Source organism: Mytilus galloprovincialis, chromosome 10 (assembly GCF_965363235.1).
Source record: "Mytilus galloprovincialis chromosome 10, xbMytGall1.hap1.1, whole genome shotgun sequence".
NCBI classification, from domain to species: Eukaryota; Metazoa; Mollusca; class Bivalvia; order Mytilida; family Mytilidae; genus Mytilus; species Mytilus galloprovincialis.
In genome coordinates this window covers 66,348,902-66,637,259 of record NC_134847.1, presented here as the reverse complement: position 1 = coordinate 66,637,259, position 288,358 = coordinate 66,348,902, and the positions used below count along the sequence as shown (strand labels likewise).

Here is a 288,358-nt window from a genome sequence, read left to right as displayed (position 1 = left end):
AAAAAATACGACAAATGAAAACAAGAGTATTTGTTCGTATGAAACAATTCACCGCACTCGATGAGTTGCTGTCAAAAAATTATTTTATACTCATTTTGTTTATCAGTTTATTTTTTAGGAAAATGTTTTTATATATTTTTATTTCTTATCAAAAGTCTGTTAGTGAGTAAGTTTTTGTTCATATGGAGAGCGTAGCAAATCTAGCAACAATCAAGCTAATCTTCCATGAGGACAAAAACAATAATTCTACACAAAGTAATATACAGTGTACTTATCTATGCATTGATATAGGTTTTGTGCAGTACAATTATTTCATGTTATCCTTGCATATACAATAAATATGCGAAATGCTTTTATGTATAAATAGTTCCCACACTTCTTATGGCAGGTGGTTAATCCATAATATGGTACCTGTATAATATCTTGATAGAATTTGAATAAGATGTAAGAACAAATAAATTTTCAGTAATCGACTATCCCAAAAATGTTTGGTAAAATTAGCACATGGAGTAATGATATCGGATAGATGAGGACTTTTATTTGTATTCATACACTAAAACATTTAAAAACCCTTGTGATATTATATTGTACTATGAATTATCACCCTATTAAGCTTTCAAAGTTTTGATAAACCGATACTCATGAGCGCAGTGACAGCCTTTTGGAGTCGTTGTTCGATCGAAGTAGGCTCGTATTGTGATCGTTATGCAATCGGAAAGATAGAAGTAAGGTTTTTATAAGATGTAGTGAGAGCGTGACAAGATCGTAACTATAACGTGTAGCTATTGTATCGTAATCGATCAGAATCTTATAGCATTATAGAAAGGTTGCGGTATATACGTAACAACTATGAATCATTATAAATTAAGCCGACCATACCACGATCTCACTGCGATCTTAATTTTAATATATTATAGCCAGACTATTTGCTGGGTATTAAAATGAAGATTCAAGTCGGTATAAAGTTTAACAATTTAATAAACGATCCAACAAGAATATAACGATGTTACAATATTTAGTCCGGTGTTCACGGTTTAAGAACCTATCCAAAAACTGAATATAAATTATTTCTAAGAAGAATATAAAACAGAATGACAAAGAAATACATGTAATAAGGGATTAAGCAATTATTGTCCATTGTTCAGATAATCTGCTAAAACTGTCTTTGGCACGTAGATACGAAGTCCATTATCGGATTAGCAGAAACATACATTTTAAACCAAAAGATAATTGTGTAGGAATATTTGAGCTAAAAATGACAATTGAAAGATATAGTAATTAGAGTCAGAAAGATGATAGTCCAAATAATTAGAGTGCTTCTCGTCCGGTCATATTTGCCCCTCTCGTCTAGAATCACGTCCACGGGATTTGAATTTTAACTAATATCGTCTTCCACGGTATTGATAGTTACGCCTGTTTTGATGATAATTTCCTGAATTTGTTCGAGTGTTGTTTTTCAATTGTTCTAGTTCATGTTCGTAATTTTTGCAAGTAGCCTTTAAATCAAGTTCACTTTTTCTAACTGCATTGTACATTTCTGAAACATCACTACACTGTAATTTCCAATTTTCTTTTTCTACTTTTATCTCAGTGATATAGTCTGTTATTTTGTTGTGTCCTTTCTCATATCTTTGTACGGTGCTCTCCAGTTCTACAATTTTAGCGTCTCGATTTTTAATTGTTTTTCGAAGCTTCCGAACGTTTTCTTGTTCTTCTTGCAATTCCATTAATGTAGATTTATGGTTGAAACTTTCGTCTCCCAATTGCGTTTTTAAAGTTTCAATTTGGTCCCTTAGAAAACAATCACTATTGATAGTTGAAATGAAGACAGTATTCCCGGTTTTGTTAAATGGAAGTTCCTGAAGTGTCCGTTTTCGATCAAAATAATGTTGAAGTCTTTTAGAATCTCTTTCCTTTTTCTTAATTGATTTCTTATTGTTACAATTTTCCGTTTGTGTCGAAATTGAAACAGTTTTAGGTTCATTCTTATGAATTTTAACTCGGTCAACACGAGTGAAGCACTGTCGAGCAAAATGTCCTGGTTTTTGACATTAGAAGCATTTTGAATTTCTTGCGGCACACAAACCTTCGTTGGTATGTTGCTTTCCACATATTCCACACATTCTCAAAAAACTCTCTTCTTTCTGGATAAAAGCGATACGGCGTATAATTCCACATCCATTCTGGTCTTAAGGAATATCCGTAATAATCCATTGTATTAATAGTACTGTCCAAATATAGTTCGTCCGAAATATGATAACTCTGGGGTAAACTAGTCACTTGTCCTTAGGAATATTTCGCTTGGCTGCGGAGGTAACGGAATCTTGTGTTGATCTATAAAAGATAACACTCACGAGTCTCTAAACACCATGTATAGCCAGACTATTTGCTGGGTATTAAAATGAAGATTCAAGTCGGTATAAAGTTTAACAATTTAATAAACGATCCAACAAGAATATAACGATGTTACAATATTTAGTCCGGTGTTCACGTTTTAAGAACCTATCCAAAAACTGAATATAAATTATTTCTAAGAAGAATATAAAACAGAATGACAAAGAAATACATGTAATTAGGGATTAAGCAATTATTGTCCATTGTTCAGATAATCTGCTAAAACTGTCTTTGGCACGTAGATACGAAGTCCATTATCGGATTAGCAGAAACATACATTTTAAACCAAAAGATAATTGTGTAGGAATATTTGAGCTAAAAATGACAATTGAAAGATATAGTAATTAGAGTCAGAAAGATGATAGTCCAAATAATTAGAGTGCTTCTCGTCCGGTCATGATATTGTAGACAGTAGTAGGATCATCATGGTCTTGCTCTAGTATGACGGGGGCTAATACTGAAGCATAAATGACTCCCTTCCAGTTATGACTGAACACAAATGTGACGAATATTTTCATCTAAGCTACTAGTATGTGCTATTTAGTTTATTATAATGCAAAACAATTGTGATTAATTTTTCCGGTTTCTAATCATTGTGAAGGGGATGTGTGTTTCGTTACACCGATTGATATTGGGGCTTTTTTTTACCATTTCAGATAAGGTTGGTCTTGCTCAATTTTTAATTTTCTATGTTGTATTATGCATGTGTGTTTTGTCTTTTGTTCGTTTTAGCGGTATTGCCATGGAATTTTCAATTTGTCATTCACTTAGGAGTTTGGTTATCCCTTGTGTATCTTTGGTCACGGTTTTTTTTTTTTACATCAAAATGATTAGATTATCGATGCATCACTTGGACAAATAAATAAAAGCTTGAATACGTAAACTTCCTGATAGACAATAAATAACATTACACTTTAATCTAGTGGAATGACAGAGTCTGATTCATTCTGAATCTAGACCAAACGTGTTCGGAACAGAATTCAAAATCCAAATTTTAAAAGGCACAGAAACACAACAATATATTTTTCCATTACGCATATTTTTACGTATTTTCGGTGCAGCTCAAAATGTTTTAGGATCAACGACAAACATGCGATAAACATGTAAACTTCAGAATAAATGTTCATGTATAAACATACCCATCTGATGGAGTGAGCGCTATACCTCTCGGTTTTTCTATCGCATATTCAATCAGTGTCCTGCGATTTTCCCCTTGAAGATTAGAAACATGTATACTCTGAAAGGTTCCATCCGTCCAATAAATATGGTCATTAATCCAGTCCACAGCCATTCTAAGACTGACACCCATCTTAGTTCTAACAATGGCTTCATTTTTTCGTAGAAGGTCATTTGTTATTCCTGTACTATATAAATTGGTTCATAATTATGTTCATGACTTGTACAATACCAAAGCAGTAAGACCCCTTTTTGGTCCCAAAATATAGCAGTTTTACAAAATTGTGAAAATGTTATCTTTCACTATTTTTTTGAAAGTATAATGCTTCTGCTACAAAAATATGGGCCGTTTTTGACAACACAATGTACATATATCGTAAACTAGCGTCATTAAGTTATGCTAAATAATTGAAATCTTCACAATTTTAGCATTTTAGTTAAAGTTTAGACGGCTTCCGTCTTAAATGAAAGTGGCCGCATTTTTGTTCATTCAACATATTGTAATGAAAGTTGTATTTGATGGTAATACATAACATATATAAAGGTTGAGGATGAACACGGATGCGTTCACTTTCATTTTTGATCCAAAAAAAGTGGGGGTTTTTGGCATATTTGATAGATTTTTCATATTTAAGCTTGAATCAGAGCTTTTTTTAATGACTAAATCTTTCACATAAATTAATTGAATCAATTGAAATAGACACTGAAGAGAAGACCTGACATTTGTTATAGTGAAGTTACAGATCACGAAAACGGCGCTCATTTTCGACTATAATGGACTGGCATACCTTATTCTTTTTTTTTTTGCACAGCCAATACCTAAAAGCTAACTTTTTGCCGGTCGTAGACATTTTCTGCGATGCAGTTTTTATAAAATAGAAAACAATTGTTCATGAAAAGGGTCTGATGTTGTAGACATTATTTAACTCATCGAGCAATATTGGAAGAATACGACGATGAAAACGACGACTCGTGTCAGTTTTTCGATAGCTGTCATGCCTTTTGTTTGGTAAATTACCCTATACAACCACTCTTTCTGTGAGGTGCATGTGTGCTTTTGTAAGGCAAAGGCACATAGAACCTGAAAAGTTCATACAGCTAAACTATACGCTGAGCATTCAGTCCATCATTAAACTCGTGCAATTTACTTGCCTTGTGAACTGTGTGTGACTGGCAATAAATATACATCAAAGCAAAACCCCAAATTGAGTATTTTTTTAAAGCCGTAAAATTCAGAAATACATCGTTAGAAGTACATGCGATGCAAAAAAAAATTGAGAATTGGTTGTTGTTCTATCTTTTTATTTTCTTATTGTTGCTAGTCTAAATCTCTTTTAAAATGAGCATTTGGTGATTTTCTTATTTTCAAATTAAGTTTAAAATTTAGTTTCACATTCATTCCATTAGAAATTTCTTGTTTAGTAACAATTCAGATACTATTTGGATACTTTTTACAACCATGTGAAATAAATTGACAATAGTGAAAACCTCAAACACTAACCTTTAGCCTTATTTAAAACAAAATGCACCATATTTCAATTCTACGTTCAGGCAAAAATTAAAGAATAAACCTTTCTTTGTCCAAAAGGTCTTGATTAAGCCTGCAGGTATGATGGTCCATCAAAGTTGAAAAACCTTGTTGGCTTGGTCACTCCACTATGTGGATTTTATCTATGTTTTGCTTACTTTTTGCAGTGCATTCTTATCTTAACTTGTTTGAGGGATGTTATCACTTAAATGTAAATTCTTTCAAATTATGAAATAGATCATTTATATGTATCTATTGTTTTTCCTTTGCTCATGCCTTTACTAGTTTGTAAAATTTGCCTTTTACTGTTTATTAGTAGTGTTTTTCATGTATCGTGGTTTGATAATTTTACATCAAATAATCGTGTTATTGTGCTAAATTATATGTTTGTATCATTTATTTTCGTTTTCGCTAATGTACTGTGTTTAACTTCTGTTTTAGAGCGAATAAGACTATAACATAATGTTGACTGCTGTACCCCTAATTTTAACCTAATATATCCATTTTGAACACGTTGTTGTCAATTTAATTGAATGGTAGGCGACTTCCATACAAATGGGAGGTTCAGTTAGCTATATATCAGGTTTAATCCAGCATTTTCTACATCAGAAGTTGTCTATACAAGGAATCAGCAATATGACAGTTGTAATCCATTCGTTTGATATGTTTCAGCTTTTAGTTTTGCCATTTCAGTGATAAAAGGACTTTCCGTTTTGAGTTTTACTCGGAGTTTGCTTCTTTTTTTTCTTCTTGTTTTTGAAGATATCAATATCGGCATGCAACTAAAAACAAGTTCCAAAATCAATATAACACTATTTTTTATTCAAAATATTATATCAGATATCATTTTGAGAGTATATATATGATTAGATCAATTATATCTAATTAGATGTATGTTTGTACTTACACTGATATGTGTCTGTCCTTTGCATCTGTCCAGAAAATCAAACCTTTTTCATAATGGTAATCTACAGATGTTGCACAATATAACCCATTGATTAGGGTTATATTTGTCCATTTGTCAAGTTCAATTGCGTTTATTTCTGTTATATCAGCAAATATTAAATGTGTTCCTGTCTCTAAAAGAAAAGGGGTGGCATATTCTTTAATTTAAGTTTGAAAAGTTAATAAAAACAATCAAATATGTTACAATAACATCAATATCTTATCTACAAATTATATACAAGAGAACATTCGTTAATTTCCCTTTCTGAAAGCTACGGAAAAAATACGTTTTATGTGTCAGACATTATATGCCTCTTATATCATTCAAATTACAGTATAGTCTAAGGCCTAATGTTTTTAACACTGGTATGATGATTCGTGAAATGATTTTCTACCGACTAACTGAGCAACTGGTCAGCAAAACGGAAAAAACATAGCATGGTATAATTATGTTTAAAAGTTATCACAGATGAATTTCTATGCAAATCTTCAATTTCAAATGTAAAAAATATAACATGTATTTGATACCTACCTTCTAATTTATAAGTATAAACAACTGTAAAGTAAATATGGCAAATAAAAACGAAATTACTATAAAGCCTCATGTTGTTTGGAATAATTTCCAAAATGATAATTTACTTGACATAATGTTTAATTATATATCGATTTGGATTTTTGTCCTTTCGTTTCTGTTAAAGGAAGTAGAGTGTGGTCTTATACATAGAATTTTATAATGTGCTTATATAGCAAATCGGTGAACATAAACCATTTAAAATGTTTTCATTGTGTACAAAAGTATATTCAATCCATAGAAAATGGACATATCTGAATAATTAAAGACTACAACAATATATCAAAAAAGCTTGCGAGACTTGCATTTTTTGTGAATCTCCTATGCTTTGAAACTATAATTATAAACTTGATCAATCCATTTTTAAAGAAACAAACATAGGGTACCTTGAGTGGTTTAGTGAGAAAATGCAGAATCAATACAATTCGTGACTATGATTTTTTTTAACCGAAACATAAAATGATGATACATGTACTAATATTATTATTACGATATACTACGAAGGTTCTTTCAAATTAAAGTTATACTTTATTATAAAATCAGATGAAATAGTGTGATAACCTTTATATACTAAAATGTATTCACATTCTTAATAGTTACACTAATTTAATATAAGATTGAGAATGGAAATGTGGAATGTGTCAAGGAGACAACAACCCGACTATAGAAAAAAACAACAGCAGAAGGTCACCAACAGGTCTTCAATGTAGCGAGAAATTCACGCACCTGGAGGCGTCCTTCGGCTGTCCCCTAAACAAATATATACCAGTTCAGTGATAATGATGTATTGTTTTCCTCCAGGCTGGTAAATGAAAACCTATACAACCATGAAAATCAATTGGAAAATTCATCGTAAATCAATTGTAACAAATAAGAAATTCTTTAGTAAAACTTGAACGAATGTTGAAGCTTGCATCTACCGTAGATATAAAATACTTCAGATAGACAGAAGATAGGGAACCATGAACTGCACTGAGTGACTGGGAGTGTTGCACCCTTCGCGTTGCTAACAATGAATAAACGTTCGAGAAAAAAGTTGCATTCGGAGAGAAAATAATGGAATTGTGGATCTGTACCATGCAGTTTTGTTTATTAGATAAAAAAAAAAGGCGGACGGTGAAAAGAAGGAAATAAAAATGTCTAAAGAAAAATCGACAAAATTTTGACAAAAAATAAAAATCGACAAGAAGTACACATATTGCATTATGTATTATTCGGAATCGAAATTGTTTTAGGTAATCAACAGTGTATATCTATTGCACTGTTGCAGACTTTATGATTATAACCACCGGTATAGATCCTCCAGAGTCGGAATCTAATATTTTGATTGAGTATTCAAAATTTAGATCTTGTTTAGTTCGAAGCGCTCTTGAATGCGTTTACATCTACTTTAAAAATAATGCCGAGAACAGTTGATTGTTAACTCTCGGGTAGAAGCACTCCTACTCTTGAAATATTACATTATATGCACATCTTCTTTTTTGGTGAATAATCCTGAAGAGCATAATAATTTTTACATCTTCGATTGAGAAGGTACCATTTTAGATGTTGCAGCACAAGTGAATAACTACTGATGGTTGTGTTTAATTTGTTGCCTCAAGTTGTACTCATTCTGGTTCGTTAAAGTTAAGGTTTGGAATTTTGGTCCTCAGCGCTCTTCAACTTTATGCTTTATTTGGCCTTATTAGCCTTTTTTGGATTCGATCGTCACTGATGAGTCTTTTGTAGACGAACGCGCGTCTGGCGTATATACAAAATTTAGTTCTGGTATCTATGATGAGTTTATTTGAGTCATATAAGGCATATGTAGTACTCTATCGTTGATATTACTGGTGTGTTGTATATTTTCGACTTGATCGTCCTGAGCAAATTTTGAACTTATAGAATACTACATGATTTTGGTTACTTTCCTCGGTACGCTGATAGCTTGGGTTTTATGTGCATTGAAATGTTAGTAATTTCTGATGTAACGGCATAAATGCTCGCTGAATCTTCTGCTCCAATTTTTGTTTTTTTGTACGATGTTTCTGAATGACATACTAACGTTTGTGTGGTGAACTGTATGACCAAGGTTCCTTTACACGGCTGTAAGTCTTAAAGTTATATGTGTGATTCAACTGCATCCTCTTTGCTATTGTTCTATTGATAAATATTCAAAGGTTATTTGGCAGATGATTTAATAAACTCTACATTTTGGACTCTATTACCTTATAAACTCGATTTTACTGTCTTTTACTCGAAACTGAGACTGACCATGTATTCACAACGTGTATTCAACCAGATTGAATCAGCCTCCAATCTTTCTCAACCTGTGGTTGACCTATATTTTACTTGATCCAAATTAGTTTTTTTTTACATATATTTAAACCATACACGATCAAAATTATGATCCGTACTTGATAAATAGTCTGAGCTATACTCGATTGAAAGTATGTTCTTAAGTCGACTAATTTTCGCTCCTACTTGACCATACAATTCCTTTTTCAGTTTCAATCCGTATTACTACGACCAACACTTCCCTTTTTTTGCTATTCAGTTGTGAACAAAATCAAATTATGTTAGTAATTAATATTAAAACTATTATCCCTTTCAATCAAATAACTAAGTATTTATTTTTCTACAAGATATGACAAGTCCTTCATAAATACATGCATGTGTAACCTGATACAAGTCATTGAGGCGTAAAATTAAATGCAACTATGTTTTTTTGGCCTGTACTGTATCTTAATTATACGTGTTATTTTACCTGAGAGCTGAAGACTGATTAATAAATTTAAACGTAGATAGATAGATAGATAGTTTATTAACGTCTCACCATTAATATACACAATACAATATTTACATATATCATAAAAACATAAATATATATTAATGCCATTCTTAAAAGAATTATGAGAGACAAAAAAGTAAAATTTCATCAAACAATAAAAGGACTTTATAAAACTATGTACATGTACTATTAAAATTTCTAAAACAAATTTAAATACTGTGGATTCATTTATTTTCGTGGGTACCAATTTTCGTGGATTAAAGAAAACTCACATGTTCGTGGATATTTGATTTCGTGGTTTTGCCGTTGTCTCCATACAAGCTTATAGAAAATTTATCATTTGTTGAACATTTAATTTCGTGGTTTACCTTGACCCACGAAATCCACGAAAATTGGTATCCAACGAATATTAATGAATCCATAGTAACTTTACAGTCTACAAAAAAGTGTTATCGATATAAAAAACGTCTCCTTCTGTCTAAAATAGATTTGCAGGTTTTGGCACATTTGTAAATAACATTAACGTTTTGACATCCCAACACAAAAGACAGTTTCTCATGGTTCGTTAACATGTTAAAGTTCTCATCTTCACTGTTTATATATTCATAAAGTTCGTTCCTTAAATCGTCATAAAGCGGACATTCAATTAGTACATGTTCCTCAGTTTCAGTTTTACTTTCACACATAAAGCAAGTCCGTTCATGCATTGGTAAATGTTCGAAGCGCCCGGTTTCGATTCGTATGGGTGCAACCCCACATCTGAATTGCGAATATGCTCTACGTTGAGCAGGAGATAAAAGTGTTTTTAAATAAAGTTCACAACTAATTTCGGTTTTAAATGTTCTATATGTTCTTAATTTGTTACAACCACCATCCATACGTCTTGCAGAAACTCTATGGAGATCATCCGTCCACTTAAGTTTTAAAATCTGTTAAAAGTTTATCTTCTATTTTGGCTAACACCGTAGTTTTGTGAATGTTCATGTCATTATACCAGTCACTAATATTACACAATTCAAACTGCTGATAAAGTCTATAATTTGAATTTTTACATGCTTTATACCTCCTAAAACTATGTTCCGCCCAGTTATGGATTCTTTTATTAAGTCGATCAATGTTCATATACCTTAAACGATTCCAATGACTTATAACAGTTTGCCACTGCCTTACACAAGTTGGTTTCCAGGCTGAATCCCCATTCACTGCTACATTAGGTGTATACCGTCCGACTCCCATATAAAAACGAATTGCCTTATTTTGTATCGAATTTATACCTGCAAATGTTCTATCTCCCCACACTGCCGCTCCGTAGCTGATTGTACTCCAAACAATCTAGTCATATAATTTTGTGAAAGAATCAAACGGTAGTCCTCCAAAATATTTATATTTAGATATCACTAGTCCCAAGGCACGGTTGGCTGATGCTGATACGTGTTTCGCCATAATTTGATAGTCCAAATGCTCTGTTAATACTAAACGTAGTATGTATATTTCTCCACCACATTTATGTCAAGGTCACCACATTTAAAACTGTTTATTGTCCTTGGGGTCGAATTTGGTCGGAAATGAACAATGTTTGACTTGTTATGATTTATTGTCATCTTATTCTCCGCACACCAGAGCTGAAGTCCATCTAACAAAACCTTTAAGTCGGATTCCGAGCCAGCTAACAATACAAGGTCGTCAGCGTACAGTAGAACCGAAGCACAAAAAAGTTTTACTTAAATAAATACAAACGAGTGTATAACTACTGTTGCCTCAAAACTTTAGTAATCTTAGATTGATACTTCATGTATTTAGTCTTTTTTTTTTAACAACCTGACATGTTCAGCTTTTTTCAACATATTCTTAGTTCTGTTCTTATATTTTGCTATTACACCTTTGTCTCAGAACAGGAAAGTGTTAAGGGCTTGTAAATTTGTTTAACCCAACTTCATTTTGTTTGTGTCTGTTCAAAGTAGAGGTTCAATTATTCAATGGTTGCAATTGGCTGCTATCATGTTATTTTTTACCTATTGTTTTGTACCTAGATCAGGCCTTTCAAAGCTAACTATATAGTATGTTGTTTGTTCCTTCTTAAAAGTTGTATGGTTCTAGTGAATAGTTGTATCATAATCAAAACACATCTTTTTCATATTGAGCTATTTAAAATTCCAGCTAGTTTTTCTGATTGAATGGTTTTACACTGGTCATTAGTGTCCTATTAACATTGCTATTCGGGGTGCGCCAAGGCTCTGTGTAGAAGGTATCACTTTGACCTATAATTGATCACTTTTTATACATTGTGACTTGAATGGAGATTCTTTACACTTGGAACTAAAATCACATCTAAATCAAAGTGATGGATATTACTCATGGAAAGATTAGAACAGTAGTTTGAATTATTTCATATTAAGGTATGGTGGGGAAAATGATCATTTATAAAGCACTATTGCTGAAAATTGCATTTACAGCAGGTCTTTAGAAGGGAACTCGCTTTTTCAGTATGAGGATAAAATGAGCTCAAATTAAATAATATGGGTCTCTAAATTTGCACAATTTTATCTAAACTGCAGTTTATATTTTATGGAAATTATGTTGCCGTATCTGAACATGTTTAAAAAAAATTCTTCTAGTAAATGTTACCAACTATCCTTGTAAGAAATAAATTTAGACCAACAGCTAAAAACTTTGAAATGCCAGCAAAAAAAATCGAAAAATTTCGTTTTGGGACATTTTGTAAGTTGAAACAGAGGTTATATGGAATTTAAGATTAAAAGTTTTAAAGTGCCTTTTGATCAATTTTTAAAGTATTTTTCAACACAGGGCATTGAAAATGTACTTTTTCAACGTAAACCAATTAAAAAACTTATTTTATTGAAATGTGGGAAATAAACAATGATTTGTTATAATTAAAAGTTTTAAAATTTTAAAACTCTTTCAAGCCAATTCCTGATAAAAAAAAATGGGAACTAATCTAAATTGTTGATTAATTACAGATGATTATTGGAAATTTATCAAGTAAATTATAGGCCATACTTGAATACCTTTTATATATTCATATTTATATCCATATTTTATTTTTTTAAGATCTTGTTAATCCATTTATCATTTATCATTCAGATATAATTTACAGAATCACTTTATGTAATGTAGATCAAAAGTCATTGGCAATAAATAAATGTATCCTTATAAATATCAAACATCTAATATACACATTTGTGTATTCAATTATGAGGTCAAATACTTGTTTATTAAGAATTAGATGCATATTGGAGTGGTATGTATAATTATGTAAGACTGAGGTTGATAAGTAATGTGGTCAATTTGATTGGCAGTTTAGGAGGTGTGGCATTGTAATTAAAGGTCCACCTTGTCTCTGATTGTTTAGTGATAATGACAGTTGTCAATCATACTAGTTGAATCAATACCCACTTACCTAATCAAAATGTTTTAAAAAAAAGCCTGCACATCAACACACCTTAATGACATACATTCTTGAATGAACTGCTCAAATAATATACCCAGTTTTTTCAGTTTATATGTGTATAATGTGCACATACATGAGAACCATAGGGAACTATATTTTAGTGTGAATTCATTTAGTAACAGTAGCTAACCTGTCCTGTTGTTAGGGAGGGTGGTGCCTAAGTAAAGATTTAGAAAAAGTTCTAATCTTTCCAAAAAATGCATTTAATATGGAGTTCTAGAATAGAAAAAATCGAAATAGGTTACTTTGAACATCAATCCTTAAATGAGTCAAAGATTGGAAGTAAATAAATCTTAGAATTTTGGAGTCAGTTTGGATACGAAAAAAAGTGTCTTCAATATAACAACTCAAAAAGCCTTTCACAACAAAAAGATATCTTTTGTCTATCAATAACATCAAAAGTGTACACATTTTTCCAATTTTTCCCTTATTCTTGCAATGAGTGGAAGGAAAGGCAGATGGAATGGTTGATAAATGTATACAAAAATCCTTCATGTCAATCAAAGGCAATGAATAAGAACTAGAGGCTCTCAAGAGCCTGTGTTGCTCACCTGTTACTGTATTTACTGATGTCGGTCATCTTGGTTGGTAGGTGGGGTCATTAAACACTTTTTTTAAATAGATACCCTAGTAATGATTGTGGCATAGTTTGGTTAAATTTGGCCCATAGTTTTAGGAAAGAAGATTTTTGTACAAGTTATAAAAATGACGAAAAGTTGTTCAATATTGACTATAAAGGGCAATAACTCCTTAAGGGGTCCTCTAACAATTTTGATCATGTTGACTTATTTGTAGATCTTACTTTGCTGACATTATTGCTGTTGTCAGTTTATCTCTATCTATAAAAGTATTCAAGATAATAACCAAAAACTGCAAAATTTCCTAAAAATTACCAATTTTAGGGCAGCAACCCAATAACGAGTTTTTGGATTCATCTGAAAATTTGTGAGGGGATAAATCTTATTCTGATGTACATTTTTTAATCTTAAAAGATTTGCCCTTAATGTCTTAGTTTCAAAGATATAAATCAAAAACTGCATTTTACCACTATGTTCTAATTTTAGTCATGTCTGCCATTTTGTTTGGAAGGCGGGGTCATCAGACACATTTTTTAAACTATATACCACAATGATAATTGTGGCCAAGTTTGGTTAAATTTGGCCTTGTAGTTTCAGAGAAGAAGATTTTTGTAAAAGTTACAAAATATAACGAAAAGTTGTTAAAAATTGACTATAAAGGGCAATAACTCCTTAAGGGGTTGACTGACAATTTTGGTCATGTTGACTTATTTGTAGGTCATACTTTGCTTAACATTATTGCTGTTTACAGTTTATCTCTATCTATAATAGTATTTAAGATAATAACCAAAAACTGCAAAATTTCCTTAAAATAACCAATTCAGGGGCAGCACCCCAACAACAGGTTGTCTGATTCAGCTGAAAGTTTCAGGGCAGATGGATCTTGACCTGATCAACAATTTTACCCCATGTCAGATTTGCTCTAAATGTTTTGGTTTCAAAGATATACTGTAAACCAACCTATTTTCGCGAAAATAACTTGGTTTACAGTAAGCCAAAATATGCATTTTACCCCTATGTTCTATTTTTAGCCATGGCGGCCATCTTGGTTGGATGGCCAGGTCACCGGACACATTTTTTAAACTAGATACCCCAAGGATGATTGTGGCCAAGTTTGGTTAAATTTGGCCCAGGAGTTTCAGAGGAGAAGATTTTTGTAAAAGTTTACAGACGACGGACGCCAAGTGATGAGAAAAGCTCACTTGACCTTTCAGGTCAGGTGAGCTAAAAAAGAAAATAACATTTATGTGAAATAAATTGAATATTGCTTATGCTTAAAATCATTAGCTAAATGTATAGATAGATAACTTATTTCATATTACAGTGAAAAAACCCAGCTTTTCACAAAAGTATTTATTCTTATCAACATCACATATAGTAGTACAGTAAAACCTGTATAAACCGGCCGGCTACGGGACTATGAAAAAGGGCCGGTTTGGACAGTGAGCCGGTTTATTCAGGTTTCCGTTTTGACCGGAAGTTAATGACTTGTGACGTCCGACATTTTGCATGTAAAAGTTCTCTCTGATTGTAAATTATATCTGATTTAAATTAAAATACTTTCACTTCGTTTTTCATTGTTTGCATTTGCATCATAATGCTCGCGTTTTTTTTTTATTGTAGTACGAGAGTTTCGATTTACTCCCATGATCAATAATTTGAAATGTTGGAATGGCCGATTAAAAAGCCAGAATATTTTCAAACGTAATTTCATCACTTTTGAAACGTTGTCGTACAGTGTATAATATCCATTGATTGTCATCCGAATGTTTTTTATTATCAAGGTCATTTGTTTAGGGGTTCACAACAGGGAACCCAGGATTTCGAAATCACGATGTGAATTTCTTACTCCGCGATTTTAATTTGTTTATCCAAGTTTAAACGTAAGTTCAATCCGAGATATATTCGGTGTGTCTTTTCGTTTAATTGACATGTTTATAATGTTTTAATAAATAATACAGCTCACTACTGTACGATTGTAGGTTCACAGTTTGACACCTGACTAATTGATTATCACGAAAAGCCATATTGTATAAAAAAATATGTTTTGATTGCATATCGATCATTGAAATTAATTAGACAAACCGGTTTTGATAGGTAATAATTAATGTAATTAAGAGTATTGGGACTTCATAATTAGACCGGAATTCGGAATAGACAGGGTCCGGTTTACAAAGGGTATTTTAACAAAGATTTTGAATGTAAAAATATGGGACTTTCATTTTCGGCCGGAATGGACAGGAAACCGGTTTAGTCAGGGTCCGGTTTAATCAGGTTTGACTGTATACATAATTTGAAGCTCTATTTTGAAAAAAGTATAAAACATAAATTCAACTGAAAATCACCTATTCTGTTAACATAACAAGTCGTTGTATATAAAAGTCATCACTCATTTAGATATACTGCTTTCAAATTTGTGTTTGTTACTGTTATAGTAGACTACTTAAGGCCGGATCATGATTGTAGAAATAACAAGATAAATGATAACAAGAGAAATAATGAATATAATTGATATTTTTTGGATTTCTGAAGGAAGAACAAATAAGTTATATAAATTTCATAAGCCAGGCAATATAAAAATTGAGTCAAGGGGCAAAATTACTTCTACCTCAATAACTTTATAGGGTTTTTACTTTTTTTGTTTTTTTCTGTGTGTTTACAGATAGAATTTCCTACAAAATGTCTAACAACACTGAACAAAATCCTTTGAATAACTAGGCAAAGAAAGACAACCTTTCATTTTTTTAATATAACTTTAATCCAGCTCAATTAATGTGCAGAAAACATTACTTAGGGATCATATACTTTTAAGCCTTAATCTTGATTTCTTGAATTTCTTTGAACTACCGGTAAATGAAATAATATTTGAAGAAAAACAGAAGGGGTAAGTGGAGCAACATTTTTTAATTGAGCTACATGGATAAAACAAGAGAGTTCCAAATATCTGGAAAAAACAAGAAAAGATAACATCCTTATAATACAAAATGTATATATTGAAATCAGTATACTAACTACATGTTTTAAAAGAGCAAATAGGTTTAGATTTAGTAGTTTTGGCACACATAAATATCAACAATACTTAATACACACAAAATATGCTAATGGCACATCAACACATAACAATATATATCCATATATATCAAAGAGTACCAACAAAAACAAAAACTGATAACAAATAAAAAAATTGAGGCAACAACGTCATATCATTATACAGCTGCAAAAAAAATGTGCAGTCCTATAAAAATAGGTGACTTGAAATTTTAACACCTGGATTTCAATCTTTTATTTGTTTGATTGTACAATTCATAAAAATTTATATCTAAATTACATAAACATACAAAATTAAAGGATATGTGCAAAACATCATACATAAAAATGTAGTAAAAAAAAAGTTTGTGTTACAGATCATATATATTCTTTTTTCAAAAAAGATAAATATAGACATCCTCATATTGAAAAAGAGTTGTGCTATGAGCATACTCAAAAAGGGTGTAATTGAAAGCCTACTTCTTGCTATCAAATAATAAAAAAAAGCATGTTCACTTAGTTGTCAAATTAATTAGTGAATAACTAGAAATGCCCTCCAATTAATTTGAATATGGAATAAACCAGAGTACTCCATATAAAACTGTTTAGATTATCCAAAATCAACAGGATTCTTGTCTTCATAGAACAGAAAAATATAAAATATTTATAAAAATTTCTTAAAAAATATTTGCATTATCACAAGATATTTTAGATCATACAGAAAGAGAACAATACTTATAGATTATCGTTGATCATCACAACAAGATTGATTTTCTCGCTGGAGCCAGGAAGGCGAAAGAAGGAAAGGCAATAGAGTTGAGATGATCAATGATAATCTGTTTATTGCTGTTTTACCTATGACGACGTTGGTCAATTTCATGTCAATTTCCTTAGCAACGCCACATGCCTGCTTAGTTTCTAGCGATAATTTTCCATCTCAAGCGAGTAGCATGATATGAAAATCATCACAAAAAAAGATCAAAGACAAAATGCACAAAATAGCGATAAATAGAGAATAATACATGGCAAAATCCGTATCATATGTCGTATCATCCGGAGTCATCAATATCAGCCCAAGGGCCTTTAGGCCCGAGGGATGATATTGGTCGAGGGTGAAAGGACATGTGATATGGATTTTTCCATGTATTATACGCTTTATCATATACATGTATTTCAACAGAAGAGTATCATATTATATGAACTGTTTTCTGATACATAGCACTGGGTTACCTTCAGTTTTACTTTTGTCTTGTTTCAAAGACCTTAAAAGAGCTGCTCAATTACTTATCCGAAGCACCTGGGTTAACTTACAATTAGCGTGCTATTGTTTTAAAAATATTTTGTTCATTATTTTATTTATTTAAGTGTTTTTTATTTTTTATACTTGCATTGGGGTGCCAAAAAAATAAGAAAACTTGACGTTTATGACATCACGTACAATATACAAACTTGACTTTCCTGACGTCACATACCAAACAATGATGTCATTCAAAAAAATTACATTTTTGGAGGAAAAAATTTTAAGCCAAAAAAAAAAATAGGGGTGTGTTAAGGGGAATGAGATAAAGGGTAGGGGTGCAATAAAGGGTGTGCATCAAAGTTGCGCAATATAGATTAAACAGCAGGCTATTTATCAAATATGCAAAACTACTGTATTTACTACTAAACATATGATAAACCAATTTATCATCATCTTTGACAATATGATAAAAATTTATCCACTGTAACTTCTCCTTTATATAGAATTCAAAGGTTTACAGTCTTGTTCTCTTGTAATTTATTCAGTTCTTTGCAACAAATAATCATATCATTTTGATTCACTTTCAAATAAAAATATGTGCAAGTTTGATTGAAAAACAAATTCTTGAAAAAGATCAGTGCACTACAAGGTTTTATTCTGTTATATTAAATCTCAAATCATTCTTACAAAAAAATTATTCATGAATTTTTCCCCCCTATATATTGCTTTCATTTTCCAGTTAAAAGAGCTACATTGATCAGTACTTAAACAAGAACAAAAATCATAAGATAACTACGAACTATTCTGATTATGTAGGTGAGAGAAATGTCTTGTAACCCTTAGTCATCAAGGATGCATGGACACAGTACATGGTACTGAATGAGTATTCAAATGTAAATAAATTTGTTCTGAAGGAATAAAGTGTATAAAAGTGGATATAAAGATTGTCATACATATATCACAGATATATTTCAATTTAACATATAATTAATGGGACTGCAGAGTAATGCTATAAATCTTCTATACTCACAAAGCATAATGTCCAATACTAGACTTATTTTGTAAACAAATAACAATATTATAAAATAAAATGATTAAAATATAGCTAACACTAACAACTATTACTGAAGTATTATATCAATAGTCATACTTTTTTTTAGCTTTCAATAATAAGATACCTTTTTCTGATGAGATCAGTTGGTATTTTGTTTGCTAAACATTTTTAATTGACTTCCAAAAATACAAATTTCTTGCTTTTTGAAATTCTTAAATAATTTTAGTGCAAAAATAATAAATAAATGTTAAAATCAATTTAAAACCATCAATCAGAGAAAACCCATAACAAATAGCCATTACCTTAATATAATATCTTTTAGTATTGCTTTACTTTACAACAACTTTTTTATGTTTAATTTAGCTCTGCCTTATATTTTTATCAATTAATTAACATTACTTGAATATGAAGCTTTACATGTGACATAGATACATATAGTTGATTTTTTCACAAAATAATAGCTTTTTTCTTACACTTATTGACTAGTGTATATTGTTACATTTATTTTTCATTGCAGTAAGTGATTCACTCTGAATAAGATGTGCAGGGGTCATTTTCCTGTGGAAATACCACTGACCAACAGCATCAGCAACAGTAGTACCATTAATATTCAAATTTTCATAAAATGTAGATTTTAACAAAACCCAGTGAAATGGACAGGACGAAACAAATAAACCGTCTCCTTTTGATAACATCACGTTTTTAAATATGGAATGGAAATTTTGTCGACTAACATTGATAATTTGTATTTCTGACGCTTTACAACCCTTAGATGAACACTGTACACCTAATGCATGTGCTGAAAACCATGTGTCGTGGAGAGACTGTATAAAGAAGGCAGGAGTGTAGACATGTTTGTAGTAGTAGTCAGGCTGTAGACATGCCCACTGTTCTGAAATCTTCAACTCTGAGGTGCAATCTTTAATACTCACAGAATCTGTAAAATAATTAGAAGTTTTTAAATAATTATCTGAGATTTTAAACATTTAAAATATATAATCTATCTTTTTAATTTCTTTGCAAAAATATAAGAACAACAGCTGTTTTCCATCAAACATACAATGATATATGAGCTGTATCTGATAGATATCACCCTTCAGAAGTACATGTATATATAAAAATGTATAAGACTATGATTGGTTGTGGAACATTCAAATACTATTTTAAAGATTAATATTGGTCTTTTAGTAAGGTTTTTATATCAACTTAAGTACAGCTATTTGTAAGAACCAGGCAGAGTGCGATACATGATGGTTTCAGATTTTATCTATAATTGGCCTAGTAGAAGCAGTAAATGAATATTGCTCAAAAAAAAAATTTAAGTGGGAAAATATGAGTGGTTGTCATGGTAACGGACACTCTATTTTTTGGTCGTTAAGCTTGGTAAAATCTTTCAAAAAACAGCTAAATCACCACAATTCAGAGCCTGCTTATGAATAGAATCATGCATTTTTCATTAATGTTCAAATCTAACATTGATAGAACTTGGTTTAAGCTTCATTTTAATGAAGATTGCATGTCAACCAAATTTGTAACTTTTTTGAAAATTTTTGCGAAAAAATGCATATTTTCAACATTTCTGAAATTGGGATTTTTTCAAAATTAACAAATTTTCTCTGGTGTTTTTCAAAAAAGTGCAAATGTGTACAAAATAGTTAGCACTGTAGTTATGAAGTTTGGATACTACTTTACCAAATTGAATAGAAAAATGCGTGGGATTTTCTTCAGTTTTATCACCATAGCAACCGATTTTTTCCTTGGAAACGGAGTTTTATTTGCAGAATATTGCAGTTTAAGAGCTTAAATGTCTTGGATTTTTTCATAACCAATAAGAAAATACATAAAAACTTTAAATTACTATCATCAAGTGTTGTTGACTTCAATTGTTACCACAGAAAAACATACTAACCATAGCAACATCCACTCTGAAACTGCATAAATAGAAATTTATGTAAAAAAAATACATAAATAGAGGGTGTTTATTTTCAAATTGAAACATGACTGCATGCTTTGCTTCACTGACAGTCTTGTCTGTTTTTTTTTCCTTCAGATTTTTCAATAAATGTAATATATAATGTAATATTGGGGTTAGAAGGTAAAAAAGGGGGGGTAGGTTCATTTTTTTAAAGATATCATACATGAAGATTTTTGAAAAGATAACGTTTGGTCGGCGAGCCTGATTATAAATAGAATCATTTTTTTTCTCTCAGAAATTTCTTATATACCATCGATATAAGCGGTTTTAGCTTCAGAGCTAAGTTAAGGTACATTGTAGTTGTCATGTTTTGGGATTTTTGTCAGATTTTGGGAAAAAAAAGAAAGTTTTATTCATTTGAATGCCTTAAGAATGAATTTGTAAGGGTTCTGCGGAACCCAGTGTCTTGCCTACTTTTGCTGTAAATCGCAGGCTCAACAGAAATTAGGAAAACAATCGGTAAACATATTCCTCTTGATACTATCTTTTGATTGTAAGAAGCTTCTGTCCAAGTTTGGTAAAAATCCAGGATAGTTTATGAATCTAATAAATGTTTTAAAAACTTTTACTGCAGACTGTATGTCATGTTAACTGGAAGAAAATCTAAGTCCATTTACAAGTAAAATACGGAAAAAATGGATTTATCTTTTAACAAAATTTACTTCTTGATACTATCTTATGATCATAAATAAGCTTCTGTCCAAGTTTGGTACAAACCCAGCATGCCCAGGATAGTTTGAGAAAGTTATTAAAATTCTAAAAACTTTAACCACAGAGTAAATGTAATGTTTCCCCGCAGAAAAAAATAAGTCCATTTATAAGTAAAATACGGAAAAAAATAGAATTTTATATTTACAAAATTTACTTCTGGATACTATCTTATGATCATTGGTATCTTGTAGAGAGTTGTCTTATATACAATTATACCACATCTTAAGATCAAATGGTCACTTTTAGAAATTTCTTTATAGTTAACCAACAACATTCAAACTTGATCTCTGTTTGTGGTAATAAGCATTGTACGGAAGCGTATTAGGGACATAGAAAAAATAAAATTGGCAGTGAACTTTTTTTTTCAAAGTCGAAATTTTGACATTTCAAATCTTAAAATTTCGACTTTAACTCGAAATTTTAACTTTTCTTATCTTGAAATTTTGACTTTCAAAATCTTGAAATTTCGACTTTTTGAAAAGTCGAACTTTTGACTTTTTTAGAATTCGAAATTTTTGACTTAATAAAAAGTCGAAAATTCGACTTTAAACTAAAAACTTTGACTTTTTTAAAACTCGAAATTTCGACTTTTTCTAAACTTAAAATTTCGACTCCTTTTAAATTCAAAATTTCGACTTTTTAAAACTCAAACTGCGTTTTGCGTTTATCACATCTACAGTCATTTATATCAGCAAGCGGAGAGCCATATACATCATAAACTTGATAAGCATATTTTGATAAACTAAACCATTTTAAAGAGGTTATTTTAGATAGAAAATCTTGTTTTTGCCGAAGAATAAATAAAATATGTTTCACGTTCAAATACAAATTTCAAGTCTGGACTTCATATATGTGTATCAAGACAACCCCGTTATTCCGACACACCTATATTACGACATACTTTTATTCAACAGTCTAATATATAAAGACAAGGGTTAATAGTTGTGTCATAAGAATGTCAACTTGTAGAAAAAAGAACCATTATTTCAAAATTCCAAAACTAGAAAACCGAGCAGCTCATTTGTCGTCCTGAATATGCATGGCATTTTTGGCTACTTGATTTACCATTGTTTAAACAAGGCAAAGTCAGTGACTTGCTATAGGGAAACCAAACAGGCCTTTGAACATGCGATGCTAAATGTTCTCAGATCTGACGATCCTATGACAGTGTCGTGGGAACTAAAACATGGAATATGGGAAAACATTTTTTTTCTGTCAACATGCATGTTCTTTCCGAATTCAATATTAAATGCTAAGCCATATCTTAATTTAAGAACAAAACCAATTTCAAAATATAAATTGCCAAAATGTGTGGATGACGCTTTAATAATTTGCGTCCATGTCTACTCCTTCTAAAATTGTAATAACTGTGTTTGAATACTAACATCAAAGTTTTAAAAGTACTTAGAAAAAGTCAAAATATCGAGATTTCAACAGTCAAAATTTTGAGATTAAAGTCGAAATTTCGATTTTTAAAAAATGTCGAAATTTTGAGTTTACAAAAAGTCGAAATTTCAGGTTTAAAACAAGTCGAAATTTCGAGTTTAAAAAAAGTCGAACATTTGAGTTTAAAATAAGTTGAAATTTCGAGTTTTAAATAACTCGAAATTTCGAGTTTTTAAAAGTCAAAATTTCGAGTTTAAAGTGGAAATTTCGACTTTTTATAAGTTGAAATTTCGAGTTTCAAAAAAGTCAAAATTTCGACTTTTCAAAAAGTCGAAATTTCAAGATTTTAGAACGTCAAAATTTCAAGTTTAAGTCAAAATTTCGGGATTTAAAAAGTCAAAATTTCAAGTTAAAGTCAAAATTTCGAGATTTGAAAAGTCAAAATTTCGACTTTGAAAAAAAAATTCACTGCCAATTTTATTTGTTCTATGTCCCTTAATACGCTTCCGTAGCATTGTGTATGTATACATGTTTCATAATATTTGATTGAGGCAAACATTAATTGCAAAATAGAAACCAACTTTGTGACGACTAATGTACTGACGGACATGAATTAAACCAACTACAACGCCCCCTCCCAAATTGCGGCGCGGCCATAAAAGTGTTTATTTTAGTTTTTGCCATTGTACCTTGAATCGATCAAATGTGTGCACAACGCGTGGGACATCGGAAATTTATTCTTTTTTTACACATGGGACGCTAAAGTCTTGTATTCATGAATGATTACAACTTGTTGTTACTAGAAAACATTGATAATTACAAAGAAAAATAACATTGGTATGTACTGCGCTGTTTCTAGTGTTGCATTTAATTAAATAAGACCATGTGTGGAATTTGTCTTCAAATTATTACTGTTATTAATCTTGTATTTATGCAAATATTCTCAGCTTAGTGGTTTCATTCCAAATCTCGGGATTAATGCAGTCTTTTATAAAGGTTACAGAGACAGATACAGAAAATAGGGGCGTAAAGGTTAAAGAAACGTTGAGAATAGCAAAATATTTTTTTTGAAATTTGAACCTAAAACAAGATGCTCCGCAGGGAGCAGCTTTATACGACCGCAAAGTTCGAACCCTGAACATTGGGGCAAGTATGGACACAACATTCAAGCTTGATACAGCTCAGAATTTGGATTGTGATTAAATAGTTGACACAACAAAGGTTTCTGACACATAATGAATGTGGTCTCAGAACTTAAACTTAAGGGGGTTCGCGGGTCTAAATCATTTCTAAAGGATTTCTTTATATTTTTCTATAAATGAACTTTATCTTATAGTTAATAGAAAAATAAAATAAAAAAGTGGGGTCACCGTTCATTTGCACTCACAATCTGCCTTCAAAAGAAGCATACATTTTTGTAAAAGTGGTTTTTTTCTGTTGAAGTAATAGGAGAAATAAAGGTAATATCGAAATAAAAAAAAGAAATTTATTACAGAAATCGCTAAAATTTTACAATAATTTAGTTTAAGTACAGCTTATATGGAAATTATATTAAAAAAGATAGGTCACCGATGAGTTGAAAAAGATATTTCAATTTTAGAGCCAAAAAATTGCATTTTTCCACCAAAGGGAGATAATTTGAAACTTTTTCAATGATGTATACATTTTGAAAGTCATCTGGGGCCAACACGAATTGATTGTTTTGAATGATTTTTGTACCATATGATAAAGTAACAACTACAAAAGGAAATAAATAAAATTTGTAATGAAAAACAAATGTTTGATTTTTTTCGGAAATACCCTCGAGCCTCCTTAAAAGCTTTAAACAGGAACATATATATTAACGGGACTTGACACTACCTAATTATCGCCGATTTCCTTGTCGTGAATTTAATAATAAATGACACGATACGGAAACGGACATGGTATAAATTCGTATTCGCAATTATGGTCGATAATTAACGGCTCAACATTTCCTATTCGAAACAGCCAGGAACATATATATTATACTGTTCCCAGAAACAGCTCAAAAACTATTGGTTTTGAAACTTGTTTTTCTTTATTCATTGAAATATGAATATAATGAATCACTATTATAAATATACAATATAATAAAAAAGAGAAATATTGGATTAAAAACGGCAAATTATTGTTATAATCGTCTCCTTTTTTCAAAATCAAATAAATAAAAAGTTTTTGAACAAGTTTTTTTTTTATAAATTAAAAACAAACCTCTTCTAGAAAATCGTTTTATCTTGAGAAAATAGCTTTTTTGTTCTTAAATGATTTATTTTAGTTTCCATATTAAAATAGAAAGCCTTGGATAATTCTTTTAAATAATGAAGCATAGTGAAATAATTACAAAATTACTTGTTTATACAAGTCCTCATAAAACTTAAGGTTCCAATATGAATAATTGTTTTTATTAAACTGCTTTTAAGCTGATTAAAATGTAATTTCGAATTTGATTGCGGATCAAAAGATTTGATTAACGCAATTAAAACAAATATCATCCTAATTAAAAATGATGAAAATATTATGAAAAACAACCCAAGCCGACCGAGAAAACTTGCTTTGATCATGATTCCTCAACATTCATGACAAAATACACACAAGCCCACAACATGAGAATGAAGTTTGTAAATCCAAATCATTCATTTGCTAACCATGTACGACAAAGAGAACTTCTTATCTTGGTCTGATGGTCTGCCTCTTTTCCGGTTAGGCCGATGCCTTAAGAAAGTTTATTGCTATAGCAAGCTATAGCAAACTTTCCAAAAACCCACAGAAGAAGAAAAAAAGAGAACTTCTCTTCTCGGTCTGATATGGACTTTGATGGTTTACTAGAATGCTAAACAGAGTCTGACACTGCTGAGTTTTTCAGATGAAGAGTTTGAACCTTTAGCTGCCAAAAAGTCTAAAATTGCAATAACAACACCATGTCAGCCTAGCCAACTGAACACACCCTGTTATCAGTGTCCAGATTGTGATAAGACGTAAAAATCAATTGCTGGGTTTAGAGGTCATGTACGACAAAAAGATTGGCATTACAAGAATAAAAGGAATTTTCTTCTATTCACACCTATATTAATATGTCTTCTTTTCTCAAAAGTCTTTTTAGAAAAGAAGACATATTAATATATATATATATTGCAGTGCTTTAAAAACATAATGATACCAGATGTGGAATGATTGCACATGAGCTTACTTTCATTTTTTGATAAGATTGTGCAAGCTTTTCGCACTTTTTCTAGTTCCTAAATATAAACATAAATTTTCCGAAAAAGGTGTAGATTTTGTCGTGCTTGAAAGACAGATTAACATTTGCAATGCGAATGCTTAAGAATGTTTTTTTTTTGTCAGTACATATTTTAGTATGGAAAACCTTAAACCTCAATCATGACCAGTTCTTTGGTATATATATTGTAAGTCTTCATACCAATTGTATCCTAGTTAGATTGAATAACTATAACAAGTATTTTCCCATGTTTAACCCGCCACATTCTGTATGTATGTGCCTGTCCCAAGTCAAGAGACTGGGTTCAGTGGTTTTCGTTTGTTTCTGTATAACATATTTGTTTTTCAATGATATTTTTTACATAAATAAGGCCGTTAGTTTTCTCGTTTGAATTGTTTTACATTGTCTTATCAGGGCCTTTTATAGCTGACTATGCGGTATGGGCTTTGCTCATTGTTGAAGGCCGTATGGTGACAGTTGTCTCATTGGCAATCAATAATTTAACTGCTATAATTCTTGCAATGATTGATTAACGTTTTCTATTTGTGACGATACCAATTAGACTTTTTATTAATAATGAAATAAATAACAAACAAACTTATATATTGATATGCTCTCTTTAATAGAGAAAGGATCGCATTGGTAGATAATATAATGTTCGCTATTTTTATATGTCTCATCTTGCTCAATAAGGAAAGCTTGTGTCTGAACACTGCTTATATCACATAATACTGTCAATTCAGTGATGGCCCAAAAAACTGTATCTGTATGAACTGTATACGTATCTGCAATAAAAATTATAATTTTACTAAATTGATAAAATATAAATTGGGAATGTGTCCATAGGGCACAAATTATACCCCTGCTGCAAAGCTTCAAAAATTCAAACTAAACCTAAACTATTATCATGATTATATATTTACTTTTGAACACATATACATATATTCATATTAAAGTTTAGGAAATGTGTCATTGTACTTGAAAAATGAAGATTTATTTAATATTAATCATGCAAAAATAATATTTCTTGGCACCATGAAGCCATTTAGGTGCCAAGCAACTTTGACATTTTGTTTTTTTAACAATAATTTGATCATCTTTAATTTTTTTTTGATAAATTTTGTTTACAAAGTTTGTTTTATACAATAGTTCAAGTATAATACAAAAATATTTTTTGTATAAATAAGCGTCTTTTATTCAAAGAAAATAATCAGAAAAAATAATTGTGACTTCCTGTCCTACATTCGCTTCGTACACCCTCATAAGCCACCTCTAAATTTTGTGAAGAAATGATGCATTTATGATCTTAAACTTTGAAAAAAATGGGACAAATAAAGGTTGCAATACTTATATATTATAAATAAAAAAATAGTGTTATTGTTGTAAAATAATGACATTTTTCTGTGTGTTTGTGTGTGTGTGTGTGTGGGGGGGGGGGGGGGGGGGACATTTATGTACTTTGACAACATCAAAATCACATATGCATGTCAAATTTTATATTTATTTTAGTGTTTATGTGCTTTAAAAGGAGATTTATTGTGATGGAGTTTAAATAAGGTACACCTTGGAATAGTATAATATAATAATATATATATATATGTTCCTGGGTACACAGACTGGCCAGATAAGGACCAAAAATGGCAAAATTGATGACTCGATATTTCTTTTAATATCAATAAAATGTCATTAAAACTAAGTTACACGGGATGCCAGTGTATCAAACTTGTAATCTGCAACATTTTTTTTGTAATAATTGCATTCATTTAATCACAATACGTTGGACAATGCAAGAGGGGGGATAATAAAAATGGCGCCAATGGCATTTCGGAATGAGACCGCGAATGATGACTGATTTCTTTATCAATACCAATAAAATAACATCCAAACTACATGAAACGTGAAGCTAGTGTACTAAACTTGTAAACTGTCGCTTCAAATTTGTCATGATCGCATTTTTTTCATCACAAAACGTTGGGCAATGCAATCAGATAATACAAAAAAAAATGGCACCAGTAGCATTTTTCAATGATCGTGAATTTGGCCAACGTAATAAAACACTTTACATAGAATAAATCACTCTCATATTAGTTACTTCATGTGAAAAAATATATCTTCTTTATGCTTAAACTTACCAACTCATTAAAGTTGTTGAACGTGTGGTATTATGTGGATGATTCATTAGCAGTCACGATAGCTTTCAGTCCGACGCTTCCAGTCTCCATTAATCTCGCGTAGTCTCGTGACGTACGGGAGTGAAATAACTTTATACTGAAATGCGTACGAGATTCATTTCCCGTTAGATATACTGTTCCCAGCTTTAAAGGACAAGGTACGATAAGCATCAGAGAACGGCCCCCTAATTTCGTTCAAATTAAAAATGACCTGCCTTTAATTATAATACATTATTTTTAAGTTTAAAACCTATATTTTTGTAAACATCAATAGATTTTTCAACTTCCGCTGATATTATTCATGCTCTGTTGCTGTAAAGACCTCAAGATTCGCGAAAAGGCCAGAAAAATGGCAGTTTCTAAACCTTTTTCTGCATTTTAAACTATGAGCGTACCTACGACCCACGATCATATTTATACCAGACATTCCTTGAACATAAATGTTGATGCAGTTCAAATATTTTAGTGGGTCGTAAGTACGCTCATAGTTAAAAATTCAAAAAAGTGACAAAAATCGTCGGTAATTTTCATTGAATCATCGAAATTTTTAACCGAATTGCGGACCGGAGATGATTTCCGGTATTTACTGGATCCGACGGAAATGTATTCATGGTACGCTATAATAATGGCTAGTTTCTTCAGGACGAAAAATAAACATATTTGAGACAGGAAAACAGGATATTCCTGTATAATTCATTATTCTTGAATTTAAAGTGACATTTTAGCAGACCGTCGAAATTTGACCCAAATTAGACGGAACTGTGACAAACTTCAGAGAAATTCTGGGAACGTAATTGTGAATGAATATAATAACTGGTTCATACTCAAACAGTACATATACTTATTTTGTTTCATAATTGACGAAATCGTCGCCCTGGAATGTTTTAATCTCCGATGACACTTTTGTGAAAAGTGCTTTCTTTCACGTCCGCATTTCTACCAAGTATGGCATGCCAAGTTAACATTTTAGACAATCATTTAATATAAATACAGATGGCGATGGCGAAATAAACTACAGAACTGTGAATAATAACATACATTGTAATTAATATGACATAAGAAGACACCATGTGACAATTTTAATTAGTTAATTGTGTAAGTATAACAATAATCAAGATTAAACAAAACTATCCAACACTTTTATGATCTAAATTATGTATCTTGAGTTATGTTTTGGTCATGGTGTTGAATTTATTGGACTTATTATTTGTAATTGTCACCCGCCTTCCCGTTGTTCTATCTTGACGAAAACGCGTGCTACTTCGTATTTCTTGTTTGCAAATCATTCTCTACATATCTTTTCATTAAAATTTGCATGCATACAGTATTTGTCACTGGACGGCCAGGAAACAACATTCAATCAATCATATGTCTTCTTAAATAACAGCACTACATGTAGAATGAATTTAAACATATTCAAAAGAATAAAAATAAGTATTGAATATGAAAGGAATAAAACGCATCATAATTAAAGACATCTTGATTGTAAGACGTGTGTTTCGCATACAAAAGACTCATCAGTGACGGTCGAATAAAAAAATGTCAAAAGACCATAAAAGGCTCAATATTCCGATTTTTTTTATGCGATATACAGCTAATAAAGGTTATTTATTCCTGAATATATTATCCGTAGTTTTTGCAAACAATAGAAAGTTTTGTTAACAGTTAATTCATATAATTGACTATTTTAATAATAATTCATGTTTACACAAAGTGCTAACTTTTGGACATCGTGTTGCTGCATGGGTTGTTTGTTTCATTAATTTTTATTGTGCTATAGCTAAAGAGGTTACAGTCCACAGGAAGACATATTACCCTAACTTGACACTCCGATCCAACTAGTCTTTGTTCTTACCTCTTAATGCCAATTGATTAACGGAAATCAGCAAATACCAATTTTTGAGTCTTAGGTTTGACCAGGCCGGTGTCAGAACCCACGATATCAGGCGTTTTAGTTCATTTATTATATTTATTTAATTGTACAATGAATTAATAAAAGGGTGCATACTGTAAGAATCCATCTTATATGAATCCACGCTTAAACATACACATCCACCCAAAAGAAATAATTTTTGCAACATATATAGAAATAAGAAGATGTGGTATGAGTGCCAATGATACTACTCTCCTTCCAGGACACAACATGTAAAAAGTAAACAATTATAGGTCAAAGTACGACCTTTAACACAGAGCTTTGGCTTACACCGACCAGCAAGCTATCAAGGACACACAAGTGACTAATGTAGCAATTCAAACAGGAAAACCAACGGTTTAATCTTTATATAAAAAAAAAAAATAGAAACGAGGAACACGTATGAACCACAACAACCACCGAACAGGTTCCTTACTTGTTGCAAACAAACACAGCATGTGAAAACGTTTAAACAGGCGACAACCTTCACCCTAACCCGAACTTATATACTTTTATTAGTAACTTGCATGTCCAATTATAACTGTAGTTCATTTTGATAAACAAATTACAAAAACACAAAAACAAAACGAAACAATACAAAATGCAACTTAATCACATACATGCATTTTACATGATATTTCACAAATCATTTGACACTGACAGGAAAGTGAAAACATTTTTCGTCATTGCCAGTATCCACATCATAATTACAGATAACAAAAATGTTCCTTAGATATAGGAAGATGTGGTGTGAGTGCCAATGATACAACTCTCAATCCAAATAACAATTTATAAAAGTAAACCATAATAGGTCAATGTACGGCCTTTAACACGGGGCCTTGGCTCACACCGAACAACAAGCTATAAAGGGCCCCAAAATTACTACTGTAAAACCATTCAAACCATAGTCCATTTCATCGTGAAAGAAACATCAGTTTATTCTGTTCTCAGTTTTCACTTGTCTGTCAATTTTCCCTGGCTTCCAAGATGAAATGAATGGATACATTATGTTAAACATAACTATTCTTCTTCTTTTTTGGAATTTTATTCTCATACACACTTGTCCGGGTCTACACTTATTTAGTTTTTATACATTGACTTATGATATTTGGCATACAGTGTATAGCCATGAATCAGATATCATAACAGTCTAATATCATTATGACATTTACCGTTGATCTCAAGGTACAATTAATTGACCTTTAACTTTCATGGTTAAATGATTGTCCAACCCTTAAACCATATATATATATATATTCTTACAGGCTATGCCATTTTTTTACTGCACAATAGGATTAATTTCTTAGGTCAATTAATGCCTCGTTAATAACTTCAAAAATGATTTAACCCCCCCACCGCTTTTTGCCTTGATAAGTCGTTTCTAATTCACTATAGGTTTTGTACCAATGCAGAGGACACATTCCTATTCCAACCCCTACATCATATTAATTCGTAATTGCCTAGATTAGACATTTTATTCCACACAATGTGATTATGTCTGTATGTGGTACAAGTCACGTCTCTTTGATTCCATTAACTGTTAAGTATCTTTGAAAGCTGTTCAAACTCATCTCAAATTATTAAATCCTATATATTCTTGTTTTCATGAAAAATCTTTCACATTGAAAGTCAAACAAAGGTGTTGTAGTGGTCTACAATTTAAAAAAAAAATGTTTGCTGTTGCTAAGCAAGATGTGGGATTCTATACTCGATATAGAATTCGTCCAAAAAATAATGATAATCTAGATGTTTATATTATAGTGTAACACCGTATTAGGAAGTATATTCCTAAAAAATAACTAAGTTCATACTTCAAAAAATATAAAGAAACTATTATTGCATGGTTGATATGCACTTGTTATGTATCTTAGTTGTTGATCAGCGTGTAGTGACCTACAATTGAACTAAGTGTTCATTTCTAACTAAACATGTTCACAAACAGACAATCTGCATTGCATTCAATTTAATTTGTTCAATATAATGACTAATTGATTTGTAGTTGGCTTTAATTCAAACATGTTTTGCTGTTGTTAAGCAACACTTGTGTTGCTATGCTCAATACGAAATTTGTAAAGAATAAAAAAAGATGTATATGAAAAAATATTGGAATGAAACTCCAAATGGAAAGAAAAATCTTCAAACAACTGCTTAATTCATATTTAAGAGTGGCAAGCACCAATTTTTTAACCGTTGCTAGGCAACATTTCTGTTGCCAAGGTTGTTTTAAACATAGAATAAACAAATTCAAAGGGTATTTTCATTTGTGACTTCAAGTTCTTCTTGGACAAACAATATTATTTGCAAATATTTAAATTTTTACTGATAAAGCAATTATTATGTGATAATTTTCATTCTTAATAAAAACCGTTGCTAGGCAACCTTCCTTTCACCGGAACACAATAAAATCATTATTTTTTCAAGTGTCTACACTAAGACCATCGTTGATATCAATATAAACTTATTTGGAGAGGGGGCCAAAAATAGCCCTTATCATACCTTGTCCTTTTAAATTTGACATTACCTATTATGGTCCAATATCTAAAATCAAAATACATGGTTAGATTCAGCATATCAAAGAACCCCAAGAATTCAATTTTTTATGAAATCAAATAAAGTTAATAATAACAATTTTGGACCCTTTAGACCCCAATGTGGACTAATTTGATAACCGGTCCCAAACATCAAAAATCTAAATGCATGATTAGATTAAGCATATATCAAAAAACCCCAAATATACAATTTTGTTGAAATCAAACAAAGTTTAATTTTGAACCCCAATTTGGACCAACTTGAAAACTGGGCCTATAATCAAAAATCTAAGTACATGTTAAGATTCAGCATATCAAAGAACCACAAGGATTCAATTTTTGTTGATATCAAACAAAGTTAAATTTTGGACCACAATTTGGACAAACTTGAAAACTGGGCCCATAATGAAAAATCTAAGTACATGTTTAGATTCAGCATAATTATCAAAGAACCCCAAGGATTCAATTTTTGTTAAAATCAAACTTAGTTTAATTTTGGACCCTTTGGACCTTAATGTAGATCAATTTGAAAACGGGACCAAAAATCTACATACACAGTTAGATTCGGCATATCAAAGAACCCCAATTATTCAATTTTTGATGAAATCAAACAAAGTTTAATTTTGGACCCTTTAGGCCCCTTATTCCGAAACCGTTTGGACCAAAACTCCCAAAATCAATCCCAACCTTCCTTTAATGGTCATAAACCTTGTGTTTAAATTTCATAGATTTCTATTTACTTATACTGAAGTTAGGGTGCGAAAACCAAGAAAAATGCTTATTTGGGCCCCTCTTTGGCCCCTTATTCCTAAACTGTTGGGACCTCAACTCCCAAAATCAATCCCAACCTTCCTGTTGTGGTCATAAACCTTGTGTAAAAATTTCATAGATTTCTATTTACTTAAACTAAAGTTATAGTGCGAAAACCAAAAAAAATGCTTATTTGGGCCCTTTTTGGCCCCTAATTCCTAAACTGTTGTGACCAACACTCCAAAAATTAATCCCAACCTTCCTTTTGACACACACACACACACAAAACAAGATATAATTTTATCGGAATCTTGAACTTATGAGATATATGTAGAACGACGCATAGTAAGGAATAATTCATAATTGATACAATTATTTTGCTTGATAATTTTGATATGATAATCTTGCCGGTAATAGCATAATTATTTTACCGGGATTAGCACAATTCCAACTTAGCAGATGTATTCTATTTGTCTATCTCGGAGATCCAGAATTTTAATTGCGGGATAGTAGTACAACAAAGGAGTTATTAATGATATGTTAATAGCTACATGTATATTTAAAGAGGATTCCATTATACTGGACTTCTGATATTAGCGATCAACAATTGACTATTATTATTTTTTTTAAGTCACCGCCAACTTAAAATGTGTTCAATTTGCCTGTCCGTCTATCTGTCCGTCCATCACACTTAAATTTCAGTTTAGAAATGCTTTGACCAAATGATTCTATTATTGGTTTGTTAATATTATATTACAGGACAATTTTGTGATTTATGCTGGAATAACATCTTAGACGGGTGTGTGCCATAAGAAATTAAGAATTTTCTTACAATTGTTAGGGCCATATCTATCTTGCCTTGCCATAAGCCAGGTTGGCCCAGTTATTGTAAACCCATGAAGTTCATCATCTGCTAACTTCCAAAAATTGATAATCAGATGATGAACTCGGAACAAAGTCCGACCAATTGCATTTATCTTTTTAAGTATCTACTTGTATGCAACATTTTAAAAAATCAACATACCCCCCTACCCCCTCCCCCCCCTCCAACTCCAATGTTACATTATATATTACATTTATTGAACAATCTGAAGGAAAAAAACACAGACAAGACTGTGAGTGAAGCAAAGAATGAAGCCATATTCCAATTTGAAAATAAACACCTTCTATTTATGTATTTTTTACATAAATTTCTATTTTTGCAGTTTTTAAGTTGATGTTGCTATGGATAATATGTGTTTCCGTGGTAACAATTGAAGTCAACAACACTTGACGATAGTAATTTAAAGTTTGAGTTGGCTTTTATGTATTTTCTTATTGGTTATAAAACAATTCAGGACATTTAAGCTCTAAAACTGCAATATTCTGCAAATAAAAACTCTGTTTCCAAGGAAAAAATCGGTTGCTATGGTGATAAAACTAAAAAAAATCCCACGCATTTTTCTATTTAATTTGGTAAAGTAGTATCCAAACTTCATTACTACAGTGCTAACTATTCTGTACACATTTGCACTTTTTTTAAAAACACCTGAGAAAATTTGATAATTTCGAAAAAATCCCAATTTCAGAAATGTTGAAAATATGCATTTTTTCACAAAATTTTTCAAAAAATATACAAACTTGGTTGACATGCAATCTTCACTAAAATGAAGCTTAAACCAAGTTGTATAAATGTTACATATGAACATTAATGAAAAATGCATGATTCTATTCATAATCAGGCTCTAAAATGTGGTGATTTAGCTGATTTTTTAATGATTTTACAATGCTTAACAACCTAAAAATAGTGTGTCCGTTACCATGGCAACCACTCATATTTTCACACTCAAAATTATTTTTTGAGCTTTATTCATTTATTGCTTCTACTAGGCCAATTATAGATAAAATCTGGAACCCCCCATATATCACATGTATATGGCACTCTGCCTGGTTCTTATACAGAGCTGTACTTAATTTCCAAACAGTTACAGACTTTGCCTAAAGATTTTTTTCAACAACTGGAAATAAATGAACAGTTGCATTGATAATGGTAGATATTACTATGCATAAGGTTGATTCTATACGATACAGCTCATATGTTAATGTCTGGAAAGCTAGCTTGTCATGCTTTGGAATTTTGGTCAGATTTTCGGAATCCTCTGGTTTTATCAATTTTAATGCTTTAACAAATTTTGCCTGGTGACCCATTTTTTTTATTTATAATTCTTTTACATGTATAATGATAAGCTGTCTGTTAAAATCTTATAGAATTTTAATTATTTTTTAATAGTTTTTGGGGACTTAAACATGTCAATGATAAAGCTATGAAAAGTCAAGAGAGAACATTTTCCCATCAAAATTTCAATGGCTAATATATCGAAAACAAGCACAGTGACCTATATGTTTTTTGTTGCTCTTTGGATTCCTTTATTAATCCCCTATCAATATAAACTAGTGTTTTGAAAAGTTAATTACTTTGAGACTGAGAAGCGAACTCCCTTAATGTCTGGAAAGTGTTCAAAGAAAGGATTCTTATTTAGTCTAGACATGAAGCTTTTGGTCTTCATCACAAGACAAGACAATTATCTAACCATTGTTCAAACGTTATTCATAGTATTAGAATCTAAAGAGTTGTGGGATATTTTATCATTCCTACAATATTATACAAAACACTGTTTGGAAACAAATCAATTTGGATGGTTTCAATAACGCTTTGATGTACATGTTAAACATAGAAAACATTGAGTCTGAAGTGAAGAGATTAATAATCAGCTGATTTTTCTGTGGAATAATTAAAAAAAATCATAATAAATGCGTCAAACATTTTAAATTTGAAACTTTTATTATTCGGTTTTTTTTTCAATTGTATTTTTCAAATAAGAAATATGAATTGCATTCAATTTGTTTCTTTCAATGTTTGTAAAATGCAATAATATGGTTTCTGGTTTATAATTTCTACACAAATCTTTAAATCTAATATAGAATAGAATCATTAATTTAATTCAAACCTTTAATGTTGTGAAAATAAAATGTCTTTTTCAATAAATTAGCCATGATATGTTCACCAGTATAACTGGGCTGGTCTGGTAACATAGCACCATCAAGTAAAACATGGAGGGATTCCACTGAGGACAGCTTGTCTCGTAAAAAGTCACCATTAATTAAAGCACCAATTCCACCAGCTAGAAAATCAAAAACCCAAGTGAATAAAACATTTTCATTATAACATTTAAAATTCACAGTGTAAATTTAAATGTAAATAATTGTCTCAAAACGTGAACGTGAATGTGGTTTGCCTGTAGCAAGTCAAAATTCTACCCTTATAAAATATTGTTCGTGATAGTCAAAATTACCAGCCTTTCATTCTAGTCAACTCAGTATAATGTAAGACCTACTTGGATTTAATATATTTTGTTCTTGTCCTGAAGATGCACGAAACATTTTCCATTTGACATTAAGTAAACAAGTATTAATGGTTTTCAGACATTTCAAATATAACAGACTTGTCATAAAACATTACAAGCACAATATGGTTTCCCAGTCTTGTTTTTTATCATAGAAAGCATTACATAGAATCGACTGAATCTCCATCAAATCAGTGATTTTGCTAGCGCTCGTCACTTTTGGCATTGACGAAAGTATTTCAAATCAATTTCTTCACTTAAATTTTGAAAGTGTAAAAATATGTTGGCATGATTGGCAGTCAGTATTGTATGATTTGACTGTATTGGCCCTTATTGTGACACGTGGAAAAATACTATAAATCTACCTGTCTTTATGTTTTTTGACAAGTTTATGACCCCCAGGTAATTAAAATTTTCAGCAGGTGTTACACGTTGTGATTACCACTAATCCGCTTATCGCCATTGGATGGGTCCCTTAATTATTAATAAACCTCATAATTGACCATCATAATTATTTCCCCATGAAAATCAGTCAGTTGGCCTTTCAACAACCAGGAGTATAGTTTCGTCATTTGATGGAAATAATTGCTACCCCCGGACAGTTTGCATTTGAATTTCAATATTTCTCAAACGATCATAATTGGAAGTTTGTTTGTCGTAGATTCGTCATTGGAACGCATTTTCGTCATAATTGATATAAATTGCCATCAAAAACCTTTGACAATTTCTATTTTAAGATATAGAACTTTATTCAAAACCTTCAGAGATGTCTTCACTAGTTAAACAGGTGCTTCCTATACTGTGTGCTACGCATGAGTGATAGTATTCCTATGACTATTTATAGACCCTGATTAAAAACGTAAAATACGAAATCATTTAGAATCAATTAAAACAGAGACAAATCTATATCTCTTACTAAACTAAAGGAATTTAAAACGAAAAATTATAATTTCCTAACGAATCCGGACTCGTTTTAAATTTATTATCCACGTGTCACAATAAGGGCCAATACAGTCAAATCATACAAAACTGACTGCCAATCATGCCTAAGTCCTTTAAAATCTGACAAAGTCAAAGATGAAGCTAGTAATAAACATCATTGGTCCCTTAATTATTGCTGTTACTAAAAAAAAGTTGATTTTCATAGCGCGCAAAAGTGACTAAAGCCCTCAAAATCCAAGCTTAAACCCTGATGCTCAAATACATCGATCTGATGTTCTACATCTTCACTATTTCCCTTTTAAAATATGCCATCTATCCTTCTTCCTGTTTTCTAAAGTATTATATTTCCTATCTTAATCAAACTTAATGAAGACTTTTCTTTGAAAAATATTTGAAATCATTTTTTTACAAAAATAACCTGTTAGGACTCATAGGGGCTTAACAACAAGCTTTTCACTGCATTATATAAATTATTGGTTCCTTCCAAACAATTTTCCAGTCTTACCTGATGTTCCGGCTAGAATAACATTATCAGCTGATGAGAGATCTGTATGTTTAATGAGATGGTCTATCAAAGCAACAAACACAGGAAATCCTCTTAGATAGATCTGCTTAGATTTATACTCTACTGTTCTACTTCTATTTCCTATAAAATAAATAGAATTTAAATTATGGTTATTATCAGCAGAGAGTATTCTTCTGTTTACACAACTCAAACACAATATAAAACAATAATGTTACAGTATAATTCATAATTTTGATTCCTTTTGTTATTACAATGTTTGGAATACATTTAAGGAATGACTGTAATATTTTTTCTGTCTATGAAGAAATAACATAAAAAATTTGGTGCACACTGTATATACCCACATATTTTAAAGTGTGAATTAAATTTTTTATGTTATTTCTAATAGACAGTAAATATATTACTTCATTTCTAATAATTGAATTCTAAATTCAATTTTAAACAGGAGTGAACCATGATTATGTCAGGTCACATGACAAAATTATGTCTATGAGCTGATATAAACATAACAAGGTCAGCCAATCAGAAGAAGCATTACATCCAAAAATAAATAATATTGATATAATGTGATGCTACTTCCAGGGTTTCTACCAAAGCAAGTGCAGAAGTCCTACCTTCATGGAAATCTGTTTGATCATTTTCAAAACTGGCACACCAAAGCTGCAACAAATATTGTATCAACAGAGCCAAGATACCAATATTTCTAAGCAAAAATTAAGCACATTATTCTAAATTTTTCATTTCCTTGCGCTACTTTGTCATGGAGACTTAAAAAATATGATATGCCATTTTTTCTTCCCCCTATTTTTAATAGGTCATCACCAAAAAATCCTTACTGAAATCCTTAATGAGAACTATGCACTTCTAAATGTTAAAGTTTTTAAATGTATGTTGCCATGATTTTATCAGCTGATATAGGAGATGACTGGAACCCTCATCTTGGTCTTGATTAATGATTGGGTAGTGTAATTGATTTTTAAATTTTCTATAAATATTCCAGATCATATAAACATGCAGTCTCTTAAATCAAACTTGTATTTTCTATTTGAGTACATCCTTTACCTAAATATGACGATCCATCACAATATAAAAACTTGACCATATTCCATTTATGGAAATCTGGATTGTCTGTTTCACTAGCAGACAGTATGCCACCAAATGCTGAAAGGGCTGGAGCATCCATACTGGAACCTAAGTCTGTAAAGCTTCTAAAAAAACAAAAATTATATCCAGGCTAGGCAACATTAAAATAAATTGCCATTTGAGATGTCAGAGAATTCCCATCCCAAAGTCTGCATTCATTGTTGCACCTACCTTCTTTTTGCAAAATGAATAAAACCTAAAATCATACCTTTACGGATGAAAAGTAGGCAACAACAATTAAAAGATTTATAGATCAAAATTTCTTAAAAACAATATATCCCTCAAAGAAGCAATCATATTTGATATTTGATAATTAAATGCAATGAAGTATTTTTATATAAATTCTTTATTTTACAAAAATGTTCATTGTACATTAGTTTACCTGCTGTAACATTCTTCTTTCGACGTACACCAAGCTCCTCCAGGGAGATATATAATCCATTTATTGATGTTTGGACTCTTCCCTAAAAATTATATACAAGTACATTAATTGAATCAGAATAATATTTTAGGAATGCTTAACTTCACTCTTACATGTACCTATCATTAAAACAGATTCAAAACATACTCATTATAGTCTTCTAGTATCGGTTCTTGTTTTGATATTGAAATATAAAAGACACACTGTGGTAGTTGGCACTTAAGAAACTCTTAAAATTTCTAATAAATCTAAACAGCTTTAAGAGACTCTACCAATAGAAAGTGAGGATAGACACAAATCCATAAGATCAATAGTTAATATATAAAACCCCTCTTACTGTATACTAATAAATTAAATAGAAAAAATGCACATAAATCGAAATGAATAAATGTACATGTCATGCATGTACGATATATAGCAGTCTGAAAAATGTTACCATGTATAAACTCAATAAATATTTTATATAATGGCACAGCATATTTACCATATCTAATGTAATATCCTGGTGGAGAGCCATCTAAGCAGAAGGCCCCTCGTGATGCTGCAAACTCAACAGGAAGTAGTACAAGTTCACCATCTGTGTCACTAGCCATGTGGTACTGTACAAATACTACACGCATGTTTGATATCATTCTTATTACAGCAATCAACAAAACAAAAATCAAGAAGCCGATCAGCTGGACATATATTCTCTGACATCCACATGACATAGATCTCACTTGAGGTCTTCGGAAATTGCTGAGAGGAACAAATGTCATGGCCATTTTTACATCCTCTCCTTTTGTCCCATGTCCCATTATTGGGGAAATGTCTATTTTTATTTCCCTTGCTGCTTCTGTTGCTATTTTCTTTGTGTTTGTTTCTTCATTCATTAATTGAATGCACTGTTTTCCCCACCTAACTCTTCATTCATTAATTGAATGCACTGTTTTCCCCACCTAACTCTTCCTGTTTATTTTATTACCATTTCACTTGAGGCTCTATATATTAAAATAAAAATGTATATGATTATTTGGGTATCAAATTTAAAAATTCTGACATTCTATTACACATTCAAATAAGCCATAGCCAAATCTTACTCATTTAAGCTCTCCATATAATTATGTGCAAACTTATTTTTTTTACTAATTATATACCGTAGGTTAATATTCACTTGGTTTACTCTCTTAACAGCTGTCATTTATATATTATGGTTAAATACACATGTACATGTACCACACATGTAAATCAAATACATTTTTGCAGATAAGGTATATCCATGTTAAATCAGTAAAAAAAGAAAATGAGGAAAATGACAAACATCTCCTCCTGCACAGCTACATTTGTATATGTTAGATTTCAGGTGTCAAATTTCCTAAAGAAATTTCACTCTCCCTATAAACTTGAATTGAATTTCATTTAATTACAATAATTTCAAAGGAATGTAGTGAAACTTGCAGCAATTTAATTCTGTTCTAACTTTTTTCCTCAGGAATAAGGAGTCTAGGACAAACAGTGTAGTTTAGCTTTAACTTCAAGTATCCTAGTAAAGGATTAATTCATATATTGCCTCTCAAACACTTTTTATTGAGTTTCAGGGATCTTGTTTTAACAATTGTAGGAGTTGATTTAACAAAATAGTTACACCATTTTTATTGTCAAAATGCCTTATGCAATATACATGTTCCTTATTCAGTTTTAGGATTTCATCCAACCCAGCAAAAAAAATCTAAGTTAAAACACAAAAAGATATTTAACAGGCTATTATTTGAACTTGGAATTATTTTTAATTATGGAATTTGTATCATTTCTTGTGCTTGAAATTTTTAATAAATTCTATGTTTATTTAGTATTATAATGTTTTGAGCAGTTCATAACACTTCCCATACAATGTATTTTGTATAGATAGTGTTGTGCCTGGCACAGTACATTCTATTGAAAATGTACTATCTTCTTTGTGATAGAAAGTACAAAATAAACATGGAATTTGTTAAAAAGTTCAAGCACCAAAATTATGCAATTCCATAATTGAATATAATTTCAAGTTTAAACAAGAGTGCACACACTGAAATGTCTCGCCTTCTTTACTAATCATTGATATCATATTATGTTGATAGTCCTAAGTATAAAGCGTTATTACAACTGTCACATAAACTTAACATTAAACAAGATAGTTAAACAAAGACCAATGAACCATGAAAATGAGGTCAAGGTCAGATGAACCATGCCAGGTAGACATGTACAGCTAACCATGCTTCCATACAACAAATATAGTTGACCTATTACTTATAGTTTAAGAAAAATAGACCAAAACACAAAAACTTAACACTGTCCAATGAACCGTGCAATTGAGGTCATGGTCAAATAAAACCTGCGGGACTGACATATAGATCATAATATATTTCCATACACCAAATATAGTTGACCTTTGGCATATAATATTAGATAAAAAGATCAAAACTTAAAAACTTAACTCTGACCACTGAACCATGAAAATGAGGTCAAGGTCAGATGACATCTGCCCGCTAGACATGTACACCTTACAATCATTCCATACAACAAATATAGTAGACCTATTGCATTAAGTATGAGAAAAACAGACCAAAACACAAAAACTTAACTATAACCACTGAACCATGAAAATGAGGTCAAGGTCAGATGACACCTGCCAGTTGGACATGTACACCTTCCAGTCCTTCCATACACCAAATGTACTAGCCCTATTGCTTATAGTATCTGAGATATGGACTTGACCACCAAAACTTAACCTTGTTCACTGATCCATGAAATGAGGTCGAGGACAAGTGAAAACTGTCTGACGGGCATGAGAACCTTGCAAGGTACGCACATACCAAATATAGTTATCCTATTACTTATAATAAGAGAGAATTCAACGTTACAAAAATTCTGAACTTTTTTTTCAAGTGGTCACTGAACCATGAAAATGAGGTCAAGGACATTGGACATGTGACTGACGGAAACTTCGTCACATGAGGCATCTATATACAAAATATGACGCATCCAGGTCTTCCACCTTCTAAAATATAGCTTTTAAGAAGTGAGCTAACACCGCCGCCGCCGTAGTAGATGCCGCCGCCAGATCACTATCCCTATGTCGAGCTTTCTGCAACAAAAGTTGCAGACTCGACAAAAATACAATGAAATAGCCTATTATTTATACAATTATAAGTGAATTACATGTACATGAACATGTATATACTGACCACAAAGAAGTAAGTACATGTAAGTAATTTTATTGAATTAAAGACCAAACGTTGGTATATGTTAAATTTAAGCATAAACATATGATTACATCCATGTAGTATACCAAATTGAATACCAAAAAAAAATACAATGTCATCACGTATACCATGGCAGAGGGTATCAAGAGTTAGCTCCCATATCAAATATATCAAATTAAGTGATCTTCCTTAAGCTTATTACACATCACTGAAAATGAATTTAAACTAATAGAAATTAGTATCAAAATTTGTAAGGGTTCTGCGGAACCCAGTGTCTAGCCTGTTAATCGCAGGCTCAACAAAATTGGGGAAAAAAATCAATAAAATTATTCCTCTTGGTACTATCTTTTGATTGTAAGAAGCTTCTGTCCAAGTTTGGTAAAAATCCAGGATAGTTTAATTACGAATCTAATAAATGTTTTAAAAACTTTAACTGCAGACTGTATGTAATGTTAACTGGAAGAAAAATTGAGTCCATTTGTAAGTAAAATACAGATACACAGGTACAAAAATTAAACAAAGTTTCCTTCTAGATACTAGCTTTTGATCATAACTTCTGTCCAAGTTTGGTACAAATCCAAAACAGTATATTATGTTGATAGTCCTAAGTATAAAGCTTTATTACAACTGTCTGATAAACTTAACATTAACCAAGATAACTAAACAAAGACCAATGAACCATGAAAATGAGGTCAAGGTCATATGAACCATGCCAGGCAGACTTGTACAGCTAACAATGCTTCTATGCAACATATATAGTTGACCTATTACTTATGATTTAAGAAAAATAGACCAAAACACAAAAACTTAACACTGTGCAATGAACCGTGAAAATGAGGTCATGGTCAAAAGAAACCTGTGCGACTGACATAAAGATTATAAAATATTTCCATACATCAAATATAGTTGACCTATGGCATATAGTATTAGATAAACAGACCAAAACTCAAAAACTTAACTTTGACCACTGAACCATGAAAATGAGGTCAAGGTCACATGACATCTGCCTGCTAGACATGTACACCTTACAATCATTCCATACAACAAATATAGTAGACCTATTGCATATAGTATGAAAAAAACAGACCAAAACACAAAAATTTAACTATAACCACTGAACCATGAAAATGAGGTCAAGGTCAGATGACATCTGCCCGCTAGACATATACACCTTACAATCATTCCATACCACAAATTTAGTAGACCTATTGCATATAGTATGAAAAAAACAGACCAAAACACAAAAATTTAACTATAACCACTGAACCATGAAAATGAGGTCAAGGTCAGATGACACCTGCCAGTTGGACATGTACACCTTACAGTCCTTCCATACACCGAATATACTAGCCCTCTTGCTTATAGTATCTGAGATATGGACTTGACCACAAAAACTTAACCTTGTTCACTGATCCATGAAATGAGGTCGAGGTCAAGTGAAAACTGTCTGACAGACATGAGGACCTTGCAAGGTACGCACATACCAAATATAGTTATCCTATTACTTATAATAAGAGAAAATTCAACATTACAAAAAATCTGAACTTTTTTTCAAGTGGTCACTGAACCATGAAAATGAGGTCAAGGACATTGGACATGTGACTGACGGAAACTTCGTAACATGAGGCATCTATATACAAAGTATGAAGCATCCAGGTCTTCCATCTTCTAAAATATAAAGCTTTTAAGAAGTTAGCTAACGCCGCCGCCGCCACCGGATCACTATCCCTATGTCGAGCTTTCTGCAACAAAAGTTGCAGGCTCGACAAAAATGGAATTTTATTTTTACAAAATTTACTTTTGGATACTATCTTATGATCATAAACAAGCTTCTATCCAAGTTTGGTAGAAATCCAGTATAGTTTAAGAAAGTTATTAAAATTTCAAAAACTTTAACCTCAGAGTGAAGGTAATGTTTCCCGGCAGAAAAAGTCCATTTATAAGTAAAATACAGAAAAAATGGAATTTATTTTTACAAAATTTACTTCTGGATCATAAAAAAGATTCTGCATGGTAGAAATCCAGTATAGTTTAAGAAAGTTATTAAAATTTCAAAAACTTTAACCACAGAGTGAATATTTGTGGACGCCGCCAATGCCGCCAATGAATGTAGGATCCCTATAGCTATGCCTAGCTTTTTCGACTAAAGTCGAAGGCTCAACAATAAAAGAGAATTATTAATTGTAGTTGTTTTTACCGTATATATAGACTCTCATGAAAAAAAAATCATACTGAATAAATTCATTGTAATTTTGTTATCAAAGTCATTACTGCTTGTTTATTTATATAAAATTAAAATTTCTCAGATAAAACAAAGAAGTAGGGTGTTACAGATGTCCATGCACTTCTCCTCTGCTAGTTAAATACATTTTTTGCACATGTTATGATGAAATGAAATTCATCTTGTTCACCAGAATATCAAAATTAACATTTCCTCTTTTCTACTGGCAATTTGTGATACAACTACTATAGATACCATTTATTAAGGTCTTTCCCCTACCTATGTGAGGAAAGACCTTATTGTTTTTCTGATTTTTCTTTTTCTTTTTTTTTGGCATGGCCTCCCCACGTTTCTTTTGAACTTATCAAGACCAAATATGGACCATTGATGGACCTCATCATGAGGTATTACCAGATGAGCCTGTTAATGATTTCATCATCCCCTTTATAAGTTATCTCCCATTTATTGAGTTTTTTCAACATAGCCCCGTCTCGTTGTTTTTGAAGATTTCATTACCTTATTTGGATAATAAACGGCCTAGCCAAGATCAGATGTGCATTTCATATTGGGTCTATGTTATAGGCTTGTAAAGACAAAAAGATAAACTTTACATAAGTAATACATCTTTGAACTGAAGAAGAGAATGTAGGGTTTCACAATGAATATCAAATATCATGTATAGGTGTTACCGTTTTGAAAAAAAACACTAAAATACACGCTGAAAATGGGCAAAATTACACGTTATGTTGTTTCATTTAAAATTTACCTGTTTTTATCAATTGATAGTTAATAAGTGAACTTAATTTGAACTACATTATTGGTTCACTGTTATAGACAATTTATTCTTCTTTCTTTTGCTGGTTGTTGCAACAAAAAATCTTCAGTGGTTACAAAGTTATGATAAAAAGTTGAATACTATGCGCTTGTTATGCAATTTTGTACTTTTGTTTTTAGCTTGCTCAGTGTAGTGATAAAAGAGAAAAATAAATCAAATTTATGCTATTATGTGTTTTGTTTTCTCTTCTAGTATATACATTATCAAAAACTACCTCATTTATCAAAATTGCAGTACCCTAGCTGGAGATATATGCCATTAAAGTTGGATATACAAATAAAGTGAAAAAATGTCTTGTCCGTAGACATGCATTCCCTAGTAAACTGGAAGCATAATTACATTAATGTTGCATTGCTAAGTTCCTGTTCTTTTGTAGATATGAAAACACTACTAACATTTTTTGCTATCATCTATTAATAGAGGAAAAAAATCAAAAATATGTCAGAATGTCTTGTCCGTAGACACATGTCTTGTCCGTAGACATGTCTTTTTATCAATATTGCTTGGCTTTATGGGTCTTAATTAGTTCTATGTGTTGTTTAAACTTAGAAATATCTTATTTTTAATAAATAAATGGTAATTTAAGTGTTCTCAATTTTTGTAAAATTACTTTACAGCAGTGGATTTTAAAAAGTGTCAGATTATCAGTCATAAAAAGCATACCTTATTTTACTTCAATATTGTTTATTCCAGTTGATGCATACCTTAAAAGATTAACTAAATCAAATGAAGAAAAAGTATTTCTCTCTCTCTAACTCTGTCTTTTGCATTTCAGTATTAACAGCAGATGAGGAAGTGTCTACGGACAAGACACTTGTACATAACAAGTATTAAATTCAATTATTTGTCTGCTATGGAACTTAAATCTTATTTATAGGTGATGAAAGTTATCTATTCAAATTAAAACTCAGTATTTTCAACATGAATATAGTCACAATTAATTCTAACAGATTTTTTTTTTAACTGAAATTTGTCTTGTCCGTAGACATTACCACAATATATTTGTATCCAATTTCCTTGATTTCGGCCTAATTTGATAGGTAAATTGTATGTTATTTTTTTAAGAGAACACATTCAACTATGTCAAAATTGAGTTTTAATAATAGTTTGATTGTTTTAAGCAGTCAGATATATGGATTTCAGTTAAAAGAATGTCTTCAGTTTGGCTAAATCAATAAATTATTGAGATATATGTAAAGAATTATGGTTACATTTTTATATTTTCCAAAATTTTAAAAACACAGCTTAAAATATAATTAGTAACTTTTAATCTTAACTTTTACAATCATCTTTGAAAGCATTTAATTGAATATCAATAAAATGTCTTGTCCGTAGACATTATCAAAATGTATTTGTTTCCATTTTCCTCGAAGTTAAGCATCATTTGATAGATAAACCTGATAAAATGTATGGTTTTTTTTCAAGAGAACACTTTCAGCTTTATCAAAATTAGGTTTTAATAATGCATTTCATTAAATATGAATACAATGTCTTGTCCGTAGACAAAACATATAAATTGTATTGCTAAGTTTGATTGTTTATTGTAAGAATATGCATCAAGTTATTTTAATGTTCTATACACCAAAAGAAAGGTTTTTTTTTGGAAGTTTTGTTATTTATAGATAATTTTAGATACAGTTTTATCAGATAAGATTAATGATCAAAGAAAGCTACTGTTGTTTGAAATAACTGTGAGTTAAACATGTTCTTTTCATTTTTTTTTCAATTAAAATGTTTGATATTCAATAATTCTAAACATATTTTGTTGTCTTTGTCATTGACCTAAAATCTGACACTGGTGACCATGTCTCGAAGCCAACCATTAAAGAAAATTATACAGTTTTTAAACACCATTTATTTAATAAAAATATTAAATATTTCTTCCAAACACTGCATGTAATTATATAAATGCTTCCAGTGTTAGCCTAACGATAGCAATTTTTCATAATTTAAACCATTTTTGAACCAAAATATCAAAAGAGTTTTTCCCTGAGGTGATACTCATTTTTGACTTCATGTGAAACACAAAATGCACATCTGATCTTGGCTAGGCCAATAGGTAGATTTCATCATGATGTATAACCGTATGAGGCTGCATAGGATTTCATCATCCATTTTGAGAGTTATATCACCTAGAAGCAATTTCTTTTATTTGTATTTTTCTTTAAAAAATTTTGAGATAGAATCTATTTCAAAATGGCAGCATGTACAAGAATAGATGGCAAGGTTAATAAACGTAAACAATTATTTTGTTATCAACCCTTATAAGGAGTTATTTCCCTTGAAAAAATTATACACAAGTTTTGAAAATTTGTATTTTGAAAATCAGAAGTCGTAGAGACTAGGAACCTTCACAAGTAATCTTAAGTTCATGTGACCTTTAATTTGCATCCATGGTCAAAGGTCACCGAGTGCAAAAAAAAATTTACGCTGCAATTTCAAGCTTACATAAAACGATAAGAGTTTAATGCATACATGTACATACTGTGTATAAAATGTTCCTCTCAACGAGCTCTACATTTTATACATTGAGCCCAATAATGTCTAACCGTCTGTTCAAAAGTTACGACGAGATAGTTCTTAAAAGTATAGTATTGTGTGTATATCTTTGAAAAGGTAACAGATATCAACCTACTATAAATTGCAAAAATGATCAGTACTTTAAGACCTCCAATTTGAGGTCAATGTCAGGTCATGATGAAATTTAACCTTGACCTTTAAAGTGAACTATGACCTTGACCTAGTAATACTTGAAAGGTCAAGTGGTCCGGAGTTGAATGGTGGTAGTCCCATGTCTCTAAGAATCCCGGTTTCAAGTTTGGTATTGCATCATAAATCATTATTCATTGTGACCTTGATGAACCTCGGCATCGTCCAAATTTTTTTACGATGTTGTACTTCAATTGCAGATCATTTATCACTAAACAGATTTGAGATATCTGCTGTAGTTTCAGAGATAATTCAGTTTGAAGTTTTGCAAGTGGAGGCATGTATTTCTGAATCAACAACAGGTAACCACCTGAATGTTTATGAAATTTAAGAGTTTAACATGGTTATATGTTTGACCAAATACCAAAACCATTCAATGAAAAATATACGCAAAAACTTAATTTGGAATTTTCATGTTTTGCATTGACTTTGTAAGTTTTATAAGTTCTACTTAAATAATTGATATTGCATCATTTTTAACACTTGGCCGAATGAGGTCATTTGATATATCAAATTGAAGGTCTTAATGAGCTCTATTCAAAAATGAAAATTTTAAACCCCTTTTTCTTCCCAGTGGGGTCTTTTAGTGCAAAAAAATAATCTTCTCAGATGGTTGGGTTGTCGCATATCAAATAAAAGTCCATAAAGCGTACGTACATTTCAAATACCAAATTGACGTCCCAAAAAAATGGGTTGGATGGGGTCTTTGAGTGAAAAAAATTAATTTTCATTTAAGATAAGGTTGCTGTATATCACAGGAAAGGTCTTATCGTTTACATTTCAAATATCAAATTCCTGTCCTCCAAACATGAGTTGGATGGGGTTATTTAGTGCAAAAATCAAACTGTCTAGAACATGGTGTTGTCGCATATCAAATGAAAGATAATCAAGTCTACATTACATATCAGCTGTTACATATATCATATTTCCAATCTCGAAAATTAAAGCGTATGGGGTCATAAAGTGTAAAAAGCGAAAAGTTTCTGAAGGTATGCTTGTCGTATATCAATCGAAAGGTCAGGCAAAGTCCATTACGAAAAAATCACTTTTACAGGAAAGACCTTTGTGTATGCATTTTGTTAATTGTTTACAATGTATTATCATAGACTTATTGTATATATAGATAATAATTTCGTATGTTATACATGTAAATCAAATATGAGAATTTCAAATCAGTGAGCATGAATTGAGGGTGGTAAAGGGTTATTTTCCCCCCAAGATATTAATTATTCTCTTCATTAATCATGGTTAATAGCCTATTGTATTACTATGAATACTATTTTTTTCTAATCAGATGCAACTAGCGAACACTACAAGGTGACCACAGGGTCTCCATGTCCATTAATAATGACTGCATGATCTCAAAGAACGGCCGAGTAATAACTTTTGGTACTTTTTTCTTTAATAGTTACTATTTTATTTTTCATGCATTGTTATAGGACTGTAGCAGGGTTGCTTCCCCTCCTTATATTAGTACAGGTAGAACATATAAAGCCAGTCTTAATTGTCTGAGCTAGGGAATCGATTCTTTGGCTCAGTGGGTTAACGCACTGACTGTCATGCAGGCGACCAGGGTTTGAATCCCGATGGTGACGATATAAATTTGTAGAGTAGACACATGATCTCCGGTTACAGGACTAAGGTCATCTCCGGTTACAGGACTAAGGGTGATAGTAGTTAAAAAAACAAACTTGCATGCACATTTAATCCTAGTTCACAAATATCAAATCGTTCATCTGTTAAAATGTGCCGAGTTTCTTGAGGTTTTTAACCATGTTAGCATACACCATGCAAGCAGTGTCTCAAGAATAATGCGTCAAGCTCTTCAGTCAGTATTTTTCAGTTCTAAACACAGGCATTTGTTTCTATCCATGGAAAGACCCACTATCATCGTATATTTTATTATTTACGAGTGATAGTGGTTCTAAAACTGTAAAACTTACGCTTTTGAAATATTTTAGTTTCTAATTTCTACAAATACTAGTGACAGTACAAATACAGGATCTCCTGTAGTTGGTGATCGCAATACTGGTATACCAGTATTGTCCACAATACTGGTATACAAATTTTGTACCAGTATTGTAACTTTTTTATAAAAAAACAACAATACTGGTACATTACTGATATACCAGTATTGTAGTTGTATTGTTGATTATATTTTAAGGTCTAATATGAGGCAGGCATAACCTGTGAATGGGGACGAAGTCTGTATGTATTATTTTCTGACCTCAAACATGTTAATAAAGGAAACAGAAATACCGTAACGTTCCCGATTTCGGTTCTATGGTTAGGGATTTAGCTGTGACGTTGTTTAAATTATGACGTCATATTCAATGTAAACAAAAGAAACGCTTCCATCAGGTAACGTTTTTTTCAAATCAAACAATTATTAAAAATGAAATTGTATTGAGTTCCAATTCTTATATGTTACTAGACTGATACATATAATTTTCTTTTCAAAGTCTCGTGCAAACAAGACATGCAAATGCGGGGAAAACCGGAACAGGAACTAGATCTGAAAAAAAAAGTTAACGATTTTGAGTTCATTAGTAGAATGAAAAATTCAGGAAATTTTCCCGATTTTTTTTTTTTTTTTTTTTTTATTGATTTTTTTACCGTAATTGGGGACTTCGTCCCCATATAATCATGATAATGAATGAATTTTAAGCAAAATTAGATACAATGTATTGAAGATCAAAGTGAGATTAAATGAAGCCAAGCAGATTATAGAAATAGTTGTGAAATCAATTAACAGCCAGTTAAAAATAATTACCACACTTATACAAATAAACCAAAGACTCTTGTAATTATCTCATAAACAATTGTTAATTATGTAAAATAATTGCTGATAATTTTATCATATTTCTATATTTTATTAAATTCAATTTAGATAAAATATATTTTTCATTATACATCATGTACATGTTACATGTATTTGAGTTATTAATAAATTAAAGCAAATTATTAAATTCTAACAAATGGAAGTTTATAACAATCTTGACTGGCTATATATACAGCCCTTGCATAGTTGGTATTACATTCTAACACTAAACTCAGCATACATTGTACAAATGTTGTACAGTATATACTTAGATCATATGCATTTGTTGGTCTTTATTTTCTTATTAATCTTTCACAATAAAAGATATCAATATCCCTTAAACATAAAAACTTGCATACTACATGTACTAAAGGAACCTGACTATAATCTAATTAACTAGTTTGTCTATATGATTGTTAAGGGTAGTTTAAGTACTGTAGTCACTTCAGAACAATATATATGGGCAATACAATTTGTAACAGATATATCTTCTGGTACAAATACTTATACATTTTTGTACTAGACAAGCACTTAACGACAGTAAGAGAGCTGTACAGGTGCTATCTGAAAAAGCTTGTAATCTAGTAAACGTAAGAGAAAGTCCACAGAGACTTTAATACCTAAATATCAATATAAGAAGTGTGGAGGGAGGATTTGCAGAAATACCATCTTATTAAGATATAGACACTAATATATACTATGAGACTTGGAAAGAGAGAGCAGAAAGAAAACATAGAAGAAAGTAAAGAGTTTGTTAAAATGCTAACACAGTACGGTTCCCATAAGCAATGTTAAGAAAAAAACATCAGAAAATTAAAAACTTTTTTTTATGACAATCACAGTGTACCATCAATGACATCATCAGTTAAACATACAATCATTCCTTATAAAATTGTCATGCCATATGTTAATTTCATTATGCATTTTTATATGTGACACCTTTGATAAAAGATTATTTACCTGTATGTGTTGTTTATTTAAGAAAAACACAATACTGGTACAATACTGGAATACAATACTGGTACAAAATTTTTATACCAGTATTGTGCACAATACTAGTATACCAGTATTGCGATCACCAACTACAGGAGATCCCAAATACATTAAATAACCTATTACAGGTGGTAGTTTAAGTTATGTTTACCAATGATTCAATTACCTAATCTATAAATAATGAAAATGAAATTTCTTTCTTACATACCAAGGGAGATAACCATAAATGAAAAAATATAATGTCAAACAAAAACGGAAACAGACCTCGATTACGGATACAATAAAATCATCTGACAAATGCCAAAAAAAAACTTCCATGGCTTTTATTTAAGGATTATGTACCCTTGGGTTGATTCAATGCTAAGCATATGGAAATTTTATAGAAAAACCACAGCCTTTACCCATGTACTCTCATATTTGGCAATTTGATGGCTGATAGATATAGGATTATTGCATGCAGTGCTAGTATTGATTTCCCTAAAACAAATTTATTAATCATTAATGTAGTTATTGGTTAAAACAAATAAAAATATGGACCAAATCAAGTACACCTTTTAGGGTCCGCTCGACTTTAGTGACTCAGCACGAGGTATTTTGGAATTTACAAGTTGGTTAGAACTTTTTGTAAAAAATAAACACTAGCACATCATAGAAAGGCAAGTGAGTAATATATGTTTCAAATCTTAGAACAAAAATCTCTGTATTAAAGGCTATGGATTTTCTATAAAAATCTTGGTTTTATATTTGCCACAAAGTACTCTTTTTCTATTAAATGTAATGAAGCAGTAAATAATAATGCTTTGCATCAAGTTTCCCCTTGGTATATGTTCGAAATGGCCTATCTCTATTATTTATTATATCTGTAGTTTCGATACAATTGAAGTTTGAAAAATTCGTACAAAAGTGGTTACAGAAGGGGTCATAAACCTTAATGTGAACAAAACTTCGTCTTTTATTACAAATATGCCTTACTACACATTGACAGCACAAAGCCTGACATAATATTTGGCACAGAAACTTGGCTAAACCCCAAAATAAAAGATGTCGAAATATTTCCTGACAATTTTAAATTGTACAGAAATGACAGAAAGAAAACACAAACAGACAAAGAAGGGGGTGGTGTTCTCATAGCTATAAAGAAAGAACTTATAAGCTCTGAGGTATATGAACTTACACCCCGGATAAAACAGAAATGGTCTGGGCAAAAGTAGACATTGTTGGTTCGAAAACACTGTACTTAAGCTCTTTCTACAATCCTAAAACATCTGACGAAACTAGTCTAAAAAATTTGACTTGATGATAAGAAAAGCCACACAAATAAAAAAATCTACACTTATTATAGGGGGAGACTTTAATCTCACAGGTTGGATTTGGAACAACAGATCACTAAAACCAAACACTGATTACCCACACCTTCATTACTTCTTTGGCAAATCACTTGACGACACATGTCTCACACAAATTGTTGATGTCCCTACACGTAAAGACAATATTCTTGATCTGATAATTACAAACTTACCAAACCAAGTACAGCGTGTTGAAATTATTCCTGGCCTATCTGATCATGATAATGTGTTTGCTGAATTTGCAAAAGCTTCATCAAAACTTAAACAAAAGCCAAGAATAATTCCATTATACAAAAAAGCGAACTGGAGCACAATTAAACAAGAAATAAACACCTTATATAAACATCTCTTCAAATGAAAATCAGCAACATCTTTGTGTAAATGAAATGTGGAACTGTTTTAAAGCAACAATAACAAAAGCAGTGAAAGATCACATCCCACATAAAACAGCAAACATAAAGGACGATCACCCATGGGTCACAATGGAAACAAAACGACTCATTAGAAAAAGAGATAGACTTTATAAAAAATCCAAAAAATCTGTGAATGCATCACTTGCTAAAAATACAAAGAGGTTAAACACCAGGTGCAGAAAAGTATACGAAAATCATACTAGGAATACATTGAAAGCATCATATTACCACCACAAGATGAAACAAATTTTGGAACTATGAAAAAATTTTGGACCCACATTAAACATAAAAAAATTGATTATAGTGGAATTACTGAAATTAAACAAGATGGTAAACTCCTAACTGATCCACTACAAAAAGCTGGGGCACTTAACGCACAATTCCAGTCTGTATTCACACCAGCATCTAATATTTCCCATACAGAATTTGTAAAACAGTGTGACATGCCACAGAATACTCCTTTTCTACCATGTCCACCTATATCAAAATTAATCATAAAAAGAGATGGTATACAAAAACTTTTACATAACTTAAATCCAAACAAAGCAGCAGGACCAGATGAAATTAAACCAAGATTTTTAAAAGAACTTACATGAAATTGCACCCATACTTACCATTATCTTTGAGAAGTCAATTAAACAGGTGTTGTTCCAGATGACTGGAAAACAGCACATGTCTCTCCTGTATACAAAAAAGGCCAAAAATATAACCCTGAAAACTACCGTCCTATATCACTCACATGTATTTGTTGCAAACTTTTAGAAAACATCGTAGTTAAACACATCATGAAACATGCAGATAATCACAACATTGTATATCCCCTACAGCATGGATTTCACAGAGGTCGATCCTGCGAAACACAACTACTAGAATTTATAGACGATGTCTCACTTAACATGGAAAACGGTAAACTAACAGATACTTTGGTCATGGATTTTTCTAAAGCATTCGATAAAGTTTCACATTCTTTTTTAACTAATAAACTTCACCATTACGGGATACAGGGGGAATTAAATCACTGGATACAAAATTTTCTTAGCAATCGTAAACAGGCAGTAGTTCTAGAGGGGGGAAATCTGAGTATGTTGCAGTTGAGTCAGGGGAGGGGTCAGTTCTTGGACCAAGTCTCTTCTTGTACTATATTAATGACATTCCAACTGGTCTAACATCCACAGTACGTTTATTTGCAGACGACACAATAGTTTATTTGGCAATAAAATCAAATTCCGATGCATCAACATTACAAAAAGATCTCGACAAACTGGCATCTTGGGAAACTACGTGGAAAATGGCATTCCACCCAGATAAGTGTAATGTAATTTCAGTCACCAGAAATTAAAAAAAACAATCACATTTAACTACACATTACACAATCATTCATTAGAACATGTAACAACAGCAAAATATCTGGGGGTCACCATCAGTTCCAACCTTAAATGAGATGTGCATATTAACAACATATGCAAGAAAGCTAATAGCACACTAGGCTTTCTAAGGAGGAACCTGAACATAAGTTCAACATCCATTAAAGAGCAAGCATATAAGTCCCTAGTAAGACCATCACTAGAGTATGCTTGCTCTGTTTGGGATCCATACTTACAACAAGACATAGATAGCATTGAAAAACTTCAACGAAGGGCTACACGTTTTGTTACCAACAAATACAGAAACACCTCAAGCGTTGGTAACATGTTACAACATCTTGAGTGGCGCAGTCTCTCTGACAGAAGAAAAGACTCCAGATTGGTAATGCTTTACACAATTGAGCACGAAAAGGTTGCAATACCTAAAAATAATAAATTAATTCCACAAACAAGACAAACAAGACATTCTAATTCGAACAGCTTCCAAATTCCATCCTGCAAAACACAGTACAGAAAAGAATCCTATTTTCCAAGAACTATTACCGACTGGAACTAACTACCGGATAACATTGTAAATTGCACTTCAGTAAACTCTTTCAAATCTTCAATTTGAAAGCATCAGTATTAACTCAAAACATCTTACTTAATTATACAAAACATGTTATTTTTTTAAACCTTTTCGTATTTCTTAAAAATTGTACATTTTTCAATCTATGTCTTGTTGTAAGTTTCCTCCTGTGACATAATCTTCAATTTGTTGAAGAATGGATTAAGTGCAAGTGAGAACTGTCGAGAAAAATTAATATGAAATCTTGGAAATACATTGTTCACATCATGGATTAGTAAGATATGCAAATCATAGCATTGACCATCCCTGTTCACAGTTTATAAGCTTTTAAAGCCTCGATGACAAAGCTGAACGGAGAAGGGGTGGTTCTGTATGCACACCAATCACATTGCATTATAATCAGTTTGTTGATTGTGGATATTATTATCTGCAGAAGCGGAAACCGGTGAAATCATGTTTTCAAAAACGCTATTGTTTGTGACTGTTATAGTATATAATAATACTTTATTGCAAAAAGTGAAACACTGACGGGTTAAAATAAAAAAAAAAAAACATAATATATATACACAAGAAACATAAAATACATGAAAAAAAGTCATATACAAGTCATCGGTCTCGGCTATTATTAAAAAAAACATTTTCTATTATTAATAAAACTCACCACCTATATAAAAAAAAATCACAAAAATACTGAACTCCGAGGAAAATTCAAAACGGAAAGTCCTCAATCAAATGGCAAAATCAAAAATTAAAACGCATCAAACGAATGGATAACAACTGTCATATTCCTTGACTTGGTACAGTCGATATACATTAATGATTAAACAAATGTTCGATATATGGTTTATTTTTTCAGGAGTCAACAATAGCTTTTCGAGTTAACAGAAAGATTAACAAGATTGCCACAAAAGAACTAACACACATACCTCCACCACCTACGAGTATCACAAGCCAAGTGAGTCGAGTGTAATTTATGAGCCTTTTGTAGACAAAATGGAAAGGTCTAGTGTACAAAAGTTATATACCTGGTATCTTTGGTTGGTTTATTCACGTCTAATGAAATTGAGAAAGTCGTTTGAGGATTCTTTGATAATCAAAGTCCACTACGGTTCGCCATATTTCTCGATATTTAATATGACTACAATAAAATGGATGTTGAAAAACTTTTATAGCACAAACAAACAAACAAACAAACAAAAGGTAAATAAATAAATAAAAATAAACAAAAGGGTTGTTGCGAAAACCAGAAAATCTTACTGGTTCTGCTTTTTAGAAAAGCATAAATGGTTCAGCATTTAGTTATCAAAGGTTTTACTTTGCAATTGTCACTATCCATTGTCTATAGTATTGTCCACATTGCAAGGAATTGAGCAACTATTATGGAAATGGGGTATTGCTTACTAAATCTAAATGTCGGTTGCAATATTGATACGATGTATGTCCCAATCGCCCTGCATCAATCCAATAAATTCATTCATGTATTTGACATGCAGTTAAAATTCCAATTGCAAGAATAATTGAAAGCAATACAATGGTTTACAAAACAATGTATATATGTTTCGGACTCTAACGTTAGAAATAATTAAGATAGCGAACTTTTCAAATCGACTACTGTATTCTGTATGATTTTCTATATTCAGCCGAGTCTAGTTCCAAAAAAAATGGAATCACTAAAATACTGAACTCCGAGGAATTTCAAAAAGGAAAGTCCCTAATCAAACGACAATATCAAAAGCTCAAACACATCGAACGAATGAATAACAACTGTCATATTCCTGACTTGGTACAGGCGATTTCTTATGTATAAAACAGTGGATTTAACCTGGTTTTATAGCTAGCTAAACCCCTCACTTTTATGACGGTCGCATCAAATTCCATTATACTCACAGCGATATGTAAACAAAACAAACAGAGGGTTACAGTCAACATTGTGTTATAATCTTAATCACTATAAAAAACAATTATGTACCAAAGAAGCACAAAAAGGCATATAGACAAAGCACATTAGCAAAAATTAAAAACAAGAATACAAAAATATGCCATAGCACAATAATTACTATGACGCCTTTTTACTTGCTTTTATTTAAAAGCATCGGAATAAAAAACTTCACACGTAGGGGCAATCTCGGATTATAACTACAAGTCATACATTTCATCACTTCTCCAAAGCTGATAGGGCATACTCTGCATTGTAAGTTAATAAATGTTAAATAAAATTAAATAGTCTTTATAAGCGTAATTTAAAGTCATGTTGTAGAAAGGACATTCATTTCGTGGGCCGTTGAATTTATAATTATTTTTTAGAGAAAGTAACTGAATAGGATTATACACAACGGGTGATAGCACGGTAGCATCTGAATGTGTTCTTATGACACACTATATTCACTGCAATAATTACAAAACCATAGACTAAAACCAAACATAATTGCTAAACTTAAAGGCATTACATTTAATCAAATTGAAAATAAATACTAGTATGCTATATAAAATGATTATTTCTCATTCAGTTCCATGCATTTGAAGAGTTTAAATATTTTAAGAATTTAACTAAAAATTAATGAACTCAGTGTGAAATGTTTCATAGACTCAGTTATTTGTGGTCACTACTGTGGATAGATTAAATTGCCACATCATGAAATTTACTTTTCAAAGGTCTTGCAGATGGTTTTTTTTTTGTTTGTGGTAAAATCAACAAAAATTGCACAAAACGTTGACAAGTAAATGTCAAACAGCCAATAAAGTATTGAACTTGCAACTTCCCACAAACCAATGCCTCAAGCTGTGTACAATTTCGTAGTGACAATATTAAGGTTTCGTTTTATAAATTATATCAATTAGGGCTTTTCTGCAAGATTTATTACATTAACATGACAAAAGACATGTCGCGTGGAGGTGTAAAATTGCATTCAATACAAAAGATATTTATCTAATCTTGAAATTTTGGTGAAGAATTTAAATGTTGTCGCGTGTCTACATTGATGCATGGGTTACCAAAACACAATAGAAAAATCCATTGTAGGTTACAGATACAATTGGAAGTTACAAAAAAATAACAAGACTCTTGTCAAAAAATATTTTCCGCAGTTCAATCAAAGCAATATACAATTGGATTGCAATGACTATCCATCTATTTTTTTAAATGTTATACTCGTTAGTATAATAAACTACGACATAAATGTAGCCTAATTATCTTGGTCATTATATATAGGTCCCAGACGGACAATTAAAGATGTCTGACAGACAACTGTGTAATCTTACATCTTTCCGGTTAAACTTTATGCACTGTGTTGACAAGATGCACACTGAGTTGAATCACAGTTGTCGTATCACTATGTATATTCTAGGTTTGAAATAACCCTTTACTACAGAACTAGTATAGTACAACATAAATAATATATACTTAAACATTACTATACATATTAAAAATAACATATAAATAGAGTAGCATTTGGAAAGTAAGAAAAACAATTTGAAAAATAAATTAATATTACGAGTCAAATAAACTTTATCCAAGTTAACAATGCCTAGCTCCCTCCTGGATTTATAAAACAACATTTAATAATATATTCAATCAAATTTCGATTTGGAAGATGAGAACTTGAACGGAAAAAAAATGATCTGAAAACGGCAAATAGTCAGATTCAAAGTTGTAATAATTACCAAAAAAAATAATCTTTCAACTTGCAATTTTTCTGTTTTAATTCAATCTCAAAATACATTTTGTTTTTTTTTCTTTTTTTTTTTTACATTTTTGAACAGATACCACTGGTAGTTAACACTCACAGGACAATGACAAACCATTCTATTGTACGTTAACTTTTTGAGCTTGCAGTGGCTGGAGAAGTGACCGTCATATGTATTGTCTGTAAACCTTTAGCGTGAACAAAGCTTCATTTTCAACTGGATACTCAAAAATAATTAAAAAGTTTCTATACACATAATTTTCTGTAGTTTTCACATGCATGCAGAATTAATCTGCTTGGATGGTTTTTCATATTTCACCATTTTTAAACTGGTGGTAAACTTCCATTCAGTAAAACAACATTTTGAATTATTGGCTTACTTCTGTGTTCAGTATAAAGGGACATGTAAAGGGTTCCGCGGAATCCTATGTCTCGCCTGCGATTGTTGCGGTCAGTGTGGACGTGTAATGTTGTTTTATGAAAAGACAATTCAAAATCGTTGGTAAAAGTAGAAAAACTTTCGTTTGCAAAATCTGATATTGGTCAGGTGAACTATTGTCATCTGTCTCGTCTCATGTTGCGTACGTTGGCCCGCCCGTCTGTCTGTCAACTCTTCATATTTCCATCTTCTTAACCAAGTTCTGCAGGGTTTGGTGTTTATATAGAGTGTGAAAGTAATTCGTAAGTTAACTGCTTTCATTCAACATTATTGAAACCATATACAGTTGGCTTAGAAACATTGACGATGTTTCTTGTTAATTATCTATATATGGTGCTTGTATATTGTTGTGAGGGGAGGATTGTGGCGGTTTTAGTTTAAAACTTTAATTTCTCTCTAATTTTACCACAAGATATTTCTCGCTTCGCTTCGCTAGGCGAGATGTCTACATTACACACATTCTAGAAGAGTATTTCTATATTTTTACCTTAAAACAAATGTTCGCCTCGCTCCACTCCGCATATGTTTATGTTTGCGACGTTCTAATCTAAAATCCTGGATCCGTCCCTGTTTTCCATTTGATAAAAAGTCAAAACCGAGCGATATTCTCTGGAAATTGACCAGTTGTTTTAAAATGCGTGCAAAACTAGCCAGCAATTTTCAGAGATTATGAATTTTAGATTTTGACGTTTGCAAATTTCACGTTTTAGCAACAACAAAAATGAAATTTCACTTTGGATGGCAGGTTAAAAATAACCCGGTTACAAAGTTAATATCAAAAGGAATTGAAAATTAACCATTTTCCTTTGCAGTTGGTCCAGTGGGATTATCTGAATGAGTCTTTGTGAGTATTAGTTTTGATTCTTATGGGAATAATTGTAATTTTTTTTTAACTTAAAAGTTGTCGATGCCAGATCAAAACGTAAAAGTAGCATATAACAGAAATATTTGAGAGATGCATTGAACGAACATAAATTTTTGTTATTAAAAAGGAACAAAAAGTTGCTTCGAATATGATTCGTTGTGTTTATATAGACACCAAGTAAATTTCACATAAGATGAGAATCATTTCATTGGAATTTCAACTATATACAAGAAGAAGGATTTTATATTATAAGAGCGTAGGATTGACTGGCAATATTAGACATTTTCTGTAGAGGGTGGTAGTGTTGATATAATTTGAATATAATTCTTATATTATATATGTTTTGTTTTTTTTTGTGTTAAATCGACTATTCTTTGCCCCTGCAATGTTTTGCTTTCAAATAATTGCACACACAGTAACACATTTTTAACTACTAGTATGTTAATTCCTTTCAAGTCATGAAACAGTGACATGTAAGGCAAATTCAGAAAAAGATAAAGATCAGAACGATAACTGAGGTCAACTCAGCTTTCCTTTAAAAAAAGAGACCAGAAGTGTCTTGAAAAGATTACTGAGACTCATTCATATCAAATCCAAACACATTTATTTTAGTATCATTTAACAATAAATATTTGTCATTCGTTTGCTTGATTGCTTTACGTTTAATGAACAATAAATCACGCAAGTTAAAGGTCGTCACGTATGCATGAAAAAAAAATATAAATGAGATCTCGGAACTCATTGTTACAATCTTGAACTCTGTATTTGATCAATGCATTTGTTATATTGTTTCTTTGGTCGATGGGATAATTATAACTATGGACACTAAATAAAAATCAGCCAAAATATTCATGAGATCGGATTGATTATGGTTTAGTGTTAAAGACTCATTTATCATTTTCAATCAATGATGATCATATTAACAAATTACTGTTTGGACAACTAAAATGCATTTTCAGGGTTGAGCATACTGTAATACAAACTTTATATGGATAATTTTACAGTTTTGTTTCTCTTCTCTTGTTAGAAACATTGGAACATACAAAGCGAGCAAGCAATTTAAAAAAAATGCATGAATCAAAGGACACACAACTTAATATTTTACAGGAAAACAAATATAAACGTATTATATGGATATAGGAAGATGTGGTATGAGTGACAATGAGACAACTCTCCATCCAAGTAACAATATAAAAGTAAACCATTATAGGTCAAGGTACCGTCTTCAACACGGAGCATTGGCTCACACCGAACAGCAAGCTATAAAGGGCCCCAAAAAATTACTAGTGTAAAACCATTTAAACGGGAAAACCAACGGTTATATATATATATATATAAAGGAACGAGAAACACGTATGAACTACACAAACAGACGACAACTACTGTACATCAGATTCCTGACTTAGGACATGTGCAAATTTCATTTCGACTTTTTTGGAATTGCATTATATGTTTTAAAGTACATAACGCACAGAGATATGTTCAGCCTTTTTGTTATTTTGATAATGCCAAAGTTGAAATTAAAATAGCAATACTTTAACATGTGAGTTATGCAAATATCTAAAGTCGATGAACCATGACTGAAGTTACATGGATAAACCATCTTCATTGAAATGAGATGTGCCAATGCCAATACAAATGCATATCAAAAACCATTGACTTATATTAAGTTGCTTCCTTTAAAAAAAACCCAAACACAAACATAAACATAAACATAAACTTGTTAACTATGAAAAAGTTTCATGCCAAGTGAGGGCTATATGATATCCATGGAAAAAAAGTAAAATCACAAAAATACTGAACTCCTACGAAAATTCAAAACGGAAAGTTCCTATTCAAATGGCCAAAGCAAAAGCTCAAACACATTCATTTGCTTTCAACGGTTGATTCTTTTAACATTTAATACAGGTGGATGAAACAAACGATTCAACTAATAAACAATTTATTCAGAAATTATCAAAAGCGGATAAAAGGATAAGCCCTCGACACCATTTGCGAGTATGGTCTTGAGAAACAATGACAGTCCGTCGAAAGGGGACGATAAATGGCTGACCCGTGTTAAGAGAGAGCAATATCTCTTGCACGTAAAAGACACCTTTGTAGATTTCGAAAAGAGCAGGCTAAGGCTACAAGGAAGCACTCCACCCTCAACGTGGAAACGAATTAATATAAGTTGTAATAACTTGTTTCCCAATCCACTATAAATAAATATGTTTAAACTAAAAGGAAAAGCAGCAGAAAAGACAGTGGTTTACACTTTTTTTAAATATCCTGTTACAATCAAAATAAAGAGAAAAATATCTTTGCTCCAAGGGGATACTATATTTAAATGAATATTATTTTTCCGTTTTAATTTAACTGTATACTTAAAAAATATGTGCCGCTTTTGCATTTCGGTTCTATAGGTAGCAAGTCAGGCAAACCGCTCATATAAATTATGCTGTATGATTGAGCGGCACGAAATAAAAAAAGGACGACGTTATTTATACAATGCATGAAAAATAACGTCAAACTAACGTCACTGTGCTTAAACGGCTGTGGGTAACTTAAGTTACCCACAGCCCAAGATGGAGCCGCCTTGCGTCGGTTAGATACTTTTCTTCTATAGAATAACAATACCACGAATGCATCAATTAAACAACTGAATTTAAAAGTTGTATTAATCGTTTAGGGAAACCCCTAAACTGGAAAGGTGATTAAATTCTACAAAATAAACCATCACAGCACGATTTTAAAAAACACTTAGGCTGTCCGTAACTTCAAAACAACTTGTCCGTAACTTTTTTCATCATACCAATAGAGATGTCCGTAACTTTCAAAGAATCGACATACGCGGATGTAATGTTTAAACTGATGATAGAGATTGCATCGAATACATATTCACAAAACGAAGTAGATGTCTAGTATGATATAATTCATTGTATCGATGGAAGACAAAATTGGGAAAAATATGAAAAAAATCACGATAAATCCGCAAAACTCGGGTCTCATTTTGTATAACGTCGGGGTACCCGAATCGCCTAGTTCGGAGGGTTGTTTCCGATCATAGCAGATAAACTGTTGAAACATCATTGTTCGTCAAAAGTTTTATTTTTGAACAAGTAGACTACACAAGTATTTTTTACACATACATGTAGCATGTATACACTTACTGATTATCTGCCAGCAACGACAAGGGTAGCGTGAATCCGGGATTTTGGAGGGGAACCCAAATTGCCCAGGCATGCAGTGGATAGACTATACGAGACTTAAGTGCACAAACTTTTCCCGTCTTTTTGAAAAAGCCCAAAACACTTTTCTCTCATCCCCCAAAAAACAAATCCCATCAGCATTGACAGTAAAATAAAAGGGGTGTCAATCTGGACACACTGGGACGTTGCGCACGGTGATATTGCGGCACCCTGGCCAAGCTTTACAGTAAATGGGAAAACTTTAAAAAAGGACATTTTGTATAAATGAATAAACCTAGTTTTACAGCTAGCTGCATATTTCATTTGTATGCAAGTTGCATTAAATCTCATTAAACTGAATAAAACTAAAAGACACAATAGGTAAAAGTCAGTGACAATAAAAGGAAAAGAGCAGTCAACATAGTGTAACAATTCGACATAGTATATAAAAATATAAATAACTACGTAGGACAACAGGGTAATTTAATAGTCTAACAACCCCTGATAACATACAAAGAGAGAAAAAAAAAACATACTAGGAAACATATTCAAAAAATCATAACACTATAACTAACTGGTGGGATGTATAAATACCGAGCCGCGTCAAAGAGTATTCATCAAAATACACATAGAAAGAAACAGAGGTGAAGGTAAACCGCAAACATATAATTAAACTCAAAACATTAAAGAGTATGGAAAAACCTTGGTCTGACAAGTGAAAAACGTCGATAAGACGCACATCAGTAAATAAAAGTTCAAACCATAACCAGGATGGAGTACCACAAACCCCACATAAAACTTCTGTGGTGTAAGTATGATGCGTTAATAAAATCACATTTGGTGGTGAATGAGTAGTATAAACGGCCGCGAAGGTTACAAATATGATGTTAATTGTCTTCTAATTGTTGAAATTATAATTCTTAAAATTTTAAATCAAAAATTACCCACATCTAAAAATAAAGTTACGGACAGTCTGCTTAGTTTCGATCAAAAAGTTACGGACATCTTATGCATTTTTTATAAAGTTGACCTTGCGCTTTAGTGAACTCTATATTAACAAATTTATGGTAATTGTTAGTCATTTCTTTATTCAATAATCCTATAAATATTTACATTCTGCATGAAAAACGTCGTAAAAGGTACATTTTGTATGAATTAAATATCAACGAGTTTAGAGTCCGCCATCTTGGGCTGTGGGTAACTTAAGTTACCCACAGCCGTTTAAGCACAGTGACCATAACTAACACCAACACCGTACGCGACGTCATGAATGGATAACTGTCATATCCCTGACTTGTTACAGGCATTTTCGATTGTTGGAATGGTGGATTGAACCTTATGCTGGTTTTATAGCTAGCCAAACCTTTCACTTGTATGACAGTCGCATCAAATTCCATTATATTGACACCGATGCGTGAACAAAACAAGCGGACATAATAGGTAAACATGTCAAAAATACAGCAGTCAACATTGTGTTATAATCTTAATCATTAAATAACATACAAATATGTAACAAAGAAACACAGAATGACATAAAGACCAAGCATATTAACAAAAATTAAAGACAAGAATACTGGCAAATGCTAATAAATTTGCATACCATATACTAGTATCATCGAATTAATATTAGCAGTTCTCCTGTTATAAACAACCCATCAATGTAGACATAAAACCAATACTGTACCAAATATCCAAGTATAACTAATACTTGTACCAAATACATATTAACATTCTGAATATACACGCCATTAAAGGCTATAATAAATACCAAAGACTTAGTAAAGTGGATAGTCGCACGACAACGCCGATGCTCTATATTTAATATGAAATAAACATGATTCATAATCATACATATATATACACAAATAATATATAATTCAAACATCAGTATCAAACAAAAAACTCTTCAAACATAAAGCAGAAAAAAAACATACATATATATACACATATAATATATAATTCAAACATCAGTATCAAACAAAAAACTCTTCAAGCATAAAGCTGAAAAAACTTTTAACCTGAAGTAAAATTTACCAAAACTCGACTATTCAGATTGACGGTGTCGTGCTGAATGATTACATGGGCAATGAAATACCGCGAAAATAATTTTGAAGCCCTCTATGCTACATTGATGAAAACACCCAGGAGAAATTAATCTCACTCTGATTCACTGCCCGTTTAAACGAATGAAATTACAATTCATCTTAAACTGACGAATCCCAAACTAAAACATGTAAACTAAGCAAAACTTTCAAGTTTAAAAGTCATAAAACCATTACTGAAGGGGCAGGGTCAAATAATCTCAATGGAAATGAGATTACCCAAATGCTTGTACAAATGTATACCAACTTTCATTAACCTACCACTAGTGATTCCCTAAAACTGACATAATCACAAACTAAAACATGTAAACTAAACAAAAGATTCAAAGTGAATTGGGGGCAGGGCAAAACCAAAAATCATTGACCTACAATGTGTGGTCCACCATAAACTATACCTAATCACAAACTAATACATTGTTGACGCCGCCACCGGAAACAGCATACTTATGTATCGCTTTTTGACTCCGAGACAAAAACGTTTCAGAGAAACAACACAAAAATTGAAATTCGAATATTTTTTAATCTGATAACTTACAGTTACTGTGATGATATTTCATGTAAGTCATGCCATGCAGTACTTAATCACTTCTACATGGCTGATTGTAGCCTAGGGGAATGACAAAAGATCAACTGCAATGGTACAGATTGTTATATAAACACGTGTAACCGATTTCAGCCCATATAACACCTGTATCTAGAATGGCATTCCTTTGGTAGGGTTATCCAGAAACACTAAACACTGTTACTGAACTCCGCACAAAAAAACTTAAGAAGCTTAAACCCAAAATTGTTAGCATAACAGTCGTGTTAGAATTTAGTATCAGAACCTAAACACGGTATTTTTGGTGATAGAACCTTAGTGAACAGAAGTATACCAGGTGCGAATGATCACATGGCTGTTGGTGATAAACATTTGTAGAGGCGAATGATTGCATGCTGAATGATAGAACCGTCGTGGATTGGCAGTTCACCATGCAGAAGAGGCATCATAAGACACAGGCTTCGGTATTCCGGGAAAGTGAGCAAGCCATTTCACAGAAAACAACATAAAAGTCAGTAGAATTCAGGATGAATATGGAAACTCCCAAACGATAGTCAGTTTTGGCTCAAATAGTGGCATGTAGTGATTGTTTTCCTATTATTCTTTCTTTATTCGAAGTATTTCAGAAACTGTGTTCATGCTTTTCATATAAAGCCTATTGATACGATATTCATGAGCTTGCGTTTCCTACCACCTTGCTACCGGTTACAATGTAGTTATAAATGAGTTCTTAATGACAATATTGACCTCATTTCAAGATCCGAAAGTTTTTAGGACGCCAGTATGACTTTGGTGACTATGATTCTTTTAACGTCTTGAATTTTTTTTCTTTAGTTAACTTATCAATGTATCTTTAATTTATTCTAAAAACGTTCGAATCATTTACAATTGTTTTTCTTAAATATGAAGTGGGTGGTCGCAAATGTCACAGTGATTGTTTAAACGATCGGACTATGACTAGAACTGCCATGGCTATTATTTGACAATGATTAAGGTGTGCAGCCTTATATAACTACTTATTCTCATGTAATACGCAATCTGCTTTTTGTTAATAAGTCACGAGACTTCAAAAAGATCGAGGATAAATTCTAAAGCAGATCACTTTGATGTGAAAATTATCAAATGCATGATAACATTTTGCACATGTTGTGCAACTGACATTCAATCAGCTATTATGTGTAATCCATAATAGAGAAATCTATCTTTAAAATAACACTATTTGTATTCTGAGAAATTAAAACTTTTACAGTCACGTTACTCGCAACAACTACAATACAAATTTGAATATATTTTTTTGTCATTATAAAAAGACAAAGTGCTTTACTGCAGGTGAATATTTTAGTTTCATAATGATATTTCTGATTTTCTATTTGAATTAATCATTACAAATTTAGTTTTTAAAACGTTATTGCAGATGTAATCCTTCTTTTCAAATCGCTTTCAATATTCTTCAAATTGATGTAACGAATATAACTGACAAAATTAATGCTATGTTTCAATTTGTGATAACTTACTATATTCAGTTCGTTATGACGGATGATTACATTCTGTACATTCAAAGAAAGCGCTTCGTCGAGACGCATACACTTGATAGTGTTTTTCTCTATCTCATTTTTTTCAGCTCTAGGTCGATTCTGCTGCTGGTGGACTATCAATTCTCGAGGGTATCATCTGCTCAGTAGTCAGTTCTTCGGGAGGGACATAATTTAAAACAAACATTTAAATGAATTAGATATTTAGAAATTACCTCCGGCACAATTGACCTTATATGGATTTGGATTTTATTTTTATTTACTTTTATATCATATTGCTCTTTAAAACATTTGCAGTTCTTATACTTTCACGGCCCTTCAAGTATTCGGCGTTGATTTTTCCTGATGAAGGTATATTAAGAAACGCGCTTGGGCCGCATTCAATTTAGAAAGTGTTGCTATCATCTTTTTTAATTTACATTGTTTTTGTCAGGAAATTGATAGATCTTTCCATTATTGGAATGCTTAATCTATTATGACATTCGTAATACTAGTACGAATTATTATTAGAATAATCGTGCTAAATCTAAGAGATTTGAAAAGATGGAATAGATATTATGACAACGAATTTGTCAAGGAAAACTCGGAATATCTTTGATTATAATTTGATTCTGAGTAATAAATCAACAAAGATACCAGGATTGAAATTTTATATTTGCACCAGACGCGCGTTTCGTCTATAACAGACTCTTCAGTGACTCTCGAATCAAAAAATTTCAAAGGCCAATTAAATAAAGTACGAAGTTGAAGGGAATCGAGGAACAAAAATTCCTAAAAGTTTTGCCAAATACAGCTAAGGTATTCTATTCCTGAGGTAGAAAAACCTTAGTATTGAAACATTTAGACCAGCCTTTCCTGAAGCAACTTGTACTTGATCTATTTATTTTTTGATGTTTCGGTTTCTCTGTTACTATCAGATCTCTTTTTATCTCAAAATCTGTTAGTTTATGATAAAAAAAAAATCCGGATACAGAAATTTCATGAACATATGCACAATGCATGTTGCGTACCGATTACTAAGCCAATTAACTCGTCATAGATACCAGGCTTTAACTTTTGTACGTCAGCCGCTCGTTCGTCTACAACTCATTTGTGACACTTGCAACAAAATTGTGAAACAGGCTAAATACACATCTTAATTAAAGAGCATTGATAACCCAAAATTCCGGACGGTTTTACCAAATGCTGCAAAGGTAGAAAATCCTTAGTATTTAAAGATTTTTTTATGGTTACTTAAAACTTAAAATTTTAACCTTCAAACAAACTTATTCAGAGGGGGTATAGCTACGATATTGTTGTCGGGTCGTTAGATATGGTATATTTTGGTATTATTATTGATTAAATCATAGGGTCTTTGCAATAGGAATCCTCCCATTTATTCTTAAACCAGTTATTGGCATGATACGGGTTATGTTCGTCTCACATATGTTTTGATGGTATGATACTTAAAACATAATGCATGGGAGGGATTGTGCCTGATTTTCATACGTTGAAGACATAATCTTTCAATTAGGGTAATTGATGTAGCTAGCATGTCATTGTCTGCTAGAAGGGTAGACCTTGCTAATGTATGTATCATTATCATTTTGCTTAGTTTCTTTTGTTACCTATTCTTACATTGGACTTCTTTTAAACCGAGTTTTACTGTGAGTATTGTTTTGTGTTTGTTTAATCTACCTTGAGTAGAGGTATAAGGGGGTTGAGATTTATATATATTTAAACCCACACCATTTTTGCGCCTGTCCCAATTCAGGAGCCTTTTGCGTTTGTTAGTATTGTATTTCTTTTAACTTTAGCTCATGTGTGTATAGGAGTAAGTATGAAGTCCATATTGACCGAACTAGTACACATTTTTGTTAAGGGGACAGCTGAAGTCCTACTCCAGATGCGGAATTTTATCATTGTTTTGAAGACCTACAGGTGGTCGTCTGCTGTATTTTACTCATTGTCGTGTTGTTGTCTTTTGACACATTCCCATTTCCATTCTCTCTTTCGTTAATTCACCATTATCTACTTGAAGAAATGCCTGTACCAAGTCAGCAATATTAAAGTTGTTTTACATTCTTTTGATGTTTTAGAGCTTATGCTTTTGACAATTGATTAGAAACTTTCCATTTTGAATTTTCCTCGAAGTTCGGTATTTTTGTTATTTTACTGTTGACTACTGAGTTGATGATACCCTGGGGATCAATAGTCAATTAGGTTCGGTGTTGACCCAATACTGTAAAAACTGCAAACAGCTCTTTATAAAGTCCATGCGTCCGAAGCACTTTTCCTGATTCACCTTCATCAGGAACACACAAAGCCAAATATCTGAAAGCTAAGGCTTATAAGGATTGAAGCAGTTGATTAGCTATTTGATTAAAAATTACATAAAAGGAATAGCAGAGTTCATCCGATGTCAACTTTTCCTAAGGGAGTTGAATTCTAACTTTTTTTTTATCACCTATAAATCTATAAACTGAAAACCTTAAATCTTAATCCGCAATCTTCAACTGCAAAGTACAAATACAAACAAAATTTAAGATTGATTGATTAATTGTTGAATCAATGCTTAGCGTGCAGTGGCAAATATTTCTTGCATGTTCATGAAGATTAAATATTAAACGTGTGCATGTACTCGCACATTAAAAATATCAAAAACGTAATTATTCACGCCAAAAAATATAGATGCATTTAAATTATCACTGGTTTTAAAATGCTTAAGGTTCATCATAAGGAATTGAAAAATATGGCCGTGTTTACACCTCCAAAATTACTATGAGTACAGACAAACTGGTACATCCAGGAAAGTTTTAAGGCATGGCAGGAACTAGATATATAAAAGTTATATGAAGTCTACGTTTCAGAAAATTAAAAACTTACCTGGATTTTGATGTTCATTTTTTTCCAGTCTGCAGAAGATAGCAAAATAAACAAACACCCGAGTTTCATTTGATACGGTCCACTCAGTTACACAGTTTAAACCTGTTAAATCACCTATTGTTTACAGGTGTCTATTGTCCATCTATTGTCCATTTAAATCAATACTACTCACAACATTGATTATATGAGGGGAGCTTCTCAATCGTTTTCACTACTTAGTTAATTTTTGCACCTTCTGCAGGAACGAAAAAAAATGGATAGCAAAATCTAGAAAAGTTCATAATTTTCTGAAACATAAAATGCATTTAAAATTTATATATCTAGTTCCTGCCATCCCTTAAAACTGTTGCAGGTGTATAGGTTAGTCTGTACTCAGAGTAAAATTTGGTGTGTAAATACGGCCATTTTAGCCAAAAGGTTATGATGAACCTTAAAAAGAAGGTTATTTCATTCACATGTTTGTAGAATGTCTCAAAAGCATATTGGAGTCCACAGAAGGTTAACTCTAGAATGTAAACGATTTTCAACTTTTGCAGGTCCATCACAAATAGTTTTCGGATGTTTGTGGCGTCATTGATGAATGTTGATAAAAAATGGTATCTTTTCAGCATTCTCAGCATGTGTCACAAAACGAAAGGTACTCTCCAGGAGTAAAACTGGGTTCAAGCACCTCAGGCCGTAACAGCATAGAATTAATTCTTCACAGATGAGCAAGTTAGAACAAATGTGTCCTTCAAATTTAATTTTTTTTTTGTAATTGTAGCTATTCTAACAAGTTGCCCCTTGTGATATAATCCGGTTTCCAAAACTTTAATGATATGCTTGTATCTATAATATGTTTTCATTAAGTCTTTAAACATAGGTAATCTGCGGTTACTCGAATTCACACCTTGGCTCTTATCTTAAAATTGACAATTGGTATTACCTTCATAAATGAGTACTAGTACATCTATTGGTATTTTATTTTTGGATAATTTGCAAAATATATATATGTTTTAAAAGTATTTAATGAAATTTTGTGCGCCATACATTGAGCATTGAGGACCAAAAATTCAGAAAGGTTTTGCAAACATACTGCTAAGATATAATCTTTTAACGGGAAAGAACATCATAAGTATTTCGAACGATTTAAGGTTTGTAAACAGTTATGTATTAAATATGACAATAACAATTATAAGTCATGTCAACACATAAGTGCTGACTACTGGACTGTATAGTATTTATCAAAATAAGTAAAAATATGTTCATGACGTCGTTTGAATTCTCCAATGTTACATTCATTATGAACAGAGGACAATGTGTGTTGATTCTTAGAAAACAAGTGTTCCCTATTTTTTTTATTTTTTTTTAACAATTGCATTTTGTCAATAAGAATGTAAATCTTATTATTAAAACGCGATATCATACAATGTACTAATGAACTCATCGAAAAACAATAGATGAACTGTATTTTCATTCATTACGTTTTTCCTGCGTGACAAACACATAGAAACAATAAGTAGTTTATTATATCAAGTTAAAAATTTGTGTAAAATTTGCATCAATAAATGAATTTGTAAATTAATCGTTTGATATCCAGTTTTATTAATAAATCAAACTGTTAACAAAATATAGAGAACAACTGTAAACTTTTCTCCTGTTTTGTAGCAATTTCAATTAATAATTTCATATCTCCGGACATTGTAGGTTTATTTGAAATTTCGCTTAGTAATGAGATTATAATTTCCAGGTGTAAAATCTTTTTTTTTCTTCTTAAAATGCCATTTAATCCTGTGTAAAAGCAGACTGTGAAAAGGGTACCTGAATTAACTGTGAACAAAACATGGCTCCGACAATTTGAAAGTGGTAAACATCCATGGTCACATTCCACTGTCATCCATGTGAAAGGTCTAGTTAGCTATTAAACCAGGTTGCATCCACTATTTCTACATAAGCAAATGCCTGTACCAAGTCAGGAATATGACAGTTGTTATCCATTCGTTTGATGTGTTTGAGCCTTTGATATAGCCATTTGATTAGGAACTTTTCGTTTTGAATTTTCATTTGAGTTTGCTATTTTTGTTATTTGACTTGTTATTACACTTTTAGAGCATATCGTAGACTATATACAATACTCAACAGACTGTAATCAGAAATAGTTGAACAATTTCGAGAAGAAATTTATGAACAATTAAGAGGCTTTCGCAAAGCATTTTTATCCAATAGCAAAAATGCTTACTGTGGAATTGGATTACCTTAGCTGTATTTGACAAATTTTTGTCGGACTTAAGGGTCCTCAATACTCTTCAACAATATTTATTTTTGTAAAAATATGGAATTACAACAGAACTAGATTACCTTAGCTGTAATTGAAAATTTCTGTCAAACTTAAAGGTCATCAATGCTCTTTTCATATTCTCCTTTAAAATGTCACCTTTTTAACCAAAGCTTAAATTTTTAACGGTCAAGTTTTATTCTGTTGAAAGATTTAGGGACACCATCATCATTAGGATGACAGGTATGGAATATCTTTGTCACATATTACTATTGATATGTTTTCCACTTGTCGCAACCACAATCATTTCCACTTGTCCTCAACTGTTAGTTTCATAACCGAATGCGAATTCAATCACTGGATTCATGGTGGACCAAACATTCTCATATAAATATCTGCCGCAGCAGATTTCGTATCGTGTTTGTAAAGATTCCATGATACGTTTGTTTGAGATTATATGTTATATTTGGGCAATATCATTTCCATCTTTTATCTTTTGTATTGTTTCTTCAGAGTATCCTCTATCCTGAAAAACTGTTTTCCTTTTCAAACTTTGATACTCGGTCATATTTAATGTTCTAATGTGTGACACGTGCATTTTTTCCTATTATACCTTCCATAAACGCTGTAAAACGAATCAGTCCATTTTGAGATCAACTCAGTTTTATCCCGTCTTTGCTGGAAATCGTGTTGTCCAAATGGAGTGTTTTTCTTTCTATTTAGTATTTTGTTAACTACTGCTTATATCCAAGGTTTCTTGTCCTTCTTATGGTCTTTGTTCGATCAATGGTTGTTGATTGCCGATTTTAAGCGTTCACTTGTATTCAACGAAGATGAAAATGGGATTACACTATATAAATGGGGGGTCATAAATTTGGAGCGCACAAAGCATTTTTCGGGATTTACCTTCTTCACGAACGCTTTTCTCTTACCCAAAAGATTTGAAAGGCAATATTCTGTAACTGTCTGATTTCCTGAGTAGCTCAAGAAAAAGATTACAAAAAAAAGTTAACTGAGATCATAAGATAAATTTCAAACAAATAAGAATAGTCTTAAGTCATGAACATTTCAGTTTATCTTATGATCAATTTATATAATTATTTAGTATGGATAGTAAAATATGAGATTCCTCATTGTGGACAAATTCAAACAAAACTAGGATGATAAGCGTAATAGTAATAAGTATGTGGAAAAATAATTGAAAATTGAAAATTCAGAGCTAACAATAAAATTATCCAGACATGCATTCAAGTGACTGTGAAGTTTATATAAGTAAAAATGGTTGTTGAACTTTCAATAAATGTTATCAACATTTGATAATCTGTTTTTCTTATTGGTAGTATTTCTATCGATCTCGATTATGTAGCTTTTGTCAAAATATGGTGCGTTCTGTATTATAATGTTGGCATTATCATAGTATTACGTTTTCTGGTCAAAGATTGCCCATTTGAAGAGAGACATATATGATATAGTACAGTTATATCGATCTAATTTTACTTTGAGGGTATATAAATCCACGCTCGAGCTGTTAGTTAGGGAATAGGTTTTGACACAACTCAGTGTGAATATTAGTTGCTGTATAAGTGTTAGGAGGTTAAATTACAAGTAATATAGTACACTTTGAATATAAACTGTATCGGGAATATACAGAACACGAAGAATGATCCATTTTTATTTATTCCTCTTTGCAGTTTAAACAGGTGATTAAGAAAATGAATATAGTAACATATGTGCACGATTTGGTTAAAATGACTTCTTCGTTGGTTTTTATGTTCAAAAAATTATCAAAGGTACCAGGATTATAATTTAATACGCCAGACGCGCGTTTCGTCTACATAAGACTCATCAGTGACGCTCAGATAAAAAAAGTTATAAAGCCACACAAGTACAAAGCTGAAGAGCATTGAGGATCCAAAATTCCCAAAAGTGGTGCCAAATACGTCTAAGGTTATCCATTCCTGGGATGAAAAAAAACCTTAGTTTTTCGAAAAATTCAAAGTTTTGTAAACAGGAAATTTATAAAAATGACCAAATAATTAATATTCATGTCAACACCGACTACTTTGTTTCACATTGACAGCCATTTTTACTTTCAGATCTGCAACAAAAAAGAAGTAAACACCAGTAAAAGATGACTATGCTGGTGATAGTATAATTTACTGTAGATATTAGTTATCATACTGGGGAGATGCTATGGTATGATCGTGTTTCTTTGAATTTCATCAAACACTAAAATTAGTAAATGAACTATATTCAACGGGCACAATATGTTTGCACCGTGTTTTTTTACCTATAACGTGAAAGAACATTTGCACTCCAAACATGCGTAAAACTTTGATGCACCTTGATTAAATCCACAGGACATTTGCAAGAACTTAAATACGTCAATGATAAAGCTATGAAAAGTCGAGGAAGAACATTTTCCCGCCAAAATTTCAATAGCAAATATCTCGAAAACAAGCACATTGACCTATATATTTTTGTTGCACAATTGGTTCCTTAATAAAACCGCAAGCGTCCTTTTAAAAAGGCGCAAACGTCTCGTGTCAATTCAGTTGTGATGGTGTCGATTTTAATAAGATTAGTACGTGAAGATTTTGAGAATTTTAATGTAGGACTATTTATGACAGGCCTTTGAAATCGGTAAACAAAAACTTCAAAACAAATTGCCAGTATATGGACATGAAGTTTCAAAGTGCATTTGTCATTCTGTGTTTTTATTTACAGAATCATGTCTTTTTTACAGTTAAACTATTTGAATCTACGTAAAAAGAATATTGCTCATGAATATTTATAAGGTACCTGTCAAAACAACGTGTAGTGTTATCCTTTGACATCACAACAAATTCATTACCGCCTAAAGACATTGGAAGTTCATTCATGCGGTTGGTCAATTCGCTTGGTGACGACAGTCACGTGCAGATAGCCCGGAGTCGGTGCATAACGAGCAATAAACTTTTACATCATTACATGTACAAAACTTGGTGTATTAGGCATATTATGCAATGCAATATGCAAATGCGCGTACAAAAATGGGGAAATACATCTCCATGATTAAGGTAATAAATCATGACAATTTTATTTTGTCAGACGACCAAAACAACAAACATGCATTAGAACACAATTTTTTTAATGAAATCATGATGTACGTATAAGGGACTTTCCCTATTCAAGTTATTAAAACATCAGGTTTTGTTTTGCTTAAATTTGATCAGAATGATGTTTTCGTTTTCTTATAAGTTTATTTCTAGTAATATCATTATATTATAAAATAGATAAATTCACAAAGATGAGTGGACCTAAATTTTGATATTTTTTTAAAATCAAATATACCTGTCATCTATGAACGAAGCACTTGTCTAGAACAACGAAAAAAAATTGACATAAATACTAGATATTTGTACCAAATACGAGACATTTATATTGCCAAGCTCAGACAATGCACCGAAAATCATATGATCTAAATATGCAAATGACCTTCATTTCAAAGAAACTTACGACAGACATTAAAATTGATGTCGCAAATGTGATAAATTGGACATAGAAAGAACATACTATTTAAATATGAATGTATGAAATCATATACTTTACAATGTAGACACATTAAAGACTTGAGAAATTTATGATCACGAACTTGTTAATTCAAACAGCAAACGTCTGAAAAGTCTGAAAAAGTTCTTGTAAATTGGACATAGAAATAACATGCTATTTAAATATGTATGTATGAAATCATATACTTTACAATGTAGACACATTAGAGACTTGAGAAATTTATGATCACGAACTTGTTAATTCAAACAGCAAACTCTGAAAAAGTTCTTGAAACACACTTTATTCTACTTGGAAATTTTTCTCGAGTTAACACGAGGATAGTACTATAATTTCACTCAACAACCTTAAAATAATAAAGATGTGTAAAATTGTGGTTTTTGTGGTTACATAAGTAATAATTTAGTACCAGTTCACCTTGAGATATTAGTACCTATCGTGATGTATATTACTGTCACTTATCATTTGAGAGTCATTCCTTTTACTCGGCTTTAGGTGATAATACGAAAAAAGAATATTCAATTTAAACAAGTCTTTTTATAAAGCTGCACAGTGAACGTTTAGAGAAAAGGAAGCATAGCTGTTGATAAAGTGCGATAAAAATTAGAATTATTATAACAGTTTGATAGATATAAATGTCAAATTGCCATGGCTTAACGTACACAAGAAATTTAGACAATATAAAAAAGAAGATGTGGTATGATTTCCAACGAGACAACTATCCACAAAAGACCAAAATGACACAGACATTAACAACTATAGGTCACCGTGCTGCCTTCAATGCATATTTGTATACGGGGGTAAAGTATATACAGGACAGAAAAGGTAATTTCAGGGTAAAACAATGGCATGAAAATATCAAACTAATGAAATCATAATAACACGATTTAGGAAAACTCCACTTAGTATACAAGTTTACATGCATGGTCTGGAATATCTTGCAAACATTCAAACTTGTGTTTAATGTTGTGTATCCTTATCTGTAGCCACGTGATTTAATGCATACTACAGGATAGATAACCCTTTCTAGTGAATACTTCTCGTGTTCTGTTTTCCTCATTTCAACATTCATGTTATCTACATAGTTCCTTTAAAACTTTTAGTGGTTATTTTCAATGCCAAAAAGAACAGGGTTATTAATAACCACAGACCTTCGACAACAAGCTTAACACATATATACGACCATTTAAAGTCATCGTGGCATAACAAAACTGTTTGGATCCAAAGGATAATTCTAAATAAATCCCTGTCCTAGTTAGGATATATCTAGTTAGTTTTCTAACAAAATTTACAATGCGATTAATTTTGAAACTTTGTATGTATAACACTATTTCAATAAGGGACTTTCGTGAGGAGTCGCCGTATATATATATTTTTTTATTTCGAATGTGTTCATTACTGTCTTAAATCTACTCAGACGTACAGCTGCCGATATTAGACTGTTGACCAGCATATGCATGATACCAATCAGTTGTAGTTTATGACTGTTATCTCTAACGTTTTCTCACTCTTCGTGTAAAATTGTTTGATATTATTTGTATTTTGAAGTCTTTGATCTCCAAATGAAGAATGATTGTTCCGGTTCTAAAAGTCACTTTCAAGTCTTGTGACAATAACAACATATTCTTTGAAAAATGATAAGAAAATCCTTAATCACGTTTATTTTCCCGCCTGCTTGTCTATCATGACAACATACTCATGTGACAATTAGAACAATAGTAAAACATGGTCATGTGACGGATCGTCGTGGTACAACATGACCACGACGTTTATCAAACAAAGTCAATCTTTTGTTTATATTCATGACACTTACACGAAACAAGGAAGTTTTCAACATGCATGACCAATGGTCATTGCTGAATTTTAGTTTTTTTTTTTTATGTATCAATAGACATCGGATCATAACTCAAAATTTGCTTAAACGAGATATCTGCTCCACAAAGGTTTAAACCGCGAATTAACTTATTCATCAGTCAAATGAAGTATTAGTGTTCCTCCTACAACTTGTGGTTTGCCAACACAGTATTGTTTCTGGTTTCATGTCTCCTTTTAAACATCTAAAATATATATATAACTTGATGTGGTATGGTTACTGATGAGATCAATATCCACATAAACCAAAAGACCAGAACGGGAACACTCTGGTCACTGTATGACAATAATAAGCAAACTCAGGCATAGTTAGCTATAAAAAGCTCTGGCAGGTCAAAATGTGAAACAATTACAAAGAGAAAAACAAGAATGTGTCCATAGTACACGAATGCCCCACTTGCACTATCATTTTTTATGTTTAGTCGACCGTGAAATAGGCGTCAAAACTTTAATTTGGAATTAAAATTAGAAAGATCATTTCATACGGAACATGTGTACTAAGTTTCAAGTTGATGTAACTTTAACTTCATCAAAAACTACCTTGACCAAAAACATTAACCTGAAGCGAACGGACGCACGGACGGACGGACGAACGAACGAACGAACGAACGAACGAACGAACGAACGAACGAACGGACGGACGGACGGACGTACGGAGGCACAGACCAGAAAACATAATGCCCCTCTACTATCGTAGGTGGGGCATAGCAACGGCATAACAAATACTAAAACTAAAAATTAGAATATAAATATATAAAAAGGCAGACAGCAAACAACAGCATCTACAGAATACAGGCTTGGTTACTGTTGGTACAGACACATAAACAATACCAACGTTCAATCCTCCTCTAATATAACTTAAGACATTGTGTTACAGAATAAATTAAGAACACACTATATAAATCAGTTTGACAGGATTCTATTGGAAAGCAAACAAACAAACAAACAAAAGTTGAAGCATCAATCTGAGAGAACAAAAAGTTATTGACACTTAGTGTTAATGGCCAATTTAAACTTATAGATGAGTCGTGTTTTGCAAGACTTAAATATAGATAAATGCAAATCAACGAATTATGTGTAAATAACCTGAGAAAAGCACGACCTAGTGCGATGTCAAGATTTAAGTATCGATAGGATATAATCCTTAAGTGTTAATAACTTCATAGCAATACATATTTTGTCAAGTTTCAAAATTATATATTCTTTTTATAAATGTTAGCACCGATTAAGAAACTATTCAGAATGTTACTACAGTACTGTATGTAATTTGCACAACCTCAAAGAAGAGGTTTCTTCACAGGATCAATAAGTAAAACATTAATCTTATCCATATCTACTTGCTTTATAAACAACATCGCCGTAAACATTTCCATACATTATCATTTCTATAATGAGGTTGCAACAGGTAACGCAATACTTTCAGACCAAATATGTGTATTCGTATGAAAGAATTTAGTTACAGTTAATTTGACAATTTGTGGTGACGATATAATAAAAATTTACCACTTACATATAGATTAAATTACGTTCATTGAATCTTAATAGTCACGTTGCACACGGGTATAGCGAATGTAGGAAGGGGTCAAAATCAAATTTCCGTCCAAAAAGAATAAAGTAAATAAGTGAATCAAGTTTCCTCGGAGATCACTATTTTTTTTATTTTACTTTTTACGTCAATCCTATGAATTGTCAATGTATATTTTTTTTTACTTTGCGTGTGTAGATATATTTTTCTGTCCGTGACCATATATTTCTTCTAATATTCAGTAGAATGAACCAAACAATGTTCGTAACTAAGAATGTCTTGTCTGAAACTGACTCGTATTCGCTGTGATTCAAGGCTCCGTGTTGACGGCCGTACTTTGACCTATATTGGTTAACTTTTACAAATTGTGACTTGGATGGAGAGTTGTCTCAATGGGACTCATATCACACCCTCTTATATCTCCTTACTCGAAGACTGTTAATGAAATCATAAAGCTTGGATCTGAAACTAGGTTGAGGAACTAAAATAAAGCCTGAATACATAATGTTAACGATCCTTCAGTTATGCCACTGGATATATACATTGAAAACAAGTACGCAAAGATTTCTTTGAATGTGATGGTTTGTCTTAGCACCAGCTGACATGCATGTGTGTCAAATTGCATTAATAATTATTTATAAACTGTTGGGTAATGCTATTATCTAACTCATACATGCTTAATGATAATTAGCCAATCTTTTTGAAGTTGTCTTTGATCTACAACTCTTCAAACTAAAGCAGAGAAAATCGTGACCAACTTGATATTTGCATATTGGTGATATCTTTGATAACGTATAATATAATGTCCCGAAAAATCAAGCGATAATATAAATGAAAGAGCATCATCACGTATAACGAATATATATCAATTTACCACATTAAAACTGGATTATAATTATTTCAGTTGTCTTTCTAAACTTGTATCTTATCGTAAGTAAGTAAACACGAAGTTGTATATGCACTAAAACAAAATATCTCTCTAAAACGTTACATCCTATTCAAAACGAGGTGAAAAACTTGGATTTTGTTTCATGCTTTTAGCCTTGATTATTTAAGTCAGCATTGTGTTGCAGGAATCATTTGAGCGCTGGCACAAAAAAAATGATGTAAGGTCAGAAAAGTCCTAATATTCCATCTTTGGACACCTTAAGTCTAGATCCGTAAACTTGCATCTGTTAAGCCTCTTTATGTTTTTATTTTTCGTTGAATTATGGTAATTTATATTAAAATGTTCATGACTTGTACATGACTTTAGTCTTGGAGATCATGACTGATTTATGCAATTGCGAGTACTCTAAGATCGCTACTTCAGGAGCAGATCCAGCCAATTTCCAAAACAAAGGGGTTGGGTTTACAACCCAGGATAAAGGGGAGATTCAAAACATCTGTCGCGGCCCCATTTAAATGCATTGATCGTCCTTCAAAAAGGGGAACAATTCCCCTTGATCCGCCTCTGCATTTGTGTCTTTTGTCTGTATTGTAGTTTCGTTCTTGTGCTTCGTTCAGATCTGATAAGCTGAGCCTTTCTAACTGATTTACAAGTTATTCTTTTGTTTTGTTGTAACACCACTGTCCCAGGTTGAGGAAAGGATGAACGCTAAATAACATAATTAACCACGCAATAATCAATATATTCCTGTCCTAAGCTAGGTTATTATTGGTACTGTGTGTCTCTAGTTTTCCCTTCATGCCGTTGATTTTTTCGTTTGAATTCTTTGACGTTTTGGCATATTGTGTCTTTCAATCTGACTATATGATATGAGGTTTTATCATTGTTGAAGGCCGTACGATGACCATTTCATTTGAATATAGTCGTATTGGCAATCATGCCGCGTCTCAATTTTTCGTAACACTCATTACGTTTTGTTCCTTTCTAGTCCTAAATGCTATATTTCCTGAATTATTTACATTTTTTTCAACAAGTATTTTATATAAAGCACACTAGTCTTTTTTCCCATCGATATGAGTACATATAATAGTACTTTTTGTAATAATGTCAAAGATTAGAATGTGTGTTTTAAAATAAAGGCAGAAACAATCATTCTCTTTCATAAAGGACATTTATTGGTTTAAGATGAATGTTTGATGTAATAGATGGTTAACTGCTGTGTTCGGTTGTATTGGAATGATAGTTGTTATACTTGCACTCGTTTAATTGTTTCGTACTGAAATGTTAACTTAGTGCACTTTAGAGAAAATAAGAACAGGTGAACTATGTTTACTCTTGTTATGTAACAAAGATGCTTGATAAAAATAACTGAAAGGTTGATATTTCCCATAGCATTCCTGTAGTTGATAGACATATAGTTTTAATAATGGTTCGTTTGAAGAAACATTAACCATTGAAACTATGATCTGAAAAGTCCTTGACGTCTTTTGAATATGTATATATTTAGTAACATGTTGTTAATGCTTCATCTCTCCCGCCACTGCTGGAACCTGTTATGGTTTAGAGCCATCGCAATAACAAGCTACAACTTTATAATGTATAATTTAATATATATATATATATCAGTTAATGAATTCGTAATGGTAAAACAAATAATTATATGGATGTTTATCCTGTGACTAAATGTTACGGTTATTAATTCATTTCATTTCATTTTTATTGTGGCATGTTTATATTACCGTAAGTAAACTATTCTGGTAAATTATGTAAAATTATTGCTAGTTACAAAACGAATTAAGACATCATCTGATAATCAAGATGTACTTATTGAGTCCGACGAGAACACAATAGTTGTTTTACAAAGCTATTTGTATCGTATCATTTTAACAACAGCTGAACTGCGACCATTTTAAACGAGTTCAGAAGATATCTTCATCTACCTTTTTATAGAAGAATGCTTGATTTGATGATCGTCTAATGTCAGCTTTTGTGGACCTTTTCCTTTTTGAATTCCCATAAGAGCTTGTTTTTTAAAACATTTTTTTTTCTGCAAGATACACAATGAAATTTACATACTCGAACTTACATCATAACATCGTTCTGTGCAGAATATCTTATTGTGTACGATTTCCACTAGTAAATTCTTGATGAAATTTTATGAAACATTATGCAGCCCAGCCATGCATTTACTAGATATACTGAGGAAGATGTGGTGTGAGTGCCAAGGAGACAACTCTCCATCCAAATAACAATTTATCAAAGTAAACCATTATAAGTTAATGTACGGCCTTCAACACGGAGCCTTGGCTCACACCGAACAAGAAGCTATACTAGGTTTGTTTTTTTCCTTCTAAATTTAAGCCATGATCTGTGACTGTTTTAAAAATGCATGACATTAATTATATTGATATGCATAATTCTGGCTATAATATGTCTGACACCAACGTATATGCATACATGTAAGTATACGTGTAGTACCGGTGTTTTATAAAATTTATCATAGCATTTTTAGGGGTTGGAAAAAACAGATATTTTGGTTCAATTCAATTGCACGCAAGTTTGCAATCACGTGTACATTATAACGAATAGTTAAGCCACTGGGGATTTTAGCTTTATTTTCTAACATAAATATTACGCTTTCTGCAAAGGTTCGTCATAATACATTTCTCAACTCAACAAACAAGTTTACGCCACAGCACATTGCAAATACATTCTTTTTCTTACGGTATTGGACACCTTTACACTTACCCGTATTGCATACCCTTAACTTGGTGAAATTTTGGCCGATATCAGTCTAGGGTTTTTCATACATCGTTTCCAGCATTTTAAATTTGTTTATAAATTGGAAACTTAATTTGACTGCTTTGAGGATCGTAGTTGATATATTTTGTCCAAAAGTTAATGCTTTTATACTAGAAAGGTATTGCTCTGCATATTGAAACGTAGTGTGTTTTCCACTGATGTCCAATTTTTCTATCAACATGTGTAAAGTTCTCATCTGTTAAACATTTTCATGGATTAATTATTTTAATTTCAATACCTATTCGAACATGGTTATGTTTGTGATAAGAACCCTCATTAACTTATCAAGAACTATCCTATCCCCAAATATCCTTATAAAAGTGATCAATAGACGTGTATCTAGTTTATTGTGAATCACTTATGTATCATTACTATGACGAAAATAAAACTTTGAAATGATAAGCAGTCGGAAGACCACTTGTTCCTTGACGTCAAATAATGTCCTAAAAAGACGGATGACTGACGGAAAAGACAGATGCATCCGGATCAAATAACTAAATATTCATAACAGTGTTGTTTACTCGTAAAATATGTTACATATGTGATATTCAACCTTGGAGTTAATCATCAGAACAATATCCAAAAATAAAACGAATCATGTTCATCCGAGGCAAAAATAAATTGTGTTTATGTATTCGTCAATCTTTTTAGGTTGCCATTCTGTAATGTTTTGTAACACCAGTTTGTTAATATTTGAATTCCTTTTTTACTTGTTTCTGTAAAACACATTATTTATGCTGGTCACAAGTAATGTATACCCATCCTTTTAAGTAAACTGATTTAAGAATCTGTAATCTATACAAAACCGAAATTCACTTGTGTCTTTTTTTCAAATTACTGAAGGTACATCAGAAATTGTGTCTAGACATAACTTTGTGATACACTAAAGTAATCTTATTAAATTTGACATCATATTTTACAATAATTACGCCCATTATGTTAAAATATTAGATCTCAAAACCTATATTTATATTGACAAACGTGTTCTCAGTGTCATTCCATAAAGTTAAAAAAAATATATATCGCTATGATCTACGTCCCATTCTAGATTAGATTACGAATTATAATATACCAAATTCAAGTTCTGAATTTCGTATGTGCAATTCATTGACTGGCATTGTTAGCAATCAAAGAAGCTGTAGGAACTGTGATCCTTGGGGGATCGACGACAATTTGCTAATCTTAGAGTGGGGAGTTGAAAATATTATCTGGCCCAGAAAATGAATAACTTTGCACTAGACAGGAAAATGTGGAAAATATAGCATTAGATGAAATCTGTAACTGTCCTTCCACTACACTCATTAACAGTCCACGTCAGAATATGAATGGTCTTCCCCTTATAATCAAAAGATACCGTTAGTCTTCATATTTTTTCCCATTATTTTTTTTGTATGATTATTGTTTCAATTTTTTGTTGAATGTATAGTAGTCAAATATAAGACAAGTAAATGAGGAAATGAATTAAAACGCAATACACTGATAGGAAATAAATGACATCTTAAGTATAAACATTTGATTTTATTACAAATAGACATGTCAACCACACAATAGTGCGATAAAAGTACAAAAGCTTTAATAAGAATAATTTAATGAAGGACCATGGAATAACATGACATTGTAAATAGATCCATTTTCGTGGAATTGATTTTGACATTCGTTTAAAAAAAAAAAGAAGCTTGAATCCGAATTAATCAATATTTGTTCATGGAAATGAAACTTTAACATACATTATGTCATCAAATTAAGAAGACCCGTTTCCACGAAAATGACCCTACTCACAACTTTTAATAAACAACGAAATGGAAAATACTTGCAAGACACAAATGTGGAATTTTCATGGTAAAAGTAAAAAAGTAAAATAAATGCGTCAGTTTTCTATAATACAGCTCGTAAAATGACTTAGCACTGATATGATTTCAAGGGCATACAAATATAAATAAGCTAACAAAACGTCAAAAAAATTGACGTGAAATGGAATAAATAAATAGAACTACAATCGACAATGGAAAAATAGCTTTCCTTTCATAAGTTTCATCGCCAATCTTTGGTTTATCACTGATTAACTAGTAACAATGTCTTCGATGTTAAAATAACATAACACTTTTAAAAGTTAATTAATACGTCCCATCATATCCGTTTCATATACCCAATCCTGCTTCTTTTTATCTCCAAGAAAAATCCATAATTAGAACTATAAGTATAAATATCGAGATCAACAAATTGCGTTTGGAAATGTACAACATCTCAGAAAAGTTAACAATCTCACAAAGGTTTTCTTTTTAAAGCTTATTATGGAAAATGCTTTACAAACGTTTACAACAAAACAACTTATATGTAAACAGATCAAATGTTCTTCCAATGTGACCAAAATATCTCCATGACTAGCATTATAATGTCTTTTCCCCGTATACCGAAAATTTTCTCCAAAATCGCCGCTCAATCGTCTTTCAAAGTCTGAGATCACTGAAGAGACAACCATCGATAATATAAATGCACCAACACATAATGCCTCTCTCTTGCGCACTATTTTATGTCATCACATGACACCAACTCCATTCGGATGCCAAACATGGCTCTCCTACAAAAAATGCACATACCCCAGGGTATTGTACCAACGTCGCTAAAAATCGTTGCAACGGTTAAACATTGCTACTGGTAAATTCGTCTAGCAAAGTCAGTATGGCCTCCAAACGGACGAATCTGTAACCGCATCATTTGGTCTAGGTGGGGTCCTAGTTGAATCAGCTGTGGTGTCCATTTGAGTAATATTTCTCCTCGAAATCACACGAGATCTTTCATTAATCGAACTTGAAAATCTATGATCTTGTGTAACTGTATCAGGAATCAAACGAGATGGAGGTGATGGTGGTAAAGGTCTTTCTATTCGCATTGGAACATCAGACGATCGTCCTCCTAGTACTTCGTATGTTCGGACCTCTCCGGATGGAACGTAGAGACTAGTTTGATACTGTGGTGGAGAGGCTAATGATAAATGTGGGTAGAGAAAGCTAGGTGGAACAACTGCGGATGGTGAACCACTGAGAAAAGATGGCGACATCGTCGTTGCTGGCGTCAGCCCTGATAAAAGATCGTGGGTCATCATTGATGGTGGTCCCAATGATAAAGTTGACATATCACCTCTGCTGTCTCTAAATGACTGAATATGTCTGCTTTCTCGTAAAATATCAAGATTCGATGACGCAGAATATGGTGGGTTGCCAAACATAGTAGCAAGACTAGATTCGCCAGAATAACGTTCGGTCATTCTATGTTCCGTTATTCTTACATCAGCTGTATATCTAGGTCCTAACATTAATGGAAGGTCTGGCATACGTGAGTCAATCGACCGAGAATTAAACGGTGTCATATGATCCATCCGTTGTGGGTCGGGAATTGTAATTGGTAGTGATCTACTGTTTGATACAGGGACTAAGTCTAAGTGAGATGAATTGTCCTTTGAGAATTTTTGATCTACATTTATAGAATCTATAGATTGAGATGGAGGTGGTGGTGTCATATCGTGACCTAAAAAGAAAAAAAGTATATCAATTTTAAAAGGTTATCATTTATTAATTATAACTAGTTTATGCATCGCTCAATGTAGTGCTAATGAAATTTTACAACACATTCCACTTGCTAACTGATTCTTAATATTGTTCTTATATTTCCTATCTAAATATAGATCTCAACTGTTTTAAAAGCTATTTCATGTATATAATGATAGAGAGGTGTCCATGCCATTGTAACCCTGTTTTCTAAGTAAATACTGCATAATGTCAAAAAGTTGACTAGTTCTCTGAGCAATAAATTTAACTGTATATTGATATCATCATACCTGGTAAAGATGCTGTGTTGATAGGTTGTTGTTGTGTGAATTGTGCAACAGAAGAATTAGTAGTATAAACTGGATCATATGTGCCCCATGGACTTCTTTTTATATCTGAAAAACAAATAGTAATGTTATTTGATAGGTGACGGAATTTTTTTTGCAGATCTTTACCACGTTAACTAAATGTTTAACATGTAAACCAATGTGTTGCCTTATTTCATTGGCATCGGCGCTCAGTACAAACTGTACTTCGGTCAACGCTTTTACACCCCAATGAAGTTACAAAAAGAAGCATTCTGAAGTAAATTCTGCCACTCGAAAAATATTACAGCATTTGTTCTTGACAGAATAAATGGTATGGTATATTTGTTCAAACAGAAACAGATATTATAGTAATGTTTACAAGAAAGTTTCCAAATAAGCTTCTGCTGTCAGGGACAAATATATGTTGATAAAGAAGTACTGTACTTTCAACTGATGTTTTTTTCAAACGGATTTTTTTGTTTGGAACATATACATCAGTAACTCACAATACCATGTTTCCTTTAGTTGTATTATGTGGTGGTAGATATTCTTTTCCTACAATATCTGGTAAGCTGATCTATTGTGGTTAATAATGGGGGTAACCAATATTTCCGTTTGGCTTACGATTTTATAAACATGTTTTGTGGTTGTAGTCCACTAAATTGAATAAATTGCCACAAATATCCATACAAACCACAGAGTACCCGCATAAACATAAGTTCTTCTAAAAATATGTATATATAAGTAAGTAAGTAAGTATATATGTACCTGTTGGGTGATATCCATTGGTGTCAGACGACGGTTCAAGCACGCGCCGTGCGTTGTCTGATTGCTGTGATAATGGCCGTCTGATTGTATTCCAGTCCGGTAATTGTGATGAAAATCTATGGCTTTCTAACTGACGTTCAGAATATGGATTTCTGTCTGGAAAATCTATGGGACTTGGTCGGTGAATTCTGCGATCATCAGTTCGGAGTTCTGAAATGAACATAAATAGCTATAATTGGCGTTATGACAAATAATTATATACATACATATTTAAAACCATAAAGAATAAAATGAAATTCTTGCTTTTTCATGGGACTTTTCTTTACACGATATCGAAGGGCACTGAGAGAATCAGTAGTTTTACAGTAAAATAAAGCATAAGCTTTAAACTGTAAACATGAACAATTTTTCAACACGTGTATAGAGAGCATTTGACAATACCGGAAAATATAAATTGCTTGAAGCTTTTTGTGATTTCATATTGGTTTTGCACATTTTATGGCTTTGCACATCTAAAAGAGACACTTTGTAAAGCTTTCCAAGGATAACCTATTAAAAAAAAGAACAAAACATCGGTTAAACCCCTATTTAAATGACAGGAAACCTGGTAATTGTGGATAACCATTTCTTGCTAATGGCATGCTTTAAGAACCCACTGATTTTGTCTAAAAAGAAACCAATTACACATAGAAACAAACGATATCTCGGCATAACAATAAGAGCCTCTTGCAATCAGTCTACTTCAAACCACAATAGAGAAACTTCAAATTATTCAAGAAAATTGGAACAGCAGATGTTTTAAAACTGCAGAGCTGCACTGCACTTTAGATTAAAATCAACTCTCAGAAAAAAACCGTTACGTAACAAAGAGGGCGAATTGTTTGCCCTTTGTTATGATAATTTCATTTCGTTTCTTACACCACAAAGAACCACAATGACTAACAAAAAGAAAAGGAAATTTATCACCCCTTATAGAATGATATTTCATTTTCAAACTTTAAAGATAAATCAAATGACAAAAAGGGCTAATTTTCTATCGGAAAAAAAATAAGGCAGATTCTGCACGCATATGGGCTATCATATCAGCACTTCACTTGGAAGCATTATCTAACTCGTTTAAGCAAATTAATGATTTATTTACATTTCCCAGAATGTGTCAACAAAGTCCCATTTATACTCCCGAATTCTCAAGTATTTATCTGAAACTCACTTAAAACATTAAAACTCGCGATATCAAACAAATGTTGTAATAATTGCAAAACACTTTATATGGGAAAAAAAGAATGCTATAAAGTGATAGATGGATGGACAGAAGAATAGTTACAGATGTGAGATCAAGTACACACTTTTTATTTGCCATCTGTCTAACTACATATTTACAAAGAAACCTATATTTATGTTTTAAATGGCTCTCATTGATATCTAATAAGTATGTTCATGATAAAGCTAAATAATTTGCATATAAATTTGAAGAAAATCTGGGACTATTATACAATGAGATAAATTATTTTCCAACAGCAGAAACAATACTGTCATAAATTATCTATCATTCTCGATTTAGGTGCATTAAATAATTTGATAATTCTGAAAATGGTACCCAAATAAGCGTTTCCGATAACAGCCATATGTGATAATGGCCTAATTTCTTAATCCCACATACATCTCATTTTGTTCATACCACAGTTGCAGTATCTCTATACCCTCAATCTCTATTGTCTTATTATTGTGTATCAAATAACAAAATAAAAAAATGGCATCGAAGATCTGGATAAATAAACGTTTAAGTGCATCTAAATCAGAAATTAAAAAAAAAAGAACAAAAATTGTGTGTTTTGCTTTTATAATACTTTTAAGCCAGGATCTGTTGAATATTTTCGTATAGATAGTTTGTCTTGTTGGATAAAATTTGTTATTTGATTAAATTGTTTTTCAATTCTAGGGAAGAAATGTGTCTTACTTGTCTTACTTCTTGGATCACGTGGTCCATCTACGGTAACTTTAATGGCTTTCTGGTACAAAGTAATCTGTGGTGGACATGTATATACAGCTATGGTAATGGTGAAACTTTTGCCTAAAAAAAGAAAAAGCATGTTTTTTAATCAAGCATAAGGGATACTATACTACTTAATAACATTTAATATAAAAATGAAGATGTAGTATGATTGCAAATAACTGACAACTCTTCACAAGAGGTACATGGGAGAGAACAGATTATTTTGCTGTTGATTTCATCGGTTTTTTTCTTATTCAAATAACGCCTAAGTCTCTATAAACTTAATTTGTGTACGTAGTTTAACGTAGTCCGTGTTTCTTTGTTTCTTTGTTTCTCAGTATTCCACATAAACTTTTACTTCATGAAAAAATATGTTTCAGGTCAATGGAAATTTTAATCACGTATTCATATATATAGGCCTAGTAGTTCGTATCTCCAATTATATATAGAGGAATTATCCCTTTGTCCCCAAAACTACTTGACCCGACTCTTCATCAGTATTTTTTATAGTTTCTATTTTAGAATCTATACTTTATGTAACAGTAAACATATTACCGCAGAAATCAGAGAACGGTTAACCTCAAATGGAAAATAGCATACCTCAATAAAGAGATGTCTAAAACACAAATTAAATTGATTAAATACACCATTGGACAACTGTGATGGTTTTTTTTTCCTTTTTGTGCCAGCTGATAGGATTAGATTGGAGAATTCGGTATCCCTATCAGATTTCATCTTTTCATGGAATATAATTATTTTCCGAATTAAAGAAATCTGATTTATGATTTTATGAAGTTGTTTTATTGCCCTTAAACAAGCATGTGTAACAATAAATATGAACAAAAAAGCGTCAATTTCTATAGGGTTAATTTAGTGTAAAATAGGCAATATAAAGCCATTTCTTCAGACTGTCATATTAAAAGGAAAATACGATTATGACAGAAATTTAACGATCTGTAATAGGGAAAATCATGAAATATGAGAGACATTGTTGTTACTTTCTGGCTCGTGTAAGGGGTCGTGGGTCATTTTTACGGCATCGTTAACCCTGCCTTTATGATCTGTGAATACAATGGATGATTTGCTGGGTTTATTTGTCGTGAACTCGAGGTCTCCGACATCTTAAAGATTAAATTATCTGTCAACTTCATCACGGAGGGATAATTACAACATTTCAAGTGACCTCTTGTAACACGCATACGACTTAGTTTCTTTTATTAGGTATTAAATATGTGAAACAGAAACAATGACTAGGTTTTTTATGTTTTCAATTCTCCACTGATTCCATTAGAACGGCTTTTTTTATCATATTTGTTGTTATCTCAGTTATCATTAGTAATCCTTAGAAATCGTAGTTACAATTAATATACAATTGCAAAATATGCGACTGTCATTGATTCTAACTCAGCCTTTACATTTTATTGGTTAAATTTAGTGATCTTTAGTGATAATAAAGGTCTATATAATTTAGAATGGTTGTGAAGTATTACGACATCGGAAATAGGTCAATTTTACTACTGTTTTTCCTTATATGGCAATGTTTACTACAACGTACTATGAAATAGTGTAAATTTTCCCACAGTAGCTCCGCCTACTGACGTAGATAATGATATAGACATATTGTATACCTGTACACCAGTTGAATAATAATATCATGAATCAACTCGTACCTGTTACAAGTTAAACCATAAATCATTTCACAAATAAAACTCATGAAAACACAAATTAATATTATTTTTTTTCTTTAAGTTCTTTTCTGTCGTGGTACAATGCTCCGGTGTATATTGTATAACAGTTTTATTGTTGCCACTCCAAACGGTAACTGACGTTTCCGTTATTTTTGGGAGTTCAACCAAGTACATAATGAATATATATGATATACGGAAATGATATCCGCTAAACATGTTAACCTGGAAAAACCCAGCGACATACCGAAAATGTTTGACGTCGGACAATGGTACAACATTACACAAAATTAATACAAAACGGTGTACTAATATCTTACAGGTAGAAATATTATGTAATCTCGTCAAATATATATAAATCTACGAGTATTTGAGCCAAAAACGATCTTTCAACAATACTAATGATAAACATCAAAACTCTTTCGACATGGAACAAAACCTTAAAGATAAAAAAAAAAAAAAAACTTAAGACAACTGATACATTATAATCATATTTCATGCCGAAGATAAAAAGAAATACTAGTAGTAAAAAAGTTTAAATTTAAATGTCTTAAGCAATACAACTATACATACCTCGACCACTTCGTCCAACAAATCGAACATCATTAAATTTAGCCACTTTGTTTTTCATAAAGGCAGTACAATTTCTTAATTCCGCACAATAATTTTCGTCATTTCCAGCAGAAATTGTCACTTTGGTTCCATCTTTAATATCTCCAAGTGACACAACTTTAAATCCTCCTGGAAGAGTTTTGTTTGATCTCCAGTGCGGTGGCAATGCTGTACACACAAAGTTTGGGCTCCCAGTTCTAACCAGGGGCTCATTGTGGTCACTGGATACCGAACCCAGACTCCTTTCCCCTGGTAGCACCTCTGTCATTTTGTGAGGGGAGTCCGGGAACGGAGTTAATCCGTTTAAATCTGCGGGTAAATGCATGTGGTTAATATGTGATGAACACAAATAACATAGATAAAATACAAAATTTGAAAAATCGAGATCTCCTGCACTATCGACCACTCTTGTGGTTTATGAATGAACGTTTGGTTTGTTAGCGGTTTTAGTCAATAAGCCACTCCTACGATGTGACTCATTAGCATTAAAATTACTACGCCATAGTAGCATGTTTACATGTAAGAAATAAGAAGTATTTGAATGTTTGTTATATCACAATATATCTATATATAATTATTGCAACTTATATATATATCATAATTAAATGACATTTTCTTAAACAGACAAAAAATAAGATACCGGTATGGGATTATATTGCGTGCGGAATAATAATTCTACCTGTCAATCATATTTTCACACCTGTAAAAGTAATGACTAAACTAATACACATAAAACTTTTCAAACTGCGAAGGAGTTTGTTGAAGGATTGAAGTAATTTTCAATACTACATGGTTGACAAAAGACAATAAAGAAATTGTTTACGAAGAAGCTGTATTTGACAAAAAGGAATAAACAATTTAACTGTTAAATGCAATGTGAGATTTAAAAAAAAATGTGTATTGAATGTTTATGCAGACTAATCAGCAATTAGTCAAGTTTTACTTTGTAATATGCAGTTATCTATTTTGGGAATTATGCGCATACTAAAGGAAAATTATTATTAGGTGCTTTCAATTTGATATCAGTATAGGAATAAAAAAAATATATTTATTTATTTTGTTGATGTTTTTTTTTTCTAAATTATTTGGTCAATTTCAAAACCCACATTTTTTTCGGTTAAAAGTACATATTAATCTTGTCTTTATAATCAACACACTTTATATATGTGAACATGAAAAGTCAATCACCAGCTGCAGACAATTCAAGTTCTTATTTATAACTGGGTTAATATGTTTCCTTGAAGACTCGTCACCCTATCCCGTTTGGCCCGACGTCAGAACTTTTTTCAACAATAACGTCACCATCACCAACCAATAATGAGGATGTACGTATTACAGTTGGCACCGACGGCGATAAATGGTGTCAAGGCTGTAATACCAGGCTGCATAACTTAGACTGAATCTAGGCGTTATACATGTATGTCATGTATTTCTTTAAATAAAGAGGGAATAAGAAAAGTATGTAGTTATCCTTTTTGAGATAAAATAGTAAAGATAATAGCCTGGCAATAATTTCGCGGAAGTAAAAGAAAAGTTTCATACACAATAGACCATCACTGTCACGGTTGATCTCGACCCGCGCATTGCGCATATGATATTGAAAATAACGGAAAACGTAAATTTCTTGTATTTAACAATATTTACATAAACAGATATAAATACATATTTCCCACAATTTTTTCTTTTATCTATTTGGTGTTTACACAGGCTCGGATCAAGGATTCAATGGAAAGGGGGAAGGGACCTTAATTAATTTGTTTTACTTTATCCTTTATAACGTTTATTTTCTTTTTTAGGATGCACTGGATTTTTTGTGTTCTTGCAATACTGAAAAACGCAAAAATAAATGAAATTGATGGAAAACGAAAAAAAGTGGGGTTTTTTTTTATCAAAAAAAGGGGGGGGGGAATGTACCTTTGCTTAGTTATATCGTTGAAATCAGAGACAGTTATATATAATAGAAATTGCAAAATAAATATATTATCACTGTTTATTAATTAAAAAAAAATGGTACTCATGCATATATTCAAGGACATATATTGTCTAAGTAATTACTGTCCCCGAAAAGCGGGTACATCAATATATTGGTCTTTTGCTGAGGTGTTTTGCGTGCTGGTTGAAAACAGGAAACCACAAATTGTCACCAAAGATGTATAAGATCATACTATTATATATATTTGGTGTAACCGCGAACTTTTTGAACCCGTTAAACTTTAAAAAAAATTGTAATATGTCATCTCTTTCGTTTCATTTCAGTGAACCGATCACAATCTGTTAACGCACCTTCCAATTGCGCATGAGCGGAAGCAATAAATGTAAACAGTGGTAAGATTATCAAACATTTATTTTATCTTTAAATTTTACTGAACTAATGTCTTTCAAACAGTATTATTTCTGGAAATCAGTTAGCATTGTTAAATAACTTCAATCCAAACACCCAGATACAGTTGTCTTTCTACGTTATTTAAACGAAAGAGTACCACGTGTTTATCTGTTTTAAAAAACACAACTTTCACTTTGTGTGGGAGTTGATTTAACACCGAAAGGAATATCTATAAATGTAACAACAGTGTTAATAAATGCTTCTCAAATGCTGATGAGTGGGATGCAAACTGTGTCAAGGATGGGCTATTCATGGTCAGTTAGTTTTAAATTGTGTAAAGCGGTGCTTCATAAACCAGCACTTGACCAAATTGAAGAATAACTAATATTAATAATTATAACCCGTTTGAATGATAATACAGAATATAATATCTTGATTGGGATTTAAAAAAAAGCTGTAAGCTTGGTGCTTTATGGTAGGGGGTCTGGGATAGATAGAGCAAAATCCTGCATTCTCGCAATCTCTTGGTACCAAATTTCATCTTTCAAATGACAATTTTTTTAAAGAAAAAAAAAAGTCTCAAAGAAAATTTCATTTTTTTTTTTTTTATGTAATGGTTTGTTTTTTATTTTCTTTACCTTATGCTTAAAATTCATTTGCTTTTAAAGGAGTTTTATTTATATAATAATCCGATTTGTTGGAAATCTTGATCGATTTATTTTGCATACATGCGTTAATTTTGTAAACAAATGACCCCCTTTTTTTCTCCAAAGACTGTTACGCGTATTTAAATCATACAATTATTTCTCAAGCATTGACAGAAAATTGATATACAATGCATCCTCTAATTTTCTCTTTTTTTGAAAACTTCAATAAGTAGGATACATAAATCATTTGGAAATGTTATTTATTTGTGGTCGAGTCGACAAGATTCTCCTTTCGTTTTTGACCTTGATTCTCTGAACACCACGTGGGAAGGAAAAATGAACTTCAAAAGATACTGTTTTCCAGATTCTGCACAACATGATCTACTTCACTTTTTTTTATTTGACTGATTTTATTCCATAACATGAAATTGTCATCCTATCTGATTGTCTTCACGTTCTAAAAGCCAAAACCAACGAGTTAATGACCATCGGAACATCTCTATTGTTATCGTTCAATGACCACCGGAACGTCTCTCTTGTTATCTTTGAAAAGAAACAAGGCATTCTGACTTTAATTAGACAACCAATCAGTAACTTGAATTCATGTGATATATATTTAGCCCAAGGTGAACACTGACTTTTCACCCTTGTTTCTTGTGACCGCGACATTGCAACATTAAGTCTCTCGGCTGCCTGTAAACATTTGAAAAAGATATTTTTTTTCCTTTTTGAAGTTATATTTTTGTCAGTGAAGTAGCCGGCACTTGAAGCCAGCGTAAACACTGGAAATCCGCCGTCTACTGGCTACTGTGGAAATCCCTGGTATAGTTGAAAGAGACTGCAACTCAACAACAATAATAACCGTCAAGAGACAAGCAGCAGAAGCGCAACTCTAAAGTTCTGATGATATTTTTGGACAATGGTCCACAAAAAGTAAAAAAGAATATCATAAAGACTTAACAGCTATGGTTTTGCAGCTACTAAGAGACCATAGTTTTCAGGATAGATAGGGTGTTCATCCAATATGCAAGGTTCTTCCTAAATCTATAAAAGTTGTGAATAAATTTACAAAACAATTAACGGCTTATACATGATCATGATGATGTAACAAGATTGATCCCTTGGAAAATGGAGGTTATCATGCAGGGGTTAAATTAAAAAAATATTTTGATTCTAGAAAAGGGTTTAATCAAAAAAAAATTATTCACTATTGATGAAAACACAAGTACTTTTGAAATCCAAATTTTTCATTTTTAAACTTAATTTAGTTTTACAAATCCCATATGTGATAGATCTGACATTTATTAATAATAAAACCCTTTTGGCAAGTGACTCTGTGTTATAAGTTGGAACACTCTGTGGAAAATATCCCAAATCAAGAGACATTCTTTTGATTATAATTCATAAGTATCCCAAATGTGAGAATTAAATCAAAAAATGGCTTGTAAGCATTTTCATGGAAAAAAAGGAAGGAAATGATTTATTCCTCTTGTTAATTATTCAAAATGGATGACAGTTTACAAGGTAGTAGAAATGACATTGAACATGTCAAAAGAGAAAAAAATGTGGTATTAGAATATTTTCATTTTTATAAGTTGATTCATTTAAAAAAAGTAACTTTCAGAATAATTTATGTTTTAAGAACAGAGTAAACAAATTTTGTTTTAGTGAAATTTAACTCCTTTTGTATAAACTTCACTAAAGAAATTTGCTTTTGAATATAATTAAATAACATCCTTGACCTTTGGTCTCTGTTTCATTGGTAATCATAACACATGCATCCCTTATTTATATTATGTAATTTTTTAACGAAATTTGTAATATTACAAATATTGGTGTTAGCAAACAGGTTAACAAAATAACCCAACAAGTAAAGGATTAGTTGTGGAAGCAGATGTACATGTGTCACCCTTGGTGATCCCAAAAAACAAGAGGGATAAATTTACTGTTACATGGTAAACTATTGATTTGAGGGGAACAAATTCAGAGGGAATTTTGTTCTATAATGTTAAATGCAAAAATGGAAGCAGATTTGTGAAACCATTAAAGATTTCTTGCTTTAAACTTGTTTAAATGATTTAAAATTATTATTGTTTACAATTTTGAAAAATTGTGGCATATGAATAAAAGTACTTGACCTCTCAGTCTGAAATATGTTTTTTTATCTGCAAACATTTCAGAAATTATTTTGAATGTTCTTAAACATGTTAAACAGATATGTATTAGGCTATTATCTAGTAAATGTACATGTACATGTAAAATAGTTTAAAAAAAATAATAAATGTGGACACATTAGAAATCTCTAACATATTGGCAGCTTTGCAAAAACATTTATTTCAAGTTATCAACTTATATACTGCATGTACAATGATGTAGTAGTTTAAAAAAGTTAGCTACTATAGAGGAACATACATGTACTCTGTTTGTACTATTATATTGTGTCGTAGGTAATCATCAAAACCTTGAACATTTGTTAATATCATGAAAATATAAGGAAATCAATTAGCAACAAAGGAGAATCAATTTTGGTTTGTTTATGATTTTAACCGCTTAACTTTGTTTCCCTTACTCAGGTTTTTATGGTCAACCAAATTTGTCGGGATAAGTGACCACAAGCTGCTTATGTCTCTAATCTTGAATGAGTATTAATGTAATGATCTTACAACATGAAAAGTTGCTAACATAAAGCTTCCTGAGAAACTGACTTACTGCAGCTCAAGGCAGTGCAGTAATATATTTAATCTTGATCGTTAATTTGTTAATTAAAGAAAAACTATGACTCATTAATATTTTTCTTTATATAATTTATTCTTCAGTTATATCGGCTTATGCTAAAACTCAGATTAAAACTATTTAATAAAAAGAATAAAGTGACTGTATTTAACATGCATGTTGACTAATTGGTTCCAAGTTCATTTGGGATCTGATCAAAATATGTGTAAGAATTGTGAAAGAAAAGCAACTTGAAAGGACCTCTTGCACATAAAGTTTTTTTTAGTGTTGGTACCAACAATCAGATTTCAAATGCATAAAATTACTATACTTATCAGGTTTTATGAAATTCATTCTAATATCATGAATATATAGTTTCAAATGTGCTTTTAAATAAAACATTTGTACTTCTATGAAATGTTAATAGCAAAAACTGAAAATTTCAGTATTACAATATATATAACATATAACAACCTTACATTAAAATCAGTGGCGGATCTAGAGGGGAGATTGGAACCCCCTTCATTTGGACAATCAATACATTTGAATGTGGACTCCATATGGTTGGACCCCCCTTTTTATCCTGGGTTGGGAACTACATTTTGAGAAATTGCTGCATCCGCCCCTGCATATTATTCAACTAGATGCATTGCATGGGTCCTAATTTTTTTTTATCTCATTCAGGACATAAAGTAAAGTATATCCTTTTTTTAAGGGTCCATTACCTTGTGCGGATCCAAGATTTTGAAAAAGGGGATTGTAAAAAAGATGTGGTATGATTGCTCTCCATATAGACCAAATGACACAGAAATTAACAACTTTAGGCCAATGTACGGCTTACAACAAAGAGCAAAGCCCATACCACATAGTCAGCTAGAATAGGCCCCAAAATGACATATGTAAAACAATTCAAACGAGAAAACAAACAACCTATTTTATGTAAAAAAAAATGAATGAAAAACAAATATATGTAAAACATCAACAAACGACAACCACGAAATTACAGGCTCCTCACTTGGAACAGGCACATACATAGATACAGAATGTGCGGTGTTTAACATGTTAGCGGGGTCCCATTCTTGCCCTAACCTGGGACTCCTTGTTGACCAATGTTTGGACTGATGCTTGTAAAAAGTATTTGAACATAATGTTGTACAGGTCTATTAATACATCTACATGGTATCATTTTCATGAGTTAAAAGTTCTAGCATTTTACAATTTAAATGCTTTAGTTAGTCACAGTCAAGATGACTATTTGTAATATAAAAATAAGGAGATGTTGTATGACACCTCTCAAACAATGTTCAAATAAAGTGGATGTAAGCAATTATAGACAACCTTACCATATGACCTTCAACATTGAGAAAAAACAACATATAGTTGGCTATGAAAGGCCTGACATTCAAAATATGAAACAATTCAATTGAGAAAACCAAGTCTAATTTGTTACAAAATAATTTTTGAAATGCAAATATGACAGACATGACCAAACAACAACCACTGAACTACACACTCCTGACTATGGTCAGGAACCTTAAGAATGTGCATGGTGGGGTTAAACATGTCTGTGAGGCTGTGAGCTCTCAACCCACCCTAGCCTGGACAGTGGTATAAGAGCACAACATATAACATGCTGATTTTTGGCAATCAAGAACTTTCATAACTTTTTATCTGAAGAAAGTCGTCACATATACCAGACATTTAAACGATATTAGTATGTTTGATCCAAAAAAATATCATACATCCATTACTAGAACTAAACCAAATATTTGATTTTCAGAGAAAATTACTGCAGTTGAAGTTAGAAGTTAAAAAAACAATATAATAACAATAGAACAATAGATTAAAAAAAATCAATATTGTTTATGCCTTAGTTAGATCTGGTTGCTGTAATGATGTTAAGGTTTTAAAAGTTTTAGTTTGAAATACAAAAATTAAAGGCTTCTAACAGGACCTTTTAAAAAAGAAGTTTGAGTTAGTATTTCTATAAATATACATTGTATGGTTGGTGCATTAAGATGTTCAATCATTATTTTGGAAGATTTGTCATGCTAATATTTAACATACCAGAATTCTCTGTTAAAATATCCTTGAAAAGCTTTTTCAAATTGTCCAGCAATTTATAATACAGTTTCATTACCTTGTTTAGCAAAAGCTGATTCAAGCATCATGGCCTACACAGTTTTAATCTGTAAGAACAGGCAATTAATGATCACTTCCTTTTTCCTTCCTTAACAACAAATCTGTAGATCTGGACTACTGTGATTGAATCAATTTATACAAAAATTTGGAAAAATTATTTAAAGTTCAGATAAATGTAAAGCTCAGAACTATAAAATAAATATTCTTGGCTTTTTGGTACAATACCTAGTTCTAAATGTAGAAAACATGACATTTATTAATAAAAAGGCTTAACTTCAAATTTTAAGAAATATTTCTATATCTTATATCTGTCTCTTTTTACTTGTCTTTAGGGAGTATAAGTCGTGATGAAGTTGGAAAGTTCTGTGGGTGTGTGGTGAATATCTGCGGTTAGTGAGCCACTTACTTTTTACCATAATAGGTAAGTGATTATCTGGGAATTAGTTCCATGACATTTTATCAAAGATAGCGAAAATAGAATAGTCCAGCAGATCATCACATGAAAATATCATGAACATGTTATTTACGGCCTGTTATGAAATTGCAGACTTGGTTGATAATTAGATTCTAGCAATCCCATTTAAGGAATGATTTTGTATTTATGTTAAAACTAAATAGATTATTGCATCTGCATTTGGAACAAAGATAAAGTTTTTTGGCATGTACAAGAGTTTATTGAAGTGTATCTTTGAAGAAAGATGTATAAAAAAAATCATCTGACATACAATCAGAGGGCTGCTGGAGACAGTTTAAAAACAAATCTGATTAGGAGTTTACAGATTTCTATTCTTGTGAAACTACAAGCTTTATCATCTATAACCATTTTTATATGACTGCAAAATATTTTGTGTTTGTATAAATGCTATCATGTCGTCGTTGGAAGACACATTTGGTTTACAGACAAAATCTTTAGTTTAAGTGAATGGATCTGTATAAAATTTTACCAGAAGGTTAAACACACAAAATGAAGGTTGGGATTGATATTGGGGGTTATGGTACCAACAGTTTAGGAAAAAGGGGGAAAAATGCAAAAAAGGGGCAAACATAAGCATATTTGTCATGTTTGTAGTTTTTGAACAAAACTTTTGTAGGTGTAAGTGTATGGATCTCTCTGAAGTTGTACCATGAGGTTCCATATCTCAAAGGGAAGGCTGGGATTGAGTTTTGGGGGTAATTGCCTCAAACATTCTGGAATTAGGTGCAAAAAAGGAGCCAAAAACACATTTTTCTTGTTTCGAGACAATAACTTGTGTTTAAGTGTATGGATCTTTATAAAATTGTACTACATATGTACAAGGTTTTATACTACAAAGGGAAGTCTGTGATTGAGTTTGGGGGTACTTACTGCAAAGGGGGTCAAAAAGTTGGGGGAGGGGGGATTTTTTTTCCAATTTATTTTGGGGGTTTATTTTTTTTTCTTCAAATTTTTTGAAATTTCAAATGTTTTTGAAAATCCTCAAGAAGAAATCTTTTATTGCACAGTATTATGTAAAAGCAAGAAATCTTCAATAGCACAAAAGCACAATACTGCGTAAACTGTTTAATAGCTAGAAATCTTCAATTGCACATGCAGTATTTAGGAGATAACTGTATTGTATTTTAAGCTCCGACGGCATCAGTTGGGGATTTGATGGTCGCAAATTAAGTTTACTGGCGACGCCTAAGTGGAGACAGTAAACGGGTATTTGCGACCATCAAATCCCCAGTTGATGCCGTCGGAGCTTAAAATACAATATTGTTATCTCCATTCTAATGAAACTGACAGAAAACAACGTTAAAACATGTATTTAAAATCTGTCATATGCCGTCTGCGCTTGCGTCCCATAGCATCAATTGTCAATTGCCATGTAAGAAAGTGACGTTTTCCAATCAAAATGAACGTTACAAACGTTGTTGCATTAGAATGGAGGATTTAATCTTTTTAACAATCTTCATTAGTACATGTATGAAGTATGTGTAGAAGGTATGGGGCAATGATAAGGTTATAACTGCCTATCCATAGGGTAAATTAGTTTTGGATCCATAGAGGGTGTGCTTCCTTATTAACCAAATAAACTATTTTTTCTAAAGAATTATATGACTTTAAGTATAGATATTTCAAAAAATTCTTGTATCATACATTTCTGGAATTATGCCCTATTTAAAAAAAAACTTGATTTCTATCTTTCATCTATGAAAAGTATGACCAAATCTTAGAAGGCTTCTTAAAAAAATGATTGTTCACTTGGATTCCAAAGACATTTTTTTTTCTCATTTTATGCTGATGATTTGCAGTAGCCACCACAGTGGAGCCACACAGATTCCAATTTCACCTAGTAGAAAATCACATGTTTGATATTCTCTAAAACAAAATTGGCAATCTGAAATGTTCGTTTAAAGATATTGTTTAGATGTTCTTTACCAAAAAAATCCCTACACATTCAGGTCAGATTAAAAATATAACTGCTGGATAAGCAGTTGGTAATATTGCACATACAAAATCATAATAATCAGTATCAGTTAGGTTGTTACTATCATAATGTTATACACCTCCCAAAACACTTTGTTAAGACTCTAGGTTGACATAAAAGCACAGTTAAAATTGAGTTTTTGTACTCTTATGTAAAAATCTTACTGACTGGATAAAATCAAAACATTATTATTTTTTACCTCAACTAACCCTATTGCTACCTTATAAAGAGTTATGTATACTCTATTATTACTAAAAAATAACCCAGATTTTTTTGCATGCAAAAATAGTATGTCTTATGCATTCTTCTAATCACCTAAGCAGTAATTTCAATATCAACCTTTTTATTGATTCAGCAATTAAGGTGAAAGAGATCATTTTATTCTTATTAGTCTTAATAAGGACCTATTCTTAAGTTTTTCTGTCACAATGTTAGCAACCATCATTATGTTCATATGTATGAAGATTTTCATAAAAAATCTTCTTGGTTTAGAGAAAGACCATGTATGGTAAGATTGTAGTGCCATAAATAGATTCCGCTACCTGACTGTTGTCATAAATGATACAATTACAATTAACTTATTTCTTAGGGGATTTAATTTGATATTTTATTTAATATGTATTTAACGAATGCATTATTGTTTTCACCTAATTGTAATACACGTTGTTTTTTTTTAATATAGAAATAAAAATAATTCTCCAAAGAGATGAAAATCAAGTAAAAATGTCATTTTTACAGAAAACGTCCTCTGGTATTTTGTCTTCCCACACAGAAAATTAGGAAATAAACGGAAAAAATCACAGAAAGCCGTTAAACGTAAAGGTCAAAATGTCTTTGGTTAATCCTTCTAGAGATTTGCATCCTGATATTGATTTTTTAAAAGCTAAAAATATTGATATTATGAAAGAGAAATTCTCTGCTGAATGTAATCGTGATCTTGATTGTATTATTAATGGGTAAATATTTGTATGATTTTAAAACAGAAAAAGCAGAAAGTACCCTTAGATGTAAATATGTTGATAAACATGATAAAAATAAAAATGCATTTAGCTTTGATAGTAGATGGTTTGACATTATTCTATCTTAGTTATGGCAAGGAATTGTGTCCAGAGGTCAGAGAAAATTAAAAATCATTTTTCAAATAAATAAGCAACACCATTGCCAAAAAAAAAGAAGGAAAAAAGACACACAATAGTCCACAAAACTATAGACTAAGCAGGACAAATACCAACAAAAACTTGGGGTGAGCTGAAGTTTTGTGCTCTGGAAAAGAAGCAGATCCTGCCCGACTAGGGGAACCCCTTTAATATGTTGCAGATGGCTATGAACATATCTTTGGTCATCTGTGATACAGATATTCTAATAATGTCAAACATATCAAGGACTATTAAGGATGTTCCCTGTTCTGTTTCAAAATATCAAGCTTTTTGAAAAGCTGTTATAAATTGATAGACATAAGAAGATGTGGTATGAGTGCCAATGAACTCTCCATCCAAGTCACAATTTATAAAAGTAAACCATTATAGGTCAAAGTACAGTCTTCAACACAGAGCATTGGCTCACACTGAACAGCAAGCTAGAAATAATTCAGAAAATCTGGCAAATAAAGAAACAAGAGGAACGAACAACTTTAAAAAGAACTGTTACCTTTCATTGTCCTAATCTTGAAATAAACTGACAGTGACTTTTGTACTTACTTTATATACTTTTCATTTTAAGCAATGATAAAAACTGCTCATGCATTATTTCTATAATAAAAAATATTAAGGAAATCATGTTTTAAACATGCTTGATTAATATGAATATTTGATTTCAAATGTTATTTGAATTTCGAATTTCAAAGAACTTGAATCAAAGGACTAATTAATTAGAGGACTTAAGATTTTATTTTGAATCAGCGATTAACATTTGTGGTACAGGATATTGAAGCTGTTTCAGCACCAGATTACAGAAAGTTAATAGCCATTGGACATTTGTGTAGGGGAAATAGTAATATTCGCTATGCACCAGCTATTTCTGGACGATATAATTTCACCAGAAGACATTGTATCATATTACAGAAGGAAGTAGTTGTGTGGGATGCAGTAATATTAAAGAGAAAGAAGAAAGTTTTTGTATCTTACTTTAATGACATGTATTGATTCATTTACTGTTGTGACAAAAGCCTTGTAGCAATTGGTCAGGAATGCGACAGTTGTTTTCTATTAGTTCCTTTGGAGACAGAGTCATGCATGCAAGCTTTTGCTTTTGTCAGGTTTATGTATTTCCCCTCCTTTTGGGGTCTGTAACTTTGTTAATGCTTTTTTGGTTCAGTAAAAAAATTAAATTTGTTTCCTAAAAACATGTAAAAGAAAATGTATAGAGTGTAAGAATTACATCTGTAAAAATCCAGAGAAAAAAATAATTGTTTTAATATTGAAACATTAAATTTGGAACCATTGGAATTACTACAGTTATTCTAGCGATGATGAATAAAAATATCTTTGATGTAATTTAGTCTACTTGAGATGTATTATTTTAAATTAAAACAAAACTGATTGATATTTGCTAGTTTGTCAAACTTCAGACATTAACATATCAAGGGTAAAGGGTCAAATAACATCCTTTATTGTAAGTAAAATCCCTCTCTAAAAAAGAGATTACAAAAGTGGGAGATAGCTGGAAGTTACAAGGTCTCTGACTAAGATTATAAATGAGCATTGAATTAAGGTGTGGCTAACAACAATGTACATTCACAATGCAGCAGTTTAATATTGAGTCTCAATATCCCCTTTCTCCATTCTGTATTATTTGGTTTTCTGACAGAGCTTTTTGAGGGTAAATTGTCTATTTGGTCTTCTGCTATTTGTTATTTTAAAGCAGTGGCGATTCCAGTCATTTTTAAAAGGGATGGAGTGTTCCCAACTAAGGATAAAAAGGGGGGGGGGTGTTCCAACTATATGTCCCCATTCAATTCATTGGTCTTCCAAAATGAAGGGACCACCACTGTTTTAAATAATTTTACTTTGCACTAACTCAGACTATCTTTAACAACCAATAAGCATTTAAGAATCATTGAGTCTCTCTATAAAGATTTTATAAAAAGTACATGTACATATACTTGTACGACAGGAGTTGTCTCCCTGTTTATAACACTATACAGTGTATACCATCAAGGATTTGTATCACTATACAAATCCTTGGCACCACCAAATGTTTAATTTTTGTGAATGAATAGCTGAAAGTATATGATAAGAGTTGAGGGAAAAATGGTTATGAGAAGTCTTGTGTATATTTTTGGTTTATTTATATACTAATTTGCCTCCATCTGATAGAGATTGTGTAAGCTATGTATGGTGTAAATCTTAATGTTATTGAGAAAAAAAGACATAACAGCATTAATTCTTGAAAACACTTATTTTTTTGCAAAAGAAAAACAAAAGATAATATTTCTAAAATATTGGAAGCATGCATAGCCAGAAGAGATTTTGAAATAATCGACACATTTAGAAAATAAATCTATAAGTTAATTCATAGTTTTGTTATAAAAGAATAGGAAATAGATATTGTGAATAAAACGTCACATGCATCATACCTAAGTTTTACAGAAGCCTGGAAAAGCGGTTCAAATATGTATTGTAAAAAATTATCAAATTTGCAATAATATAAATAGTGTATTAGATTAAAGTTGGAGACTAAACTACCTTCTAAGTGCAAAATTTTGACAAAACCACAATGCAGGATTTTATAAAAATCATTTTGACAACAAATTTTAGGTATTTTTTACATGGCCATTTTCACAGAAAAGTACAAGGATCTAGTCATATATGGAAAAATATTAATAAGAAGAAAAATATGTAAAATTAAAAATAAAATTTGGTGGGTCAAGTATTTAAACACCTTTAAACAAATATGTGTAACATTAAATTAATATTAAAGGCAATAGGTTATTTGTAAACTGTTATAAGGATCCAATATTACTTCAAATTTATTTTGTAAACATGTTGTATTAGTCATGCATTGACAATCCTAAAGTGTTTGGAATTCCATTGTAGACAAATTAGCTTCTACAGGTAAATTGTCACCTGAATGTCTTTGTCCCAGGTATTATAGCTTAGGTGCCATAATACAGCTCTGGGAATAAGACATAATTCAAATGTTTGGCATTCTTGTGGCCAAAAAATCAGGGCCATATCAGATGGGTACATAATGAAAACTTTATGGAAACCCTTGGGTCATGTTATTTGATTAGCTAAAAATATCATTATTTATCACTTAGATCAAAAACATACAATAAATTTAGCTTGATTATATTATAGCTGACAAGAAGTGAGATGTCACTTATACGGACGTTATAATTCAATTTCTCATTTATTTTTAGCTTGTGATTGTTATTTTCAGGCTAATTAAAGAATGATCAATTTCTCTATGTAATAGGTTATGTATGAAGATCAAGATTACTTAGGGTACTTAGACATATTAAAACAGTAATTGCCTGCTGGTAGGTTTAACTTTGGAATTTAAGTACAAGATCATTTAATTAAAGCACATACCTATATATACAATTTTGGGTCTTAAACGGAATTATTTTCAATTTGAATTTTTTCGTTTAGCACTGATTGTTTTGAAATTATTCAATAACAAATAATGAAAAAAAGAAAATTATTGGTTTTCTCAGAAATCATTAAATTGAGTCTATTGTTGTAGTAGTTGAGCTAGGAAGCAAGTAATTAGCCATCCTCTTAGGAATAAGGTGTCAAATTGTTAAGAGCCGTCCTCTTAGGAATAAGGTTTCAAACTGTTAAGAGCTATCCTCTCAGGATTGAGGTGTCATATTGTTAAAGTACATAGTAGCATAATAAGAATTAACTTCCTGCATGTTTTAAGAGTACTTTTAGATTTATACATGGAAGTATTATATTCACTATAATACTTCCATGATATAACTAACAACTAATGTAGGATTTGATTGTGCGTATAATTTTGTTGAAACTTTGACTATCTTAAAACGAGTTAAAAATAGACCAACAAAGTTTCCTTTTGCATCATAATGACAAACACTATTGCATGTTTGTATATTTTTGACATGTAACCTGCACTGATCATATTTGTAAATAGGTAGGTGCGGTTAACCAGATTGCCACACTTCTGAAAATAACATTGCAGATCTTCTGTTGCGTTAAATTTATAAGAAATGGGCGACTAATTTCTAGGTCAACTAGTACATCGGAAGTAAACAAACAAAAGAAAACAATACAAACAATCTGATCTGTTATGGCATTATCAGAGTTTTCCTCATCTGTTGGTTTTTAAAAACCACAATTAATCCGGCTTAATGATAAAATTTACTATAATTGTAAAGTTCACCGATTTTGAAAGAGGTGTTTCAGTAAGATCTTGTGTAGGAAACAAATGCTGTTTAATTGTTTAAAGTCCATAAAGTACACAGAATATATCATATGTAAAACCACATCAAAGACGTTTTTATTTGTACGTAAGTGTAACTTGGTGTAACCACATTACACATTGATGAGTGGTTTAATACGCGATTACTTTCCCGTCACCGCTATGTAAATTAAAGGTAATAGTAAATATTTCTTTTTAATTTCCTGAATTAATTTGTAAAGTTATGTCAGTGTATCAAATCCAAAGTCCAACAAGGAGGAAAAAAAGTAAGATGAAAAACCACCCCACAAAAACAGCCTCAGCAAGGATAACGTTCTATTTAATTCTGAATAGGACCTCCTAAACATAGGTACAAGCATAGACATTAGCATGTACATCATACATAATAGGATGTTTCATGCTCTTTGACCCTTGAATAAATGTTAGATTTTAAAGGTGTGAAAGCATGTTATATTAATTTTCCCTTTCTAATTTTGTTTTAACATCCTATTATAAAATTTAGTAGTGAAGATAATTTTTGCTTTCTCCTACAACAATATAAGTCCCCTGAGATGCTTGTTAAAATTTATTTTGCGCATTATAGTGAATTCACCTATGATGTATTTACAAGTTTTATTTTATTGCTGAAATGTTAATCCTGTATAAAAGAGGATTACATTATTTATAATTGTATTTCCTATCAATAATAATTTGACGTGAATCAGCATTTAACATTTCACAAATAGTTTTATTACAAACAAATTAGAAGTATTATGCTTCAAAAATGACTATAGATATTAAATAAAGCCATTAAATCAAGTTGTTGGTTTAATATTTCAGACAATCGTAAAATTATTAGTTTTACATGTATCTATATTTAGTTATAATTGGTCTTCTGTGGCTGTGTCAAAGAAACATCTGTGTGACCATTTGTAAGGGAAATACTTAAGTGACGTACACACTTAACTGATTACATCACAAGTACACATGTACGTAATAACAATGCATCACCATCACACGTACGTAACACATCCTATGATGTACTTCAGATTCTGTATCAGGTTTCATGTATTCCAGCACTTGAGATAACCACTCAAAACAAAGCAATATACAAATAAAAAACAACGGTGCAAATTTCAAAAGACCTTTGAGAAAAATAAAATATTTGAATGTCTATGCAATTACTGTAATTGTTATTTGGATAATTATAAGCTGGGGAAATGTTGTTCAATGAATGGACTAAAAATGCGTTTTGATTATACTTTATAATTTCACATGTTTTCAGGCATTTGATTGGTGAAGATGAGTAACAAAGATGGAAATACAGCGCCAGGCAGTTCACACCAGGCCAAAACTAATCCACAGCACTGGTTCACAACAGAAATTCAACAGATGATGTAAGTATAAAGACAGTTCACACCAGACCAAAACTAATCCACAGCACTGGTTCACAATAGAAATTCAACAGATGATGTAAGTATAAAGACAGTTCACACCAGGCCAAAACTAATCTACAACACTGGTTCACAACAGAAATTCAACAGATGATGTAAGTATAATGACAGTTCACACCAGGCCAAAACTAATCCACAACACTGGTTCACAACAGACATTCAACAGATGATGTAAGTATAAAGACAGTTCACACCAGACCAAAACTAATCCACAGCACTGGTTCACAATAGAAATTCAACAGATGATGTAAGTATAAAGACAGTTCACACCAGGCCAAAACTAATCTACAACACTGGTTCACAACAGAAATACAACAGATGATGTAAGTATAATGACAGTTCACACCACGCCAAAACTAATCCACAGCACTGGTTCACAACAGAAATACAACAGATGATGTAAGTAAAAAGACAGTTCACACCAGGCCAAAACTAATTCACAGCACTGGTTTACAACAGACACTCAACAGATGATGCAAGTATAATGACAGTTCACACCAGACCAAAACTAATCCACAGCACTGGCTCACAACAGAAATACAACAGATGATGTAAGTATAATGACAGTTCACACCAGGCCAAAACTAATCCACAACACTGGTTCAAATCAGACATTCAACAGATGATGTAAGTATAAAGACAGTTCACACTAGGCCAAAACTAATCCACAGCACTGGTTCACAACAGACACTCAACAGATGATGTAAGTATAATGACAGTTCACACCAGGCCAAAACTAATCCACAGCACTGGTTCACAACAGACACTCAACAGATGATGTAAGTATAATGACAGTTCACACCAGGCCAAAACTAATCCACAGCACTGGTTCACAATAGAAATTCAACAGATGTTTTTAGTATAAGAAAAGCTCACACCAGGCAAAAACTAATCCACAATACTATTTCACAACAAATGATGTATGCACAGCTTAATGAAAGCATTCACTCTGGAATGTAGGGAACAGTTTATTACAAATTTAATATACACTGACAAGTTCTTGATATAAGAACTGCTACAATTAGCATGAACAAAAATATTTTTGTCAACTCTGTCATAATTCAAATGAGTAATATGGGCACAGTTATAGAATTTTCATGCTAATTCGACATTTCCATGCCATTGAGGTTTGGATATCAAAACTTTTCCAGTAATGATATTGTTGGAGGGAAAATTATTTCCTGTCACAATACAAATTCATTGTGTTATAATTTAATCTGAATTAGAATCGACAGCAGTAAATTTCTTCATTATAATTTGGTTATTGTTGAAAGTTGTAGCATCATCCTGGTCTTCATATTTTTTATTGCCCTTTTGTAAGTGGACTATTTCTTGTCCCTTCTCATCCCATCCTCTTCTCACTTAAAGATGTACTGAGTTTTTTTATATTCAGCTTTTATGGTGGACTTTATCTGTACCAATAATCAAATCATTTAAAGGTATCACAATAGCGATAAGATCTCTGATCTCAGAACAAGATTTCATGAAATTTGTCCATCTGTGTTATGGTTTTATATTGTTTTATATCAAGACAACTATGTGTTAAGGCACATTGAGTAATAATGCAAGCAGATAGTTTATGATGTATTCATTTCTCAGATTAAATTAGGAGTAATTAATATTCATTTTCATTTTCATACTTTTCCCAAAATTAATTATATGAAAGATTATCAAAGGCCTGAAGCTGAATTTAAATGAGGCTAATTTTATCAAGTAAGGATAAAAAATTCATGATGAACATAAATCTACAAACAGACCATATGTTGTAATAGTATTGTTAGGTGAACAAAAACAAAAAAAGAATATTATCGGCAAAGGAATAAACCATCTTTGGGTTGATCATGAGTATCGTTTGGGGTCAAGGGATACACAAATAAACACTTGTCAAGTTGCTCATAAAAAGGAGCATATTAATGGGAAAATGAGGTGAATTTTGATTGTATTTATTCTTGGGCAGATGGTTAAAAATTAAGAGCTTAAAAAAGTCTCTAGTCTATAAAATAGCCTCCAAAATTACTGACAGACTTTTGTGGTAATGAATGACACTTGAAGTTGATGACCTTGCCTAGAAGGTTCTGTTTAAAAGGAAAATATTTGGTAAAAAATCATCATACTGATTGTAAAATAAATAGGATGTTGAAAAAAACTATTTTATTCAGTTCAGGTGATTTCATTCTCAAAAAGACTTTGAGAAATTAATATGGCATTTTGTGCCTAATGAATATATTGAATACTAATGCATTTTCTTTTCATTATTGCTGGGCTATTAATTTCTATTCTTTCAACACAGAATAGAAAACTCTGTTCTTTTGAAAATTGAAGAAATACGGAAGAAAAAATAATTTCTATGCTTAATCTTAATTCATCATTTCTGGCAAAAACACCTGCATATTGTTTAAACTGAAGGCAGATTTTCTACAAATGTGTAAAAACAAACTGATTTACATTTCCTATTGTTGTTACTTCAAAAAGAAAAGTAAAAAAACTATGAAAGCAATGAGCCATAGTTTAATAAGATGTATTTTGATATTAAGCTTATGATTATGATAGGCTTTTAATTTTTACTCCAGGTTCAATGTAATCTCCATATTTCTTTAGAAGCCCACCTGATGAAGGTTGGTAACGTCTTCCGACACAATGCCTGGCATGTGACAATGACAGGTATAGCCAGTGGTTGGTGACAAACGTAAGATTTTTATTGCTGATCATCATAAGATTTTGATGATATCAAGGGATGAAAACCAATTTCTACTATTGTGACAAAAAGCAGTTGAAATGGAAATAAAAATATTGTTAATGCTGTAGATTAGATGGTGATGATTATGGTGTGTTTATTGACCATAATAGTTAGGGTTTGAATTGGGAGGAATAATGACTGCTATTGATTAACCGTATTCAGCCATTGTGGTGTGACTTTGCTTATAACAGATGGACTTCACGGGATGCATTTGTTGCTTTTTGATTCAATTATTCAACACCGCTGCACATATTTTAATATATAAAATACAGCTTACATATGTTTCCATGATTAGACGATGAATAATTTAGTGTTTAGAACCTACCATATTTTATATAGGGATCATTACAGATCTATAATATTATATTATTCGGTGAAAACTTAGTTTTAAATTGCTTAAACATGCATTTATCCATGAATTTATAATAGACAGTTCAATCCAATAAGGAAAGTTTAACACTCATTTTTTAAGGGGATAATGTCTTCTTTTAAAAAAAACATATATACTGCCTTTCTGTTACATTCCCTTTATTTTCTAGCATAGGTTAAACTAACGAAAAAAGTAAGAAAGGCATTTCTTCATGGCATTTTGTGCATTGTTTAAATATGAAATAAGAAATTTGATACACTCTTATGTGTGAAATGTAAATGTAAAGAATTAGTTTGAAGCTGACTTCGCTGATTTTTTTCAGCTCAGATTTAGAATACTATCAACTATTGTTGAATTAAGAACTACATGTAATTTGTTACACTGCACATTTTTATTGAAATGTAAATTTGTTTGCATAATTATTCTGCACATAAAGACTTCAAAGATACACATTAAACTTAAAAGACGTAAAGATTTATGCTCTTGAAATGATTTGAAATAAAGACTCTGCTGTGTGCATTACCATTACGAACACTCATTAACTAAAACCTGAGAGACGGGTAAGAACAATGAATGGCGTTTAATTTAATGCTTTTTATTATGTAATTACATGGTTTGATGAAAACCTTGTACAGATATATAGGGTGTTTACAAATTTGCTTTTAAATTCATTAGTAATAAAACTTTTGAAATTTTTGATCATGCTACAAGGGATGTCTTTGTATCATTGTAAGAGCCTCAAGCATTAAATTTAGTTAATAATATTGTCACTTCAACGTGACGTACGCAAGTTCGTCTGGAAGCGCTGGTCTATTGTGTGGGACCATTGGTCATTGCAGGTGTGAATTTATGTTGTCCTTTTTATATGGTAATTCCATTTGCCGAGTTTTCATCATGCTTTTAAAAATCTTTGGAGGATGAAATACATTGTTACAGAATGGTGTCATAATCATGTTTATTACAATTTTTATTGCTGTAATTATGAGGAATCATTTGTTATTGAATAAAAGGAAATTTGCATATTTATTTGGTTTCTTGGGTTTGTAAACATAGAAAATCCCTGACAATTTATTAAACGTTAACAAATCTATTAACAGTGGACATTATGATAAGATTAGAGGATGTTACCGATTTCTTCCCCGTTATTTTAGTCCTAACAAGGTTATCAGATGACTATTCCAGACAAAAACAAAATCATTCTTTTGTGATTTTATGACAAAGTAATAGTGGTCATTCTATATAGGACCAAGTGTATATAAGAAGCTTTGTCTTTTTTTTTCTTTTTTCGAAAGTTCAACTCATTGGACTCATTGATGTATTAAGAGCAGCACAGTCCTACACTGCTAGCAAATATTGTTTTTACTGTACACAAAGCTTTAAAAGCAGACTATGGTTTTATTGATTCTGACAGCATAGATCAGCATACCATTGTGGTTTATATACAATATTACAATTCCTCTGATGTATGAATGGCAAAACAGTTATCTATTATATAATCTTTTGTATACAAATAATACAAAACTTACAGGTTTTTGAAGGAAAAATAGTTTTGTAAAATATTCAAATGATCATTGATGAAATTATTTATGACCGTTTTGTATTTGTAATTCCCTTGATAAACAAAACTATCTAAAAGAGTAAATATTGCATTGAATATTATGAATGAAATTTGCTGTAAAATGATAAGGTATAGTGATTTCTCCCTTTGGTACCCCTTACTATTTTCATTCTTGAATGATCATCAGAGTATGTGTGTAGGTGTGTAAACTATGATATTTTGTGAATGAGGGTAGCAGGTAATAAGGTAGTTATGTGGGGGCGGTCAATGTTTACAAATCCTACCGGCACTTCTTTTTCACAGATTTAATTCAAGGTTAAAGGAGATAATAAATGTTCCTGTGATTTAAGTGACAGAAAATTGTGTAATAAAAAGTGAAATCAATTTGATTGAGATTTAGTTAAATACCTTTGTATATTGATAACATACCTATTCATAGATAATGAAATATTTGTCAATTGTATGTGGGATTTTTTATTGTTTCTCAATGGCAATAATCTTTATATTTAGCCATGGGAAAAAAAAAATTCCATAATTGGGTCATCCTGTTTCAAGATATTTAGATTACTTTGAAAACTTTTAAGAGTAAGAAAATAAATATGACCAATAGAAATTATTTTGAAAATAGTAAAATATAATATTTTTTATTGTAAAGGAATGAAAAGGTTTATTATCATAATTCTGGGTGACAAATTGTGCTTTCATCCTGGAAATAAAAGCATTAAGACACAAGAAATGCAGGAACCCCAACTGTGGTTTATATATGATAATGATTTTGTCCTTTGGGTTTATGAAGTTGATTTTTTTGTCAGATCTTTGATTGATTGATTGATTATTGGTTTTTAATGCCACTTCCAACACTTTTGCCTATACTTTATATTTTCTGATATATGAAATAACATAAAAGTGTGTTTCACCTGCATAGGTTATTTGGTGTGCACCACATTTTTTATGTTATTTTCTTCATCTATAGACAGAAAAAATATTCATGCTTTAGGTAGATTAAGTTTTTTTTATTGACTATGATATTCTGCATCATTAGATTAATGCTTTGCAAAATGGTCCACAACTTTCTAGAGTGATTTCTTTAGTTACCAGGTTATGTTATAAGCAAAATTAACTGGTTGTTACATAAATTTTTAATATAAGTATATATTTATCCAAAAGAATGCATTTTTGAGTATTTTGAAAATGGCAATTATATACATGATATATACTCTGCACTCCAACCTTCCCCCCAAAACAGCAAGAAAAGCTGTCACTTCCTTTTTGCTTAGGCTTTCACAAACAAGGTACCCTGTTAATAAAGTTGTAGAAAAAAGTGACTTTAAATTTTTAACACCCTCAGGGATTAGAGTCAATGTTGTTAAACACCTTGAAGTTATAATCTTAAAGTTCACAGTTAAGGTTATTACATAATTTAATTGATTTTGAAAATCACATTCATCTTATTCCTTATTTCCTGTAAAATTTTACACTGGGGGTGGTGTGGGAGATGAGGGGACACTGTTCTTCCAGAATATGCAAGTGAAACTCATTTGTACATTTCTATTTAAAGCTCTGATGAGTTTACTAGACTTACTTTTATTTGACTCTTCACTCATAATAATGCATCACATCCTGGCATTTACATAAAATTAGAGTGCAGTAATTTATTAATTACTGTGTCAAGAATACTTGATTTTTGGCAAACACAAATAAAAATAATATTAGGACCTGGTAAACTGCCATATATTGAAACCTTGATCAAAACTTTTCGTACTGTTTTACAGTAAACAATTTCTCGTTGAACTTGTATTAGTCAGAAAATGATTCATGTTCTTTTGTTGATTTTTATAATATGTAAAAATCAGCATGTTCTTTTGAACAGAAAACATATGTTATAAAGAATCACTGGATCAGTATTTAATGATAAGTAGATTAGTACTTGAGGTAGTTAGTACAATATGACAATAGTCAAAGCTAGGTTAATGGGATATTACTATTAACTGATTTCTTGTGAGTCAGAGGACTGTCTTCTTTGTTAAGTTTGCTTTACATGGAATGAAAAAGCAGTTTTCTTTATTAAGGATTTAAAAAAATGATCTATCGGGAAGGCCACACAAAGAGCACTCACTGTGTTCATACCCTCAGGCAAATTTAATGTAACAAAAGGCAATCAAAATTAAAATAAATGCTCTTTTTTCCGATAATTTTAAAAGACGTCTATACAGTTGAAATCAGTTTATCATATTTGATTCAACAATAATGTTTTAAATGGCAACTTTTTTTTCAAATTTTTAGTTGTCTTTTTATGAAAAAAAGAACAAAAGTTGTTCCATTCCTTTCAACCTCAGATAATCAATTAAATTACCAACCTTTGTGGTTAAGTGGTAATCTGTATCATTATTATATTTTTACAGTTTGTTCTGATGAAACAATTCCCCACTGTATATTTAACAAATACATATATTATAATGAAATAAATGTGCAATATCATGACACATGTTTCTTAAATAGTTGTCATCACAAATGCTCATAATTGAAAACATTTGGTAATATGTTTAAAATGCAGCAGATCAGGGGTCTGTTCCCCTTAAACAGCGCAATAATAAAACCAAATTATTGGAAAATGTATTCAATGTACTCCGGTAATTAAGAGCAGAGACATGGTCAGATGGAAGTTGGAATAATTTGTCAGGAAGGTGTGACATGTTTTTTATCAACAGATAATCACCTTGTGGACTTATTATATTAAATAAAGAGTTCAACATGTCAGTCTGGAACAAATCAGAGTTCATATTCTTGTAAAACTAACGTGCTGATTAGAAATGTGTGTAATATCTGCCACTGGATTTTACACACTAATCCATCTATCCATTAAAAACTTTTAAGAAGCTTGATAGATCAAATATTTAAGCAAAGTAATTTGAAACAGCCTCTAAGCTAATCAGTAAAACTGTTGCTACTGACTTATTATTACTTATAGATTAAAAATTTACAAGCACAAGTATTATATATTCCAAGCCATAGACAGTTGAGATACAAATGTATAAAACTTGACATAAGTATGTCTTTGTCTTAGATTCATGAATGAAAGGCCGTAATAACTCCACACAGTCAAACCTATCCAATGTTAACTGACATGAGGAATTAATGTACAATCCTGTGTAGTAGGTCACATAGCTAGGGTTAATAAGACACTCCTCAGATTGTATGAATGAAATACCTAGAGGAAAAAGAGAGTGAGGTACTTAGTGGTCAGACTGATAACTAACACTTTGGACACTATGTCTGACTTTGATATATGCTTCTTTTGCTAATTGGACAATTTCCAATGATGATGGCTGCAAAATGTGTTTAGTTATGTATTGACCACTTGATAGGTCTTTCATAGTTAGAGCAGTTCAAAGAAAATAAAACAATGTTTGAAAATTTTATTTTTTTAGTTTCCTAATCCCGCTTCTCCATATAAAAGACTACAGGAAATTATTCATTAGAAATAAAACAAATGCACTGGGTATTCTCTTGATGAATGTTTTAAACTTTCATTTGTGAAAATTTTTAATTTTTGATATTCATATATATAATTGGCTGTAGGTGTTTAGGATAGTTGTGAATTTGTGTTTACAAAAAGTTCTGTAAGTTGTATATGGCATATTCAGTTTCACAGGTATACAATAAATACTCAGTTTATATGAGTGACCAGTGGTTTCTCTTTCACTTCCTATATTAATTTTAGTATTGTTAAATATTTTAATCTTCTGTTAGTCTCATTCAAAAAAAGTATTATTCTGTGAATACAGGAAGTAAAATGACAATCCCAAGAGGAAACATAGATACTCATACCTTTTATTACATTCTGTGGAAATAAACAAATTATTTATGAATGAATTAACTTTTGTGTACAGATTTGTACTTTAAATTCTTTCTTGTATCGATTTGTTAAAAACTTTATCATTAGTTTAATTTCATGTGATAACCAACCCACAAGCAACAGGTAAAAGTCAAAAGGATATAAAGTGGGATTTGAAATAATTATCTTGTAATTACTTAAGATTATTGCCGCTGACAATGTGTGTAATATAGACCTAACGGGATGTAATAACCTTTTATATAATTGTGTATAGCTGTTAAAATCCTGTAAAGTGTGAATCTTGTGGTCGGTCAGAACTTACATTGAATGATGGTATTTGAGAACTATGTCTCCGTTTGTATATAACACCACAGATTCATTAAATGTTAGATTATTTATTTAAAATCGATTAGATACAGTGTAAATGTCAGAGGATGTAATATCATAAAGCTTTTGTATCTTTATTTTCTGTTTTTCTCCAATTACGCCCTCTTAAAGTCTTGATTATGTAAAGCACAAATTTCTTTTGATGGAATGGAAATGTCAGAAGTAAATAGCATGTACATGAATTAGTAATTAGTTTTAAAGACATTTGAAAATGAAATTCTGGAAAAGTCGGCATTGGTAACATTTACCTAATTGAAGCATAAGTATAATGTGATAAAATTGTGGTTAGACTTTTGGTCTAGTTACCATCTGACCTTAACACTTGGTCTGAATAATTTAACTAGTAAACACACAAACCTATTTGCACTTTGTTCTTTGTTGGTAGATGAAAAACAAAGAAAAAAGGATTTTTTTTATGCCCATGTCGTAGCTGAGAGGGGGCATTTAGTCTTATTCTTGTCCATCTGTACCTCTGTACGTACGTCTGTCCCAAACGTTATGAAACTTATACACAATGCTTATAACCACTTACTACAGTTCAAGTTTGGTTTTTAGTGGTGTCAATTTAAACGTTGTAGAGTTATTAAAAGCCTGTATATAACTTTATATGATATGCAAGCAGGGCATCATCTTTGTCTATCATAGATGTAATACCCATTATTACATCTATGGTCTCATGGACACATTCCCTATTTATTTATGTTTAGAATGCCATACATGTAAAAGAAAGGAAATTTGAACATGATTAAGAATTACATTTATTTCTCATACAAGGCAGGATGTTGTCCAGTGGTCAAGCTACTAGTTTTCTTTATTTTTCACAGAAAGGGATATGGAAGTCAAATAATAGGTTGATTATTCTTATAGTACTGAATGAATGTAGCTTTTTTAAAACATTAAATAATGGGAAACTGTAAAATGTAAGATGGTTACAACATAAAGCTGATATCAGAATTTAAGATAAAGATCAATCAATTCAAATGGCCAAGCAAATGGAATGTATGTAACCAGGACATGCCTGACCAAAAAATAAAACCTGCTTTGAATCAGGATACTGAAACTAAGAAAAAATGCATGTATGTGTTTGAAATATTTACCACTGGACACAAAAATATCTCAATTGGAAAGTTTGTAAATTCTATTTTTTAGAATAAGAATATCACCAGTCATATAAACTAACTCTTATATTCTATTCATTGTAAGAAATATATATATTATTAATGAGGGTGTTTTACATGATCCTATAAAGGTAACGTGAGTGTCATTTTACAACACCAATTGCTGAAAAGTTTCACCCAGTTGCAGTTAAAATTTACTTCAAACTGATCAACTAGCTTTTTAGCTCATTGCTTAAGTGAAAGGTTGGTAGCATAATCATATAATGAAGCTAATTTGTGCAGTATAAATAAAAGATTGCTCTTTTATAATACCATTCAATTCCAGTGTTTTGTGAAACTGGAAAAATTTGAACACCTACATTTTTGTACTATATTAGAGGACTAATGAAAATAGACAAATTAGGACTTGTTTTATCATAATGACATTTTACAAGTAATTTGTTCTAAACACAATTTTTGTTCTAAACACAATTATTGTTGGTAAATGAATAATTGCTTTGTTTTCCAACTGATATAAAATTGAGAAAGGAAATGGGGAATGTGTCAAAGCGACAACAACCTGACCATAGAGCAGACAACAGCCGAAGGCCACCAATGGTTCTTCAATGAAGCGAGAAACTCCTGCATTAATGCTTTACTAGTTGATAAGTTTGTTAAGGTGGATTCTATTTAAACATTTACCATTTTGTGCAAGACAAAGCCTTCATGATATACACAGAAAATGGATTTAATAATTTATACTAAAAGCAACCAAATTATATACATTAAATATGATAAATAGGTCGCATTTGGGTTTTCCCCTAAATTTTTGCAAGACCAAAACTTGCTTTAAATCTACAAGAAAAATACTGCAAGCTTTCTAGAAAGTGCAAAACTCCAACTTATGTTATTACAAATATCTGCAGAGAATTACATGTTTTGTTATTAATTCCATATAGTACATGTTATTTTTCCATGCATTTCAATTAAAAGTGAATTGAATATAATGTGGACAAGATAACTGAATATGTCAATACTAGTTTGATTTGACTTAGATATTGGATATATAGCAAACTCCCACACCAATAAATCGTACAGATGGTTCTGACACAGAGTTCGTGTCATTTCACAACAAAAGTCACAAAAAATTTAAAAAAATACAATTTGGTGTCATCAACAATGGAAGTTATAAAAAGTTATGTAGGTGCCAGGGATAGGTTTGTATGTTTGTACGCACCAGGGAATGAAAGACATGAGTCCCAATCAAACTCCAGATATAGAAATGTTGACTGACTTACTCTAATTAGTCAAGGACATGCAATTCATTTCTCTCTTTCTTGGAATCAGGTCTCTGGGAACAGGATTAATGTGTTGTATTAATAGTTTTATATAATGTATATATGTCTTATATCATATTATATTGAAGCTTGATTTTTTTAATGAAATTGACTAAATTGAAAATAAGGCTCATGGGACAGTATTATATATAAAGTATCAAGATAAAAGATTAGAAGCACTAAAATCACTACTTTGAATGTGAAATAATTTGGTCTTGTTACTAATTGTGTTGTCCAGGAGCAAAGCAGCCAGGGACTTATTGGAATAACTTCAATGCCTCCTGCATTGTCAGTCTGAATTGTCATCAGTCTGCATTGTCATCCATGTCACCCATCTCTCATGTTGTGTTAATTCACATAACTCCTTGAAAACAACTATACAGAATTTCAACAAACTTGTACAGATTCTTCAAAAGGAGATGAAGTTGTGCAACTTCTATTTTAGTTTAGATCTGTGAATTATTTTCCCACTCCAAGCCCTGGGCTATGTCTTGCTTCAGGCATTACTTGGAAGTGTCATATGTTTTTGAGTTTTCAATTTGCTGAATTTTAAATACACTTAAAAATTTGTTAATTTGGCAATATTAATTATACATGAAGCTAATCAATTTTAGATATTTCATTCACTCAGTAAAAAAGAAATTCTAGAAATTTACTGCTAGATGTAATAGGACTTACTCCACTTGATAGTGGCTTATTGCTGACAAAACCAATATCAAACTGCACTTGATTTTACCAGATCTGATAAACAATATAATTGGGGTAAGGGAAAACTATTGCTCTTTTGGTGTAGTTGACATGTCTAAAATCAAATCATAATCATTTTATTCTATTTTAGAAGAGAGTGAAAAGCCAAAAGTTACTTGACCATTAAAATTGTGATACAATATTACTAATTTGATTTCTGTAATGGACTGAATAAGTACATACATTATACAAGTAGATTTTAGAAGCAGATTGTCAAAATATAAAAAGATAAGTGAAAAATTTGTCCAACTATATAATAAATTAAAAAAAAAAAAAGATTTCTAGTTATAGTAACATAGTAGATCCTGTTCAACACGTTTTATACAGTATTTTGTTTGTCTGGTCTGTGGTTTATTTTTGGAAGCCACATGCAGTTTTTATATAAAATATGAGATAATGTATGGTATATATATACTATAATATAACATGACATAGCTATATTAAGTTGTTCAGATGTTATTTAATCAGGGAAAACACTTTTTTATTTAATTTGCATAAAATTTATGATATGCATGATATTAATTACTGGTAACGGTGATGACCTTTAAAAGAAGACATAAATTTATTTGTTAATTTATATGATTTGACAGTGAAAACAGAGAAAAGATGGCCCTAGAAAAAATACTTACAAAACAGGGAAAGTTTGCATAAGTTAAAGTAATTAAAAGGTTGTAAACAAGGATTTGTTAAATAGATGTTGCATGTAATTTATGAGATACAAAACAAGTTCAGTGAGTGTCTGTTGTATAACAGTGTCATTCTGTACTGGGAACCAGATAGAGGTTCAGGACAGGGATTAGGTTGTGTTTAATACTGGAACAAGTACTTTATGACATAACAGATTGGTGTGTCTCTTAAGAAGGTTACCAAGTTCATTAGGACAGTCAGCTACAGTTTTCTGTACATTTGACTTGGATTGTTGGATGGCATGCATATTATGCTATTTGCACTATGTCTAGGTTCAAACACTTTACAGTGCTGCTACCGAGAAACAATGAAATGTGTCACTACTAGTAAACAATTATTCTTTGTGATAACTTTTACAAAATGGTAGTGCTTATACAGCACAAGGCTAGGACTAAGTATTAGCTGAGTATATTTGAATACCATAAGAATCTTAAATTTTGAGTAGGAACACAAAATATGATATGAAGTATAACAATGACAGAATAATCATTATCAATAAGAAAGTTTTATTCAATAGAAGCCATATCCATTATATGATATAAACAATGTTAATGAGTATGCAGAGTTTGCAAAAATGGCAAAGATGGGGACCAATAACATAGTGGAAATATGCAGAGCAGGAAAATAACATTCCAAAAGTATTTTAATGTAATTGAGCTAAGTTTAGGATTGTAAGTTAACAATAGCCTACATTGAATGCTACTCATATTTCATTCTATTCCAACTGATATGGATGATTTGTCCACTTTTTCCAAACAATTTATTTTGTTTGATATCCTTGTAATTTGTTTGTAAATTTCTCAGGTAATATGATTACTTTATACTACCTTTGAGAATGTCAAAATAAGGGAGCGTCTCCCTTACTGAACTGAAAAGATTTTATTTGAATATCCCGTAGAGGACCTTTAACCTTTTGTAAGTGCATTGATATTTTGGTCAATTTATGCAGATCTAAGTATGTGGTAGATATATTAGTAAATTGTTTTATTTAAGTGTGGTTTATTCTGTTGATTCATACTTGGATTGTGTTAATGATGCATGTAATGTATTTGGGGGATTGTCACAATGTACTTAGAGAGAGAAGATATTTATCTTTTTATAAAATGCATTCAAGGTCTTTTGGTAGGAGGTAGAATTCTGGAAGTAGGTGCCTGAACTGTTAGTGCAGTCTGACAATTATTTTGTGACCTTGATTGTGTAGGTGCAGCTTTCATTTTAAACAATAATGCAAGGGGAAAACCATCTTTCAAGTATGAAAGTTATTTTTAGAAATAATTCTTTCTCTAGTTAAATGTAAGTTGAAAGTGCATAGTCTAAGTGCAACTAGTTGGAATCATGTCAAAAAGTGATAGAAGTGATAACAGTTGTGTATATTACTCCTAAATTTAAGATGTGGTGAAAAGTCTAAAGGAACTCTTTATCTATGGAAAAAAAGGGAGTAAAGATATTTACTCAAAGTACTGATCTAGATGAGATTCCTGAGCTAAATCAAATGTCAATTCAATATCTTTGTTTATTACTGTTATATTTAACATATAATGGTGTGGGGTTCAGATTGGGTTGTTATTCAGTATAATATACATCCTGGAAGCTGCTATCACGTTATGAACTTTTATACAAATAATTGTAGAACAAGGCTGTAAGCAAACCAGGAGATATGGTGCCTTTGTACAGTTAAAAAACACAAAATTTCCCTGTTTGTTTTTAAAGATAATTTTTTTAATGATTTACCGAAATGTGTGCCATCTGAGCATGGGAGAATTAAATGTCCACAAACCTGGCCCAAACAAGGGAGCTAACCAGTGTACCTTCTTGAAAATATACAAATCTCTAATAAAATGTGAAAGATCAACGTTTTTTTTTCAATTGTAATAAAAAAAAATATTATACAATAGGGAATAAAGGATAACTGTTGAATATTGACATTGTTGCAATCAGTTCGATGAAGAACAGGTTTACATGGATATATATTTGATATTAGTAGAAGGGGAGATAATTATATAATAATTCTTTAATATACTAATTAAAATATTAGAGATGTATAGACACTGAAATCTTGTGAAATATTGCAATTTGTTTAATAAAAAAAAATAACATAATAAGCATGGTAAAAAATATAGGGAAGAAGAGTTTTGTGGAAATATTGTTGCACACTAAAAGATTTTTATTGCCAGAAATGCATGCCAGTACAACCAATAAAAAAATTAGTAGTAACAGATTTATTTTGTCGTCCTAGTTTAGAAGGGACTAAAATTAGCATTAAGTTAGGTGAAATGACGTGAATGCCAAATGCTAACATACCACAATCAGCCTTGTACTAATCCCACAATGAGCTGCTATGAATTCTTGGTGCTATTTCTAGTTTAATATACATTGTTTAATGGTTAATTGCTCAGATATGACACAATTGTGTTGTTTTATGTGCTCATATGTGATATGATGTGGAGTAAGCATTAAGACTTGATGTACCGGTAATGCAAAATGTTTGATATTTAGAACTTGGAGAGAAAACATGGATTTAATTTGGGGAGAGAAAAAAAAACATTGTGATCTTAATTGCTTGAGTGACCATATTGACATCAAATAAATTATTTTCCCTTTTCATTAATTGCTTTGTAAATTTCTGGAAGTGACTTAAAAATACAGGACCAGCTAAAGACTATTCTTGTATGCCATTTCAAAAACTTAATGCTGTTATGTTGCTCAGAAGTTAACTAAAATAGCTGGGTTCATATGGGTTGGCCCAAAACATGGGCTCTGCTTATTTTGTTGCAAAATGAAACCCCAGAGTATTTAGGCTGCTTAAAAAGAATAAATCTATTTTTAGTGATGTGTGTTTACAAAACATGACAAATTTAGGATGGCATCTTTTTGTCCTATAAACATAATCTCTTATCATCTGCCAAATTACCACTCACTTTTTAAATCTTATGTGAACAATGATGAACACGAATTAGTTTAGATGCAAAGGGAAAGACTATGTGTAGTAGACCTCTGAGCATTAAGTTAACATTGTTTTTAAAATTATATGTACACTAAGTAAATTTGAGATTACAAGTTGAAAATTTTTGGAGATTAGCTTCGTAATTTTGAAATGTATAAACAAACAGTAAGATCAAATTTGCATAAAAAAAATTTAATATGTTCATGGATTTTGAAAAACATGCATGATTCATACATATTCCAGTCTGAAAGGAAATTCATTTCTGTCAGTTTATCACCTTATTATCATGATTATGCTGAAGAATTGCACAGAAATCATATTTTTAAACATGCATTGCAGTTAACATGATGCATTACTGTAAGTCAATATGAACCCAGATATCAAGTGTCCATATTTGGAGGAATCAGCTCTATATTATTCAAAGACCTCTAAATCTTCCTGTATAATGCTTGCATGTTTAGAAAGTAAAGGCAGATCTAGAGGGTTATTTGTTTGAACTAACTTTTTTGCGGCTGTGTATTAATTTCTATTTATTTTTTGAATATTAATAAAGCATGTAGGATTCTAAAAAGATAATTTCAAGATTAAACATCAATTTCAAAAAATTGCTGTGATATTTAAATTCATTTACCCAAAGCTTTGTTTCTGATATTTTTATGTGTCGTCTGAGGAAAGAAGGAAAAAAAAATTTATACAACAAAAAAAGGAAAGGTAATTTTTTTACCAGATTTTATTCTGGAAGTTATATTTACATAATTTTGTATGTCCTTAAATTTTTTTATTTGTTGACAAAAAATTAAAAAAGGGCTTTTCCTGTTTTAAACAAGAAAAGTTTTACGGTGGTTTGTGTTTACAACAACTTTCCACAACTACATTTCCTATATATATATCACATGGTGGCAAGTTTTCATTGGTGGAACAAAAAACTTTTGAAAATATAAATTAATTTATTCATTAACATATTACTGAAATTTGTATTATTTAATTTAGTTTAAATCAATAACATTAATTTATTTGAAGACTTATTTGTTATTTTATTGTGTTATTCTATATATTGATTGTTTTATGATAAAAAAAAATCAATAAAATCTGAGAATAATAAGTGAAATTCATTAATTTATTTCTAAATATTACAACATACATTGTATAACAATAAATGTTTATATAATATAATTGCAATATTTAGGCAAATACTCTAAAATTTTAGTCTTTGTTGAAACTGATTTGGATTTTGCGCCCCACTTTTCAGTAATTATTTGTGGTCTATCATGCTTTGCTTTTAAATTTTTTCGAAAGCACTATTATAAAATGGTTAGCCACAAATGAATAAGCAAGATCAGTTCCATCAAAGCATAAAAGCAAGCATGTAAAAGTTGGAATTGTGGTTTATTTCTGTTATGTGGGTTCATGTGTTTTAAAATTAACAACTACATTAGAATAAAGCTTACTATCTGTAATAAAAAAAAATATTTAGTGTTTTCAAAATTATCAATAAATATATAAAATTGAAAAAAAAAATTATTGGCAAAGGAAAATCAAAGAAAAAAATAGAAAAAAAAATAATGTCTTTCTAATTTGTGGCAACATTGGTAAACAGATAATGTGGAGTTTTGCTGACAATGCAGAATGGTTTAAAATGGAAGAATTTATCACGAGACGCTCACTATGATAAAATATCAAACTTTAGAACGTACATGTACATGTATCACAATCCGCTGTTATTTAGAATTATATTTGTGTTACATAATCAAGTAAAAAAGAAGAATATTTTTATTTAGAATTATATTCATCATTAAAAGCTTACCTGTTTCGTCAGGGTCCAGAAGGGATAAATCTTCCATCATTTTTATTTACAGTTGAACAAAGGAGTTATTCCAAAATTTTCAAATTTTCACTTTTCAAAAAAAGTTATTTACTTAGTGAGAGAACATCCTGGACACACAAAGCAGGAAAAGCAAGTATATTCTTGTTAGAAATTGTTTATGGACTTTGATATCCTTGTTATCAGTTTGAGAAAGATGACTCCATTTTGTTATAATCCTACTGGCAAAAAGGGACAGCTCATCCCATGCAATTTGCACTTTTGCCCGTGTAATCATCCAGTAAGTTTTTGTCCAAAACAATATGGAGGCTTGTAGAGTAATTGAAAAGTCAGAAGTTAAAAATGTGGTCCTCAAGTTTTACAACATAGATACACAATTTCTCTAAGATGAATAATCATGGATTAGGTTCACAATAAAGTTCTGTTGTATGTTCGATGTAAATATGATGCAAACAGATTCCTGTGGTTTTCCTGTTTTACAATTTACAAATCATCCCGCCATTTTTGCAAATTTGTCTTCTTCACTCCTCTTTTTGTGTTAAAATTTGAAAAAAGTTGATCACACAATATGATTTAATCGGTATGAGGTTCAGTGATTTGCTGGATGAAATAAGGGTCAGAAAGGGTAGGAGTATTTACTGTATAGTATGTTCTAGGAGTGTCCAAAACTGCCTTGTGGTTTTTATATGGGGCTTAGTCATTGGCTAACAGGTAGTTAGGATACTATATATCTCCAGGTTTTATCATTTTATTTTACATTGCTGTAGACTTGTTGTTGATGTATATATTAGAATCATTAAATTTCTATAAATCTGTCAATTAATTAACAAAAAGAAACATATACATGTACTTATAACTTAAACTGTGGGAAAGATTCAAATTCATATTTCAAACTTTTTTGTTTATGTCTGTTACAAATATTTATGACTATGAATATATATTTCATGACTCTTTATTACTGTTGAATTAAATGAAAATTATATAAAAAGTAATTAATTCCATAATCAATCAATTAAGAAGTAATTAATATGTTCATTATTAAATGAAATGCCTGAAACAATATTATTTTTACGTCTTTTTTTTTAAAAGTTATTAATGAAGCTTTCTATTCTTTATTCAGCACTATAATAGTTAAACATATTGCTCATTGTTTCTATATTTAATGAACTGTCATCGTAGAAACAAGTTTTCAATAAAAGGCCTTCTGTCTAATTGATTCAAATTACTGTAATAATTAATGATTGATCACCTTTTGTTTTCGTCATTTCGAAGAAAATAGATTTCTTATGCATTAAATTTGTATGAGTGATACGTTTATGTTAGTCTAATGTCAAATTTCAGTTCATTAAAAACACGCTTGTTATGTAATATCAAACAATATTAATCCAGGGTCATATAAGTTCAAAGTATTAAAATAACAAGGATTTACCTCCCTTAGCACAAGATATGAATAAATTATTATGAAGGTTTTTGCATACCTTGAAATGCAGCAATAAAAGAGTTACCTGATTGGTGTAGTATGTTGGAAACATGTTTCCTTTTGCATTTGTAAATAGTCATTTGCGATAATACACCAGAGATGGTATGCAAATTATTGGTAGAGGAAAAAGGAGATTAAAAGTGTGCAAACTGAGAAACCTTTTGTTTATTTTTTTAAGATTTAAAGAAAAACCCCAAACATACATCAGCTATTTATATTTTAATTATTTAAATGCTCACAAAAGTACATTTAAGATTTGCATTTTCAACTGAAAGTGCATCTAAAATGTAGAATCTGTTCTGAAACTGAGACAGGAAATATTTTTGTCAGAGAATCAAACTTCCTTGTATTTAAAAATGGGATGTTAGGTTACTGAGATTTTCATTGCTTTTTTCTCCCTAGGATTGACCAAACAATTTTAACCAACAAAAATTTCATCAGTTTCTTTTTTGCTTTGCATTGAGGTCAAAATGAATGGCCTACTCTATTTTTCTCCCTTAAGATAAATCTCCATAGATATTTGAAGATAGTTCTGCAGTACTATATCTAATTAAAGAAGAATTTAGCAAAATGTGCAAACAGGCAGTAATACTTGAATCAGAACTGTTGTGAGTGTATGCAAACTGTGTATCGTCCTGAACATGCATGAAATATTTGCCACTGGACATTTTGCAACCAACAATTAGTCAATCTCTATGCATAGATTTGATGTTTCCAAGATTTATAGGCTGATAATTATTCCAGAACAAACATTAGTTTTGTACCCTTACAATATGGACAAGACCTTTTGGCTTTTGCTCAATGCATTATTGTGTTCTTCTGGTTCCACCATTGACCAATTTGAGCCATATAACATCAAAGATGTTTACCAAGTACCAATAGATCTGCTGCATTCAGAAATTCAATCTTTGTTAAAATTTATATTGTGTTTTAAAGGTGACCTAAAAGTTCATAAAAAAAAGAGCTTTACTCATTGATGAAGGCCATACTGTGACGTATAGTTGATAATTTCTGTGTCGTGGAGAGTTGTCTCATTGGCAATCATACCATATCTTCTTTTTTATATTGAAACCATGTTTTTATATAATGCATAGATACAACTGAGTCAATTTAATAGCCACATGTTTTTGTTCATGTTGTGATGATTTTCAGACAATCAAAATCTGAAGCCTGTTGGCTTATTTCAATAAATAGCAGTAAATGAAGATAAAGTGTAAAATGTCCTCGCCCACAAATAAGCTTCAGAAAAAGACCTGTGACATTTGAAAGTATCAGTGTATGTATTGATTTATATCCAGTATAAATCTTCACTCATTACTTTTGCCCTATTCAAACAATTATATTCCCCCAACAGTATTGTATATGTTAGTACATATCAATTTAAACTGGTAGAAAAAAGTATAAAAAATTCATGTTGCAAATAAATCATTAAATGCAATGGAAAATTTGGAGCTAAGTGACATATGATGATGAAAAAAGTTTTAACTTACCAAATGTTTAGTTGCATGATGCATTGGTGCAGTAGGTGCAGTATATATAGATGCATTCTCTCCCATTGACTCCCTTTTACGCACTATGATGTGATATGTGTCTTGTAGCCGTTGAAGTCTCTGGTTCAAAGGAAAGATGCATTAAGGAGTGGAGTTGACTGTATTATTGTTACAGTGTGGGCTGGAATCAGGGTAGAAACTGTGTCAGTCGCTCCCAACAGCCAAAGTTAAGATTACGGAATAGTATTGATTTAAAATCTATATGTAATTTGCTAAGCTACATTTCAATTTAATAATTGATTCTGCATGTAGATAAATAGCATATATTTTTTATTAATGATATATATATATAACCCATGAAGTATGAAATGTTTAATTGATAAAAAAATGAAAGGGCTAGAATTAATGATGACTATTGGCAATACCTAATAACTGTTTGTTTAAGCTGCCACTGACATAGATAATGTTATTGTGTCGGACATTGAAGGTCAGTTAATGGTGAAATCTATTGTGGGAAATTAGTTCTTAAAGGCTTTTCTTTGTCAATGAATTTGTACTTTTGACAGAATAATTAGGTTTTCATTTCTCAGCCTTATTGATTTTAGTTAGAGCTGTACATCATTTAGGTATATAGGTGGTACAGGTATACAGTTCATCAATTAGATTTTGCTGCAGTACATGTTGTATGATTTGTGTCAAAAGTCTCAGAAGACATTTCTGCTTGTAAATTCTACTGTGTAGAGTTCATACATAGAAGACATTTCTGCTTGTAAATTCTACTGTGTAGAGTTCATATAAAGAGCTGCAATGGTTTTTATCTGCCACATAAATAGTAACTGCTAGACTCAATCCATCTGAAAGACCTAAGAAGAAAATGTTTGCTCATGTTTTCCTAGCATCTTTGAAAGGGAATGATTATTTATTTGGTCTGCAGCTTGAGGAGGTTTTACCTGTAATGAAAATGAGAATGGAAATGGGGAACATGTCAATACCTCTAGCCAATGTAGATTAAACAAACACATAGTAAAACTCAGTTTAAAAGAAGACTGAGTTTAATAGGTATAACAAAAGAAACCATTCAAAATGAAATTACATACTTTTCTTTTTGCCTAATAGTCAAGTCAAACTAAGATTTAACCTCAAACTAATTGCAACAGGAAATGTTTTAGTTCTAATCTATAGCATTATGCCCTTTATATGCACAGAAAAAAGTCCCATAAAATCTAACTTGACGGAAGCTCAAAATCAGCATTTTTAATTTCCTATGGAAACTAACATTGGAAGGGGAGATAACTCTGCAAAAATAAGTCTTTTTTATGTCAGTTTTTGGTTGATTTTCTTGAAATTTATGTAAAATATGATACTTTTATGGGGTTATATGTTTGTATTTTACTAAATTATATAATCTTCTGCTCATGAAATGAACAAAACCGAAGTATTATGGGTAGTTTTATTTTATTCGTGCATTTTTCATTAAAGAAAAGCAAATTTGAAGCTTTGTGACCATTTTGAAAAAATAATGTGAAAACTTGATATTGTTTATATATATATATATATTATATTTTTTCAGCATCTTACTTATCTAAAGGAACTTTAAACCACAAAAAGAAGAATACATGTTTAATTATTATTTATTAAATTTGAGATTCTTTACCTTGACATGTTGAAAAATTGAATGAATGGTCAACTAATGAATTACAAAATCTGGATTATAGCTTGATAAAAGATATGAAAACACCTTAAGAGTTGTTTGTTATACTCTAAAGACCACCAAAAAATCAAGAATCAATACATTCTGATGAATATAAGCCATAAAGTTATAATTTTTTGTATCAATTTTTATTGATATTTCTGCCTTTTTTGCAAGAGTTATCTCCCTTTTCAATTCAAATCTCCATAGGAATTTTAAATGGTGATTTTTTTAGTCTTCCTCAAGTAAGATTTTATGGGACTTTTTTCTGTGTATATTTGGGGTATAATGCTAAAGATTAAAACTTAAAAATCTTCTGTTGCAATTACTTTCAGGTTAGGGTTAAATTTATGCTAGATTGACTGGACTATAAGTGTAGCCACTTCCCAATGATTTGGTCTGATACTTGATAATGTTTAAGTATGGGTCAGTACAGGTTTAACTCTTGCTGTAATACAGAAATATTTATCATAGGGTCTTCAAGTGATCAAAGTGCATCCTCATTTGTAAATGCAAATATATGTTGTAAAGGCGGGGTGAAAAATACAAAAGGGACAGTCAAATAGTAATTGTATAATTCGTAATACAATACTGTTTACACTAACAACAGTCCCCTAAATGATTTAGTATTTTATGATACTATAAAGATGCTATATCATGAATCCTTTATGATGCAACACCTTTGTTAACTTTAATTATTCTTTTTTATTTTATTTTGCACATTAAATTTTTTTTTTCAATTTATCATTTGAAATGCAGCTGCCATTTAGGGAGAGAAAACTGCAGATTTTTTATTGAAATTAATGAATATTTTGAAATAAATTGTAACCATTAGATCTGATATTAATAAGATTGATTTATTCATTGCAGTGTTCTGTGTAATATTTGTAGATATTTCCTGATTATATACCCCTAGGGAGAATTGTCTGCTGCTTTTATAATGAGACATAAAAGGCTGTTACTTTCTATGAGAATTCTTCACAAATAAATAAAATTATCACTATAATTTAAGTAACCAAACCTAATACAGACCTGTGCATTCAATATCTCTATGTCTCAGGTCTGATGGCAAATTTTGATGGTGCTCTAAATTACAATAAAAAATATTGGACTTTTCAAGGTTTTTATAACCTTTTTTAACTCACCTGTCCCAAGAGCCAAGTGAGCTTTTCTCATCACTTGGCGTCTGTCTTCTGCCCTTGTCTTTAAAAATTTTACAAAAATCTTCTCATCTGAAATTACTGGGCCAAATTTAAGCAAAATTGGCCACAATCATCATTGGGGTCTCTTAAGTTTAATAAGTATGTCACTGTGTGACAGACACTAACCAAGATGGCAGACATAGCTTAAAACTTAACATAAACGTAAAATGCAAGTTTTGTCTGCTATTTTGAAAACTGTTATAAATAGAGAATAAAGGCAACAGTAGTATACCGCTGTTCAAAACTCATAAATCCAGGGACAAAAAACAAAATCGGGGTAACAAACTAAAACCGAGGGAAACGCATTAAATATAAGAGGAGAACAACGACATAACACCGAAACGTAACACACACAGAAACGGACCAAGCATCAGACAAAACACCACGAGAATAACAAATATAACAAGAAAACCAAATACATGAATTTGGGATAGACAAGTACCGTGCCACGTCTGATCTCAATATCTCAAAAATAAGAGAAAACACAAACGACTCAACGTTAAAATGCAACACACACAGAAACGAACAATAATATAACAATGGCCATCTTGAATATTTGACATTCTTAATACAACAAACCTCTCCAACATATATATGTTATGATGTCGTTGTCAGCGTCTGCGTCGTCCGAAAACACATTTGGTGTCCGGACAATAACTGATCCTTTACACTTTACACTGTTTGAAAATTATGTATTAAAAAATGATGATTGTCTTGAGTTGATTATAGCTAAATTTTTTTTTAAAAGTTTCTATTCATTAATATTAATTTTAACCACAACTGTACGTCATTTTACATTTTAATATTTTATGATGTATTTAAATGAATAGTTATTATCAGCAGGGCAAGATATACTAACAAGTCAAAATTTGCTGATAAAGTTAGTAAACTGTTACTCTCTATAGTAGCATTATTGCCCTTAAATGAGGATTTTTTTTAACGCTCTTTTGTATTGAAGATACAGAGAGAAACCAAACAGACTAAATGATCAGCAATACATGATCAACAAAATAGAGAGTTTTATTCTCGTCTCTAATGTTCGAAGAGTATTGTTTTTTTATATGACTGCAAAAATGGTATGATGTCGTCGTCTGAAAACACATTTGGTGTCCGAACAATAACTTTAGTTTAAGTGAATGGATCTCTATGAAATTTTCTAAAAAGGTTCAATACCTCAAAAGGAAGGTTGGGATTGATTTTGGGGATGATGGTTCCTACCGTTTTGGAAAAAGGGGCCAAAAGCAAGTATTTTTCTACTTTCAGGATATCAACTTGTGTATAAGCATTTCAATTGCTCTGAAATTGTACCACAATGTTTAATACCACAGGTAGAAGAGCTGTATCAAGCTTGAATGTTGTGTCCATACTTGCCCCAACTGTTCATAGACCAAGGTGAGCAACACAAGCTCTATAGTTCAGCTCACTTGGACAAAATTGTCCAACATCTTTGAACCATTATAGAGATAATATAACAGGGCAATAATGTCTACACTGTCTGTTTAGACCAAAAATGTCAGAAGACTTTAAAGCATATTTTGTGTCAATGATGAAGTCACCTAACTTTGAAACTTTATGTATTGCAATTTTATATTTCATTACAAGCTGATTTTTGTATGAAATATATTGTTGCCACACAATAAAACTGAATCCCGCCTCCTCGTTGAATATTGCTTCAGTACTAGAAGAGTGAAGTATTTTTAGTAGTGAAGTACAGTTGTACTGGTTTGATTTACGCAGCGTTTAAGTTTCCATTACTGTAATTATTAAGTACATTGATTTTTACTTGAAGCAGATTTGAGTCTGTTATTTCATTATTTACTTGTCTGTTTTATTGCTCTGAAATACATTGTCATAATTTGTCTGAAAAACTAGAACAGGATTATGAATAGAAGAATTCCAAAATTCTGCCTACATTTAAGATTAGTTCTTATATTAAGGGATGTATTTGTCTGTATTAACTTTCAGTATAATGTTAAAAAGATTAGTAGAATTTAGTTTCATAAAATCAATGTGTTTTAAAGGTCATCTCAGAAACTAAGGCAATGTTAAAAAGTAATGTATTCATCAAAAGGCTGTCTTATATATGTCATGATGGTACCTTTTGATGTTTGCTAAATAGGGATGATATTTCATAGAAGACCCCACAATGCGAAATGGGACACTTTGTGCATGCGCTACGAATATAAAGAGCTATATAAAATGTCAAATAAACCTACATTTTCTCCTTTATTTAGAAAAAAAATCAAAAGTCAATTTTACCAGTCTCCTATTTCTGAATTTGACATTTCTCTATTGCCAACCACAGATATAGAGGTATTTTAATAATATATTCTACACTATGTAAGCTAAGCATTATTGTTCATTTAACTTCCTTTTGGATTGTACAGTATAGAATTTATACAGATCTGGTATGGTATTTAGTCATCATTTAGAGTCAAAATGTTTTGCTGGGTGTTCTGTTCATATCCTTCATTGTAACAGTATACCAGAAAGTTAGAGCATAAACATGATAAATGTCAGTTAAAAATGCTGTATTTATTTGCTAACAGATTGACCAATTTCATGTACTTATAGGTGGCCTTCTGAAACAAGTGACACAATATACCACACTATTAAGTTACCCACAATCTATCCTACCTGAACTAATAGTACAATTTTCAACTCCTTCGTAGTAATTACATTGGTTTTTGGGAAGATTTGTCTCCCTTGTCATCATCAGTATACATATATATTTGATTTTAAGTTATATAAGAAAGATGTAAAGAAAAAAGGTCGGGACAGAAAAAAGAAAGAATTGAGAGAAAAGAGAAAGGGAACAAAGAAAAAAGAGCAATACAAAAGCTCATATTAAAATAAATATTTCGGTATTTTTAAAAGTATCTGAATGTCTGCAGAGACAGAATCAAATCCCCACCCCTTTATTGAAACAGACATTATGAATTACCCTTTACTTCTCCACTGTTGGCAATCTCCTTATCTCTATTGTAGGCCATTTATAATCCAAGATGACTAGATGTGAAGGAAACATCTTTTTGTAATAAGTATCTTAGTTAGATTGAGAATGGAAATTGGGAATGTGTCAAAGAGACAACAATCCGACCAAACAGAAGAAAAAGGCCAATTAAGGCTATATTAAGGTAACACGATACCGAATGACGTTACGCCATGAGTTATCGTTCCTGACGTTATCGAATAACGTTCAAACATATAAGCCAATGCAGCAGGTTTTGTGTGCCATGGTAACTTTCCCTAGATGCAGAGTGCCAAGAGTTTTGATGCAATACATAGCGGTTATTTGACATAAATTGTTTTATCGTTTTCAGGCAATCATTAGGCTCATTGTTAATCTTTAAAAAGTATTACTTTACTTTTTAAATATTCTGTTTCTTTGATATTTTTAGCATCTTCACACTTTATCTTTATATGTTCTTATGCATAACAGACAGAGTTTTATCATTTTTTTTTTTCTTGGTCTAGATATAGGAAGATGTGGTGTGAGTGCCAATGAGACAAGTCTCCATCCAAATAACAATTTATAAAAGTAAACCTTGGTTTATTTTTGCAATAAATACTTATTCATGATTCACGCCGTATCCCCATGAAATTTTGTTTTGAATGTAAAAATCTAATTTATAGAAGCTTAGGATGATGTGTGAAAAAACGGGGAATTTTTACAACTATTAACGCATTTTAAATTAAATGGTCATCAAAAACACCGCTCGGACAAAATTGAAATTTATTTGGAAGAGAATACGGATTTAATTAGGGGAAAAGCACAATACAAGCAGACGTTGAAAATCATACAGAAAATAGTTTGTTTGTATGGAATGGAAAAAAGTGATTATTTAGCCGGTTAACTTTTCCTGTGTTCCATGTGTAAACAGTCTCTGAAATTCATTGGTCTGTACAAAGTAAATTCGATATAGTTTGGGAAATATTTTAAAATACAGTGCCAGCTTTGTAATCGTATAAACCAGGTCTACTCAGGACGGACAGCAACATCGGAATGAAGTATTATAAAGTTAACGAAGGCTGAGAAATATATGGGCACTTGATTCGGCAGAAATAAAATAACAAAATTCAGGTTCCGTTACAGTCTGAATGAAGCCAGCCCCGAGTATCCACTTCCGTCTACAAACGCAAGTTGATAGTTGGGGCTGGCTGTAGTCAGACCGGTTCCGTGTTCCCTGATTCCGTTATAATTTTTTTGTTTTTGAAATTTACATGCAAACGACTGGCTTTTTATTCAAACGGCAAGAGACTGTAAAAATGCTAGATCTTGAAATCATTTAGATTTTATATTCGTGTTAATTTACGCTTGCATGTGTATTCGGTGTTTTTTAGTTTTGAGTTGGAAATAAGGCCACACCAATTTAATTTCTTGTTCTACGGATTTTTGGACTCCAAAATTTGGGGCGAGCGAGCGATTTGAAAATTTTAATAAAAAAATATTTAATTTGCAAATTTTTGAGGCGAAGCTTGAAAAGTAAAGGCGAGCGATTATAATTTTTTTTTGTAAACATAAAATAGTAGGTTTTGACAATATTAAAGCTTGATTTATCACTTGTACTCTGACATTTCTTTAATTTCTGAAGTATTTTTTCCCTGTTCACCAAGAAATAATTAAATCTGGTCTATGTATGTGTGACTGACAATGAGACAGTTCTCCATCCAAGTCATAATCAGTTTGGGACAACCCCTTAATGTTATAAATATCCCTTTTACATGTTTTATGAGGGATCAATATAAGTTATAATACATTTGTTTGTACAAAAGGGCTCATATTTTCTCAAAGAACTATATATCTATCTGGTATTAAATGGTCAAACATGTCCAAGAATTTTGTAATATTCCTGGACTTTAACCAAGTTAACACATTTACTTTAACAGTTTAATATTATTCAAAATAAGTGGACCCCTCTTTTAGAAAAAGTTGTTTAAAATATGATGTAACTCTCCTCTTTTTGAGTACAAAATTCTCAGTTTTCAAAGATTTTGTATAGAAGAACTATACAAATCCTTGGTATTTCTGTTTTCTTTTCTACATCAGTAAACTGACCCCTTGTCTGAGGGAGGGTTGTTCTCAACCTGATAATAACAATCATAGGTCAAAGTACGGCCTTTTACACAGGGCTTTGATACAGACCAAACAGCAGGCTATAAAGGACCCCAAAAATATTAGCGTACACAATTTGAACAGGAAAACCAACGATCTAATTTATATATCATGTATATCCAAACGGGAAAATACCAATGAACAGCAGCGGTCAGCAACAAACAATAACTGCTGAACGACAGGCCCCTCACTCAATAAGGACAGGTGCATAAACATGCAGCGGCTATGGATAGTTTTGTTTCGCCAGCACCCGATATAATTGCAGTTGAAGGCAAATCCTTCAGAAGTTCTTTGTACTTTATTCTAACAACGAATAATTTTTGATAGGGAATATAAGTAAGGGGGACAGTAACCAATTTTTTGTTCTTTACGAGTATCCGCTGTTATATATTTATAACGGAGCACTCCCGCTTTGGATAAATAGGTTTCATGCTGAAACAAATATTCTCACAGATATTTACAAAGTGTGGTGGGGGTGCTTTTATGTTTAAAATCGTTTTATACAGGTTAGACTGTGATTTTAAAAACAAATGTTGATATCTTTTTATAATATTTACAAAAAAAACGGTGCGGGAAATGGACATGATTACATTTCCGGATGCGGGAAGCGGGAATATAAAAAAAATAAAAAAATTCTGTTTTGAAAAAAATAGGTGCGGGCGGGTCCGTCGAACAAGGAATCAAATTGGTGTGGCCTAATGTACATGTACAAGCTGGGAGGAAAAAGACTGAAAGAAAATTAACAAAGTTACCTTTTAGGGCTCTAAGGGCCATATTGCTCGCATACTAGGCGTCGGAAAAGGCCCGGAAAGTTTCTTTCTTAAAATTAGTTTTTAGAACAAGTATATAAGTATATATATATAAAAAAGAAGATGTGGGATGATTGCCAATGAGACAACTGTCCACAAGAGACCAAAATGACACAGACATTAACAACTTTAGGTCACCGTACGGCCTTCAACAATGAGCAAAGCCCATACCGCATAGTAAGCTATAAAAGGACCCGATAAGACAATGTAAAACAATTCAAATGAGAAAACTAACGGCCTTATCAATATATATTAAAAAAAAAGAAGGACGAAAAACAAATATGTAACACATAAACAAACGACAACCACTGAATTACAGGATCCTGACTTGGGACAGGCACATACATAAATAATGTGTTTAGCGTCAGTTAAAATTTTCCCGACCATCATCACGGATGCCCTGCCTCTATTGCAAAACCTACCTACATGTATTGTATTATTGTTAACTTGTTCTCGTCCTGAACATGCATGAAATATTTTCCACTGGACGTTAACCAACCAATAATCAAAGCAATCAATCCTACAATTTACACCCGTAACTTGGAACTTTAGTTGTTAAAATTTAAATCATTGTCTCTAAATTTCAAAAATACGACAAATTTTAAACGCAGACCGTGAGGAAGACCAAAATTGAACAGTTACTCAAAACTAAATATATATGTTACCGCTTGCTCATTATGGAAGTGGGGTAACATGATACTTTATTTATAATTCAGTCCCTCCCCGTAATTGATCTCTCTTACCTACTTAATGTAGTAAGTGGAATATAACGACTGAATTATTTGGGTTAACAGTTTGGAAGGTTTGTCCGACGTGCTGAGCAAACAAGTAACACATTTACACCACGCAGAGTACACTATACTACATGTATTGTATGTACCAAGTCAAGAATATGACAGCTGTTTATCATTCTTTTGATGTTTTTCAGTTTTTGATTTCGTCATTTGATAAGGGATTTTTTCGTTTTGAATTTTTCTTGGAGTTTGGTTATTTTATTTTTTGTAATGTGTATTTTATCAGGAACATTATTTTTCTCATTATTTTCACAAATAACAGAATTATTGATCTTTTTTGAGTGATGCATCAAATGTGCCTTTTATAAACAACTGTTTTCAAAATTGTATTGTATCGTCCCGAGCATGCATGAACTATTTGCCACTGAACGTTAAACAACCATCAACCCGAGTAATTAAAAAACTGTTAAATGAATCAAATTTTTTAAAATACTATATTTCTGCATCACAAGATGCAGTGATATACCACCATTGTCTAATATGATGGAGTTAAAAATCAGTAATTCGGATGAATCTCACGTGAAATGTTTCATTTAATTTTCACGTAAATCTGAAGGTACTTTTTATGGTTTTAATCAAATTTTAGAACAAAGATATTATTTAAATAATTTTATTTCAAATATTTACGTGAACTTAACGTGTAAAAAATTCCGGTGATGTATGCATGAACTATTATCATATATAAGATTCACATGGAACCTGTTCACGCAAGTTTCAAGTATATGCTCGTTTGATGTGAAAATCAGACGATATTAATATTAATTCATATGAGTGAAATTCCTTGTGCAGGATGAAATAAAATTGTATTTGATTCAGTAGAATTTTATATTGCATTACTAGGAACTTTACGACAGTCGACAGGGGAAATGAAAATAAAATATACTCATTCAGATCCCGACACATATTTTTCTCCATTTCTCTGAGAAGGAATAACGTTATATTCTGTACACCATAACGTCACACGTTTTTGGTCAAGTTCTAGGCCTATCGATCAACTTTGAAGCCATTTATTTCAAAAACAAGGATGGTGACATATGAGTTTCTATACGTGTATGGATTCACTATGCAATCCTGGATATTATGTTAGTTTTTTGTTTTTCTCCGTATATAAGAAAATAGCCATCCATTCGAAAATCTAAAAAGGTAAGCCGGAAAAAAGGCAATTCCCCTATATACCTAAGTAAATTTGTCGCCAAAATTGACGTTTTCCTATGAAAATTACAAAAAAACAAAAATGGTGACCCCCATTTTTTATTACATATTCCGATGTAACTCGATTCAAAGTAGAAGGATGCCAAAAATTTTGGAAATCGGGAGATATGCCATTCGGTATCGTGTTACCTTAAATGGGTCTTCAATACAGCAATTAAAAATCCAGTAACTGTACCTGGGCTTCAGCTGGCCCCTAAACATAAATGTGTACTAGTTCCGTTAAAATGGATGTCATACTAAACTCCTCAATCAGAACATATAAATGAACTTATTAAAAATTAAAACACATAATCACATACAAGACTAACAAAGGATAGAGACTCCTGACTTGGGATAAGTGCAAAAATGTGGGGTGGGTTAAACATGTTTTATGAAATCTCAACCCTCCCTTCCCAGTTCTCTTGTCAGCAAGAGGTTCATATTAAACCATTGAAAAAGTCATTTGCATGAACTGTATAAAAAAAGTCACAACAATTTCATTTCTAGGATTTTATTTGACAATTATATTATCTTCATTAATTTTTGATAGGAATATAACACTGTGTAAACGACTTGCCAAATAAATAAAAATCACACTATAAATGTGGCATTGGAATATCATATGTTCTAATAAAAAAGGAATTGTATTTCATTGGCATTGAACTTTATCTGGGAATTTTTTTTAGGTGTTATAGTTTTTAGTTTGAAATGAGATGAAAAAGAGAAAATCATTTTTGTTAAGAGAGTGCTGAAATCTTCTTCTTAATATAAAATTAGACAAGGAAAAAATAATTAAAAAAAAATGAATTAGCCGGATATAAATTTAGTATCTTCACAATTATTTTCACTGAAAAATGTATGTTGAACAGAACTATAGAATTGAATGTCATGCTAGCTAAGTTTTATTTAATTTAAAAAGTTTCAAAGCATAATTAAACTTTCTAAGTGTGTCAACCAAGAATCAACAAAAGATCGATATCATCCTGAATATAATGAAGTATTTGCCACTGGACATTAAGCAACTACAATTAACCATGTAACTTGTAATGAATTATATTTATTTTGTCTACTTCTAGGTATGGTTTTGGAGACTGTAGGAAGCCATTGTATGATACAGCAGTCCTGGTGGAGGAGATTGTCAAACAACAGATGATTTCTTTGGTAAATTACCCTGACTTATCTAATTCTTACTCAATTTTTTCTTACCTGTTGATTATATTTTATCAACGTGTGGTTTGTTTGATCTCAAATCTTCATTGGTTATGATTTGATTATGAATCAAAATATATCACTTTCTTCTGAAATTCCTATTGTGACATCATTAAACAATGTGACCTTGCTTGATGGTGTCCCGTAGAAAGAACACATCTTTTTGCAGGTGGTTCAAAAAGAAGGATGAAGAGTGAAAGTAAATCATTAGAGAAATAGATTCCACCACTAGATCTTATGCTATAGGATATTTATCCACTCTCTTTTACTGTGCTTATCCAGTGACCTTTGGGGTATCACAATAGCAATGGCTCAAACAGTTTACCAAATTGCAGTTAGATTTCTTCTCCAACTAACTGATCAACTGGTAAAATATTTTAGCAGATTGCTCAAGTGAAATGTTGTTAGTATGAAGTGAGTGCTGTGAAATCAAAAGTAATACTTCCCATCCAGATCCAGTTACTTGATATCTTTGTCATTAGTTTCAAACACAAAAATGACTTACTATAATATGAGTCACTGAATAAAAAGGTCTAATTTTGACATGGAAACTTCTATCTTAAATAGATTTTATAAATAAACAGTTGAAAACATTGTTTTGTAAGTCTATAATTAATAGCTCCGTTTTCCAACAACAAGTTAGTGCATAATTGTAATTTGGATTTTTTTTTCTAAAGCAATTACTTATCTGCTACCATTAAAGGGAAATAATTTACATTACCGAAAATCAGCAAAATGTTGTCACAATTTTTGTCTGACAAATATCAACTTTCCTCATTTAATTTGTTTGTAACATTACTTTTATGATTATTAAACTTTTATCCTCTGTTTTGAAAAGAAACAATGAAATTTATTTTTAAGATGATTAAAATTTTGAAAAAATTGTAGGCAAAATTAGAAGCCAGGTATCATTGATTAATTTTTTAGTGTACAATAACTCAATAAAAATTATTTCCCTTTAATGCCAGCAGATCAGTAATTTGTATAGAAAATATTATACGAAACATAATTACACAAAAACTTTGTCTTAGAAGACAAAGCTATAAAATATACATCTACAAAACAATGGTTTGAACTATTTATTTATAAAATCTATTTATGATAGAAGTTTCCATGTCAAAATTAGACCTTCTTATTCAGTGACTCATACTATAGTAAGTCATTTTTGTGTTTGAAACAAATGACAAAGATATCAACTAACTGGATCTGGATGGTAAGTATTACTTTTGATTTCACAGCACTCACTTCATACTAACAACATTTCACTTGAGCAATCTGCTAAAACATTTTACCAGTTGATCAGTTAGTTGGAGAAGAAATCTAACTGCAATTTGGTAAACTGTTTTGGCCATTGCTATTGTGATACCCCAAAGGTCACTGGATAAGCACTGTAACAGTTAAATATTGAATATTTAAAACTCTCAGCAAGCCTCATGTTTTAAGTTTGAAAAATTAACTCTTCAGTGGCTAAATATTGTATCACACTCGATGCAGTGTTAGAATCTATATTTATCCTTCCTAGAAATGTCTGCTTTCATGTAAGTGCATTGATCTACCTTTGGTGTTGTTCATATATGGACACTTTGATTTCCAAGATGTTATTCTGTTTTTGCAGTTGACCAATCTTCCATATGGAAGACGTTATGATAAGAACCATTTACGTAAGCCAAAATTTTAAAATTGAAAGAATTGAAATTTCTTTAAAAAATCTGGTCATTATTTTGTCAGATATATAGGAAGTACATGTAACTTGATGTAAGAATCTGATCTATAAATTCCCGTTACTTCTCTGAGATCATACGTATTGATGAATTTGTGGTTGTGTACATCCCCTTTCTTTGTATAAATGTGGATAGTTATGTCATTGCCAGTCCTACCCCATTTCCTTATCTTTATAAAGAGAAAAGAAATAGCACATTATTTGAAACATATGATCAAAATGTACTATTACTAATACCTATATAAGGTAACAAGTTATAACTGTTGGTTAAAAACTAATGATTTATCAAATGCTCTACCCAGAATAATAATTGAATCAGTTCTTCAACATATTTTGAAAACAATTGTAGACATGTTAGATAGTGAATGCTACAGGATGACTTGAAAAACAAGGCAATTAAGATTAGTGCACCAGGCTATAAGCTTAATTTGAAAAATTTGAAACTGATAAACAAATGACTTCTAAGCATCTGAAAATTGATAGCTAAAAGATATATATCACTTTTTTTTTCAAATTCTAAGCACCAATAAAGATATGTTGTTGGCCTCCCTACTTTAATAAATATTCCTGAGGGGTTATGATATTGAGAACAATTTGGCTACTTTTGATATTAAAGTACAACAATTAAAGAATTCAGATTGGTAATCAGTGTACTCTTGTTAGTAAGAATCTCTGACCACTGACATTGACAATCCTAAATCCTGACACCAATGAGTATTATTGACATTATAACAAGGATCAGGTTATTCTCATTAGTGTTTTTTTCAACATTCAAGGTTCTCAAATCTAGATGGCAGTCTCACTGAAAAATTACCAAATAAGTCCAATCTTTTTGGAATTGAATAGAAAGAGTTAATCTGACATTTCACAATGTATTCATGATATTGGTTGAATGGTATAAAATGAAGAATTGAACATATATTTATTTTCAGTGGCGATTCCAGGGGGGGGGGGGGTTCCGGGGGTTGGAACCCCTCCTTTTTTTTGGACGATCAATGCATTTGAATGGGAGCATATAGATGAAAGCCCCCTTTACTCTGGTTGGGAACCCCCTTTTTAAAATGGCTGGATCCGCCCCTGTATTTTCATGTGTACTATTTTTAGTGGATTGAGCAAAGTCTGTATGTCCCTGGATATCTAATTTCATGGTTTTACTGAATTCTACATTCAAACCTAAGGACAATTTGTTATTGGTTCAACCTTCAATTTGATGGTTCATCATGGCAGTACCCATGAAATCCTCAAACATTGGTAACCATCAAATAATTATGAATTCACAGTACATATAAATGTTGTCAGTAATTATGACAAACATCACTAACAGATATATTGTATTTACAGTTGTATCAAGCAATGGATGTAGCCATTATGAGGAATGCCAGATTTATAGGATTAGAAGAGTTCTTGTTTTTATTAAGGAAAGATAAGGTATTAACCTGTAAATTTAGAATTGATTAGATAGTATTAAAAGAGAGGCAAATTCTACAAAAACAAACTAACATTAGGCCATGGCAAAAAAATGAAAGACAAGATTTGACAAAGCACAACGTAGAAAACTAAAAACTGAGGAATATGAAACCTTTTTTCCGGATGTTTTGAAAGAGTTAAGATAGTGGTTAAAAAATAAACCAAGTTTTGGGAAGCATAAAGATGATTTCAATAATTGCTGCATAAAAATAATTCTATCAGAATGTAAAATGCATGTACCTGATTCAGTGTTTTCCGCACCGTAAAAATTTAAATACTAATCGCGCCTCGCAGATTTGGCCCAAGACCACAATTAATGACCCCGCTTTTCGTTGTATATAGTTCCTTTTAATTAGAGTGTATTTTTCCTTAATTTTTTTTCCTTTCCTCACTCATTTCTTATATTTTTTTTTGTGGAAATGAAAGAAGAGAGGTGAAATAAATTTTTGGATGTTTTATTTTAACTGATTTTGATTTGGAATGAGTGATTAGCACAGGCACTTGTTTCTGTCAATGTGGGGTTTACTATCCATACCAGTACAAAAAAAACCAAATATGAACAGGACTTTAAATGGCTTATCGTCACAGAAGGATATTACTGTTCTGTATTCCAAAAATACAGCACTAAAGCGAGGAACAGGACAGAAACTTGGTTCGATAGGCCATGCATTCGCAGGAGGGAGTCCTGCAAAAGCCATCATGATCTGCTATCCGAGATGCACAAAACTAATTTGTCAAATCATTTAATGAAAGGCTAGCAGTGATAGCAGAAGAATGGTTCAATTCCATTAAATGTGAATACAAAACTTATCCTTTCTTTTTTGTGACCCCAACCCACAGTAAAAAAAATAAACCCTGTTGAAAATATTAAAAATAAATCACCCGGTTGCAAGAGTTTTTTTCAAAACATCCACCTTACCTTAGTGAAAAAAGGAAAACACTGCTGATTTACTGAAAATAGGTATAAGATAATATGAAAATGTCAATAAAAGACCAACCCAACATCACATGAAGACCAAAATAGACAGTCAACCCAATTTAAAGATCTTAGTTTTATCAGGGCATTTTGTTTAACAGTACAACTTGTGCTGAAAATTGCCTTTCTAACAATAAAATACTGGTAAATTGGCTTCTAAAAATAATAGCCTGTCTTTTATCATAGTTTAAAATGTCAAGATTTTAGATAGGAAAATTTGTTGCATTGAAATAGGAAATAATGAAGTTATCATATGCATTACAGATAAAACTAAAAAGATTTCTTCAGTATATGGGACTGAAAGATCTAAAAGCTATAGCATTGAAAGGTGGAGAAGAAGAAGAAAGTCCAGAAACCCCAGGTATGAATAAACATTGTATTATCTCCAATTTCACTAGTACCATCATGACTTTACACTTGTAAAACAGAAAACTACACTCAGAGCAGAGTGAAGCTAAGTTACAGGCACATTGTGGTTTAAAAAAGAGAAATGTCAAAATCTATAAAACTCAGCAGTTGTTATTGTGTGCAAAGGAAATAAACTTTTCTCCCAAAATAAGTTAGTGATTACCTGGCCATTTAGTTATTTGAAAATTGAACATGCCTCTATGTATATAAAGAGTACTTGTATGGGATTTGCTCATTGTTGAAGGATGTATAGTGATCTATATTTGTTCATTTCTGTGTCATTTGGTCTCTGGTGGAGAGTTGTCTCATTGACAATCACACCACATCTTCTGTTTTATATAGTAAAATGAAAATGTTTTACCTTGATAACTAACAGAAATTTCAAAGACAAATATGCAAAAAAAAAAAAATTGACAGTGAAGATGATGTTCCTAATTAGATATGAATGACAAGCAAAACTGTTAATATTGTTGTAACATGTATGTCCATGTTATAGGATGAATTCTATCTGTTGTGTTCATGTTGGGTTTTTTATACACTTTTAATTTTTTAAGAAAGAATTTTAAACAAATGTCATTGGAATTAATTGTTAGAATTTGAAATAGTTACTGTTATACAGCTGAAATCTAAATTTTGTGCATTATGAACTAAAAAGAACTACAAAAAACAACCTGATTTCATTTGTGATACAAATGTTCTTGGAAGTTAAAATAATATTTATATCATATTTCATTTGTGATAAAAATGTTCTTGGAAGTTAAAATAATATTTAGATCATATAAATATTTATTACTAGAAATTTGAGATTGCTATGAAATATCATTTGACAGATGTATCCTGTTACTTTGAATTAATAATTTATATTAAATTGCTGTTACTGGCGTCTGAAATTTAAAACTCTTGATGCAGTTCTTAAAATAATATTAAGTTAAATACATACAGAAAAATTAAGTTGCATGATTCGTTGTTTCATTCTTGTGGGATTTTATTGAAAGTTCCTATATTTTGCAAATTACGTTTTAGATAGAATTATTAGTTGAAAGTGGAGCTTTTTATGCCCCTGCTGTATGGGACAGAGCATTAATTTAATCTTTGATTGTCTGTCCTTTCTGTCATTCTGGTCATCCTGTTTTAGTTGCATTTAAGCTTGATCAAGGAAATTTTTATCAAAAGACACATTCTTCTTTTATTTCTAAGAGTTATGCCCCATGGAAATATAAATTTTATCTGAAATTGCATGGCATTTGCTCTTAAATCTTCATTTTGCCAAGATATTATTAAAAAAGAACCAAAAACAATATAAACGGAGCCAAACTTGTTTAAAATCATTCTATCAGTGTAAATTCTTAAAAGAAGTTTCCATAAACCATTTATGCTACTATTAATGAAACAAAAGGTGGGTTTGAATTAAAAACAAAATAATTAAAAGATTGAATGAAAAAAAATTTAAAAAATACAGCATAGGTGCATGATTATCCTTTCAAGAAAATCATACATTTTGCTATTTGGTATTAATTAGATTCTGACAAAAAGGTTGTAAAAAGCTGACACAGGCAAACTCACACCCAACGGCTAGTACTTAAAGACAACTTATCTAAAAACATATGTATGCCAGAACTCTAGAAATGAGTCTCTTATGGTTGTTGCCAGTTATATATAAATGTCAAGATGTTTCTGTTAATTATCACACTAAATGGAGTGACTGCTTGCAGAATAAATTTCATTCTTTTCAAATAGGATTGTTTCAATTTGTCATATTACTTAAAGTTTACCATACTTTACCATGACTGTGTTTCTTCTACTGTAACAGTATTTCGGTAAAATCTTCGTCCAGTTGAACAGTTTGATTAGATGAAACCAATGATAATTGGACATAATTTTCAATAAACAATTATATATATATAGATAGAGAAAAAACACTTTCAATCAAATCGCTGAACAAAAGATAAAACAACAGTTGACCTGATTATTACATACTGTTTGTATTTCCAGGAAATCCATGGTAAGATAATTTCTTTATTATTAGGTCCCAAGACATGTTATATAGAACAATAATAGAATCATAATACTTATTGTACATCTCCTTATGATTCCACTACAGCAGATTCAATTAGTTTAAGATCGAAATAAAAAAAAATGTTTTCCGTTTTTTATCAGATTTACCAAGAATTGTGTAATTTTATTGAATGTTTATCAGTCATTTATTGTCATAAAGTCCTATGAGAATTGTTATAAGTACTTTAAGGTGATCACAGATTCTTAATTTCTTTACCGATTTCATAGAAAAGGGTAAGGTTCTAGGAAACTTAGATAATCATACAGAGTTAGCGACCCTAACTGATTGTCAAGGTCGTTATACACCCCCATAGTAAATATTTGAAATGAAAGATAATTTTTATAAGACATGCCTTTATTAAAGTCATGAAAATACCTCAGCGCCTTTGGTTAGTGATTAACTACACTTACAAGTGTCATTCTCTACTATCATTGAAATTGTATGAAAGTTTGTAAAGTGAAATAGAAAAAAGTAAGTGGCAAATGAGGCATTGATGGAACATTGTTCTCCAAGTGTTATTCTGGAGGTTGCTTTTTAAAAAATGCATCACTTGAATAACACTTGGTTTTTTTTTAACCCTTTTTAGCTCACCTGACCTTGTCGTCCGGCATCCATCGTCCGTATACTTTTACAAAAATCTTCTCCTCTGAAACTACTAGGCCAAATTTAACCAAACTTGGCCACAATCATCATTGGGGTATTTAGTTTAAAAAATGTGTGGCGTGACCCAGCCAACCAACCAAGATGGCCGCCATGTCTAAAATAGAACATAGGGGTAAAATGTAGATTTTGGCTTATATCTCTGAAACCAAATCTGACATGGTGTTAAATTGTTTATCAGGTTAAGATCTATCTGCCCTGAAATTTTCAGACAAATCAGACAGCCTGTTGTTGGGTTGCTGCCCCTGAATTAGTAATTTTTAAGGAAATTTTTCAGATTTTGGTTATTATCTTGAATATTATTATAGATAGAGATAAACTGTAAACAGCAATAATGTACAGTAAAGTAAGACCTACAAATAAGTCACATAACCAAAATTGACAATTGACCTCGTAAGAAGTTATTGCCCTTTATAGTCAATTCTTAACAATTTTCATAAATTTTTGTAAATTTTTAGAAAATATTTTCCACTGTAATTACTGGGCCAAGTTCATTATAGGTAGAGATAATTGTAGCAACAAGCATGTTCAGTCAAGTAAGAACTACAAACACATCACCATTACTAAAACACAATTTTGTCATGAATTTATCTGTGTCCATTGTTTAATATGCACATAGACCAAGGTGAGCGACACAGGCTCTTGAGAGCCTTTAGTTATCTAATATTGTATTTTATGCTGTAATCTTGAAAACCTGCAATGTCACTAGGGTTTAGTCAAAATTATGTTCCAAGAGCAAGTTTTAACTTATGATCATATCATGGCTCTTTTAGTTTATACTTTATCTCTGTGTCCTGATTATGGTACTAAGTTCAAAAAAAGTTCTTGCCCTGATATAATTTTATATTTTATTTAAGACAAGCCTCCATCTGCTAAGAAGAGAAGTAGAATGTGTCATGATTTCTTATCATCAATAGATCAGACAGGTATGTTTTCATTACTGGGTTTCAATGACAAAATTAGTATTGTACTTATTTAGAAATTCATCCTGTTATTCTGTTGGGTGAAAGGTTTCACAAGGCACATTTCTGTTTGTGTCGGCATTATTAAACAAAACATGTACCGGTAGACAGTCACACCTTTTTAAATTGTTTCAAGTCATAAGGGAAAATTAAACTCAATCATAAATTAATCATTATAAGCGGGCCAAGGAATGGTACAAGTAGATTTCTTGAATCTTAAAGAATCTATTTTCCTGATAAAAGATGAGCTGCTCTTCAATATAGTGACAAGAATATGATCAACAGGAAGTGCCAGTTTTGCTGCAGAAGCTCACTACAATTTTCCTCATTGTTACTAAATTAGAGGCAATGTACTGTTTACTGATAGTCAAATTTCATAAATCTATTAAGATGATGCAATTCAATGTAAAAACAAAACTGAGGGATTTGCATAAACTCCATAAGGAACAAGGCTGGTTGTGTAGACAGGGTACAAGTAAGGGTAAATCTTATAACCACAAAGAATTTTAATACAGGTCTAAAATCTATATGACCCAGGTATACAGTTGGGCAAGATGTCTTTAGATAGGTTCTATAAGGGTTATACTTGTCTCTTAAACATTCCAGATTTAAGCTCTTCTGTTCCACATGTTAAGTTGTATCATATACCCAAAAAGTTTAGAATATTGCATGGGAAACAGAACAGGATGGTTCATTTATATTTAAGGGAAAATTATTAATTGAATCTAGTCTTCAATTATTCAAGGTTAATTTAAACCAGATATTGTGTTTTATTTTTTCATTGTCATCATGTTTAATATAAGAATAAGAAGATGTGATATGATTGCCAATGAGTAAACTTCAACCAAAGTTCAGATGAAATGGATGGAAGCAATTGTAGGGAACTATAAAGAGGGTCTCATTGGGGGGTTCTGATCCTGGATCCCGCTAACTGTTTTGTCAGATCTCATTTACACCATGTATGTAAGCATTTCTCATATTGTAATTTCCTGTGTCCCGCTAGACTTCTTATCTTGTTTTCAGGGCACAATAATTTGACTGTCAAGCTCACAAAAAATTGGCAATCCTGCGTCACGCTAAGACCCCAAAGAGACCAACTATATTTCCTTAAGATTTTTTACTTCACCATTGTGTAATTATAGAGAGAAAAAATGTTTGCATTTTTCAGTGATTAAAATCCTTTTAAAACTTCTGAAGCATGTGCTGAAATGCAACATTATTATGATATGAATTTTTAATTTTAAATTTTGATGTAATTATCTGTGGCAATCATTGAAAAGCAATCTAATATATTTTATAGGTTGATACACTCTGTGCCATTGTAAAACATGAGTGTCACTATTTGTTGATATAATTTTATCATTTTAAATTGACAATGACATAATTGTTTTTTTTATTTTACACTTCTTAAAGGTTGCCCTTCCCAGAAATGAAGAATCAGCAATAAAACTATATCTCTTGAGTTTTAAGGTTTCTAGAAGGGTTAATTTAAAGGAATAACCACAGCTAATAACACTAGTATATTCATAATACATTTACACCATCCCATCTACTATAGATGAAATGTCAGAAAATATTACAATAGCTTATAAACAGAGGCACAAACTTAATGGACTGAGAGCTATCAATAATATATATCTGTAATTTCAAGATTTAGATTTTTTTAGCATTGTTTATTGGTTGTTATAGAAAATATGTTTGAATAAACCCGTTTGCCAATTATATATGGGGATTTTTTGTTAATTTTAAATATTTACTTGAGAAAACACATTTGGGGTTATTCTTAATGACTAGATTAACAGATAGCTTTCAAAGACTGACTTTAAATCACTAAATAGATGGACATTGTATTAAAGGGTCCTTTGTACCTCCAAGGTGGACCTATTTGCTTTGCAATGCACCATTATCTTTTTGTATAGCTACAATGTATTGTCATACGCATCCATCCTAACCCGTTTATATCAAGCTCCTTAACCAGTATCAGTATCAAGTTTATCAGCTTACAACAACTAACTAGGGATAGTAATTCTAAGATGCATAGCTCATTAGATCTAGTGAAGATTGACATATAAAAGGAATGAATCCTAAATTTTAACCTTGTTTAGCGCATCTATTTTTGTCTCGCCTTGACGGTGTCAAAAAGCGAGACATAGGTATGCTGTTTCTGGCGTTGGCTACGGCGAAGTCAACAATGTATTAGTTTGTGATTAGGTCTAGTTTATGGTGAACCACAAGTGGTAGGCCAATCATATTTAGTATGCAATTGTATAAGCATTAATTGGCACATCTCATTTCCATGGAGATTATTTGTCCCTGCCCCTCAGTCATGGTCTATTGACTTTGAAATTATGTATTAGTTTGTGATTAGGTCAGTTCAAGGGGAGCCATTAGTGGTAGGCCAATGTTAATTGGTATTCAGTTTACATGTATTAGTTTGTGATGAGGTCAGTTTATGGGGAACCACAAGTGGTAGGTCAATGATATTTAGTATGCAGTTGTATAAGCATTGGCATATCTAATTTCCATGGAGATTATTTGTCCCTGCCCCTTACTCATGGTCTATTGACTTTGAAATTATGTATTAATTTGTGATTAGGTCAGTTCAAGGGGAACCATTAGTGGTAGGCCAATGTTAATTGGTATTCAGTTGTATAAGCATTTGCACATCTCATTTCCATGGAAAATATTTGGCCTCGCCCTTCAGTCATAGTCTAATGACTTTGAAACTTATCTTAGTTTACATTGTATTAGTTTGTAATTAGATTAGTTTAAGATGAACTGCTAATGTTAAATCAATGATATTTGGTATGCACATTTATTTACATTTGCAAGTATTGTTTCCATAGAGATTATATAGCCCCACCCCCTCTTCATGCTTCATTGACTTTGAAACTTTTACATAGTTAACAAGTTAAATTTTGTATTTAGGTTTTGGAATGACTTATAATAAGTCAATGGTATTTGGTATGCAGTTTTATTAGCATTGGCACATCTCATTTATATCGAGATTGTTGAGCCATGCAACTAAGTCATCGTTCATTGACTTTCAATATTTGCATAACTTGTGTAAGATGTTAAAGTATTGCTATTTTGCTTTCAACATTTGCATAATCAAAATTACCAAAAGGCGAGACATATCTCTGTGATAACAGATTATGAATTCATAGTATTTATGAAACTATGTCTGGTCAGAGTAGGGACGTTTAATCTAATGCCTCACGTTACGATAGTGTCATCCTCTTTATATGTAAATAATCCTTGCAAATCTTTTGTCAATTCTAGATAAATCTTTACTATATCTGAGATGTCAATGAAAGATGGCAGCAATTGCATATTTGTTAATTTTATATGAGTTATGTCTTAACTGTTCACTGCTTGGTTTCCTGAGTGAATGCAACTAAATTTGTTTGGTCCAAACAAAGTAATAAAAGAATGATAGTTCACTCATATAAATACAGGGGCAAAAATAGGTAAAAATAAAAGATCATGGAGAAAACTTTCGATGAGAGGACTTGACCTATTATCTGACAGAATAAGTCTTTGAACTAAGGTTGACTTTTCATTTAATTTGTATGGATGCATTTATTTTTTGTAAGGTCTGCTGATATAAAGCATAGCCATCTATGCAGTTGAGTCAGATTTTTGGAATAAGTATTTCACAACCGGAATTTTTGTTTCAATGATGTTGCTCTTATAAATGAAAAAGGACAATTTTGCTATGGCATACCAAAAATTTTAAATGATGGTTGTGTATTTTCAGGAGAACTGATCAGCTTGTTTGAAGATATCGATGAAAAAGATGAAATAAAACATGAAAGATTGCTGGTATGATACTGTTACATTGAGTATTTATAAATTTACATAAAATTGATGCCTTTGCTGTTTCTTGACTGTACCTTTAACCTGCCACAACCAAATATACACAATGCTTATAACAACCAAACACAGATCTGTTTCTTGACTGTACCTTTACCCTGCCACAACCAAATATACACAATGCTTATAACAACCAAACACAGATCAAGTTGGAATTTGGGTGGCATAAGTTTTACTTTTTAAATGTAAATGTCCTTTACAAATATCTGTTTTGCACAATCAACTTATATAGAAACAAATGTCATTAAGTTTCAAAGAACTCAAAAGGTCAATAGGATGTAGAACGCATATTGACTCTTGCATATGAACAAGCAGGGACTTCTGTGTTTAATGGTAAAAATCATCTTTTATGTGTATTAGCCCTATTTCAAAATTGATTCTGCTTTATTGCATTTCACTGGGTGTTGGTCACTGTCAGGATGAGGCCATTTATGTCATACCCACACATGTAGGATTATGATTTGTACATCACAAAATATCTTTTACAGAGAGCAGAATTAAGAACAAGAGGAATGGATCAGAAGCAATATATGGAATATTTTGAAGCTAGACAGGCCAGCTTTAGTAAGTAAAATATGTACATTGTTGGACATGCATAAGTACATTCTGCAAGAAAAAAAAATGTTTTAGCAATATAGAAATATCATTTTAAAAGAGAAATTAATTGACAGGTGTTAGAGCTATTTGTTCAAAGAATTAATGTAGCCATCTAGAGCGAATAGGTTTAATTTATAAATAGTTTATAAATAGTTCTAGGTTGAGATGATGGTGATATGGTATTTTGATAGTTTATAAATAGTTCTAGGTTGAGATGATGGTGATATGGTATTTTGATAGTTTATAAATAGTTCTAGGTTGAGATGATGGTGATATGGTATTTTGATAGTTTATAAATAGTTCTAGGTTGAGATGATGGTGATATGGTATTTTGATAGTTTATAAATAGTTCTAAGTTGAGATGATGGTGATATGGTATTTTGATAGTTTATAAATAGTTCTAGGTTGAGATGATGGTGATATGGTATTTTGATAGTTTATAAATAGTTCTAGGTTGAGATGATGGTGATATGGTATTTTGATAGTTTATAAATAGTTCTAGGTTGAGATGATGGTGATATGGTATTTTGATAGTTTATAAATAGTTCTAGGTTGAGATGATGGTGATATGGTATTTTGATAGTTTATAAATAGTTCTAGGTTGAGATGATGGTGATATGGTATTTTGATAGTTTATAAATAGTTCTAGGTTGAGATGATGGTGATATGGTATTTTGATAGTTTATAAATAGTTCTAGGTTGAGATGATGGTGATATGGTATTTTGATAGTTTATAAATAGTTCTAGGTTGAGATGATGGTGATATGGTATTTTGATAGTTTATAAATAGTTCTAGGTTGAGATGATGGTGATATGGTATTTTGATAGTTTATAAATAGTTCTAAGTTGAGATGATGGTGATATGGTATTTTGATAGTTTATAAATAGTTCTAGGTTGAGATGATGGTGATATGGTATTTTGATAGTTTATAAATAGTTCTAGGTTGAGATGATGGTGATATGGTATTTTGATAGTTTATAAATAGTTCTAGGTTGAGATGATGGTGATATGGTATTTTGATAGTTTATAAATAGTTCTAGGTTGAGATGATGGTGATATGGTATTTTGATAGTTTATAAATAGTTCTAAGTTGAGATGATGGTGATATGGTATTTTGATAGTTTATAAATAGTTCTAGGTTGAGATGATGGTGATATGGTATTTTGATAGTTTATAAATAGTTCTAGGTTGAGATGATGGTGATATGGTATTTTGATTCCAATGCATGGTCTATTTTAACAAAAGTAACAATAACCATCAAATTTTATGCCTTCACTGTATGTCATATGTAAAACATAAACTGTTTCTCTTTAAAGAAATTCTGCTGCTGATTTAAAGCTGCCTACAATATTGCAAAGTTCTTCTGCAACACTTTCAATAGATATGCACATGACAGACATATCATTGCACTTTTAATGGTAAAACTTATTTTCACCTCTAGGAGAAAAAAACTTTGAACAATTAGTTTTTATCATTACAAAATTTTCTCAGATAGAGTATTTCATAGTAGTAAAGAGAGAAGTGGTAACAAGTGCACTTTGCTTTCTTTTATTACATATATATATTAATGGGATTGGTCAGGCATGAAAATATATGTATAGCAAAATTTTTAGGAAAGGATCATAACATTATATTCTCAAAAATTATGACATTCTATTGGTGTCAGACCACCAATTACTCCCTCCAATTTAGAACGTATGTAAAAGTAGCTCTACTCTGACACAAAATAGTGCTTTTGATGTCCTTGTTTACTTAAACTAACCAACAAATTTGCAGAAATGAAACTTTTGGTAAAAGAGAAATATATCTAGACCATTTTGAGCCAAAATTTACTTCTCTATGAGTTTGCATTAAAAATTGAGGATTCATGCACTCCATAGTATACTAATTTAAGATTTCTAGAAAACCAGGGGTTATTTTTGGAGTACCTCTCTTTGAAGGTCATTTATTTTGTAAGAAGGCTTTAAAGATGTGCTGAAAATTGGCATGTAGAAAGCTGATACATGTACAATTCAGGATATACCAAGTTAAACTTAAGGTAAAATATTTAGAAAGCTGTGAAAATTGCAAAATTTGGTTGAACAGATAGGGATTTTTAATTGATGGTCTGACACTTCTAAGTGTGTGGTAATGAGAAGGATCTTTATAACTTATCTTTTATTTACTTGAGTATGTCAATGATGCTTTCATTAAAAAACAATCAACATTGATATAATTAATTCCTATATTTTAACTAATTTGATTCGTTCAGGGATAGTCACATGTTAAACTATATTTTCGAAGATAGCGGATAGCAAAAAGCATATTGCACGGTTATTTTTAAAGAAATAATTCATGGGGCTTGAATATATCGTGATTTTACCACGGGTTGGCCCTTTATGACAAATATTTTGCCCTGAGCGATAGCTTGTCTGTTTGTTCTTTCGTCTGTTCTGCTTCAGGTTATAGTTTTTGGTTAAGGTAGATTTTTATGAAGTCGGAAGTCAAATCAACTTGAAACTTTCTACACATGACACTATGACTTGATCTTTCTGATTTTATGACAAATTAGAATTATGCGAGTGAGGCATCCATGTACAATAAATGGACACATTATTGTTTTATATGTATATATTTGCTTAAAGCTTGCATGTTGCTTAAATTGTAATCAGAATTCATATATTTACTTTTCAAAATTGTATTTTTTCATTATATTAGGATGAAAAAAGGTTAGTTAGTACCTATCCTCTATCTAGTTTATTGAATGAATATTGCATGTTTATCAGTATTTACAAGGGTTTTTTATATCAACAAGAGCTTGTGTAGGCTGATAAACTAATGCTAAGTAAATGATGTTGCATGCTGTAATCAATTAAGTCCAGTAACTACAATTACAGACAAGGAAGGTGTTTATATAACTTTTAAGATGTTAGAAGTAAGAATCTTGACACTGCACTTTTGTTCCAATAAAATAACTCAGATGTTCGTAGTAAAAATCTTGACATTGCACTTTTGTTCCAATAAATTTAGCCAATTTACTTATTGCGATCATGAAATAGGAGTAATGAGGTTGGAACAGGAACTACATTGAACATCATACAGAAAATGTAAAATTTTTAACTGTAAATTCAGAAATTATTGCATGCATTTATTATTGTGATTTTTTAAGAAAAGATGAAAAAGTTAGATTAATTTTTGCGATATTAGCAAAATGTGCATGAAGGTACAATGAATATGTATAAGATATAAGAATGTGAGTTCTGCTAATGATCATGATACTCACTTATTGAAATTAATAAAAACCTTGTAATCAATTCTTAATTTACAGTACTATATGATTGAAAGGTTGGTGTATAATTATCTGACTGTTAACTAATTAGTTAATTATTGATTTTGTTCTGATTATTATTAGGTCTTTCCACCTTTCTGTGGAAAGACCTATTGATTTTGTTCTGATTATTATTTTTTTTTTTTCTTCCGCCTAATTGTTTTCTTTCGTAATTTTGTTCTTTCAAAAGATGTCGCTTAGATATTTGGAATATGATATTGTATAGTTTATACGCTTTAAAACTGACAACCGTGCAACAAAATACTTTGCGTTGTAAGAGTTATCTCCCCAAACACTGTTTTTCTTGTGGCCACTACTCCTTTCGCAACCGTAAAAGATTACGACAAATTTATTTTACCAAATTGCTCGTTGCATCTTCAGGATTCGGAGTTTAGTTTTGACCGAAGCTATCCGGATACTCCATATGAGAGTTATTCCCCTTTATGTATTTGATATAAGTGATTTGCATTTCTAGTCTTTTGATTTGAGATCCTTGGTCCAAAAAAAATAAAATTAGGTCAAGGTCAAAGGTCAAGGTCATATTCTAAATTTTTATTTTGGCTTATTTTTACTAACTTTCAAAACCTTATAACATAACATCTTATTTTCACTAAATTGTTAGTTGCGACAAGCCGTTACTTATAAATTTTGGTTGAAAGGGTGCGTAAACAATAAATAGGAGTTTTCGCCCATCTTATATTTAGAATTATGCGTAAAGTGATATAACTCATTTACCATACATAATAAAGACCTAGGGTCTTTTGATTTGAGATCCTTGGTTTATGACCCTGAAATTGAGGTCAAGGTCATAGGTAATTTGCACGTTCTAGATTTTGACCTTTACTTTAAATTCATATTAATACATCATAAAGGCATAGGAAATAACATTTAATACTGATTTTTAAAATTTTGATAACAAAATAGATATTACCTGGTGGAAAGACCTTCAATTGTTCTCTGAACAATTGGTTTTTAATTTTTTTTTTTTTTTTTTTTTCTTCCGCCTAATTTTTTTTTCTTGTGTAGTATTGATGTTTCAAAAGATGTCGCTTAGATATTTGGAATATTGTATCGTATAGTTTATACGCTTTAAAATTTACAACTGCGTAACAAAATACTTTACGTTGTAAGAGTTATCTCCCCAAACACTGTTTTTCTTGTGGCCACTACTCCTTCGCAACCATAAAAGATTACGACAAATTTATTATGTTATGTTCTGTTTCCTTTTTCTGAGTTTTATCAACTTATCCCAGTGGTCCTAAGTGTTCTGCATTTTCTATTATTACTGGAATGAGCATTTTAGATTTTCCCGGCAAAGTGACTGTCTCCTTTACAATGACTCTACATATTGCATTTGCTTCTCCTCCTATCCAGCAACGTATATCTGTATCCTTTGTAGATAATATCTGTCTCTTATAATCAATTTTGTCTATATGATCCAATAGAAAATCCTGCCCCAAGATCGCATCTTGTTTGATATCACAGACCAGAAATTCTGTGTTAAAATCTGCTGTCCCTAAAGTGAGTTTTTGTTTAAGTGTCCCGTATGAGCATAAAGGATTGCCATTTACATCAAAAAGTTTATATGTGCTTGGTTCTAGTATTGCGTTTTTCAGTACATCAGCTAACTGTCTGTAAATTTTATAATTTAATATAGAAGAGGTTGATCCATTGTCTATTAATATTGTCAAAGGTAAGTTTTGTAGGTATCCTTTAGTATAAAATCCGTTATCCCAAATACCACATGTATTTCCCATTTGTCCTATCCTAATATTGTGACTTAATTCCTGTGACTGTAAATTTCCCACTGGTTCCCGGTCTATCGAGCCAATGGGGAACTGAAGTTTCCCTGGTTGAGACTTTGTGAGTTTCTGTTATCTTGGTCCTTGGAGCCTTGCTGTCCTCCAGTATTGTCATGTCTTGCGTTTTCTTGCTTGTATCGAAGATAAAATGGACAATATCTACATAAGTGACTTGTGCTCTCACAAATGAAGCATTTAGCTTGCCTGTTATTAGTATTTCCCCATTGAGGCCTTCTGTTGTTATTATTTTGCCAAGAGTTGCTATAATTCTGTTTTGTACCTTCAAGCTGGGAAATCCTCCTTGTTAGTCCATCAATGCTATCGTGAAATTGGTTTTCCGAAGGTTCCTGTGAAAAATTAGATGCTTCTCCTAAATGTGTATCTGTTGTCATTCTGACACTGCCTTTCTTCTTTTCTGAGCCATCTCCTATTATAGCTTCATATCTTTCTATTACCTCTACAGCTCCTGCAACAGTTCTACATCCCTGGTTAGTGCATTGGTATTTTACTTCAGGTGTAACGCTTTTGTACAGCTGGTTAAGTGCCAATACTTCCTGAGCCCTTGCATCAAGATCAATATAAGCTCTCTGAGCCATCTGGCGCAGATCGTCCGCAAACGCCGCTATTGCTTCTCCTGGGTTCCTTTTTCTCATTTCAAGACGAGAAAGCCATCTGTTTTGTTGTCTTGTACTCCCAAATCGTAATCCTAATCTCTGAGTCAAAATACCGTAATCCCGTTTTTCCGTCTGTTCTAAACTAATGTAAAATGTCCTTGCTGGTCCCCTTAATACTGCCGCTAGCGCTAATACTTTATCTGCGTCCCGCCATCTCCCAAGTTCGGCACACACCTCAAAGTGTGAAATATATTCCTCCCAATCCTCTCCTCCATCATATGGTTCTGGTCTAATAGAGACTGTGTGTGGGTTGTTGTATCGGAATCCGTCAGTATTTATCCCCCTTTGTCCTCTTTGTCCAGACATGCCATATTCTCTATTTACGTCTCCCTCCCCATGTGCGTATACATTTGCTCTGTGTTCTTCTAAAGTTTCATTTGCGTCCGCAAATTCGGTATTTCTCTCATGCCTTACTTCTTTTTCTCTCTCTTCCGATCTAAATCTGATTTCCAGATCTGGCGACTCGGCCATGTTGAGACTTAGACTGATTTTAACCTATATATATATAACGTACAATAATTATTGTAATAAAATTAAATTTCCACCACGTTGAGGTCCATCTTTATCGTAGACGTTGACATATTAAATTGGTATACTAGTAATTTTACCCAAACGAACTTACTTTAACTAAATCTAACATAAACAGCAACAGTTGTCCTTTTCTAGATTTAGACATTTCAATTTCAAACGGGAAACTTCACACTAAAATTTACGACAAAAGAGACGATTTTTCATTTCCTATTGTTAATTTTCCTTTTTTAGACGGCGATGTGCCTTTGGCTCCATCATACGGTGTTTATATATCGCAACTCGTTCGGTTTGCCCGTGTGTGTTCTGATGTCATAGATTTTAACGAACGTAATCAATGCATCACTGGTAAATTGTTGTGTCAGGGATTTCGATACCATAAATTACTTAAAACTTTTACTAAATTCTTTCATAGATACAAAGATTTGATTAGTAAATTTGGCTATACCTGTAGAAAGCTTATTAAAAATGGTATTTCACATCCTAAATTTTATGGTAATATTGTACTTAAAGCGAGGAAATCACTATGTGATCCTTGTAAACTCATCGAACCTTAAAACAAACTTATAAGTAAGGGTTATCGTACCGATATTGTAATAAGATCTCTGAATATAGTTCACATTGGCACTAATATTGATATTGTCACTAGCAAATTAAAACATAACTAAATTTCATTATCTTTTGAGGCGAGATGTATAGAGACACAGACACGTGAACTTTTATTTCTATAGAAGTCGCTCTTACATCATCACTATACTACTACCTGTCGATACATTTATTTTTGGCATTGCACAAGTCATGTCTTCTTTGACTATTAATGACGTTAAAATACTAAATCCCTGTGATGTGTTTTAGTCGATTTTAGTCTCTGATGCATGATTTTTTATTATTAATTGGTTTTGGCTTTTAACTAGCTGTCAGTAACTGCGAGTACTCTCAAATCGTATTTTCTTGTTAATTCGACCTGTTGATACTGTTTATAATGCTTTTTTGTCATTTTTTATTTATACGGATCTTGTCTGTACACCAGCTTTGATTATTTGTAATATCTTCACTTATTCTTACAACATTTGTATAAACTTCAAGATTATAAAAAAAACGTTTTTTTTCTAAAGTGAACATTGATTGGTTAAATATTTCTCAGTCATGTCCTGTTTTTGAATTTGTTTGTTAGCTTTTTGGTCATGAATGTTTGTCTCTAATATTTAATTAACTGTGCATTTGTATTCAGATATCGCAGATCAAATTTATTCGTTCATTGTTTAATCATACGTTTTTTGATTGAGTTAAGTCTGCCAATTGATATTTTATCGTATGTTTTTCTTTGTTGTGATGTTATGCTATTTTTTCAGAAAAAGGGAGAAGGTTTGGATCCATTAAAAAGTTTAATCCCGCTGCAAATGTTTGCACCTGTCCTAAGTCAGGAATCTGATGTACAGTAGTTGTCGTTTGTTTATGTAATATATACGTGTTTCTCGTTTCTCGTTTTGTTTATATAGATTAGACCGTTGGTTTTCCCGTTTGAATGGTTTTACACTAGTAATTTTGGGGCCCTTTATAGCTTGTTGTTCGGTGTGAGCTAAGGCTCCATGTTGAAGGCCGTACTTTAACCTATAATGGTTTACTTTTTAAATTGTTATTTGTATGGAGAGTTGTCTCATTGGCACTCACACCACATCTTCCTATATCTAGATAGTTGAATTTAAAAATAAATGTGAGGTTCGCATCCTGGATGCCACTTTGGACTGTGACATCCCACTTCTGATACCAGTTTGTTACAGGCGGGCGAGTAGGGGTCGAGTGTACTTTTAATTCCGTATGATTGCTTATTGATAGTGTTCCGTTACTTTGTCTTGTTTTGAGTGTAGTTTGTTGACTCCAGCATAATCATATATAAATGAAGAATCCAGCGTAAAAGAGTGACTTTTATTCTTGTCCAGTAGGCATGTATATCTCAATAAATAACGCATGCAAATATCAGCAATAACATAGTATAACCATAAATTGTAATAGTAAGATGCTGGCCTTCCGAACCCCAGATATAAATTATAAATACAGATTTACAAGACTTTATCCTATCAATACAATAATGAGAGAATGAAATATACGTATTTCATTAAACTACGATATAAGAAAGTTGTCAACGTGGTGGGACATCGTATCTTTACATCTTTAATAATTTGTGTAATTTGCCAAAAACTGCTATGAGAAATTGTAAACATTGAACTGGTTCCTCATCTTGTCTTAATATGAAGCCACTTCCTGTTGAAGACCTGCTTAAGCGGGAATATTTATAAAAGCGATGTTTGGTTCCTAGACGTCCTTATGTGAGCTTTTAGTTAAATATTCCAAAAGATGTAAAAAGATAAATAAAGGCTTGAAATGCTATCGCATAGCTTAAGGTGAAATAGCTGTATATCGAAATGCATCCTGTACCTAAATAGCTTGCTTGACTTTAAGGGTTTGTTTGGTTTATTGTACTGCTCTGCTTGATAGCCAGATACGATATGCCAAAGTGCTAGTGCGACGCCGTATTTATACTTGACGGTGAAATACATCCGCGACTCACAGAACTGAAAATCTACTATAACTTTGAAATACTAAGGAAAACTCTGGCTCATGTACCGAAATGTCGTTATAAATACATAAAATCGCGAAAGTTTGCCTTTAATTCCAATAAATAAGTGACATAATAAATATAAACCTTAAAATTCCATACTCGTAGCCTTATCACCTACGTTACTATATGACGTCATTGAAATCACAAAATAGTTCCTTAACGGCGCTACACAAAAACGTACCTAACGTAATTATTTCCTATTATTAAATATCCTACACAGTAAAAGGAAGGCCAGCAAGAAATTTAATCATATCTTAATAATACTTTTATCTATTATTATAACTTTATAAAGAAGTACCGTTACCCGGAAGTGACCATTCGTTGGAATGGCAACTTCCAATATACGTAAACAAGCACTCGCCACGATGGAATTTAAGGGAAAACTACCCAAAAGATGTGTCAAATAACACTGAGACTGAATGAATAGGTAACGACAAACATGTTTTACAAACCCATTATCCCCTGAAAGTGTGAATTTAATGTAGACCCGTGAAAATCGTGATCGAAGTGCCTGTTCACTGACAGTTGAATTTTACCGCTATGTCAACTTGATAAGTTGATAGACGTTATGTTAAATGTTATGTTATCTGATAAAATTGGTACTTATTATAAACATATGCAATTTGATCTCCCCAAATTGAGATTGCCAAAGTTGTCTTAGTGTATGAAAATCATCTAAGACCATTATTTTTCAGGTTTTCAGATATTGATCCCAATAAAATTTAGAAATATAAAATGTGTTGTTTCTTTGAGATTATTATCAATACCCATTTAAAACAATATGTTCTCTCTCTCTCTTTACAGACAGAAGATATAAAACTCAAAGATTTAAAGAATGGCTGTTGACTGGTATAAACTTAGAAGTCAAACCAAATCCACATGCACTAGAAGTCCTGTCATATTTCTCTTATGAAACGGTTGCACAGGTGTGAATATAATGTTACTAGACCTTACTAACTGCATATGTTAAAGGTTATGGTCAGAAGTAATTTATATGGGCTGTCATTTATCTAATTAATTTCAGAATAAGAGATCAAAATATAAAACTTGTAAGTTTCAACAGTTTCATTTCCCCTGTCAGAAAGACCAACTATAAATTCTTGTTTGCGGGTGTTCATGTTATGATGTAATAACTGTGATATGAATAACCATTACCACTTATTACAATAATATGTAATAACTGTCATATGAATAACCCTTACCACTTATTACAATAATATGTAATAACTGTCATATGAATAACCATTACCACTTATTACAATGATAAATAATATATTTTATATTCTTTATATATTATTTCAGAAATTGCATTCATTAATCTTTCATATGTTTTAATGGATCAACAATATCAATAATACTGAATTCACTCAATTAGTACAAAATCTGCTATTTTATACTGTTAAACCATTTTATCTAACAAACTTGTTTTAACAGATTGTTTGTTACTAAGAATGACTTTTTCTCTGGGCAATCTTAGCCTTCTTCACCGATAAAAACTGACCGTCACAAAAATGCCTAAATGCAGTGCTTAAAAGTGGTGTTAAAACACCAAAAATAATTTTGAAAAATTAATGAGAATGATTTATATAGTTTAAAAGATGATATTTGATATATCGTAATAGGATAGCCTGCCAACAACACAGAACACCAAAAGACGGCTAGAGGTCAACATACACAATTCAATTAAAGATTAGTCAAATGATTGTATTTGATTTAAGAAACATTTTTTTTTGACAATGATTTCATACATTCATTATACACCTCCATTTGAAGAAAAAAAAATCAATTTGACAATGATAATCCAACTAAAATAATAATGCTTTTAATATTAATTTTAATATTCATTACACATTACTCTTTCTTAAAACAAATTAACATCTAGTTAAATTATTTTACAGATTGTAGATTTAGCATTGTTGGTCAAACAGGACATGAGAGCATCCTCTGGTGATCCATTGGTTAGAAACACACCAAATGTATGTGTAAATCTGTATGACCTGTCTCCAGTCAGTGGACCAGCAGCCCCTGTAGTCCCAACAACACCAACACAAGGGGTCCTATCACCACCTGTGGTAAGTAAATCTGTATGACCTGTCCCCTGTCAGTGGACCAGCAGCCCCTGTAGTCCCAACAACACCTACACAAGGGGTCCTATCACTACTTGTGGTAAGAGAATCTTAACTGAAATCAACCCTTTATGTTTTCATGTTCCTGTCAGTCCCATCAGCACACAAATTCAGAAAAAGGCTTTAAGATACTTATGTTATTTGCTTGTAGGATAAGCTTGTTCTCACTTAAAATGGCTTTTTTTACCAAAAGCTAAGATGATTTGAAAGAACAGTGTTCCAATGCCATAGCAAGTAAAAAAAAGAAGTCTAAAAATAGATAGGAAATCCATTTGTCTGTAAATTCTTTATAAATTATGGCTGATTTACTAACACATTGAAATTTATTTTGTAGACAAGTCAGTCAGAAACATCACAGCAGTCTGAGAGCCTTAGACAACTGTTACGTCCAGCTCAGGTAAGAAATAGTACCATTACATTAAACATCACAACAGTTTGAGAGCCTTAGACAACTGTTACGTCCAGCTCAGGTAAGAAATAGTACCATTACATTAAACATCACAACAGTCTGAGAGCCTTAGACAACTTTTACGTCCAGCTCAGGTTAAAAATAGTACCATTACATTTATCCTACTCAAAGTTTTCTAGAGTAAGGGTTCAAGTAAGAAAAAAGTGTTGCTTTGTTACCCAGACTGTGGATATCCTTTATTGTGGAATTCTTTAACTATTTGTTAATGACTGCAAGACTTATATTCCTATATTATGTGGACCAATTTTGATATCATATTTTGTCGAAAAAAGTCCATGACAATTCACGTGAGATTATATGTAAAAATATAAATAAAATTGATCATACAGCACATGTCATTTTTAAACTGAGAAAAACAAAAAACTATTTGTTTTTAGATTTTCAGTTTTGTTTTTTCAGACAACACTAACAGAAACTGATTGTTCAAGTCTTAGGAAACTATTGTGTACATCTGAAACTAAGGTTTAACACATTTTATATACCCTTTTGTCATTACCTTCCTCTAGCCAGTATATGTTTCACAGCTAGGACTTAGAAAAACCTTGACACTTTAACATTACACTTTAACATTACACATAAAATTTTCTCATTTCAATTTATTTACAATGAACTCATTCTTATTTTTGACAAACCTGTAAATCATTATAAGGTAAGATAATCATAAAATAAGTTAGATCAAAATGGACTGCATGGTTCATAATATTAAAATAGTCTGCTAATATATGTAGGTGTAATTTTCAAGTGTTTCCATAATTCAAATAATATTTTATTGGAATAACGTAGAGTCAAGTTATTTTATGATCCAGTTAGTTACAAAATTTTATTTGGTGATGAATTGAATGAATCAAAGATTTGTGCGAATAGATCAGGGCTGATAAGCATGAAATCATCTATGTTAAAATATCCAATCGTAGTAATAATTTATCATAGGACATGTGAAAAAAATCTGTTTCTTCAGAACAAAATTTAAATTAAGAAGTTTTATGCAAATCAGTATAATGATTATTTTTATTTAATTCTTAAAAAAGACAACAGAAATTATGACCAAGTTTTCAGGTGGTTCAGTATGATTTGATATGGTCATGTTACACTTCATTAACCAGGTTACACCAAGCATGTTTTTAGTTACATTGGTTTCCTTTGATTTCTAGATACTTTTTTATGGTTTGGGAAAGGTGTCTGGTCTTTTTGGGTACGGTACATTTTTCTCCTGTTTTTATAATTTTTCTTATGAAAAACTTGAAATATTTTGTTTGAAGCATATTTGTTAGTTGAACTAAAGAAATGTTTGAAACAACACCTTACAGTTACTTTTTATAGTAACAAAATCAACCTTTATAATGTTTTTATACGCCCGTCGTCTTTTAGACGGGACGTATTATGGTATACCGTTGTCCATCCGTCTGTCCGTCCGTCCGTCCGTCCGTCGTCCACATTTCGAACAATAACTCAAAAACACTTTCACCAATTTCCATGAAACTTAAGTGAATTGTTTATATCTATTGACATAAGCTCCCTTTCAGTTTTTTTTAATTTCAGATTTTAAGTTTTGGATTTATGGGGCTTTATTCATAAAAAAAGGGGGATTTTTCAACACTTCGGACAATTACTCAAAAAGGCTTTCACCAATGTCCATGAAACTTTGGTGAATTGTTTATATCTATTGATGTAAGCTCCCTTTCAATTTTTATAAATTTCAGATTTTAAGTTTTGGATTTATGGGGCTTTATTCATAAAAAAAAAGGGATTTTCAACACTTAGGACAATAACTCAAAAAGGCTTTCACCAATGTCCATGAAACTTTGGTGAAATGTTTATATCTATTGATGTAAGCTCCCTTTCAATTTTTATAAATTTCAGATTTTACATTTCCGTGTTATGAATTTTTATGCTTAAAAAAGGGGGGATTTTCCAATTTTGGGACAATAACTAACACTTTTACAAAATTTTATGCAACTTTGATAAATTGTTTATATCTATTGACATAAGCTCCCTTTCCATTTTTATAAATTTTAGATTTTACGTTTTTATAAGTAATGAATTTTTATACTTAAAAAAGGGGGATTTTTATGAAACTTTGGTGAATATATTAATGTAACATCCCTTTTGATTTGTATATATATTTCTAGTTGATCATATAAATTCATTTAAAGCATAAAAGACAAGTTAAAAGAGCAACGGACGTATCATGCGCTAAAGCGCAGCCCTTTATTATTATATAACCAGATTATCCTGCTGTGTAGTCCCTTCTGTTTGTTCCATTATCAATATATTAATAGACAGTATAAAAAGTTTTTGCTTTATTTTAGTCCAGCCCAACAGAAACTTGTAACTCTGAGCCACAGACTCCTACCAATAATAACAGCTCTGGATCACAGGCTAATAAAGCCAAGGCTAAGAAGAGGAAGAAGGTATATAAATAAAAAAGTTATTAGTTAATGAAAATAAAGATGTTTCAAGTTAAAGACATAGCCATCAAGATTTCTTCAAAATGTCACTAAAATATCAGTTGTTGAAACTTAAAATATCTGTATCAGATTTATTTTTTTACTATGGTCACTTTGATAATTAACAAATTGCAAAAAGCTGACTCTTCTGGTAAATTGGTATATATAAAACAAGTACTAATCTCTGATAGTGAAAACAAAATATTTTCGATGTTGTGACTGAAAAAATCCAAACCTACCATAGGTGGATTTAGGGGCCCCCCTTTTTGGGAAAAAAATTGGTTGCTTATATAGGGAATCAATGAAGCGTGACTGGAGCGGGCCCCCTCTTAGGTCAGTCAGTGGGCCCCCACTTATGAAAATTTCGGCATAACCTACAATATAATACAATGAATTATTTCAGAGTGGTTATGGAGGCTATATAGATTTGATAACATTTAAAGCTATACAGCCAAAAGATGTACAGGAGGTGATGAGGAGATTTGGACAGAATATTGGACCATTTGCTTCACAACATGTAAGGAGATCAGATGTAGAATAGTGTGGATTTTATTTATGTTATATTTTCATAAATACCAATTTAATTTTTTTTTATTGCTAAGGAGTTTCATTTTTGTTTGTCAAAGGCTGCATATTTGCTGGAACCAAGCATTTAAAATTGTGGTTCAACTTTTCCCAAGAAATTAATGAAAATTGGTATGCAATCAATAACAATTAATCCTCAGATTGCCATATTTATGCCAAATTATACTTTAGCCTTTCAATACCTAATTTGCAAAGTTGGCAAAGACTTTTGAGTAGATATCTGTTAGATAATATATTTTTATCGCTATTTTTTCGCTTGAGATGGAAAATTATCGCTAGAAACTAAGGAGGCATGTGGCGTTGCTAATGAAATTGACAACCTTGCTATAGGTAAAATAGTGATAAACAGATTATCATTGGTCACCTCAACTCTATTGCTTTTCTCGCTTTCGCCATACCGGCTCAAGCGAGAAAATCAATCTCGTTGAGATGATAAACGATAATCTATAAATATTTCTAATATTTGTCAATAATATGAAATGAATATTTGATAATTGGTTAACCTTATTTGTCTTTCAGAAGTCAGTTTGTCCTACACCTCTTTCAAGGATACTTTGTGTGTAGTTGAACCATTATTTACAAGATCATTTTCTACATCATTGAGGTATATCATATATGTATGGTATCAGGATGCTCAAGTATGGACCAATAGTAACATTCAAGATGGATTAGAGTATTGATGATGGAATAAACACAGAGGTCTGACCAATAATGACAACTGTAACACAATGACTTGAAGCACCAAATCATGAACAAAATATGGAACATGAAGGCTTCTTATTGAACATTTTTCTGGAATTATCATATCATTTTACATGAAGTATAAATTTCATATAATTATTGATGGAGAACTGATAGTGTTGTAAGATGGTTACTTGTTAGAAAATGTTTTGGAGCTTTTATTCATTTGCATTTTAAAAAAACAAACCAAAGTTGATGTTTTATTTTGAAGCTGTATTGAAGCAGTTGTTATTGTTATGTAATAATAAAGATATATATATATAACAAATGTTTTTGATTTAATGCATTTGCTTACTGAAAAAGGCATAGACCAGGGCATAATCATTTAACATTATGGTAAGGTGATCAACCCTAGTTGTTTGGTGGGGTTCTTGTTGTCCAGTCTTTAGTTTTCATGTTGTGCTTTTTTTTCTGTATTGCTGTTTGGCGTTTGGTTGCTATTGTTTTTTACCAATTTTTTTTCGATTTATGAGTTTGACTATCCCTTTGGTATCTTTTCCAACTCTTTGACTTGATAAATTATAGTAAACACTTTTGTAAGTTTTGAGATTAATAGATGTAAGAAGATGTGGTATGAGAGCCAATGCGACAACTCAAAGTACGGCCTTCAACCTCATACCAAACAGCAAGCTATAAAGGGCCCGCAAAAAATGACTTGTGTAAAACTATTCAAACTGGAAACAAATCGGTCTAATCTAGATCAAAAACAAGCGATGAGAAACACTTATGAACCACATCAATAAATACAACTGAACATTAGGTTCCTTACTTATCCTAACTTAGGACAGGTGCAAACAAATGCAGTGGTTCAAATGTTGATGTCTGGATTTCATATTACAATACAACTTGACAGAATGAATGTCCCAATAATAAGAACTGAGTATTTGAGTGTGTTAGGAACATTCTACTACAACATGTACAGGCATTGTACCACACCAGCATTATTGTCTGTTAAAGATTCACTTTAATAAACACATCAATTAAATTCAGAATTAACAATAGTCTTTTACACATGTATGTGTCTTTGACTTACAATGTTTTAAGCAAAACCTTACACAAAATATGTTATTGCAAAAGAAATGAAACATTCCCCCAGTATGAGTCCTTCTTTGTTTTTTCATACATTTTAAATACAATTCTGATTGTTCTGTGTAGTGTTTATTCAATGGGACCTTTTAATTCAAATTAGCAAATCATTCCGTTAGGTTTCATTTCTTTACTTTAGTAATTTAACATTTTCATCCATCTATTAAGAAGACATTTTTAATTTGATTAGACAATTCAAGATTTGGTGCTTTTATTACTTTATTTGTCTAAATAATGTTGAAATTAATGCTCTCATGTCTGGTTGGATACATACTTGTATAAATGTACTAAACCGTTGAAAAACAAAATGAAGTAGATGAACCTGAAACAACTGAATCATTATATTTTAACCTGTAATGCCAACAGTGAAGTAAGGTAAAGTAACTGCTTGACTTCCTTGAAAGACTTTAGATAAAAACTTACAACAAAGTTTTCTTGGCTGCTATTAAAGGGAATGATGTTATATTTGGTATATGTAGCTTGATAATGTTGATTTGTTGCATGAGAAATTGATCAATAAATGTTTGGTTTATCATGCAGAATTTTAATTCCAAATTGAATGAACTCCACAGGGAACAATTGTATTTATTCAATTGGACAGTTCATTTTACAAAAAAATAAATGGACAGGTGAACTCCAAGTACTTCTGGGCAAATGTTTGATTGGCTTTACAATGATAGAACTGAAAATGGTCCTCAATAATGGAAAGGATGGACAGTACTTGATAAAGACAGGGCGAACACAGAATTCTGACCCTGTTTTGACAACTAGACCATTAAGAAGTGTCTAAAACTGTAGGTACTTAAGTAAATTGTTAAAAATTGTTTGTTATGTAGTCTTCTACCCTGTTGAACTTACTTTGAATACTAACAATGACCACTGCCCTTTCCTCGATCTTGATATCTATATCATTAACATAACTTGTACGATTCGCTTGTGTATGTAACAATGTTTTAGATTTTAATGAGAGAAATTTATGTATTACTGAAAAATTATTACACCAGGGTTTTCGATATCACAAACTAGTCAAAATATTTACTAAATTTTATCATCGGTATAAGACCATCATTCGTAAATATAGCTCAACATGCAGACTTCAGGTATTTCACATCCAATTTTTTATGGAAATATTCTTTGTAAAGCACAAAAATGTCAGTATTCATCTCAGAGCTAACAAAATCTTTAAATAGACTTATTAAGAAGGGATATAGTTTTGATACTGTTGTCAGGTCATTAAAGATTGCATATTTTGGCATTAATATTGATTAACTTATAGGGTCTTTGCATCAGAACTAAACACATTCATTTAAAAACCAGTTGTTGGCATGACACGGGTTATGTTCTTCTCATATATGTTATGATGGTATGATACTAAACCCCTAACAGGAAGGGTTGTACCTGATATTCATATGATAAAGACATAATCTTTCAATCAGTTTAATTAAAGTCTGGAGCTGGCATGTCAGTTAACTGCTAGTAGTCTGTTGTTATTTATGTATTATTGTCATTTTGTTTATTTTCTTTGGTTACACCTTCTGACATCAGACTTGGACTTCTCTTGAACTGAATTTTAATGTGCGTATTGTTATGCGTTTACTTTTCTACATTGGCTAGAGGTGCAGGGGGAGGGTTAAGATCTCCTAAACATGTTTAACCCTGCCGCATTTTTGCGCCTGTCCCAAGTCAGGAGCCTCTTGCCTTTGTTAGTCTTGTATTATTATTAATTTTAGTTTCTTGTGTACAATTTGGAGTTTAGTATGGCATTCATTATCACTGAACTAGTATATATATTGTTTGGGGGCCAGCTGAAGGACGCATCCTGGTGCGGGAATTTTTTGCTGCATTGAAGACCTGTTGGTGACCTTCTGCTGTTGTCTGTTCTTCCATGGTTGGGTTGTTATCCCAAGTCAGGAGCCTCTGGCCTTTGTTAGTCTTGTATGATTTTTAATTTTAGTTTCTTGTGTATAATTCGGAGTTTAGTATGATGTCCATTATCACTGTACTAGCATACATATTTTTTTAGAGGCCAGCTTAAGGACGCCTCTGAGTGCGGGAGTTTCTCGCTACATTCTAAACCCATTGGTGGCCTTCGGCTGTTGTCTGCTCTATGGTCGGGTTGTTGATGCTTTCACACATTCCCCATTTACTTTCTCAATTTCATAATTTTGTCATGTGATTGTGACGTCATCAGCGTTTTTCATGATTTACTCTGAATTAAAATGGAATTCAGAATTAAATTTTAAGAAATAACTGTAATATTTTTTCTGTCTATTTGAAACAACATAAAAAATTAAGTGCACAATTTAAAATTAAAGAACCTTAGTGAGCACGCTCACATACCCCACGTCCCCACATTGTCATTGGAGAAATTAAATAAGTATAAGAAAAAAAAATTGTATAAGAAAAAATACTGAATAATAAATTCCTGTCAATATACACATCTACATAGTATGTCCTTATTATCTACAAAATTTCATGAAATTCTGTTGTGTGTTTTCAGAGGAGTTGAGATGACAAACTGTTGCAGAAGTACATTGAAGCAAATAAGTTCAAAGGGGCGTAACTCCTAGAAAAAAATTTGAATCGCAATTTCCCGTCGATATGCACAACTACGTAGTATGTCCTTATTATCTGAAAAGGTTTCGTGAAATTCTGTTGTGTGGTTTGAGAGGATTTGCGATGACAAACTGTTGCAGTAGTACATTAAAGTAAATAAGTTCAAAGGGGCGTAACTCCTAGAAAAAAAAATTGAATCTCAATTTCCCATCGATTTGCACAACTACATAGTATGTCCTTATTATCTGAAAAGGTTTCGTGAAATTCTGTTGTGTGGTTTGAGAAGAGTTGCGATGACAAACTGTTGCAGTAGTACATTAAAGTAAATAAGTTCAAAGGGGCGTAACTCCTAGAAAAAAAATTGAATCGCAATTTCCCGTTGGTATGCACAACTACATAGTATGTCCTTATTATCTGAAAAGGTTTCGTGAAATTCTGTTGTGTGGTTTGAAAGGAGTTGCAATGACAAACTGTTGCAGTAGTACATTAAAGTAAATAAGTTCAAAGGGGCGTAACTCCTAGAAAAAAATTGAATCGCAATTTCCCGTAGATATGCACAACTACATAGTATGTCCTTATTATCTGAAAAGGTTTCGTGAAATTCTGTTGTGTGGTTTGAGAGGAGTTGCGATGACAAGAAACAGGACTGATGGACTGACGGACGGACTGACGGACGGACGGACGGGTCAAAAACATTATACCCTCCGCTACTTCGTTGCGTGGGGTATAATAACACTCTATGCAGGTTATTCAGTGTGCACAACATTTTTAATGTTATTTCATCATACAGAAAATATATTACAGTCTTTCCTTTTTACACACAGTAAGCATATTTTTTTGTCATATAGAATAGAAAACATTTCAATATTATTACATGGCTGCTCAAAAACAAGAATCTTTCATATCACTAAAATTTTATTCAACAGGATACATTTGCACATATACGACAAAAACAAAAATTCAACCATAAAACTTGCGAATACAGAACACAGATTTATTAAAACTGTTTCCTACACATTAAATAATATTATTCCAGTACATCTTGCAATAGATAATTATCAACAAGCTTCTAATCATATTTATTTGGTCAATAAATTATGGCATTTTTTTTAGTTTACATAATCTGGTCTTCTCTTATCTGATAATGTTAGTAGAACACCTTTTAAAATCTTTAAATTACTTTTTAGCATTTTTTTACTTTATCTTATGGAGTAAACAATTTAAGGTTGTATGCCATGTAAAATATCTTGGTCTCTAATAACTACCAAACTATTTTTCACATTTATTTCTTCTGCAACAAAACTTCTAAACACAACTGGCTGTCCAAAGGAAAATATCCTTGCCTCTATCTTAAAGGAAGTATTTAACTTCAGTTGGTCAGATTTAGCGTCCTACTTGTTCTCATTGTAATCTATATTTTAGACCAAAGCCTCACTGAATATAGCAGAAAAGCTTTGACTGTTGACATTGTGCTTACTGTTAAAATTTACAAAAGAAATCTCTGATTAAAATTACAAACAAGTCACTCTGGTCCTTTCACATTGAAACTTTATTTTATACTCTCAAAGATTGCTATGGTCATTACCAGTTAAATAAGATCTTTACTGTACTAAATATCCGATAATTTGATTTGAATTTTTACTTTAATAATAATCTAATTTAGGATGTAGCACATCTTCTAATTGGCTGACAGTGTTTTGTATATCAGCTCATAGATATCATTTTGTCTTGTGACTGTGACGTCATCTACTTTTTTATGGTTTACTCTGGTTTAAAATTCAATTTAGAATTAAATTATGAGGAAGGATTGCAAAATTTTTCTGTCTATTTGAAATAACATATAAAATTTTGGTGCACACTTCAGAGTAACCCTTAGTGCACGGTATTCAGTGTGCACCATATTTTTGATGTTGTTCTAATTGACATTTTTTTTTTATAGTTATTCCTAAAGTAACTAAGTGTACAAAGAAATTTTGTTTGACAGATAGTATAAAGGAATGTCCACTGGACTAAATGTTCATTTATAAATCCATTACCTCAGAAAACTCTGATTTTTCATTTCCAGATATATAATATCAGAGTAAAATCTCATACAAAAATATGGAAGAACAAAGACTTCAACAACATTTAACTGAGTGTATATACAGATATCACATGCATGTCTAATAGAAAATAATATATTTCCACTACCAGGTAATTATATATTATAATTTTAACCTTTAAACCATTCATTAAAGTATCACCAATGATGCTAATAACAGCATCTGTATAATACTTAATATCTTTCTTCTAGAATACATTTTTCTACTAATAATAATAGAAATGACAATGTAAAAGTTGAAAAAATGATGTGGATACCATTAGAATAAATAGGTACTTACAGCTTCAGATTGTTTCCGGCACATGCTTTCAATAGTTGAGTGTTTTTATGTTATGATAGTTAAGATTATATGTAAATATTTACATTTTACGATTGAAATCTGTACACAATATCAATTATTTTCAGTCAATTAAAATATTGCAAGACATCTTTTTGACATCAATATGATGTCATGACTGATAGGTTTTCTCAGCAACAAGACATGTACTATCTGATTATACTAATACTAAAGCTTCCATTTAAAAAAAGATTTCTCATTTCTAGCAATAACAAAACAGATGTAAAATGGGACAAAAATCTACACATGACAAAAATGTAAAATATTTGCAAGTGCAAACTTTGAATACAAAAACATATATACACAATTAAAAGCAGCTGTTTAAGATAAAGGTTCAATGTAAAATACAAATACACCTACATATAAAAGACAACATTTAAAAATACAATTATAAATGTTTTACATATTATTATCTAGTATAATATACAGGTACATAGTAAAATTTAAATCCTTATGATAAAATACAATGTGTTCAAATTTTTCTCTGAAATTCACAGGAAAATGGATGCATATAATGAGATCATAACCTTCATTTGTAACTTAAAGTGGTACAAAACACCTTGGCTAAACTTAATTTGGTAGTTTAATTTTCTTATATATGTTTAAATTTTATCAGAAATATTGAAAAATTTGACCCTATGTTTACTTTCACCAAACAAAAAACTTTTGTTTTGATCATAGAGAAGCTTTATATTTCCTGAACATTAGAATGTGATTAAAACCTTCAGCTGATTTTTTCAGAGTTATCTCCCTGTAGTGTTTTGTACCACCTTAATATAAAGTCAAGTGATTTTTTTCCAAGAAATAAAGAGAAAGCAAACTTTTCAAAAAGGAATATATTACATATGTGGTAAATGGAAGACAAAAATAAACATTTCAAAAATGCTATGCTTAGTCTTTAAATGAAATACAAGTCATATAAAATGAAATTTATATACAAAAATACAAAATACATTTATGGCAGTGAAACAGCTTATTCATGATAATACATAAGTACTAAGAAATCAAGTTTCTGAACAAATCTTTACATGTGACACGTTTATACAAAACAAAAGTCCAATAAAATATAAAATGCTCAAATTGTGTTAATAACCCACTCATTCTGTTCAGTAGAACCAGAGAAAAGTGTGACCAAAAGTTTAAAGTTTATTTGACATATTTAAACAATTTAAAGTATAGGAAGCAGGAAGTAAAATGTCAGACAGATATGAAAAGTGGTGACACATTACAACTCATCACTGTTAAGCTGCTGACCATATGTGCAGTCAATCTGTCCAGTAACTCCTGGGAAAAGGGCTTTCTTAGATCAAATAACATTTAATTTCAGTTGAAAAATAATGAAAACTTTTAATTTTGAATATGACAATGACTAGTTTTGCATTTTGGTGCCATTTTTAGTACTTGTAATTTAGCCCTATTTTAAAGTGTCAATGGACATAAGCTTATATGTTTAACCACAACCAATTCAATATTAATTTAAACAGAAAGGTTCAAATCTTCATCCTTTAATTTAGAGACTTTTGTTACTACAAGACTTTATTTTTGGAATCAAAATTCAACTTCACTTTATCTACCCTAAATACTACAGTAAATTGAGAAATTACTGATAGGTTTTTATCAATGAGAATAATAGAACTTGATAGGTATCACAATTAAAAGAAAGTGCATTATGATATAAGATACAAACATCTGTATGCAGTCTTTTCTGAAATTGCAGTAATTAATCATGTGTTTTTGTCCATTCTTCAAAATCGAAATATTAAATGCATGCGGTAATTTCTGAATTTAAAATAAAATGTTTCATAAAAATGACACAATAAATGTTAACAGGGTAATTCTGATCAAAAGAACATATAACTTTGATTTAAACCAAAGATACATATGTGGCATGGTTAAAAGCAATCTCCTATATATTTGTATAGAAGGCACATGAAAATCATCAACAAAAATAAACATTCTTAAATTTGTCTTAGAATTATCAAATCATAGATTTTTCATAAATATTCATAGGAAATGTTACCTACGATTTCAACATTTATTTATATATCATATGTGCCTTCTATACAAATTAACCTTTGTTATGAAAGAATAATATTCAAAAATCTTTTAGAAAATAAAAGATGTAATTTATTTTTCAATTTTCAGTTAAAGTTTAACATACAGCATGTTCATGTAAAATTTGATGAAAATCTGTGACATGGCCCATGTACTCTAATTTAACCATAACCACAGAGATATTTAAACTTCCAAAAAGAGCCAAATTTAAAAAAAAAAATCTTTATTTAGAATCCTATCATTGATATGGAATCTTGTTTCATGGGAAATACTAATAAACAAAAGAAGCTGGTGTGCAAGGACATGAATGCCCCCTCTCAACCTTTTTAATTTCCCAAGTTTAAAAGGAGCATAATTTTAGAATGATAAATGATTCACACCCCAATCTCAATCTCTGTCTGAGTGTTGTGATCCTTAGCATTGTGTATGAGTTTCATAAAATTTGAGTCAAGACTAAGACTTAATTATTGCCTAAGGGGGACACATACACATGTTGGTTTTACTTTGACTTAAAATAATTGATTTGAAATGAAACATTACAACATTACAGGCACCAACTCTTCTGTAACTGGTAAATTAATGGCATGCTAGATAATAAGGACACCAACTCTTCTGTAACTGGTACATTAATGGCATGCTAGATAATAAGGACACTAATGCAGTTAATTTACTTTTTCACAATGTGATATAGAATAATTATACTTATACATATGGTAGAAAACATCTAACAGGTATAATTCATAAATAGTATATGATAAAGCTCTAAATTTACCTTTTATAGCACTAGTATATATATACTTCATTTTCTCATTCAGTCTTATAATATACAAACCCATAAATTGGGGTAACAAAAATTAATCAATCATAAATATCTCTAAAACTAGGATTATGTACAATAAATGAGGTCAGGGGTATACATAATGCAAATTTCATTTCCCCTTCATTCAAAGTTGATATCTTAACATCACATTCATACATGCTTTTTATACATCAATAATTAAGAAAATGGGACATTTAAATTACAAACACAGCTTATGCATACTATTTATTCATTATTAAGTAAATGGGACATTTAAATAACAAACACAGCTACTCAGAAATATATATCACATTACACATCATGCTTTTCTGGCAATAACATTTCATTCAAGACTCTTTATTACTTTACTGACAAAAGTATAGAACTATTGGAGAAAAAGTAAAAAATCAAAAGGTTAAAAAAAACTAAATAAATATTTAAAAAAATAACTGAGCGATATAAGTTTCATCTAAAAAATCAAAGTCATTTAAATTTTCTATAGATCTTTACATCTCATAACTTTTGAAATACTTAGAGGAAAAAAGAAATTGTGAAATGTTCATTTTAGCAGTTTATGATCTTTAAAAAACACCAACACTATCTTAAACATACTGAATTAAAAAGTTGCATACTTTCGAAATGTAAATTGACATGAAAAATTACAGGATATTTCTATTTACCTTGGCTAATATTGCAAAACAATAGAGCATTCAAATATTCAAATATATGCAAAAACAAAGAATAAATTGTAACAAATATTATAAACTGAAAGATCAACACTACAAAATCATATATAGAATTTTCCTCTGGTGGGTGGGGTTTCTTGTGGAAGAGCAGCAGTTTGTGGTGGTTCTTTTTGATTTTCTTGTGATTTTTTTGTTCCTGCTGTATGAGATGCTTCCTCCGAGATAGGATCTAAATTGGAAGCACTTCGTTTCATGAGATTGGGATTACTTGATGATCGTCCTGGTGTAACTGGAGAAGGGCTGTTGTCACGGAAACCACCATAATCATCTGTAGGGTGGTAGAGTTGTCTATACTGGTGATCATCTACACTGGAGTTGAAGGCCGAATTCTAAACAATATATAAAAAGAAAAATATTAGGATATTTAAGTTGGTAAAATGTGATAAAACATAATTTTATTTGATCAAAGACAAGATTGTTGTGTTTTAAGTCAGGATATCTTTGAATCATTTCATTAAAGACATGATCAATGTATGAAAATATGTTATTTGAGCTTCTATATTATATGACCATTATGGTTAAAATCACAAAGAAATTTTAAAGAAAAAATTGATTGAGGCCTCACATGTCGTGTAACAAATCAAATCTATTTAAACTGATAGAATTAATACAGATTTCATATGTTTGTTCAAATTCCTAATTGAATCTGATACAAAATTGATTCATAGTGGATGGTTTAATATCCAGTGGAAAATACTACATGCCTGTTCAGGATGAGAAAACATTAACCATTGTTACAATAGATTGGCCAACCAGGAAAGAGGATGAAAACTAATACAAGAAAACAGCTTGCCTGTTTAAAGGGATTATCAATTGTGCTATTCCATAATTTACTAAAATGATAAATTCATTAGGGTCAAACTGATATTTGATAATTAAGAATTGGAAAAGGGTTTTATAACAGAACAGAACGGTTTTCGCGAGAAGAGAAGTTGCGAGGAGCATATACATACGCTACATACTGTCATCAATGATAGAAAGATAGAAAGATATCGAAACTTTCAACTTTTGTGTGCTTCATAGATATGCGAAAGGCGTTCGACTCCGTCCCTAGAAATCTTCTTTGGTATAAGATGTTTAAAGCTGGAATACGTGGAAAGTTCCTTACCGCAATACAATCTTTGTACGATGATGTTAAATGCTCCGTGAAAGTTAACGACCGTCTTACACCATGGTTCAACGTCGATTCAGGGGTTAAACAAGGATGTTTGATGTCGCCTAGTCTTTTTGCGGTGTATATAAATGACCTGGCTGAACGAGTAAACAACTTAAACTGTGGTATTACGATTAACGATATTGAGTTAAGCATACTATTGTATGCCGATGACATAGCTGTTTTTGCGCCGGATGAACACAAACTACAGAGAATGCTTAACGAGGTTGCGTCTTGGTGTGATGACTGGAAACTTGAAGTCAATCGGTCGAAAACCAAAGTAGTGCATTTTAGAAATCCTTCGATACCTCGGTCAGACTTTGATTTTGAATGTGGAACTCACAACTTAGAATATATTGACTCATACAAATATTTGGGACTTTGGTTCGATGAGTTCTTAACACTAGAAAAGGCAGTTACAGAACTTTCTAAATCAGCCAGTAGAGCTTTGGGAGCCCTTTTTGGTAAATTCATAGCGACAGGTGGTATGACTTGGAACGTTTATCACAAACTTTATACGACGATGGTAGAACCAGTTCTATTCTATGGTAGTGCTGTTTGGGGATACAAATCCCACAGAGTAATTAACAATGTACAGAACAAAGCTGCAAAATACTTTCTTGCAGTTGGGAAGCGAACCTCCAACACAGCGGTGCGCGGAGATCTTGGACTAACCTCATGTTATACGAAGCAAAAACTATCATGCCTACGTCTAAAATGTAAGATCATACGAGTTAACGATGATAGACTTATATCAAAAGTAGCAGCGTGGGCCTCGCGGCGACGAAAAGGGTGGCATCATCAAATAGACAAATTTGCAAACGATATACATGTTGCTGATATTGTACATAACACCACTATCAGTGTTAAAACGGCGATGCGCCTCATAAGTGAAAAACTAACGAACTTTGACCAGGCTGATTTTGAGAAAGATTTATATGATGACAGAAACAATGCTAACGGCAACAAGCTAAGGACTTACCGTATTTACAAGCAAAGTGTTAAAACAGAACAGTATATTCTCTCGCTTTTACCAAGAAACGTTACTCGAACTATGGCATTATTCCGCAGTGGATCGCTACCCCTAGCTGTAGAGACAGGGAGATACACCAGACCGCAGATTCCATTGAATAATAGACTATGTAAATTTTGTAAATTGAATGATATTGAACACGAAACTCACTTTTTAATGGTTTGCACTCTGTATGAAGACATTAGATATGAATTGTTTCAAAAGGCACGTCAATTTATTGAAAATTTTGAAAACATGAGTACAGAGCTCAAGTTCAATGCTTTAATGACATGTAATGACATTCAAATAACACTGTCCTACTCTATTCACAAATTTTATGTCAGGCGAAAACGTTTTTTATAACATATAATTGTCCATAAAGCCTATTCTTTTTATCAGGGTAAAAATATAATTTAAAGAAAATATATATTAATTAAGGGAAATAACTTTTGGTACATAAATAATGAAAGTATATGTATTGTAATAGTTTCATGTAATATGTCGATAGAACATTTTAAATATATTTTTTGAAAATTGTTGAAAGTGGTTTAAATGTACTGATGATTCAACTTACTTTCTCTTTTTTCTATCACTTTTATTAATTTTAAATAATAATATATAGAAATATTTTATTCTTATCGCAGTTTTACACATAATTTTGTTTTAGTCTTTAGACGCAATTTTTAAACTAGGTGTATTTAACATTCTTACATTTCTTTAAAATCTAATTTTTATTAGTCCGTTTAATTTATCAGGTCTGCAAGGTGTTTTATTTTATATTATTTCTATTTTTTACATTGTGTGATTGAGCTGTTTTATATGTATATAACAGTGTCTCATAAGTCTTTTTAGGCTGGGTGTTGATCTTTTTTTTTATGTGATTGTACTTGTGTAAATATTTTACTATTGTGTAAGATCAATACGTGACACTTTAATAAAATAAATTTATCTTTATCTTTATCTTATCTATAAATCAATTTTACAAAATAGTAAAGGCTGTTCAATAAAACCATATATTGAACACTGGGAAGGCTCTTTAAAATCTTAACTGTAGGTTGGAGTTAAATACTTTTTTTTGTGCAGTCTTGGTGATTTTTTGCTTTGCTTTCATCATTATTATGTCTATTCCACTTTCAGTGTATCCTCCTTGCAAGAGTTAACATCAGAAGTGTTCAATTTGTGATGTCTGGATTATGATTGTTTGTTGTCCTAATAATTTGTGATATTTCTTTTATAATGAATCCTTTAAATACCTAATTTGGATGAGCCAATGATCTTTCTAAACAAACAGCAATAGATTCTGAAATTGAATCTATAAATGGTAACAAAGTGCATTCCATGGGTTCCATTGTATGTTTTAATGGACCAGTCTAATCAGTGATCATTAAGTGTTTTATTTTATTCACATCTTACCCCATCATCACTGAGTGCTGGTATCAAATCATCACTATCATTTATAGGAGGGGCTGGCTGGAACACAAACAACATCACCCAGATTGGTAGTAGTAACTTCATCACCTAAAATATAAACAATCATTTATCATCACCATGCTGCAAAATTACCTTGAATGGTAGTAGTAGCTTTGTGTAATTTGTGATTGCAGTAGAAAATATGACAATAAATTTTTGAAAAATACATGATCATCATTAACTTTAGAAATACATATGTATAACAGAATATTAGAATAAAAACTGAAGGCAGAAGGTGTAAGGGCTGTTCCAGAAAATACCATGTCCCCCCCAGGGACGGCATTTTTTTTAACCCCCACCACCCACAGAAATAAAATTTAATTAGAATAGCACTCCCTTTGCATTTTGGTATTTCAAATACAACCACCCACATAATATCTAAAAAAATTGCCTTCCCTGGGGGGGGACATAGTATTTTCTGGAACAGCCCTAAGCTATGTAAGAACACAGTCGAAGAACCACATTTCTTTTAATATGTCATATTCTGAACAAAGAACTACATTTCTTTTCATATGTCATATTCTGAAAGAAGAACTACATTTCTTTTAAAATGTCATATTCTGAACGATACAAAATCTCAACATACGTAATTTTCAACGTAATCCAATGGGATGAAATCTTTTTGATTTTTTTTTTATCTGAAGATTTGTTTTTTTTATTTCAAACATATCTTAATTATTGCGCCTCCCTATTTGAAGAATAAAAGAAATTTCTCGAAAATATTGATGTAGTTTGATAAAGAAAAAGAAAAATATATCAGGAGTTGTCTCCCATAGGCCTAGATCAATAATTTAAATTACAAAAAAAAATCTACAGGTCACAGGGGCTGCCAAAAGACTTAATGTTTTGTCAATGCCATTGTTTATATTTTACTTTCATTTAATGTGTATACATGTTTTTGTTTCAATGTACTTCAATCACTCTAATCATTTACTTTGCTTTATTGTGTAATAATTCATTTGATTGTAATGCTCAAATTTTGGCTACCATGATTGGTCAATAAAAAATATCTTATCATGTAAAATTTGATGGTTTTCCTCTTTTACAATATTTTAATGAGATTTCATTAATACATCAAATGCATATTGAAACTAAGTATTTTTTTGTGTGCTAATTAATTATTTTTTTCTTTAGTAGAACCTACCATAAAGACGACAAATACTGTTGAGTATAACTCCTGCTGGTCTCTCTGGAAAACAAATACATATACCATATCAGGTTAATGTCAGAAAAGTATGAGTAATTAACTACGAGGCACAGAAACTTAAGAAGGCCAAATGTATTGATATTAACCTATTCTATTGTTTTGTTATAATTATATAAATTACACCATTTGCTTTTTCAATTGCATTGATTTATATTTCATGTCAAGGTTTTTCTTATTGTTGAAGGTTGTATGGTTGTCTGCAATTGCTTAAATCCACTTCACTTGAACTTTTGTGGATAGTTGTCTCATTGGCAATTATACAACATCTTCTTGTTTTTTTTCCATTTATTATTTTCATGTTGTAGCTAAATAAATGGATATACTTATAGTTATAAACACACTTTCCATTCCTAATTGAACCCCAAATTGTGAAGAAAATGGATGTGACATGAAATCTTCATTACACGAAATAACATTTTGTAACTATATTTGGCAGACAAAGACAACAGAAAGTGTTCTATCTACAGTATAAAGAGCTAAATTGAAGTCTTAATATCAGTTCTATGTAACTGTCAAAATTCTTTGGTCACAGTATGTCACAGATTTTAATGAAACTGTTCAATATCTTATAATAACCAAAGAAAATGAAAAAAAAATGTTTAACAATTTTTTCTTAGCAACGCTTTCCATGGAAATCTAATCCCTAGTTACAGAAGTGCTGATTTTGCATTTGACAGAATTTCAAGTAAACTAGTGATAGTTATAACAAAGAAGGAGGATTTTTTGATTTTCTCATATTTTTTTGTGATTTCTTATATGAACCTTGCTTTCATCAGTTATAGCATCTATAACATGCATATTGGGGTGATGTAAGGTGTAAGTGAAACAAGGATGCAGAATGAACTAAAATGTGAGATCAATTATTGAAATTTCAGGAAAGACTGCATACAATAATTATATGCATCAGATATAAGAATGGTAGTTCTTATCATTGTGATACTCATTTAGTTGTATTGCTTGCATTAATCAAAACCTTACAATAATTTGTTCATTTTACAGTGTCTGCCTTAGTGATTTATTGTAGAACATTTGAATGCAATGTATAGTAGTGCTTGGCCCTTGATTTTTGTTAAAGTTTAGTACTAAACACTTACAAATATATGGCTGCAGCCAGAATCTTCATTGCCCACTGAAAATAGAATGGAAATGTATGTTTAGTTGTTTTAAGAAACAAAAGCTGTCAGAGTAAAAATAGGAAGTATAGTAAATCAAGCAAGGAAATATTACAGTTAAGTTTTCAACTGTATAAGGTTATCTAGTAACCATGGTTTAGGGACTATCTAGTTTCAGTTTTTTGTCATAATTGCACTAAGTGTAAAACTTTGAAATAACATGTGTTATGTAAACATTGGAAATAAAATGACTTTGTCTATGTATTTTCACGGTCAAGGCTATCAGAAAACATTTTGCCTTTTCAGAATCTGAAGGATTAAGGGTAATCTCATTGTTTGTACACCAAAATGAAAATAACGTTATGTCATTGGCTCATTTTTCCATTGTTTGTACGTTTAAAACCAATCACAACATTTTGGTGTAAGCTTTTGAAAATATTACCTAGAATGAATTAGATTCTAAAAAACGGTGAATTGTAGTGCATCTTTTACTTACATATCTTAAGTAATGCATCATACAAAAATCCCACAAATGCAGAAACTTCAAATACAACCACAATACTGAAAGTAAAAAAAAATCCTATTTTTGTATTGATCTGTATAATCACAAAACAAGACTTGATGTTTTCATTACTTACTTTTAAAAGAAGAGAAATAAAGTTAAGTGAAATATGTAAACAAATAAAGTTAAAAATAATTCAATACTTTATACAAAATAATTAGTGATTATTTTTTTTGTACAAATAAAGTCTCCTGTTACCCTGCTTCCATGTTGACTAAGCGGTAATCATAATGTGGACATAAATTTTTGCATAGCAATTCATTTTGGGGTCCTCTTCATGATCTGTGTTTCAACTATGTTATTTTCTTTGAAAAGTTAGAGAAAATGATTTGGATTTTTACAACTAAAGTTTCAAGTGTCAGGTGTAAATTGCAGGATAAAAACAATAGATGTATATGTCAGTAGTTGTCATTTGTTGACGTAGTTCATTAGTGTTTTTTGTTTTTATAAAGGTTAGACGGTTGGTTTTCCCGCTTGAATGGTTTTACACTGGTAATTTTTGGGGCCTTTTATAGCTTCCTGTTCTGTGTATGCAAAGGCTCCGTGTTGAAGACAGTACTTTGACCTTTACTGGTTTTTCTTATACAAATTGTGACTTGGATGGACAGTTGTCTCATTGGCACTCATACCACATCTTCTTATATCTATAATATACAAATACGTACCACCATAAATCTCTTTTCTGTGACCATCTGACAGAATCAAGGGTACTGATCTCATTAAGTCTCTTTGTGATATAAAATCCTGCTATAGCAAATAACTGTACAGTGACAAATTCTGCTGCTGATAATTCTAACCAGTACGGTTCTGTAAAACACCATGACCATTAATCAATATGAACTTACTTAAAAAGTAACTTACAGTTACTAATTCTAATAGTTTAATAGTTTATTTCAAACCAAAAGCAATACAGCTTATAGGTATTTCATAAATACGTACATGTATATCATAACAGAACATTTTAAATACAATCGGAGGCAAGACTACATAGTATAAATCATTGAGAGGATTGTCATGAAAATTTTATATCTGTGGCTTATTTCAGATATTTTCCTAAATTAGATAATTCCAAAACATTCTTTGTTGACAATATTTGAACTAATTTAAAAACAGATGCATTTGTATAAAAATACCTTTTTATATACATTTTTCTAATATTGTCATATTTTGGACATTTTAAAATAAAATGAAACTCATCCTTGATGTCACCCTGGTTACACAAGATACATAATCTTTCATTTCTTGCTTTTTTAACGAATCTACCATATTCAATATTTAATTTGTGTGAACACAGTCTATACTTGGTGAAAAATCTAATACATTGTGGAGATTTTTTGTCAAATAAAACTGCAATTGAACATTATCCACAAGTTGTTTATAGATAGTACATTTTGATGATGAATCGAAAAACATATTTCTTTCTTGAAAAAAATGGCCAATAAGCCTTTGTTTGAATAAAATAATAAATGCTTCTTCGCATACAACATTCTGTGCATACCACACATGTCCAAAACCTAGGCTAAGTAACATACATTTAACATTATTAACCCATGATGACTTATTTCCTGATGCACACTCATCATACATATCATTATATATAGCACTAAGAATACTATTTCTCATCCGTAATAGAAGAATCCAATATTTTAATATTTTTACTTTCCTAGAAATCAATAAAGGAAATCTTCCCAACTCAGAATAAACTATTGCGGTAGCAGTGGATTTTTTAACAGTCAAAATTCAAGTAATTCTACTTTTTAATTTCAAATTAAATGAATATGGACAGGTATGATAGACATCTGATTCAAACACAACACTTGTAATGTTATAAAAGAACAGATTCAATGTTCTATTCAATATTTTATCTATTCAAAGGGGAACAAATTAAAAAAAAAAGTGTTTTGCTCTTTAAAACATGATATAAATATCTTAAAGTAATGAATGCTTGACATCACTTACAATGAAATTTCCAAATAATCAATGTTTTCAGGGACTACTGTAAACCAACTTATTTTTGCTGCAATTTAATTTTGCAAATCTCAAATTTACTTGATGTAGCCAAGTAAGAGAAAAAAATCCAAATTTTAAATAATTACGATTTTCTAATTAAATATTAGGTGGTTTACAGTAACTCTTTTAAAAAAAGATATAAGTTAACTAAAAGTCAAAGAAATATTGTACACCTGAGAGCACTATAATCATTAATATTTCCATGGGACATTTATATATAATATATATCGTCAATGGCAGTCAGTAGGGTTTAAGAACATCAGTTGTTCGACCTGCTAGTGAAATGCGTTTTGTTAAAATATATTTTTTCACTCTTTTGGTCTTTTGGAAAATGTTGTTTGTGCTGTATTTAGACCCTTCTACAACGAAATTTGTTACATGCACAAGTATAGAAATTGCGGTTTTTATCCAACGCAATCATAGGTAGCCATTTATCACCATCACTGCTGGTAATCTGATGGATAAATCTGTAGAGTAGTCACTGGTTCAGACGTACTTATATATATATATAGTAACTTTTTGAAAAGTACATGATCATCATTAACTTTAGAAATACATATGTATAACATAATATTATAATAAAGGCTGTACCAGAAAGTGTAAGCTATGTAAGAACACAGTTGAAGAACTCCACTTCTTTTAAAATGTCATATTCTGAACGATACAATAAACAATAATGATTTTTATATTGTGTCAAATACTATATATATCTCTACATATAGAGATATATATAGTATTTGACATAATATAAAAATCATAAAAAAACAACAGAAAATATATAAAAAAGGCCATTCTTAACCAAACTGAATTTTGTAACAGTAAAATCATGATTTATGGCAAAAACAATCAAAATATAAAATAATATAATTAGTCTCTAATTTATACTCACGTAGACATTCTGTAAAAGCAGGCTGTGTATGGACTATGCCTAGTATGGCTATAACAGTAAAGTATATACACACACATATCAACATTGGTAGTAATACCCTGGAAAAATAACAAATAGTGTCACTAAAGTATGGCTATAATAGTAAAGTATATACACATACATATCAACATTGGTAGTAATACCCTGGAAAATTAACAAATAATGTCACAAAAGTATGGCTATAATAGTAAAGTATATACACACACATATCAGCATTGGTAGTAATACCCTGGAAAATTAACAAATAATGTCACTAAAGTATGGCTATAATAGTAAAGAATATACACACACATATCAACATTGGTAGTAATACCCTGGAAAAATAATAAATAATGTCACAGAAGAATGGCTATAATAGTAAAGTATATACACACACATATCAGCATTGGTAGTAATACCCTGGAAAATTAACAAATAATGTCACTAAAGTATGGCTATAATAGTAAAGAATATACACACACATATCAACATTGGTAGTAATACCCTGGAAAAATAATAAATAATGTCACAGAAGAATGGCTATAATAGTAAAGTATATACACACACATATCAGCATTGGTAGTAATACCCTGGAAAATTAATAGTGTCACAAAATAGCCCTGTACATAAACAATCAGTACTTTTGTATGAATATGGAGGCATCAATATACATATAAATAAATAGTATACATATGATATAATTTTATTTGTTACAACAAATTTCTGTATTTTTTATCAAGAATATATATATACTATCGACAAAAAAGAGAGATGCCAAATCACATAACTAATTTTAAAGCCAGAAACAAAACAGCCTCTTAACAAAAGGCACATCTGTTCCTGTATCACTCATCTGGTGAAAAAGAAATTGCCTTTTCTCTAATTAGAATTTTAATATGGATTTACTACAGTTACCCCTTTGTGGTGCTGATTGTTTTGCAAATTTTTATATTAAACCTCGCTCCTTTAATTTTGTTTGTTAGATTAGACAATACACTAAGAATTATTCTATTACTTAAATGTATTTTTTCTGTACATAGTAAAACTCTTCTATTATTGTGGAAAATGTACAACTAAAACATTACATGTCTTACAGCAGATTACAACGAGTATGAAGCTATATGTAGATTATTTGGTTCGCTTCCTTGCTAGCTCAACCATGAAATCATTATTAGGTAAGGTACACAAGCCTGTGGGCGGAGTCAATAGTTAAACAGAGAACCAATCAGAACTAGTGACAGAATATAAACATCGTAAAACTAGTTTTACAAGTCAGTTTAAAAATAAGTTTTCAATCTAAATTTAAAATTTATTGATTCACAAGCATGTTGAAGGTGTGTTTGAATTGCTAATTTTATTTCAATCAATTACTCAGTTCATTTATAAATACAGTTATGTGTATATACTTTACAATGGTACAATGACGGCGTAAATATCCTTCTGTTGCCTTTGAATTACGAATTTTTCAAACTGCAATAGTATAAAAACAGCAAAGATAATGAATAATAGAGATGGGCCATTTTGTGCATATACAAAGGGGAAACTTAAAGCAAGCATTATTATTTATAGTAGCATTTTTAAAGTTAAACGGGAATTTGTGGCAAAAAAAACAAGATTTTTTGTAGAATATCCACAGATATTTTTGTTATAAAATTTTAAGCATAGATTACTCTCTTGATTTTCTATGATGTGCTAGCGTTTAAAGTTTACAAAAAGTCCTATTACAACCTTTAAATTAAAAAAAATTGTGCTAAGTCACAAAAGTCGAGCGCACCCTAGAAGGTGTACTTGAATTGGTCCATATTTATATATATTTGTTTAAACCAATATCTAAATTTCTAAACTTGTTTTTTAGGAAATCATGCTAGCACTTCTTGCAATAATCCTCCATCTATCAAGTACCAAATTACCAACTATGAGAGTACAAGGGGAAATGATAAGAAATGAAATTTAATTTGCAAAGTTGTTAGGTAAACCTGTTTTTATTATAAACGGGCCATTGATATGAGTGTTTCCATTGGATGACGAATTAGTGCTATGCACCTCCCAATTTTAAGGTAATAATCATTTCATGGTTGAGCTAGCAAGGAAGCTAACCAAAGAATCTACCTGTAGCTTCATACTCGTTGGAATCTGCTGTAATATCTATTTTATGCTTCTTAATATTTTTATTGAATTGTTTTTTTGGTTTGTTTTTTTCAAGCAATAGTTTACTACATGGATTCATTACATGATGAACAGATGAAGTAGTATTTTTTGTGTATGGTCTGTAAACGTACCTATTTCAAAATACTTTTTGCTTCCATGCATGATTTATTTCTAAGTGTGTTACAAGTATTTTTTATATTTTTAAACTATAAAGTTATAATATATTCACATATAAAACCACTTATTTAGCCTCTCTCTCACGCATATATATACCATTTAGTTAATCTTTCCCTCCTGAGAGCTCTAGTGGCTAAAGTCCAGTAGTAGTGACACATCACTAAGAACTGTATCAACTTTAAATACTGTAATACAAAATCCATCTGTGCATAGGCTACTATCACCCAATGGACTCCTCTGTAAATACATTGTACATGTAGTAAATAACATATACAATTTAAAATGAGATACATGTATATAGAATAGTTTCAATAAAATTCAAATTCAATATCCTCATGGATATTAAACAATAGTTATATGCCAAACATAAACACATGACAATTTCTTAAGCTAGAAAATACTGTTTAAGAGCAGTTGTGGAATTTCTAAGTTTTATGTGTAAGTTTTAAGAACTGTATAATAGGACCTGCAAAAACTTGATTAACGAGTGAATAAAAAGCAACTATAGCTAAATTTATGCATTTTAGAATATTCAATTTCATCTTTATTTTTGAAAATAGTTATTGAAATTTTCTTAAAATAGTATATATGATACAACTTTGTGAACAAAACTTACGTTAAAAAAATTATAATGATTTTATCATCAAAACAATAAGAGTTTTGTTAATTGACTGTCTTGTTTGTCATATCAATTTTATGACTTTCTACGAGTTAATCTTCCAAAGCACCAAAAGTTCAATTTTAGGTTGTTGCTTACTTAAGTTTTATGTGTACTTTTTTTGTATTGTCATCTGATTTCTATTGACGGTAATGTTGTCATCTATCATACATGTACTTCGATTTATGTTTTTGATAGTCCATTTGGGATATTTTTACTCTCATTTTTAATATTGTATGAAATCAAAACATGTATGTTAATAGATATAGGAAGACATGGTATGCTCAGAGTGCCAATGAGTCAACTCTCCATCCAAGTCACAATTTATAAAAGTAAACCATTATAGGTCAAGGTACAGCCTTCAACACAGAGCCTAGGCTCACACGGAATAGCAAGTTATAAAGGGCCCCAAAAATTATGTTGTTTCTTACCCAATAGTGCACTCCAACGAGGCTGTATAAAATATCATATACTGGTGCCAAGATGGGTGTTGTCTAGAATGTAGTTTAACTATCTTCATAATACATAGTAATGCTGTGATGACAGCTAGAAATGTCAACACAGAACTCCTGAAAAACACAAATTCCAATTTAGTTTATCAATATAAATGTATACATATGATTGGCATAAAATAGCAAATAATATTGTAGTTCATGTGTATGTAATTACAGTGTTCTCCCCATGGCCTTTTAGCATCATAATTATGTAATGCTATAATCTTAAAAGTGATGCTATCTGTTTTCTTATAGATTATGTTATGGATGTAATGCTATAATTTTCAGAAACAAAATGGTATTCTTATTTCCCCTGTTGACCAGGATGCTAAATGAAATATCTGTGGAGAACACTGTAATAAATTCTTAATACATGAAGGTTTCTAACGCAGACATTCTCATGAGTTATGATATTAAGGATGAATATCAATGACAATTGATGAGCAACAATGTGACATAAATTGTTGTTTTAGTTTTGACTGCAGTGAAATCAATGCACTGTGCAATATAATAATTTCAAACTATCAGTCTATCACAGACATAATTACAAAATTATTGGACCATTTGTTATCTCCAATCATTTGAACTATGGTGGATGCTAACCAAATCATATTTTCAAAATCCATGGACCATAACTGAAGGGAAGGATCAAATCTCAAAATTGTTCAATGTAGACAATTCAAAAATGATCAAATCATCATTGAATAGACATATTTGATAATTCCTTACATTTATTCGAGTCAGTAATATGACAGTTGTTATCCATAGGTTTGATGTGTTTGAGCTTTTGATGTTGCCATTTGATTAGGACTTTCCTTTTTGAATTTTCAGTTCAGTATTTTTTTTATTTTACCCTTTTATAACAATAATCAAGAATCAAGTTTTCTATTATACAAACATGTCACATTTATTACCTGACACATGCAGCAACCATGAAGTTATTAAAACAACTAGCCATTATCATATCGCTGTGTGTTGTGTTAGACATTGGAATGCTCCGGTTCCCAGGAGCTAAGCTGTAGACACTCATCTTTAATCACTTGGTTACAACCTACAAATATCACATATTAAGAAATAAATGTCTTTTATAATAGTTTAACATAGTACAAGCAGCATGGAAAGTCTAGTATTGTCCTTAATGATTACATATTAAAGTTTGCTTTATCAAAGATAATTGGTTTATAGTGACTTAACCCCTGGGCTGTCATCAGCTACATAGTTTATAGTAGTTTGAACCAGTGTTCATGTACACTGATTTAGTGATTAAGCTTGTTACAAAATCAAATTTATTTAATCTTATAAATTATATTTAATTGAGCAAAAAAAATAAAGATGTGTCTATGGACAACAATGTCACTGCTCAAGCTTGCTTTTATATATATGTGTTAAAAAATATATTTTTGGGATGGATGGAAGGAAAAACAGACAAATCATTTACCATATCATATGTGGGGGAAAATTTACTGCTTTCCAATGATTTTGTTGTGGGAAGAAGACATAATACCATTAGTTACAATATTCATACTGAAAAGTTTTATGACTGCAAACCCAGGTCTTTGTTGATCCAAAGTATAGGAATTGGAGAATGGAATGCTTTTGGTTTACTTGTACAGGTTAAATAGCATATATATTTGTCTTACTCTCAAATGACATACTGATTTCAATGTCTAACATGAGGGTACCCAAATTGCACCTATTTTGATAGTTTTTTAACCTATGTTTTTTTATGCTTCAGACAAAAGTTCATCATGTTTATTTTATAGATGTATCATTATTTACTATATGGTTTCACCAATTTAATTTTAAATCCATATGGAATCATAGAAAAATTGGTCTGAACTGACCTCCAAACCATCAATGATTCTGTAATGAGGAGTACACAAATTGCATCCATGCTTAAATTCGCATCGTCAAAAGTGGAACAACAGAGCTTTTGTTTAATTTCTTTAAATATTTTTGAAAAATTTGATATTAGTCCATGCTTACTTTTTATTTTTTTAAGAAATGGATACTTGTCACAAATTGTATTTGCTTATTTTAAAAAGATGAATTTTGATGACATCGCTTGGCGACGTTTCCTTTCATTTTGTTTTTTCAGTAAACACTTCATCGGTTGATAAATATTGTGAACGTTTTGTGTATATCTAAATATTTTTAACTGTGTTGAAAGACATGCATACATGTAGTATCAAATCATAAAAATACAAATTGTTTAGTCTCTTAGAAATCTTGTAAGATTTTCCCTTTTATTCTTGTTAAATAGGTGCAATTTAGGTACTTGGTGCAATCTGGTTACCGTTATGTTATAGACATCTGGTTATAATATGCAGACACAGTCTATAGTGCATTTAAGATTGCATTTTGTGGTAGTTTGAATATTCTAGGATATATTGTGGTAGTCATGGTAGTAGTACACATGTTAAATGGTGTTCAACTGTTGTGTGGTCAAAAGGCAGCGTTTGCTTTCAACTGCAGTAATTGTATACAGTTATTACAGTACTAACTACTAAACAAAGTTGTATACAGGTACATGTACAATGTAGACTCTCCTGACCAGTGCTCGATAATTTAACACTGGTTTTTACTGTTTACCGACATAATTGTGCAAACTACATTTAATTCATGACCTTTTGTTTGATCAAAGTTGACCTTATTTGAAATAAAAGTACATGATTGGTTGTTTAATTCCTATTATGACGTCACCTTGGGGCATGCTTGATTCACATGCTACAAATATTCCAAATTTGAATACATTTTGACCAGTTCTTGATAATGTTATAAAAACTTCAGAATAAAAATAAAATAAGAATATGAACATTTTACTGATAATTGGCATTGAAATTACTGAAATGGTAATATATTTACAGAAATTCAGAGATTCTAAATTTGATCTAAATGTGTATTGTTTGGAAAACATTTTTTTCCATAAAAAAATGTTCATACATGTAGTTCATTATTTTCACACTGCACACAAACATTGCAGTACCACGGGTCATTAGTGACATATGAAACTCCCAAACCGGAATATACGTGAAAGGACAAGCAAGTTTACCCAAAATATATTGTTTACATAAAAATGGCGGCGGTCAAGTGAAAATATGAAAGGGCTCTAGGGGGACAAAACATGATGATACAAACGCCCTTGATTGAATATTACGGTAGGAATCACATCATTTGAATTGTAAATGAATTTATAATCGATCCATCTTATTTCAAACTACTAAATATTTAATTAAAGTGTTTCTAAACAAAATTCCAAGAGCGATCTTTTCAACTTCGATTCACCACTGTCGATTCATTGTCTGCTATTTATTTTCAGTTAAGTTAAGATCATGCGAAATGTACATTTCCTGTAAGGCCCCTTTTACGGTATAAAAACAAAAAATGGTTCAACTCAAAAGTGTTTTATTTTCATTAAAAAAATCATTTCTGTAGCGCATTATCGAGCACTGGTCAGGGGAGTACATCTATAAGGGCAGTTTAAATTTGTAAGGTCAATGAGAGAAGCACTGCTACCAATCCCCCATCCTCCAGATCATCAGTATGATTTTATCTATATATTACTAATGACGGGTCTCACTAATTAGCGACAACAAGCGTCAAGAAGCGACACCAAGCGTCAACAAGCGACAAGAAGCGACAACAAGAATTATTTTTAGCGACAACAAGCGACAAGAAGACTATTTAGCGACAAGAAAACATTCTTTTTTTTTTATTAGATATAAAGAAATTTGTATTTAATGTTTTTTTTTAAAATATACGAGCAGATATGTCTAATTAACATGTTTTATTATATAGATAGACAAAGAAACATTTGTGAGGAAGAAAGAGATTGTTAAGTTTATATTAGTATATTAATATATTGGTAGATGAAGAAATTTAACATTTGTGAAGAAGAAAGAGATTGAGCTTCTTTTTTTTATTTTTAAATATGAAGAATATGTATAAGATAATGTATGTATCTGTTTTCATCAAAGTCAAAGTATGAATAAACGAATGGAGATATATATGGAGCGGGCATAATGGACTATAATATTTTGATTCATTTGCTTAATACTATGCTCTAAGTGTACTCTTGTTATGTCAATTCGATGCTTTATTTATAGAACTCTCAGCCACGCTTTGCCATCTTTATTATTTAAGCATGTTTCCAGACCCCACGACGAGGACGTGGTTCTACCTTGGGGTCCAAAATTATTTTTTTTGTAATTTTTTTTTTAATTTTTTTTTAAATTATTTTTAGTCATTATATAGATCTAGTAATATGTACATTCCTATCTAACATAATATTTATACATTTTGTACATGGTGGTCCCATTTTGATAAGCAAACATGTGGAACATCAAATGAGATTAACGAGTCGTGTGTCCCCTGTTTTATTGCTACAATAACATCCAATTAACACCTTCAACTTTGTACACGCGTCAGACTATACAATTACACGCGCCAGAATATACAATCATTGTAAATATTGAGCACCTGTTGAAAACTCAAGATTGTCATTAATTTCCTTTCATCTTCAATCAATATGCATAAACATGATAAATATCGTTTAATGAGGCAATAAACAAATAAAAAGATGAAAACATTCACATTTCAATTTTCTTTTCCTCCTGTTTGATTTCAGTTCTTTGTATTTCACAATTTGTGTCAATATTTTCAGGACAATGATGCACAAACAATTCATTTTGCGAGCTTAATATATATTGCACGAAAAAAGTTTTAAAAAACAAATTATAAGATTAATAATATGTTCTAAAACACAAGGAAAAGTAATCTCATAATACATTAATTAAACGTAATACTGGCTGTTATTCATAATAGATGATAAAATATTATGTAAATAATGTTTCATTTTTTTCTATCAATTTTAACTTTCTTGTCGCTAAAATTATTTTCTTTTGCATATTCTTTTAATATTTATTGCAATAATTAATTTTGATTAAAAAAAAAATTTTTTCTTGTCGCTAAATAGTTTCTTGTCGCTTGTTGTCGCTAAAATAATTCTTGTTGTCGCTTCTTGTCGCTTGTTGTCGCTAAAATTCTTGTTGTCGCTAAAATTCTTGTTGTCGCTAATTAGTGAGACCGCTAATGACAGACCACAGCTATATTCTTAAAACCCTTTTATATTCATGATTTTGCATTGACAAATTTATAGAAGAATTAATAATGTATCCTCTATTAAAAATAACAAATGTACCAGCAAGCCCATGACAAATAACTAAACTTGAACACAAAAACTGTCTTGCAATAAACTACTACAGTAGTAAAAAAATGTACATGTGCCGATTATAAAAACATGTTTACTTTTTTGTAAATAGACATGGTGTGTTTTCATGGTTTTATTTACAGATTTTTCTGGTTGTTTTAAGGTTATCGAATAGCACGTACGCAATATATGAAGGTCAAAATATACTTAAAATCAAAATATTTTAAATAATCTGTGTGTGTAAAAACATAAACTGTACCAAATCTTCAAAATATAGACAGGCCAACTTTCACTATAACTCACTATAACTATAATTTCCGGAAATGCTAACTGAGTTATCTTTCCTGAAAATGTGCATGTGAGGTGCGATAAGGGGATGCTTAAATGTTCTTTATTCTTTGACCTTTTTATAGCATTTTTCTGTATTCTAAAAGGCTTATTTTGCCAATTATTCTCTCTTACTTATATATGATATATTTAAAATTAGCACTGACCACATTATTCCCCATTCTTTTTGCTTGTTTTTTTTCTATTCTTTGTTTTGCCCACCAATGTCACCAATCTGTTCTTTTTTCTCTATTCTGTAAACACCTCAAGACCCTTTTTCGTCGCACTTTTTGTTGGTTACCAAGATATAAATTTAAGATGATTTTTAATTTGGACTAAAACAACCTGAGGTCCATTATCAGGGACTTTCTTCACTGGGTAGTATAGACTGTCCCTAGTTATGTATGTAAAAATGACTTATCATATTGTTTTCTAGCGATGTGCAGATTATTATCCACTTCACGGCCTTCATGATATAGAAAAAAAAAACAAGTTAACATAAATACAAAAATCAAATGAAATTGTATAATTGAGTCTGCCGTGACAATGGTTAAAAAACGAAAAACAAAAATTATAACCGCAAACCGAGTCCCTGTGAGCTGGGATTACTATTTTCTTTTTCGATTACATAAAAAATTACCAATCATACTGATGTTTACTTTCTAGTTCAGGCATGGTAAATATTTCTTAATTTATTAAAGTCATATATAAAACATCAATTAACAAACTGAGTAGCATGTTTTATGTACTTGAACGGCTTGCTTTTAAACAAGTGTACATGAACCTTCTTGTAAAAGAAAATCCGTCATATTTTTAAACACTTCATAAATGTATAATTGTCTTCACATACTCTTAATCGCCTATATATATTTCCGAATGCAGGGAAAACTCTCGTTAGAAATTTGGCCACCGGCCACACCGCTAGTCAGCGAGAACCGAAAATCGCTTCGAAAGAATTTAAAACAAGAATGTATCCCTAGTACACGAATGCCCCATCCACATTATCAATTTCTATGTTCAGTGGACCGTGAAAATGGGATAAAAACATTAGAAAGATCATATCATAAGGAACATGTATACTAAGTCTCAAGTTGATTGGACTTCAACTTCATCAAAAACTACCTTGACCAAAAACTTTAACCAGAAGCGGGACAGACGTGCCATACGAACGGACGAACGAACGAACGGACGGACGAACAGACGCACAGACCAGAAAACATAATGCCCATAAATGGTAATGGAGCATAAAAAACGTACACAGTCAGCTATATATTAATTATTGATTCTTAAAGAACCAGTGAAATACTATAAATTAATTATTTTAAAATTGTTAAGGAAAAGTTCTATTTCACTTAGAACTTTTTTTTATTACTGAACATTTAAACACACCCATACACACAAGGAAGCATGCTGCTTATATCTAGATATGTGTGCACTTTCAACAATGACCATGCAGTCGCCAACATTTACTAATACTAAAAGTAGTTCATATAATTCGTTTCCATGACTCAAGATTTGTTGTTCTGGTATTGCTGATCTTTTTTTTTCTTTTTTAGTTTCTCTTCATTTATTGTATTTTTTAACCAATATACTGTGGAATGTTTTCCCCGATGTGTGTTTTGCTGATTGTTTTTGGTGTTTACAAAAATTCTATGCATTTTGCCCAACAGACGCTCAATAACTTTATCATTAGCTGTCACCACTGAGTATTCAGGCAGTGAGTCTGAATCATGTATGCGACAGGTGCAAAAATCTCCAACCTTAATTTTACAAAGATCGTCAGTTTCATGCCGAGGGTAGGTGGTTCTCTCCGGCTTCCCCAAACAATAAAAACTGACCGCCATGAGATATCCAATAGTGCCAATTGGTTGCACACTGGCATGAAACAACAGAAATTGTTATACTGAAATTTGCAATTATGAAATCTAGGAAATCGTTTAAAAAAGGAATTCATCTCCATCATGTATGGCTCTGACTTCTTGTCACTTGAAGACGCTTTTGGTTCTTTTTGGTTTTTAATTTTTCAACATATGTAATAGTGTTAGGACTTTCAAATATTCTGGCCTATAATAGCATCACTGAAGTGGAGTTAATTGTAGAAATGCATCTGTTGCAATACACATATTAATATGCGAAAAAAAGGTAATCATTTAAAGACTTTCAATGTTATAAACCGAAATGCAGAATTGAATACAGACAATTTATATAAAGCTAATTTGCTCGTTTTTACCTGCTGTCCATTGTGGTATGATTGCAAATGATATGATTATCCACTAAAGTTAAACTGAAGTGGATGTAAGCAATTACAGGTAACCTTACGGCCTCAACAATAAGACCCCCCCCCCCCCCCCATACCGTATAGTCGACTACAAGAGGCCCAGATAAGAACAATACGAAAGAATTCAATTGAGAAAACTGATGACTACTTTTACACTACTGGTATGAAGTATATGTAATAAAAACTAGAGTGTTCCGACTATTACGTTACTCTTAAATTCATCAAGTATATCTTCTGCTCCTCTTGTTTAAGTGATAAGACCCATGTCAGTGATTATGATCTTATAAATGTCACGCGACATTTCCCTATCTTCGAGAGAAGCTCTACTGTGATAGTCGACTTTGGTATATTTTTACCCCCTTATTGATAGGATTTCAAACTCCTGTGGTTCATTGGATGAGTTCTGACTGAAAAGCATACCTATCATTGTAAAAGAAACAAAAGCTGCGATTTAATTACACATTTACATAAAAGATGTTACATCGGAAGAATTCTTAAATAGTTAATAACCTCTTTTTTTTAATTTCGTATACATCTGGTTGCGTTGCTCTTATCATTTGCCTGGTAAGTACGTTTCTCGGTTGTGTCTGCTACACTACATTTCATTCATAAAGCTCGCATTTTCCTGTTGTCTTGTCTTTCTATTATGCATATTAGATGTGTACCGTACTTAGGTTAACTAAAATGATTTAAATATTGATAATTAAATATTTGTTATAATAACGAGTTTTCATTACAATGTAAACATATATTCTAAACAGTTCTTTAATAGTTAAATTTATTACTGCTATATGATTGATACAACATTAGTAAACATAGACCATATCATGTCTGCGTCAGTCTGTTCCCCTTCTATTTGACATCAATACAGAAAGAAAAAAAAATATACGCCTTTTCTTGAAAACATGAGCACTGAAAACCCCGAATGTGTGTCTAAAATATATAAGATTCCCTAGTTGGAATTTTTTTTTGGTGTCATCAAAACTAATAGAGCATTCATACTACCGAAACCGTGAAATACATTTCAAACCTGATAGAATTGCAAGATTGGGTTTAGTTTAATCATACAAATACACACCCGCGATATCGCGGGTCCGTGACTGAATTAAAGTATATAACTATGCCTAAGCCTAATTTTAGTAATTGGTATTGTCATCTGATAAACATGATAAAGTCATGTCGATTATAAGATACACATGTAACGTGTAACCGGGTGATCAATGGATCCGTATCTGAATAAATCAGGATTTCAAGTGTTCAACTCATTTTTTCACCACAACCAGTTGTCCTATTCAAAACAATCAACACATCCATAAATGGATTTACAACGAAAAATATATACACAGCACAATGCACATAAATCAAAATGCAAGACGAAGTTCCTCATTCACAATATATAAACACACTGTATCATAACAAAATATATATATATATACACAATGTCACTATGCAATCACTATGCAACATGTATCAGACCGATTTATTCACAATGTCACTAACAGGTTACTATGCAACATGCATACGGCCCTTTATTACACCATGTCACCAACAACAGATTGCTTTGCAACATGCATCAAGAAAGTATCACACAAAACGTATGAAATGCTTTGCAACATGCATCAAGAAAGTATCACACAAAACGTATGAAAACAAAATCACATATATACAACTTCTATTTACAACGTCCACCAATATGTAGTATCACCCTGTTAGTCTGCAACTAACCACAATAACACAATGACACAATTACACTTGCACAATGTTTCAATTCACAAGGAATATATATATAACACAGCTGAACTCACGCACTAACTATCCCTTTGAGTTCCCACACAATGAATATTATCCAACTGGTAAGGTTTAACACAGTGCACTTTCACTAATACACTTCCATAATATAACAACTTGCAACACCCGCAAGTATACATCTTGTATTTTCACTAATACAAATCTATGAAGTATTTACACTTCCACATAATACAACTTGCAACACCAGCAAGTATACACCTTGTATTCTCATTAATACAATAACTACTTATATATATCAGATTCATTTTATACATTGTATCACAATCATTATTGCAATATGTACATATAAATCCGAACACTATTTATATACCCTTTGGAATCACTTAATTCACTCTACTTACCAGTTGGAAAATAATCCCTGATGTTATCACTTCAACGGTCCACATATAACTGACAAAGTTTCTCTGTCTTGAGCTGGTTTATATACTACTATATGGAACGGTCCATTATACTTAAAGGGGTGAAAATCAAGACTATACCAAATTTAGGGGTGTTTTAACAAATAGACGGTGCTCCAACTATGGAGAAACTTATATACATATAGAAACACAATTAACAGGAAAAGACAACTGGTATTTCACATCAAAATAAATGAACTATGACCCATTTTCGTTACACACAGTTTTCTCTGCTTTCAAATATTTCTGTTTGAACCCGTCGACCTGGAACTTATCAATTATTGGTAATGTTAATTATTTGGAAAACAAAAGGTCTTGGCTATCCAGGAATGGAGTATTTTTTAATCAACAGCATTGTCCTATATTAGTTATCATAGAAAGTCTTGCCGATTGCTGAATAAAACTACAATAGGGAACAATTTGACAATGATTGAATTTAGTAGTGTCAGCCCTTTGATTATGACCCGTGTATATAACAAAATCCTAAATACACCGTTTGGTGTGCGCCTGTCAAATGTGGAACGTACAGATAAGGTTATAGCTAACAGGTGAATATACTATTGGTATCGGTATCGGATTCGACCCGGAACTTGTTAATTATTGGCAATATTAATCATGTGGAAAACAAAAGGGTCTGGAGTGGTGTAATTTTTAATCTACACCATTGTCCTATATTACTTCTATATAGAGTTGAATTCTTTGATTTGTCGTTTTTACCCGATGACGGCTGACAAATTGGACCTCGTAATTTTAGTATTATAGATTATTGTTCACCACAACGACCGACATATATGTTTACATTTTACCAGAATCAATAGGTCTCAATTACTGTTGACATTATTTTTTGTTTTTATGACATTACATTTGGTGTTTGTAAATTTTATCCGATTCATATTTTTCTCAATCAGATCTGTTTTCATGCGGGAACAAAAAAGTGGGACCAATTTCACTTGTATTTGTCTCTTTTACAGAGTAGAAACTCATCAAAGTCTAAGATACATGGGTTATAATATGGTATGCCAGACGTTCATTTTGTCCACATAATACTCATTAGTGACTACTTCCTGTTTTTGTAACGTCGAAACTTATTTGTATTGTAAGTTTTCCTGTGGGTTTGATGTTGTTTTATTTTTAAGTGATTTGTAATGATCTGTAATGGAACGCATGTTTCTTTTTTTCTATTTCAAAATCATGCTTACTTTTCAATTCTTATTAAACAAAGTATGAACTTCCTATAATAGAACGTAGTTAAATGAGTCCATAGGCGGATCCCGGGGGGGGGGGGAGGGGATGTCTGGTGGGCCCGCCCCCTTTCGTGGGAAAACTTTGGTTGATTATATAGGGAATCATTGAAGCACTGGAGCGGCCCCCCCTTAGGGCAGTCAGCACCCCTCCTTAGGAAAAGTTCTGGATCCGCCACTGGAGTCATTGAGTAATCCATTATGTATTGTATTATTTGTAACGTATATCATTTACGTTGTGTTTGTGTATTGACATATACATTTTAATTTTCCCGAGCAGTTTAGTCTCTGACTTCTATTCTTGTCTAAGGAACCCATAAAGCATGCGGGAATAATGTACTGTCACATCTACATCTAGAACAGGTTCATAGTAGCAGGATCTACATAAGAAATCCAAGTATACATCCTGTTTCCAAAAGTAAAAAACTTTCAACGATTCGAATTTGAGTTTATCTGCTTATAGTTTTGACAACGTTACAAAAGGGAATGCTTTTTACTGACTTTTTGGTAAGGAAACACAATTTTATGTTCATTTTTAGTACCCCTTTTTCAAAGACGGGCAATTCTGTCGTAGGAGTCTTGGTATTATTAAGCCATTATTTTGTTTGTAAAAAATGTGTATATTAATTCATCATAGATACCAGGATTGAAATTTTATATAAATACGCCAGACGCGCGTTTCTTCTACAAAAGACTCATTAGTGACGCTCGAATATTTTTTTAAAAGCCAAATAAAGAACGAAGTTTGAGAGCATTGAGGACCAAAAATTGAAAAAATGTTTTGCCAAATGGTATCATTCTTCATGTAAATAAAGGCAACAGTATTATACCGCTGTTCGGAATTCATAAATCGATTTAGAAAAATCAACCAAATCCGGGTTACAAACTTAAATTGAGAGAAATGAATCAAATATAAGAAGAGAACTACGACACAACAGAAACACATTATTTAAATGTAACACACACACAGAAACGAACTTTAATATAAAACTGGCCATTTTCCTGACTTGGTACAGGAACCTGGTTTTGTGACATGTTTTATTATTGTAAATTGTTAAATATAACATTAAAACGACAACATTACATGACAGGACATATACATGTAAGCTTGTAAAAAACCACAATTTCACTCGAATCGCTTATCAACTTTTGTTTAAACGAATACTGTTTTCATTTTAAAGTTTGTCGTTTTTTAAATGCTCTGTCTTTAATGACAGTATCAAATCTGGAACTGTATTACCATCATTTTCATTCTTTGATTCTTCTTCGTTATCTTTATTAGCTTGTTTGTCAAGTTTTCCTTTAATGTTTGGCCATTTTTTGTTGTTCCATGGTTGTAAATTATGTCAACATCAGCTTGAGAAGAGTTCTGGTTCACAATATATGTTATTAATGCTAGTCTGAAATTCATTGTCAGTTATAAAAGCAAGAATTTGAACCTCCTTCGTTTATGGGTTATGGAATAAAATAAGTTATTTGCCAATGTATCAGACTCTCTCTCTCTCTCTCTCTCTCTCTCTCTCTCTCTCACACACACAGAGAATTAGGATACCAGCACATTATTTAACGAATTTATCTTACCGACTATCTTAACGTGTAAAATTTAGACTAATGACCTATCAAAATGAGCAAGTCTTCAATCTTAATCATCACCATCTTTGTCTGTTGAAATCTTTACGATTTTTTAAGAAATGAAAGTTTTTAACGACAATGACTGGCTATACAGCCCTCGCACGGTGGCGATTAGTGAGCGCTTAAATAATTTTGTGCCATCGGTCTGGAACAGGTGGTGGACGCCATTTGGGAGGTCGCCATCTTGGTTTTGTGAGTTCTTTTCGGTTTGTTTACTATTTTGTTGTCATTTCTTCACAACGGCTGCTTTCAGGGCTAGTTTGATCAGCTTGGCAGCCCGCTAACCTCGATGATGGGGTACTGGTATATACATAATGTACAGCGTTGGATTGGTTTCTGTCATCTGAAGTAGTAAGTCGTTGATCATCTAGAAGTAAACCCTCATCGAAGATAGCGGGTAAAGGAAAGCTGGCCCAGCACGTCTGTTCAGTGTAATAACTGTGACGTGACTGTTGTTGAATGAATTGATGATGTGGACGATTTTTTCTCAGTACTGCTTTGTTTCTATAAAGGGACGTAACACCACTACTAACCGTGTATGAAATAAGCCCCGCCCCCTGCTACCTTATCAGAATTTAAAGGGACGTAACACCACTACTAACAGTGTATTGGATAAGCCCCGTCTTCCTACTAACCTAATATGAAATATACACGGTCTTCACGAGGGCACTTCTGTTTACAAAACTTTGAATTTTTCGAAAAACTAAGGATTTTCTTACCCCAGGAGTAGATTACCTTAGCCGTATTTGGCACAACTTTTTGGAATTTTGAGTCCTCAATGCTCTTCAACTTTGTATTTGTTTGGCTTTTTAACTATTTTGATCTGAACATCACTGATGAGTCTTATGTAGACGAAACGCGCGTCTGGCGTATAAAATTATAATCCTGGTACTTTTGATAACTATTTACACCACTGGGTCGATGCCACTGCTGGTGGACGTTTCGTCCCCGAGGGTATCACCAGCCCAGTAGTCAACACTTCGGTGTTGACATGAATATCAATTATATGGTCATTTTATAAATTTTCTGTTTACAAAACTTTGAATTTTTCGAAAAACTAAGGATTTTCGTACCCCAGGAGTAGATTACCTTAGCCGTATTTGGCACAACTTTTTGGAATTTTGGGTCCTCAATGCTCTTCAACTTTGTATTTGTTTGGCTTTTTAACTATTTTGATCTGAGCGTCACTGATGAGTCTTATGTAGACGAAACGCGCGTCTGGCGTATAAAATTATAATCCTGGTACTTTTGATAACTATTAACCAATCACATTCCTAGAAATGTATAGAAGGTAAGATAATGTGTTTTGTCTTGTGGTTTGTGGTATGAATTGTCGTAATTTCTGTACATTTCACATATATCTTATTTGCCAATATAGTCAAGTTAGTTTTCATTTTCCATGGATAAGTATTGTATTAGGCTAAAAAAAAAATATGACGTCATCATAACATTGATTTGTTTTTTCTAGATTCTTATAAGCATGATAATTATTTGGACTAGTGTGACAATAATAATGAACTTTTGGATCTCGTTCCATATAGTTGTATGAATTTCAAGATTTTATATACGTCACAAAAATACGTCACTTTTTGTGATGTCCTGTGTTGTCGTTAATGGGAGGTGTCCGTTGTTATTCTGTTATTTTCATGTTGTAATGTGCTACATGTATTTATTTATGCATTTCTCTGTGCTAAGTGTTCTCATGTTTGTTTGTTTTGCATAAAGCCATAACATCAACCAACAATTTGTTCTAAAAAATGTCATGTATCATGTCAGGAATATGGCAGTTGTTTTCAAACACTAAATATTCCATTTCGATTCGAATTGATAGGTTTGTTACCCTAACTAAAAGGAATGTTTTTTTACAGACTTTTCGATAAGGTGACACAATACCTCTCTCCAAATGCGGACTATTCTTCTTATTTCGTAGGAGCCTTGATATTTTCAAGCCAGTTTTATCACAAACTGTGTATCATTCATTATGTCAGCTTTTAAAATACCACACTTTCACTTGAATTGCTAATCAAGTTCTGTTTAAACGAATACAGTTTCCATTTTAAAGTTTCCCGTTTTTCCTGCTCTTTTTCGAACTGCATTACCACCATTTTCATTCTTTGATTCTTCCTAGTTACTTTATTAGCTTGTTAATTTTTCATTTTTCATTTTCAGTTTGGCCATTTTCTTAATTTTGTTTTGATTGTATCGTTCCATGTTTGTCGATTATGTCAACATCAGTTTGATTAGAGGCCTGTTCCACAATACATGTTATTAATGGTAGTCTGAAATTCATTTCCAGTTGTAATAGCAATACACCATATGTTCTAAAAATGTCCTGTACCAAGTCAGGAATATAGCAGATGTTATTAGATAGTAAATTCTATGTATGTTGGCGTTTGTTTTTGTTGCAGTTAGTGTTTTCTTTGTTCCGTTGGTTTTTTCTTATAGTTGATGTGTTTCAATCGGTTCTAGTTTGTAACTCTGATTTTTTTTTTTAATCGGTTGATGACTTTTGAACCGCGGTTTACTACTGTGGTCTTTATATATCTCTCTCAGAAGTAAAGGTTTATGTCAAGGATCTGAAGTACTTGTTCTATCTAGATTTTTGTGTTTTTGAATTCATAGGTTAAGGCAACAGTAGTTGCCGTTGTTCATATCTCGTTAATCCATCTTTATTGACTAATCAAGGTAGCTCACAAATATGAGATCATAAAAGTAACTATTTTTTTTTTAAAAAGATTCCAAAAACGTCAACTGTTTATAGCAATCGAGTACATGAAACTATATTTGTTATTGTTGGATTCAAATCGTACATCGGTTAGAGGATACTAATCGATTTAAAGAACACAAAGTGCAGGACTTGCATTAAAAAGAAGTAGTGAGAAGAACCAAAAATTTGAAAATGAAGCTCTATAATATGGTATTAGCTTGCTTAAGAGGGTAGACCTTGGTTCAGGGAGATAACTCTTTAAATCAGTCAAGCGTTTGTAAACTTCAAGTTCATCAATGTATTTTAAGCATTTACCTGAAACAGATTGAAAATAATCTATGTAACCTAGAAGCTTAGAATATGTTTTTGAAAATGGTTCTACACAAACGCACTGATGATTTTAAGAGTTATTTCCCTTAACCTAGGTCTACCTCCTTAATATCTAGGTAAACTTGGTATTAGAATTCAAATAAAATGAAAGTCCGCCTAATCATTTCGACCTTTATTGAGAGGGCTTACATAGGCTATACCTGTTGCCCAAATACAGTCAATTTATTTGAATAAAATACTTTTTAAACTAAACCATTATTTCAACATGTGCTGGGTCATAAAAGGTAAAAACGTCCGAACAGCTCCGGACTTGGAAAAGACGCAAAAATGCGACAGGATCAACAAACACGTTTTGAGAGAACTCGTCTAATGTATCATGAGGACTAAGCAAACCAACATAAACATTAGTTAAAAAAAGGACAACTACCAGTTAATGAAACGTCAGCTCACTACACCACAATTAAACTGATTGAAAGATTATGTCTTTTACTTATTTATGGTTGCTTTTAACTAATACTTTGATGATAGAAAAGCCGGTATTGGTATCAACAACATACTCATACATACAGATAATCGACTACAACGTATGACTTTAGATTCAGTGTTCCGAGGAAACCCTTTCACCTATTTATACAATTACAAATAAAAGGTATTTGGATTTCCCAATGTCTAAAAATACAATGGTCAAAGGTGGAAATTTGTCGATTGCAGACATATTTAAAAGGTGAAAATATCGTAAAATTTGAGAATATGTGATCACCATTGCACTTCCGAAAACTGTAAGTTTTTAATTGTACATTCAAGTATCAATATTTACAGCTTATAATATTAAAAAACGAAAAAAAAAAGAAATTAGGATCATTCATTACTATGGAAAGTACCCGTAACAAGTCAGGAACATGAAAATTGTTTTCTATTTGTTTTATTAGTTGATAAAGTCTTGCGTTTGATTTTCGTCAGATTTTATGGATCTCTCCCTCTATTTTTAATTATCCATGGGGTTTAGTTTTTTGTTATACATTGTAAAGGGGAAAAGCCTCGCAAATTTTCATAACTTAGTGTAATGTAAGATCAGGTTCTTACATTTGACTGAGATATCTAAGACAAATAGAGGTTATACAGTACATACATATTTACATTTCCCTGTTGGCTAACAGCCACGAACATTTTGAAAATAAATAACTGACAGATAAACCCGAATAAACATGAACTCTCAAAATAAATCAGTATTTACCTGTCAATATCATAATGCAAATATGATTGTCAATGTGTAAATAATCAATGTTATGTCTGTTAAATAATTTAAAAATGAACAACGACAAAAACATTGCAAAAAATAACAGAACTTGTGTACTACAGTCAGATTTAGTAACAAAGGACCAATTCGGAAACGAGTTTGCACGATGAAGTACTAAACGAAACTAATTTGCGAGTACTGAAATTATATTAATGTATGATCAAAACAATTTGACAAAAAAAAAAATTGACATTGAACTATAGTCATGAATTATATGGGTTTCGATCTTTTAAAATTTTTTTTTCTTGATTTTTTTCTGTTTGTATTTTTTTTAATTTTTTTTTTTTATATCTTAAACGACTTTTAACGGAAAATCCAGTTATTTTTTTTTAATAAGTATGAGTATGTCACTGGACAAAAGAGAAACACAATATCTTCATCGACGTTATTCTTTATCAAAATATCATATAGTTACTATAACAATATAATCAAAAGAAAACGAAACAAAACAGGACTACAGTACTTCATATCTGATTTCAGCAATATTATGGATGAATAGCATACGCCATATACCAAAGGCAATCCGGTAAATTATAGTTGTTTGTTTCCATATTTTTTAGTCACTGATAGTTAGTTGTCTCATTGGTAATCATTATTTACTTTTGTATATTTTTTGTACAATTTTTGTTTAAAGTGCATTATGAAGAAACAAGATGATCCCAAAGATCTGCATGCAAAGCTGAAAGGAGAATTGTGTGAACATATTAACCATGATATAGAAAAATCTGAATTTGATAAAGTGAAAAACAGAGTCAAACACCGCATGACACCAAAAGACTTCAAGGATGCAGTAGACATGCACTGTCTTCTGGATATTCTGGAGAAGAAAAATATTTTGAAAGTCGGGAAATACGACAGCCTTATACAGATATTTGAAGAATGCGATGTTAGAATCGTTGAAAACGTAATACAACCAGCCGCAGAAAACATAAAAAGGATACTTGATATGAAACATACCATACACAAAAACGGTAAGCTTAAAAATTACAAAAAAAGTTTCACATTTATCAATTTATTCCTATAAATATCAATGTTATGTCTGTTAAATAATTTAAGATTATCCAGTCCCTCTGTTTCAGGTTGAAGGTAAATCCTGAAAAGCGCCTCGGACGCATGCAGATAATAATGTGTTGTCGTAATTTTTAAACAAAAATCAACATGTATATTTCAAGTCAAAGTGATAATTTAATTTAAAAAGTTCTGAGTAAAAATTCACGATATGTATTTGAATGATAATTTACTCACATATACTTTATAAATGATAATTACACAATATATAGGTCATCATATTTTGAATATTTTTAATTTGCAGATGAAGAAGATAGTTCAAATTCTGTTTCATCAGACAAAAGTTCAGAAAAAATAGCGGAAGATGACAATGACATGGCCATAAACCCTACGGAGGTAAATAAAACAGAATCGATTATCCAAAGCGACTCGATGGATGCATTCGAACATTGTAAGTGGTTTATATATATATAAAAAGAAAGTTCAGCATCATATGTAAGCATTTTATAATTTCTAGCGAAGAAAAGTCCCAAATGTGTTTGTCTTTTTATATTGTTTTTGAATATTGCTTTAAAACATTTTTTTTGATAGAAAGTAAATTTTGAGACTACTTTTCTTTCTACAAGTATTGTGATGAGATATATTCTACCAGTGGTGTTAACCAGATGTGGATTCTCAAAAATTCGAAAGATCTACAGCTTAATCTTCGATCACAATCTTTGCAATTGTGCAGCAACATAAAGACTTTTGATTTTTCTACGCTATACACTACTATTCCCCATGCGCAGTTGAAAGATCGACTTCACCATCTCATAAAACAGAGCTTTTTCTATAAACATGGTGTTACGGCCAGACATCGCCTTTAAATTGTAGCCAACAAAAGACACAAATCAATAATAAAATTTAACAATATTTATTATACAAAAGTTTACAAGAAGTATTACACAAATATTACTGTCAACTTAACTGTCAAAATATGAGTCCAATCTTTTATCTTTGTCTGTATCCAGTTATCTTTCGGAATCCAATCTGAATATTACGGTCACAATCCAGTATGATGTTGTTTGTAGAAAAAAGTGTCAATCCAAATGCTATGAATATTAATGTCTATCGATGTCTAAGTCCAAGTCCAAGAGTAAGTCCTAGAGTGAGTTTAACTTTAGTGTCTGTATATATATATATTTTTCATGGAAGATTCTAGAACAGTCTATAATGGAACATCCTAGAAAGTTACAACAGAAGTTTCTAGTAAAATGTAGAAGTTTATATAATGCATCTTTTATTAGGATCATTCTGGAAAGTTCCAATCATTCTGTAATTGTTCCAGAGATTTCTAAACTGCACAATTCTAAAATTATTCTGTAAACAACTATCAGGCCACACAATGCAAATCAGGCCAACATAAATAAATACAATAATTACAATATCATAACACCTCCCCCTAAAAAGAAGTTTTAGTGTAACAAAAACTTATCATGAATAAAATGAACAAAAATACATAGTATATACAAAGTGTTTTAATAAGCTCTAGATAAAGCATCTGCTATTACATTATCTTTACCCTTAATATGTTTTACAATTACATCATATTCCCGTAACAATAAACTCCACCTAGTCAACCTCTGATTCTTGTTTCTCATTTTATGTATGAAGGTGAGAGGATTATGATCAGTACAAACAAGAATAGGATGTACAGTGGGATTCAAATATACATCAAAATGTTGAAGTGCTGACAACATTGCAAAACACTCTTTTTCAATAGTTGAATAATTTTTCTGATGTTTATCTAATTTCTTGGAAAAATATGATATAGGTTTCTCAACATTATCATCTGTCTCTTGGTATAAAACAGCTCCAATTCCTACATCGCTTGCATCAACGGCAAGTTTAAATTTTTTTTTCAAAGTCTGGAGTAATCAGAACTGGACTATTACTTAAAAGTGATTTGCTATTTTCAAAAGCGTTTTGACAATTTTCACTCCAGATAAATTTAGAATTTTTTCGTAAAAGATGAGTCAGTGGTTGAACCATAGTAGCAAAATTTGAACAAAATTTTCTGTAAAATCCAATCATGCCTTAATATCTCATAAGTTGTTTTCTATTTGTAGGAGGAGGAAATTTGGAAATGGCTTCCACTTTAGCCATAATAGGTTTCACTTAACCTTGGCCAACTGTATGCCCTAAATAATCAACAGTAGCCTGACAAAATTCACTTTTACCAAGATTAACAGTCAAATTTGATTGTGACAATCTATCAAAAGTATCATACAAATGTGTTAAATGCTGTTCCCAGCTATCACTACATACAATTAGATCATCAATATAAGCATAACAACAGTTTAAATCTTTTATAACATTATTGGTCATTCTTTGAAATGTAGCTGGCACACTTTTCATGCCAAACGGCATTACAGTATATTGAAATAAACCATCTGGTGTAACAAAAGCTGATATTTCACGAGCTCTCTGTGTCAATGGAACTTGCCAATAACCTTTCAACAAATCAAATTTGCTCACAAATTTTGCTTGGCCAATGTTGTCAATACAATCGTCTATCCTTGGAATCGGATAGGAATCAGATTTTGAGACTGAATTTACTTTTCTGAAATCAGTCACGAAACGAAAGGTTTTATCTGGTTTTGGCACAAGGAGACAAGGAGAGCTCCATTCACTGTTACTCGGCTCAATAATATCATTGTCAAGCATATATTTAATTTCTTTTCTCATAGCTTCAAGTTTGAGTGGATTAAGCCGGTAAGAATGTTGCTTAATGGGAGAAGCATCTCCTACATCAACATCATGACAAACAGCAGTGGTTTTGTTTGGCACATCTGGAAAAAGATTTTTAAAAGAAAATACCAAAGTTTTTATTTCTTCTCTACGATCAAAAGACAGATGTGCAAGTTTTGAGTCTAAATTTGACAAAATTTCTGAATTTTTCAATCTAACTGTCTCCTCCAAAGTTTAAGAACTAAAAGGTGGTTCAATTACATCTGGTTTGTCATGATTGTTCTCAAATTTAACCATGCCTAAAGTGGCAACTGGTTTACTCTCACATTCATTAGTACGCTCAAAATATGGTTTTAACATATTAATATGACACACTCTGTTTTGTTTGCGCCGACCGGAAGTTTTTACAATATAATTCAAATCATTGAATTTACTCTCTATTGTATAAGGACCACACTATTTAGCCTGTAAAGGATGTCCAGGGACTGGCAAAAATACAAGTACCTTATCACCAGGCTCAAAAACTCTATCCCTGGCATCTTTATCATACCATATTTTCATCTTGTTCTGTACATTTTTTAAGTTTTTCTGAGCAATTTGACAAGCAGTATACAATTTTTCTTTAAATCTAGATACATAGTCTAAAAGATTCAAGTCAGTATATTCAGTAAGCCACTTTTCCTCAATCAATTTTAACTGTCCCCTTTCAGTATGGCCAAATACCAACTCAAAGGGACTAAAACCAAGGGATTCTTGAACAGCCTCTCGCACCGCAAAAAGTAGAAAGTGAACTCCATCATCCCAGTCTCTGTAAAATTGAAGACAAAAAGTTCTAATCATGTTCTTCAATGTTTGATGAAAACGTTCTAAGGCACCTTGAGATTCTGGATGGTACGCACTTGGTCTATACTGAGCAATCCCTAACTGGTACACGACTTGCTGAAATAAACCTGACATGAAATTTGATCCCTGGTCGGACTGTATAGACTTAGGAAGTCCTACTAACGTGAAGAATTTGATAAGAGCTTTGACAATAGTAGGTGTCTTGATATTTCTTAGCGGAATAGCCTCAGGAAAGCGAGTGGATGTACACATAATTGTCAATAAATACGCATTTCCAGTTTTGGTCTTTGGTAAAGGTCCAACGCAGTCAATTAGAACTCTGCTGAAAGGTTCGTCAAAGGCTGGAATAGGCAGAAGTGGTGCTGTTGGTATTTTCTGATTAGGCTTACCAACAACCTGGCATATATGACATGATTTGCAGTATTCTGCAACATCATTTCTAAGTCTTGGCCAGTAGAAATGCTGCAAGATCTTAAGGCAAGTCTTCCTTATACCTAAGTGTCCAGCCAAGGGGGTGTCATGGGCAAGACCAATAATTTCTTGCCTATAAACTTTAGGCACCACCACTTGGTATACCACTCTCCATTCCTCCTCTGGAGTAGCATCAGGATGCCTCCATTTCCTCATTAAAATACCGTCCTGATGGAAATAGCATTCAGCCACTTTGTCTGCTTCCTCCTGTGGTTGAGCCCTCTTGCAGAGCTGAAGAACCTCAGGGTCGTTATTTTGTTCTTCCAAAAAGTTCTTTCTGTTTAATGAATGACTGTTTACGTCTGGCCATGGCATAATTACATTCTTGTTAACATAAGTTGGTCTTATTATGGCCTTTTCTGAGCTACCAGGACCTTCAATGTCTGCTAGGAAAGTGTCAGAAAGGTCCATGTAATCAAACTGGTTTTCTTGTAAATCCTCATCTTGTTGTTTTCTAGCCATCGCCCTAGTTACAACACAAGCTGGATACAATTCAGCATCATCTTCAGGTAATTTAACATCCACAACCGGTTTACTGGTAACAATTGGTTCAGCAACCACTTTGTTCCTAGCTAGATCATTTCCTAGCAATAACGTAACACCCTCAACAGGGAGATTAAGACGAACACCCACAATAACTGGTCCAGTGATCAAATCTGACTTCAGATAAATACGATGGAGAGGAACATCTATACAACCTAACTCTACACCTTGTAACAAAACGGAGGCACCAACAGAAGTCTTCTCGGACAAAGGCAACACACCTTCTAACAATAAAGACTGAGAAGCTCCAGTGTCCCGTAAAATCTTAATAGGCTGAAGAGTGGTATCATCAACAATAGAAATAAACCTATCAGACATAAAGGGCTTATATTCCTCCATGTAATCACAAAAACTGGACTTAAAAGCCTGACTCGCAGGACATTCCAACGTACTGGAAATATAAGGTGTCGTACAAGCACTGGACTTCGGCTTATTATCTGGTTCATTCTTTTTCTGGAGTCTAAAACAATCAGCCATCAGGTGACCAATTTTCTTACAATAAGCACAAATCAGTGACTTCTTCTCAAAAGTATCAAATTTTGGACTAGACATATTATAATTGGACTGACTCTTATTCTGTGCAACAGGCTTACTATCAGTACGCTCAGTACTTTGATTTTTGTAATTTCCACTTGAAGTATTAACATTTTGACCCTTGAAACTTCTTTTATGTGAAAGGGTATAATTATCTGAAATTACAGCTGCATCATGTATTGTCCCAACAGTTTTGTCGTCTAAATGTGTTTTTAAGTCTAAATGAACACATTGTTTGAACTCTTCTAATAACATCAATTGTCTTAGGTTATCAAAATTGTTATCTGTTTTCTTTGAAGTGAGCCATTTATCAAATAGATCCTCTTTTTCCCGAGCAAATTCCACATAGGTTTGCGAATCAAACTTTTTATAAGATCTAAATTTCTGTCTATATGCTTCTGGTACTAGCTCATAAGCTTTCAAAACTTCTTGTTTCACCGTGTCATAATCGGAACTTTTTTCTGATGGAAGTGCGGAGTATATTTCAGCGGCTTTACCCTCAAAAACACTTTGTAGCATTGTAGTCCAATACGACTTTGGCCAATTCAAATTACGAGCAATTTTCTCAAACTGTGGAAAATATTTATCGACTGTTTTTTCACAAAATCTGGGAACCAAACGTATATTTTTTGCTGCATCAAAATAATCTGATTTTGACTGGACTTTAGTGTTGCTTTCTTCTTTGACCATTTCAATTTTCAGTTTTTCCATCTCTAGCCTTTCTCTCATTTCAAGTTCTTTTAATTTAAATTCATCTTCTTTTTCTTTCTTTTCCATTTCTAACTTTCCTTCATTTCCAGTTCTGCTTGTTTTAATTTAAATTCATGTTCTAATTCAAGCTGTTTTAATTTAAAGGCATCTACATTTTCGACCTTAAGTTCAAGAGCCTCTTCACCTAAATTTTCTGCGTCAACTAATTTGTCTATAACCAAATTTTTTATAATTTGTTTTCTCATAGATACTTTAAAATTTAATTTCAGATGTTTAGCAAGCAACACTAATTCCTCTTTCTTTAAATTATCAAACCCCTCCAGGTCTGGCGTTTTCAAAAAATTACCAGCATCAAATGCCATTTTGTAGAATTTTGTTGGCTAGTTATAAAAAAAATTACTAAACAAATTTTGAATAATATATTTTCGGTCTCCGGGACGAGCCCCCAATTTCTGTTACGGCCAGAAATCGCCTTTAAATTGTAGCCAACAAAAGACACAAATCAATAATAAAATTTACCAATATTTATTATACAAAAGTTTACAAGAAGTATTACACAAATATTACTGTCAACTTAACTGTCAAAATATGAGTCCAATCTTTTATCTTTGTCTGTATCCAGTTATCTTTCGGAATCCAATCTGAATATTACGGTCACAATCCAGTATGATGTTGTTTGTAGAAAAAAGTGTCAATCCAAATGCTATGAATATTAATGTCTATCGATGTCTAAGTCCAAGTTCAAGAGTAAGTCCTAGAGTGAGTTTAACTTTAGTGTCTGTATATATATATATATTTGTCATGGAAGATTCTAGAACAGTCTATAATGGAACATCCTAGAAAGTTACAACAGAAGTTTCTAGTAAAATGTAGAAGTTTATATAATGCATCTTTTATTAGGATCATTCTGGAAAGTTCCAATCATTCTGTAATTGTTCCAGAGATTTCTAAACTGCACAATTCTAAAATTATTCTGTAAACAACTATCAGGCCACACAATGCAAATCAGGCCAACATAAATAAATACAATAATTACAATATCATAACAATGGTAATCGTAGATACAAATTTCTTGTTTTGGGTTACAATAATTCATATTTTGTGAATCTTCCAGAAAATATACTGAAGATGATATTATCAAAATGCTGGACTTTTTGATCGACAATATATTTGTTGAGTTTGGAGGATTTATATTTCAACAGACGGTCGGTATTCCAATGGGTACTAATTGTGCACCCCTGCTGGCCGATTTGTTTTTGTACTCGTATGAAGTAGAATTCATTCAGAACCTTCTAAAAGACAAAAAGAAAAAAGCACCTTGCGAAATTCTTTGATTTTAATTTCCGATATAATGATGATGTTGTATCATTGAATACCCCATATTTCAGCCAAAACATACATCTCATATATCCCAGCGAACTTGAAATTGAGGATACTACTGATACTAGAAGGACTGCTTCATACCTTGATCTTTTCCTTAATATTGACGCAGACGGATGACTTCACACGAAAATCTATGATAAACGGGACGATTTCAACTTCCCAATTATCAATTTCCCATTTCTCAGCAGTACCCTCTGCCCCTTCGTATGGTGTTTACATATCACAATTGATACGTTATTCTCGTGCTTGTTCACACTATACGGACTTCATATACAGAAGTGTGCTCCTTACACAGAAACTGCTTCAACAAAGTTATAAGAAGGACAGATTAAAATTGACACTCCGTAAATTTTATGGACACCATCACTAATTAGTTGATCCATACGATGTGTCTTTGACCAAACTAGCTAAGGACATTTTTACCACATGGTAGATTCTGGTTTGTCATTACGTCGTATAATCTCTTTTTATTACCGAACGTGACTTATTCCCGATTGTGACTGTTTTGCTGAGTGTGAATTCGCATTACTATAAGACGTGTTACGGTACTTATCTATCTCAAATTGTATTTAGTTTGATGTTATATTTGTAATTCTCATCGGATTTTGTCAAATTTGTTGACGTCTTTTCTATTATATTCATGTGTTATGGTAAAGAAAATTAATCACCGCCTTCATTTATAAGATTTGATTTTGTTCAACATAATCTGAACGATGTTTTACGTTTGAAGTTAGATTCAAAACAAACCGGACATATATATAATATAGTTAATTGCTATTAAAAAGTATTGCAATGTGCATTGTGTTTAAATTTAATATCAGTATTTAGTTCTATTATAATCTTAAATCAACCTTACTTCTATCTTATTTGAGATATAGTTTTTCAAATGTAACGTCATTGTTGTGCTGTTTCAGAAATTTAAATGTGACGTAATTTTTGTGCCTTTTCACCACTTCGTATGTGACGTCATTTTTATAATTTTTTACGTTGAGGCCTAAGTCGGGTGTGTCTTTTTTCTGTATTTTTTTGTCTTTGTATTATGCATTCGGGTTTTGTTATCTGTAATTAGTTAAGACTTCAGTGTTATCAGTTTTATCATGTAAATCTTTAATATTCATTTGATAACATTTACTGTTTGCAATAGCATAAATTGTTCCAAATAATAAGGATGTTCTTATCCAAAGCAGAAAACCCTAGCCGTATTTGGCACAACCATTTTCAACTTTTGATCCTCAGTGCTGTACAATTTTGTTCTTTCTTTGACTTTCGAACTTTTATATATAAGCGTCACTGGTAAGTCTTTTGTGGACGAGGCGCTTTTTTGGCGTATTGTATTTTAAATCTGATGCCTTTTGTTATCTATTATTCATGTGTTTCTTTGCCTTATACAATCTCCTTTTATTTGTATTGTAGTCCTGTAATATTATGTTGTCATTTTAATGTTATATTTAACATTGCCATTAAAGTGCATGCCACAAAACCAGGTTCAACCCACCATTTATTCCTTTACAAATGTCCTGTACCAAGTCAGGAATATGGCCATTGTTATATTATAGTGTGTTTCCGTTGTGTCGTTTGTTTTCTCATATTTGTGAGTGTGATTTCACTTTACTTTAAGACGTGTCACGGTACTTATCTATCCCAAATTCATGTATTTGGTTTTGATGTTATATTTGATATTCTCATAGGATTTTGTCTAATGATTAGTCCGTTTCTGTGTGTGTGGTACATTTTAATGTTGTGTCGTTGTTCTCCTCTTATATTGAATGCGTTTCCCTCAGTTTTAGTTTGTTACCCCGATTTTGTTTTTTGTCCATGGATTTATGAGTTTTGAACAGCGGTATACTACTGTTGCTTTTATGTATAATCATTTTATAAAATTTACTGTGTAGCAAAAGTATAAATTATTTTAAATAATAGGGATGCTCTGGTACCTAACAGAAAACCCTGGCACTTTTTGGCAAACCTTTTTTGAACTTTTGGTCCTCCATGCTGTTCAACTTTGTACTTGTTTCGGCTTTCAAACTTTTGTATCTGGGCGTATTAGCAAGTCTTGTGTGGACAAAATGCACTTCTGGCGTATTAAAAAAATTTAAACTTGTTGCCTTTCGGTAGCTATTATTCGTGTGTTTCTTTGTCAATTGTGTTCTTCTATTTATTTATATTGTAGTCCTGTAATGTTGTGTTGTCATTTTAAGGTTATATTCCACATGGCCATAAAAGAGGGAGGTTTGGCATGACACAAAACCAGGTTCAACCCACCATTTTTGTCTTTCAAAATGTCCTGTACTAAGTCAGGAAAATAGCCATTGTTATATCATAGTTCGTTTCTGTGTGTGTAACATTTTTACGTTGTGTTTCCCTTGTGTCGTTTGTTTTCTCTTATATTTTAGTGTGAATTCACATTACTATAAGACGTGTCATGGTACTTTTCTATCCCTGGTTCATGTGTTTGGTTTTGATGTTGTGTTTGTTGTTCTCATCGGATTTTGTCTAGTGCTTAGACCGTTTCTGTGTGTGTTGCCTCTCCTCTTGTATTTAATGCGTTCCCTTGATTTTGGTTTGTTGTCCCGATTTTGTTTTTTTGTCCATAGATTTACGAGTTTTGAACAGCGGTATACTACTGTTGCCTTTATTTGATATGTGAACACATTTTTATACGACCACAAAAATTAAAAACAAATTGGTCGTATATTTTTATCACGTTGTCGTCGTTGACGTCGTCCGAAGACAAATGGTTTCCGGATAATAACTTTAGTATATGTAAATAGAAATCAATAAAAGTTTATAACAAAGTTTATTATAACTACTAAAGAAAGGTCGGGATCGATTTTGGGGGTTATAGTCCCAACAGTTTAGGAACAAGGGGCCCAAAAGGGGTCAAAATAAGAATGTTTCTATTTTCCAGACAATAACTTGTTTGTTAGTGTATTGATCTTTCTTTTTTTTAATTAAAATTTTTCATTTTTCCATTGATATATAGTTGTTATTTGTATATTAAAGGAAAAAATACTGATATGACAGGAGATAAGCTCCAAATATGATTTGTAAATTAATATACAGCAAGAAATCCTCAAATCAATTGCAAAGTATTGCGCAATTGCAAGACATCTTCAATTTCACAGTATTGTGCAATAGCACAATATTACACCAAAGCAAGAAATCTTTTATTGCACAGTATTGTGCAATAGCAAGAGATCTTCTATAGAAAATAAATAGAAACCCATTTTAAAATTTTAAGATCTTTCACCACATTCATTTTGTGTCAGAAACCTATGTTATGTCAAAAATTTAATCACGTCAATCCAAATTCAGACAGTATCAAGCTTGAATACTGTGTCCAAACTGGCACCAACTGTTCGGGGTTCTACCGCTGCCGTCGTATCATTTTACGAAAGATTTTATTTTTTTATGATTTAGGTGAATCGACATCCACCAAACAGGTTCCGTCTTGTAAAAGTGATTCAAAAACACCCAACGAAATAAATAGTGTTGGGGCGATTTTGCGATTTTTAGGAGTTGAGAAATACATAAAGGAATTTGAAGATCAGGAGGTTTGTAAAAATTTTTAATTTTATTTATTTATAAGTTCTTTGTTGGCTTTCATCCGTGTTAAGCCCATCTGTGTTTGAAACTGAATTCATACATATTTGGAAATAGTCTAGTGTCAAGTAAGATATACGTGCAAAAATAAAATATGTTTAAACTAATTTACTTTTCTTAAATAACCTGTTGAATGGTTTGGTTCTAATGTTCTTCGGAGATGTACTACTTTAAAATGATACATTCCTTGTCCACTATCTGCTTACTTCTGCATTCTTTGCATTTTTGCGCATCTTTGAGGTTACAACTGAAACAGAAATACACAGCATGTCATTAACAGTAATGATTTTAATGTTTTACATTATTCACAAATGCATATATATCAAATTCTGTTTAAAAATACAATTTAACAGAGAAAATGTAAAGTCATTTACGAACTCTGATTAGAAAGGACACAACAGTTTTTAACAACCAACTACAGTCCTGAGCATTTCAAAAGTCCAGATAAGCTTATCTTTCATATATCATAATATTCACAGATTCCCTCATATTCTATGTTAAGATGCTGGTAACTTAAGTTACGCATACATCTGTTTCCCTGGCTGTTACAACAATATGAATGTTTTAAGGTGGTATGGGTGTCTTTCGCCATCTTGGATTGTAATAAACAGAACCTCAGGTTCATATTTCAATTAAGTTAGCAAAATTTTATGCAGGAATCCAGTTAGCTAATGTGAATTTTCATTTAAAAGAACATATTTATAAGCTTATAACTTTGGATATTATTATTTTTACAATTGAAGATAATTTTGCTTCATTTTCATTTTTTTTCAAATTAGCATTTTAAGGGCAGGTAACTCTGAAATATTGCATGTTCTGAGGAAATCTACATGGGATTTTTCTATTTTCTATTTTAGCCGGGAAAAAAAACCTACGGTGACCCTATCTTTTCTTTTGATATTCTGAATAAAATTGAGAATGGAAATGGGGAATGTGTCAAAGAGACAACAACCCGACCAAATAAAAAACAACAGCAGAGGGTCACCAACAGGTCTTCAATGTAGCGAGAAATTCCCGCACCCGGAGGCGTCCTTCAGCTGGCCCCTAAACAAATATATACTAGTCCAGTGATAATGAACGCCATACTAATTTCCAAATTGTACACAAGAAACTAAAATTAAAATAATACAAGACTGACAAAGGCCAGAGGCTCCTGACTTGGGACAGGCGCAAAAATGCGGCTTTTTTAAAATCTTTCTCCTTTAAATTTATTTTACAATTCTATCATTTAGTTCAGATTCTTATAACATGATAATGTTTTTTCCTGTATAACCCATACAAATAAACTCATCATAGATACCAGGAATAAATTTAGTATATACGCTAGACGCGCGTTTCTTCTACAAAAGACTCATCAGTGACGCTCGAATCCAAAAAAGTTAAAAAGGCCAAATAAAGTACGACTATTAAGAGCTTTGAGAACCAAAATTCCTGAATGTTTTGCCAAATACATCTAAGGTAATCTATGCCTGAGGTAGAAATTGTGTCATTTTGAAACAACCTGTAGCTTGAAAAAATGCGCGGTGACCTATCATTTTTATTATAATTTTGATCATATATCAATATATACTATACGTGTTTGCAAAGTATGCACAAATTCTATCATTCTAATTCAGAATCCTATACCACCTTAAATGTTATTTCTGTAATTGCAATGTTTGTGTCAATTATACATATTATATTATATTTGTATAAGACATGAATATTGTTCTTTAAGGATTTACTTAGATGAGGTTTTGGAATTCGTGTCAAATTTTCGGACTCCTTGGTGTTTTTCCATATAAAAGAAGGTAAAATATTTGCCTCATAACACCCATTTATTTTTTCATATAAGACTAAATAGCTCATGAAAGGTCATTTACCAAAATTTTACAAGATTCTTAATTTTCTTTCTTTGTTTGGGACACAAATAACACCAATGCAAACATAAGGTAAAAGTCCGAGTCAGCCTTTTCCCGCCATATTTTAAATCTCAAATATCTCGAAAAGGAGGTCCATGACCTATCAATATTTTTGGCTTATTTTTATCCTTAAAGAATGCTGTAACCAGTTTATAGTATCAATTTTAAATTCTTGATTTATTAATTTTCACCTAACCTTACCTAAGTACATCCTTAATTGACAACATTGTGTATTTTTGAGGTCTTGTATTAGTCTTATTATATTCTGTCTAGCACAAAGACACCAAATAGTTAAACAATATGTTGTATAATACTTAAAGATTGACATAGATAGTTTTTGGACATTGAAGGCGGAGGATTTAGAGCAAATGGGGATTAACAAAATAGGTCCTAAGTCAAAAATTATGAAGTACATTGAAGGTAACTATATGTCTTTATACTACATGCAAATTTATTAGATCGAACACATGGAACTATTTGCTGTTATTTTATATCAATTACTAGAAAGGCGAAAGATACCAACGAAATATTCAGTCATTAGTCGAAAACAAACTGACAATGGCATAGCAACAAGATACATGCAATATAAAAATTACAAACCTTAATTACAATGTGCATATAATTTTATATCTTACTCTGCATTCAAGTTTTATAGAAAATTGAAAACCACACAACAGTTATAAAAAATCGTCTAAAGGTTGATATGGAAAATTATTGTTTACAATTGTAGAACAGATATCATAAGTAAAATGTATTACATAAGTACCATATGTGAAACGTTCCCTTACAAAGTGAACCTGATGAACCAATCAAAAGTCGATACCAGGAACACTAGTTTGAAAAATAAGTATAATGTAAAGACTTGTAGCATGATATATATTATAACTATACTGGTAAAGTGAAAACCTTGCATCTTCTGTTTGTTTTCTATGTTTTTCAATTATTGCCTTAAAATTGTGTTACTAAAACACTTGATTTATGTTTAGAACATCAAAACAACACAAAGAAGCTAATAAACCGCTAATTTGAAAAGATTGACAGATATTTAAAAAAATTGCCCTGACGTAAATATGTAGGACTCTAAAGTGCGATGGGGACGCTAAAGTACGATGGTCACGCTAAAGTACGATGGTCACACTAAAGTCCGTTGCCTCCATACGCTAAAGTGCGATGGTCTGCGAAAGTATAGACAAGACAAGACAAGACAAGACAATATTTTATTTAAGTCTCACCTCTTCATTATATAAAACATACAAACAGTTGATAAAACAACATCATAAAACATACAAGAGCCACTCTAAAAAGAGTTCTGAGAGATGTGTACGAAACGTAGTTGGATTATGACGTTAACAGTCATTTATACAAACTAAAAATGTAAATGTTGAAAGATATGATTCATTAACAACTTATAAACCAAGCAGTCGGAAAGCAAGTGTCCATGACTTAAATAAATTAAAACCAAACAGTGCTTCGTCAGCTGAAGCATATGTGTGTTGTTTTTCGGGTGCTAGAATCTGCAGTTATTTTATACATGTACTCATAAGTATCTTGTATCCGACTTTTATTCGGAGCAAACTGATACATTTAAATAATTTTTACGTTAATTGAAGTTTTATAAATTACTTTGCGGTTAATATATTGTGGATTTTATGGAAAAGTTACGTCTGTAAAATAAAGGTACATGTTTTCAGGAGTAAATTATAAGATTGTCCGCTAAAACACTAGTTTGCACATTGTAAGAAAACAGAACATGTAATTGTACTCGCTACGAAAATGGAGAAAACTCTGACACCATGTCCCTTCTCTCGCATTTGAATTAAAGCTTATACAAAGAATGTTACACATTCCGAAACGACTTTTGTATTTGTAATTTACAATAACGACTTAAAGGGGAGGTGTTCACATTATTAATAGACTGTATGAACGGTAGGCTACACCAATGATTCAAATATTTGATACGTCCGAGTTGTTAAAAAATCATTTCCAGGAAATATAGTAATTAGTTACACCTAAATGACCATATTAGCAATAACAAAAAATTTAGTCGATCTTCAAAAATTTAAAAACAATCACTGAAGCCTACCGGTTAATTTTAAATCATATCACATATTTATACTTTAGCTACTAGCTTTTGCAAAAAAAAATTATAAATCCATGAACTTTCACGTTTTCATCCCTTTTATGTTACACTTTTGGTCTATCGCACTTTAGCGTGATATACCATCGTACTTTAGCGAACTAACAACCATCGCACTTTAGCGTGATGTACCATCGTACTTTAGCGAACTTACAACCATCGCACTTTAGCGTGATATACCATCGTACTTACGCGAACTAACAACCATCGCACTTTAGCGTGATATACCATCGCCCTTTGGCGTGAGACACCATCGTACTTAAGAGCAGACCATCGTTCTTTAGCATGACCATCACACTTTAGAGTAACATTGGTCATGTTAAGAGCCCTACAAATATATACAGGAAAATTAGTTCTTCTTCTTTGACACGAAATTATGCAATTAAAGATATATTAAAAAAATTAATCTGCATAATACATAGAGCCTTGAACGTATTATCATTGATTTTTTTTTTTTAGAAAATGCAAAATCCTCTATTTTTTCAAATCAATCAACGACGGTTTTGAATTCACAGCAGCTCTACCCGTTCCAACGAGAACTATTGGAAATACCTCTTTCGGGGGAAAATACAATAGTATATGCACGAACCAACGCTGGGAAAACTTTGATAGCATTTAATGTAATTGCAGACCATCTTGAAAAAAATCCTAAAGGTAAAATAATTGAATTTTAATTAATGTACTGATAAAAATAAGCACGTCTTAATATTGTACAAATTGAGGTCATTATTTAAACCACGCAAAATAAGAAGATACAAAGTAGGTGTTAAGCAATCATATGTCAAAGATGATACGTCATAAACAACAAAGTAAGATCGGATTGTGAGGATTAATAGTAGAACAATTTCATCCTTGTCGAAGTCATGAAGGAGAGAGCAAAAACAGTTGTACGTTTGATGATATCTGATTATCTCAGATGGTGCCATTAAAACAAAATACATATATATGGTTTGGCGATATCTGTCCACAGCTTTTATTCATAGAATGATAGATTCATATGATATATAATATATATATATAGATAGATAGACCATAGATGTATACATGTATGTAGAAAGATCTATGGTCGGTTACCCGAAGATAATATGACAACCAGGTAGATAGATAGATAGATAGATATATATGAAAATGTAAAGATGTAGATAGATATATATGAAAATGTAAAGATGTAGATAGATATATATGAAAATGTAAAGATGCACCGTGGGAAACACTGATGCTTTAAATTTAGAAAACACCGTGGGATACACAAGTGTAGTCTGTATTATCCAAAAACCTAAAATTTCATAGTTAACATTAAGATTCTATGCAACGAATTCTGCCATTTACGGGAATCTATTTATGATGCTCAAAGTTCAAATAAAAGTCACTTTTTTCGCGAACAAGTTAACACCATCAGTCAAATCTGTATCACCACTGTCACCGACACAAACCTGAAAAATAAATACAAGAGAGCAGTATCTCGTACAAAAAAAAAAAAAAAGGAGTGGGAGGGCGGGTTTTGAATTTTTCCGCTAAGGAAATTTAAACAGCTTGCTTGCTGCGATGAAATTCTAAAACGGACTAAAAGAGGGACGAAAGATACCAAAGGGACAGTCAAACTCATAAATCTAAAACAAACTGACAACGCCATGGCTAAAAATGAAAAAGACAAACAGAAAAACAATAGTACACACGACACAACATAGAAAACTAAAGAATAAACAACACGAACCCCACCAAAAACTAGGGGTGATCTCAGGTGCTCCGGAAGGGTAAGCAGATCCTGCTCCACATGTGGCACCCGTCGTGTAGCTTATGTGATTACAAATCCGGTAAATAGTCTAATTCGGTAGGTCATATTCATGAAAGGGAAGGGGATTGTAGTTACGACGTAAGGAACATATCCGATATCATTTGTGAAACGGTTATTCCATAACGGTCAACCAACTCGTGATGGCGTCCGTAAAATTTACGAAGGGATGATTTCAACTTCACCATTTGGAACTCTTGGTTTAATAGCTTCCTTGTGAGCAGCAAACCTCTATCAAGAAAATCATGATAGGAAATACAAGCACGGGACTAAATTACGTCACAATATATATAACGTCATTCATGTAAGGTAAATCTAAAAGCATGAAACACAAACCGTCAGTGGCTCCAGCGATAACTGAATTTAAGTCTATTTACTTAAATTCCATTTTGTGAATACTTCGTTGAACACTTAAATTTGCAATTTACGTCTATCAAGATTATTCTTTTTACGAAAATTGGTATCCCGCGAATAATTACGAATTCACTCCATACGCAAATAGGTAATATGCATGTACAGAATGAACGCATTTAAACAAAAACCCAACACACTGATAAATATTATTATTGTATAGCAATATAATATTTCCCACAGAACGTAACCAAAAGTTAGCGTGCAATAAATTCTAATATTGCACTAGTGCAATAAATCTTCAAAATTCATGACGTCATCAACGTTTAAATCTTAGTTTAAACCAATTTTTTACTTTCAAATATTATATTGCTATACAATAAAAGGGTTATTGCATGAATATTGGGGAATATTGTCCCTCGTAGAACATATATTGCACTCGCAAGCTCGTGCAATATAAAATTCTACTCGGGACAATATTCCCCAATATTCATGCAATAACCCTATATTATAATAAAAAAGATAAAAAGCATTCGTACAGTTCTTTGGTGCATCATTAATATTTCCATAGTCTTTATCTTTACCTTCTACTGAAGTATTTTTTTGTTGGAATAGAAGAATATTTTAAATCTACATATTAATATCGCTGCTACCAAGCCACATTTGAGTTTTGATAGATTGCATTTCTGTAAAAATAGACAATGCAATTTCCCTAAAGGAACTCCATTTGCGGCTAAAACTGTGCCACTTTTACTATAAAGTTTCTTAAAAAATATATATCCTTGAATGGAAAGCTGATATGCATTACACTTTATTTAAAGATCAAAACACAGGGCAGTGCTGCATATTTTCAACATATATATGCCCTGATCTTGTTAGAGTTAAAACTTATACTAAAATTCTGTACTACGCCCACCTCCACACTTGCCTACTTCAGAACTAAATTTTCACCGCAATAGTATGTTTTTATGGTGGTTATGTCCCAATGAGATGAAACATACAGATTATATTCGAAAACCAGTACGTAAACAAATCAAGTTGTCTATAAATATTACATATCTCCCCAAAAGATTTGTGGTTTGAGAAACAGCTCTAGTGCAACCTTTACAATGGTTAAAAAATCATTTTATTTTGCTGTCATAAACATGTCGTTTTAGGTAAAGTTTTATTTACTGCAAGAACGAATTTGTTGCTCCATCAACAGTTTGAAAGAGCACAAGAACGTTTTAATAATAAAAAGGTACGTAACTTTTAAATTGATTATTGCATTATGAATCATGACCATTCAATGAAAGCACTTGCTAATTCACTCACGATTCAATAAGGTAAACTGAATATTAAGCCCTGTAACATGAACAGACGAAGTGAAATATGAAAACCATTATATTTGCGATATGTTCAGGTTAATGTAACGAAAGGACTCATTAAGATCGTCATTTTTTATAAACAGATTGTGCTTCACATATGACAACCGTCGTGTTCTTAATGATAATACAATTCCGACGAGTAGTAGTCGGTGATGTCACACACGAGGATGGAATTGTAGTTACGACGACTGGTGAAGGATATTCGTAAATTTTATGTTAGTATATTAAAAATTAACAACTCAAAGGACAGTGACAAATGTATAGTTTTCACTATAGTTGTCTTTTCGGAGTGAAGTTTTTTTGATTTTTATATGACAATTAGATTAGTAAAACAAAAACTACGGTAATAGATATTCTGATAAAAATCACAGTTACATTAGCCATATGGATTTATTAAATGGTACAAGTTTCAGTTTGAAATATGCTCAAACTCGTAACGGTATAAACACAACTAAGTCAACGCAACTATTGATATAAGAAAAATATGGTATTTCAAGTTGAACATAATTGTACTTGAACAACAGACGCTTACATAAACAAATCATGTTTTTTTTATCAATTTCTAATTTCAGATAGACGTATTTTGTTTGACAGCCGATGAAGATAGAACAGATTACACATTTTCTAATGTAATGAAAGTATACAATGTTTTCTTTATGACTCCACAGTTATTTGTGAATAACCTTAGTAGAAATGATGATTTGAAAGTCAATATTGACGATTTTACTCTTCTTGTATTCGATGAGTGTCATCATACAATGGGATTTGATGCATACAACAAGGTTATGGCATTTTATCGCCTTAAAAAGTTCCAGAGTGCCACATCAAATCCGGTCCTGCCTCAGGTAAGTAATACATTCATGATCAACTTTTGAGAAATTTGGTTTTAACAAATACTTTCCCCCCTAATGTAAGTCTGACTTACAGGGGTTCGTAAAAGCTATTTAAAAATAAATTAAAGTATCATTTCGGCTATCGGCAATATCTCATTTTACAAAATCCTCGATTTAGGATGTATATTCTTTATAATACAATTCCCAGAACATGAAGTTAATTCAATAGTTTAAGAATATGCCATATATGAAACATAGTTCAACTGATTGTTAAGGTTTGTTCTTACACCATTGCCCAAGAGACTGTTATTTAGTGGTTGTCTTTTGTTGATAAAGCAGAAAGAAGAAAGATGCTCAAAACGATATTTTTAAACTGATAAGTTGAAAACAAACTTATGTTGTTAGAATAATTGTTTGGTAAAAAAATCATTCTAATCTTTCAATCAGACCCTCGGATTGACAGCTTCTCCAAATATTTATATATCAAGAACAGAAGCTGAAGCTGTGGAACATGTAAAAATGCTAATGGCAAACCTCGATGTCGTTAAACTGTCTACTGTAGTAAAAGAAAAAGAGGATTATGAACAACGTTTTGACACACCAACAAATGGTAAGTTTCTTTTCTATGTATTTATATCGGATAACCTAACTATAATATTGCGCTTTTCTGAAATAAACTTCAACAGGAACTCTCTAACTCAAATTACGAAAGTCAGGATGTATGAATAAAACGAAAGTACAGCTTTGTGACAAAACTATTAGAGAAATCATAACAAATCATAGCGAAATTCATCCAAAGTTAACTAACCCGAGAGTGTTGGAACCTTACTTTTATCAAAATTTGTTAGTTCATCAAAAAAGAATTTGAGAAAAGTACAGAAACACTTACTGCTAATCTGATGACACCTCTGTTGACTAAAAGTCAACCAACAACTGTATTAGACCAGTGCAAGTAGAGTATTCTACAAAAACAAGTTCATATTAAACAAAAAATACGATAGTCAATAATGATCATTCTTCCATAAAGTAGCAAAAGTAAGCTTGTGACAATTTGTTCTATCTTTCTAAGTTTTCATATCATTACTTTTTGTTTCATTGATATACTATATTCTTTTAGAAAATCTTCCAGTAGCTTCGAGAGATGATGACCCTGTACAGAAAAATATCATCTCTGCAATAAAACAGGTAGAAAGGAAAATGCAAGCTGACAGTGGTTAGTCTTTTCTTTATGATATAAGCCTGTCTTTTTGGCAGCCCTGGCGGGGACTCAAATTCATGCATGAGTTCGAGTTCCGGCCAGGGAAGAACAATTAAAAAACAAAAGTTCATTTGGAGCTAACAAAAGAAAAACCCAAACAATCAAGACGATATTTGTAACATATTACTGCAAAATGGACTGTTTATGGTACAAACAGCATATGCGGTGGCCTGTTACTGCTTATCAATACTTCATTTACCATATCGTACAGTTGTGTATATTTACTTACTAATACTTCATGCCACATTTCCTTATATCTCAAATGTGGCATGAAGTAATCGTGTCCGGTGACCCGGCCAACCAACCAAGAATGCCGCCATGGCTAAAAATAGAACATAAGGGTAAAATGTAGAGTTTGCCTTATATCTCTGAAACCAAAGCATTTAGAGCAAATCTGACATTGGGTAAAATTGTTACTCAGGTCTATATGTATCTGTCCTGAAATTTTCAGATGAATCGGATAAACCTTTTTTTGGGTTGCTGCCCCTGAATTGGTAATTTTAAGAAAATTTTGCAGCTTTTGGTTATTATCTTGAATATTATCATATGTAGAGATAAACTGTATACAGCAATAATGTACAGCAAAGTAAGATCTACGAATAAATCAAAATGGTCAGTTGACCCCTAAAGAAGTAATTGCCCTTTATAGTAAATTTTTAACATTTTTTTGTAATTTTTTGTAATCTTTTACAAAAATCTTCTCTGAAACAACAAGGACAAATTTAACCAAACTTGTCCTCAATCATCATTAATGTATCTTAGTATAAAAAATGTGTCCGATGACACCGCCCGCGAACCAAGATGGCGGACATGTCTAAAAATAGTACATAGGGTAAAATGCAGTTTTTGGCTAATATCTTCTCTGAAACCAAATCATTTAGAGCAAATCTGCTGCAGATAAAAATTTTATTAGGTCAAGATTTATCTGCCCTGAAATTTTCAGACCAATCGGGCATTCTTTTTTTGGGTTGCTGCCCCTGAATTGGTAATTTTAAGAAAATTTTGCAGCTTTTGGTTATTATCTTGAATATTATCATATGTAGAGATAAACTGTATACAGCAATAATGAACAGCAAAATAAGAGCTACAAATAAGTGAACATGACCCTTTAAGTAGTAAGGGCCCTTTATAGCCAATTTTTTACAATTTTCATAAAGTTTGTAAATTTTTGTAATTTTTTTTCAAAATATTTTCCTCTGTTACTTCTGGGCCAAGTTCATTATAAGTAAAGATAATTGTAAGCAGCAATATTGTTTCGTAAAGTAAGGTCTACAAACACATCACCAACACCAAAACATAATTCTGTCATAAATCCATCTGTGTCCTTTGTTTACTATGCACATAGACCGAGGTGAGCGACACAGGCTCTTTGAATCCTCTAGTTTGTATATGTTTAAATTCACACAAATCTTTATATTTATTGTACCATAAATAATATATTTATAACAAATACTAGTATTTACTTAATTTTCAGTAAAACATCATTTTAATATAAAGGACACTGTATGGAAAGATATAAACACTCCACCACCAGATCGTTCATCAATGAGGTACTCAAGTTGGTTGCACAGAACTAAACAGAAACTAGAAGACACTAATTATTCCTCTATGGAGACTGAAAGCACGGCTTATAAAATAAAACGTTTCCTTCATGCCTGTTTTAGGAATATAGAGGTTAGTACCTTTATTTAGGAAAAGGAATAAAACTTTGTACTGAATTAGAGAAGGTAAGATGGTTCCTTTATAAATTAATTACCCGACCTATAAACCCAGATACGACATTATGAAGTTCAAAGATGATGAAATAGGAAGGATGATTGGAAGTTTACATGACCATGCAGCGTGGTAGGGATACTGCTAATTTTCACCAATATTAAGGTCTTATTTGTTTACTGACAGGTTTATTTGGAAGCCTATGCTACAAACGAAACTCTCGAATATAAAGATGTGAAGGAAGAATTGCAAAAAGAATGTGAATCATTTGAACATGAAAGCCAAACAGATTGTCATGATCAGGAAAAAGAATTAGTTTCAATAATGCAAGGTAAATATATCTTTTGTATATTTTAAACATCAATTAAGTATTAAGACTTCCGAATTTACTGTGTGAGCACATTATTTGAACTCCGCTGGCCCTTTTCTTTTGATAGAATAAGTATATTTTGTTTACCTACTTTTCCGTTTTTCATAGTCTCATTAAATCCATCATAAGCATCTCCCATACAGAATCTTGTTATATTTTAGCAGTGAGAGCTCCCAACCTCCCTGACATGGAACATTGCTGTAAAACAAACTGGAATACTCAAGACTGAACGACACGAACCCCTTAAAAACGGGGGTGATCTAATGTGCTCTGGAAAAGTAATCAAATCCTTCTCCAAATTTGGCATACGATGTGTTGCACATTTAAGTACAAAAATGGATTACCTCTTAGTGTATCTAAAAAATTGATACAATTGTATTTTGACTAAACAGACATACTAGTATAAATTAAATTAATACAGGAAAAGTATGGCTTTGTATCGATGCAAAGTTTTTCTGATGTACTAGAAATAGTTTTCAATGTACAAGGAGCATAACATACGAAACCATTAATAACAATATACAGTAATCAAAGCAACCTTAACATAACAGTTGTATCAATCTATATGTCTTAAGTGTTTATTTCTGTTGATCTGCTGGAAGTAACAAACAATATCTATCCCAAGTTACAAGTATGTAAAAATTGTCAATAAAGAAAGGAATGTTGTGATAACATATTGCCATGCATACCATAAATAAAAACTACAGTAGTATACCGCTTTGCAAATATTGTTTTTACTGTATTTAGAAGTAATAAACGGCATTCCTGAAGATGAAAAATCGAATCCTGATATTAACAAAGTGATAAAAGTGTTGGAACATGAGTACGAAGAACGAGGCAGCAAGTCAAGATTTCTTATTTTTGTGAAACGGAGAATGACAGCAATGAAACTTGCGGACAAACTACCAGATTATTTACATAGTCACCATTTAACTGGAAGTTGTATTTCAGAAGAACAGGGAGGTACACACATTAAAGATTAAGACAGTTTAGAATACGTGTGTGTGGTATCAATCGCAACAGTAATCACAAATCACAAAAAGTCTACACATGCAATTACAACGTAAATCACTTGGTTATAAAATAAACCTGAAAATTGATTGATATATTTTCCTAAATTATTGTATACTTTATAAGCTTTTTAACATTTTTATTTATATATAACCCGTTTCAGAGGCTCATATATAAAAGTCTACACTGAGAATGATTTAAAATTTAATTTGAAGTCTTGCATGATTCTCTCACATCGAAATTTGCAATTGTTCACAACCATTAAGAAACGAGGAAAAGCAGATTTGTCAGTTTATATTTGATATTCAACTTTTTTTCTTTATTATAAACAACACAAGTTGAATTAAGGAGGTTCACTACTCAGATTCAAATAACAAGCTTTTCATAACACTAGTATATATTAATAGGGAATTATTAAAGGAACCAAAAAGCAAACAAAATACATAGATCAATGTGCTTGTTTTCGAGATTTTAGCAATTTAAATTTTACAGGAAAATGTTCTTTCTTTTTTGTTCATAGCTTTATCATGGACAAGTTTGAGTTCCCAAAAACCATTAAAAAATAAGAAAGATTTGATAAGGTTTTTTCCAGCTATCTCATAAACATACATGTAAACGATATATAAAAAGAAAAATGGGGATCAATAGGCAAATATTGTAAGGCATTCAAATGGATTAAAATAAGAGGATGTCGAAAATCTGACAAAAATTACAAATCATGACAAATCCCTAACTGAATGTGTTTTGGTTGAGAATATGAAGTGAAATGAAAAAGTAAGTAAAGCTACTTTTGCGCGTCAAAACGTTTGGATGGTTGTTTTGTTGTATCAATGCAATCGCACACATTCCATTGATAAATTGACGCGGATAGACTTGAGTATATGGCGTTACTAACCTGCATGATGCATAACATCATTGCATTATATTTTCGAGTATCAAGTCCGGTCCATGATCTAAAAATATCAAGTTGTCCGATCAATATCAAAATGTACATTTTTTTGTTATACCATCAAAATGATTCAGTATGGATAAGAACATTTTGACATTGTGATTTCTATATATTTCAGGATTGTCAGTTGATGAACAAAACGACGTAATTGAGAGATTTCGTATTGGAATGCACAAGTGCATCGTAGCCACTTCTGTTGTATTTGAAGGAATAGATATTCCAGATTGTAACATGACAATTCGTTATAAGTTAGATGCTAACGTTATCACAAGTCTACAAATGAGAGGTAATTACATCAGTTTTATTTATATAAAGTTCATGTAGTATACAATGCAAAATTAAAACAAACTTTCTGGATTTACAATACAACAAAAAATAGATCAAAATATTTATAGAATCAGATAATTAGTAAAATAAGTAACAAGTTAACAGTTCCAGTTCAATCGATTTTATCCTTCCATTGGAACTCCAGTTCAATCAATTTTATCCTTCCATTGCGAATATATATCATAAGCGTTTTTTTTTACAATTATAATATATATCATATGGTACAATGTACTTAACGTCAAGAAGATAGAAACAGCACATAGTCTTCAAATGCGGACATTCCATGTACCAGAGCACTTCATAGTTTTACTCTTCTTTCAATTTTATAAGGATCAACGAATTGAATTGTGCCTTAACCTAAACTGTGAGTTTCTGAGGCTCTCAGGAGTTCAGTTGTCTGCGTCAGTACTGTCTTGACCTTTAAGGAATATTTATCAAGCACTTTATCCCTTTGATGAACTATCGAAGACACAATACTGCTAAGCAAATAGAGAACTAAAACATGCACTTCTAAGTATATCACAAACAATGCATGCTTCTGTAATGTTTGAAGTTAGAAAAGAAAACGTATGATAGTTGGACTTTTGATGGAATTTCATGTACACTGTAGACTAAATATTTTTTTAAACAAAACTATTCAAGCTCCACGACAAAACACCGATCATGTATAAACATACTTTTAGTTTATGTGGGCAACCTTGCACAAAGGCGATACTAGCTTAGCTATAGACTACACCACTCTTTTTCATCATTCATTTCCTAACTTAATATCATAGTTTTAGGCTTTCACTATATTCAGGAAAAGGGGATTGGACGATTTCTTTTACTTTTATATAGTGATATATTGTAAATACAACTTCTGTGAGAGTGATACCAAGAAATTATTCAAACTTGGTAGGATTGTGTCTCTTTATGTGTATTTTACCATTTTAAACTGTCATATTAATCAGACAATTCTTGCTTGAATTATTGGGGTGTTGATATTTCTTCTTACTATCACAACACAATGATACTTTGCGAAAGTTAAACCTCTCAGACAATTTACCGAAGCTTACTAACATGGAGTGACTGTATTCCACAGTACACAGTGTGATTGATATTTTTGCAAATGCGGTGCACTTTATTGAATATAATTGCAAATACTTAATCGCAACACTTATGGGATTATTTCCATTCTACAGAAAATACATTCATTTTTACATTTGACCTTACCATTGTAATTTCATGCTGGTATATTTTAAATTTAAACATAACAATAGCAATATTCAATATAGCATTTTTTAGTTTTCAGTTTCACATTTATAGAGAATCCCGATGTGTGTGTGTGCTCATATGGTATTTTGTATAGTTGAAACATGTATTTTTTTTTATTGCAGGAAGGATACGAAGGAAAGAAGGGAAAGAGTTGATTATGGGCACTTTTAAGCAATATCACAAGGAAACACTTAATATCGAACGACAATACATAATGAATAAGTCTGTAGAAATGATAGTTAACAATAACGACAACCAAGCTCTTGCTAAAGAACTTGACAAACTCCAAACAGATACTCTGAAAAAGGAAGAAATGAAACGAATTACAAGAAATGTAACATCCAAAAAAAATGCACAATTTGATTTGCATTGTCGTAAATGTTTTATGTTTATATGCAAAGGAAATTTTCTACGGACATTACTTGAATGTCATCGTGTTGTTATTGACATTGAATTAATGGATAGGATCAAAACAAAACCTTTAAAAAAGAAAGCCAGGTTCTTTGATGGTCTTGTGAAGAAATACAAAGTGGAAGGTCCATGTTGCCACGACTGGGGAGTTATTCTAGCCAAAGATGATGTGAACATGTTATGTCTTTCACAAGATGATATCAAAGTTTACAACACAACAGAAAATAAATATGAAAAAAACTTCCGCAAATGGATAGAATTTCCCTTTGAGGTCGATGAAATGACAGAGGAAGAATTTCTGAACTATAAAAAATCGGTAAAATTTAATCCAGACTACGGAAAACTTTTCATGGTGTAGTTATTATGATTTTGAACTTACACAAAAATGTGGAAACAAATCAATATTATCGAAACAAATATAAAGCCGTGTTGAAGGCCGTACTTTAACCTATAATGGTTTACTTTTTAAATTGTTATTTGTATGGAGAGTTGTCTCATTGGCACTCACACCACATCTTCCTATATCTATAAACATTTTATTGGTCATGAGTGAGACGGCAGTCATACCTGTATGTAATATGAATATTGTTTCATTTTCAGTTTATCTGACCAAATAAATGAAAACTGGGCAGACAAAACGTGTTGAAGAACTGTTCTAAGATTATTTTTTTTTAAATACGTATTCTCTTCAAAATTAAGCTCTTCCGGTGGTAAAGTACGTCTGAAATATGAAGGATATTAAAATGTTGGTCTGTCACCTTCATTTCGTGAAACATCAATTGTTAAAGTGAAAGTAAGGTCAGTTGTGTGTACATTTTGACATGATATTTTATTGATACACGAATTGATGTTGCCGGCACGTATAATCCGTCTTGTATATAATACATCATAGATAATTTTTACAATCACCACCACAAATTGTTTGTCAGATACGACATTTCTATGTCTCAACTCACTCACGACAAGTTTTCGTAGTCTTTTTAAATTCCGTTTTAATTTGTAAAAGAGGGACGAAGATACCAGAGGGACAGTCACACTCAGAAATCGAAAATAAAGTGGCAACGCCATGGCTACAAATGAAAAAGACAAACAGACAAACAATATTACACATGACACAACATAGAAAACTAACAGAAAAACAACACGAACCCCACCAAAAACTAGGGGTTAACAGATCGTGTCCAATTCCCGAATATTCATATTTTAATTTGTTAATTCTTATGATGGAAGAGTCGTATAAAGATTATGTGACTCCCTCGGTTTCTGTTGGCCACCTTGATTTGTCTCCTCTGAATCAATTTACGAGGTTCAAACATTTGTAAACTAGTGTAGCATTGGTATATTAAAAAGACTTATTGCTATGTGATTGTTTATTTTACAATGGCCAGAGATACATGTATATGGGAGGTTTGAGATTTCACAAAACATAATTAACCCCGACGCTTTTTGCGCCTATCCCTAGGCAGGAAACTCTGACCTTTATTAGTCTTGTATGTTTTGTTTTATTTCATTTCATTGATATCTTTTGGAGTTTAGTAAAACGTCAATTTTTACTGACCATCACACAGTTTTGATTTGAGGACCCATTCGTTGCCTTGGACTGTTTTTATTTTCTTTGGTCGAGTTGTTGTCTCATTGATACATTCCCCATTTCCATTCTCAATTTAACCTGGTACCTTTAATAACTAGTAGCATGCCGTAATGTTCTTTTGTATTGTTAAATTTTGTATTTCTCTGTCCTGAATGTTCTTCAATTTATTTTTATTGTAGTCCTGTCATGTAATGTTGTCATTTTTAACAATGCCATAACAACGGGGGATTTGGCTAGCCACACACACAGGTTCAACCCATTATTTCTTCTTAAAATGTCCTGTACCAAGTCAGGAAAATAGAAATTGTTATCTTATAGTTCGTTTCTGTTTGTGTTGCATTGTTGTTTGGTTTTTTTTATTGCGCTTTTGTGTTTCTGTTTTTTTGCTGTTTTCTTCTTATATTTGATGTGTTTCCCTCAGTTTAAGTTTGTAATCCGGATTTGTTTTCTGTCAATCGATGTATCACTTTCGAACAGTAGTATACTACTGTTGCCTTTATTTATTATCACTTTGTATTAAATTTAATTACATTCAAGAACGTAGACAACAGTGCATGTCATATTGAACGAATGTATATTTGTCAATATGTCTGTAATTTCTGATGATATTTGTTTTCACTTATAATATACAATGTATTAAGAATTAGTCACTAAATATTACTGTAGAGAAAACGAACACAAATATAAACTATAAAATTGATACACTTTTCTCTTTGAAGAAATGAAAATGTCCATCGATGGCATAAAATCGTGCATACATTTCCACGATCCATTGAATAAAACTAAGCAACCTACCGAAATAAAGAGCAGTACTAAATTTTGAGGACGTTGGCAAACAAAAGAGTAAGACCGATGAATCAACACTGCACACTCTGTCTGAATTGAGCATAGCTTTTCGATCTTGCATTCAGAAGCCTATTCAAAATTTACGATTTGCAAAAAGCACAAAATTTTCTGGCTCCCTTTAGCATACTTATCCTCTTTTCAATACAAATGTATTGTCGACCAAGTAGACAAGCCTCACCGATATGGTTTATATTTGCAAAAATTATCATTTGAAATGTTTAACTGCAATCCAGGAGAAGTACATACGTTTGAAGAAATCACTATACACGAATCCGTTATCGAATAAAACAACATGTAACACATGATAATCTATGAATGAATAGTTAAATTGCAAAAAGATAAAAACAGCATTAAAACAAAAATAATAAATCGAATTAAACGTTAGAATCCTGAAACTGTATTTAAAGATGTGAGAATTAAAGAGATTCGAAAGGTACCAGAGAAACTTTTAAACACATAAGTCGAAAATAAAATGACAATGCCATGGCTATAAACGAAAAAGACAAACAATAAGTATTTTTGCAACGCTATGGTCAATGAAATTTATCTTTGATGAGAAATACATAGTAGTCTTGGAGAAGAAAATAAATCCGATCTATGTTATGTTAGAGCATGACTTATACTTACTAACATTTTCTTAGTTTCCAAAAAATATAAAACAGAACTGATTATATGTATTGTTATACAGCTATGAACATTTTGTTTGTCTATATCATTGGTGGGGTTCGTGTTGTTTAGTCTATAGTTTTTCTATGTTGCGTTTTGTGTAGCGTTGTTAAACGTTCGGTAGTTGTTCTTTCTTTGCAATGGCGTTTAGTTAATTTTCGAATATTGAGTTTTAAAGTTCCTTTTGAGTATATATAGTCTGTCTTTCTGTTACCCTTTCAGCATTTTTAGTCAGAAGAAACTTTCCGAAATTCTCCGGTTGAAATTTGAATGACGCATTCCAATACCAATAACAAAATGTGAGTTCGACAATAATAAAAAATAACACATATTATTTCCATTTACCAAATTAACGCCATCTCTTTTTCAATAGATTCCGTCAAATTTGAAACAAAGTAGTAGGTTAAGGTCCTTTAATGGCCTCCTTTTTAAGTCTAAATATTAAATTGGAATTAAATGACCAATATAACAACGAATAATAGGTAATACGTTGACTAGATAGGAAATAAGTCTTTTTGTTGCAAATTTACGTTCCAGCGTTTGTTCATGACGTCGCAAATAGTTCTTATTTTGATTTTCCACTAAAAACAATGAAAATGGGCAAATTACCATTGAATATTTTGACAAAGAGCGCCTCCGTCGACAAAAAAGATCTTTGACAATAATGTTTGTAATGACATTTTACATGTCTGACTTGAATCTTTAGGTTGTCGACGGCTGCACTCTATGTTTCCTGATCTTAAATTTGCCTGAAATCCTGCCGATTTTGTCAAATTTCGCCAAAAGCCTTATTTCCACCTACCTGAGATGTGAAAATCAACGCTGTAGAATAAAACTATGACAAAAAATGTTTTCTAGAACTTTCTCTTATGTCTTTAAGTCAACATAAACATTTAGTAATGAACTTTATAATTGGGGCCAAATATGACCCTTACCGAATTTACTCCTTTCCACTAGTTCATTAATCATTCAAATGTAAAATAGGGTTGAGAAGTTTGTCGTGAAGGGGACTTGTAAACATTTTCCATATGAATTGTTGCCTTCAATTTTCACCATAAACTATTCAATTTGTGTGTCACGGTACTTTTCTATCCCAAATTCATGTATTTGGTTTTGATGTTAAATTTGTTATTCTCATCGGATTTTGTCTAATGCTTAGTCCGTTTCTGTGTGTGTTACATTTTAATGTTATGTCGTTGTTCTCCTCTTATATTTAATGCGTTTTCTTCAGTTTTGGTTTGTTACCCAGATTTTGTTTTTTTGATTTACGAGTTTGAACAGCGGTAAACTACTGTCGCCTTTATTTAACAGACCCTATTCATTTTTTTATCAAAAGTTAATTCGATAACAAAACAAATAGGATATCTGTTAGTTTTCATAGTTATATCTAACAGCGATACATATTAATAATGTTGGGCGTGATTTATGTGAGTTTAACTTTCATGTACAATATACAATGTATTTAAGGCAGTTTGAATATAATTATGAGATGCATTAACATAATCGTGGAAGTGACATTATCCTCTTACTATCCATATTAGATGACAAGCACGTGTTAAATTTTTAACCAAGTTTCTGCTTTGGGACAATTTTGTTAGGCATCATAACCTTCTGTTTATCAATTAAAAAATACCGATACAAAACCAATTGTGGATACATAAACATACACTTTAGGCCATGCAAATTCCATATACATACACTTTAAATACGGATTTATTGTGTTATAAAAATTTGCTGTTACAAAATGATAGAAATTACTATAAATTAACGAATGCAAAGCTCTGATTCCTTTCACGGATTTGGCTATACTTTTTGGACCTTTTGGATTATAGCTTTTCATCTTTTATATAAGCTTTGGATTTCAAATATTTTGGCCACGAGCATCACTGAAGAGACATATATTGTCGAAATGCGCATCTGGTGCAAGAAAACTAGTACCGTTAATTTTATTACTACCACTGGGTCGATGCCTCTGCTGGTGGACTATTAGTCCCCGAGGATATCGCCAGCCCAGTAGCCAGTACTTCGTTATTGGCATGAAAATACAGATTTATTGTGTTATAAAAATTTGCTGTTACAAAATGATAGAAATAATTATAAATTAAGGAATATATCTCCTTCATGCAAAGCTCTGATTCCTTTCACGGATTTGGCTATACTTTTTGGACCTTCTGGATTATAGCTCTTCATCTTTTATATAAGCTTTGGATTTCAAATATTTTGGCCACGAGCATCACTGAAGAGACATGTACTGTCGAATTGCGCATCTGGTGCAAGAAAATTGGTACCGTTAATTTTATTACTACCACTGGGTCGATGCCTCTGCTGGTGAACTATTAGTCCCCGAGGGTATCACCAGCCCAGTAGCTAGTACTTCGGTACTGGCATGAAAATACGGATTTATTGTGTTATAAAAATTTGCTGTTACAAAATGATAGAAATTATTATAAATTAAGGATTGTATCTCCCTCATGCAAAGCTCTGATTCCTTTCACGGATTTGGCTATACTTTTTGGACCTTTTGGATTATAGCTTTTCATCTTTTATATAAGCTTTGAATTTCAAATATTTTGACCACGAGCATCACTGAAGAGACATGTATTGTCGAAATGCGCATCTGGTGCAAGAAAATTGGTACCGTTAATTTTATTAAGCAAAATAGACATTACAGATCTGAAAGCAAATATGCAAGATACAAAAAATACAGATTTGTTTGTGACAAACCATTTTACTAAAACAAATACTAAAAATTAAAACTTAGTTCAATATCGCGAAACGCTTTTATGAGGTTGAAAAATAGGACATTAAGTTAATTATATCATAAGTACAGCTGCTGAATTTTCAAATTAGACTACATACCAGCAATGGAAATAAAATATGACTTTAACAACCAATAGAACAAAGAGAACAACTGCAATATGTCTGACAGTACATACAGTTTTAGACAAACTTTCCCAATAATTTAGACCCAGCAGCAAAAAATATTTGATAGATATTTATATGCATAAAAATCGAAAAAAGGGGTAAGTAGAACCTAAATTTTAGCATCATTTTTTAAACGTTTTCATCCTTCACAGGACTTTCGAGATATTTTTATGTTTTTATGACTATACGATTCTCTACCCGATATGATTTATATATATATAACGTATATTGTAATGTATCTTTCGGATTCTCTGTAAATTAAAGGTATATGTACAAGATGTATGTTGCAGGAATATTTGATTTATATAAGATAAATATTAACTTACTACATCATTCATACAGCCCAAGTCATATGATATCGTAAAAGCAGAATTTAGACTCGCTTTAGAAAAACAGGACTGAAATGTAGTAATTATAGTTTAAAGTATGCATGAGTTATCAAATGTAAGTAGAAAACGTAAGTAATATTTAACAATGATTATATCAAAATCAGTTCAATGTTTAATACCAGATACACTTTTGTTCATAGATAGTTTTGTAAAGTTCGGAACTCGAACTCACAACCTCAGTGTTGACAGGCTAGATATACAGTATTTCGACTACTTAGAACATTCAGCCACATAGGCCCCGAAAAAAATCTGCTTGCAATGACTTGATTCACTAGTTCGATACAAAGCGCAAAACTAATTACAAAGAGACAACCCCCAAAAATACCTATCAAACAGTATTCGCAGTTACAGAAATAAAGTTCAAAGCAATATAATTTTGGATGAAAAGCTGGTCTAACAAATACTTATCCCCAATTGGAAAAATTACTATAATTAAAAGTCTTATAATTTCCAAGCTCAATCACCTATTTCAAACTTACCAAATCTTAATAATGGATTACTAAATCAATTCATAAAAAAATTATTTGATTTTATTTGGGATGGTAAACCAGACAAAATTAAAAGAGAAACAATTGCTCAAATATATGAACTGGGTGGACTTACAATACATCAAAGGATTAAATCTAACTTGGATAAGAAGAATAATCAAACAAACTAATAATAATTGTAAGTTACTAACTTGTGCTGAAAAAATTGAATTAAATGAGTTATTCTTGGTAGGTCCAAGAACACAAGTAAGAAATTCTTTTTGGCAGGAGGTTTTTAATGCTTGGACTGAACTACAAACCAAAGTAGTTATTAAAAACGAATATGATTTTATCACATGTAATCTTTGGAATTAACACATTACAAAAAAAAAATAATTTTGGATATTGTAGAATATATTCCTAGAGCTTTGACCATATAATAAATATATATGTAGTTCTTTGTCAATAAACACATTACAAAAAAAAAAAAAAAAAAAAAATTTGGATATTGTAGTATATATTCCTAGAGCTTTGACCATATAATAAATATTTATGGAACTTCAATTGTCTAATAACCATGATAATTATTCCTGGAACTTTTATAATAAAACAAATATTCTTTGAATCTTTTTATAATATAACAAATATTCCTAGAAATTTTATTACAAAACAAATATTCTTGTAACTTTTTATAATATAACAAATTTTTTCCTGGAACTTTTATCATATAACATATATTTCTGGAACTTTTATTATAATACAGGTATATAAAATATTGTCTATACCATTTATTCCAGAGAGCTTTTAGGATATAACAAAAGTTTAAAAGGGAACTTTCCTTATGTAATATTTTATCTATTGTGAAGGAAATTTTCTTATATCATTGGATAAAATATTACATAAGGTAGGTTCTCTATGGAACTTTTGGTATATGTTGAGAGTTCTTTGGAACACATATTATAGGGGGAACTTATATTCTGTCACATGCCAACGTATATGACAATTTGGTTAATTTTGCACTCTTATATAACATGTATAAGTGTGAAGTGTCTAATCATTCACAGTATATTTACTTTTTATATGATAAACCTATTTCAAATGGTTTTTCTTGCTTGTTTAGGCTTTTTATGACATGCATATCTGCTGATTATTTAAATAATAAATTCCTGATTTTTTAGTTCTTCTACTATTATCTAATTAACCTTTTTATAAATATATTTCGTTCACTACCACAAAATACTTACCTCTGATTTCGCACAAAGAGTTATATTGTTACACAGGGCTGGATCAGCAATGTGTTTACAGGTTTTGCAGCGAACTTCAAATAAATGAACGACAAATGAGGAGTTGTCAGAAAATGTATTCTTTATATTTACAAAGTCAACATTATCCCAATCGAAGGTATGCAATATACTTTGAGTGCAAAGAGTTGTGTACAAATCCTTTATATTATAGTATATATTCCATTCATTATTCAATTTTTCAAATATTAACAACTCAAACAATCTAACTGTTCTATTGATAGCTATTTGTTTACTGACTACGTGTTTTTCATGTATTTGTAAAAAACGCAGTTGGAAAATAAAGAGACAATGGTTAGCGTTATGTAAATTTAAATCACAAAAATATATTCGAATTTCCTACCTTGATTGTGCAGTTGACATAGTTCTTGTAATGTAATTTTTCTGATTTGAATTAATTGTGCATTTTAAATAGATAAAACAAAATCTGACATGATGCATATATATATTTATCTCTTCTGTTTTATTCCTTTTAATCCGTAAGTGTATACACAGACAGCTACTTCAAAGGCACAACACACATGTTAAGTTTCTCATAAATAGATGAATATCAGTCGGTCATCTTTTGTCCGTAGAACTCACCACATGTTCCACAAGTTTCGGGACAAAGCTCTCTTCCGATGCAATCTTTCTGGCAAATTGCAGGATCAGCATTATACAGTCTTGAACAAGCCACTGAATTTACATCGAAATCAGAGCAATAGTCTTCTAACAGATTATCGGCTTTTCGAACAACAATCTTGTCGTTGATTTTATCATCTACAGAACGATCTAGAATAATAAATTTTGACATTGTTACTTTCATTTTCAGTAAGATTTAATGTTACTGTGTCTGCACTGAAGGTACATTATTACAATTATTGCTTTTCCTAAATAATGCAGTTGATGAATAATGTATTATTTTTTTTTATTAATAAACTCATCATAGATACCAGGATTGAAACCACCAACATACTTAGGAAGTGGACTGTTGTTATCAAATAATTCGTTTCTATGTATGATTGCATTTGTTTTTGTTGCACTTCTGTATTTCTGTAATTCCTTTGTTTTCATCTTATTGTTGACGTGTTTCTCTCAGTTTTACTTGTTACCCGGCTTTGTTTTCTCTCAATCAATTTATAACTTCCGAACAGCGATATACTACTGTTTGCTTTTTTGATTATGATATAGTGCCTCTTTTGAAGATATTTCTGTCTATGATATCTATTATCTATGAGCGTGTTAACCTAAGACTTACCTTTGTAGTCGCAGTTTATCGGAGTAATTGACTGTGACTTATATATTATTTGATCAATGCCATAGATTAATTTACCTAATAGTAAATATTTATGAAATTTTTAATAGTTAATAGTGGCTACCTGCTTAAATTTAAATATAGTTGTGAATAATTTACTTTTCTGATAATGTGTACTGAAGACAAAAATAAGCTTTGCATAATGTAATGCAATTATTATTGACCATTGTTATATTATAGTTCGTTCCTGTTTGTGTTACATTTTAGTGTTGTGTTTCTGTTGTGTCGTAGTTCTTCTCTTATATTTTTCAGTTTTGGTTGGTAACCTATATTTGTTTTTTTCTCAATCGATTTATGAATTTCGAACAGCGAACAGCAGTATACTACTGTTGCCTTATTTATACATAAACAAAACAAAATACTCACCCACTACATCAGAAACTGGTTTATCAGCATCTGGGTCTTTATTGCACTGGTCTGTACCACAACACACACCATTAAATACTGTTACTGTATGACCATGATTCAGTGAGATACTACTGTTGCCACTGAACAACTTGTTGCAAATCTGTAATTCAAAAATGATTTACATAGTTTTTATGATAAATATTAAAACAAAGATATTTACTTGAATGAAATAACAGACTGTCTACCGCGAATTATTTTTTTCTCTTTTGTCCTTCGATTGTAAAATTATAAAAAGACCCGAGCCTAATTGATTTTTTTTAAATGAAGTGAAAGGGATATACAATCTAGGAACAAGCAACCAAATTACACAAAACTAAAAAAGATATTAATATATCTGGTTTTCATCATTAGAGTCTATATCCAATTTCCACATCGACCTGAATCTAGCAAAAACACAAAAGTATGATACAGAAACAATATCAGTACAAGGATACCTTGGTTTTTTTTATTAATGGTGTTTGAGTTAAATTAGGTTAACAATCGGCCTCATATTCAATACCCCACACTAACAACACTTTAACAGATTAAGGTTAATGTTAACACATCGTTCATAACAATATGAAAAAAAAACCACACTACAAATTTGTCTATGAAGACTCAACCTCACGATTAAAGACTGTATAATTAATATGCAAAGCTTTTAAATACTGAGAATGCAAGATTGTTTTTAAAAGTAACTCTTAATAACTAACATCACTCCCGAATACATTACTGAATGTTAGTATCTGTCTTACCTCTTTACTTGCACAGCCAGAAGAAAACAGATATTGCTGATCAATTGATAACCTTTTGGTGGCAATGCAAAGCTAAAAATACAATAGTGCAAACATCAGTTATACAAAGTCATAATGGTATTTTCACCAAAATGAATATAACATTTTTTCACCAAAAGTTAATACAATTTAAGTTTCTGTCCTTTAAGAAGTGTGGGTATGTTTGTTTGCTCGTTTGAAATATTTTTTTATTACGTAAATAAGGAGATCCGTGAATCGTATTGGAACTACACTTCACCAAAGACCAAAGAACAAGGTTTGTCATTTCAATTGATTGGTTTTATGATATTAAAACAACAGGGCGAAAAAAATCACATATGCAATATATATAAACTCTATGTTAAACAAATCCACATCCGTCGCGATCGGACTGCTTATAACAGGTAAAAACCAAGGTATTAGTCACATACGTTGTGTACAGAAAGAGCACAAAACTGGTCAATTAAAGGGAAAATGTTCGTGGTCATCATTAAGACTGATGTTCACATCATAATCAGTAACACCGATTTTTGATCATAATATAATTAAGAGTTACACATCTATCCGTAACAAACGACCCCAACTTAAGCAGTAAGATGCCTTGGTTCAATATGGTTTTTCATGCACCGCGGATTTCCTGACAGATATGTTAGCATTGAATATCGGATCCAACTATTCAATGAAAGGATAGCGTATATATATATTTGATCGTGAAGTTTAAGTGTATTAATATGAGTATTTCTTTTTGAAAGACCATGCATGAGGTCTTCCTCATAAAAATTCAAAAAGTATATAATTATAAACGAAAAAACCCTCATTGAAGTAGGTTTTGAAAGGAGCGCTGACGATCGGTTGTAAAACTCGTCCGCAAAATGTTACAAATATATTTTTAATTTAAGATAGAATATCAGTACTTGGTGATTTCCGTTGAAGATAACAAAATGTTTTGTTTTCGTTTCATAGTATAAATTTTCCTTCCTAAATCATGTTGTTTTCATAATAATTTCACCAATATTTCTTATCAGGTATATTTATATATTTAGGCGACATACTTCATTAGAATACAGCCCGAAAAACGGTGTCATAGGGTTCACCATTAATGTTGTCAATAGTAATCATATATTATCTTATATATAAACCCAATGAAATCAACTGAATGACTTATCAATTCAAGTTTATTCTTCTATATCAGAGTGACTGTTGTTCAGGGACACATCGTCTACAAGTCAAACGGTTCACCAGCAGTCGTGGGCACAACATCCAACATAAGATAAAAAAACAAACATCCATACCTCTGATTGTGGTTTACATTCAACTGTTGCATAGCACTCATTTTGGTGCAACACACTGTCACAAAAGAAACAGGCTAATGCTGAAATTATTTAAAACCGATTGAAATGTTTTCTTACACATTAAAACTAAGAATAGTATAATTTAGTCGCAAGACCATATAATTGTTCCAAAACTCAATGTATACTATTATATATATATATATATATATCTTTTTAAAATCATCAATACTGAATGTATGCTATTATATATTTTAACTTTGCGTTAATTCAGGGAGTTCCTATACCCGTTGGTTTCTTTTGACAGTAAGGGACGACATCAAAAGTTCAATGTTGGATAAAAAAAAAACTTAATTCAAATAGTTTGGGGGTTGGGGATCAAAATTGCTGCAAGTTCTGTTTAATTGGAATCGATTCTACATGCATCCTTATTAGTCAATTAATTTTTACCAAATTAAGTTATGGAGGGGTCAGGGGGTCAGTGAAAAACTATGTGAATTAAGTTTTTTTTATCCTACATTGAACTTTTGATGTCCTCCCTTAAATTGTCCTATATTAAAGAAAATCTTCCTGGTTTTTTAATAGGCAGTTTTTCTTTTTATTGAAATTGTATGCATTTTCAGTGTGCCATAAACAAATAAAAGATTAACATTTATGAGCAGCAAACCAAAATTAGATCTTATCTGTATATTCTACATTCTACTTTGACTAGGACAATCAAGCCAATACAAATGTAGTGATGTCGATATAGTGACTGAAAAATTAACGCATCAATTTTAGAGAACAAAAAAATGAGTAACCTCACAAGGGTCAATTTGAAATAACACTTTATCGCCTTACATTTTAGATAAGGTATCCAGAAATGAATTTGTAAACAGTAAACCAACTTGAATTGTGATTACTATGAAGAGGAGGAAAGATTCAGATAACATTATAAAATCAATACAGAAGTTACTTAAAACAAATCTGTAATTTTGATTAGTGTCAATATTGAAAAGCAATTCTATAATAGCATCTTTTGATTTAAACCTTTTCTAAATATTTCATACAAACAGATCATTGCAAGGTAATATAAAACCCATGCGTAAAATGTTTCAGAAATTCGCAATTGTTTTCTATCGTGCATCACAGTCAGGAATACAATTTTGCAAATCAAACATACTTACAGCAGGCACGACACGTTTCTTTACAGATTTGTGCCAGACAGGGATTTTGGCACATGTTGGTGTCAGCAGCAAGTAACATGCCACAGGCTGTTTTGTCAACATCATTACAATGTCCATGTACTTCGGGTGGAAGTAAAGCTAAATATAAAGAAACAGACACACGCAATTGTTATACTGGTTTTATGAATAATAACGTTAACATTACTAACTATACTTCTCTTGGGACGCATTTTGACAATACATGCTTCATTAGTGTTCAGTTTTAATTTGTTTGTCCAAAAGTAGCAAAAGGATTGAGCACAAGTTATAGCAATGAGGACAAAATATAAACCGAATCTTATAACAACATTGAAGAGATGATGAAGCTCACAAGGACAAAACGAAAAGCTAACATGGAAAGAAGGAAACGTTGATCGTTTCTGACGAATGTAAATCCAGAAAAGTGCTTCGGACACATGACTGTATCACGTGGTTTGTCTATCTAATTTTACAATTGCTGTACGAGAGTAAAGTCACAAACGACTATTTAACTCAAAAGAAACAAATACGATATTATGCAAAACTAACAGCATCAATAGTGTTTACATATACGAAGTATCTTTTTCCGAAATACCACTTAATAACATCAATTTTTTGAAAATAACTTTGTCTCATTGACAGATACTTTTAATTGTATGTCAACTTAATTTGACCCGGCATTGATGATTAAGATGCATGTTATAAACCTGTTCAGTATAAAGAAAAAAGTAAAATCACAAAAATATCGAACCCCGAGAAAAATTCAATCGGAAAGAATAATTTTCTAGAATCTGACGAACAAATTTCTTGAATAAACACAATTTAGGATTATGATGTGTCGTTATCCTTCTTGTAAACAACAAAACTATTACATCTATACAAACTACACATCAACATAACAAATGCACTATAAAACACCTGGTAAATAGTAAATATTGAATATTGAGAATGTCAATTGGGTTAAACTAAATTCCTACCTGTCCCTATTGCAAGAAACAATGCCAAGGTTTTTCTCATGATGGTCTTCGAGATTTATTATAATCTAAGATAGCACTACATATGAATTCATAATCATTCTGATATCAGTTAAATATATATTTAAATAGACATTTGACTGATGGTTGTCTTATATTAAAAAAGATGATTTTGATTATCAACTGTTCTTGAAATCAGATATAAGAAAAATATATTTAATACCAAAACCTTAAACCTTTAGTCTTAGTTGCATGATTTTTTTATTAGTTGTTAGTGGCTTTTAACTAGCTGTCAGATAACTGCGAGTACTCTCAGATCTATTCATTGTGTCTTTTTGTGTCGGGATGTATAAGTACCGGGTCACGTCCACTTGTATTTTTGTCCATCTGATGAGTTAAGCCTTTTTCAACTGATTTTTATAGTTCGTCCTTATGTTGTACTGTTATACCACTGTCCCAGGTTAGGGAGAGGGTTGGGATCCCGCTAACATGTTTAACCCCTCCACATTATTTATGTATGTGCCTGTCCCAAGTCAGGAGCCTGTAATTCAGTGGTTGTCGTTTGTTTATGTGTAACATATTTGTTTTTCGTTCTTTTTTTTTTTACATAAATAAGGCCGTTAGTTTTCTCGTTTGAATTGTTTTACATTGTCTTATCGGGGCCTTTTATAGCTGACTATGTGGTATGGGCTTTGCTTATTGTTGAAGGCCGTACGGTGACCTATAGTTGTTAACGTTTATGTCATTTTGGTCTTTTGTGGATAGTTGTCTCATTGGCAATCATACCACATCTTCTTTTTTTATACTTAAAAAGTAATTAGAAATGCTTCACCTCCTGGAAATTAAATAGTGAATAAAAATCGAAATATTCAGTTCAAAAAATATTTGGAAATTTTCAATTGTAAAAGTACAAAATAAAAAAAAACTAGTCCAATTTCAATAAATACTGGTTTTACACCTGTCTTTACGTTCAGATAAAAACAGAAAAGACATTACCATAGCAAACATTTATAAATTAATTTTTCATGCATATTTTTGTATAAAACGTCGCGTAGCTTTTTTAAATAAAAAATGTAATATCCTAGCAATGATAAATAATTATGTCTACTTATTCGAAGTGCATGCAATTTGTTGACACGATATCAACATAATTTAAAAGGACAACACATATTCATCTTCGATGAAAGTTCTATCTATCAAAATTCTCAAGGCTTATAACACTTTTACACATTTATGTTTCACTGATACATATATGACGTGGCTCTGTACTTTTACATCCAGTCATTGTGTTATTGTACTGTGGTAAATTTGTGTATTCTCGTCTTTAAATATTGCTAAAAGAGGGACGAAAGATACCAAAGGGACAGTCAAACTCATAAATCTAAAACAAACTGACAACGCCATGGCTAAAAATGAAAAAGACAAACAAACAACAGCACACACGACATAACAACGAAAACTAAAGAATAAACAACACGAACCCCACCAAAAAACTAGGGGTGATCTCAGGTGCTCCGGAAAGGTTAGCAGATCCTGCTCCACATGCGGCACCCGTCGTGTTGCTTATGTGATAACAAATCCGGTAGATAGTCTAATTCGGTAGGTCACATTCATGAAAGGGAAGGGGATTATGCATGGTCTAAATGCCATTTTGTGCATCTTTATTACATAATTGTTTGTTTTTAATAGTTATTAAGATTATAACACAATGTTGACTGCTGTAGCCCTATTGGTGACATTTTTACCTATTATGTCACACATCGTTGTCAATATAATGGAATTTGATGCGACTGTGATGCAAGTGAGACGTTTAGTTAGCTTTAAAACCAGGTTTAATCCACCATTTTTTTCTTACGAAATGCTTGTACCAAGTCAGGAATATGACAGTAGTTATGCATTCGTTTGATGTGTTTGACCTTTTGATTTCGCCATTTGATTAGGGACTTCCCTTTTTAAATTTTTCTCGGAATTCGATTTTTTTGTGATTTTACCTTGCACTGATTTTTTTTGCCAATTATATTCAAATGTTATAAAAAGGAGGGATTTCGCTATATTTATTACAGATACAAATATTTAAATGGGAAGTTTAGCTGTACCTTGAGAATTCGTATAACAAACAGGATGTCACATCCTAATACTGTTTGTGTTTGCTATACTATTTCCATAGTATAGCATATATATATATATGATCCCTGTTTTTAAAAGCAATAGAAAAACAATGTGATTCGATGAAAAACACTGAATTAAGGCCTTCGTTACTCGTTACTTGCGACAGGCACATAACAAATGTGACAGGGTTATTAAGTGATCAGGATTATAACACAATGTTGACTGATGTTACCTTATTTTGACATTTTCTCATTCATGCAAATGATTTAGTGTTTGAGAACGAAACCGTTTATTAAGAAATGGTTCTACAGCTAGAAGAAGTCAGAGAAAGATAACACAAATTTACTACTTTACCAAACTGTGTTTGATCTACAGCCTTCAGTATTTAAAGTACAAGTCCATCCATTACGAACATAAAGCAATCTCAATATTTCAAAATATGAATTACGAATCGAACGTTTATTCGTGTTTATATTCGTATTGTTTTATGATATTATTCTTTTTTGCATATGACATGGCCCTCTATATATTTTTTGTATACATCCCGTCAATAAGTTATTGTTCTATGATATTTTTTGTATTGCTATTTCATTTTTCCTTATATAATTTTTATATATGCCTTTTTGTGATTCTTTGATACATATGACGTGTATCTTTCATTTTCTTCGTAAGAACATGTCTATTCTGCAACAAGTCAAGAATATGACAGTTGTTGTCGATTCGTTTGATGTGTTTGAGATTTTGATTTTGCCATCTGATTAGGGACTTTCCTTTTTTTAATTTTCCTCCGAGTTCAGTATATTTGTGACTTTACTTTTTATTCAAGGATAACCATATAAACTAAATAAACGAATAGAAAATGGTAAGTGTGGTTAAATCATGATAATGTAGACATGATAATTTGTACCTGCAACACCCGTATTCAATTCAATAATGTGACCAGAGGTGACAATTTTAAGCATTTAGGTTGTTTAGCCCTTTATTTTTATACTCTAACAATTTTCAAACTGCTCTTCTTCATTTTATGCCTTTTGCTAAAGCTCTTCCGCCACTTTTTGTTATCGTCCTACAAATAAAGTTAGAACTCCCTTATACGGATTCAAACTTTGACGGACTTGGCTTCTCGAAATTCTATTTTCCCTTTTCTAAACTCTTCATTGTAGCGAGTTAGGTGAAGTTTATTTCAGAAATATCTTTCGAAGATTGGAGTTTAGTATCTGTCTAGTAGACAGTATTTTCGCATCCTTATGATTTAATTATACATTCCGTTTTTGAAGTTCTAGTTAAATTTTCAATTGATATAGAACTTAGGTTGGAGTCTCTCATGTTAAGGTGACCATTGGGGAATTTGACTGTTTTGTTTTAATATCAATGCTCATTAGCGTTTTTGAGTTTCAAACATATGATCTTTAAAATATTAATAAATCATTTTTGGATTGAATAGAAACCTGTCTCATATTACTTTTCCTAACAAAAAATACTTACTTTTTAAATAACCTGCAACTAGATTTTCTTACAATTTCACATTTACTTAAACAATGAAGAGAAAAATGCCTTCTGATAACAGGTTTCTCTATATTTATAAAAAAAAACACAGGAATATTATATATTATCTTTATAACTCTCATCTTCGATATTTTAACTAAAAAACTCCTGTCTTTTTTTTGGAAAATGTCTGGTCGATTGTTTTCTTACAATGCTTACTATACTTTGGCTGGCTTGTACACGTAATGATAACATTAAATTTCAATTTACAAATTTATTATCAATATTATCCGAGTTTGTAGATTTTAACCAATTGTCGGTCCTGTTGGCGATACCATCCCATTTGCATTACATACATTAGATTTACAACACTGCCCTCCAATCCTTATATTTCCACCAAGCTGTCTTCTACCCATTTTAACATCAACTATTCCACCGAAATAGGCATGACATATCTGAAATGAGAAACATCAAAAGGATACTATATTAATTGTAAGCATTCCAGATTTATTAAACATATCAATCCCAGTTTTTGGTGGGGTGAGTGTTGCTTAGTCTCATTTTAATATGTTGTGATTTGTGTACTATTGTTTGCCTGTTGGTCTTTTTTCTTTTTTGGTCATGGCGTTGTCTGTTTATTTTCGACTTAGGAGTTTGAATGTCCCTCTGGTATCTTTCGCCTCTCTTTTACCAAATACGTCTATGTGTTTGGAGTAATTCATTTTGTTTTGCTCTTATTTTCTTCTTAAACAGAAGGCATCATGTTTATAAGATGTACGAACAGTGTCTTAAGTTTAGAATGGAATTGGTTGAGAGGATGTTTTCTTTTCCTTTTCTCATAAGTTAAGCTTGTAAAAGTGTTGGTTATATAATAGTTTTTTGTCGAACAAAGCATTATACCTCAGATCTAACTTGTCATGTTTTCACTACTATGGTAATTTTGCTCGTTGTAACTTACAACCAAAATACACAATAGAAAAAAGTGGGGAAAATTGGATGCCTGACTTTATATTCAACCATTTGAAGAGTCTAGTGATATTGTTGATATTGTTGATGCAGATAGCTACCTTTCAACACCAATTTGATATATCTTTTGAAATTTAGAAAATTTCGAAAATGCCGTTAACTGATCATCAATGATTAGAATTTCAAGATATGACATAATTAATCATTTTGAAGTTCATACAACACAGGACCTATAGGAAGAAAATGAAAAATGACGTATTATCTGTTTGAGCAGCATGATTAGAAATTTTAAAAATTGGAAAAGAAGCCCTAGAGTAAAACATGATTATCATAAAACGTTAATAGAAAAAATAATCTACAACATAACAGCATTGCAACTGTTTTCTTCTTGATATTTGTTTCTATATGGATATATTGTCCTTAAATATACAATTCTTATTATGCTTAGAGTGAATCATAGTATAATCATTCGACATCGATGTGCACGCACAAAAAAAGCAAATATTTGTACCTACAACCTAAATTACTGTACTTACAAAATCATCCATACAGGCAAGTTCGTGTGCCAAGGTAAAATCGCTTCGCAATTTGTTACGAGAAAAACAGGACTGCAATTATAAAGTAATAAAATTGAGAATGAAAATGGGGTATGTGTCAAAAGAAAAAAAACTAAAAAAGAGTAATATCTATCAATATATAAAACAAATTATAAATTAAAACAATAAGAATTTTACGATGTTCATATCTCGTAGATTGATTAAGAAGATATAAATCATGTCAAAACCTGCTGTTCAGTTGTCTGTTGTTGTTCAGGAATGTTTCTCGATTCTCGTTTTCTTTTTATGTAGATCCAACCGTTGGCTGTCCTGCTTGAATTGTTTTATACTAGTTACTTTGAGGTCGTTTATAATTTGCTGTTCGGTGTGAACCAAAGGCTCTGTGTTGAAGGCCGTACTTAGACCTATAATTGTTAACTTTTTATACATTGCGACTCGGACGGAGAGTTGTCTCATTGGCATGCATACCACATCTTCTTATGTATACCAAACCAAAACTTTCAAATCATTTCAATGTATTTTTGTCGTTCAAGAGTCTTCCAAAATGATACAGCATGATTTCTAAATTAATCAAAAAGTATTATAAACAGTTTCTTATAAATCCAATATGAACACACAATTGTACAAATATATATCATTTCTTAATATGCTAGTTAACTGTCTATAATATTAATATTACAAGACGACTTGTGACATTTATATCAACAATAAGTAGATTCTTCTTTTTAAAGAAGTTTTGTAGGTTCTTAGACTCATGTCAACAGGGAATAATCATATAATGAAAAAAAAGTTTTCAAATATGAATTAAAACACACGAAGAACTTAATAAAGGGATATAAAATCCATAGCAAAACAGCCTATGAAAAACATTGTTCAACAAAAGTAAAAAAAAAAAAAAAAAAAAAAAGGAAAAACACTGACCTGTGATTTCTTACAAATTGTTATGTTATTACATTGGGCTGGATCATCAACTTCTGGACACGTTTTGCAGCGAACTAAAATGTTCAATACAAACATAATTATATAATGCATTGGACATTCAAACATCAGATCATACCATTAATTAAAAGATGAAGTCTGAATATGACTAAAGATGAATGTTAAATTCATATAGAAACACGTGGGTTTTTTTTTTAAACAAATAATACGTAAGCTGCATTATAACAATGAGTTTGATTTTTTGCATGCTTTTTCGTACATGGTTAGAGGTTTTGTAAAGTGTAACATGCTTACAAGAACCAAAACTCTTATAAAGGATAATTACGTTGCAAGGTATAAATTTTTCATTAAAATTTGCAATATGATATAAATTAATGTATTATATTCTTTGAAAAACATCAAATGTTAAGAATCTTATGAATTTGACTAGCGTTATTAAGGGTCCGCAGAAGTTTACAGATGTTCAAATCTTAAGATCCACTATAAAGATATAGATCGAAGTGCAAAAAGAAAAATTGGGGGAATCGTATAAACTAAAAAATAATGAAAAAAATAAATAAATAACCAACTCACCACATGTACCACATGTTTCTGGACATATCTTTCTACCGATACAGTCTTTCTTACAAATGGCAGGATCTTGTTTATGAAGTATACCACAAGCAATATTGTTACGGTCAAAATCTTCACATGTATCTGGGTCACTATTGGCATCTTCTTGGACAACATGGTCTAGTTCATCATCAGCATCAACTTAAATTAAACAATCATCATATATACCGCAAGGTCTTGGTCGTTTACCAGATTCATCTATGATAGAAAAAGGCTGATTTCCAAAAATCTGAATAGGTTTTCATTTAAAATGAATAAATGCAGATGTAAGGTAACTTGCATACGCTAATGAAATACAATATCATGAATCAAAACAAAACAAAACAAAACAAAACAAAAAAGGGGCAACATTTAGACATCAAAACAACAACTACCAAATTCTAATTTGTCTCGTTTCTAGATAAGTAGTGAATGATTAAAAAAAAAGTAGGCTACATTTGCTACATATAATCTGCTTACTGCTTACAACGATAGACTCTGGCAAGGCTCACTGACCATTACTATGTGGGAATACGTAGTTTTTGTGATTACTGAAGCCCCTGTCTGGTATCTCAATCAGGTTAGTACAATGTCAGAATTACATAATTCATCCATCTGCTCACTATTTAGTGTGTGTGTTCCCTGTTTCTAGTAATTTGGTAGATTGGAACTTTTAGTATTACACTTTAACGTTACCTTTATATGGGTACAGTGGCGGCGGCGTACCATTTACTGTATTTGTCAGTCTATTTAGCTGTCCACAGGGATTGTAATGCAGAAAATGGTATTCCATTGTAATATGTCATAATACTTTAATTCCATATGTTATGTGTACATTTCCATATGTGATGTTAACAAAAAATTGTACAAAAATAATACTTTATTAATTCCGTGGGTCCGAAGCATTTTTAAAATTAAACTCCATCGAGAGTGCGCAAACTTTAACATTTAAAAGTCAACGGTGTTTAAAAACGTATACATGTTGAGAACTATCTGACCAAAAAGGACAGTTTTATACACTTACATTCTGTATCAGATGATGTAAAGTTACCATCGGGATCATGCACGTTACACAGATCTGTAGCGCAACATCCACCGTGTAATGTGTAAGCACGTTTCCCCGTTGTACCACCGTAGTTAAATAGTGTCGCACAAACCTGTAAAATATTATTGCGTGTTACAACTTTAGCATTTGATCATGGAGAAAAGGGCGATAATACACTTTCAAATTCAAGTAAAGGTCCTAACATACAAGTGTTTTAGTCTCTAGTCGATAGTTGACCCCTTTGCAATCATACAATATCTTCTTATTTGTATATCAAGCATTAAAAGAAAACTTAAACACAGTGATTCTTTTGACAAATACGAAAAAAAACAAACATTTAGATACATGATAATTTTTATAGTGAAAAACAGATTTTCCAAGAAGACCAAGTTTAATTCGACTGTGTTGATGCAACTTCGTCCCCGATGGTGTCCCAGAGATGTTGAACTATTGGAAACCATAAGGTTTTTTCTACTCACAGAAATAGATTGTCTTTGCCGTATTTGTCACAACTTTTCGGAATTTTCGTCACTGATGAGTATTATTATGATGAAACGCGCGTCTGGCATACAAAATTATAAGCCTAGTATCTTTGATATGTTTTTCCAATAGCAATTCAGCCGTAGAGTTGAAAAAAAGACAAAGAAGTAGTTGTCTTTTCATCACTCAAATATAAAATGATTAACTATAAGCAACCATTTTGACAGTAGAAAATGAAAATAAGAAAAGATCTTCCAGCATTTAAAGGATCTGAATATTGAATAATGATAAGTAATAAGCAGCCATTTGGTTCAGGGATGTCAAAATAAACGCAAAAACTTCAATTACTTTGGTTATCACGGGCCAATAATTTTGAATATACATATCTTCTCTTACCCTATATCATCTTTTAGATGCAATATTAGTTGGAGAATAAATCCGAACGAGTTCAGCATATTTGTCAGCTAAAATCCAAAATTAGAGCACTAGCAGGAAATCTGATTTTGTTGGCAAATTGGGCTGCCTAACATTTCCCGAACCTCTTTAACCACTAGACTAATAATATTAAAATTGATTTTCGAACAGCTTTATATATTCTTACCGCTTTGTTAACACACCCAGAAGAAAAGACTGGCTGAAGTTGGGTGTTAAATCTCTGGGTTGCAATGCATATCTGAAGGAAAGAATAACTGACATTTAGAAGGTATATGTTAGTGTATGAAGCAATGAAATAGACAAAACGTATTTTCAGATTTCCTGTTAACATTTAAAGATTTTATTAACTCATGTGTGTTGGTTTCGTTTAGTCCGTTCTTGTTTTGTTTTTTTGGGTGTTTTTTTTTCGGACAATGGGAAATTTCTAAAAGCTTGTTATTAACAGTATTTTAATAATATTATAAATACATTTAAGATTAATTGAGAGTGTGTGTAATATTTGAATTGATGAATTTAAACTGCCTTTCAAAAGTCATAAAGCCTAGCAAATAACGTTTTTTATCGTTTCAAAAACAACCACGATAGCCATTCCAGTCTGATCGCATATTACGAAGCTTATCCCCATATCACTATCAATAAGAAATGGAAGAGATGAGGATTTGTTTTTATATATAAAATCTATGAACGGTCGGCACTGATTTGAAGTAGTGTCTCCTTCGTGACAGTCTTGAAAATTAAAACTCAATATTGAATAAAAGACGCTGCTATGTTTAGTGTTTGGTACATGTTGGCTGTCACTGTGCACAACATAGAACCCTATTGGGGGGGGGGGACCAGAGAACTTTTTTGTTGGAAACACGGTCAAACATCCAAACATACTTTCCACACTGATCTGTGTCCACATTTGTTTTTGTTTTATAATAATATATTTAATATCAGGTGAGATCTGTTAGTTTGGGTGTTGGGTAGTTGGAGGGGAGAAGTAACGTCATATATACACCACATGAGATACTACAGAATTAAAAATCTTAAATGACTTTTCCTTATGAAATTATAAAACCTGGGAGCAGTATATCTAACATTATATATGTTCCTGATAAAACTAAAGAGTAGAAATGTACATTAGCAAATTTATAAATAAAATTTAAGAAAAAGTTTAAGCTCTTTATTCTGTATATGTGACAGAGATTTTTTACAACGTACTCTAGCCTAATTATTTAGTAATATCTGACATAGCTTATCTTTACACTACATCGGATGTACGTACAACCTTTGGAGATAAACTGATTTTACAATATCATGTCATATAGCAACTACGATAATGAACTTCGGCATGAAAAAGACAGAATAATCAATAAGAAAATGCAATACGAAATTGTCTAAAATTTTCACACTGTGTTGAAGACCCATTAGTGGTTTTCTGCTCTATGGTAGGGTTGTTGTCTCGATACATTCCCCATTACCATTCTCAATTTTTATATTCATTTTTAAAAAAACTTAAAAAAAAAAACAAAAAAACAAAAACTGAAATGGTAGATACCTCTGTAGTTGAACTGCATTGGACTTTGATACTGCAGTCTTCTGGTTTGGCAACACTATCACAGTGGTAACACATTAATGCTAAGAGAAATAAACACATAAAGCGGATGAATGTTACTTGTTTTTTTTTTACTTGTTTTTTTGTTTTAAAAGTACAAAAAAGTATAGAAAAGTGTAGTTGGTCTTTAAGTTAAATGATATGAAATGCACCTATTAAGAGATTAATTACTAAATGGTGAGAAAACTTGTATTTTCATACCGTTGCTAACTATTTCTGATGTATTAAAATGTTGTACTTTTTTTTCTTTTGGTTATTGAGTTGTCTGTCTTTCCTAAAGTTAGTGTATGATTTTTCCCTTGGTATCAACTATCAACCCATTATTTTTTTGCGGGGAGGGGGATTAACTTCATTCCTTGATATTTATTATGTTTACTACACAAACGCATAATTTTGTAAAACAAACTAAATTATATTACTGTACGTGCAGCTAAATGTGTAGTCGTATATTTTAATCCGATGAAGTATTAATAATCTTACGACAGAATCCACATGTGTCTTTACAGAGATCTGCCAAACACGGATTGTCGCACATTTTAGGGTCTGCAGTTTTGAATACTCCACATGCTGTTTGATCTACATCTTGGCAGTAATTCTGTGCATTTCCTCCTAGGAACACTAAGTCGAGATTAAATATACAACATATATAGATAAAGATGCATAATAGGCAACTAAAATGACGCCCCCTTTTTGGTATCTTGAAGTAAATATCGTTACACATAAATAAATATAAAGTGCATCACGTCTCTAAATATATTTTTTTTTCGAGATGATAGTATATCCCTGTCACTATGCTTCCTATATTGTAATGTCGTGTATGAGGTTAGACATTGAAAATTAAAAGCTCGGGGTGTGACATGCTAACTAAAAAAAATGGTTCTTTTTCCGATGGTCTGACGATTTTTCAAAACTAACTTTCTACTCATACTGAATACTGGACAGGTGTGTTTTTGATAGTGGGTTTTACTGTTTAAAAACGACAAAAACCAAAGAGAAATATTTATTTGCACATAAAACTTGCTTTCCCGCTGTAAATTTTCGTAGGATTTGGATGGTAGTAAACTTTGTTGTCGTTGCATTGTTCGATATTTGTGTGATTTGTAGTTTGGTGATTTCTGGAATTCCGATTAAACCAACAAAGGAGTAGGTCCAGTAAGAACCCTTTTTGGCCCCAAAATATAGCAGTTTTACAAAATTGTTAAAATGTAAACTTTTAAATATATATTGGAAAGTAGAATGCTTCTGCTACATAAATATTGGTTGTTTTGGCAATACAATGCACATATATCGAGTACTAGCACCATTAAGTCACGCTAAATTACTGAAATCTTCACAATTCTATCATTTTAGCTAAATTTTAGACGGTCTTCGTGTAAAACGATAGTGGCCGCATTCGTGTTCATCCTTAATATTGAAATGTAAGTTGTTTTTTATGATAATACATAACATATATAAAGATTTTGGATGAACACGGATGCGGCCACTTTCATTTTTGACAAAAACTATCTAAAAAAGTGAATCGGATCGTTTTCAATGACTAAATCAGTTAAAATCTTTCACATAAACTAATTGATTCAAATGAAATAGACACTTAAGTGTTTAGAAAGAGGTCAAATTCATTCGTCAGATGAACTTGAAATTTGGGGCCAAAATTGATCCTTACCGGACCTACTCCTTTATCAAAGCCTATGTTATCAAGGTTAGGTCCTACCCCATACAGTAGATAGAATTAATGTGCATTATGAATATTGGTATATAAATCAGAAATCATAATTTTGTATACTCGAAATTATTTACCTTATAAGCTATGAATACAATGAGGGACAGTATTTTACAAAATAGTCAAGATTCTATGTCTACATGTTTTATTGCAATTATAATTTGTTAAATCTTGTTTACACCGATGATGTAAAGCTTAAGGTAATAAAGTATATATAAACTATATTTCACTCAGTCAGTGCACCTTTAATTTGCGAGCTTCATTACTCGTATAGTACTGAGTCTGTACAGTTATGTGTTCTGGCACTTGCAATGTCTTGCATGCTTAGGCCTACATGTAGATTAGATATTACCGATTGGAAGTTACAGTTTATATTATTACGGAAGTAGTCAGTCAGTACACATTATCTTCCTCGTTAATACAAATGTATTATATGCCTTTGATATTATTGAAACAACCACATTGTTTTAGACGGGATATAAATAATGTCCTGAAATATGTGAACAACAAATAACAAAATATAATGCAAATCAAAATAGTGAATCAAGAAAATTCCTTACCGGTCCCAAATAAAATTACTAATCCTAAAATGTTTTCCATTATAAAAGTGGTTTGTTCCAGATATTACTGATCATGAACCTTGGCTCAGATATGATAAGCCTACATGTACCTAGAATGATATCTGGCCTTTCTCTTTATCACGATTAGACAGTGCCAGCTTAAATGAAATGAATGACAATAAAGCAAATAAATAATGTACAGTTTAACATTAAATACATAGTAGAGGGAAAACTAATGACGCAAGAACAATCAAAAATATGCTGTTCTGAAGTAAAAGACTGCATAATAAAAAGGATTTTGACCCTTTGAAATTGAAATTTATGAAAATCAATCAAGTGCCATTCTTCGCGTGGGCAGACGTACACGTAAGTCGGTCATGTATCAGAATTTATAATCCGGGAGTTTGTCTTATGATATTTTGCTTTAGGGCTCCAAACTTTCACATTCAATCCAGCTCACTGCCTTGACATGGATTATCATTGATATGGCCTGACTATATGAATTAACTGTTAACAAAACTTTGATTTCGAGTTATTAAGGATTTTCTTCCCCAGAAACATATTAGCTTAGTTGTATTTGGCGAAACCTTTCGGAATTTTGGGTGCTCAATTGCCCCATCATGGGTTTGAATAATGCATAACTGCAAAATGACTTAATCATTTTGTGATTTTTTTACTGACATTTAGTTATTCTAAACCGGTAAACAAAAATCTTATCTATTAAAGGACTTGTTTTACAGATTTGTAATATAATGTGGATAAGCTTATATATATTGTGACTTAGCATAAAACTTTTCACAAATTTTGTTTATAAGTATTTGATATTTTATTACGTGACAGGTATTTTATACTAATTCACTTTGAATAACTGATCTTTCGATTTAAAGTCTTCACACTTTAAATTGTATGAAAGTTCTAGCAAGTCATACATTCAATACTGTCATTAGATCATTGAACATCGTTTTATTGGCATTAATATCGATTTTGTTATCAGTAAATCAAAAGCAAACTAAATATTATTGTTATATACATACACACATTTATGGATCTAAAATCTGTCGATACCTGTATCTTGACATTGCACAAGGTCATGTTTTTCCTGACTGTTTATGACGTCTTTAAACTAAATCCATTAAATGTGTAGTGATTGATAATTTAGTCTTAGATTCATGATTGTTTATTACTTGTAGTTATTAGTGGCTTTGAACTAGCTGTCAGTACTCTCAGATCATGCAGTACTTGTGTTTTTGTTCTTGTTTGGATACAAGTACTCAGCCACGTCCACTCTGTGTTTTTGTTAGATGTATATCTATATGTATTCATCCGATGGGCCCTTTTCAACTGATCTTTATAGTTTGTTCTTATACATGTTGTACTGTTACACCACTGTTCCATGTTAGTTGGAGGGTTGTGCTAACATGTTTAACCCCGCCACATTCTGTATATATGTGCCTGTCCCAAGTCAGGAGCATGTAATTCAGTGGTTGTCGTTTGTTGATTTGTTACATAATTGTTTTTCGTTCATATTTTGTACATAAATCAGGCCGTTAATTTTTCTCGTTTGAATTGTTTTACATTTATCATTTGGGTATGGACTTAGCTCATTGTTGAATCCCGTACAGAGACCTATAGTTGATAATTTCTGTGTCATTTGGTCTCCTGTGAAGACACTGGAGAGTTGTTTCATTGGCAATCATATCACATCTTCTTTTTGTATATATAAAATTGCAAATTTAGTACATGGAAACATCTCTCCATCAACAAGTTCGTGTAGTGTAACATGTAGATGAGTTAATACCTTTTTTTTAAAATAGCATGCATTATTTCTAAATTTATTTGAAAACTATATAGAAAATGTAAATAAAATTAGGGTATTGACATTTTTTTTTTATAAATAACGTAACAGTGTTATGTATTTCATAAATCTAATGATGCAATCAGGGACTTTCTATTCTATACTAACGTATAGAAAGTCCCTGATGCAATAAACTTTTTGTTAATACTTTTATAAAATAAATATCAAATGTGCAATAATAAATTCTTGTTTATTTAGCAAAACAAACAACAGTTATTTTATCTAAGAACATTTTACTTTATAAAATAATGTGGGATAATCAGAACTTTATATGTGGGACAATCAGAACTCTAAAATTTAAAAAAGTGGGACAATCGGGCATGGTTGGCATTAACTACATCCACCTGTTCAACTAATCGGTAAATAATTGTAACACCTTGTTTACCTTTATGGTCAGATCTTATTGGTCATTCTGGACAAACTACATATATAGCAACATGTAGCTTTCAATTTTAGTAAGGATGAGTGGTCTAAGAACCGGACTTTGTGTCATTTTATCTTTTTATTATATAAATATTTGTGCCTATGGTAAATGAGATAGGCCCTTTTCAACTGATTTCTAGAACGTACTGTAAACATGAGATTACTATAGCATATGTGTTATAGTAATCTCCGGTTAAACCAATGTTCTGGGTTAAGGGAGGGTGAATGCTTACAAACATGTTTCACTCTGCTATTTATATGCCTGTCCCAAGTTAATAGCCTATAAATTAGTGGTGGTCTTTGTTTTAGTATAAATTCAGTTGTTGATTTTCACATTTTTGATGCAGGAGCCTTTTAATATAGATCACTACACTGTGCAGGTTTTGCTCATTGTTGAAGGCAGAAGGTGACCTTTACATGTACATAGTAGTTGCTTGCATCCACAGACACTTCACTGATGACTCTCATTGGCATCATGATACAACTTATTATTTGTTTTATATATTACGGTATGTGCCATCACAACTAACTTTTCTGATTTCAAAAGTTCAGATAAATTCTTCCCATTTATTTATCCTTACAAATAGATTAAATAATTCATATAATTTCAGGGTTAAAAAAGGGTCTAGTACACCTTTTTCATTCAATACCAACACAAAACATTTTATCACCTTTTTGATTGGGTTGTTGTCTCTTCTCCCATCTCCATTCTAAATTTTATCCATAACTATACATAAATAAATATAGAAACATTGTTTTTTTTGTAAATTTATATACTGAAAGGTGTATATCTATATAAATTATTGATATATAAACTATTGGTAAACATTTTATAAAGAGATCTAAATCTGAAACAACATAAAATTTAACATATAGATAGAAATCAATCATTCTTTCAACTTTTTTTATCTATTATTTCCTGTATTTTCAAGAAAAGTCTTGCTTCAAAGTCTCCATTGACTAGATAATTTGATTTAGCTTCCTTCAGTTTTGATATATGTATAATACTGGGCACTTCAAACTTGCTGGCTTCTGCTGAAAATGTATGCTTGGCCCTGAATGTGTGTGCAGCATATCTGATGGTCCCTTTCATTCCATAAATAATCAATGTAATTTCAGCTCTCATGTCTGGTAAGGGTGTACTCTGCTGTGTTGGGGTTGAAGGATTACAACGTCTTATTTTCAGGGTAGTGTCATCATTATGTCGACCTATGTACTGGGCATAGAGAACATGTGGAATAAAAAATCCCATTGGAAAAAAGTCAACCAAAAAAGTGAATTGTTTGGATTGTGACTGTAAAGGTACAGGCATAAAATTGGCAGGAATCTTTAAATTTTCCACCGTTATTTTACTATCCACTTTCTGTTTAGATGTATATTTCTTTAAGGTCAGATCACAATATACAGCATACTGGTTCTTGCAGTTGTAGTTCCTGTATGGTTCACGGGAAGCAATAATGTCCTCATACATTAGAGAGTGCCTTCTATAAGCTGACCAAATTTTATCCCCAAATATGTCTTTGTATTCATGATACAGAGGAGATTCTTCAACGAGTGAAAGCTGACATGGTGTCATTAGAGAAAATCGTATCAGAGGCATAACTCCTTTTAAATTCTCTACCAAATGATCTCTGTTATGTTTGCATAAAAGCCATCTTTCCACTTCCTGCCAAAGTTCATATTCTGAGGTCACCACAATTTCTGAACTGGATAGAAACTCTGTTAATTCATTTACCGATACTGCCATCCAATCAGATGCCTTTTGGACAATAGAGAAATGCGACAAAATAAAAGCTTGACACTTCTCTTGCAAGACCTGGTTACCAGTCATCTTTGCATACTGGTACCACGAGAGTGTTCTATTAGAGTCAGGTGACTCAACAATATGCTGCATCATGTAGTCAACACAGGAATCACATAGTCTTTTAATGCCATATTTATCTGCCAGTAATAGCACAGGGAGTACTGTTTCTGTGTTAACCTCAACTGATCCACAGTATAAATACCTGTAAAATATTATTAAATATATCTTAGCTAGATCAAGCAAAATATGATCAGAGTACAAAAGTAAACATGATTTTTTTTTCTTTTTCTTTTATATATTTTTTTTTTAGGGGTGTTTGAGGGCCTGAAAAGCGTTTTCCTGGATTTAAATGTATGATTTGTGATCACAACCTAATGCCATATCGCCATATCGCAACATATCTATATGAGGAATGTTAGTCTTGATACAACACTGTCTTTTGGGATGACAAGTACTAAATATTAAATATTTCTACCGATATGTCTCCGACCGCGGACTTTCTCTTTTTTTTATTGGGAACACACATTAGTACATGTATGTCACAGGGGTGGATCCAGGTTTAAATACTAGGGGGGCGAAACAATGACAAGTATATGCTAAAAAAAAGAGAAAAGTGCATGTTTAGGGGGCGTATGCCGGGTCCGACCCTCCCCCATATTTTCTTCCATCTGAATCCGCGCCTGTGTCATACACAATTTAAAGATCTACGATCTACATGTATACACAATAAATCGGATATAATGCTGTCATGATACTAAAGAACTATTATATATTAATTTACCCGGATCCATATTATCCGTGGATTCTGCAGTGACTGTCTTTCTTTTTTTAATAAGATATTTGTCCATGATTTCCAATTTTGGATCGTCAACAACTTTTTACAAATTTATAATACCAATGATGGGCGACAATGTATGTTTCGGTAAAAAAGCTTCACAGAAAAAGACGATGATCTAGTATTTTCTTATTTGAAATAAAACTAAGTGTCAAGTACATGAAAATATTTCATATTTTTTTTTTTTTGCCAAAAAAAACTAGTGAGGCAGTTGCCTCATTGCCTCAATGGAAGCTACGCCACTGCTCACTTTAATCATATCAGACAATATTTTACACAGCAAACCAATGTATATCATAAATATGTTTGTGCCTCCCCAGTAGTTCTAACAAACCCTAATTAATTTTACTGCTGTGACTTTCCAAAAATATTCAAGAAATAAAATTTTGTCATTTAAGAAGATTATGAATCCTCTTTCCACTGGATTTTTCAGTCAAATTTGTAATAAAATAGACCAAAGACCAGATGAAATCATTAATGCATTGTGCTAGAATATCAAAGGTGAAAAGACTTGACCTTAAAAATAGGCTGTGGTGATCCAAGTAATTTCTTAACATGTGACATTCATTTTACAATGACATCCATATATATATATATATATATATATATATATGCATTTAACCAAATTACATGTAGATATATTATCAATTCTTTGCCTTTAAACACCCCTTTAGCAAATAATGTATAGATGTTGTAGTTGTTACTGTGCTTATCCTGTCACCTTTGTGGTATCACAATAGCAATGGCTAAAACAGTTTACCAAATTGCAGTTGGAAATCTTCTCCAACTAACTGATCAACTGGTAAAATATTTTAGCAGATTGCTCAAGTGAAAGGTTGTTAGTATGAAGTGAGTACTGTGAAATAAGAATTAATATTTACTACACAGTTCCAGTTAGATGATGTCTTTGTCATGAATTTCAAACAAAGTAATGACTTACTATAATATGAGTCACTAATTTAGTAGGTCTAACTTAAACATGAAAACATTCATCATAAATAGATTTAAAAAATAATAGTTAAACACTTGTTTTTAGCCATTGCTAATGTGATATCACAAAGGTGACACTCACAGGATAAATGCTGTAAGTAAAAACCCAAATAGAAACATACATGTAGTAATTTATTTACTACCAAGTGTAGCATTTAAGAATTGACACATCTCACAACTATATATTTTAGAGTATTATTAGTCATACTTAAGGAACATATCAAAAACAGGAACACAACACTCTTCTTCTGTTAGAGAAACTACAGATTCAGTGGCTTCCTTCCATCTGTCTTCACTTAACATGGCTCTGTGAAATAAACAGTATAAAAATAAGGAAATTTAGTATGATGAGATAACTATCCAACAAAGTTCAAATAAAGTGGCATGGATGTTAGCAATTATATGCAACATACAGCCTTCAACAATGAGAAAAACACATACATTTTGTACCGTATGGTCGGCAGCTCTAACTGCATAATCATTCTTCATACATGTATATAATTTAATCATTTTTTTTGTAAATTTTTTATCTGAGAAGTGTTAAAATGACGATTTATCTTTTTCGCTATGTCTGGTTGCTTTCTTTTAAAATTGATCAGATGTTTACCCAATATATATACTCTTATTTTGACAGTGATAGCTAAAATGACTCTTTTGTGGGAAAAAATTTAGTTGATTATATATGGCATCATTGAAGCATAACTGTAGCGTACCCACTCTAATAGCAGTCAGTTGCCTCCCCCCTCCCCCGCCCCAACCTGCCCCTTATCAAAAGTTATGGATCTGCCACTGGAATGTTAATATCAAGGGTTTTGCTCTATTTTTTTTCAAATTGTATCCAAAATTTTATCTTGAACGTTAACTGATTTCATTTTTCAAATATACATATACCAATTGCAAGTTTTATTTTTTCTGAGATGGTAAAATGACATTTAGTCCGGTATATCATTTGACAAGCCTCACATTCAACATCCTTATAAAAGTTTTTGCAGTCAACTACATGTATGATATATTGTTATTTGCATTGTAATGCACAAAATCAAGGATGTACATGTATACATGTATTGCTTAACTAAGAGCTTACTAAACTGTACATACATGACATAAATAAACATCCTTGACAGAATTTTAATCAAATGTTAAATCATTCATATATTTCTTTAACAGGTATCTGCACTAAATCACATGTACTATATTTTGCAGGAATTCAGTTACATGTATAATTTAATCTGAAAGGGTATACAGATGTATTATCATTTTATCTATAAATCCTTTTTTTTTTTAATGTTTTACATGTTAATAATTTGTTATGTACATTATACATTTTATTTATAAATCTTTTTTTTTTTTTTTTTAATGTTTTACATGTTATACATGTATCTGAAAAGATATGCTGGTCAATCCAATATTTTGAGGTTCTTATTATGATCCTTTTCATTTATTACAAAAAACCTTAAAAAATGTATGAATGAGATACATACATGTATATTACTACAGCTGTCTGCTGTACATTTTTACTTACTCAAATACTTCACTGGCTGTCACCAACATAATTTTGTGTGCATAGTAAGTTATATCTCCAACTTTAAGAATAACATCACTGAACATCTGATTGTTGTATAAGTTTTTGAATCTGTTGATGAAGTACTCTTTGTCATTGATGGATTCTGTTGAAGCATTCTTAGACAGGGATGTGGATGTATCTCCACTTCCTGGTGTACGCATCAACTTTTCAGCCATCTTTCTTTGGTTCTTCCAAGATGACCAAACTTTCAGAAAACTGTCTATAATAAACATGATACATGTTTTAAATTCTTTGTGCAGCCTGAATAATTTAACAGTATTTTTTGGCTATTTTAAGTATAAAATAAAACTTGCACAAAATTAGACAGATAGAAATTGTGACAACAATGTATCATTTCAGTTTTTTTAGTCAATGCTTTTCTATAATAGTCATATCAGTTGTGCAAATACAATAATACATGCCAAAAAAAATGTTCAAATTCACCATATACATGTATTAGGCACTCATTCACATTTTGTAGGCCAATGGTAGGTCCACTGAGTCATAAACAATACACATACAAATCTAATTTGCAAGCAGATGTTCAAATAATAATTGATTAATCTTGTTGCTATTTATGACAAATCAGGAAACTGGGATACAAATCTACATATATAAATCATTTGTTTGGCTAAGTCTAATGTTTACAACAGATTAACAGCTGATTGATCTATTAGTGTTATTGTTAATCGATTATTATCCGTTCACCTCAAGTGTTTAGAAGCTTTTCTGATTATAAACAATAAGCATCCCGTGTATTCTCTGTAATTTAAGTGTGTTAGCTTTACTTACGTTTACAGTACTTTATCAAAGCTAAAGGGCATAAACTAAAGATGCATGCGAGGTAAACAGGCTGAATTTAACAGGTGAAGTCCTGCATTGTTTACATTTTTTATAGCGCACCTATGATCTAAATAGCATGTAGAATCAAGAACGGCAACTCTGTGCATTCTTTTTCACGGTCTGATTGATTTAGCCAAGGATTTGTATAGTAAGACTACAAATCCTTGATTTAGCTGGGACTATTATACTTAGTTACGTTAGTATACAAGTCCCAGATTTTGGATATGATTCTTAATTCAAAAGCAGTTTTTATATTAAATCTATTTTATTATTTTACATCCTCCTTTTCAACTTGAAACATTGAAATATTTTACCAATTTTTAATGCACATTTTCCCGAGCGATATTTTTGAGTCCAGTCCCAGTGAAATTATCACAAACGATACAAATTCAATAGGACATAAGCAAATTATATTGAAAATTAATATTGTAACATGTGGAAGAAAAGGTGTTTTTTTTTTAGATTATAAAAGACAAAATAATTATGGCATGACTTCTGGATATAACATGTTTAGTAATCATGATATATATGTCGTGTACAAGTTGCGATTTTGTAAGGTTATCATTGAACATGTACAAAAATATTGTACATGTTATAACTTGTATAATGCAAATATACAAGTTATAACATGTATAAAAGTACCTCGTACATGTTATAACCTGTACAAAATATTGCATAAAAATGGTTTCAACTTGTACAAATCGAACAATAAGGATAATTATGTTTCTATCATCGCATCAGATGTTATTTACCTCAATTATATTTTCATAACTTTTTTATTATTCCTTCATGTTAGTGTGTTTTGTCCTTTTTTGATACAGTTAATGTCCAGGGGTCGGTATTACGAAGCATTCCTAAGACCTGTCATAAGATGTATCTTGAGACATGTCTTAAATGACTATCTATGGACATATCTTTATTTGATGAATTATAATTGTGAGTGTCCACTTTGAAGGCAATAGTAAAATACTTTCATTCTAGTTGACACTAAAAGACATAAGAGGATAGCCAGGATAGATGTGGTTACAAATAAAATTGGGAATGGAAATGGGGTTTTTGGCTTAAAGACAACCCGCCCATGGAGCAGACAACGTCCAAAGGCCACACATACATGCTTTGAAAGTAGAGGATATATATTTAAAACATCAAAATGACATTCGCCTCATGCAATGATCTTATAAAAAAAATGAATTATTAATTTTTTATAAGTCATGCTGAAGGCCAAAAATGTTGAAGAGTAGATCCAAAGATATTGATAATGAAGCGTGGTCCAATGAACACTATTTCAGCTCTCTCTTGCTTTTATAGAGTAAGCATATGAGAAATTGTTTTAGTCTTTGCATGCTTTAAAAAAAGAGGGAGAAGTATTACCCAAAATCATTAGGCATTGTTCTTAAATTTTTTGGAAGAATTAAGTATCTAGTATCTAACGTAATTGTCATTGGGGAAATGCAAGCTTTTAGTAAATAGTGTCACACTTATTTAAGCCATGATGGACTGCATAAAACATACAACTAAATGAAAACACATTTTGCCAACATAAGTCATGAAACATATATTTCTGAAACTTTGTGATCAGTGTCCTCTACAGAAAAAGACACGTTCTGGCCTATTTATTGTTGTTCTTTATGCATTGGTGAATTTAAATGTATATTTTACTTCATAAAGATTTATCTTAAATTTTGTACAAGTTAAAACAATTTTTAAGCATTATTTTGTACAGGTTAAAACATGTATGAGGTACTATTGTACATGTTTTAACTTGTATTTTTGCATTATACAAGTTATAACACTTACAACATTTTTGTACATGTTATAACATGTACAAAATTGCCACTTGTACACGACATATATATACTAGATATTGCCCATGTAAAATCAACACAGTTTGGTAAGGACCGTGTTAGAATTGCAGCGGAATCTTTGAAGTATGACCCCCATATCATTTCTTATCTAGTAGGTCTTTTTACATTATAACGGTTGATAACTGAAAATCAATTTCTCGATCCACTCTTAGTCTAGGCCAGTCATGTGTTTAGTAATTGTGAGTAATTAAAGTTGTATTGCTAGCTAAATAATTCTTTGATTTCGTTACCAAACGATAATCGACCAAATTAGACACAAATAATTTAAAAACAAGAAATATATTTTATTCCGATGGGAAGACAAAAGTTATGGCAACAACTGGAGAACCACCGACCAATATAAGAACTGTTTTTTTAATAATCACAACAGTACGGGAACTACTTAAAGTATAATAGACTGGATTTTTCTATGAACCCACGTATATTAAGCCATTTAAAACGGTTTGTTGTCTTGTCAACGTATATTTGTTCCGCCTAACAGAAGTCCAATGGAAACTTTGTTATAAACATTGTCATAATATATCTATTCCTTTTGGAACTTATTTTATGAAGGAACTTCTATTCCGTGACAGTCTTAACATTGACAGATGAATTATTTCAAAGCTGAATGGTCAGTTTGAATCTTTGCCGTACCTTATACGTTTGCTTTTACCTCTTTTTTTATTGTTAATTACTTGACTTGATTTCTAACACGAATTCTATATCCATACGATTGAATGAATTCATCAGGGAGAAATATCGGAAAACGCATCGTCTAAATGAAGCCATGGTATTCGACTAGCATGCACATATTCCATAAACACCGAGCTTTCAGAAATACGAAGAATATATATGAAATGTGTGTTAATCGTTTTAGTAATGTAAATCAATAAAACTTGGTACTTAAAAGAGAGAACTTTATTTAACCAAAGAAGAAGAATTCCCAATGCATGCAGTCTTTGTATGAACTTTGAACAATAATTGCATTCTTTAAATGTTGTAAGAACTCCGCGTTTGGGAGTATGAGCGTATCATTACAATTAAATAATACATGTTGCATGAAAACTTTAAACCAACTGCTTAAGTCGATGAAATGAACACAAATTAAGATATCTTACCTCTATGTGAATTAGTTATAGACATTTTATCTCAATGTTTCTACGAAGTCCGTGAAATCTTTTGTCTGTTATAACAGTTAACGTCAACAGCGTTACCTCGATACAGGAGACGTCACAATAAACAAACACACGTACAACATCAAACGAATGAGAAGGTAAGTACAAGTAATAGAAAACGTCGGAAGTACGTACATAAGTAAGAAATCACTTAATTTTTTTAGATGAATCCAATAGTGTTGTAATTCAAATTATCTAAATTCCATGTTGAACATCAAGAAGGGCCGGCTTTCAAAATTATATATGATATTCTGTTTATGTGAAAATATATTCTGTTTTCGACTACTCATTCTCTTTTCTAGTTGCTTTACATTATGTGGGCAACCTTCGAAGAAAACAGAATACATTTGATCATTGAAACATATGGATAAAAGAAGATGTAAGGAAAACGTAAATGAGACAGCAATCCAACGACACTGCATATATAAGACTGTATTTGTTTTTCATCTACATGTAGATGGACAATTATCACAATGGAAAACAATGTACTGATTTGTAGTGTCAAATTAAAGCAATTAACAAAAGAATGTGACGAAACTCTACTATATATATTAACAATGTTCTGTTGGATATAAACAAAACACTATGGCGTTGACAATATTGATGAGCACGGACTTGAGTTTTTCTTAACATACATGCAAAGTCTCAATTGGGAACTTTCCATTTCTATGTTTCAGCATTCCAGCAGCGCCTGATTACGGAGTATATATATCCCAGTTGATACAATATTCCAGGGATTGTATTTCATTGATTCGTTATGGAATATCAATTTCGCAAATTCCTATTGTCGTAACTACAACCCCGTCCTCTTTCCCAAATATGAACCATTGAAAGTTATAATTATAAGCGGGTTTGTACTACCATGAGCAACACGACGGGTGCCACATGTGGGACAGGATCTGCTACACCATTCAGGAGCACATTTGACCAACCCAGTTTTTGATGAGGTTCGTGTGGATTAGACTAATTTTTTATGCGGTGTTTTATGTACTTTTATTTGTCCGTTTCTTTTCTTCTTCATTTTGAGTTCAGTTGTCAGTTCATCTACTTATGAGTCTGAATGTCCCAGAGGTATCTTTCGCCTCTCTTTTACATAGATAAATGGGCTTCGCCTTATTCTTTTTTGTCTTTTGTTACAACATATTTATAAAATTGAAGGATTTGAAAGCTTTTAGAGAACAAAAGTCGAAACTGAATGCGATAAGCCAGACGTCACCAACGTCAGAACTAACTATACCGTAATCTTTACGCATAAAAAATGCCAAATAAGAATAAATACATTTTAAATCACATCTTTACACCGCAGTATTTTATCATTAATTCAAAAATATCGTTAATCATGATCATTGTCATCGTAAATAAAGCAAAATTATTATCGAAAAATATAATCAGGTATTACAGATTTTTCACTTCATGCACATAATTAATTGAATTTCTGATTGAATGGACTAAAATAAATGGAATGAGGAAATTGCCATTTATATGACAATTCGACCATTATTTAGATAAAGCTCTCACACTGGTATAAAACAATTACATCGCCGAAATATTTCAAAACTCAACCGCTTTCTTTGATGCAGCTATTTTCAAGGTAAGTTTCTTATTTGCATACGTTATGTATACAGTTACAATCTTCATATTTTTTCGACAAAAGGATACACTGTATATTGTATAGTAGTTTCATTGTTCAGATAATGAAATACTGTGACAATTTCGGTGTTCGACTTCCGGTGTTCGAAATTATTTAAAAAAAAAGAAGCAAAAAATAAGCAGCGGAGATACGCCGATTGCAAACGGCACATACCTTTTTTTTTAAAGTATTCTTTAAGGACATAAATGACCATTGATACTCAAAGTAATAATACAAATTGACCAACTCATGAGTACGCGACGACACATAAAACGAAACAGTTAAAACATGTTTGTTTTGTTTGTTTTTGCGTTATATTTTAGCTTTTAGGATAAAAAGATAAAAAAATAATTAACAAGATTTTTTGGCTTAAATTAATTTTTATTATAGTTACATGTACGTGGTTAAAAAGTTAAACTGTTGAAATCCACTTTTAATACTTTGTCTGAACTGCGATAATAAATGGTCAGAGTTTTTTTTCACTATGATCAGAGTTGACTTTAATACGATCACTGAAGTTGACTTATTAGTCGGTCCGAGTTGACTTGGTTCCAGTTGTCTCTTGACTTGAGTTGTCCCGCAATTAAATGGCGACACTTGTTAGTTCTAATATTTTCTGTGTTTCGTTTTATTGTATTTCAATGTTTTAAATTTTATATATGTTTTCGTATTAGACCTCTGTTGTCTGTTTTTTTTAATTGAACGTGTTTTCGTTTTTGACCTCTGGTTATAATTTTCTCGCATCCTTATTCGTTTTATATGTCTTTCTTAAGGTTCATCATAACAGACGGACAAATATGGCTGTATTTACATGCCAAAAAGTACTCTGAGTACAGATAACTGTGAAGATGGAAAAGTTTTAATGCCTGGCATCCGCTAGATATAATAAAGTTAAATGCATTTCGTGTTTCAGAAAGATAAAATCTCTTTTGGATTTTGATGGGCATTTTTTTTCCTTCATGCAAAAGGTCTGAAAATTAACTAAGTTGTGGTACAACTATGAGATGCTCCCTCAGGTAAAAAAACCGGTTTGTATTGTTTTGATTGTCCTTAATTGACATGGACAAGAGGTATCTTCCGGCGTTTTGCATTAGCGCCGATTTTTTCTTTCATTTGCGCCGATTTTTTTTTTCATTTGCGCCGATTTTTTTACAGGTAAATTACAGGTGAAAAGATATAAGAAGATGTGATATGAGTGCCAATGAGACAACTCTCTATCCCAGTCATGTTATAGTTGTTTTTTCTTTAGTTTTCTATGTTGTGTTATGTGTACTATTGTTTGTCTGTTTGTCCTTTTCATTTTTAGCCAAGGCGTTGTCAGTTTATTGTCGATTTATGAGTTTGACTGTCACTCTGGAATCTTTCATTTACCATTTATCAACCTCTTCCGTAAGCCAGTTGTACAAATGTTATGAGTTGTCAATCATAACATGTATATAACTGTTGTACTCTGCTCACTACGGGGAGGTGGAAGTAGGGTTTCGAGCAATATAAATCAATATAAAAGCTATATATTTACATACTTTAAAATCAAGTAGTAAAAACCTAAGATAAAAGCACTCTGTTAATGCTAAAATGAAGGATTCAAATCCATTAAAACGGAATACATTCAAATCTTAAATCTGTTCTTGTCGAGTGTGTATAGGCAACACATCTAATATATTCCTATAATTGTCGCTAACGGGGTCCATCTTTTCTCTGTCTGTCTTACGTACTGATGCGAGCATTCCTATAGAGTTCGCATTTTGACATACGTTACGGCCTGGATGTTCTTGATAAAATCTGTAAAAACATAAAAGTTGGGGTGCAGCTGCTCAGAAATGAGGTGTTAATAGTTATCAAAAGTACCAGGATTATAATTTTATACGCCAGACGCGCGTTTCGTCACATAAGAGCGTTACAGTTTACATATATATGTACTTAGTCTGTAGGCTAAGAATGTAAGACATTTGTCATCAGAAGGAGCGTCAGACATATTGTCAAACGCGAAGCAGTCATTGATTTCATTTGGGGGAAGGAATGGTAACCCGAAAAAATGGGATAGCCATTTACCAATGATGCTTAATTTGTCTTTATACTCTGTGAAAGTATTAACTTACCTGTAACTTACCTGTAAATCCAATTAGGAGAAAAAATTAAATCGGCGCAAATGAAAAAATGAAATCGGCGCAAATGAAAGAATGAAAATTTTCAAAATCGGTGCAAATGTCATACGCCCGTATCTTCACGACTACAGGTGAGATAAAGAGTTCATCTGAGTCAGTGAGTGGACAGTATCAAAGTAATTCAGGTTTCTGTTTATTTTTACACCTTCTGCAGAAAGGAAAAAAAAATGCCCAGCAAAAACCAAAAAAGATTTTATCTTTCTTTAACACAAAATGCATTTAACTTTTATATATCTAGTGGATGCTAGGCATTAAAACTTTCCAAACAGCACAGGTAACTCTGTACACAGAGTAGTTTTTGAGGTGAAAATACGGCCATATTTGTCCATTTGTTATGATGAACCTTAACGTCTGTTTTTTTTTTATTTTGCGTCTATTTTCGTTTTTGACCTCTGTTTTTTTTTTATTTATATTTGTTTTTGTTTTATGATGTCTGTTGTTTTGTTTTAACTACTTTTTTAAAAATTGTATACCTGTTTTCGAACTTGAAGTCTGTATAAGTTTTTTAAACTCTGTTTTTGGGTGAAATATCGTTTTTTAATTTTGTTTATCTTTGCCCGAATGGCTGAGTTTCACAAGGGAGGATAATGAGAGCGTAAGAGGAGGCCCTCCCCATTCATGCATTTGTGATTCCCTTTATAATTATGCAAATTTTCCCACAAAAGAGGAGCACGGACAACCTTGGCCTCTAATCCGCCTCTGTGGCTGCCCATAGTTAAATAGGTCTCCAAAACTAGTATAGCATATTTTTACAAGTTGTTTTTTTAAATCATAAACTAATTTGTAAGCATACTATTATTTGGCCTTTTTTTTTTTTATTCGAGCGTCACTGACAAGTCTTTTGAAGACGAAACGCGCGTCTGGCACAAATACAAATTTCAATCCTGGTATCTATGATGAGCTTATTTTCAACCACTGGGTCGAATACACTGCTAGTGGAGTTTTTTCCCGAGGGTATCACCACCCCAGTAGTCAGCACTTCTGTGTTGACATGAATTATCATTGTTATGGTCATAATTATAAATAACTTTTTACCAAACTTTGGAATTGAGAATACCTTAGCTGTATTTGGCAAAACGTTTAGGAAATTTTAATCCTCAATGCCCTTCAACTTTGTACTTTATTTGGCCTTTTTAACTTTTATCGATTCGAGCGTCACTGACGAGTCTTTTGAAGATGAAACGCGCGTCTGGCGCAAATAAAAATTTCAATCCTGGTATCTATGATGAGTTTATCGTTAGAGCTGATTCTTTGATTGTAAATCACGATATCTGCATGCTCCTCTTATATTTAACAAACTGATAAGTGTGTCAACCATTTTTACAAAAGCTCACTATTTTTCTATAATTTTTGTACACTAGTGAAAACCGAAAGAACTTGAACCTTTGTTCGTAAAAAAAACCCCAACTTTTTAATGATTTATTTATTACAGACATAATTGTTTCGTGAAAAATCCCCAACTTTTTGATGCTTTATTTATTACAGACATAATTGTTTCGTAAAAAAACTCCAAATTATTTAATGTTTATTTATTACAGACAGAATGAGAAAAACAACTCACTTTTTCATATTGTTGGCGTCATCGACTCTAATACTACTACAAGGAAACAGCTCAGAACACACATTTTGTAGTTCGGTTCAAGACATTCCTGCTGTTACACAAGATGAAGCAAATATGATTATTGTCAGAGATAGGGATTGTTCACAAGGAAACAAAACATTAAGCACTTATAAGGCAAACAATCAATTTTCATTAAAGGATGATAATCGACATAATGTAGTTAGAAATGAAAAGGCAACCATCATCACGAAAACATTTCCCGTAACATCAGTAGGACAAACGCATTGCCGGAGTATACAAAACCAATGTGAATCACAATCAATAACTGTATATCAGATTAAAGATAGTGATATTCCAGAAAATATACGAAATAGCGACAGAAGAGCTAATAGACGACCAACAAGGGGAGTGAGAAGAACTAACCGAGAAAACAGAACCCCACGAAAAAGTAGGCTTGTTCGAGAAACACCGTCAGGTAGACAACTTTACAGAAATAAGATATATAAAGGAAGAGTTATCAAACGCCAAGCTGGCCAACAAAACTTAAAAAGACACAGACAAGACATCCGTGTAAGGCTGGACACATCATCGAAAAGACGGACTATTCAACCAAGAGTGCATAACAAACAAGATAGAGTGACGTATAGAATAAAAAGGAAAGACGACAACAGGAGAAATACTAGACAATTAGCAAGAGAAGTCAGTCATGAAGATCGGCTAACTGCGACATCAAGAGATACAAAACCAAACATGAAAAGACAAGACAGACAGCGCAACACTCTAAACAAACGGAATATCAGGCAAATTAAAACAATAAGCCAATTAAACAGAAAGCAAGGACGAACACAATCTACGCGTTTATCTACAGCAACAGCGATTACAAAAAGACAGAACACATTAAATACCAAACAAAACACCTTAGATACCAGACAAAACACCTTACATACCCGACAAAACACCTTACATACCAGACAAAACACCTTACAAATCAGACAGAGCAACTTAGATACCCGAAAGAACATTTTAAACACTAGACAAAACAACTTACAAAACAAGCGTTATACCTTGCATAAAAGACAGAAAACATTAAATGACAAACAGAACACTGTGTATACAAGACAAAATACTAGACATAATGCTTTGCATTCAAGACAAAACAACTTACACACTAGACCGAAAACAATAACTACCAGTCAGAGTCCCTTTACTTCTAGACATAGCATCTTAAATGCTAGAAGGAGCACATTGAGCACTAGACAGAATACCAGACAGGACATATTAAGTTTAAGACAGAGCACCAGGCAAAACCCCTTAAGTACAAGACAAAACACCAGACAAAACAACTTGGATACTAGACAGAATACCAGACAAAACACATTAAGCTCAAAACAGAACACCAGAAACAACAACTTAGATACCAGACGGAACACCAGACAAAACACATTAAGTAAAAGACAGAACACAAGAGAAAACACAATAAGCTCAAGACAAAACACCAGAAACAACAACTTGGATACCAGACGGAACACCAGACAAAACACATTAAGTACAAGACAGAACACCAGACAAAACACATTAATCTCTAGACAGAGCACCAGACAAAACAGCTTGGATACCAGACGGAACACCCGACAAAACACATTAAGTACAAGGCAGAACACAAGACAAAATACTTTAATCACTAGACAGAACACCAGAAAAAACACATTAAGCTCAAAACAGAACATCAGACAAAACACATTAAGCTCAAGACAGAACACCAGACAAAGCAAATTAAGTACAAGACAGAACACCAGACAAAAGCACGTAAGTACAAGACAGAACACCAGACGAGACAGCTTGCATACAAGACAAAACACTAGACAAAACACATTAAGTACAAGACAACACACAAGACAAAACATATTAAGTACAAGACAGAAGACCAGACAAAACATATTTAGTACAAGACAGAACACCAGACAAAACACCAAACAAAGCACATTAAGTACAAGGCAGAACACCCGACAAAACATATTAAGTACAAAACAGAACACCAGACAAAACATATTAAGAACTAGACAGAACACTCGACAATCCACATTAAGTACAAGACAGAACACCAGACAAAATAACTTACATACAAGACAAAACACCAGACAAAATAACTTACGTATAAGAAAGAACACCTTAAAAATCAGGCAGGATACATTAAAGACCAAACAGAACTCCTTACATGACAGACAGAACACCTTTCACGCCAGACAGCACAATTTACATGTCAGGCAAAACACAATACACAATAGACCGAACACACCAAATTCAAGCAAAATTGGCAAATTAGAAAAACTGATGTCCCGACCGATTATACGAAATGACCAGACGGAAAATGTTCGTCAGCAAAGAAATGTAAGATCTCACAATAAAAGAACATATCTTCAGCCAATGTTAAGCAGAAACAACACGAGCAACATAATCTTTGCTACAGCAATAGTTTTTTCCAAGAACACACATGTTTTGAACAATGGAACACAACCTAACAGTTATTTTCCTTCTAAAGAGAAACTAGTTGACATATATGATGATACAACGAATGGAATTAACATATGGGCATGGTGGAAAATGGCGGATATCGACATAAATAAACAGGTACGTCTAGAAATCAGTTTCTATTATGAACACAAAAATCTTTGCATATTGTTTCCACAGTCTGAAAAGCAAAGAAAAGATAGCAAGGAGTATTTCATAAATCACACGTCTAGTTAAAACACAAAACCAACGCCGAAAGTGATGGAAGAATCAACAACAACAACAAAACATCACATAGAAAACTACAGATTGAGAAACGAACAGCAACAAAAAACTGTTACAAAATCCTATTTTAGAGACCCCCTTAACTACAATGTTATTCTAACGTTGATTTATAACACATTTTCTATTTTACAATCATGTATAAATTGAAGAATGTTACTCTCATTTATCATGGGTTGAACTGTTGGAAAACAAATTAAAGTCCATTCAGACTCTGACTCTGAAAGGACTTTAATTTGTTCACCAACAGTTCAACCCATGATAAAAACCGACGAGGAATGGCAATTTCTCGACTAACCACAGGTATCAATGTTTGTATAGCTTAGTTGGTCGTGTGGTCTAGGTCGCTGGACAAATTGAAAACAGTGCGGCCACGATGTCACAAAAGCCGGCGTCAGAATCACTCTAATAGAAGAACAATTAGTTAATAACAAAAATTTGCAGGTCTAACATTGTTGGGCTAAATTTGAGTATTAAATACGGTGTTAGTCCTGTATAAACAGGAGTTTTCCCAATGGAAAATATTAGAAATCATATATTATTCTATATTATTATATAGCTTTGTTGGTCAAGATATCAAGGGCAATGGGCATATCGCAGGCAGGGTTGGTAGAATGTTACCACGAAGCTGTGACACAATTGAAAACCTGATCAATTTAGTAATTACTAACCATTAAACACCTTTAGATGTAGTAGGTTCTTGAATTGTGTTGTTATACTTACAAGGACATACACTCGGAATGTAAAGAGTCAATTTTTGAATTTTGTTACCATAGTTATACTTTAGTGGGGTTTAAATTGTCATTTCAGAATGAATTAAAGGCGACGACAGATACGACACAAGAAAGTGAAATGAAGTAAGTTTGTACATATGTTATATTTCTTATTTTGCAAATCGGAAATTTCAAAATATATATCTATTTAACACATACCATCTAACATAACATTAACGTTGTCATGTTGTAGAAACAAATTGTCTCATTGTCTGTCAAACGTTTGAATTCATATATAAGATATAAGAACTGCTTTTGAAAGTGTAAATGTAGTGTCGAGGGTCTTTTTATCGAACGGTATGACGCAGAAGGTATATATGTATACCCAACACGTGGCATTCTCTCAAAACGCAACGTGTGTAATTTTTATGGTTATTTCCCAAAAAGGATAATGGTCGATATTTCGATTTTTTAGAAACAAAATATTCCCTTTAAATAAAATAATTATGAAATTATAAAAAGTAACGATTTAATCTACGTGAAGAGATCAATAATATTTCCAAAGAAAACCCGTTTTGATAGGATAATATTATAAGTTAATAAATAATTGTGCAGCACGTTGTGTTTATTTGCAAGTCTAAACATATTAATTTCTCTCGTTTTAGCATCTTCGACATAAAAGGAGTGTCAAAAATTATTGTAGCAGGATGTTTAGGTTTACTTACAACCGGAAAAATTACGAAATAAAGGATTATGGATAGCATGGAGGATTTATGAGTATTCCGGAATTCAAGATTAATGAGTAGCAGAAAAATACGATGGACAACTAAAAATATAGAAAATGAACATAAGTAAATTAGAATAAAAATGGATGGGTTTTCTGGTTTTAAATTAGAGAAAACAAAATAGCTTATTTTTTCTTTTTCCTTTATTATCATTTTCATATATACTGCAGGGTCCGTTACTCGTTTTGTGTGGACGCAAGCGAATGAATCCCCGTGAATGTAGTGCGCGTCCTTTATATTATACAGTTAGGGATTTTAGCTTGTGAGATAGCTGTCTACATACTCCATTATATAAATGTTTTGTTTCTATGTCATTTGGTTTCTTGTGGAGAGTTGTTTCATTGTCATATTATGTGTTTAAAAAGAGAGGTGAAATTCATTCAAACTCATTTACTCATTTAAATACGATCATTATAAAGTGACAACGCCAAGGCAAAAAAAAAAAAAAACAAAAAAAAAAAAAAAAACAAAAAGACAAACAGTATACAAAAAAATAAACAAAGACAAATTAAGACTGAGGAACACGAACCCCCACAAAAAAAACTGGGGTTATTTATAATTTACTTTAATTAAATTTCACCTAAAAAAGACAGGCCAAATCCAAATATTTATAATGCAATTATACATTTAAGTGGCGTGAATCATGCAGTGGTTAAGTTACACAGGAAGATGTACAAATGTAAGCGAAATATATTTTTAGATTATTTCATTGACAATTAGTTTAAATGATGCAAGCAAATCCTTTTGGAAATAATTTGATATTTTTTTGGGGGACAAAATCGGAATTTTATAGTATTTTTTTTAAAAAGTAGTCATTCATTGGATAAGACCATTTTAGGCTTTTTGTAGATATTGATTATTGTGTATTCTTTTAATCGTTTCATCCTATAATTGTACAGACAATTGGAAAATTGATATTGCCAAAAAAAAAGAAAAAAGAAAGAACCATCTAAGGAATATCACTCATCAAAGTATCTCTCAATGGTTGCAGTTGTTTGTCATGTTTGTGGCTTTTGCATGGCAGATCAACTTTGCTCTTTACATTTTCTACCTATCTATCATACTTTATCTATCATACTTTTAAAATAATTGGCAAGTATATACGTATGAAAATGTCATGTGATGGCTCCAACTCCATTGATTATAAGAATTATCTTTGTATTGCTGATATATATTGTGTTTATAGTTTTAACCTATTGGAGTTTTCAGAGATAACATACACAAACATGAAAATTAATAAAACGAGTTATTTTTATAAAGTACAATAACCCCTTAGTATATCAACACAGGGTTATAGTTGTTTGGCATTTGAGTATATCTTATATGGCTAATTAATTTTGCCCTGTACAGTTTGATCTTTCTTCATATTTTTCGAAAAGCTGGAAAACACATAATGATCATAACCAAGTGGTTTAGTCACTAGGGGTCATCCAATTTCCAATGTAGAATGTTGAATGTGGAAGTATTTGCAAGTGGAACAACTTCGGATGTTTTCAAGTCGCAAATGAAATAAATGGGGACGAAAATGCATCGCAAAACAAACAGAGATGAACAGGAATACAATCACGTGTTATAAATTTACAATTTTATTCACAATGACTAAAGCAAACATAATTCTTATATATTGTGTATGTGTATACTATTAGGCACATTCATTCTTTTTCCCATAAAAGTCAGACAAAGATTTGACATCTAGGTACTGTGTGTTGATCAAAATAATATACACCTGTGAGTTTAAATGAGTTTGTTACAGTCAATTGGTTGATTCAGATGGTGATGGATGTTACGTTTCCAATGGTGCTTACATGAAATGTCCTTGATTCATCATATTCGTAAATTTACTGTCTATAAATGTTTTATCATTCGATATACCAAGGGTTATTGCCACTGATGATACATATGAAGACGAAGCGTGTGTCTAACGTAGTTTGAAGTCTGACAGCTTTGATGAGTTTTATTTTCTAAATACTATCATAATGCATTTGATTTGAGCTGTGGAAACTGGTTCGGAATGTATGGTTACCTACATTCTCATATGGTCAAAATCCTTAAAACATTTAACCAAATGACTTTATGAACATACTAAATGGTAGCATTGTTTGTGTTGCATTTATTAGTACATAACTATCAGACTTTGATCTTGTTTTTTCAATGACGAGTGCTCATGCTCTTAGTATTAATGTAGTCTAATTAATTCCTGTGAAGTTGTATTGTGCATCCATAGGAATTTATGCATTTGTTTTGGAGTTTACCAAAAAAAAATCTTCAGTAACATATAAAATAAAACAACAATCTGCACTAGCCATATTTATTAATTATAAAAAAAATATAATGAGTAATCTCACAAATGCTTTTTTTGTCAATATATTTGTTCAGGAAAACTGCACGGCCAAAATGTTTTAAAAAATAATATCATTTTCACAAAACAACGTTATTGCAGCAATGACATCTGCTTCTTGTGATAACATTTATCAGGAACTTTTAGTAGTAATTTGAGACTCAGTTGACTAATTATTTAAAGCAAATGTCTTAATGCGTAGATGTGTTGT

At 31.6% G+C, this 288,358-nt stretch overlaps 10 protein-coding genes across 28 annotated transcripts in view; 3 read left to right on the top strand and 7 right to left on the bottom strand.

Annotated features, from left to right (window-relative positions):
- Positions 1 to 6,173, bottom strand: part of LOC143048166 (low-density lipoprotein receptor-related protein 6-like) — a 21,111-nt gene extending 14,938 nt beyond the window's left edge. The window contains exons 1-2 of the mRNA XM_076221687.1: positions 6,006 to 6,173; positions 3,534 to 3,758 (exon numbers count right to left, since the gene is read on the bottom strand). Of these exons, the coding sequence (XP_076077802.1) occupies positions 3,534 to 3,703 (170 nt within the window). The 5' untranslated portion in view covers positions 3,704 to 3,758; positions 6,006 to 6,173. The remainder of the gene's footprint in view (positions 1 to 3,533; positions 3,759 to 6,005) is intronic.
- Positions 6,174 to 19,035: 12,862 nt separating this feature from the next.
- Positions 19,036 to 52,854, bottom strand: LOC143048164 (uncharacterized). 2 transcript variants are annotated; one of them, XM_076221684.1, is made up of 7 exons: positions 52,805 to 52,854; positions 40,323 to 40,818; positions 39,800 to 39,881; positions 39,337 to 39,482; positions 38,254 to 38,394; positions 36,411 to 36,584; positions 19,036 to 19,689 (listed from the first exon to the last, which is right to left on the bottom strand). In XM_076221684.1, the coding sequence occupies exons 2-7, from the start codon at positions 40,708 to 40,710 to the stop codon at positions 19,235 to 19,237; spliced, it is 1,386 nt and encodes a 461-aa protein (XP_076077799.1). In that variant the 5' UTR covers positions 40,711 to 40,818; positions 52,805 to 52,854; the 3' UTR covers positions 19,036 to 19,234. The 2 variants fall into 2 exon arrangements, with proteins under 2 accessions (XP_076077799.1, XP_076077800.1); XM_076221685.1 differs by lacking the exon at positions 52,805 to 52,854 and adding an exon at positions 50,768 to 50,804.
- Positions 52,855 to 85,915: 33,061 nt separating this feature from the next.
- On the bottom strand, positions 85,916 to 128,383 carry LOC143048161 (runt-related transcription factor 1-like). 4 transcript variants are annotated; one of them, XM_076221669.1, is made up of 6 exons: positions 127,924 to 128,383; positions 93,290 to 93,637; positions 90,996 to 91,109; positions 89,039 to 89,248; positions 88,253 to 88,357; positions 85,916 to 87,942 (listed from the first exon to the last, which is right to left on the bottom strand). In XM_076221669.1, exons 1-6 carry the CDS (start codon positions 127,961 to 127,963, stop codon positions 87,092 to 87,094), a joined length of 1,668 nt encoding a protein of 555 aa, XP_076077784.1. In that variant the 5' UTR covers positions 127,964 to 128,383; the 3' UTR covers positions 85,916 to 87,091. The 4 variants fall into 4 exon arrangements, with proteins under 4 accessions (XP_076077784.1, XP_076077785.1, XP_076077783.1 ...); XM_076221670.1 differs by lacking the exon at positions 127,924 to 128,383 and adding an exon at positions 101,151 to 101,196; XM_076221668.1 differs by lacking the exon at positions 127,924 to 128,383 and adding an exon at positions 101,078 to 101,177 and having other exon boundaries at positions 91,005 to 91,109.
- Positions 94,079 to 171,199, top strand: LOC143048162 (transcription initiation protein SPT3 homolog). Of its 12 annotated transcripts, none has more exons than XM_076221674.1 (18): positions 94,079 to 94,204; positions 95,585 to 95,653; positions 101,485 to 101,573; positions 108,019 to 108,082; positions 110,252 to 110,363; positions 142,790 to 142,874; positions 145,984 to 146,070; positions 147,350 to 147,446; positions 151,067 to 151,135; positions 154,932 to 154,996; positions 155,536 to 155,611; positions 165,381 to 165,502; positions 166,475 to 166,648; positions 167,037 to 167,099; positions 167,571 to 167,633; positions 169,481 to 169,582; positions 170,022 to 170,135; positions 170,723 to 171,199. In XM_076221674.1, exons 5-18 carry the CDS (start codon positions 110,269 to 110,271, stop codon positions 170,765 to 170,767), a joined length of 1,257 nt encoding a protein of 418 aa, XP_076077789.1. In that variant the 5' UTR covers positions 94,079 to 94,204; positions 95,585 to 95,653; positions 101,485 to 101,573; positions 108,019 to 108,082; positions 110,252 to 110,268; the 3' UTR covers positions 170,768 to 171,199. The 12 variants fall into 12 exon arrangements, with proteins under 12 accessions (XP_076077789.1, XP_076077790.1, XP_076077786.1 ...); XM_076221675.1 differs by having other exon boundaries at positions 94,188 to 94,204; positions 107,983 to 108,082; XM_076221671.1 differs by lacking the exon at positions 108,019 to 108,082 and having other exon boundaries at positions 94,189 to 94,204.
- Positions 171,200 to 175,483: 4,284 nt separating this feature from the next.
- LOC143048159 (uncharacterized) lies at positions 175,484 to 199,064 on the bottom strand. Its single transcript, XM_076221661.1, has 11 exons — positions 199,003 to 199,064; positions 194,449 to 194,585; positions 193,472 to 193,609; positions 192,479 to 192,619; positions 190,040 to 190,137; positions 187,806 to 187,947; positions 187,075 to 187,139; positions 186,561 to 186,595; positions 185,404 to 185,448; positions 184,203 to 184,307; positions 175,484 to 180,953 (listed from the first exon to the last, which is right to left on the bottom strand). Exons 2-11 carry the CDS (start codon positions 194,562 to 194,564, stop codon positions 180,666 to 180,668), a joined length of 1,173 nt encoding a protein of 390 aa, XP_076077776.1. The 5' UTR covers positions 194,565 to 194,585; positions 199,003 to 199,064; the 3' UTR covers positions 175,484 to 180,665.
- Positions 199,065 to 210,139: 11,075 nt separating this feature from the next.
- Positions 210,140 to 238,916, top strand: LOC143048158 (interferon-induced helicase C domain-containing protein 1-like). The gene is made up of 15 exons (XM_076221660.1): positions 210,140 to 210,244; positions 211,397 to 211,733; positions 212,075 to 212,221; positions 222,406 to 222,539; positions 224,810 to 224,909; positions 227,086 to 227,280; positions 229,927 to 230,009; positions 230,709 to 230,981; positions 231,417 to 231,579; positions 232,087 to 232,182; positions 233,702 to 233,901; positions 234,127 to 234,271; positions 235,058 to 235,273; positions 236,389 to 236,556; positions 237,974 to 238,916. Exons 2-15 carry the CDS (start codon positions 211,403 to 211,405, stop codon positions 238,618 to 238,620), a joined length of 2,898 nt encoding a protein of 965 aa, XP_076077775.1. The 5' UTR covers positions 210,140 to 210,244; positions 211,397 to 211,402; the 3' UTR covers positions 238,621 to 238,916.
- A 5,098-nt stretch (positions 238,917 to 244,014) lies between these two features.
- On the bottom strand, positions 244,015 to 252,444 carry LOC143049557 (uncharacterized). The gene is made up of 9 exons (XM_076223160.1): positions 252,352 to 252,444; positions 251,357 to 251,494; positions 250,194 to 250,273; positions 248,884 to 248,955; positions 248,108 to 248,249; positions 247,030 to 247,218; positions 246,391 to 246,464; positions 244,617 to 244,688; positions 244,015 to 244,038 (listed from the first exon to the last, which is right to left on the bottom strand). Exons 1-9 carry the CDS (start codon positions 252,389 to 252,391, stop codon positions 244,015 to 244,017), a joined length of 831 nt encoding a protein of 276 aa, XP_076079275.1. The 5' UTR covers positions 252,392 to 252,444.
- A 3,757-nt stretch (positions 252,445 to 256,201) lies between these two features.
- Positions 256,202 to 264,989, bottom strand: LOC143048157 (uncharacterized). The gene is made up of 9 exons (XM_076221659.1): positions 264,833 to 264,989; positions 263,033 to 263,170; positions 262,496 to 262,575; positions 261,122 to 261,193; positions 260,020 to 260,152; positions 258,978 to 259,157; positions 258,387 to 258,460; positions 257,445 to 257,516; positions 256,202 to 256,397 (listed from the first exon to the last, which is right to left on the bottom strand). Exons 1-9 carry the CDS (start codon positions 264,870 to 264,872, stop codon positions 256,248 to 256,250), a joined length of 939 nt encoding a protein of 312 aa, XP_076077774.1. The 5' UTR covers positions 264,873 to 264,989; the 3' UTR covers positions 256,202 to 256,247.
- A 2,863-nt stretch (positions 264,990 to 267,852) lies between these two features.
- On the bottom strand, positions 267,853 to 276,190 carry LOC143048160 (BTB/POZ domain-containing protein 17-like). 4 transcript variants are annotated; one of them, XM_076221662.1, is made up of 4 exons: positions 276,109 to 276,190; positions 272,262 to 272,523; positions 270,948 to 271,046; positions 267,853 to 269,116 (listed from the first exon to the last, which is right to left on the bottom strand). In XM_076221662.1, exons 1-4 carry the CDS (start codon positions 276,131 to 276,133, stop codon positions 268,006 to 268,008), a joined length of 1,497 nt encoding a protein of 498 aa, XP_076077777.1. In that variant the 5' UTR covers positions 276,134 to 276,190; the 3' UTR covers positions 267,853 to 268,005. The 4 variants fall into 4 exon arrangements, with proteins under 4 accessions (XP_076077777.1, XP_076077780.1, XP_076077778.1 ...); XM_076221665.1 differs by lacking the exon at positions 276,109 to 276,190 and adding an exon at positions 273,096 to 273,213 and having other exon boundaries at positions 267,854 to 269,116; positions 272,262 to 272,519; XM_076221663.1 differs by lacking the exon at positions 276,109 to 276,190 and adding an exon at positions 272,768 to 272,860 and having other exon boundaries at positions 267,854 to 269,116.
- Positions 276,191 to 281,504: 5,314 nt separating this feature from the next.
- Positions 281,505 to 285,865, top strand: LOC143049292 (uncharacterized). The gene is made up of 3 exons (XM_076222976.1): positions 281,505 to 284,149; positions 285,122 to 285,168; positions 285,690 to 285,865. The coding sequence occupies exons 1-3, from the start codon at positions 281,636 to 281,638 to the stop codon at positions 285,769 to 285,771; spliced, it is 2,643 nt and encodes an 880-aa protein (XP_076079091.1). The 5' UTR covers positions 281,505 to 281,635; the 3' UTR covers positions 285,772 to 285,865.
- Positions 285,866 to 288,358: the final 2,493 nt, after the last annotated feature.

Excerpts from the sequence above, each read along its gene's own strand:
- LOC143048158 (XM_076221660.1), top strand. The coding sequence starts at position 211,403 with ATGAAGAAACAAGATGATCCCAAAGATCTGCATGCAAAGCTGAAAGGA. Across the intron at positions 211,734-212,074 it reads ACATACCATACACAAAAACG|ATGAAGAAGATAGTTCAAAT; the intron begins GTAAGCTTAAAA and ends TTTAATTTGCAG. Across the intron at positions 230,010-230,708 it reads AACGTTTTAATAATAAAAAG|ATAGACGTATTTTGTTTGAC; the intron begins GTACGTAACTTT and ends TTCTAATTTCAG.
- LOC143048157 (XM_076221659.1), bottom strand. The coding sequence starts at position 264,872 with ATGGAAAACATTTTAGGATTAGTAATTTTATTTGGGACCG. Across the intron at positions 260,153-261,121 it reads CTGGGTGTGTTAACAAAGCG|GTTTGTGCGACACTATTTAA; the intron begins GTAAGAATATAT and ends AATATTTTACAG. Across the intron at positions 256,398-257,444 it reads TTGCCTGTATGGATGATTTT|ATATGTCATGCCTATTTCGG; the intron begins GTAAGTACAGTA and ends TTCTCATTTCAG.
- LOC143048161 (XM_076221668.1), bottom strand. The coding sequence starts at position 101,147 with ATGAAACTGTATTATAAATTGCTGGACAATTTGAAAAAGCTTTTCAAG. Across the intron at positions 89,249-91,004 it reads TGGACCACGTGATCCAAGAA|AACTCCGAACTGATGATCGC; the intron begins GTAAGACAAGTA and ends TGTTCATTTCAG. Across the intron at positions 88,358-89,038 it reads CAATGGATATCACCCAACAG|ATATAAAAAGAAGTCCATGG; the intron begins GTACATATATAC and ends TTTGTTTTTCAG.
- LOC143048159 (XM_076221661.1), bottom strand. The coding sequence starts at position 194,564 with ATGAGTGTCTACAGCTTAGCTCCTGGGAACCGGAGCATTCCAATGTCT. Across the intron at positions 187,140-187,805 it reads CAGAAAAGAGATTTATGGTG|TATTGTGGTTGTATTTGAAG; the intron begins GTACGTATTTGT and ends TTTTACTTTCAG. Across the intron at positions 180,954-184,202 it reads CAGCACTCAGTGATGATGGG|AATTCGGCCTTCAACTCCAG; the intron begins GTAAGATGTGAA and ends TATATTGTTTAG.
- LOC143049557 (XM_076223160.1), bottom strand. The coding sequence starts at position 252,391 with ATGAGAAAAACCTTGGCATTGTTTCTTGCAATAGGGACAG. Across the intron at positions 248,956-250,193 it reads AATGTAAACCACAATCAGAG|CTTTGCATTGCCACCAAAAG; the intron begins GTATGGATGTTT and ends TTGTATTTTTAG. Across the intron at positions 248,250-248,883 it reads CTGGCTGTGCAAGTAAAGAG|ATTTGCAACAAGTTGTTCAG; the intron begins GTAAGACAGATA and ends TTTGAATTACAG.
- LOC143048162 (XM_076221674.1), top strand. The coding sequence starts at position 110,269 with ATGAGTAACAAAGATGGAAATACAGCGCCAGGCAGTTCACACCAGGCC. Across the intron at positions 167,634-169,480 it reads TGTGTACATCTGAAACTAAG|TCCAGCCCAACAGAAACTTG; the intron begins GTTTAACACATT and ends GCTTTATTTTAG. Across the intron at positions 169,583-170,021 it reads AGGCTAAGAAGAGGAAGAAG|AGTGGTTATGGAGGCTATAT; the intron begins GTATATAAATAA and ends GAATTATTTCAG.
- LOC143049292 (XM_076222976.1), top strand. The coding sequence starts at position 281,636 with ATGATTATTGTCAGAGATAGGGATTGTTCACAAGGAAACAAAACATTA. Across the intron at positions 284,150-285,121 it reads ATATCGACATAAATAAACAG|AATGAATTAAAGGCGACGAC; the intron begins GTACGTCTAGAA and ends TTGTCATTTCAG. Across the intron at positions 285,169-285,689 it reads ACACAAGAAAGTGAAATGAA|CATCTTCGACATAAAAGGAG; the intron begins GTAAGTTTGTAC and ends CTCTCGTTTTAG.
- LOC143048160 (XM_076221662.1), bottom strand. The coding sequence starts at position 276,133 with ATGTCTATAACTAATTCACATAGAG. Across the intron at positions 272,524-276,108 it reads TATAACTAATTCACATAGAG|ACAGTTTTCTGAAAGTTTGG; the intron begins GTAAGATATCTT and ends TGTTTATTATAG. Across the intron at positions 271,047-272,261 it reads ACAGCCAGTGAAGTATTTGA|AGCCATGTTAAGTGAAGACA; the intron begins GTAAGTAAAAAT and ends TTTATTTCACAG.
- LOC143048164 (XM_076221684.1), bottom strand. The coding sequence starts at position 40,710 with ATGAATGAAGAAACAAACACAAAGAAAATAGCAACAGAAGCAGCAAGG. Across the intron at positions 38,395-39,336 it reads TGATGGATCGTCATATTTAG|GAAATAGAAGTAGAACAGTA; the intron begins GTAAAGGATGTA and ends TTTATTTTATAG. Across the intron at positions 19,690-36,410 it reads TTATTTTCACAACATTAAAG|ATTCTGTGAGTATTAAAGAT; the intron begins GTTTGAATTAAA and ends ATTATTTTACAG.